The 224,645-nt window shown below is 41.7% G+C and overlaps 3 protein-coding genes across 3 annotated transcripts in view; 1 reads left to right on the top strand and 2 right to left on the bottom strand.

Moving 5' to 3' along the window:
• Window positions 1-34,762, bottom strand: part of CCN4 (cellular communication network factor 4) — a 70,912-nt gene extending 36,150 nt beyond the window's left edge. Inside the window, exon 1 of the mRNA XM_075705085.1 lies at window positions 33,982-34,762. Within this exon, the coding sequence (XP_075561200.1) occupies window positions 33,982-34,762 (781 nt within the window). The remainder of the gene's footprint in view (window positions 1-33,981) is intronic.
• An 18,756-nt stretch (window positions 34,763-53,518) lies between these two features.
• TG (thyroglobulin) lies at window positions 53,519-220,987 on the bottom strand. Its single transcript, XM_075705217.1, has 48 exons — window positions 220,903-220,987; window positions 220,554-220,662; window positions 219,544-219,641; window positions 217,971-218,174; window positions 217,515-217,674; window positions 213,067-213,173; window positions 211,784-211,927; window positions 209,786-209,971; window positions 205,219-206,277; window positions 202,994-203,581; window positions 201,505-201,747; window positions 201,028-201,165; window positions 200,382-200,459; window positions 199,814-199,926; window positions 199,000-199,111; window positions 197,290-197,490; window positions 191,955-192,164; window positions 189,551-189,705; window positions 188,907-189,063; window positions 184,516-184,740; window positions 179,668-179,817; window positions 177,287-177,457; window positions 173,632-173,754; window positions 172,074-172,189; window positions 170,757-170,865; window positions 169,318-169,515; window positions 167,538-167,705; window positions 166,929-166,994; window positions 166,126-166,206; window positions 163,904-164,041; window positions 162,615-162,791; window positions 161,523-161,634; window positions 160,883-160,962; window positions 158,871-159,014; window positions 156,100-156,165; window positions 144,304-144,438; window positions 142,921-143,085; window positions 140,815-141,037; window positions 136,471-136,564; window positions 131,559-131,718; window positions 124,791-124,990; window positions 87,954-88,118; window positions 87,082-87,249; window positions 76,852-77,033; window positions 72,658-72,765; window positions 60,314-60,454; window positions 59,355-59,545; window positions 53,519-53,634 (listed from the first exon to the last, which is right to left on the bottom strand). The coding sequence occupies exons 1-48, from the start codon at window positions 220,985-220,987 to the stop codon at window positions 53,519-53,521; spliced, it is 8,319 nt and encodes a 2,772-aa protein (XP_075561332.1).
• On the top strand, window positions 98,849-121,601 carry SLA (Src like adaptor). Its single transcript, XM_009482972.2, has 8 exons — window positions 98,849-99,012; window positions 104,176-104,269; window positions 109,895-109,994; window positions 113,382-113,468; window positions 114,814-114,917; window positions 116,144-116,275; window positions 118,615-118,747; window positions 119,711-121,601. The coding sequence occupies exons 2-8, from the start codon at window positions 104,209-104,211 to the stop codon at window positions 119,928-119,930; spliced, it is 837 nt and encodes a 278-aa protein (XP_009481247.1). The 5' UTR covers window positions 98,849-99,012; window positions 104,176-104,208; the 3' UTR covers window positions 119,931-121,601.
• Window positions 220,988-224,645: the final 3,658 nt, after the last annotated feature.

Below are 224,645 nucleotides of genomic sequence, written 5' to 3'. Positions count from 1 at the left end.
TCCAGGGCAAAAGCCACCTCATCCCTGGAAGCCGGGATTAAATACATTGATTGAACCCAGATTTAGAGCCGTTTTGAACAAAAACACCACTTTGGGAAATGCAGAGCAATCCTGAACTGGCAACTTAGCCTAGGCACTCTGCCTTTTTCTCTTGGCTCTTTGGGGATTTTATTAAAGACAGATCTGACGTCAGGGTGAAGGACAAGCCCTGCATTTTTCCTCTGGAGAAACTTTTCCTGCCTTCACTTCTTCATTTTTGTGTGTGTTGTTGTCCCACCTCCTGCATTTCAGTGTATAGCTGTTAGCCAAAGGGCTCTTAAAGGGAAAGCTGCAGCGCCGTGGTCCATCACACTGTGATTTTAGCGCTGCACCGAAATGCTCAGAGCTTACCCCTCATGCTGCTCATGGCATTCAGACTCTTGCAAGTGATCTCGTACGGCAAGAAACATTTCACCTGGCTTTACTGATTATGATTAATGACCTGACATGTATACAAATATGCACAGATGTTTGATTTATTTAATCTTTTAAAAAAGAGTGACTTTATTTGAAGTGCAGAACGTTGTTTGTCCTGCAGGCACGCTCTGTGGGAGGCAGTCTGCTGGCTCCCTTGGGATCTCCCTCTTTCCAGAGCAACCCACATGGGATATGAAAAGAAGGGGAAAACTATCCCCTGCCATGCTATACATCCTTTCCATGATTTTCATGGAGTGTATCAGAATATGCATCAGCTCCAGGGCCCAGTTATATTTTCATCCTGTGCTGGCAGTGGGCATAACAAATATTGCCCAAGTACATGGGAGTGCAAAGCCCACCCTGAACAGAGCTAAACTCTCTGATCACCCTGTTAATGTATACCCTGATTTTAGCTGGGCCATTTCTCATGTGTTTTTCTCCTTTTACCTAGGCACAGGCACAGTATTTTCCCTCGCCCCTCTAAATCTGAATTTGAAAGAATTTAAAGTCTCTTTCATCCTTAAACTGAAACAGAATAGTATAAGGAAAAGGAGTGCTTGCCAAACGACGAAAAAGCATATTAAATGGCTTTACAGATCTTAAGCCCAAGAAAGAGTCGAGACATGGGCTAAAAGAGATGTCAAGGTAATTTTAAAAGTGGGCAAACCTTCCTGCTTGGTGTGGCAGGCTGGGCAGTGATGGGTAGGTGAACACTCTGATGGCCAAACTAGAACTGAGATGGTGCCTTCGCCTCTGCTCAGCCTTGGCTACCTCCTGTAACCCAGGTGTGCCAGGTCAGGCTAGGGTGAGCCCCCTCCACCCCCCCCCAGCAGCCATCCCAGCCCTGCAGAGGAGCTGGCACTGCCGTGGGGCTTGCTCCCTGAGCCGGCACGGCTGGACGCTCAAGGCTGCGGCTGGGGAGGGGAGAGGCAGGGAGCGGTACTCCAGGAATGCCTATTCTCTCAGCAACTTTCGTCCCTTCATGCTGTGTGACGTGGCATGGGCGGTTTAATGGTCTTACACCGGCTGGACCAGGGAGCTCTAAAAGGACCAGATTTTGTGTGTGACAGTCTGAGCACCTGGCTGCCCTGGGAAACAATTCAGCCAGAGCTTGGCTGCAAACTGGAGGAAGGGCCACCCTCGGCCTTCCTCCTCCAGCACCTTCACCCCTACCACAGCCCCTTCCCAGGACATACCACCCTGAAGACCAGGTTGGGGATTGTTTTTTCTGTCAGGTTCCTCCAGGGCTGTTTCTGTTCTCCTTCCTCTATAGCCTTTCCTCTCTTTCCTCACTTCCTCCTCTGTTCATTCATTCCACCTCTCTCTATTTCAATATTTCTCTCTCACCCCTCTCTCTCACTAGCACACATCCTTCTTCATACACCAGCAACGCTCAGTCACAGGGACTCTCTTTCTCTGCTGAGGAATCTAGAAAGAAGCCTGCCATCTTCATGTCACCTGGGTGGTGTTTGTCTGCATGCGGCTACCACTCAGTGCCTGACTTTGGGGTCCAAATCCCTGAATACTTTATGAAGTGAAAGGAGCATTCTGAGAGTGCAATTCCTCTGATCTAGGTGAGATAGCCTCTTAAAAAAAGAGGTGAAGCTAGATGGATCAGCCTAGGGTAATAGGCTCAGATGTAAAGTAGGTGGCTAATACCTCATCCACGTCATGCTTGCTGGCTTGGAGCTGAAGGGGCCATGCTAGCAGGCCTTGCAAAAGTAGCTTTGCAAACAGAAGAGGAACAAGAGCTCCAAGCTCTTGGGTTATCAGACTCCAAAACCAAGGGAAAGAACACTTCATCAATGACAGCAGAAACGGCAGTGTGTTGTTTTTATTTTTGTCCCTGAAAAAGTTTGGTTATCTCACTCTCTTTTGACTATTTCCCCTGCATAGTTCATTCCCTTCAGTGAATTCCTTAGCTAATGCTGTGGTCAAGTGTGTCAGCAAGGATGGAGTCTTTGAGATGTGGACATCTGGCTGCTTGCAGCTCCACAGCTCATCTCATGTTGGTGGTGGGAGTTTGCCATGTGGTGACCATAAACCAGACACTGTGTCTTAGCTTGGATGAGACAGGGATCAAGGAGTGGGCCTGCAGCTCCAGGGCAGGGGTGCTGAGACACCCAGCTGCCTCAGCAGCCTTTCTGATAGCGATTCCTGTGTGGTCATGGCACATTGGTGCACTTACAGGTGTGACCGGGTGTAAGGTTATTTCATTAAGTCTCGAATGACGGGGACATTCAGGCTCTTGTTTAACTCAGTGATGGCAGCAGCCCACACCTTGGCTTCTGCTTCTGGGGGTTCTCAGTTCCCTCTAAGGATGACAATGCTAAAAGAGATCATTGCAAACCTGTATCACCCTGGCTTAATCCTGGGGACTCTTGTACTGGCCCCAATAAATGGAGGCTCTAAAGACACTTCTCTGTCTAGTTCAAAGACTTAAATTCAATTTAAGATCTTCAAATGATGGAAAATTCACTTAATGTTTTGGTGAGTTCAGTTATATTCACTATTAAAATTTTGTGCCGTATTTTCAGTCTGAGTTTGCTAGTTTCATATTTCTGCCAATGTCTGCTTGGCTGATGAGAATTCAGTACCTTCTTCCAACATATAAACATGCAAAGGTTCAGTAAATCATCGCTGACTCTTCAATAAAACAAGGAAGCCACATTGCTTTTAAGTCTCAGTGTCTAACTGGTTTTCTGGACCTTGAAGCAATTTTATAGTTTTAATGACTTCTGTCTCTTTACCTTTCACCTTCCATGGACATTATGTCTGTGAATGCAACTATCCATCACTCCACAGTCACGCCATCCACAGTGAACTGGAAATAGGTAGCACGCCCCAGTGCAAACCAGCTCTGATTCTGTTAGCCTAACACTTTAATATCACTCCTTCCTCAATACGTCCCTTAGGCCTCTCCGCCACATAAACAGGTTTCTCAATTTGACTCCATTTTACAGTCTTTTTAGACTAAGTAAACCAGGAAATGGATTGATTTATTTTACGCTGTTTGATGTGCCTGACACTTTTACTGAGGGCTGTAGCTGGCCAAAGAACACAGGGACTGCTAAGAACAGAAAGAGATTTCAGGGAGGATGGATGCTGCTCTTGCTTGCAAATGTGTGTCAGGAATAACTCCTTGCCTGTAGCGGATATACCCTGTAATAAGTGAGATCAGAGTCTGCCTACAAGTCCAAGGGAAAAAAAATCACCTTGGAATTTCCCGACTCATAAAAGGTAAAGGCTGAGTCATGAATCTGGCTTTCAAACAAGCCAAACAAGTAGCTATGTTAGTTTTCTATCAGGGTGCCCTTTTTTCTGCCTTTCTCCATGCTGGGGTGATGGAAGAGAAACCCCTTCCACCAGGATTTGCCTGCTGAATAGGGGGAGCCCCGCTGGGCCTGCAATCAGCAGGAAGGCTAGGCACCTCACCCGCATCAGGAGGCACGTACTGGAATGGGAAGGGAGGTGGGGGAGTCAAACTGCACCATCTATTATTGTTGTTGTTATTACTACTTAGGTGATGGGAAAGAGAGTTACATCAGTCTGGCCCTTTGAAATATCAAAGAAGCTTTAGAAACAAGAGTATGAAAACATCTGGTTTAGCTGACTCTTGATAACATCAAGCATCTCAGCACTCAGCCAGCCCCACTTCAACACAGGTGAATATCTCATTTCCACAGACTTACTGGCCTTTCCAGATGAGACTTGACACCACATAGTGCAAGAAGCTGCAATACAGCAGGAGAATTCACTCTTTCGCTGTCTAAACAAGTTTTTCCAAAGAAGAAGGTGGACAGGAATCACAATATGGATAGAAAGCTAAAAGCTCCTTTGCTCCTGTTCAGCCTTTTATCCCTGGTACCATGATGCAGAAGGTACCAGAGAAGAGTTAATGTGGTAAATCCACCACTGGATTCCCTCGGTCCCTTAAAAAATGCCAGGTGAAGGCAGGTACCTTGAAATGTTATTCAGCTCAGGTTTCCATTACTGACTAAGTATGCACAATGCTGTGCGGCTTGCACTCCTTGTGCCGGCATACTTGTAAGGCTGATAGTACACCCAACAGCTAAAAAGAAAATCGGCTAGTTCAGGTAAACCAGCCTGACTCTCAGCACTCCAGGACTGAGTGATTATTTCTCCAAAGAGCTGGGATAAATCAGACCCACTGATATGGGTAAAGCTGCAGCTAAGTCTGAAAAATGGAACCTTCAATATTTAATTCATTCATGCAGCCAAGAGCATTTATATTTGAGTGAGAATACTGCCTTTGGGGAGACATGACTGTGGTTTCATCCCCCATAAATAGACTCAGATTTATTAGGACAGGTCTTCAGCTGTCAATCTGTGTGACTTGATTTCAGCAGTATTAATCTGGCTGACAGCAGCTGAGCTGTTCCACTGTGAGCGAAAACATGAAGGTTTGAATGACAGTAGCAAAAACCCAAGCCATTAAAATACTAGCTTCTGCAAGTTGTCATTTAAAAAAATTGTAGAACTTCATATCAATTTACAAATATTAGATTTTCAATTATTGGTGCCAGTAACTTCAAATATTGTATTTCTTCATTGCCCTCAAAAGCAATGGCCTGACTATTGTGTTCATCTATTCTTAAATTCTCATGATTTCCTATTGGACATTTATGTGGCCATTGTGTGGGTAAAAAAGATATTCTGATGGTTTTGAACCAGTAGCAGGCATTTGTGACAGCAGCAGCAGTACTCTGGGGTATACAGTGTTTTTCCTGAGCAATTGACTGTCTCAGTATCTGCTCTCAAAAACCATCAATGTCTTAATTAAAGCTTTCAAACAGAACTTAGAAGAAAAAAGAAAAAAAAACAAAACAAAACCAAAAAACAAGTCATCACACAAATAAGATGCCAAGTTCTGAGAATAATTCATAACCAAAATGAACAGGCCACAGAGAATCAGGAACCTGCCAGAAATATGAACAAGCTCTGATAAATCCTAACTGTAGAAAAGTAGTCTTCTGGAAATAAAGATTTACATAATATTTGCTAACCAATAAAAGAAGCTGGATTAGTAACACATATTGAGTCTGAGCCTCAGCTGGTATAAAAATGAAGTCCTCAGAGTTGCATTGATTTGTGGCATTCATGGGTGCAATGCATTATTCATAAATATTAGTTCAACTACGTGAACAAATGTGGGAAGTGCAGGGGAGCAATTAACTTCTGGGTTTGCCTCCTGCAGATGTTTTTCTTGATGCACATGAAAAGAGAGGAAAATATATTGACTAACAAGCTATGAAAGGATGAAAGGATGAAGAATCCCAACAAATATTGCACACATTCCTGAAATGGCACAGTGTGCTCCCTTTGTAGGTTGGCCTGCTTCATATCATGGTCTCCTTGACAAGCGATTCTTTGACATGCTCCAAAAAATGACTTCACCCACTGCGGATTATGTGCACACCATGGTATTTCTATTCTCTAGATCAGTGACCACAGAATTACACAACTATTCATTCATCTGGGACTTCTTTCCTTCTATTAGTGTGGCAATATTGTTCCTGTCTCTGGGATGGAGTTGGCTACACAAAGAGGGAAATATCCAATATCCTCTGTTCTGCTGGAAATTCACTGTGGCCAGTGTCACTGATCCCTGTCAGGTCTAGGTAAGACTGGAATCAGATTTGACCTTTTCAATCACACATGGAGGCTTCCAGGCACTGTAAATATGTCAGTGAATTTCCAAAGTTGGGTTAGATTATACATATCTTTGGTTGGAAAAAAAAAAAAAAAGCCGCCAATGAAATCACATTAAGTGTAAAAGAATGAAGGCTATAAAGCATAACCATCTCCTATCTCAGATGGGCTTGTTTTTCTGTTGGAAAGTAGGTCTACCCTTCTAGCCCATGTGTTGTTTTTAAAATATTTTGTTAATAAATGCAGACAAATCTTATTTTTTTCTTATTAAAGAAAATAAGAGAGAAACCTTATGAGATGTTTAGAAAAGTTATGAATAGATGCCCAACAGACCAAACCTGTTTGAAATATGAAATATTTGAGGACCAGTTTTCCCTCTATGGCCCAAGTATACAAATTCTGCATTCTAACTCTGGTAACATTTTATTCAAAGTTTCCTTTGGTATTTGGTTAGTAAACGTTTCTTTTTCAACAGAGCTGCTTTCAGTCTCTGTTTCCTGGGGAAATGGAGCTTATGCAATCACTTCGTACGTGTTCATGTCTGTCTGTCTGTATCCCTTTGCAGTAATTTTTGAGCCTTTTGGCCAAAATCAAGCCAAATTTGACAGAAAGAGAGATATCTCACCGACGACCACATTCCTGAGCATTTTGTGAAAGGAGGCACCGAGGAAGAAGAGAGAGGCCATAGGAGTATCACACCTTTGGGAAAAGTGGAGTGTTCACTCACACACTATTAGACGCCAAAGAAGCCACACAGCTGAGACCTCTCAGACGGCCGACTGCAGGCAAACAACTTCAGCTGGAGTTTGCAGTCAGCCACCAGACACAAATCTGTGGGGCAAACGGCTCTATTGATGTAGTGCTCATAAAAATACTGCTACTAGGCACACGTAGTCCACATGCTCTCAAGTTCTCAACTTTTTTTTTTTTCTTGCAAGTAGCATTTTAAGCTTCCTCTCCTACTAGCCCATGCCAATATTTTTCCTTAATTTAGTCTCAGTTATAAAAGCAAAAAGGGTGAAAACAAAGGTATTCATTTTCACACTACCACCTTAGGAAGTAAAATATTAAGTCTGTCCCAAATTCTTCTGTGGACTCTTTCAAAGGGCAAGGATACAGTCACCTTCCAGGGGATGTAGAGTGGTTCTGCCTCAAGAAGGCGAATAAATTGAGGGTCTGATATGGGCTGTTTTAGAGACCTCAGCAGAAGGACGTCTCGGCTATGGAGAGCATTCAGGATACACATTTTTATTACCATTGACAACTACATTAGAAGCATTTAAAAAAGATTATAATGAAGACAATAAACTACTTTTCTATGCCCTGGAGGGTGTTGACTGCAATGCCTGCTAGCGTTCATTATCAGTTTGACAAAATTGGGAGCATTATGATTTTGTTTCCTGATTTCATTTGGTGCACTGTTGCTTGCCAACCCAAAAGACACAGTCCTGAGGCAAAGAAAGGGAACAGGGCATGGGAGGTGATGTATCACACCCGGAGTGCCAGAGCAGGTCACTGCCCCAAGCTCTGCTGTTTGCCATCAGTGTCCACCTTGCTCCATCCCTGCCTAGTGTGATAAAAGTTTTCACCCTCTCCTGGACTGAGGGCACGACACAGAGTAATCACTGTTTCCTTCCGGGCTTATTTTTCCTTCCTCTTCCTCCTGTCAGCCTTTTGGAGCAGACGGGATGATATAGACTTGTATTCAACCTGAGGCAGAAGGAGAAGAACAGGCTGGAACAAGGCCCTGAGCCCACATGCTTAGGGGAAACATTGGTGCAGTTGATGTCTACCTTGATCCAGCAAATGTTTTTCTTCTTCATCAAGTAATAAAATGGTTTCATGAGTTCTGGCAGTACTTCTTTCCCTTTAACATGGCTTTGGTCCATCTCCCTTTAATCAAGCCTAAAATCGTTGAGTCCTTGAGGAACTGCTGGGCTGCACATGTTCAGCCAGGACAGGCTTCCCAAAGAGAATTTGGATAAGGAGAATATATTTTGGGACACTGTGTGAGACAGGCACAGCACAGAAGTGGGGAAGGAAATGGAGAAGAGTCCCACATGTGTCATGGTGTGCTCCCCTCCACCTGACCTTTTCCCGTAACCCTGCTCAAGCAATAACCACCAGTGGTGGTCGTGATGGATGTGTCTGGTCAGCTCAAAGTGGATTTTGGGGAGACAGATAACAACACAATAGCCAAAGGCTAATTTATGGCAATGTGTTCACCTAACTGCAGTGCTGGTCAATGTCCGACCCAAGCCAAATTCGGAAGAAACTAACATCTGCAGTCGGTATGCAAATATGACTATAAGCCAATCATCTTACCCCCATAAATAGTGAGAAGCCCAAGAGGCTGTTGAGCTCTCCTGCATGGCAGCAGACCGCACAGCAGGATGTCCCCTTGAGTAGGGACGCCTCTCAAGTTTGCTCCTCAAGGTTGAGAGATTCCTTGCCAAAACAGAACCTTGGTAAGTGACTAATAGCATGCTAACTTTGAAATCTTAGCTAGGTGATATAAAGGATTGATTGCACATATATAATCCTTTAGACATAAACCATTGCCCAAGTCTGGAATTAGGATTGGATCCAGCTGCACCTAGACTCCTCTCTGAGGAAGGAGTTTAGAAAGCAAGGGGGTCCTTGACTCAAAGAGAGGGTGTCCCTGACAGCTTTGTCTGACTGTGTCCTCTGTGCAGTAAATAATCAAGTGTACCTTGCCATTGAATCTTGTTAAACCACTGTTACATTTACCATCGAACCTTGTTAACTCACCATTTTATATCAATAAAGTACATTTTTGCTTCTCTCTCATTCCATCCATGACAGTGTGGGATCCACAGCACTGTGCTCCTGAGGCTGAGTTAGTTATTCTTGGTTTTAAGCACTGGAAAAATATACAGAGGGTAAATCCTGTATTCCCCACAACTAGCAAAAATTGTGTCCAGCATGGTTTTTTAAAAAAAGGAAAGCTAAAAAGCTAAAAAAAACCACCTGTTGTGGTGGGTTGACTCTGGCTGGATTCCAAGTGCCCACCAAAGCTGCTCTATCATTCCTCAACTGGACAGGGGAGAGAAAATATAACAAAAAGCTTGTGGGTCGATATAAGGACAGGGAGAGATCACTCACCAATTACCGTCACGGGCAAAAGAGACTCGACTTGGGGAAAATCAGTTTATTACCAATCAGAACAGAGTAGGGTAATGAGAAATAATACCAAATCTTGAAACACTCTCCCCCCACCCCTCCTTTCTTCTTGGGCTTAACTTCACTCCCAGCTTTCTCTACCCGCTCCCTGCCAAGTGGCGCAGGGGGATGGGGAACAGGGGTTGTGGTCAGTTCATCACACATTGTCTCTGCTGCTCCATCCTCCTCAGGGGAGGACTCCTCACACTCTTCCCCTGCTCCAGCATGGAGTCCCACCCATGGGAGACAGTTCTCCATGAACTTCAACATGAGTCCCTCCCACGGGCTGCAGTTCTTCACAAACTGCTCTAACGTGGGTCCCTTCCATGGGGTGCAGTCCTTCAGGAGCAGACTGCTCCAAAGTGGGTCCCCTGCAGGGTCACAAGTCCTGACAGCAAACCTGCTCCAGCCTGGGCTCCTCTCTCCCCACGGGTCCACAGGTCCTGGCAGGAGCCTGCTCCAGCGCAGGCTTCCCACGGAGTCACAGCCTCCTTTGGGCGCATCCACCTGCTCCGGCGTGGGGTCCTCCCCGGGCTGCAGGTGAATATCTGCTCCACCATGGACCTCCATGGGCTGCAGGAGGACAGCCTGCCTCACCATGGTCTTCACCACAGGCTGCAGGGGAATCTTTGCTCCGGTGCCTGGAGCACCTCCTCCCCTTCCTTCTTCATGGTGTCTGCAGAGTTGTTCCTCTCACATATTTTCACTCCTCACACCAGCTGCACTTGTGCCTGGGTTGGGTTTTTTTTCCCCTCCTTCTTAAATATGTTATCCCAGAGGCGCTACCACTGTCACTGGTGGGCTTGGCATTGGCCATCGGCAGGCCTGTCTTGGAGCTGGCTGTCATTGGCTCTATCGGACATAGGGGAAGGTTCTGGCAGCTTCTCTCAGAAGCCACCCCTGTAGCCCTCCTGCTACCAAAACCTTTCCAGGCAAACCCAATACACCTGTACATCCATCAGCCCTGAAAAGCATCCAGTTTCACTGAGATGGTTGCATCTATTGTTCCTAAGTTACAACTGAATTTGACAATAGTAGCATCATTAGATGCCAAAAATGAAAACTTTTCACCATGTTCTGTAAAGTCATTTTCTGCCCTAACGCCATCATGATACCCACTCCTTACTTGACAAGGGAGAAGTTTGTTGACTTAAAGTCCTGAAGGGACCAACTTGACTGTGGATATCACAGGTTGAGGACTTTGGGGACTGATTTCAATGAATCAAAGGGCCTCTCTCACTCTGTTTCCACTCCAGCAGGTTTTTTCATTTAGCTGTTCCTTTCTACTGGGTTAGAAGGTGTAGTCTTTACATTGGCTACAGCTCAGGGCTGTTTTTTAGGGCCTATCATAACACAGTTTCAATCCCTGAATAGTGCATTCAGGCTGCAATACAATGGGAACCATTTTAGCTGTAGTGAAGCCACCACCCTGATCCCGCAGGGTCCTTCAGCTCCGTGCAGGCTGGTTTCCATTATTCCCACTCACTCTGACTCCCTGACCTCTGTTTGGTCCACCACAACATGACCCACAGATCTCAGATTGTCCTTTGGGGCATCCCACAGAAACACCTCTCAGAACAAATGCAAGTGCTCAGTTTTAAAGGAGGAAACTGGAATTTCAAGCAAAAGTGGTCACTTTTGACCATTAAGTTCTACCTTAATTTGGCAAGCTCGCTCTGCCGCCTTTTGCAATCTTATCTGTTTGTTTTTTCAGTCTCAAATGCATTTCTCTGGCATGACATCCCTGATTCCTGGTGGCAACCCTTGAGGGACTGGCTGGCTGCTCTCCCACCACCTCACAGAGCAGGATTCAGCATGGAGCCAGGAAAATGCACAGTTCACCCCCATGACTGAGACACCATGATGCCCTTGACAGGTAGATAGTTTCCTATATTTTCAGTTACTTCAAGTTGTTGCAGACCATGGAGGTGATGGGTTTTCCAAGAAAGCCACCCTTCTCTTTGCACAGTGGGGACTGTTGCATCATCTTCTGTCACCTCCTACAGGCACCTTAGGAAGAAAAATCTCTGACTCGTCTGAGGCCTCAAGGTGACTGCTGAGACTACAAGTAAGGTGGCCAGTTTAGGAGAGCTTTCATGTGTTAAAAGCCTCATGGCGTTATTTATTCACCATGTGCTGGGTCAGGGTCCTTGAAATGTGCCTGGGGAAAGTGTCTGCTCAGGTGATGGTGAGGGCCTGCTTCCCTCAGGGTACCAGTGATGGAGTGCATCTCCTGGCAAGGGACCTCCTTGGGTGGGAGCCATCACAACCTCTCTTCTGCCTCAGGACTCCAGGCTTATTGTTTTTTGAAGCAGGGAAGGGCTGAGAGCAAGGCCAAGTCACCGAGCCTCTAATGAGCAGTCTCAGGAGCTGAAGAAGAAAAATGGGAGGGATGCAAGGCAATACATCCAAGGTACAGTCAGAGGGCTGGAAGAGACTCGAGGGGTCCTCTCATATCTCCCCTGCCCAAAGGCACAAACTGCATTAACTAAACTCTTCCTGACAGATGTTTGTCTAACCTTGTCTTCAGGGAGCAAGACTCCTTCCCTCTACCTACTCTGCAGCAACCCATTCCAGGCCTCCACTCTCCTCAGAGTTAGATAGTTAAGCCTAATGTCTACCTGAAATCTCCCTTGCTGCAGGGCAAGTCCACTGTTCCTTGGGCACACTGGAGGAATTATTTCTTTCCTTTTCTTTGCAGCGTTAAACCACTTTAAAGATAACACACATATCTCTACTGTAGCCTTGTCTTCTTCCCCAGTTCTCCCACTCGTTTCTCAGGCATCATAATTTCCTGCTCTCCCTGTAATCTTTGAGGTGCGCAGAACGAGGACTAGCACTGGGACTAGGCAGAGACCTCCTGTTTACACTTCCTAGACTTCATGTACTTCCCATTTACTCTTCCTGACCTGCAATCCCTAGATTACTTCTACAGGAAGCCACCTATTCCCACCTTGCTAGTTGCTCCCACTGAGGTGAATGACTGCAGAGTCAAAACAGGCGGTCACCTGAATAGCCACAACCCTGTTGTTAGCATCTGGAAAAGCAAGTCTGGTCACCACTGCAGCAGAAGAGGGAGGATGTCTGTGACATCAGCTAAATCTGCTGGGATAAAATGGTTGACAACAGCAACAAAATCTCAACAGCAGCAGTAACCACCCTCAGATATGCCCTGGCAGAACCAGTAACCTGCAGGGCTTTATTTCTTTCCCTCTCTGTTATTTCCCCTGTGTTGTTAGTTTTCCTATGGTAAATGCATGCCATCTTCATCCTTGGAGGAAAAAAAAGACAGTTTTTTTGATAGAACCGAAGAGCCTGAGCCAACCCCATGCCTAGTGTTGTCCTGAACTCCTTTATGAACTCACTATTTCAGAGGGTCTCTGTGGGATCTTTCATTTTCAAACCTTGACTTGTATCATCAGCAGATGTAGCTCCTATGCGCTGCTGTCCAAGACAGGAAGACTTTGAAAGATCCCAGGCTACATCCCGGAGCCCCACTCCTGCTATTCCTCCAGGGCAAGAGAGAAGCGCAAATAACCCCTACTGAGGATAACTCTCCTACTAGATAGCCATGCTTACTATAGGATTTCATCTGGGCTAGATTCCCATCTGACTTGAGCAAATTTCATGTGAGATAGGTCCAAAAGTCTTGCTACAGTCAAGATGAAATCACACCACAGCAACATCATCACCTTCTACGGTATGTACTCTGTCTCTCATATCCTCAAGATCTGTCACAAATCTGGTGTTCTTTTAATCATGATTTGTTTTTACACAACATATGCTTGGTGTTGCTAAGCTCCTTCTGATCTTCAAAGTGTTATAAAATGGCCTGTTCCACTTGTTGTTTGCATTTTTCTAGGTGTTCAAAGTATGCTGATTGGTTGATAATTCCCTAGCTCTTCCTTTTCCCCCACATCAATAGACCCATATCTGCCTTTTTCTCTCCCTTTTAAGTCTCACATATCCTTCAAGACAGTGGCTAACAAGTTCTCTGACTTGAACAAAATAATATATCTTTTCAAACAATTCCCTTAGCCTGCCTTTTGCTTACTGTAGACTGAATTCCTCCTTCCCACTCATTGGTGTTAGCACATTAGTCATTGGCTCATAGCAGTTTTAGTGAAGGCTGATATGTGAAAGGCATTAACCATTTCAGCCCTCCGGGCATTATTAGCTTTCCTTTCTCACTAAGTGGAGGACCAGCTTCTTCCTTCATCTTCCTTTTTCTGCTGAAATATTAATAGAGAGATCTTTGTTACCTTTCATGTCCCTTGCTAGTTGTATTTCATTCTGTTCTTTGGCCTTTATGATTTTGTCCCCACATGCTCCAGCAATTCGTCTATATGCATCTTCAGTAAACTGACCTAGTTTCCACTTCTTGCATGTCCTCATAGACCATCTGTCTGATGCATGCAATTGCCAGCCATTACCAGTGCAGGCTGCGTTTCACCTCCAGTCTGAAGAATGGGGGGAACCGGCATCCTCTACCAACTCATTTTCACCAGGATGAGGTTACTAAGAAGAAATATTGTAGGATCACTGCTTCTGTGAGCAAAGAGTAACCCCAGTGTTGCACTGGGTGGGAGAAGCAGGTGCCTAAGAAAGACTTGTGCCATCACATGACAAAAGGCACCAGCCCTCTGTATTCAATTATCAATGTCTCTTAATTACACACTCTCCTTGAAAATTTGGGCATCGGAATTCTGAAGAGGTATAGGGTATTAAATGGTCTCAGACACACACTAGTGTGCATGAATCCTCTCCCATCTTTTCTCAGAAGTTTTGCTCTAGAAAACATCAAAATGGTAACAACAGCCACACCAACAAGCCCAAAGCCTTCATTTCTTGTGTCATCTCCTATGTAAGCATTCCTAGGAGCTGCAAGTACTTATTGAGGGATAGCTGTTTCCACTGTACTTTCCTGTGCAGAAGCACGGTGAAGAAAGTGCTGGAGTAAATTATCTGCTGTTCGAGTTATTGTCATGAATGATAAAACAGATGTTTCATATGCATGAACTTTTCATGATCTTGGGCTGCAGGCTGGTTAGATAATGTGAAATCCTATTACAGCATGGAACAAGGAATTGTAGTGGGCATATGAGTCCCAAACCTAACTCCTGATGATATAGATTTTTCCACAGCTTATCCCTTAAACCACACACGTGCTAGTTCTTGCACATCCAGCAGCATTTCTGAACGCATTCTTAGCTGGAAGTGAGACTTTTGGCAAGTTATTTGGAAAACTACATAAAATATATATTCCTGTTTCCCTGGCTAATGCTAAGCCCAGTGCCCTTCAGTGTGCTCAGGGTCTCTGGAAGGTTTCTGGGCATGATTGTTTCTGTTGCCTTCTCCCAGGTGAGAACATTTATTCTTACACCTACCATTAGCATGCCCTAGGCTTTGCAAGAGAAAATGCATCAAACCCCTTTGTACTGCCCCAGAGACACAAAGCAGCCGTAAAGCCATCTAAAGCAGTTAATTACTCTGCTTCCCCAAAGCAACATAAAGGAGTTGGAGTACCCTGGAGAATCTGGTATTTACAGAGTGTTTTCTGTTGCATGAAAGGCATAACCCTTAAAATCATAGACATAATGCTCAAAGGGATTTTAGGAGATCACATAGACCAACTTTTCACACTGAAGTGGGCTCAAGGTTAGAGGTAGGTTACAGCTGATGATGTTTGCTATAGCTTTTTTAAAACTGAAGGTGTTTACACAGTATATTTCTGGACACTAATTTGTACATGCACATGCAGAATGGCTGAGGTTTCAGAAGAGTTTTGCACACCAAATCCTCAGTCTATTCTTTCTGTTTGCTGTGCAATTTTCATACCTACTGTAGAGTGGCTGACAGGAACCAGCACTGGAGATAGTAGCAGAACTCGCTTCTTCCAGTAGCCTCTGGGACTTGAACCAGGACTCACAAACTTTTGGGCTTGCGACCGGACGAATGACTGTAACCCTACACTTGGGAAAAAGACAAAGCCTTCCTCCAGCTGCACTGTTGGGAGAGTATGATCCCCCATTGGCAGCTGCCTCTCCAGTGGGCCTGAGCACACATAACAGAGCTGAATAACCCCAATATACTGTACATGTTGATCTAAAATCAGACCTAGATTATGTCACTGCCATATTCTCTCTTTATAAACAGAATTAAATGTGAGGGAGTTTTGGTATAAATGACTCTGATCTTGAGTAATTCCTTGCAGTACTTCCGTGCATTCACCCTACTAATCATGAGGTTAGGGAAATACTGCTTGAAAGATGTGGTAATGACTTGGAGCCCAGCACAAACAGTAATATATTGCTCTGTTTTAGGAAATATTGTCATTATCCCATAAATATGGCATATCTGCATAGTCTCTGCCTTAGTACATATGGACCATGGAGAGGAAATTATATTACATCATCACATTATCATGTGCAGTTGGCAGGAATTCTGGGAGCCGTTCCTTAACTCCATGTTCAGTTGAGAGGAGAAAAGGGAAAGAAGCAAGTGACAGGTAGAGCTGTATCAAGGTAGAAGGTTTAATCTTTTAAATAGTTCTTCATCGGAGACAGATGTATAATGCAAGAAATACAAACCCATCTTCACCCAACTTGGCCAAAGTTTCTATGTGATGAAGTCCTTCACATGCAGTTTATGCATCTGTTGAAGTAATTTGTTTGGCCATATCCTAAAAAAGCAGAGACATTTAGTTTCTGTTACCATATAAAATAAAAGTAATTGCAACATAGGTCAAAGCAATGTATTCAGTTTGCCCTATATGCTACTCACATCAAAGCCCGCAGCAACAGCAATAAGGGAAGATCTGTAGGACCAAAAAAGGTGGCATTCATCACATCTACCATTGTAGGAGGTAAACCTGAGCTGGCTGTCCAGGCTGTCATCATAGCCAGTGGAGTCAGTAGAGTTTATGGTTCAGTTTATCCACCCACATATAGGTGTGTACTTCAGGAGATGAGCCACCCCCTCAACCCCATGGACACTACTGATTGGGTCTCCGTTGAACATAAAGGGGCACTGGGTTTGCTCGGTCATGTATAGACACCGTATGGAGATGTGCACTATGTGATGTCAAACCCACTTGCTGACTTCTATGGGAATCTGCAGAAGTCACCCTTTCACGGAACTGCATGGTTCTGGAGTTTGTTTGGGGTTTGGGTTTGGGGTTTTTTTTTCAGTAGGAAATTTACTGCATGGTGGAATTACATCACTGATGGATATGCAATGCCAGATGCATATATGGGGGTCTGCGGCACCAGCCATGTTTGACATGCTGGATTGCTACCATTGAAGGAAGAGAAAGGGGACAAAAAGAACACAGAAAAATGGGGCAACTCTCATATATCCTGCTTCATAATCCTTTATTAAAAAATCAGATATGCCTACACATATTAATGCAATGGGCTCTGAAATCTCTGTACTGTAACATATAGATATACTTTGCGTATTACTAGCAGCTCAAAGCAGGGCCATTTTTATAGGATTTAAGGCCATCTTTCTTGTTTCCTGTGAATTGCAAGTCACAGAATATCACCCAGTTGCCTGCAATCAGGTCATGCTAAAGGATTATCTTGAAAAGCATCCATCCATGGCTGGAAACAGCAGGAGACTGAGCTGCCACCACTGCTCTTGCTGATTTGTTCCAGTGATCTAATCAGTCTCACTTTGGAGAGTCTGGTAGACCTTGCCTCTACCTTAAGCTTGTCTCATTTTAACTGATAGCCATTGTTTCATGTGCAACTTCTCTTGCTTTGTATTTTCTCCATGTCTCCAAGAGGCACCTCATTCTTCTTACCTAGTAACTTACAGAAGCCAAAATTTTCTAATAACTTACTTTTTTCATTGTGAGATATTTTCTTGCAGCCCTTTAGTTTTTTTCTGTGGCTTTTCTCTGCTTCCTGTAAAATTTTTCAACATTCCTTTAAAAACATGGTTATCAGGCCAAGATGCAGTACTGTAGTACACACTGCTGCTACTAACCCAGGTAGAAATCACATCCCTTCTCTTACTCGCTTTCCCCCTCTGTGTATGTCTGATGATCACATCAGTGATGTCATTTTCCCCAGCATCATTCTTAAGGTTAAAATTCACCTGTGTATCCAACATCATCTTTAGGTCTGCTTTGGTCTGTGCTTCTAGGATGCAGGTGCCACCTTTATTCAATTGCATTTACTTTGAATGGGCAATTTACAAAATGTTTCATCATCTTTTTATTATTGCCTAGTCACAGGTTAATGTACTAGTCTGCCAGTCTATATGTCATTGGGAAACTCTAGATTCAACCCCGAAGTTGCTGATAAAAACTTGGAAGGTTTTGGACCAATTTCTGCGAAATTCACTAGAAGATCTATTGCCTGATAAAATCTGCTCACTAAAAAAACAATTTTGATAGCTGTCAGTTAAGTGGTTCTTTAATCCATTAAAGATATGTTTCGATGTTGTACAGGGTATATTTTATCTTATTTTATTTAGAACATTATGTGGTACTAAAATCCTGAAATATCTAGAGTATGTTCAAGCTATGCAGTCTACTTAATCAGTCAGTTTACTGCCATATGCAAAATATCAGTTTTGTTAGATAAGAGCTATTTTCATATTAACATGTCATTAATGGTCATGAATTGTAGTCCCAGCCTTTAACCTCATTGTTGATTTATGAACATGTCTCTTTTTGATACAAATGGCTGGTTGGCTTTCAGCCTATCTTTGCATTGTCTTGTTTGTCCTCAGCAAATATTGGCAGAGAATTAACATTTTTCCAGTCATTTGTAATTTCCCCACTATTGTGAGATTAAAAGCAAACATCAGGGAACCAGAGACCACACCAGCTTCACTTTAAGATGCCCGAATCAAAGTTATCCAGGCTTGCTGATTTCAAAAAGAGTTGTTTCATGTTCTCTGAACCACTGAAGGCTCAGAAAGTAGTTTATCATCTTCACGTGATCATAGTGTATTATTCTGCTTGCTCCCAAATACAGACTAGAAACACACTACCTTTATTGTTACTAGCATTTAATTTGTTCCTGATACACTTAAACCCCCCCTCTTTCTTCCTATCTTTGGCCTTTTCTGCTCTGGATAGTGTCTGATGTCTTCAGCTTTCCTTATCAACCACCTAATTAGACAGAAATCACAAATGTATTTCCAGCCTTCTCATTTGTTATATTCTTTTATTTTTAAATTGTTTCCACTCATTGCCATTACTTGCCAATTGCAATTTTAATTAAAACCGGTGTGTTTTTTTTTTCTTTTCTGATGATCTGACACAATCTTCATAAATAAAACCCAATTGTTATTCCTGATGACTCTCACTTTTCTTTCTTTTAGTGCATTTTAGTGCATTTTTGGTTGCAAGCCACAAGCTTATAGGTAAACCTCACTGCTTCCACTTCTGATATGGGCAATTCTGAACAAGTCTTAAAAAGAGTTTGAAACTTGAGCAGCAGAGTCCCAGCATACAGACACATTAGCTGTGAGCATCAAAAAAATTAAAAAAAAATAAAAAAAAAAATCAGTGCAAATAATCTATTGGTGATTCTGTTAAAGCCTGATACCTGAGGGCATCAGAGCAGTACACAGGCATCAGTTTGATTATCAGGAGAATTAAGGCATTGGCTGACCTCTGCAACTGTCTGGCTCTGTGACCACTGTCAACTTTTTCTCTTTACTTGTCCTTTGAATTGGAACAGATGACAATAAATAAATTGTATAGTAAATATCTATGCCCAAGAAGAGTTCAGTGGAGGTTGCAGATGCAATCACAAATCTGGTGTTCCTGACTGTCTGAAGACCTAACTTGCAATGAAAAAGTTTTCTTCTACATATTTCCTGTTGGTTGTTTGCCTTTTTTAATATGCGGTTTCCCAAGGATTAGGTTTTTTTTACTGAGGGAAGAAAGTAGCTTTCTTTTCATACATTGCTGTTTGTTCACTTGCTTTTTTAATATGCTGCTCCCATGGATTTCTCCTTTTTTGTGGTAAGCAAAGAATCCCACGCTGTATTGCATCAGTCTCTGCACTATGCACCAGCAACACAGCTTGAACCACGTCTTGAGCGCCGCGGCAGAGAGCAGAGATAGAGCTAATATTAACCACTTGCAGGAAGCGTCTATCAGCCACAGCCAGCCAGGTGTTGCGAAGCGCTGCGCTGCTGAGCCTGATGTGGTAGGCACAGGTGAGTTTACAGAGAGATCTTGTCTTTCTCTTTTTGCCTCCTGCTTTTATGTCTCTAAAGTACTGTCAGTCTGTTTTCACTGGCAGGGGCCCTGTTATGTAGAGCATGAATATATGTAGCCACACATTCACACTCCAGCATCGTAGCAGGCTCACAGAGTTTTCCTGAGAATCACCCATGACAGAAAAATGCTGATTTTTATGACTAAATGCAGCTCAAATTAATACATCTGGAATTCCACACAACGAAAGAAAAAGGCAAATCTCTAGACCCTAGATTTCCTTGCAGTAAAATTGCAAAGGCCAGCAGACAGCAAGGCTCTTCTTGCATTTCTCAAAAAGATTAGAGTAATTCAGGTATTCTGACAAATGTCTCTATATCTCTGCCTGTGTTATGACAAGGTCAAGGTAAATATTTGTATTGCTCAATTCTTATGCTGCATCACCATTATGGCTGTTGCTGAGCATGTTGTGACCTACCAGCTGTGAAGGCAATGCAGGAGACACAGGGACCAAAGGAGGCAAAAATAATTTACCCCCTGGAAGCTACTGAAATCTGTGGAGGACTCCTTTACAGATGATGGGATTGCTCCTGGCAGGACACATTCTTCTCTGTAAAGCAATCACTGGCTGATCTTTTGTGGGCTGAGTGACACCAGCTGTGCTCTTGTACTCTGGAACACTTTTTAGGAAAATATTAGAAAATGTGATTTCTGTAGTCATTTAAATTAATTACAGATTGAACATTTGTATAGGAAACTTAAACTCATGGTTGTATTTCCTGACTGTCCTCAGCATTTTTTTTAAATGGGTCTTGTTCTGAAGATGCTGGAAAACAAGTTTTTATTGGAAATTCTATTGAAAAGTTGCAAATGATATGTCATCAACTCAAAGTCCTGTGTCTGTGTCTATATTTTTTTGCTGAGGCCACTTATTAATTCCACATTTATTATCTTGTTTTGATGATTTCAGCTAGCAGGATGCAAAATATGAATGGCACCAGCAAAAGTCAGCATGATCTATTGGTTGACCCTAATCTTTGAGCGATGTACTTACCTGTTTCCACTCTTCTTTAGCGAGTATTGGGTGATACATTCATACTGTCAGATAACATCACCCAGAATTTACTTTCAAGTCTACTCCCTTGATTATTTACTTAGACTAAATATTAATTTTAACTTGTGCTTTCTTTGGGAGTGAACTATCTCTTCATCCAACACAAAACCTGCCATGGGGGATAGTTCAGCTTAAGGGCCCTTCCCAATAAACAAGACAAGTAAGACTGCAGTGTATGTGGCTCCAACCTTCATAGTGCATCCTCCAATACAAACAATCCTCCAAGGCATGTCATGTATTTTGATGGTCCATGCCATCAAAACACCCCTGGTCCACAGAGTGATCCACAAACTGGTTTGGACAATTGAAACAAAAATAATGCGCATAAATGGATAATGATATCTTAGAGGCACAGGGCACCTGATGCCTGGAAAAGACCAGTGCCAAGTGCTACGTAGTGTACAACTAGAAAGTGCCAGCACTGAATGATGTGGATACAAGCTTTTTGCACCATTTGGCTGTGGGTCCATATTCACTCCCCAAATGGCTATAATAGATATATTTAACAATATAAATACAGACTGAAGTGTCTTTGCCTTGGCTATGCAGCTTATAAAGTCTTCCTACGTGAGTCCTCTGTGTCCAGTCCTCTGGGCTTAAGAAAGAGATTTTACCTTCCTCTTCCTCCTAAAATATTCAGAGTAAACATTTTTTAAGTTGAAATATCCAAAAAATATGTCTCAATGCATGTTTAACACACACAAATAACCCACTTGATTTTTCACTAAGCAGCCCCCTCAGTACTGTAGAATATACCAATATCCATAAATGGTGAAAGAACCCTGGAATCCCCAGCAACCTTCCAAAAATAAAGAAATGACTGTTATTATCACAATGTGTAATGGGAATGTTATTTGAGACACATCATACTCTTTACACACTGCAAGAAGCATCCTCTGGTGCTTGAATCCCATCATTTCCCTTGGAAAAAGGTCAAGGAATCAAACCCACAAACCTTATGTTTAAATAACATTGCAGGCCTGGCTGCAGCCCATGACAGTAATGAAAATGCTTAATTAAGGTTTCCAGTTTACTCCTAATTCACTCCACATTGCTTAACTATTACAACATATGTCTCACTTTGTACTTACAGTAAGATCTCTCAGGGACTGAAGAGTCTGCCTATACCCAGGCAGTGTGGGTGAATTGGAAAGGATTTTATCTTAGTTCCTGAACTTATTATTTCTTTGGGTTTCTGAGTGATCTTTAACATTACTTGAATACTGCAATCTTGGTAGTAGAATCTGGTTTTTACAATGACATTCCAATAATTCAAGGGCAGCCTAAATACGGCAATGTTATTAGTAAAATTGTTACAGACTACTGTTTATTTTTTTCCTTCTATCACTATAACATTGAAACATAAAGCACTAAACAAAGGTCTTAGGAGACAGGGCTTTATCACAAGGTTTCTAGGTGACTTTGGACAATCACCTAGGTCCAGATTTAGCCCAAGTTGCTTTGATTCTAGGCTTCCTATGTTTTCAAAGGATGAGAAACATAGAGAAAGAAAAAAAGAGGGAGTAGAGACTTTCAGAGAGAAGTTCATACCACATTAATGACGACTGCCCAGGTGACTGACTGACTTCTTTGAAAGCTGAGGGAACCTTGGCCAGCTGTTTTCCTGCTTGGGGAGCTTCAGTCAAGTAAACTAAATAAGAGACATTTGGGCATATGTCTCCCAGCAGCAGATCTTTAACTGGTAAATGTTGGCCTTTGTGCAATGGGAAGCATTGAAGAAAGATTCACTAGAGACCAAGAAATGCTGCATCCACAGTAGCTCAGCTGAGCAAGTGCCCAAACATGTGTCCTGTCAGTAGGATATGATATTCATATGGTCCTTAAAGTCACATAGAGAGTAGGGTCTTCACTGGTCCATGTGCATTGGTTTCATAGGAAACCATAGCTCATAACAGTAATAAGGTCTGGAATATTTAAGCCCTACCCTGTCTGCAGAAGAAGAGTCAAATTTTTCCAGCACCCAGTACATGGGGTTCTACTCCAGGTCCTGCAACAACAGCATGCCTTCCTGTGAAAGATTGTCCAAAGAAGTATCTAAAGACTAGTTATAATTTTTTTTTCTTTTTTTTGAGGCTAAAACACATTGACTCACACAACCAACCACCACTGAACAGAAGTATGGCCTGCCTTGAACTCCCAAAGCAGATTTGCCACGGTTTGTAACAGTGTTCTGGAGGGAGTCCTGGGATGTCATGCAGAGGTGCAGCAGAGTCATGCAGAGTGACTCGAAGAGTTACCTGCTTGACCCTGGGCATTGCTCTGATGAATGGTATATCCCGGAGAAGCCCAGTGTAGATCAGTTGAAGACAAGCTGAAGCTTCACTGTTGCTGTTCTTGTTAGTACCTGGTTCATCTGTCTTGCTCCAAGATTGCAATGTATCTACTCAGGTTATGCTGCTCATTGTAAATGACTATTTACCTCACATACGCTTCTTTAATAATGACCTAAGTTTACAGCAAATTTAATACAGTCTAAAAGTGAAACATGTTTGGCTTTGTAAAGCTGCTTCAGTGCTATGTTGACTTTTATTGACAATTGTATTTATTTTTACAGGCATAGTGTTTTTCTTTTCCCATGTTTTGCAACATGAGTAAGACAGAGGCAGAAGATTAACCCTTCTACATCCAGACCATTAAAAAACAAAGCACATCCAGCCAAGTTGCAGAGCCATACACAGACTCTGCTCAGGGAAAAATCATTAAACCTGTGAGGCTTCCCAAAACCAGGGGCATCTTTGTACAGGGAGGACACATTTTGCCAGGAGAAGGTTGTGCCCTTAGTGAACACAATGTAGTAAACTATTATTATAACCAAGTTTATTATATCTTGGCTCTGGCAACTGCCTAGTACAGTCCTACTGAGTCTAGAAACTAATTTCAATTTTGAAGGGGTCTGTTAGCTATGACTACGGCAAGTGACAACCACATAGCATATAGTTACCCAGATATGCTTTAAACTGACCAGGATGAGTATCAACAGCCCAGAGCTTTAATGTGGACTTGTTTTCTCAGGCAGATAAATTAACCCACGCCTATGCCATGGACAGGCTGCTTCTAACGTCCAAAGGGGAGTGCTGATTGGCATGGGACAAAACTGGACTAGCTTTTGTGCCAGCAATTAAACTTTAGCCATGACCACAGCATGGTTAAGACCATTCCCCTATTTTAACACTACAGCTGTATCTGTACAAAAAAAGTCTGAATCTAGTTTGATGTGCCTAATCCTGATGAATTCCTGCAAGTTAGCACAGACACTAAAAAATCCAGAGGGTCATACTTTATTAAGACCTCATGTTATTTCATGAGGCCGCGTTATTTCATGGCAGTTGAGGCTCACATTTTTACAAGACATAAGACAAAAAGAGGTCGGTTTGCCAGGAATGGATGTGTTCATTACCACTCCATATATGTATCACAGATGTCTCACAAGACAAAAAGCTAAGACTGTTCTGCAGCAACATAGATAATTTATGTTCCCCTTCCACAGCTAACTGTCCTTCCACGATTACAAAATATTTCCTTCTCTTTCCTCCTTAAAAAAAAAAATAAAAGCACTGGTTGGGATGCTTGGTGGGATGATGGAATGTCTGTTATGCTGAAATAGGGGACTGTGTTGGCTAAACCGTCATGTGTGGAGTGTAACTTTTATGTAAGTTGTCATCTTCAAATGTTTAACAGCTGCTCCTCACACAGGATGCCCTCTTTCCCTACAGAGTGAGCACACAGCAAAGTTTGTGGTGCTGAAATATTTTGCGTTCTGGGATTTAGAACATCTCTTCTCTTAGGGCAGGATATAATAAAAAAATTAACCCATGGATCATTAGGAAATGTTTAGCAAGGGCGGGAAGGCAGACAGTGTTTCTGTACTCAACTGAGCCCCTGTTACATGGTGGCTAACAGAAGCTTTCGTCCTGAGGTGAAATGCACACTCAAGGTTAAAAAGTAGAACCTGTGTTGCCAGCTTGCATTTCTGAGACAAAACTGGGCATTTACAGGGACTAAAGCAGATAATGTTTTCCAAAATAAAGGACACTGAAATATAGCAAAAGTACAAGCCCAGTCATGGGACGAGAAGTTCATCATAGACTGAAACCATGAAAGGATATAATCAACCTTGTATTTTAATATTTTTTCCCATGATAAGGCCAATTAAGGGCAATCCTTTTGTGTCCTCTTTTTATTTTTGGTTCTGTGTCATTGTTTATGGGGAATGGGGTGGAAAGATTTTATATATGATCGTATGATTCTATTGTTCTTGGGTTTGAATTCATTTGGGCAAGTTACTCGTCTGTGACTAATTATATTTGTTATAATGCCATGGACATGCTGTTCTAGAAGAGCTTTTCTGTATTTTTTCTCTTCTTTACTGTGTGCTGAATATGAATTTCCCCTATAAAATCCTAGCTAGGGTATCACGACTCTTATTTCTGAGTAATTATTAATCACAATAATTTGCTCAGGAACCAGGAATAAAATTACTCTCAGCTAAATATCACATATACCCAGAATATAAAAAAAAGATATAATTCCAATCGGCATTGTTGTCCATGTTCCAAGTGCTGCTCTTTAATAACACAGTATCCCAGGCACAGCATGGAGGATGAGCATGTTACAGTAAACAGATTTTTTCTTTGCTAGTTCTTCACCGGTAATCCCAGTTCCACCACTGATTCAAAAAACATAGGACAAGGCCAACATTAATACTGCTTCGCACCCAGAATTTGAGGCTATTTTCGTTTACCTTCCACATTTTTACACAAACAGATTTGCCTTTTCAACCAAACCATGAGGGTTAGAAATGTACTTTTATTTAAAAAGAACAGGCAAATCCTTGCAAAATCACATGACCCCAAAAGCTGGCTTTTGAAGAAAAACAAAAATCATGAGTTCTTTAACGATATTATTCTCCTTTCAGTTTTATTCTTGCCAATTGCCAGTTAGTCTAATCCCACATGTCTTGCTAAATACTAAAGACGGGATGGAGAGCAAGAGAGGCAGAGTTCATCAGTTTGACCACAAAAATGTTGAGATGTCCCAGCTAAGCTAATCATAGGCACATTCCAGAGTCGATAGAAGACGACGGGGATGAGGGATTGAGCCAATTTCTTCTGAACACCTATCTTAGTATGAGAACAATTTCCCTCTGGGATTGACCAAAGAGGGAGTCTGGTTCACTATTTGGAATACATGCATAATGGATGCATAATCTAATTATTTTAGATGACCTTAATTCTACCCTACACGCCTTCAACAGAGCCCCCAGAAGTCATGGCACGCCTTGCAGTATAAAAGTGTTCTGGGAAAATACCAACTTTGGAAAAGGCTAGAGCAGAAACCACAGATGAAAGAGTGCTTCAAAATAGCATTGAAGTGGGGCATAAACAACATGCGTCCTCTGTGCAAGGATAAATTCTGCCGTCCCACTGATGTCCTGCTCCTGAACTTTGGATGTTGCAGCCCTCTGGGATCTGATGATATTGCATTCCTCTGGGATTTGATAATGGGGCTTAAATATTTTACTTATGAAATCAGTTCTTATAACACACATGGTCATCTTAAAAAAGCCAAAATTCCATGGAGCAGTACTGGAAGGGCGGTATGCCCAACATGGAAACATCGCTAAGATTGCGTATTGATTTTCCACCCTGTGCAAGTAATTCCCACTTGCAGTACATATACATACCAGTACCTTTGGAAAATAGAAACACACTGAAAATTGGCTGAGGCTTTTCAGCACCATCTTCACCACAAGCTCTCCCTGGTCTGATGTTAAGGTATAATTAGAACGCATGCTTTCTTTCGTCAAACAAAGCCAAGCTGCAACAATGCACAGTAATGGGTACTTCCATTGTTATTACTACTGTGGGGCAGACAGGCTCTAGCTCAGAAGCACCATGGTGAAAGAGCACAACCCTAATTGCCTTGAAACTGGGTCTAGAGGGAGCAGTTTCCTGTCTAAACCTGCTGTGCTAATTATAGTCCTGCAAAATGAACATGAACTTTGACCTGTGTTTGCAGACATAACTTGAAGACAGCCCTTGGCCTAGCTCCAGTAACAACCTCCAGGCGGGTGGGTCACAGCACTCATGAATCACCACAAAAGCAGATCCTCCATGTGTACATTGAAAGAGGGGAAAAAATGCTGGCTGAACAACGAGATTCTAAACAAAATCTCTAATGCAAACAGGGTGGGTGGAAATGCACAAACAGTAAAGATGGCAGATGGACAACGTGAAAGTATATTTGTCTAAGCACAGCTTGGAACATAAAAAATGTTTTGTAATTAAGATACGAAATTCAAGGGAATCCAAGTTCAAACTCTGGCTCTTGTAGACACTTGTGTCATATTTTTCATCAAGACACTGATTCAATCCTTCGGAGCTAATAAAGACCTTTGAAGAACTGGGTCCCAGGTCCCCTTGTCTCTGCAAGATAGAGAACTTGTAGTTCCTCTCTATACGTCTTGGTTTTTCCATAAGCCCCTCTACCCACAGTCTGGTAACCATATGAAAGACAGTTAAAATATGTAGACATAGCTGTACACTTTACATTCATAATTTGTAAATAGAGATTGCCATAAAACTCTAGGCTCTGAAATAAAGAAGAAGTAAGAATAATAGAGAAGTCATTTAAATGTGTCAAAAGCTTAATTTCCTGGGGATATTTCAGCAGTAACAAAGTGAGCTGAACCTTCTTGGATCCTTGGCAACTGTCAGGCATCCTGAAACAGTAGTTTAGTTGATGTTTTAGATCCCACAACTGAGATTCTATATTTGAAATATAAATGGGAATTAACGTTGTTTAAAAATTTTGAATGTAAAAATAATATCCTAGAGGGCATGCATGTACGAAGAGTGTGTACATTTGATGGCTGTCAATCCATAAGAAATGCATCTGTCATTTAGGTCAGCAGTGACATGTAAATTAACTGGAAGTATCCCATAAATGAACAGACAGATAGGCTAATAAATGTATAAAATACTGAGGGGGGGTTAACTCATCTTCTGATCCTTCCTCTAGTGTACTCATAGTTTATATCACCTCCTGGCATATCAGCCCTGGCTCTGAGATGAAATGTGTTGATGTGATTGGTGATAACCCTGTATTGCTATAGTGACAAAGGCAGCTAGTCTGTTTATGTACTCCTTTGCGTGGCTAAACACTTGAAGGGAAATGCAGCTCAGCAGGAGTGTGCTGCTATGGTGTACTGAAATGCTGGCCCATCTCACTGAAAGAAGGTGTACGCCTTGGGGCTATGTCTTCTGCTGTTCTAGGATGATTTTTTCCATGCTTTTGCTTGTCAAATCTGGAAGTCTAGCCTGCTCTGCATCCTTCCCTGCTTACAAGGTTATCCCAGTTAATTTAAATTTCATGGACCTTGGGCTGAGAAGAGACGAGGCTAGGAGACGAGGTAAATTCAAGACACTCAGGTGAAATGTCTTCATTTTTTTGGCCTAAAATTCCAGGAGCTAAGGCTGACCGATGTCAGATTATGATGTCTGAATTTAGTAAGATAAATCCCTCCATTGGTATTGTCTCTCAGAGTGATTTCTCACTGTGCCTGAAACACAAACAAACTTGTCAGAGATCAATGGTACCACTGTAAGGTGGTAAGACATGTAAACCAAGAAAATGGGGAAAATAAGGCAAACTATCCTCAGCAAGTTCCCCCAGGAGAAAAAAAAAAACAAACAACACAGCAGGGAAATCATCACTGGAATAGTTCACAAGGATCTTGAGGAATGGAAGGACTTTTATAAAGAAACATTTTTAAACAGGTCAATTCATGCACTGCAGCCACTCACAAATCCCATTTAGTTTTCCTTCTAAGCCTGGCAGAAGGCACTGTAGCCAAAGTTGCATGATTAGACATTGAGTGTTAAGGACAGTAGGCTTTTCATTGAGGGTTTTCAAAAGCATCCAATTTCAAACGTATTGTTGAGCCTCCTAAGTACATCTAAAATGTCTACAACTTGTGTAGGATCATGCATTATTGATTATTTGGTTCCAGCCAGAAGTAATGAATGGAATGTGCTAAACTAAAATAAGAGTCTGCCCTGAAAGTCTTCAGCCTTTAGTAGGGGGGTCTGGTCATTTTGTCTTCAGCCTCAAAAGGGTAATTGTTGTTCAGTCCCAAAACTCTAAGCACTGACAAAGTCTGAGCACTATTTATCAGTGCATTGTACTAAATACATCTGACAGTGGTACAAGATTTTGAAAAATATTGCATCCAGGGCGGGATTACTGATGTCTCGTCTGTTACTACAGGTAACTGGGTACAGTAATCAACACTAGTGATGTGATGACAAGGGGAAATGTCCAGAAGTGGATCTCTTTTTTAGTAAAAGGTTCTCTGATCTTGGCTGTGTAAAAAATTGGAGTAAAGGGAATGCCCAGCTTCCAGGTTTCCAGGTTATGTTAGTCACACTGGAATTAGTAACACTTAGAAACAAAATGCCTTCTTGCAAAAATACAAATTTAACTTTGGTAAAAATGATAAATTTTCCATTGATGCAGGCACTGAACAATATTCAGAATAGATCTGTGTTTCTCACACGAGAACCCCAAGAAGTCTCCAGTACCTGCATTTTCTGGGTTAAAGAACAAAACTATCTTATGGCCATAGGCACGGTGGTATTTCCATCACGGCAGACCAGAAACCCATGTTTTCTCATCTCAACAGGATAGAAAAAATGCCTTGGAATTATGAAACTGTGGTTGAATTTCCAAGAAAGCTTAGCAGCTGTGATTGAGCCAAATGCCTCAAGCCAGGAACCCTGGTGCACGCACATTAGAGGAAAGAGTGTTTGGGATGGTTGTGGCAATGAATGTCTTCAGGCTCAGAGAGGTCAGAGAGGCTGCTCAGAGAGTGTGACAGGCTACTGTGCTGGTCAAAACGAAGTGGACCGTGGCTCCTGCCAAAGGACTACAGCAAAAAACAGTCAGAGATGAAAACTTCGCTAAACAAAACAAGACCTCCTTGACATTTCATGCATTCGGAACTGACTGTTGTTGATGACCTCTAGAGTAGTCAGGCAATTGGGAGTCCCAAGAAAGAGAGAGAAATGTCTTTCAGCTGCATTTTCTTGAATCCCTTGTCCCTTCCTTGGCTCCTTCTCTGTGTGAGACACAGACACTCAGACACAGCTGTAAACATGGCTCAAAGGAAAAATAACTCTTCATATTTAAAAAAAAAATACTAAGAGGAACAAAACAACCTCTAATAAACCTGTCACTTCAAACTTTTATTCAAAATGTATTCAAAGCTCCGTCTTCAGGACAGGTGAAGGAACCGGAAAGTAGAGATAGGCAACATGGTGACTGACATGTGGACAGTCCTTACAGCAGATGGGACTGTTAGGATTTCACTTTGATGGTTCACCCTCGGAGAGAGCCAATCTGAATTGGGAAGTCTCCTGCTCACACTGGTATTTTATGATCTCAGTGTGGGATTCTTCTGGCTACGCTGGGGTGTCTCACAAGCATCCCTTAATAGATGATGATCAGTCAGTAGAGTTTTAGGACATGAAACATCTGATCCATGAGGCACATCAGCCCTGGGAGAAGCCCTTAGGCCATGCCCTAGGCTGCTCTGCCTTGCTTGCAGGGGAGTGTGTCCAGCTGGATGTGTTGGCACATCCTCTGCCAACAGCTGCAGGTGGTCGTTCCCTTCAAAAGGCTCCAGGAAAACCTACTCCCAACATTTTGTAACTTACAGGGGAAAAAAGAGAGATGTTATTAGCAAACTTCAGAAAATTGAGCCATTTTCCAGAGTTACTTCTTTCATTTATCTACAGTGGCTACAGCTGTATTAGTGAACTAAATAAAGCTGGGACCAATCCCTGGCCCTGAGCGTATGTGCAGGGTGCCCCTGCCCAGGGGCTGGCGGCGGGGCTGGGGTGGCCCCTGTGAGGGGAGGCTGGGGCTGCCCCGTGCCGGACACAGCCGGTCCCAGCCGGTCCCTAGATCGGAGCTCAGAAAAAAAATATTCAGCCAGCATGTTTTTTTATTTTCACACCATTGATAAAAAGAAAAGTGTCAAGTTCCTAAATGTCATACAACCATTAAACTTTGTAGACTTTAGGAGCTGCAAGTGGAGGAAAGGATCTTTCCTTCTCTTCCCACATATCCTCCTCTCCTGGGTGTTTCCTAGGGGATTGGGACCATATCCTGCTGGTCCTTCATCTGTGATAAGACAAAGTGGCACCGAGGGTCCTTGTCCCACCCTACTTGATTGCAGTATGAGACCTCCTACCCTGATGCATCTTCCGTACAATGCACATTTCTCTAATTACAGCTTACAGGCTACAGCTGTACCAGTAAATTTAACAGTGTGGGGGACAATCTAGGGCACTTAATCTTGACTGTCTATAATGTTGAATTATTAATAAGGTCTTGGGCATGTTTCTGTCCCAAGATGACTAGAATTCTCCCAAACTATTTGCAGCAATTAGCACAGGCTGAGAACCGTTTCCAGTAGGTTTATTATATGTAGCCCCCTTATGTGGAAAGTAAACAAGTTGAAAAGTAGGGCTGTGGGCCATAAAGTGACAGCCGGCCTTAGCATTAAATTTGCTTAACCTATACTGACATAACCCCAGAAGAAAGGGATGAGGCCATGCCTAAAACACCAGTCTAGCAAATTTATACACTCATTATTTTACACATTCCTTTATTGCATGTCCATGATGCTACACCACAGCAGTGCATCAGTCATCACTGATCTGTTTTGAGGGTAGCATGTGGCAAGACAAGCAATGGCTCCTGTGTTTCCAGGCCCTGGATTATCACGATTACTTCACATCATCCTCCCTTTCAGAATGATTAGTTCTAAAGGACGATAAACAATATCAGGGAATGTAGGAAAAGGCAACAGAAATATTTTTGTGAGGATAAAACATTTCAAAACACTATTTAGATGAAAATTAGAAAGGATTGAAGTTATCCAGACATTTGGAGTAGTAGTGAAACACCTGGCCCCAGATTGTCTGTGATTTCTTGCAGGATGAGGAAAAAATGAGGACCCTGCCGCAGCTTGCAAAGCAAATGATTCATGGACTCCTGTTTGCTGCACTGGCTTTTTGTTTGCTGCACAGGTTTGGGTTTTTTTTCAGTCACTTAAGATAAAAAAATGAAAATTGCATCTTCTATTGTGTTTGCTGCTCTTTGGAAACAAATAGAGAAAGTATTCTATTTCAAATTAAAGGTCTACAGACTGAAAATTTCTGCCTCAGCCTTCGTGGTGGAAGTGTGACTGGAGCCTCCACAACAAAATCTCCTCAAACAGCCAAGTGTTTATGCAAGAAAGAATACATTGCCATATCCTTCCTCTTATATCTCTTTTCTGCCTTTTGTGCAGCAGTTGGTTCTATCAACACTTTATTTTTCTTCACTGAGAAACAACCTTTAATCCCAAAGGACCCCTGAACGGTAGCCTGAGGCTTTTCAGAGCTTTGGATGTTTGGATTCCTTAAGCAGAGAAGAAAAATGAAAGAAAACTTGAGGTCTTCATCTGAAGTCTGTGTCTGACTCACCAGCTACTGGACAACATTCTGGAAAGTTTGAAACTCTCCTGACAGTTTTGGCCATTAATAACTGAGAAGATACATGCTTTTTTGAGACTGCCAACAACCTCATCTGTCACAGGCTTTAGTCACAACTCTGTAGATTATTTTTATGTCACTTAATGCTGCTTCTGCAGAGGATATTTCAGTTAATAAAGTTGTTCACAAGAAGACTCTGAAAAGTGGTGGGGAAAACTCATCAGGTGCCTGTGGAGGGATGCCTGGCTCCACAGACCTTGTCAGCTCATCCCAGTACTTACGCAGAGCCTCCCAGGTCTTTCACTGGGGTTGTGTTGTGGATACATGGAACTGCATGTCATCAGCAATTTCTGTAGCCATAAGCAAGCAGAGTGGCACTGCCTAGAATGACTGATAAACCTGCTACTGCTAAGTGCTTTTAAAGTTCCCCATTAGCTACCAAAGGTACTCTATGTTTTGGGAACTTAAGGTAAGAGGTCTTGTTGCAGCTCTCAGTGGCTGGGAGTTATTTCTGTACTCATCGTATCTGCTCTCTGCAGGGATTGCCCCAGAGCTGTAATAAAAAATAACATCCCTCACATGCCACTAACTCTGCAGGTTCAGATTACAGCCAAAGAAAAAGTGCCCAGTGAACGCTGCAGCCACTGGGGCAAAACAAATACATAAGAGTAAATTTGATGCTCTCGCGTTGTGAAAGATGCACAGATGATGATGCACAATAGAAAGCCTGCAGCGTTACTGAGCTGTTAGCCATGCATTAAAAGCAGTGTAAAGACTTCATCAGTCATAGGGACCAATTTAGTAGGGGTGAGAGACATTTTGTGTATGCATGTATATATATAAAAAGTATTTTTTCCTAAGAGACTAGCACATTCTTCCTGCCCAGGATTTGCTGAAAATGCTCTGCCTTGGGCTTTTGTTTAAAAGATACTAGCAAGTGGCAGGAAATATGCACTCCAGTCATGCATTGCACTTGAAGGGAGACTTGGCAAATAGCTAATTATTTATGAATCACAGAATCATAGAATACCAGGTTGGAAGGGACCTCAAGGATCATATGGCCCAACCCTTCTTGGCAAAAGCATGGTCTAGACAAGATGTCCCAGCACCCTGTCCACCTGAATCTCAAAAGTATCCAATGTTGGGGAATCCACTGCTTCCTGGAGGAGATTATTCCAATGGCTGATTGTTCTTATTGTGAAAAATTTTCCTCTTTTGTCCAATTGGAGTATCCCCAGGAGTAACTTGTACCCATTTCCCCTCATCTTTTCCATGTGACTCCTTCTAAAAAGGAAGTGTCCATCTTCTTAGTAATCACCTTTTAAATACTAGAGCATGGTGATAAGGTATCCCCTAAGCCTCCTTTTCTCAAGGCTGAACAAACCCAGTTCTCTCAGCCTTTCCTCATACGGCATGCTTCCCAGTCCTTTGTGGCCCTTCTCTGGATCCTCTCCAGCCCGTCCGTATCTTTTTTGTATAGCGGGGACCAAAACTGAACACAGTATTCCAGGTGTGGCCTGACAAGTGCTGAGTAGAGTGGGATAATGACTTCTTTATCTCTGCTGGTGATGCCCTTGTTGGTGCAACCCAGCATCCTGTTTGCTTTCTTTGCTGCAGTAGCATGCTTTCACTAATATTGAGCTTGTTACCCACCAGGACCGCCAGGTCCCTTTCCACAGAGCTGCTTCCCAGCCAGGTAGATCCCAGCCTGTTCTGCACTCCTGGATTTTGTTTTTCCAGGTGCAAGACCTTACATTTGTCTTCGCTGAACTTCATAAGGTTGTTAGCCCACTCTTCCAGCCTACCCAGATCTTCCTGCAGGGTGGCTCTCCCTTCTGAAGTGTCTATTTTCCCACTCAGTTTGGTATTTTCAGCAAACTTCATCAGGGTACACTTGATCCCATCATCCAGATCACTTATGAAGATATTAAACAGTGTTGGGGCCAGTATCGATCCCTGGGGGACCCCACTTGTGACAGGTGGCCAGTTTGAAAAGGAGCTATTAACCACCACCCTCTGGCTGTGGCCTACCAGCCAGTTCCCTACCCACTGCACGGACCACTTGTTTAGACCGTAACCTATCAGTTTCTCTAGGAGGAGGCTGTGGGAAATGGTACCGAAAGCCTTTGAGAAATCCAGGTAGACAATGTCCACTGCTTGCCCCACATCAACTAAGCAGGGTGTTTTGTCATAGAAGATGATCAGGTTTGTAAAGCACGATTTGCCCTTGGTGAATCCATGCTGGCTTTTCCCAATCATGTGCTTCATTTGACTTGTGATAGCCCCCAGGAGGATTCGTTCCATAACTTTCTCAGGGATGGAAGTAAGACTGATGGAACTGTAATTTCCCGGATCCTCCTTTAAGACCTTCTTGTAGGTGGGGGTGACATTAGCCTTCTTCCAGTCTTCTGGGATGTCCCCTGATCTCCAAGACTTCTCAAAGATTATGGATCGTGGCCTCACAATGACATCAACCAGCTCTCTTAACACCCTCGGGTGGATATGGTCAGGGTCCATTGATTCGTAGGGGTCAAGCTCCTGCAATAGTTCACATAACAACTCTTCCTTCACTGACAGAGGGCCCATGTTTGCATCAACCTGGATTTTTGTTCCCAAGACCTGTGACCCAACAGTGCTGCTAAAAACAGAGGTGAAGAAAGTGTGAGAACCTCTGCTTTTTCAGCGTTGTTGGTGACTATTCACCTTCCCTGTTTTCCTCCCAGTGTTTTCCTTCTGTTTCTGCTTGTTGTTTACGTACATGAAGAACCCTTTCTTGTAGTTTTTGACATCCCTGGCTAATTTAAATTTGAGCTGAGCTTTTGCTTTTCTAACTGCATCTCTGGATGCCCTGGCAATACCCTTGCAGTTTTCAATGGGTCTTCATCTGTTTTTCCATCTCTGGTATGCTTCTCTTTTGGTTTTGAGCAGACTCAGAAGCTTGCAGTTAAACCAAGAGGGTCTCTTGCTCTGCCTGCTTCCCTTCCCTTTAAAGGGGATGAGCTGGTTTTGTGCTTCTAGGAGAGTGTTCTTGAAAAAATCCCAGCACTCGCTAGCTCCTTTATCCTCCGTGGAAGCTTCCTACAGAATCCATCCCAACTGAGCTCTCAGCGAGCTGAAGTTTGCTCTTCTAAAATCTAAAACCTTTGTTTTAGTACTAACCTTCAGTGTGCTCAGCAGGATCCCAAACTCCACAATATTGTGATGGCTGCAGCCAAGGCTATCACTAACCAAGATATTACAAAGAAGGTTTTTTTTTCTTGGTTTGTGAGTAGCAAGTCCAGCAGTGCCTCATTCCTGGTTGGCACATCTAACATTTGTAAGAGGAAGCATTCCTCTACACTTTCCAGGAACTTGTGAGCTGCTGGATTGTTCTTCCAACAAATGTCTGGGTAGTTGAAGTCACCCATAAGAATCAGGTTCTGTTGACCCAAAGCTTGCTTAAGTGACCCATTACTTTGTTGTCCTTACCATCTTGGTTTGGAGGTTGGTAGCAGATGCCTACTGTAAGATTCCCCTTGGAGATGACCCCTCTGATCTTGGTCCAAAGGCATTCAATAGGGCTTCCATAATTGCCATAGTTCACTTCTATACATTCAACGTTCTTAACATAGAACGCAACTCCTCCTCTTCTTCCCTGCCTGTCTTTACAAAACAGCCTACAGCCATCCATCACAGTCCTCCAGTCATGTGACTTGTCCCGCCATGTTTCAGTTATTCATAACTTTCTGACTGGGTGCAGAGCTCCAGTTCCTCCTGTTTCTTCCCCAGGCTGTGTGCACTGGTATACATACAACTGAGGTTGTTGGTCTCCTGGTTCTCATTTTGGGAGGCAGCTAAGAAACATCTGTTGCTGCTCTGGTTGGCCTGGCTTATTCCTCTGCTAGTTGCAATGGCATGAGCATTGCCACTTTGGACCCCATCCCCCAAATCCTTACACCTCCCTGTGTAATCATAGCAATATTTCAGTTGCATTGAGTCTCTGGCTTGGCTATGTGATGTACGCCCTTGAAGGGAGACTTGCACTGACACAGGCAGCCTCTGTCCTGCTGGTCACAGCTGTGTTCAACTGAGCACCCTGCTCCTCTTCCTCCCCAGTGCCACTGGCTGATACTGTGAAGAAGTCCCCCACTCATTCTCTGCATGTGGATGTCTGTCCCCCTCTCATTGCCCCTGTGGATCTCTTGTCCTTCTGTTGCAAGAAGTGAACACCCAAGTTAATTGTCCAATTCATGATCTGATAATTGATGCTTTTACCTCTTACCCTGGTTCTGTCTGCCCTGCAGCCCACAGGGTGATATGCATTTAGAGTTATGCTCCAGTTATTTCTAAACTAGCCATGGACCAGGCTCAGCCCTGCATCATCCCCCCTTTTTAAGGGTGGGGGGTTGGTGATCTTGCAATGCCAGCATGGTTTTTTTGCCCTTCCCTGTCCCCTGCACACATTAAGGAAGACTTTGACTTGAACTCAGAGAGATCTTTGCTGTGGGTTTCAGTGGGAGGAGACTTCAGCTCTGTTTGACCCTCTATTTCTTTCAAACTACTCAAAACAGAACTTCAGGCTGCTTCCAGGGCCAGACACTTTCTTGGCCAGTTGCAAGAAACCTTCCTGATCTGGCTGCAGTACAAGCAGTCAGAATTCCACTTGGATGAATTGTTCTCAAACAACATCGCCAATGTATTAGGCAAAAAAGGCTTTTCTTTTGATGTCAGCTGTGATGCAGGTTTTTTTTTATCTCAGCAGAGTTTTGTACACAGACCTATTTACTGTGGTGGATGGGTGAAAATGCTGAGTGGGAATTAACCATGTTGTGTCTCAGGCACCACTACAGTACAGTTTTAATTTGTTTATTTTTTCCCCTATATTATTACCATTAGATTTTATCTACTATTTTTAACTGTTGCTCTCTGGGGCTATGGATCAGCCCTTTTCTGCAGAGCTCCATTCTTTTAATTAGCACTAAACTGACTCCTCAAGCACCTTTTAACAATATAAACACTACATTAATTTTGAGATTTTTTTTCCTCTCTTTATGTTATTTTTTATTTAAAGTCATCATAAACTGTGAAGTATATTTAATGAAAAATGAAAATGAAATATCTCCAAGTTCCCTGCAGCAGCAGCACAATACGCAACAGTGCGATTGCAAAGCACAATGGGTAAAAAAATTCTCTTAGGTTTTGCTGCAGTTAAGGACAGCACCAGAGCACAGAAGCCAAAATGAGCAGGGACTGGATTCCTTGCTAAGTTCCAGTCACCTGGACAGAAGAGAGGTACCTTGCTGGGACTTTGCAATGCACACCAGCTGTTAGTTTTGCATCAGAGGCTCAGCGTGATGATGGGGGACAAGAGTTGTGTTAAAAGAATATGGACAGTGTGAAGAAATGGGATAAAGTGGAGACAAATAATTAGGGGTTAAAGAGAACAGAAAAAGCAGCTGCAGAGGGGAGGAGGAAGTGGGGGCAGGAAAGACACTGTGTTCTGGAAAGCTAAGCCTCAGCAGGCCAAGGAACGACTGTGGATATAGAGCAGGACTCTTCCAGGACAGCATTTCTTTTTGACTCAGGGGCTGTGACAAAACCAATATCAGTTGGGGAATGTGGATTTCTTGAAACACTTCTGTACTGGCAAAAGCACCACTATTATAGATGAAAAGGGCCTTTTTGGGGAGTCTCATGAGTAGCAGGAGTGCTTCTCCACTAGTACAAGCTGATTTGTGTAGAAGGGTCTGGCTGGAGAATACTCACAAACCTTTTCTAGCATAGACCTGACCTATGGCAGCATCAAGAGCAGGGTGGAAATGTGGTTTCCTCTAATTTATCTTTTCCTGAGAGTGATTTCTTGCATTGCTATACCTTAAAATCTAACTGGCTTTCCACTCCACCCCGCTCCTGAGGCCCTCCCAAGATGACAGAAAAAGAGTATTCAAGCAAACAATGAAAGAAGCCCAGGTAGACTTGTTTGGGAGCTTACAGCTCTCCCAGCCAGGCTTGCATTTGAACTGGTACACCACAGAGCTATAAGCATGATACTGTTGGCAAGCTGAAACTCAAAAGCCCACTGAAGAGCTGGAAGAGGTTCTTACCATCTGTGATTTAATCTAATTATACCAGGTCTTTATTGTACTTATCTGGCTATAAAATGGGAATAATAAAAACTCCCCTCTTTGCAGGCAGAAGAAAGAAGTAAATGCCTCATATTATAAGCTACAATAAAAAAGATGGTTGATTGCTATTTGCGTGTGAAAAGTAGAGAACGTACAGAGCACTCACCTCCTCTCAAGGACTGCTGTTGGGCATTAAAAGTGGTAGCTGCTCTTAAGCATCACGTTGCACAACCTCTGGTGGGACACATCATGTATGTCATGCTTACACATGATGTCATGTTCTGTAAGCACCATGTTAACTGCATTTGAAGTGATGACCATCAGCCAAGGAGGACCATGAATCTTAGCAGGTAGTGAGGGTGACAGGAGAGGAGGAATAACCAAAGCAGGTGAACCACTGACACCAACCTTGGATCACTGGCAGGTTCTTGCAAAGGGGTACATGGGATCCTCCACCAGATCCAGCCTGGGCAGCCATGGGGAACTGCATGCACAGGAGAGCAATGAGAATAATAACAGGGAAGACAAATTGCACCCAAAAGAAAAAGTTGTGGATTAAAGTAGCAGGTTAGATTTGTTTGGGCAGATCTCAAGCACCTAATCCCTAGGAATCACCCCCCAAAGTTCAGCTTTCTAGTCTTCCACGAGGCTTCACTGAGCTCCAGTCTGTGACACAATGGCCTTACTGAGAGCTAAACATAGGCCAAGAGGTCTATTTTTAGCATGCTTAAATATTCCAAGAAGGTGAAAAAAGGGTGTAAATCTGGAACTGGATTCCAGGGCAGAAGGTTGTGGGTTTTTTTTGTGAAAAATGGCTTCTCAGAGAAAGTGCTCCTTTTGGAGGATTTTTGGCATGTTGGCAAAGGAATAATTTGTTCCCTCATAAACACAGTCACCACTCTGAGTGCAACTGGTGTAAATCAGGGCAACATGCAGCCTCTGGCTCTGCTGGCATTTCTGACTTCAGCTGAAAGGCAGGCCCATGGCTTTTGATAGAAGGATCACTGCCAAATTTAAGAGCTTCAGCCCTCATTCAGACATTTATTGCCAGGCATGAAAGGAGTGCAAACTGCCATGCAAGCAATCTGAAGCAAACACATCTATCAGAGTTTGACTTCTATCTCTGCCTGTCAGCCCTCTGCTGCCTTTGAAAGTGGTCAGGCTCATGACTGTATGTTTGACTGTGTCGGCTGGGTTGGAAACAATTTGTCAGGTTGATCCTTTAACTGTCTCCATCGGAACCTGTCTCCTGAGAGTGTTCATCCCTGAGGATTTCCACAGGCAGGCATGCACCCCTTGTGTTGTGGTGTCCAAGGGGTTCAGCCTTCATGTCACAGCACAAGTTCTGACAGCCCAGGAGGCTGTAACAAAAACTGTGAAAAAACAGAGTATTAGAGTCAGAGAAACCGGGCTGTCTGCCACAACTCTGGCTAGCCTTGAAAGTCTTATTTCATGCCTGCATCTTATGTGGGCACTTAACAAATTATTTCTCTATAGGGCATTTACCTATAAGAATTAAGGATAGGACAATGCTTGTAGTAATATGTTGATCTCCTAAGGTGTTAAATTAGGTGCCTAAATAACTTTGAATTTGGACCAAATGGGGAGATGGCATATGTTTCTATTCAGCACATTTTGAGAAATGACTGCCTCGTTTCTGGATGCTTCATCCCCCACAGAGTCCTTCCCTGGCAAGGGAGACACAGGGTGAGGTCCATCCTTCCCCTGCTGTAAGCATTGGTAGAAACACCCGTTACTTCTGAACAAAGTGCTGTTGGTCACCACTCCCGGCTGATCTACACTGCACCCCATGTGACAGGATCTGACTTGTGTAACTGCCATACAGCTTACCCCTGCTATGAGTTAGGATTTTGAATGAAAACCACCCATTTGGAGTTTTTCTGCAATTTGGGCTGGGCTGAGATGCTGAACCTAATGATGTTGCTTTGGCCTTTTCCTTTGATAAACCAATCATTCAGTTGGTTAGTTGTTTGCTCTCTCTTTCACCTGAACATGGGCTTTACTTCAGAGTTAAATCTCCCAGCTACTAGCATCCCACATGGTCTAATCAAATCCTAGGTACTTCTAATCCCCATCACAAACTGCAGATCTGAGGTCCCATCCCTCTGACCAGTGAGTTGCCAGCCTTCCTAGTCTAATAGCATCTCTCTTCTCCACCTGGCTGCTTGTGGTCCTCTGCACCTCTGCCCTGCACAGCCAAATACAGTAATACCTGCATGCAGGTTTCATTACATCATGATGCTGCAGTATCGCATCGTGGTCTACTACATCACTTAAATGCTTTTATGATAAAAAAATCCATTCTGCTTCATTTCAGGTTTCTTAAGAAACCTCAGTGTTTGCCCTTGGGAAAAATTGTCATCATAATCATGATAATAAAGGGCTGTGCTAGGTACAAGTTAATAGCCTGCTTGAGGCAGAGCCTATCAGTCTTTTATGCTTGAGCTGTGCCAGTTTTGGTAGTTACAGAGTAAGGTAGTCAGCATCCAGCCATTCACATTTGACTTGTCACTCCAAAGATCAGCCATTAATTCAAACTTGTATTCACTGTGTCTTGTGATACAAGTACCAAGCAAGCTCTTCAGAGCCAGAATAAATCCCTGCCTTACCTAGATATCCTGTTCTAAAGGTACCTAGCCAAAATCTTTTAAACAAAACACTTTTCATTGTAATTTCATCCTTCTATTATTTAAAATTAATGTATTTGAGCAATTATGATTACATAATGTAATTCTTTTTATGAGAAGCTTAAAATCAAAACCATGGCCTTCCTGATATTGGTGTTCTATTGGTTTTATTTTTCTTCTCCCTGCACGCCCCCTCCCCCCCCCCAAAAAAAAAAAACCCAGTTCATCTGACTCCTGAAGCATGGCAACAATCTTAAGAGTTCTTTACAAAACCATTTTTTTCCTTTTTTTTTTTCCTTTGGTCTGAATTTTTGACCAGGTTTGATTTTTAGCCCTTGTCCTGGTTTCAGCTGGGATAGAGTTAGTTTTCTTCCTAGTAGCAGGCATAGTGCTGTGTTTTGGATTTAGTAGGAGAAGAATGTTGATAACACGCTGATGTTTTAGTTGTTGCTAAGTACTGCTTATGCAAGGACTTTTCAGCTTCCCATACTCTGCCAGGTGCACAAGAAACTGGGAGGGGGCACAGCCAGAATAGTTGATCCAAACTGACCAAAGGGCTATTCCATACCATATGGTGTCATGCTCAGTATAGAAAATGGGGGGGGTTGGCCGGGGAGCAGCGATCGCTGCTCAGGAACTGTCTGGGTATCGGTTGGTGGGTGGTGAGCAATTGCATCGTGCATCACTTGCTTTGTATATTATTATTGTTATTATCATTATTATTATTATTATTATATTGTTATTATTATCATTACTATTTTACTTTATTTCAACTATTAAACTGTTCTTATCTCAAGCCAGGAGTGTTTCTCACTCTTACTCCTTCAATTCTCTCCCCCATTCCACCAGGGCAGGGGGAGTGAGCAAGCAGCCACGTGGTGCTGAGCTGCTGGCTGGGGCTGAACCACAACAGCCTTTCAGCCCAGGAAGGCTCCATTTGCTTTGCTGTGGAAAGGCAATTCTACTTCATGCACTCTCTGCACGTGATGTGTCAATCTGTGGGAGCTGAACTGAGAAGAAACAGTAAGCCTCTTTGCCCTTTAGCTTGGGCTCTCATTTCACTTAAACTGCCTGACACATGCAGACCAGATCACCACCTTCAGTGGCACATATAAAATGCCACTGTAAACTGGTTGTGACTCCACTGACTTCTTTTATATTTTTGCAAAATAGGGGTATGTGATGTGAGAGAGTACATATATGATAATAACGAATAATGGTCATGAAAAGTGCTAGCTGCCCCTGAAAACTGGCCAGCTATCAACGTGAAACAAAAATAATAGGTGAGCTTTTTTTGGTCTGTCTTGCTGAAATCTCAATCTTCACCAGGGAAGCTAAGCAAAAGGCTAAATTCTCCCTTCATAAGCCAATGAACTGCTGCCAATTGCAATGGTGCTTTTCAACGTGGACATCCGCTCATTATGAAAGGGCCAAGACTCCTAAATGAGCATTGACCATTGCACAGATGTTGGGTGGGGCTTCCAAAGCCGTAATGGGAACCGGGCATCGGAATTCCCTACAGGTTAGTGGAATCTGACTTACAGAATTCCTTAATCAGCTTTGAAAACCAGCTGTAATGTTTAAAAATATCCAGTCCCGTCTGGTACAGTGGCCTACTAGATGCTATCAGTTTCATTTACTTTTGCTCACTAGCCTCTCTATAGGATGATTACGTAGGAAGCAGCCAAGATAAACTACTGAGACGTTGGCTCTCATACCATGATAGCAGAATACATGAGGAATAACAACAGTAAGGAAAACAAGATCTCCTTAAAACAACAACATAACAGCTTTTGTAATGACTCAAAATCTGTGCTGTGAAATGTGGCATTTTCCACACCCAATCATACAGCCAGCCTCCTAAAGAGTGAGTAAATTTGGCAGGAGTCCTGATGCAAAATTGTCTTAACTCTACTTGACGGCACATCAGCTCGCAGCTGAAGTTCGCTGAGTTTTAGTTACTGCTGGAATCAAAGGGTCTTTCCTGGGCAGCTGGAAAACTAGGAGAGGGAGCTCACATCATCGTGACCAAAGGCCACACTAGAGAATCCACATCTGCAGGGGCAGAAGCTAGTGACCTCTCAGCTTTGGGCCAGATCAACGTCATGGAAATAGAAAAAGTTGAAAGCACTGACTATCACACTTCCTATTAACCAAATTCTCTCACCACCTGAAACTTATATAAAATCCCTGCTAGACGGGTGTCTGTGTTTCAAAGACCAAATGAGAACCATGTGGAGGATCTTTGGCTTTGTGATCATGTTTATTTTTTTAACTTCATATAGGGAGGAGCAATGGTCCATAAATCTATAATTACTACTATATAAGCCACTGCTATATACTGTAGCTGGAGCAAGTTAGAGAGAATATGAGCCTTTCATATAACACAGAGCATTGGCTGTGATGCTGTTATGGTGAAAGACTGAGTCGTTAAACATAGCCAAGAGAATTATATGATGTGGGTGCCTGCAATAGCAGAAAAACAACTGTGATGTTCCAGCTGTATGTGTCAAGTACTTATGAAAACAATTAACTTTCCAGCATTGCCATTTAGTCTGTTGTTTTCCTTCCAACTCTGCATGGTAACATCTTTCTAATACTCTACATTTTTTTCTGTTGTCTAATATCTCCTGTGCAAAAGAATCATTCAGAATGCTGCAGGTTAGATATTCAAGCCTCAGCTCCACATACAGAAAGGTTCTGATGGCTTGTCTTTCAAAAAGTTGAGATTAAGTGATTTAATTGGCATTAACTTGGTTTATCTGTGAGTGTGCATGTTCTTAAGGAAGCTTCAAAGGATGCTTCACTTTGAATAAATCACAGCTATTTCCAGCAGAAGTGGGGAAAGCATGGCTCTACTCAGCATGCTTCTGTGCATTGTTTCACTACCAGTTCACTGAAGGCTTTGGTATTTCAGCTTAAAGCACAGTGACCTAAATAGTCTGAGAATGTATTTTTCTTACTAAGAATTATATGTGGGAGCAGACTTGGCCTCTCAGTATCACCAAGGCTAAAGTCTCCTGATCTCCCTGTCAGTCAGCCCAGACGTAGGCTTTTCTAATTAAGTCTCCCTATTGGATTTGACTGGGCTACTTCCATCTGTGTGGTTCCCCATGAGGAAGAGTAGTAAAGTCAGGAAGGTGACCAGATTTACAACCAAACACTGGATCACTTGTACTGCTGCAAAAGTCACTTCAGATTTCAAAGATGTTTGAGCTTAAGGACCCAGGATGGAAGATGGGTGAAATATGGGATTAGATGAACACATGGGATCATAAGACTGCATTTGTCTGCATCAAAATGCACCTTAGCAGCAGCGAGTAAAAAGAGGTATGGAGAATGAACAGGGCTAGCATAAGGGAAGAAGAGGGTGCAGAGAACTAGGAAAGAGTATTGCTTTTCTAAAGGAGGAAACAAATAGTGGGCTATAGAAAGAGCATGAGGGCTTCTAGGAAACCTGGAGAAAGACAGAACGGTCTAAAGACCTGCATCCAGCACAACAGGGTGGGTTTGGGGCAGTCAGCCACTAATGAAATAAAGATCTTTTACAAAAATTCCATACTTTAAAAGGCTCTTTTACCAAACTGACAGTCGATCTGAATACCTCAGGAGGGGCGACCTAAAAGCCCGGTCATAACTATCTACCCTACCAAGCCTACAAGATGGCCAAGACTGTAATTAGGAGTCTACAAGGCTAAGCTGCTGAGTTCCTAGCTCAAAATTAATACCTTTTCTCAAATCCCAGAGGCATATCTGGGCTCAGGCTGGAGCTGAATTGGGGGAAAGAATATATATTTGGCTTTCACTAACATGAGTCAATAGTGGAGCCTTTTAGACCTGTCCTCCATGGGCAGCAGATTAATACTGGGGTTGTGGTGTACAATAATTAGTTCTCAAAGATACTTAGTTTTGTATGTTATATTTTATGCTTTACAATATTGTGATGCAGAAGACTGTACGTTCACAGTATTATGAAAGGAACCCTGATGACCTGAGCATTCCCTGATGGAGTTGTTGAATTTATTGGAGGTGAGGTTTTTCTTCTTACAATTTGATTCTTTAGAAGACAACTGAGATTAATTACTTTTTGGGAAGCTGGCCTGTTTGGAATGACACTACCTAAGTTTCTATACACAGCATGGAAAAAAGTTTTTCATTTGCATTTCTATTTGTAAATATTCATCTATATAAAATAATAATTAAAAGCATATGTTTGTAGTTTACTAGGATTTAAATTATTTAGGTATTATATTTAGCATTCCAGTTTCATACAGGAGCCTTTTAATGTCTCATTAACAGGAGCCATGGGATATTGGGTTGATTGATCGAAACTGTTAGTCTCATGGCCCATTTCTCCCCAAAGTGATTATTTGACTCAGTGTAACAATGCAGCCTGGCATATGGCTATACAAAGCTTGTTCTTTACAAAGAATAGCCCGGTTACCATCAGTATTTCAGAGGGATTTGGCTGGTTTTCTGGAGAACTTGATTTTTTGAAGAGTACAGTGCAGAAACAAAGAACATTAGCTGGGAGACGATGCCTCAGTGTCAGGAATGAAAGATAGGAGGATCAGTACAGAGAGCAAAGTGACCTAAAATACTTTTAGATGAGTTATAATGCATTTATTTAATGGATGAAGAAGAACTATTCACATTTGCTGAAAATTTTTTTATATATACACATACATATATATATGTAAAATAATAAAGATTCACAGGACTATTAGGGTCAAGCTATGGAGGACCAGGATGCTGCCATTGTGGAAATTAGGTGACAGAGCGAGAGAAACCCACATTTCTTTAACCTGACTCACTGTTAAATTAATATGAAATACTGTAGCTCAGCTTTGAGTGTCCCCAGGGCTGGAGATATGTGCATGGCTGTCTACATATGTGGACACATGTAAAATCATAGCTGTTATTAAAATAAGAGGTCTTGGCAGGCTGCATTAAGTTTTAAATAGAATCTATTAGACATCGATTTCCAGGAGCAGTCTCAAAAGACGAAAAAGTAAACCCATTCTTGGCCAAGGAATTACAACTGCTGCAAAGAAAGCATCCTCTGTTGAGCTATATAATTAAGATCTGGGTTTTTCAAATTCTTAATTCTTCAAGTTCTTAAATCTTTTCTTTTTTTCATTACCAGTTAGCTAGCATAGGTAAAGATAATGATGGAAAACAGAATTTCATTTCTCCATCCTTACTTTTCTATATTTAATCATAGAATTATAGAATCATAGAATGCTTTGGTTGGAAGGGACCTTTAGTGATCATCTAGCCCAACCCCCCTGCAGTGAGGAGGGACAGCTTTAACCAGATCAGGTTGCTCAGAGCCCCGTCCAACCTGACCTGGAATGTTGCCAGGGATGGGGCCTCCACTACCTCTCTGGGCAACCTGTGCCAGTGCTTCACCACCCTCATTGTAAAAAATTTCTTCCTTATATCCAGTCTAAATCTATTCTCCATTAGTTTAAAACCATAACTCCTTGTCCTGTCACAACAGGCCTTGATAAAAAGATTCTACCCATCCTTCCTATAGGCTCCCTTTAAGTATTGGAAGGCCGCACTAAGGTCTCCTCGCAGCCTTCTCTTCTCCAGGTTGAACAACCCCAACTCTCTCAGCCTGGCCTCATACGAGAGGTGCTCCAGCCCTCGGATCATTTTGATGGCCTCCTCTGGACATGCTCCAGCAGGTCCATGTCCTTCTTGTGCTGAGGGCCTCAGAGCTGGACGCAGTACTCCAGGTGAGGTCTCACCAGAGCAGAGCAGAGGGGCAGAATCACCTCCCTCGGCCTGCTGGCCACACTTCTTTTGATGCAGCCCAGGATGGGGTTGGCTTTCTGGGCTGCAAGCGCACATTGCCGGCTCATGTCCAGCTTTTCATCCACCAGTGACCCCCAAGTCCTTCTCTGCAGGGCTGCTCTCAATCCCTTCATCCCCCAACTTGTATTGATATTGGGGGTTGCCCCGTCCCAGGTGCAGGACCTTGCACTTGGCCTTGTTGAACCTCATGAGGTTCACACAGGCCCACCTCTCCAGCTTGTCCAGGTCCCTCTGGATAACATCTCATCCTCCTGGCATGTCAACCACACCACTCAGCTTGGTGTCGTCTGCAAACTTGCTGAGGGTGCACTCAATCCTACTGTCTATGTCATTGATGAAGATGTTAAACAGCACTGGTCCCAGTACGGACCCCTGGGGGACTCCACTTGTCACTGGTCTCCATTTGGACATTGAGCCATTGACCACGACCCTCTGGATGTGACCATCCAGCCAATTCCTTATCCACCAAACAGTCCACCCATCAAACCCGTATCTCCCCAATTTAGAGAGGAGGATGTTGTGGGGGACTGTGTCAAAGGCTTTACAGAAATCCAAGTAGATGACATCTGTTGCTTTTCCCTTGTCCACTGATGCAGTCACTCCTTCATAGAAAGCCACTGGGCTGGTCAGGCAAGACTTGCCATTGGTGAAGATATCAGTTATGAAGCTTCTTGATTCTTCTTTTTATTGTTTATTGAACAGGATGTATGTATAAGAACAGTCGGCAGTCCCCGAGGCGAGGGGCTCCGGAGTGGACGCTGGTGCCGGGGCACCCTCGCTGAGGCAGCCAAAAGCGCAGGGCGGGGAAGGGCAGGGGAAGGGCAGGAAAGGGCGAGCTGCTGATGTGCGGCAGCTGTGACGCAGCGTGGGGGGGGGCCAGGAGTGACGACGGCCAAACCCCCACCTATAAAAGCAGCCCACAGCGAGCACGAGCGACCAGGATGGCAAACAGGGTGTGGGGTGTCAGCAGGGCGTGATGTGTCAGTTTGCGCGGCATTTCACACGGGGAAGGCCGAGTGCCCCCGCTCCCAGTTCCACAGGGAAACCCAGGCAGTGGTCATCGTCCGCCCAGGAGAACACCTGGCGGCTATGGTCACCACCTGCCTGAAAGCCGCTGCCAGAAGGAATGTGGCGACCCAGACAGAGCTCCCACACAAACACGCAGCCGTCCAGGCCGCTGGCTGCGGGGAGTGCCTGAGCCTGTCGCTTGTACCGCAGGGCAGCGGAGACGGCAAATGTCTTCGCTGTGAGCAGGGAGATGATCTGCTCAGCCTGGTGGCAGAGCTGAAGGAGGAGGTGGAAAGGCTGAGGAGTATCAGGGAGTGCAAGAGGGAGATAGACTGGTGGAGCCGCACCCTGCCGTCCCTGGGGCCAGGGCAGCAGGCGGAGGCCCCACAAGGAGCGGAGGATCCCCTGCCCTCTTGCCGGCAAGCAGAAGGAGGGGATCCAAGAGACGGAGTGGGAATGGAAACAGGTCCCTGCCTGGGGAGGCAGGCGAATCCCCTCCCGGCCTCCCTCACCTTCCCAGCTGCCCCTACACAACAGATACGGGGCTCTGGGAGTTGAGGGCCAGGCAAGCCAGGAGGGAGGTGAAGGCGAAGGTCCAGCCAGGGGGTTGCCGAGGGCCAGTCAGTCACCCCCATGGATTACGACTGCCCCTGTTAAGAAAAAAAGGAGGGTAATTGTGGTGGGGGATTCCCTCCTGCCGCCCGATCTGCCGCCCGGACGCATCCCACAGGGAAGTCTGCTGCCTCCCTGGGGCCTGGGTTAGGGATGTTACTAGGAAACTGCCCGACCTCATGAGGCCCTCCGATTATTACCCATTGCTGGCTGTACAGGTGGGCAGTGATGAGATTGCACATAGAAGTCCTAAAGCAATAAAGAGGGACTTCAGGGCACTGGGGCGATTGGTCGCAGGATTGGGAGCGCAGGCAGTGTTTTCCTCAATCCAGTCAGTGGCAGTTAAGAGTGCTGAAAGGAATGGGAAAACTCACTTGATTAACAGGTGGCTCAGAGGCTGGTGCCATCGGTGGAATTTTGGGTTTTTCGATCACGGGGAGGTTTACACGGCACCGGGCCTGCTGGCGGCTGGTGGAGATTGGCTGTCTCCAAAGGGGAAAAGGATTCTCGCCCATGAGTTGGCGGGACTCATTGAGAGGGCTTTAAACTAGGTTTGAAGGGGGAAGGGGATATAAATGGGCCTGCTAGTCAGGAGCCCAGGGGCAACATTGGGGGTGAAATCGATAGCCCAGCTCAAGTGCATCTACACCAATGCACGTAGCATGGGCAACAAACAGGAGGAGCTGGAAGCCCTTGTGCAGCAGGATGGCTATGACATAGTTGCCATCACAGAAACGTGGTGGGACGACTCGCATGACTGGAGTGCTGCACTGGAGGGCTATAAGCTCTTCAGAAGGGATAGTCAGGGAAGGAGAGGCGGTGGGGTGGCTCTGTATGTTAAGGAGTGTTTTGACTGTGTAGAGCTCGACAGTGGTGGTGATAAGGGCGAGTGCTTATGGGTAAGGATGAGGGGGAAGGCCGGAAAGGCGGATGTCCTGTTGGGAGTCTGCTATAGACCACCCAACCAGGATGTAGAGATAGATGAAGCGTTCTATAAGCGGCTGGCAGAAGCCTCGCAATCGCTAGCCCTTGTTCTCGTGGGGGACTTCAACTTGCTGGGCATCTGCTGGAAATACAACACAGCAGAGAGGCAACAGTCTCAAAAGTTCCTAGAGTGTGTGGAGGATAACTTTCTGATGCAGCTGGTAAGCGAGCCTACCAGGGGAGGTGCCTCACTTGACCTGCTGTTTACAAACAGAGAAGGGCTTGTGGGAGATGTCATGGTCAGAGGCCGTCTTGGGCTTAGCGACCACGATATGATAAGAGTTCTCGATTCTGGGCGATGTAAAGAGGAGGGGCAGCAAAACTGTTACCATGGACTTCCGGAGGGCTGACTTTGGCCTGTTCAGGATGTTGGTTGGGAAAGTCCCTTGGGAGGCAGTCCTGAAAGGCAAAGGGGTCCAGGAAGGCTGGGTCTTCTTCAAGAAGGAAGTCTTAAGGGCGCAGGAGCAGGCTGTCCCTGTGTGCCATAAGACTGACCGGCGGGGAAAATGACTGGCCTGGCTGCTATTCAGCTTTTGCGGGGACTCAGGGAAAAAAAGGAGAGTCTACCGCCTTTGGAAAAAAGGGTGGGCGACTCAGGAGGAGTACAGGGTTCTTGTTAGGTCATGCAGGGAGGAAATTAGAAAAGCAAAAGCCCAGCAAGAAGTCAATCTGGCCTATGTTGTAAAAGATAATAAAAAATGATTTTATAAGTACATCAGCAATAAAAGGAGAGCCAAGGAGGATCTCCATCCCTTGCTGGATGTGGGGGGGAACATTGTCACTGAGGACAAGGAAAAGGCTGAGGTACTTAACACCTTCTTTGCCTCTGTGTTTAACAGCCAGACCGGTCATCCGCAGGATACTCAGGCCCCTGAGCTAGAAGACAGAGATGGGAAACAGAATGGAGCCTTCATAGTCCAGGAGGAAGCAGTTAACGACCTGCTACGTCACCTGGACACTCACAAGTCTATGGGGCCAGGGGGGATCCACCTGAGAGTACTGAGGGAGCTGGCAGGGGAGCTTGCCAAGCCACTTTCCATCATCCACCAGCAGTCCTGGTTAACAGGGGAGGTCCCTGATGACTGGAGGCTTGCCAATGTGACACCCATCTACAAGAAGGGCCAGAAAGAGGATCCGGGGAACTACAGGCCTGTCAGCCTGACCTCGGTGCTGGGAAAGATTATTGAGTGGTTCATATTGACTGAACTCAACAGGCAAGTGCAGATCAACCAGGGGATCAGGCCCAGCCAGCATGGGTTCATGAAAGGCAGGTCCTGCTTGACCAACCTGATCTCCTTTTATGACCTGGTGACCCACCTGGTAGATGATGGAAAGGCTGTGGATGTCATTTACCTGGACTTTAGCAAAGCCTTTGACACCATCTCCCATAATATTCTCCTTGGGAAGCTGGCAGCTCATGGCTTGGACAGGCGTAGTCTTCGCTGGGTAAAGAACTGGTTGGGTGGCCGAGCCCAGAGAGTAGTGGTAAATGGAGTTAAGTCCAGTTGGCAGCTGGTCACGAGCAGTGTTCCCCAGGGCTCTGTTTTGGGGCCAGCCTTGTTTAATATCTTTATCGATGATCTGGATGAGGGGATTGAGTGCACCCTCAGTAAGTTTGCAGATGACACCAAGTTGGGTGGGAGTGTCGATCTGCTCGAGGGTAGGATGGCCCTGCAGAGGGACCTGGACAGGCTGGACCGATGGGCCGAGGCCAACTGTATGAGGTTTAACAAGGCCAAGTGCCGGGTCCTGCACTTCTATCACAACAACCCCATGCAACACTACAGGCTTGGGGAAGAGTGTCTGGAAAGCTGCCTGGCCAAAAAGGACCTGGGGGTGCTGGTAGACAGCCGGCTGACCATGAGCCAGCAGTGTGCCCAGGTGGCCAAGAAGGCCAACAGCATCCTGGCCTGTATCAGGAATAGTGTGGCCAGCAGGAGCAGGGAGGTGATTGTCCCCTGTACTCGGCACTGGTGAGGCCGCACCTGGAATACTGTGTCCAGTTTTGGGCCCCTCGCTACAAGAAAGACATTGAGGTGCTGGAGCGTGTCCAGAGGAGGGCAACAAGGCTGGTGAAGGGTCCGGAGCACAGGCCTTATGAGGAGCGGCTGAGGGAACTGGGGTTGTTTAGCCTGGAGAAGAGGAGGCTGAGGGGAGACCTTACCACTCTCTACAACTACCTGAAAGGAGGTTGTAGTGAGGTGGGTGTTGGTCTCTTCTCCCAAGTAGTTAGTGATTGGACGAGAGGAAATGGGCTCAAGCTGCACCAGGGGAGGTTTAGGTTGGATATTAGGAAAAATTTCTTCACGGAAAGGGTAGTCAAGCATTGGAACAGGCTGCCCAGAGAGGTGGTGGAGTCACCATCCCTGGAAGCGTTCAAAAAACGGGTAGTAGATGTGGCACTTTGGGACATGGTTTAGTCTAGTCTACCCTTGATTTGTTTAGTGTGGACTTGGTAATGTTAGGTTGATGGTTGGACTGGATGATCTTAAAGGTCTTTTCCAACCTAAACGATTCTATGATTCTATGAACTATGAGTGTTACACAGGTTTTCTTCTAGCTAGGTAAAATATTTGGAAACTTGGATACATGGCAGACAGCATGTAACTGCTCATGCACTGGCAAAGGTCCCAAGCAGCAAATAAAACCTCATGAGCTGTTTTATTAAATAATTTCAACACTGCACAAGAAGTTTGGGTCCTACTGAAATCAATGGAAATTTTACTATTTGTTTCAGGGCAGCCTTCATTTTACTTTTTGTTCTCAGGTATCATGAACATATGTGTGATATGCTGTCCATTGAGGCTTATCTGTTTCCATCTGTGAATTAACAACCTAACCCAATGTGTTGGTTTAACCCCAGGCAGCAACTAAGGACCACGCAACCGCTCGCTCACTCCCCCTGCCCCAATGGGATGGGGGAGAAAATCAGAAGAGTAAGAGTGAGAAACACTCTTACTGAGATAGAACCGTTTAATAATAACAATAATATTAATATACAAAGCAAGTGATGCACAATGCAATTGCTCATCACCCACCGACCAATACCCAGACAGTTCCCGAGCAGTGATGGCTGCCCGCCAGCCAACTCTCCCCAGTTTATATACTGAGCATGACGTCATATGGTATGGAATAGCGCTTTGGTCAGTTTGGATCAACTATTCTGGCTGTGCCCCCTCCCAGTTTCTTGTGCACCTGGCAGAGTATGGGAAGCTGAAAAGTCCTTGACTGGCATAAGCAGTACTTAGCAACAACTAAAACAGCAGTGTATCATCAGCATTCTTCTCATCCTAAATCCAAAGCACAGCACTATGCCAGCTACTAAGAATAAAATTAACTCTATCCCAGCCGAAACCAGGATGCCCAAACTACCTTTAGAGCCATTAGATATACCCTATGATGCAATTTTCATTATGCTTCTATGCTTCTATACAAAACTATTCTGTATCTCACCTTCTCCTTAACAAAGCTAAATATTCCAAGGGCAGCATATTCTCAGCTTTAATTAACATATGCTTTGTATTATCTGTGTTGTGTGTTGTGCTTTACCCGAATGGTCTTCTACATATTTTCGCAGGTGATCATGAGTTGAATAAAGCATGTGCATGTGCCTGACTTCATGTGAACACATTCAATGGACACTCTTGATTCCTTTCTTACATCATTCTTCCTGGATCCAACCCTTCCCATTTTGAAGCTTTTTAATTTTCTCCAGAACGCCAAACCAGGCTCCCACTCCTATCGGCAGCTTGTGGTAGGATGAGTAACAAAAAAGAAGTCGTCAGGTATGACATATGGCAAATTTAAGCGTCACCATCTGAGGGACTTCTCAGAATTTCAATGTACATCCTTTTCTGGCTGCTGGTACTACAATGTGTGGGCATTTGGGTACTTGCAAGAAAGTAAGTCCAAGTACTTTGCATTTTGCAGTTTTTATTGATACTTCATTTTTCAAATTACAATTTCTTTTGACGTAAAATAATAGCTGTAGGGTTTATTTTGTGCCATATTCAACAATTTTCTTGAAAAACTACTTTCTTGAAAGGTCTACTTTACTTGTTCAGAAAGTTAACTAAAGGAAGCAACTTGCTCATCTGGTGTGACACAGTTGCATGGCACATATATAATTGTGTGGCAAACCCATCCAATAGCACGGAGACTTTTTATCTGCTGTAAGCCACCTTGTCTCCCAGTGGCTGGCTCTCCTGGGAGGTAAGTCCTTCACTGGGAGCTTCAATAGGGCTGTTTTCTGCAGACAGCTCTCCATTACTTGCACTTCCTGAAAAGGCAACATAATTAAGATTAAAATAAATGTCATAGAAAAATAAAATCATAAAATGCTTTGGGTTGGAAGGGACATTTAGAGGTCATCCAGCCCAACCCCCCTGCAGTGAGCAGGGACAGCTTTAACCAGATCAGGTTGCTCAGAGCCCCGTCCAACCTGACCTGGAATGTTGCCAGGGATGGGGCCTCCACTACCTCTCTGGGCAATCCATTCCAGTGCTTCAGCACCTTCATTGTAAAAAATTTCTTCCTTATATCCAGTCTAAATCTACCGTCCTTTAGTTTAAAACCATAACTCCTTGTCCTGTTGCAACAGGCCTTGATAAAAAGATTCTACCCATCCTTCCTATAGTCCCCCTTTAAGTACTGGAAGGCCGCACTAAGGTCTCCTCGCAGCCTTCTCTTCTCCAGGCTGAACAACCCCAACTCTCTCAACCTGGCCTCGTAGGAGAGGTGCTCCAGCCCTCGGATCATTTTGGTGGCCCTCCTCTGGACCCACTCCAGCAGGTCCATGTCCTTCTTGTGCTGAGGGCCCCAGAGCTGGATGCAGTACTCCAGGTGAGGTCTCACCAGAGCAGAGTAGAGGGGCAGAATCACCTCCCTCGGCCTGCTGGCCATGCTTCTTTTGATGCAGCCCAGGATGGGGTTGGCTTTCTGGGTTGCAAACGCACATTGCCGGCTCACGTCCAGCTTTTCATCCACCAGTACCCCCAAGTCCTTCTCCACAGGGCTGCTCTCAATCTCTTCATCCCCCAGCCTGTACTGATACCGGGGGTTGCCCCGTCCCAGGTGCAGGACCTTGCACTTGGCCTTGTTGAACCTCATGAGGTTCACACAGCCCCACCTCTCCAGCTTGTCCAGGTCCCTTTGGATGACATCTGATGATCATGACATATCTTTGATGCAGGAAGCTAGAAGGTATACACTTTTTCAATGACACTTTTAAGAGACTTTTTATGCAGCTATAAATGTTCAGGAAGCTATTTTTCTCATTTTGCAATCCATCTGCAAAATGCTTCAGGGTAATGACAGATCACCTAATGGTAATTAATTACCATGCTTCCAGTGTGCTTTAAATAACTGCCACTGCAATGCATAGTAGTTTGCACTCCACCTGTGCAAGACACTCTTTTTTTGTATTATCTCCTGATACCTACCAGACAGGAAGTGTGGGGACCATTATTTTTTTGTCTGTCTGGAATACATAAAGCCCCAAGCACCCACCTCTGATAGTTCTCTTTTTCCTTATTCTTTACCTTCTGTGATTTTAGTCTTCCACCCTGTTTCAGAAGTGCAGTTGCCTCAACAAGACCGAACTGTGCCATAAAGTGTACTGATGGTGTTTATTTAATGTATCCTACCCAGAGTGCTCTCATTGCTGCACAGATGTCTCTCATACCAAAGGAATCTGTTTTTCAGTGGAGATTTCCGAAAAGAAGGTGTGAATAGAATAGGTAAAAGGTGAATGCTAACCGCAACATTCCTGATTCGGTCTTGATTTGAGCCTGAACTATGAACACTGTTGCTTTATGTGGACTTTTGTGTGGCTGCTACACATGGTGTCTCAGAGCTAATGGAGAAGGTTTCAGCTTTGCTAGCTGTTGAATTTTCTACAGGTAGGGTCCAGTCTGGCTAGCTTGGACACTTAAAGTATGCCTAAATATCTAAATTTAGGCACATGAGTTGCACAGACAAGATTTCACTTTGGAGACACTAGAGGTATCTCCTCCCCAGCTGCAACACTGCTTACAGAGGCACTTATCTTAGGAGGACTGGTTCTGTTTAGATACCAGTTAGATGAGTAAGAGATGTAGACTGGATCCAAGTCTACCTGTTTGGCATTCAGTAAAAGACCCCTTACAAAGGGACTCACTGTTATGCAGAGCAGTCCACCACACTATGCAAGGGGAATTGTAGCATTCAGACATACTGTCTGAATATGCATAAACACTCTGGAGCTCCTGTTTTGAGCTGAATTTCAAGTTGTTAACACATTCCCTGGAAAAAGCCGTCCACAGCTTTTTTCCACAAGGGCCACTCTTCTTGTTTCTCATTTTGATTTTTCCCATGGAAACCATCATGATTCAGAATGTAAAGTATGTCTTTGAAATGCAACCAAGGGAACTCCATTTACTGAATCCAAACCTTTTCAAGCACCATCACTTTCATAATTCCCCAGGTAACCTTCCCCCCAAAATGCCACCTTTACAAACTGGTTTCAAAGAAAACTTCAACAAATTTATGCATCATCTGCAATGAAACAGGTTCAAACTTTCCTCCATAAATGTAAAGGCACTGCCAGTAAATACCATGAAGAATCATTGCATTTATGAAATTACTTTTGTTAAATTATCTTCAATTACGACAACATAAATTTCAATTATATGCCAGGAACAAATGATATATTCAATCATTAAATATTGCAGTCTGATCACAAAATGAAACACCTACTTCAACTTGGACAATATTTTTACTAAATGGAAAGAAAATTACAGGTAACAGTTAAGCTGGATATATACACAACAGCTTCTAGATCCAGCAGTGAATAGCCTGAAAGACATGTAACTTCAGCTGTACAAGGCATTCTAAATATGAGAGGCTTTATTGCAGAAACTGCAATTTATGAGTTTAGGAGTAACTCAGTTTTCTGTTGGACTGAGACCTAGGGTCTAAGATACTAAGCTTTGAGCTTTTAGTTATCCCTAATTTCAGATATCTAAGTCAAGACATTTCACATGGCAGTAAACAAAGGATCAAGAAAAAATTTTGAAAAGCCAGTTGCAGTTAGTTTTATGATCACTGGTTTGTCCAATTCTCCATTTTACTGAAATATGTTGATTTTTTTTTTTTTTGTGCTTATAGATCACAGATGATATATGAAGCTGGAAAGATATTGATTTGAAGGAAGAGGTGAGATAGACAAAACAGAATTCATCATAGTTGGTTGAGATTGCATCAGAACAGACCCTCTATAGCTTTGCACTTGGACGTGAAAACTGGAGCGTGTCATTAGCAATGCCTTTTGCTGCCACACTTGCAAACTTCATCTACTTGGCATGAGACTCAGCACTCAGAATGAACAGTGTATCATACAATCAAAAAACACTACTATGAACATTTATACTTATTGAAAGGCAGGAAACTGCTCTCTTTTCCACTAAGTATGGGTCAGATTGGATCTCACAGTAGCTGACTGACAAATAGTTTGCTCCCTCTCAGGATGGAGTGCAAAGTACATCATCCAAAAATGGTTTGCAGCATTGGTCTCTCAAACCTAGCATCCAACATCATGCCAGGATCCCATACAACAGCCTGCTAGCACTTCAGGAACAGTCTGGAACAGTCAGGTAATAACAGAGGTACAGTACTTCAGCTCTGAAGGGAGGTACACCAAGCTACCTCTGGTGCAAAGAGGCACACCAACCAAGCAGCAACGTGATGCTTAAGGACTTTAAAAAAAAGAGATTTCCATTCTCTTGACTGAATATATTCTACTGTCTCACTTGCCCACTCCTGCAGAATGTGATTTTTGGGACCAATGCAAGTGATGAATTTGTACTGATGGACTAACACTGCTTCGGCATGAATTTTGGCACAACCTCCTCTCAGAAAGAAATTGAGGGTGTTCAGCCATCAGCCAATAGTTCATACAGTCCTTCCAGCTGAACTGATGAACTTTACAAATCTTTTTTCACAAGGAGGTGGGCTCAGATTGTTATCAGGACACCCACAGCAGGAGTCCCTGTAAGTTACCATCCCATGCTGAGGTGTGGAGCAGAAATGGGTTTGATGTGATGCCTATTTAAGTAGAAGTCATACGAGAAGTTTCAGTATTCCAGGGTGAGACAAGATTAAAGATGACTATCGAAGCAAGGTGACAATCCAACGTTGCTATGAGATAGAATTTAGAAGAAGTGAACTGTGTAGCTGCATTACCATGGTGCTGAGGCCAAGCAAATATTGGCTTGAAGAGCAGGCAGGGTGTACTCGCTTGTGCTTGCAGAATAACATGCTGACATGTACTTTTAAAACCTTCTCCTTGATGATCTATACTCCATAAATCCCACACTGTGTGGCTTGTTTTCAAAAATTTGACTCATCTTTGTGAACTCTTTCAGTGTGTTTTTCTCTCCTCTCAGTTTTTATGTTTAGCATTCAAGTATTTGGTTTTGGCCACTGACAAGGGCAGGTCATTGAGCTATGCAGACCACTGGACTGACCCATACATGAATGTTGTTGTGTTCTTATGTCAGTTTAGATGGCTTTAAACCTTCTCCATCTCAAAAACAATCTGCCCTGCTATATATTGTCCCACCTTTTTTCAGGATTTTCTGTTAATGCTGGGAGTAGCCTCTGTCCGTGGTGCTCAGTCAACAGTTGTTCTGCCAGAGCTGCTACTTCAACTCAGTCTGGTGTTACACAGCCATAATGCTTCAAGATTAAGTCCCAAAAGATCTAGAAGCTATACCCAGGACTGTTTAAAAATCAGAATCAAGCTTTGCAAATTAGGAATATCTTGACCAGCAGAAAACCATCAGAGAGATCAAAATATCCCCTCTGAACTTGAAAGAAACTAAGGGATACTAAGAAACTGATGAAAAGGCCTACAGTAAAATCTTGAGTCCACTTTTGAAGAAAGACCATGAGTAATGCTTCAGGCTACCCCTTGAACAAAAGCATTGATGCTTTGTGTTTGTATCAGAACCACCAACTTGATGGTTCTGAGACATTATAGTTTTTTGTAACTCAAACATCAGCCTCAGTCCATTTGAGGTGGTCTGTCAGGCATAGATAGCCTAGGTATCTCGGTGTCTTGGAGAGTACATTTTGTTCCCAGAAATGCAGCTGCCATCCAAAGCAGAAAGGACCTGGACTGTGTTCATTGTGAAGATGAGTCCTTAGGACATAAAAACCACTTGTAAGCTTGCAGGCCTCCAAGAATAATTCAAAATATCTCAGCCTGCCAAAAAGGGATGGGTTTGTTTGCTTTTCTTAATGCTATCCAAATTTATTTACAAAATACACAGAAATGAAGGGGAGTTTATTTACCAGAATAAATTGAGTGTTCAGGGCAGAGCAGCAGATTGAAATCTCAGCACAGTTGGTCTTATTGTTCTAAGCAGTAAGAAAAAATTGAAGGAATCTCACAGCTGCATGAAAATTTATGGAGACAAAGGAGAAATACAAGGGGCATAACCAGCACAGCTATAAAAAAACCTAAAGAAACTATCTAGTGTGAAGACAAAGCATGCAGGATCCATACTGAGATATATCTAAAGCCTCAGTTGCAACTTTACAGTGGATAGAAGTTATTGTGCTCCTCCTAAATCATATGAATCGCAACATGCTCATGTTAGGTGCTTCCAGTAGACAAAAGTCCAGTTTAGTCAAAGTATATATTATGACTGCAAATAGAGAGCAAACTATTAGAAGATATAGCTTCATCATATCTTCTGTACTCACTGCAGGAAGATTTCTCTAGCTCTAACTCCAGGACAATCAAACTTTATTACACACTGTCTGCTCTAAAATAATTTTGTTTAGCATTGTATCAGAAGAGTCTCAATTATATACCTTGGACAGTGTAAGATGTTTCTTCTATGAAAAGTATTTTTCCACACTGACATAACTATAATATTAACAGGACTACAGACAGAGGGAAACATTAAGCAGAGAATTTAGGTTTTATTTAATGACAGAAAACATTCTGCTTACCTGTGGATGCTTTCAGTTTTCTGATATAATCAAACCAAAAGGAACAGTCTGCTTTTTTCAATCCTTTAAGAGTTGGCAAGGAAACAGTGAACTCCTTGTAGTTATCACCATCATCATTTGGCAGATATGTAGGCCAGGGGGGCATCATGCCTGACATTCTTCTTGAGAAACTATGAGGGTAGTTTGGATTTCTAAGGGAATGGGAGAAATGATCATTAGAAAACAATGACATGAACTGTAAAATGCAGAAGATCAGCTGGGTCAAGGAAATGTGTATCCAGTCCCTCTGACCAGTAGGGTTCAAATTCAGTCCAGACTGGTGAATCGTTCATGGTGTCTCACCTGACTAACTTGTTAGTCTGGTTCACTTCCTAGGGAACAGGTACACAGAACCTGTATAAACACAGGCTCATGAACAACCCCAACAGGCCTTGGTCCCAAGGCAACCCAAGGTACTCTAACAAGCATGTAAAGTCGCATTTCCCACACTAGCTTTCCAGAGATACTCCTCGTTCTCGAGCATGGCCACAGCACAGTAAAGCTGAGGGTTATTCTCAGGGTAGTTGGTAAAGGATGCAATGGGTCTTCATGTGCTTTCCCCTTTCTTCTGGGAATAAGGAAACTCTTAGCCAAGACCCTTCAGAATTGGGGTCCTAGAACTAAGCTCTGGAAACACCAGCAAGGCCTTTATAGCCCCCATATATTTAAGTAGAATTTGCAGCTGCTCCACGGAGATAAAATTCCTATTACTTCTAGCTAAGTGTCATACTATGAATCTTTAGTATCTGCTTGACAACTTGGCCATGACTTTCCACCAGTGTTGACCAAAGTCCCCTCTGTAGGATTACAATTGCTAGAGGAAATGGAGGCTAGTTGAGTGAGGGCAGGATCTGGACTAGATTCCATCTACTCCTTGCCCCCTCCTCAATCACAGTAATTCTTGAATGTCACATACTTACCCAGAGTTTACAAAATTGGAGATATACTGCATAATTTGCAAGGAAAGGCTCTTTTCTTCCAGAGTAAATTGTTTTTCATACTTTGGGTAGAATGGCAGTCCAAACGCATACTGAACATCCGGCAAGAGCTCCTGACCTGAACTAAAAAAATATTTATATAAAGATAATTAAAATCATAATTTATTTAGGTGAGAAAGGGAGCTAATTTAATTCACAGAATAAAGCAAAGTTTTAAATAATTAATGACCATTAATTAGAGTGTGGTGAGCTGTGGGGCTTCTTCAAATCAGAACATAAAAGAAGAGCAAGCAGTAACGAGGAGAATTTGCCATTAAGTTAATGTAGGATCTTCAACATTTGTTACAAGAGGAAACTGTGAAAAACAGCAGGGCATATTTTCTAAATTAGCTGGGCGTATAAGAGAAAGTGATAGAGGGAGAAAGCCACTTGGCTATTCCTTAAATGCCTCAAGTTTTGTACAGATTTTCACTAAAATTAAATTCAGAAAGTGGAAGCAAGTGGTGACATGGAATCTGGCAGCCATGATGGAAGGTTAATTATGGTTTATTTCACAGATTTGGAATAAAATCCTGGCCCTTCTTAACAGCAATTTGAATTTTTCCATTGACTTCATTGGGGCCAGCATTCTGCCCCAAATCTTTGGAGAAAGAAAGATGTAATAGGAGATGTTTATGAAGATTTCTCTTAGACATATTTTTAATCTAATTTCTCTGCTGGCTGGGTGGTTTTGGCTCATACAGTCTGTTCTCCCCAAGTTTTATATGGCAGTCAAGTCAAAACAGCTTGAGATAATCACCTAGATCAGATTTAAGAAAGAATAATTGCTGTTTACTTCCATGTAATAATTAACACATATAATAAGGAATATTTCAACAATTCAGAGACAAAACTGGCCAGGCAAGATAACACTTGTGGGACCTAGGTCACACAACTCAACATATTCAAGTCCTGCAGAGAAATGGTGGGCAACTTCTACTAACAAAATTATAATTAAACTGTGCTCAACACATAGCTTTGGACCACAACTCAGAAGGAGATGTTTCTGGTATGAAGCCTAATTGCATTTTCTGTATTCCCCATTTAGACAAAGGTCTTATTGACTTGGTTAAATGCTGCAGGAAGGCATACAGCATCAGGGGACCTGGGAGAAGGAACAGATGTCTGTGAGGCGAGGACAAACAAATCCCAGATCCACTCAGAAAGATTTCATCTGCAGTAGCCACAGAGGTTGTTGTCAAAAGGTGGCACAACCAAAAAAATATTTTATCTTTGGACATGAAATGCAGCAGCATTGATATGACCCTGATACTGCCTCTGATGGAACAAGGCTTATAGTTCAAACCGTTATGGGCAGGTGGACTGAAAGCAAGATGACTCCTTTACATTTATTTTATGACTGGTGGCACCAAAGCCTCTATTTTGAAAAACAAACACACAACCCTCTAAATGAAATACATCTTTGGTTGTATTTTCCTTAGTCTTATCATAATACCTCAGTAATACTTTGCATCTGGAAAGTGACTTATTCACCAAAAAAATGTAGAAGTGAAACAAGATTAAAGCATATTTTTCTTCCACAGATGTTTATAGAAGGATTAAGCAAGATCATAGTTTAATAATTTTGCTTTAAAAATAATTTGCTTGGCCCAGTATATTACAGCAGCATTTAGTGTCAGTATTGCAGCAAAGGTACTATGTACTTAAAGGAGCTATTATCTTTTCAATAGAGAGTCACTTTTGAATAGAATATAGGACATGTAATTAGTTAAGATGCAATGAAGGGACAAATGTACCCATTTAGGGAAGGCATAGCAGAGGTGAACATTGCTCTAAATCTGAAATGAGTGAGCTAGGACCGAAGGTTTCCCCCCAAATGAGACTGTTGCCAGCCCTCATGTTTCTAGAAGTGAAATCTGTTAAGGTCACAGCTCAGACTAAAATTCAGCAAACTCCTAAACAGAGAACTTATTAGGATTGGAATTGTTTGTACAACTGTAATGGGTTTGATACAGAGACATGAAGTGGTGCAAAACTCTACAATTTCACGGGCTGCTTTCAGTATTTCTAGTTGATGCTACCACACCCTGATCAGTGAGTATCAGTAGTAAGGGGAAAAGAAGAAAACACTGAGAGGGGAAAGAGGCACATTTATCCATGCACAGAACAGTGCTAAAGACAACTGTGAAACATCTAGATGGCAGCTAGGTGGAAAATATCAGGGGAACATTTCTGTCTCCTCCTTCAAACTCTGATCATCATCCACTACTGCCAGAAGGGAGTGCAAAATGTCCAGAAACACCAAAACAAGGATTTTGGAGTCTTGTAGGAGCTCTGAGCATACTCAAGGTAGCACCAGGTAATGATACTGTTTTCACTGGAAGACAAGTGGAGTGAGAGAAAGAGAGGAGTGACAGATAAGCATGTGTAGCTTTCCTGTTGTACAGCTAGCTCTGCAGGGAGGTTTTTCTTTGCTGAGCTGCTCCAAACTGCACTCCTGAAACCCCAGGGTGCCATATAGGTGACTCAATAGCATCTAAAAGGGGAAATGCGGTGCCTAGCAACTGGTGGACTTCAAGGGACAGTTTGATAAAAGGGAGAACTGCAGAGAAGATGGCAAAAGGGATTTTTAAAGTCTTTTTAAGGAAGACACAAACTAATAGCAACTAACTTTCCCTACAGAAGTCTCTTTTTGAGGAACAGATCTTATTTTAGTAACAGCAGTGAATGTAGTTACATGTAAGGATTAAATCTTGGCTTTGGTGACTTCACAGGACTAGTACCTCATGCAAAGGTATTGCTTCAGATCTTCTGTATATACCTTTTCTTTTTAAGATGTCAACATTTTTGGAAACAGATTCACAGCTCTTCTTATGTGACAGTATGATAGACAGGTAAACTGAGCCATGGGGAAGCTAGGAGCCAGACCCTACCACTTTGTTCACATTAAAGTGAGCTCCCCTTGGAGAATTATTACTTCACTTCAGAAGGAGGCACTACTGGAGTTCAGTTATCCAGTTTACAGAAAAACAGGTAGTAAAGTCAGAAACTTTGTGACATTCATAGCCAACAATTTAACAGCAGACCCTAAAATATCACTTTCTGGGAATTTTCATTATACAGTGCCAACCCATTTAATTGGGAAGGTATTGGTTCTGAGAAAATTTTCCCTAAGCCTGAGATGGAGTTTCCATTTAAATATTTCCAAGTAAGAAAGAGAGAAAGGGATTTCTTAGCCATCAATTACTCCACTGCGCTCTCTATAGAACTGTGACTACTTTTGCATACAAAGAACAGCTTCAGCAGGGAAGAGTAAAAGATGAGAAGGTCAGAATTTAGAACAAAAATAACCAGGTTACAGTTGATTTGGTTCAAATTCTTATTACAAATCAAACAGAGTATAGCTGTAAACCCAGATTTCCAGCAGCTGAAGTGAATATCTTAACCACAAGCTTTTGAAACAGTAAAAAACCAAAACCCAAACAAACCAAAACCAAAACAACAAACACCAATGCAGAAATACTCATAAAATTTCTTTGCAAAATTGAATTGTCATTAAAGGCTATCCATAATCACGGCAGTCAGAACAGAAGAATATGATCTGGCAGACCACCATGCTATTCTACATTAGGACTGATTGCACAACTTGGAGTGGGGCTGCAGATACCTCACACTGTGATTGGTTATGAATTAGCATGATATATCTCATTTTGAACTCTGTCTTTGTTCTAGATGTGGATAATTATTTCATACTGGAAACTCATTTTGATGATTAATGACTGACTATACCCTAACACTTTTTTCTTTCATTTAAACATACTCCTTACTCTCCTAATGTAACAATTTTAACTAATCTCAAAGCCTTTTGAGTCACAGTTTCTATTCTTAGTTGGATTAATGCATTTTTTGGTTCTTTTTAGAAACACCACACATAGATAGAAGCCAATGTAAATTAACTCAAAATTCAAATGATATCCTGTACAATACCAAAATACCAAACTTCCCACTGCTATCCAATCACTTAAATTTTAAAATAACAAGATAAACATAACTCCAGCTAGAGTTCAGCCAGATTTACCAGCAAATTACTCAGGATGAAAAAGCAAGTTGAAGAACAGTTTGTCATTAGAGAACATACCAAAAGGACATTTATTTATCAGTCTTTTTAGCTGTATTGACCAATAATGGTAGATATTTTAGTCTTCATAAAGCACAGATAATTATTAACAGAACACTTTTCTAGCATATATGGTCTAGAACAAGAAACTAATGTGTGGCCATGAGTTTTCTTTTTGTGTTTTAAATTTTTTTACTGAAAACTAGGCAAGAGAACTACACAAATGGAAATTTAAACCTACTGAAGAACCTGACACCACATCTTAAATAGTATTTTGGAGGAATTTAATTGATATTTTCACTTTCTATATTCATTCATACAAACAGTTTTAGCCAATTTTCTTTGTATTTCTTTTTATACAATTTTATATACTCACCCTACTGTCCATTTTATGACACAAGCACCCCCTTTTTCACAAGGGATACTGTTTTGGCATTCTGTTGTTTTGGTTGGGGTTTGGGTTTTTTTTTTAATGAATTATAAATTTGGGCAAAATATAGTCTAGTAGCCATATTTCTCAAGCCCCAGCCCGAAAAACCCTGGCCCTCAAATGATCTTCAAAAAATGGGTAGATGGGGCAGTTTGGGACATGGTTTAGTAGGCATGGTGGCGTTGGGTTGATGATTGGACTGATGATCTTAGAGGTCCTTTCCAGCCTTAATGATTCCTAGTTTTTACTTTCATTTAAAATAATCCAGCCACCAAGCCAGAAAACATGGAATTGCTACTCTACCCTTAACTGGTTTAGTGGTGGACTTGGTAATGTTAGGTTAATGGTTGGACTGGGTGATCTTAAAGGTCTTTTCCAACCTAAATGATGCTATGATTCTAGGATTCAGTCTCCCCCAGCTTTGACTAAAGATGTTGGCCAAAATTGCCATTACTGTATGTGATATGAAGCCAGGCTACACAGCCCAGTAAGCAAGGCCTAGGAAAAACCTAAGCAGATAACATCAGAGGCTTAAGTTCCCAGCCCCATTACATTCGGGACAGTAGCATCATTAGTCATAGATAGTCAACTGGGTGACTCCTTCCTTCTTCAATGTCTGCACAAACCTTTCAGTTCAGCTAGAGCATTGCAATCCAGCCTCTTCAGGAGGTGAAATAGAGAGATCTGTTCATATTGTTTCAGCTACAATGATTGTCTGAGAAATTTAGAAGAAATAGTGTACTCAAACTCATGTTAGTCACTAAACCTAGCAGATATTGGTGATCTGCGACAGATTTGTGAGATAAGAAAAAGATCAATCCTTTAAGTGTAAACTCTTATGAGCATAACTGCTCATTCTAACAGTTCTGTGAAAGCGTCTGTGTTAGAGATTGGATCATGGTTTTGAGTTCCTAACCTCATATTCAAGACCCTGTTCAGTATCCCATTGGCAAAGATAGGCCTATCACTAGGAAAACAAAACAAAAAGCCTATCCACTGTCACTTGGCTTTGGTGAGAATAGGTCATTTACATCCTGATTGGACTGAACAGCATAGGTGAAACCCAGGCTCATAGAGTTGGTGATAAATCTCCTGCTGATTTGAGTCGAGATAAAATTTCAAAACAACCACGTACCTGGAGAAAAGGATATGATATATATATAACATGCCATTTCCTGCATGATCTTGTGGCCTCATTCTGTGTTTATTTTCAATAAATAAATTTAAAATTAGCTTTTGCAAGAAGTATTGGAAATAATAAATGTGGTTGTTTACACACATCTACATTCGCTTCATATTAGTATCAGCAGATTTGCAGAGTGAGATCAAGTATCCTAAACTGTTAACAAGCACCATCTCATCAATGCCATGGGAGAAGAGCAGCCTACCAACACTGCATTTTGCCCAGACTGAAATGTTCATTTCGATGATAAGCAAAAATAATTTTTAAAAAAATTATATATAACCACACATCTTTGAAAAGGAAATGGTGCGTGATTGCTGGGAGAAAAAGATAATCAAAGGATAGCTGGATAATTATAGAAATTTAATGAGCCAATGTAAGGCCTGGTGTGACCTCTGCAGTTCTAGGGATGCATTTGGCTCATTGTGTCTCCTCACATTACAAAGTCCTGCCAAATAAATGGGGGAAAGCATGTGAAAAACAGATGAACATTTTTTCTTCTTTCTTCTTTTCAGGAAAATCAGGACTTATGGAAAAAGCTTAACTCCTAACGGGATTAAACTGCCAAATTTATCCACCTTTGTACCAAAAAAGCCCTATAGATACATGTGACTTGTGAAAGTATCCTGGAGTTTGCTGTGTCTTTTCCACTTGGATTACTCCCAATACACACAATGTTCTACTTTGCATTATAGCTGTGCCAATTGAAGAAAATAAAACTGAAGCAGCAGGTAATAAATTCAAGAACCTGAAAGCTCACATTAATTGAAAAAAAAATTTAAAATCCTAGATCTTAATGCAGGAAGAAAGCAGTTTTATCAACTTGTCAGAACTCCTAAATAACACAGATTACAGAATTTTATCAGGGAATTACTGTATTAAAAAACTAGTAATAGGCATATTGACACTTGAGTGCATCTTTGGGGGACAGAAATTCATGCATTTGTTCAGTATGCCTACTCCTGAGCTGAATGAATGGATTAATTTCCTTAAAAAGGTTATGTGTCCATCCAAAGACCCCAAAGCACTAAGGAAGGTCTCTCTCTCTCTATATGGGCTTTGTGCTTATCTTCTAGATTACATTTTGTGGGAACAGCCTGTCCCAGTGCAGCACATGCAGTTCCAAAAATTCCTTTGTAATTTTCTGAGTCTTTTAGCTGAATTTGGTTAATGTAAAGTTGATTTCTTCTTTTTCTGAGCTTGGTACTTTGCCTTTGCATATTTATGGCTAATTTCTAAGATCTGAAAAATCTACTGAATGATAAAAGCCCCTAAACCACTCCATGGAAAGAAAAAACAAATTGTCTAGTTCTCAAGCCCTTGGCAACAGAGAAACCATCTAAAGACTTGAGAATGGCATGATGTGGTTGAATCAGTGGGAGAATGTTTTCATAGCTGCAGCTGGCATAACACAATAGATAAGGCCAGAGGGATGAGAGGCAATCCCAACAAGAAGAGTAAAACAACTTTCAGGAGATGAGAGGGCATACAGCTTTAGAGAGAAAAATTACAAGCTGTTGTTGCAGCAAGTGTACGTAGCTACAGACAGTGATTGTGGTGCCTGCCCAGCTATGGAGGCAACGTGCATCTTACCATTCTTGTTACCACCTCTCTGGCGCCTTACCTGCCCTGTGTTTAGATGTGTTTCTTTGAAGCCCAGAGACATAACTTTCTGTCTGCCCCCACAACACCCAGTTCATACTGTGGCCCCCCAACCTATGGGGTGTTTGTACTCATGGACTAACAGCTGCAGTCAGGAGGAGAGCCTCAGTGGACAAGTGGTGGACAAATTAAAGGACAGGGATATGATTGTTACAAAATCCAGAGAGTAGAAAAATCTCTTTTAATTAAAGGGATATTAAGAACAGACAGAATTAGCACAGCATATATAAGAAATAGAAAATGAAAATACATTGTATAGTTGAATGGGTTTATACACAAACTTTTTTTTTTTTTATCAGTCAGTTCTCCTCCCCTTCAGTTACAGGAATCATAAAAAGTGTCACCGAAATCCAGCCAACTATGTGAGCATTGGCACGGGGCAGTCCTTTAACGACTCACACCAACGTACACAAGAGTGCATAGTCAGGAGATAAAGACAGCCCCAACTAAAATAACTCAAAACAGACAGCAGCTCATTAATCTTGATTGAATCTGTCCAGTGCAAAACAGTTAACCAAAGCCTTTGTGACAATTATTATGGTAATGTTAATGACTATAAGATAGAGCCTCATTAAGTCTCAGTTTAGACCCCTGCAATGACAATAATGATGCTTTGCCATCCTGCTGCAGCTGATGATCTGGCCTCCTCAGTGAGCAGAGCACTGATTTTTATCCACCATCTTTAAGACACCACATTTGGCACCACAGTGTGACTTGGAAACTGTTGGTGTGCCAAGCAGTGCTGCTTCATAAAATATGCAAAAATCACCCAGAAACCTCTTGAAGGGTTAACGAGGCAACTCTTTGTACAGTTAATAATATTATCCTTCTCAAAACATACTTCTCCTATCACATATTTCTTTACTGTAACTAAAACTATACTCCAGCCCTCCCCACTAATCCTAGGCAATGCTGAGCAGTCACATTCCTCCTGCATTGTTTAGAATAAATGTTTACTCCAAGGCCTATGTGTTCTCAAAAAGAGAGTGAGAAAATGGCATCTGGGTTATGTATATATTTTTACAGATCATTAATGCGGGAGTTGGCTATGCATCCCGCTCCTTATCCAAATAGGAACTGAAGACTAAAGCAGACACGGTGTTACGCCAAGCTAGGGAGAATGCTACCACGTGGAAGGAGATATTAGTTTGCTCTCTGCAAGATCCATTCATCTATACGAAAATTGTCAGTTCATGGTTTTATGTGATTTTCCACACGTCATAGACATCAGTTTAGGTGGCCTTTTTAATCCCACGCCTGTATCTATGCATGCTTGAATGTGTGTATGTGTGTACATTTCAGAAACAGCCAGTTGTGAGACAAACTTTTGCTAATTGACTTGTACTGGTGAAAATTCCACCCTGTTTAATAGCTTTTTGGCTACTTTGCATGATTGCAATTGGGTCTGTCTTTACTGGCTGACTTCTCCCTCCCTTTTGTTTATCTTGCTGTGAGTTATTAAGGGACCGCTCCATGTGAAACAAGAGGAAATACCAGTACTTTTTCATCTCTGCATTTTAACTCTGTTCTGTTACACATTTTGGGAGACACACATAAAGTAGGAGAGTGGTGACAGAGTAGAAATTGGAGAATGTGTTGCTATACTGTGCCTTATCTTAATTAGTGAATGGCCATTTCCTCAGCCAGAATATTTTATCTAAGAGTAAATAGTCTTCCATTGTTGTAGTTATCTGAACACAATATTATTTTAATGTACTCTTTCCAATGCCCCTGTGAGGTAGCTATTAGTAATTATTATATATAATATATAATTATATTATCATCGTCATAATCTTTACGATATAGATAACAAACACAAAGAGGGAGAGGTCCATATCCTGTGTAAACTGAAATCTTAGGAAGACTTTAGACACCAAAGACCAAAAAATGATTATTTTATCTCTTATGTTACCCTATGGACATAATTCTACAGAAGTTTCCATTTTTACAAGTGAAGGTCTGCATCTCAGTAAACACAGATGTGATTCCATATCAAACAGGCTGAGAAATCATTTTTCTGTCAAATGCCTATGAGTGATTGGGAATATCTAATGAGGTGTTTGTCCAGCTACAATGCACTGGGGGGGATCTGATCCAGTATATGTACTCACAGAATATCCTGTACATGCCTACTATGTGCAAAACATACTGGTGGTTATTGCATTCATTAGCACAAGGAAATGGCTGTAACAGGGTTCTTCTGTTCAGGAATTTAATAGCTAGAGTGTTTGCAGGATCCCAGATTCTGTTCTCACTTCTGCTGAGCAAGTTCAAACCTACACACCCTACCTTCCAGCCTCAGCTGTAGGTTACTTGGCAGAGTATCTGTCTCTGCTCCTCCTCCTCCTAAGAGTCACAATTTTCAAAGAATAACTTGAGAACTGGCAGGACTCATTACTCCAGTGTTTAGGGAAGTCCCTTGGGAGTTGGTGACATGGTTGCCAGATCTTTCCCATAAATTAGCTTATATATTCTACTTGAAGGCTGTTTCATGTACATCATTGGTTTTAATCTGGTAGGGCAAATCACCAATAATATTCCCAAACACTGTGGTTTGTGGGTTTCAGATTACTGACGGTTTCTTACAGTTTTTAGCAGTTAAGGCCACTCTCCCATGTGAAGCTCCTACCCTCGACAGTATCGCTTCATTGGCGTGCAGTGAGGCTGCTGGACAGCCTGCAACGCATGTATACTATACGGAGAGGGGAATGCTGTAGGGAGGGTGAGGGAGAGAGGTCACATAGCAAAACTGGGATGAAGAACAAGGAAGGATTCATTTAGGAATGAATGACAACAATGTTTAAACAAAAAATTTGCAGTATATTCAGCAAAGGACCTAGTGCGAGGTCCCTTGGGAAAACGAGGGTATCGCTTCATAAACAGTCACGTCATAATGTCAAATGAGATCCTTCGGGACACGGACAAGATGAATTCGGCAATTTCTGTTCAAGTGCTTGCCTTTTCAACCTAAACAACATTTATTTTAATAGTACTTAAGCATAAATAAAGACAAAAGGAGTAAGAATGTAAATGCAGCATACCAATTTGGGCCCATTTCTTCTTGCAAGTGGCTTAGCCTAAGGCATTTGAGCCTCTGCCTCATGTTCCCACAAGTTTCAGACAGCATACTGGCTTTGTTTGTTCTTTTAAAGAGGCTTAGGAAAAAGTGCAATAATAATCTTTGCACTAAGATTTAAAGTAATTAGCTTAGAAGACCACTGACAACATAAATATTATTAAAATGTGTAGCTAAGTGCTACATAAACTATTACGGTACTGAGGAGTGATAGTGAAGAGAGCTAAATTGTACTAACACAAGAGGAATCTTAGGGCTAGATAGAAGAGGAAATTCTCATAAATTCAAAATCACTGCCTCAAAGCCAGTGTCTCTAAGTTGTATAAGTACTACTTGATCTACTTTCAAATAAGATCTTATCGTACGTAGATGGCTGGGTCACTACCATTCTCCAAAGCAAGAGAAAACTTGCTAGCTAATTTGAGAACACATCTTTTCTTTCTGTGTAGCTGGATTTTTGGTATACCATAGCTCAGCCCTATTTGGAGCCTTGTAAAAGTCACTTATCTGAGCCTATCAGTAGCCAAACAGAGCACTGTGAACATTCCCGCTGGAGCTGCCAGTGAAATAACGGCTCCCCGAGGACTAACTTCTTCTCGGCTAAAAAGAAAGGGAGGCTGTGTTACTGCAGCATAATGGCCTTCATCTGTAACCTAGATCTTGGCGGGTTTCTTTCAAATACTTTTTCACTACACTATCAGGAAAGAAAGGAAAAAAAAAAAGACCAACGTAGTTTGCAGGGAACTTCACAGTATCAAATGGTGCCACTAGGAACCCGCTGTCCCTCCCCTGAGCCCTTTCGGACAAAGTCTGAGAAAAAGGAAAGAGTGTCAGAAATCTTTCTTGGAGAGAGGTATGGGGCAGTAGAGGGAGCAGGGGACAAGCACTGCTCCCTCATAAGGAAACAGCTAGAAGATAAGCATCCCTATGTGCTTTGCTGCCTTAATGTGTGGATCTAGGGGACAGGAGGGGCTATTGCCTCTGCAGTTTCTGATCACTCAGCCTTTGAGACCAAGGGACCAGGAGCTACTGTGGTATGTCACATAGCAGCCCAACGTGCTGACCACTGTCTGCAAACCTCAGTGACTCATCCTGACTTCTGGGAGGGGGCTGGGTCTAAAATAAAACCAGGGAAGGTCACCTTAATAGCCTCTGACTACCAGCTTGTTCTATGCCCAAGGGAACAAGGCATTTGCATCTCGCACGAGCATTTAGACCTTTCTGTCTAAAATCTGATACAGCTTCTCCTGCTGAAAATTTTTCAAGCAAGCTTCTAACATGAAGGATGACATAGAGCCTGAGTCTGCAAATGCTTGTGTTCAAAAATACTTTTCTTCCCATGAGACAGTCTGTCGGCTGATCAGAAGTCGCAGTGCTGGAGCAGCAATGAATAAATCCCAGACCCTGTCCACTCTGAAGGCCAGTCAGTGTAACTGTGGTACGACTGCATTGACTTCAAAAGGGGGCAGTGTTAAATTAATGTTGAGGTGTTAGAAAACGTTACCCCATTTACCTTGAGAGCTGTGGGCTCCCAGTGACTTAGACCACATTCTGGTTCTTTGTGGGAGATTTATCAGATATAGAGTAGACATCTAAAAGGCTATCTGGAACTGTCAAAGGTAGTTAAGTTGGAAAAGGGAAACTTAATTTAGACATCTAATGTGAAGTGCCTCAGTTCAGAAACAGCATTCCTATATAGTCAACAGAGAGAAATAATGTGTTAGACCCCAGTCCCTCCTTTGCTAAGCTGAACTGTTCATACCTGCATCTATCCATTTACTCCACAGGGTGCCCAAACAGACAGCCCTGTTTTTGCAAACTCTAAATCCAAGAAACATAATAAAATAAATCTCCTTACCTGCTCTGTGAGGACGTCTCAGGTACATGGTACATGAAGACATTTCCTCTGGAGGCAGCAGCCCAGTGACTGGCCATGTTTATGACAGGACACATGATAAACTGGTCACTGAGAAAAAAGGAGGTGCAGGGAACAGACACAGTCACATAACAGAAAAAAGGAAAGAAAAAAACCCCACAACTAACAGATCTCTCTCTATATTGATAGCCTTCTTTAAATATTCTAAAGCAGCTAATATCTGTGCCTTCCAGTGCACTGAGGGAAACCACACTCACCCTCTATGAGCCCAGTACAGCTTAGAATTCACTAAAATTGTTGTTTTATGGAGTGTTGAACAATGGTAATGATACTAAAGAAACAAGATCTGACACATAAGGATTATTCTGGCCAAAAAACCAATCCCATTTTAGTCTAGTTTATGGGAGCCCATGCTTGTAATAGTATAAAGCTCCTTCTTCTGGCACCACTAGGTTGCAATGGCATCTAGTAAAATGACTTATATATTTTCTGGATTAAGGATCAATAATATTTTTTCTGCATTTGGATCTGTGTGATTTTTTGGGGTAGAGTTTCCAGAGCTGGAAGAAGTAAGAGACCACTTTTGGAGACATCCTGCAGGGCTTCTGGCAGGGTTCATCAATATGGAATACCTGGTGCAATATGTCTGGGAGAGAAAAGTTAAACAAGAAGAGCGCAATGAGATAGTTAAATGATCAGTTTATCACCAGGTATTGCAATGCAAAGGTATGAGTGAAGCAAATATATCCAAACCATCCTAGCTTCCATTGCCCCAAGAAGTGGGGCTGGAAGGTGAGATGAGCAGTAGCTGGAAGGAGCACAGGTGGTTCAAGAGGGAGAGGCAGAAAACAGGACACCTTACTGCAAGATATGTCGTTATGATTTCTCAAGGCAATATTATATACACACATATCACCACTTCTCATTCTACACGTGCCCAAAGACAGCACACTCTTTGGGTGTTTATATATCCATAACTACATGAGCGCACACAAATGTATCTGCTGCGGAAGTGGGAGGTTTCAATTCTCAGTCTACTGACTCTGAAACAGTAGCTGTTCCTTCAAACTTGGGAGGTAAAAAAAGTATGACTGATGGCAAGAAAGAACAGTGCCAGAGAAGCATAAAAACACATTGCTATATTTAACTGGTATGATTATGAAAGGCACTGTTTGGGTAGCTATCTTGGTTCAGCAGAGTTTATTTTAAGCCCATGTGTAAGACCACAAGCTCTGTGCTGACTGACCACAATACTCTTTGACAGTTATGGTTGACAACACCCATATGAAACAAAAATTACTGTTCTTCACATGCCTACCAACATGGGGTTTTAGAGGAGCAGATGGTCTTTGAAAACTAGGGAGTCTGTGGACAGCATTAGCTCTCAAGAAATGCCTTGAGATACATTTTACCACTTAAAACTGATTCTCAGAAAACAGTCAGTTTTTCTGGGGAAGTAAAAAGAAATTTAAAAAAAAAAGTAACCACAAAAATGAAATGGGTGTTTCTTACAGGCATGGCATACCAGAGTTGAAAACAACAAAAAAAAAAAGGAAAGAAAAAGAAAATGAAACTTGTTTTATACCTGGGAAAAATAACAGAGAATTGCATCTAAAACGATTTTAAAAGTGGAACTATTTTAAAACCACAAAATACGCACAATATATGTAGTTTATTACAAGCACTTACGTTGCTTTCTCACATTTTATAACTCTGTTAAAACTTTAGCAATTAATTATAACTTCCTGACATAGTACTTTTCTTGGGTTGCACATCTATGCTGGTAGTAATTTTTTTGTTAAAAAAAACCCAAATCAGAAAACAAAAAATCAAACCAACCAAACACACACCAGAAAACCAGAACCAAACCCTTCTTTTCTCCACCATGTAAGCGATAGTGATGTAGGTGACTGTCATTCTGTAACTGCTGTCTCCCTCCCTTTCTCCTGTAGCTGGAGTAATTTCCAAAGTGTTTAAAGCAAAGGGTTAGCGTCAGATGTCCTGGTTTCAGTATTCATCCTTCTGCTTGCTCGTGGTGACTCTTTAAGCCACTCACTTCTTTCCTTAGCCAAGTCATTTGCCTCATATTGTAAACGAGCAGGTAATCCCTATGCCCATGAGGCTGCTGCAGGGTGCTTGCAGGCTGAGAGCCAGAGGAGCTATCTGTGTATTGCACTCCTGCTGCAAGCACGCAGTGTGCTAGCCATCCTAGCTTTGCAAAAGTCAGTGTTTGCACCACGCTGAGCCCTGGGCTGAATGCAGGTGATCAAATGTGACAGTCCTGTGTTATAACACCTCCTTACGGAGGTATCTCTGAATGGGAAGAAGGGTTAAAATTTAAGACCTTCAGTGTTTTATTATGGCTTAAAAACTTACCGGTCTGACGAAAGAATTATAGCCCCATGGGTAACAGTGGTGATGGAAAGAGATTGAAGATGAGTTCTGGCTTTAATGCCCATGAGCCACAGCGCTTCCACGTGTGCTGCATGCAGTGGCCCCAGATGCCACAGTGATGGGTGGTCTGTCCCTGGGACACACTACCAGGCAGGACAAATGTGGCATGGTGCGAGACTCAATAAATGGCACAAAGCTCAACCCACAGCCTTCTGGCTTGTTTACTCTGTGACCTCAATGCACCAGCACACCGGGACCACCCAGAAATATTCCCTAAACAGATTTGGTCACTGCTGTCTTGGATCAGATGTTTCCAAGTGAATCTTGGCTCCTGTTCACCTCCGGCTCCCTGAGGCTCCCCTGGAGCTGCACCCTTCAATTCTGACGGATGATGAAGACCTACTGAAAGGAAAACCTTGTCTCTAAGGTCTCATGGAGAGGCTCACAGTGGGACAGAAAGCTGTAACACTGAGAGCACAGATACCAGGAGCTTGTAGCTATGACGTCTTGGTTCAGAACAGAGGTGAAACAGCTTGGACAGGCACACTAGGATCCAAACCACCAGCTTATAAAACACATCACCTTAGAAATGTGAAGACCTTTCATAACGAATCTGCTCATGAAGCAGAGGCACGAATAGGGAAAGGGTTTTTTGATTCATTTTCTGAAAATCTGTTCCACTTAAACATTCAGCCCGCTGAGTTTGCACAGAGGCAGGAAAAAGGAAGTAAGGAGGTTTCCCCTCAGTTTATCTCCTTTCAGAAAAACAGGCCCACCCTGCCACAGCTCAAGATCTGTAACTGGCTAAAGCAAACTGGCTGCCCATGGGGGAGAGAGCAAAATCTACAGTCTTCTCTGCAGACCAAACCACCATGTCACCCAAGCTAAAGATATCTACCAGCCTCTATGGCCTACCACAGGTGTCATGACTGCTGTGGAGTCTTAGTTCAACAGGGCAAAGAACTCTTCAAACTGTTATCCAGAACTGCTGGACCCTGATGCCATACCCAATTAAGGATTGAAGTTACGCATATATACTAGGTGGTGTGAACATGGCCCACTGCTCATCTTCCACTTCCCAATGGTCCCTGCCTGCAATGTTTCAATGCAAAGTATGGGAGTGTATATACTGGAGTTGCTCATCCGTCGCTGACATTTCATCACTATTTCCTTTGGAAGAGGCTGGGAGGCACTGTGAATCTACAGCATGTCCTGATGGATCAAATGAGGCAAGAGTCAGATATCGTGTGTTTTCCTTTCACCTCCACAAGAAGACTTCCTACAGAAGCATCCTAATGCCTGATTCTGCTTTCTCTCACTATGGGAAACCATACACAAAGGGAGCAAAACGCAGATTGTGTGACATTATACGATCACTGTACACTGGCATAAATGATTACACAAGGGTCAAGGAAATACATGAATAAGCTAAAGGGGATTCTTCTGCCACAGGTAAAACGGAGATTAGCAACGCACAGAATAGGATTGGGAGCCACTTTTCTGAACACTGACAAATGCTTCACTGTTTGACATGGGATACTCACCTGTACAAAGCCTGACATTGTAAAGAAATATATTTTGCAGGTTTCACAATATAAAAATTAATGTAATTGCTGAAATCAAAGTTTTCAAACTTGACTACTCTGCAAATTTGCAAAAACTAGGAAAAGTATCTAACTGTATAATTAGGTGACTGTGAATAAAAGCCAGTCTATTAGTTCTTCTACTGTCACAGGGATGAGAGGACCCAATCACACAGTTGTTAAAGGATGAGTTTCTTACCTGGTGGCATTTTCCAAAGCCCTGGAAAAGGACGAATAATCATCAGCTGAGTGCTCAAGGGAGTAATACCACGTAGCTGCATCTTCAATGAACAAGTTGGAGTCTTCTCCTCCTAGAGAATTTTGCAGAGCCTGATAAAAGGCTGTTTTGCTGTTGGCTCTTCCTTGACTTTCTTCAAATTTCTGAGAACAAAATGCATACATGAAATTTATAAACAAAACCAAAAGACAGATTTTTAATGGAACAATATAGGCTCAGATCTCCCTCTGCTGGAACGAGTCCTCTCTGCTGTGATCTCTGATTCCTAAGGGAAGAAGCAGGGGACAGTCCTACTTTTGCTTTCCCAAGACTGTCACCAGCTGGCTGCATTGGCTTCCTCAAAACATACTATAGGACTGAATCCCTAAGCTGGTAAGTCCAAATCGTAGGCACAGTGCTGTGCAGGTGTAGCTCTAATACTACAGAAACCCAGCTGGCTCCCACAGAAGCAGTCCACATGGATAGTTCTCCAGTGTGAGTGTGCCCAATGCTGTCTTTCTGATGAGCTCCCTGGTGGAAAGCTAAAGGGGAGAGAGGGAGATATTGCTCCTTTCCTTTGGAAAGTCCAGAAAGCGAATATGCCATATAGCCATGTCATGGCTATATCACTATGCCTCTTCTGGAAACACCTACAAAGAAATGTGGCTGCCATAAGCCCTGTACTTAGGTCCCTTCTGGACTAATATCTGCCTTAGCCCTGGAAGAGACATCCCCTTCCTCCAAATCTCAATGAAAGTAGCAGCCATGACCTTCAAGCTTCATAACCCCTAGGGCCTTTCAGAGAGACCTACCCTGAAATGCTCTTTTCCTGAGATCTGTGGTCTGAAACCTTTCTGACATAAAGGCATTTTCCCCAGAGCAGAGTGCCCATGTCACTGCAGAATTACTGATAGCAGGGGGACCATCTTCTATGCCAAACTACTTACCCAACCCTATTTTTATGAAAGCTAAAGACTGCTGGAAGTTTTTGCCACATCTTTTGTTGAGGAAGTTTTTTGTTTTATCAGTTCAGATTTTTCACTTTTTTTTCTTTTAAAATTTATTTCAAATTCAGAATCAGGGCTGAACCTTACTGTGGATCAAGTGCTTTTGAAAGATGACAACTTGCAGGTGCATGCTGGCTGAAACTTGGTATAAGAACTCCAGAGAGAAAGACCAAATAAACCACCTATATTATTTTGGGCAGTCAGTCTGATGCAAAATAGGTTGGTGTCTGCCCAGTCCAGCTACCATAGATGCTTTACTGAATATATTATTTTGATGTCCCACAGCTGGTTTTCATCACGCCGTTAGGTCTTTCCACAACCCTATACAGAAAGTACAGAGGGAATAATTACTTTTCAACAGATTCACAGAAATGAAAGATGGAAAATAAGTCCCTGTGTGCTGAGGCCGAGGCCTGTCCTTACGGACGTACACTAATGCTTTGTGCATTTTGATTAAGTGACTTTACAAGGGATTTCAAAACACTACCAAATACCCAAAGGTCCAAAAAGGTCTTGGCAGTTTTTCTCGTATCTGTAATAAATTCTTCTTTTGCTAGATATTGGCCCATGCAATGTGAAAAGGTGCCAGTTTTATTAATACAGCTGTACTTCAAAAAAGATCTGCAACTCACACATGACACGTCACTTCATGTGCACAAATGCCACATATGAAACTGCAGAGCACACTTGCCTGCAAAATCATTCTGTTTAAATACAGCAAGAACACGTATATTTTTCTGGAAGAAACAGAAATTATCATAGAATCATAAAATGCTTTGGGTTGGAAGGGACATTTAGAGGTCATCTAGCCCAACCCCCCTGCAGTGAGCAGGGACAGCTCTAACCAGATCACATTGCTCAGAGCCCCGTCCAACCTGACCTGGAATGTTGCCAGGGATGGGGCCTCCACTACCTCTCTGGGCAACCTGTGCCAGTGCTTCACCACCCTCACTGTAAAAAATTTCTTCCTTATATCCAGTCTAAATCTATTCTCCGTTAGTTTAAAACCATTAGTCCTTGTCCTGTCACAACAGGCCTTGCTAAAAAGGTTCTCCCCATCCTTCCTGTAGGCCCCCTTTAAGTACTGAAAGGCTGCAATAAGGTCTCCTCACAGCTTTCTCTCGTCCAGGCTGAACAACCCCAACTCTCTCAGCCGGGTCTCGTAGGAGAGGTGCTCCAACCCTCGCATCATTTTGGTGGCTTCCTCTGGACACGCTCCAGCAGGTCCATGTCCTTCTTGTGCTGAGGGCCTCAGAGCTGGACGCAGTACTCCAGGTGGGGTCTCACCAGAGCAGAGCAGAGGGGCAGAATCACCTCCCTTGACCTGCTGGCCACGCTTCTTTTGATGCAGCCCAGGATGGGGTTGGCTTTCTGGGCTGCAAGTGCACATTGCTGGCTCATGTCCAGCTTTTCATCCACCAGTACCCCCAAGTCCTTCTCTGCAGGGCTGCTCTCAATCCCTTCATCCCCCAACCTGTACTGATATTGGGGGTTGCCCCATCCCAGGTGCAGGACCTTGCACTTGGCCTTGTTGAACCTCATGAGGTTCACACAGGCCCACCTCTCCAGCTTGTCCAGGTCCCTCTGGATAACATCTCATCCTCCTGGCATGTCAACCACACCACTCAGCTTGGTGTCGTCTGCAAACTTGCTGAGGGTGCACTCAATCCTACTGTCTATGTCATTGATGAAGATGTTAAACAGCACTGGTCCCCCTGAGGGACACCACTTGTCACCGGTCTCCATGTGGACATCGAGCCATTGACCATGACACTCTGGATGCGACCATCCAGCCAATTCCTTATCCACCAAACAGTCCATCCATCAAGCCCATATCTCCCCAGTTTAGAGAGAAGGATGTTGTGGGGGACTGTGTTGAAGGCTTTACAGAAGTCCAAATAGATGACATCTGTTGTTTTTCCCTTGTCCACTGATGCAGTCACTCCTTCATAGAAAGCCACTAGGTTGGTCAGGCAGGACTTGCCCTTGGTGAAGCCATGCTGGCTGTCTCGAATCACCTCCCTGTCCTCCATGTGCTTGAGCATAGCTTCTAGGAGGATCTGTTCCATGATCTTCCCAGGCACAGAGGTGAGGCTGACAGGTCGATAGTTCCCAGGGTCCTCCTTTCTTCCCTTTTTAAAAATGGGCACAACATTCCCCTTTTTCTAGTCAGCAGGGACTTCACCTGACTGCAATGACTTTTCAAATATCATGGAGAGTGGCTTGGCAACTACAGCAGCCAATTCCCTCAGGACTCTGGGATGCATCTCGTCAGGTCCAATAGACTTGTGTACATTCAAGTTCCTCAGGTGGTCTCGAACCTGATCTTCCCTTACAGTGGGAGGGGCTTTACCCCCCTGGTCCCCATCTTGCAGCACATGAACTCAGGAGGGGCAAGGAGAGAGGTTGCCAGTGAAGACTGAGGCAAAGAAGTTGTTGAGTACCTCAGCCTTCTCCTCATCTGCTGATATTAGGTCACCATTCTTGTTCATTGGGGGGGTATGCTTTCTTTAACCTTCCTTTTCTGGTTGATATACCTGTAGAAGCCCTTCTTGTAATTCTTTACATCCCTTGCCAAATTCAGCTCCAGCTGCGCTTTGGCCTTCCAGACCCCCTCCCTACACAACTGAGAAGCTGCCCTGTACTCTTCCCAGGACACCTGTCCCTGCTTCCACTGCCTGTGCAGTTCCCTCTTACTCTTTAGTTTGACCAGCAGGTCTTGACTCAGCCATGCTGGTCTCTTCCCTTCCTTGCCTGATTTTTTACACTTGGGGACTGAGAGCTCTTGAGCTCTATGCAAGGTGTCCTTAAAGATCTGCCAACTCTGTTCTGTTCCCCTGAGGACTGTTTCCCACGGGGTCCTTCTGACTAACTCCTTAAAGAGCTGGAAGTTTGCTTTTCTAAAATTCAGGGTCCTGACTGTACTCCTTGCTTTTCCAATGTCCTTCAGGAGCGTGAACTCCATCAACACATGATCACTGCAGCCCAGGCTGCCTCCAGTCTTGACATCACTGATGAGCTCACTTGCATTGGTGAACATCAGGTCCAGTATTGCATCCCTTCGGGTAGGGGTCTTCACTGAAGACCTGACTGCAGGTTCATTGAGTTCAAAAACAATCTTCCTATCAGCTTCAGCACACATCAGTTCAGCTCCCTACTAACCAGCAGAAGCATTACTGCTATCTAATTAGAAATCTCTCATTTGGTGATTGGAGCTGGTGGATTTGGCTAGCAGATATGGATAAGAACAGATGCTTTTCTGTGTCAATACAGAGCCCAAGCTCTTCTATGTAAGGCATCCTGTATAAAGCAACTTTCATGCAATGCTTTCATTTTGTTGTTTTTTTTTTTTTACAGATTTTAACCATTAATTAATTAACCACCAAATTAACCTTATTCTATGCCTGTCATGGATAACTTAGAGAGAAAAAGAAAGATTAAAAAACCTTAGGGTATTGATTATGTACCCTAGGAACTGATCCTTCACTGCCTTATCAACTACCAAGCATCAAATAAATATTACAGTTGCAAACCACAGAGAAGGAGATGCATCATCATACAACACATAGTTAAGCTGAGGAACTCCTTGTCACATGGTTTTGCGGATGCCAAAATTGGTGAAGATGAAGTTCCATGAACAAGTTTTTGAATTAAAAAAAAAAAAAAATCAGTTGATGGTTATGAATTATGGAAAGGCCAATTCAGCCCAGGAAGTCCCTGAGCTGCAAAATGCTAGAGGTTTGGAGAGCATTTAGCAGAAGTATCAGATTTTCTTACTCTATTCTTACAAACATCTACTCTTAGCCACTGCTGAAAACAGCATTCTGTGCTAAATGGGCCTCTGATCTGACTCAGTGCGGTCAGTCTTAGGTTTTTGCTGTGCCTATGTACTAGTTTCTGTGATCTTCAAAATGCCCCAAAACTTCTGGTGACCTTTCTCAGCAATCATTGATAATAGAGTGGAGTCCTTGAGATGTGTTGAGTCAGATGAAAGAGGACTCAACAGACAGAGATGGATGAAAAACATAACTGGCGTTTGTAAGACATTTTGAGATTTTTCATACCAACCAGCACTACAATACCACAGTCTGAAACACGATGTCTTAAGTGTTGCTTTGGCTACAATATAATATAATTTAAACATCTGACTTTAACATGATAGCACAAAACAAAGCAATACATTCAAAATAAAATCCATGAAACATTAAAAAGACAAAGCATTTTAACTTTTCAGAAATTGATTCAATTTGACCATTTTTCCATGACCAACAAATGTTTTCCATTAGAAAATATACGACCAAGGAACAATTTGTAAATAGCAGTAGATACAACGGCTGCTACCAGATTAATAGAAACAGCTGCACATTATGTAAAATAATTTACATTCTTCTAACCTTTAAAGAGGTATTAGCAACTAAACTCAGAGTTATAGTGGGGGTTTCAACTATTTTTAGAAAGTAAGTAAGAAAATAATTAAAGACAGCAGGTGCACTGCTTTCTACTGTTCTGGTGATGCAAAGCAGTCATAAACATTGGCTAAATAATGAGTTATATAATGCTTACTGTTCTGGTTCCTGCAGCATATGAATGAATCTTGTCCAGTGTTTTATTTAAAAAGAAATTGTAGCAGTTGGAAGACCAAACGTTTACATCTTCCAAAGGGCAAAATGTACTTTTCTGACAAACTGGAAGAGTGATAACTAACAGAGTATCTACAGATCTTAGGTCTTAAATGGCTTTTGATAAATGTTGTCACAAAAGATGGTGAAAGACCTGCCTGCCTTTCAGCAGAGTGTTTCAAGGGTTCCAGCTAGTTACAAGATGAAGTAAAGAGCTGATATCAGCCCATTCTCCACACTGATGGCATTTATCAGGACACTGCTCCCCTCGTTATTACAATTAATACACACATATCTGCCATCTGTTGCATGTTGCTGAATACCTTTACCCATAAAGAAATTAACTGGCTAATATAGCGCAGGTTGGAAGATCTGGTCTGCATAGAACCAGTTTCTTACATGGAGCAAATAAACTGTATTTCTATCTATGTACTCCCCTATGTCCTGGTTCTGGGTTCTGCAGCCAACTAGATTTGTACTAGGGAGGGAAAGAAAAAGAAAAAAACCCCACATAAAGTGCAACTTTAGTCTTCCAACTAAAAAGGAATTTAACAATCATAGAATCATAGAATCGTTTAGGTTGGAAAAGACCTTTAAGATCATCCAGTCCGACCATTAACCTAAAATTACCAAGTCCACCACTAAAGCAATTAAGGGTATAGTAGCAATCCTTGCAATGTGGAGATTACATAGTAGGCACAGAACATATGGAGGTTAAAAACAGGGCCGGACTGACTTACATGCATATACTGACAAACACAGATATAGATCAGCCTGAGTGACTGTATATTTAATTGAAGTTGGAACTACTAGGTCCTCCCACCTAAGCATCACATATAGCACAAGGATAACATTTTTCACAGCTGGGGATTGAAATCAACATTTTTAGAGGTTTCTGCTCAGCTGCCCTAATCTATGACTGACTGCTCAAAGCTAATATCCCTGAAGATCTGCCACGGGAATTGTAGTTAACTGGTTCAGGCTTAAGCGCTCCATATGCCACATAATAGTGCATTATGGCATCACTTGCCAACCCCTTAACAAACTCTGCTTTGTTTCTCACTTAGTTTCAATCATCTGATGGCTGCACTGGGGATGAGTACAAAGTGCTCCAGAAAGTGGTAAATCTCTCAGTTCACATGAATAAGCATTCAAGTGAATGCCATAAAATGGTCATTTCCATGGGCAAGACATTAAGCATGAATGTTCAGCATACTCTCTGCTGCAAGCATCACTGAGAGACCTGTCTTTAATTGTAAATAAATCAAACATAAATGTTTTGCTAGCACATAAGTGGTGCCTTCTGTCTTTCTATTTCATTTTTAATGGTAAAGGTTAAGCAGGCATAAGTGCAGTGTTGCAGTGGGAGTACAGAGACACCAGACAAAACCAAATGTCAGTAAGCCCCCACAGAACAACATGATGCCAACTGGATTTACCACCTTCAGGTCTGGTTGCAGTCTAGAGGTTTTACTCTCACTCCTAAGACTCAACTGCTAAGCGTTTATAAAACTTGCATGCAACTCCAGACTAAGGTGATAAGATTCACACATCTCAAGCTTGCTTGCATCCAAATGGCTAAAAGTGTCTCCTCACCATTTACAGGATCAGTATTAATAGAGCAAGACCAGGGTTAATAGAGCAAGCCCTTGGCTGAATTTGCCAGCACAGCTATTCCCAGGAACTGGTGGAACAGGTCAGCAGGGGTTAGATTTTTCTATCCCCCACTCTTTGCATCTGACTACACTGAAACCAGTCATCCTAAAGGAGATGGAAATGAAGGACTTTGCCAATTCCATACACTTGCCATAGCACCTTTTAGCTGTGCCATTTATCTACTCAAATACATGCATGGTTCTTCTCTCTACAGAGTTGGAGCACATCCACAGATGGATTTTCACCCCAGAGAGGTTTGGTCCCCTCTTTGTAGAACAGATTAACTAAGTTGGTTGTAGTCAGAGGCAAACTAGGAACTATGCCTTCGTTCCCCAAGTTGAGTTCAGTGCTCTGTCCACCAGCTAAGCCCTCCCACCTTCCTTAGGATATCGGTAAAACCAGCTTTCAGTTTTCCCAGAAAGATGCAAGTCAGGTCTATCTCAAGGGAACCCTGAAAATGAATAAAGTAGCAGAGTGGGATACAGTGTGGGTTGACTTAAATCCTTCTTCTAGGTCTATTGTGGGGAGAGGACAGTTAGCACAGATCAAAGATCCCTTATGACATTATGACACAGAAATGGGGCACAGACTTCTCACTAACAATGTCCACCCACACCAATTCCTGCCACTGCAGCTAAGTACGTCTGTGGCCTACTGAGGACTTTATCATCTGACTTTGTCAGCAACCATGCATGGTCATAGCTGTGATGTAGAAATACTCTTGAAGACCTGGAAAATGTATGTTCTTAAATAGCTCAATGACAGAGGAAACATTAGTTTCTCAGCAATTAATACACTAACTGCATGGACAAGGAAGAAAACAGGAAACTTTAACCTTGCAGCAAGTCTTTAAGAAAACAATTTGAAGACAGGAATACAGACTGGTCAGAAGAGTCACATTCCCTCAAGCCCTAAAAACCTGATGACACAGGAAAATAGACATAGAAGAATATGTGCATTAAAAAATCATCAGTTCTTACTGAGAACATGAAAACAGTTTAAGGAAGTCAAAAGGGAGAAAATAAAACCACTTACCATGAACAATATGAATTTTCTGGAACAGAGATGGAATCTAACTACAGCAGTAGCACCAAATAAAGTAGGTACTATTTATAATAGCTAGTAAAGAAGTTAACTGTCCTTCTAAGTAAGGATAGTTAAACCCTTGCCAAAGGAGATCAGATCTCCAACAGTAGGAGATTTTAAAAAAGTCTCTCAGGTTGAGGTAGATACGACTATTTCTTAGGGTTGAGTTGCACCAACTTTTTGAGTCCCCTTACAATCTTATTTTCTGCAAGCCTTTAAATAAAGAAGACATTCCAGGTTTTCTTTTTAGAAAGGCAACATTTTACTGCTGAGCTCTGAGTTACAAGTGTTTTTCCTTTTCATTTCAACCTGATAGTGCTGGCTTTTAGCACTTGTGGCTTTCATTAGCATCATGTTTTGTTGCATAATTTCTATAACATCATGGAGTTTCAGCTGTCACATATGGAAATAGTGGTAAAGGAAAGAGTTTCACTTCCTAGTCTTCATCACATGACTTGTAATGAGATTACTGAGGTTCACTCCCCTCTCACAGGGTCTGGATCATTATCTGCAGGCCTGCAGCATCACAGTCCATTTCCTATGGAATCATAGAATTGTTTACGTTGGAAAAGACCTTTAAGATCATCAAGTCCAACCATTAACCTAGCACTGCCAAATCCACCACTAAACCATGTCCCTAAGCACCACATCTACATGTCTTTTAAATACCTCCAGAGATGGGGACTCAACCCCTTCCCTGGGCAGCCTGTTTCAATGCTTGACAACCCTCACCTGACTTCCTCTTTTAATTGATTCCAAAAGAGAAAGATATGTAAAATAAGAACAGGAAACTTCTGATGGAGACTAAACAAGCAATATGAACTTTATTCAGGTGGGTCAAAAAGCCTTCTTTCAAAGGGGTAACTTTGTCATTAATTCTGAAGTAAACTGGTCTATGTGTTATTGGCTATCAGCAAAGAGAAGCTGGGATTAACCTTTCACTGCCTCCTAAGAGATGAAATCCACACAGTTGCAGAAAGATCACAACAGACCTACAATTCACTTAGATAACCCTCAAAATAATCCCTGCCATGTTACATTCTCCTGTTGATTTCTTAGCATATATCTGAGCACGTTGGAACATTTAATTTAATTTCTCAGTGTTAAACAGGGAAGTGCTATTGTTCCCAGCATAGAGAAGGACAAATGAACTAGAAGAGGCTGATATGCTGTCTCAAGAACAGACAGTACCAGAGGGTTCACAAGAAGATATAAAATCCCTCTTGGTAGACCTTCATGCTTTTGAGGACTTTTACATACAAAGTACAGCATGGACACAATTCTTTTCATTTCACCAGTTTATGCCCTGAAACCCTAGCCCATACATCAGGCCAGTGCTATTCTTAGTCATAGCAAGTCCATATTCAGAATCACCTTTACAAGAAAACGTATTTCTTAAAGGCAACAGAGAAAAAAGCTTGCTGTGGAAAAAAATCCTAAACTTTGGCATGGAAAAGACTGACCTAGCCCTGCTGCACAGTGAAGAACCTCATACCTAAGTTATGAGCTTCCCTTCTTCTCTGTGATATACAACTGAAATTGCAATATAAATAGGATTTCAGAGACAGTAAAACATACTGTTGCATATTAATACATGCTAAATCACTGCTGATCTTTTTACCTTTTCATATCTCCCCCTGTAGTGTAAATCAACAAATATAATAATGCTATTAATCAGCCTAAACAGGACTGGCTGGAGATGGACAATGCCTTTGCATATTTGCATGGAGTGTAATTCACAAACTGTAGCAATCAAAAAGGATCTGTCCTGGCTGCGTATGATTACCGTCATCACTATAGTAATAGTAATACCATCAGTTCCTTAACAGTGAGTCTCATCCTACCTTAATTGCCTTAGATCTGCTGATCAACCCATCTTGCTGAGCACTTCCAATGAGCAGATCTACTTTCCGAAGCTGAGGGCGCTGCAGGGCTTTAGCTAAAGGTTCCCGAAGGTAAATTCCATCCATCACTGGACCCCAGTACTGGAATGGACCACTTATAGCTAGGAGCTAGATTAGCAAAAAAGCAATAATAGTGCAGTTAAATTAGCTTAACATGGTCATTTCCATTTTACTTATGTTTCAGAAAACTGACCTGATGATAGCCTTTGAGTGGACAAGTGGTCAGTTAATGTAAGTGCAAACTCACCATTGGCAGGAAGCATGTTTTTGCAGACAGTCTCAGTAGGTGAAAAGAGCTGAATAGGCCAAGAGAATTGATGGTCTTACAGTCATAAAAATATTGTTTTAAATTAGGGATTGGGTCTATGCTGGTCGTGATTGGAAAATGTATTGCCAGTGGGTGTTTTAATGTGTGGGTAAAGGATCTATCACTAGAATCATTTATGCTGCAGCTTTCACAATTCTCCCACTTAAGAGACAGAGCACTGGTATCCCTCCCCACTTCCTTTTCTGCAAAAATGCAGTTACTGAAGCTACAGACATTTGATTCTCCTCTAGAGTAACACCCAGGGGCAGATGAGAGGGGACTGAAAGAAGATAAAAACTATATTTAGATTAATTTTGGAAGACGTGGTCAAAGTAGTGTAAAAGGAATTTAGTGTAAAGGAGAATCAGCATCACTCCACCAAAGCAAGTCCAGCTCCTCTTCCACAAGGATTCAGCACAATTTATTTTTTAAGCTTCCTCACAGCTTCATGTCAATGGACACTTTTTGATTCCTTGCCAACGGCATACATTTTGCTATGCTATACCTTAGTCTGTGCATCATTGAGGACACGAGCGGGCAACTGGCGGAGGCAGGCTACAATTTTTTCACCGGTGGATGAAGGGCATCCCACATCTTCAGCCAGGACTGCTACTTGGGTCTGTGCTCTTCTCTTAGTAATAATGGATGCTGGAGAAAAAGCTGAACCTCCCTGGAAAAGAATGATGGTATCAATCAACACATGCTGTCAAAACACCTCATGCCCTGGTGCAGGTAAAAAAGATGAGAAGCAAAATCTGCCCAGTTGCAGAATGTAAAACACTGGTATTTAAATCATAAGAAGCAAGCTTGAATGATCAAAGCAAAGGGGAGAAGGATAGGTTTGGCTGTTTCCATCTCTCTCATAGTTATTTTGGGAGACCTCTGAAAAGTGTCTATGTTATGTCTATAACCAAGTCACAAATCTTTCTGAAAACCTTGCTGGAAGGAGAAACATTCAGACAGGATTGGATACAAAGAAGGTGCTGTGAGACACATCAGGGAATGGAGAGTCCATCTTACAAGAGGCGACTATTTAAATAGAGTTTTACTTCCTTAACAGTGATAGACAAGGACTGAGAGCAAGCATGAACTTTGTAAATTTATCCACGAAGAAGAGCTATTTATACCTTAGGACAATGCTGGTACAAGGCCAAATGGGCATTAACTATTCATATTGAGTGTAAATAAATTTAGGCTAGAAACTCTGAGATAGCTGACCCAAGGAACAGTGAGAGTTTAGAAGAGCTATGAGCAGAGGTAGTAGGAACAAAAAGCTACATCAATCTGCAGAAGATCAACCAGAGCCAGAGCACATCAAAATCAGAGCACAGGCTACAGTCAAATTTCTATCCCAGACTCTTTGTTTCTTCTCTACAGATGTGCCAGCATGGAAAAGGTCCTCACCAAGAAAACATGGTACAACATTTTTGAGTAACCATGAAAACTACTTATTGAAAATGTAGATAAATTAGTATAAATCTGATAAGATCTGACCTAGAACAGAAAGGCTGGAATAGCTCTGACATGGTTCAAATGACTAATTTCCAAACTTTTACATCAGTTTACTATAATAACTGCTAAAATTAGCTTCTGTCTTCTAAAAAAAGCCAAACCCTAGATGCATGATATGAAAGACCCTGATCTATTCAACTGATTAACTTACTGAATTTGCTCAAAGCATAACTACAAGTCTCACAAAGCATAAAACCAGGAGCAAGTTAAAAAGAAACAGAAAACAAACAGCAAATCCTTAATTTGAAATTGCCTCAAACCTTTGAGCCAGAAGAACACTGTACAGCCCTGGGCAGCACCCAGGACATTTTTTTATATTTCAAACAAGCAGATCCATTGACACTAATAGGATACCATTGCTCACAACTGGAGAAATTGGTTTCCAAAAATAATTAGAAAGAGATTATTGTTTGGATGTAGCGACAGACTTTTTAGTTCACTGTATATAGAATTTCCAGTGCTACTACCTTCCTGAAAGGTTTCTCTTCCTTTTTAGGGTATCTGGAAAACAAGGACTGTTATTAGCTTAATGTCTGAGATGCAGCTGGTTGCATATAAGCAAAGGAAAAAGCTAAGATTGTCAATCCTGGAGCACTAGAAGAGCCATCTCTGGTTTTAAGAGGGCAAAGAACTAAAGAAGAAGAAATAAACACCGTTTGGTCTCATTCCTCACTTCTACCCTTGATTTAGATAAGAACTCGAGTGAGCAATGGGCTTTATCCTCACGTGGGATTTGCGGTGGCCTATTTTGTGTTTGTAAGGCACGATATTTGCCAGCTGGTGACTAGGTGCACTGACTCAGCTGGTCATGAGAGAGAAAGAAAAATATCCTTGATGAGGGTATCTCTGTGTGGGGGTGTGTCCCCAGGACGCAGAATAAGAATGTTGCCTTTTTGCCTGGCCCTTGGAAGAGCACATTCACCAGAACTAGGATGAGTGAGACTAGAAAAGGGATAACACAGCATGCCAGCTTCCCTCAGAAGAGTAGCTTCCTTGCTTTTCATTTGGAGCAAGGAATTATGTGCCTCCTTGTTACAGCAGAGAAATTAGATCTAGGATTGCACAATATTTATCCACTAATCTGGCAAACATATTCTTCAACATCAGATCTGAACATGCTTAGCGTGTTTTATCAAGTATCTAGTATCTCTACATGTCATTCATTTAAAACAAAACAAAACCATAAAAAATTAAAGGGCTTCAATTTCCCAAATTCTGAAAGTTTCACAAATTTTGAAAGCGTCAGTTTCTGTGGAAGTTCTGAATTTTCCTTATTAAAAGGCTAAGTTTGGTAGGGAAAGAGAGTACTGAGATCAGATGATGACATATGGAACCCAAAAATTCAGTGGGACCAAGCAAAACATCCTAGTGTGTGCTTGACTTTTAACACATCTCTTCTCAAGGATTTTAAAAGCTGTGCAAAGTTACCCTGTCTGTGAGATCTCTACAAAGCAAAAGACTGATCGTGGGTCAAGTACTGAGTCAAGTGGCAATTGCAAAATGTTCTGCATAGAAGTGTCCCACAAGTCCTCTCTGCAGAGGGAAAGCTAAAAGCCTGGACAGGTAAATCTTCATGTCACAGCATGGGATGTGTATGGGCTAGCATTAGATATGGTCCAAGCTCAATGCATAAAAGAAAAACCCAAACCTTCTGCAAACACATTTGCAAGTTGAGAAGAGTTCTTGTTTGGAGCCTTACTCTAGCTGTGGATATTTTCTCTTCTTTGCATGAGTGCTTAGAACAGGTTTATGTGCTCTTCTTTATTCTGGGTTTTTTTTTTTTTTTCTTCCATTTTCCATGGTAATAGCCACTTCCTCAGTTTGCTTTTTTTGGTAACATCCGCACTCAGGAAGCATGTCTTGCATTTGGGGTTTGAAAGAGATGTGGTAGCCACTACTGTTATTCATGTGTAATTTTTATTGGGACTGGAAGCAGCTGATAGAGGAACTTGGGACATCATTCAAGCAGTATTTGGAAGCAAAGCCGTTATGTTCCCTCCCCTGGTGCATCTGAAATACATTCCAGGCTCTGGAAAAATGGCTCCTCTTACCACAAAAGTTAGACAAGCAAAACTGTACCAGTTCTCTGTTTTTCAAATTCACATCACAATTCAGGCTCATTGTTTCCTCATCCTCACCAAAAAAACTCAGGAACAAATAAGTGAGAGCAGAAGCTGGAGACTGCCCAGAATTAAATTTCTTCCTTTTTGAGCCTGCAGTTTTCACATTAAAAAGAAATCTTCCCTAAATGCTGTAGCCACATTAGAGGCAGGCTCAGGACACAGAGGATAACATAGCTACACTCAGCATTTCCCTCTTTCTCTATAAAATTATAATTTATTTGTGTGATTAGTCCCAGCAACCAGTAATGAAGGAGTTGTGTGCTTTAAAAAATAGGACCATTTAGTCAGAAGCAGAAATAGCAAAGGGACTGTTCGTTTCCATTACACGACACCCGTATTACCATCAACATGACAGAATCATGAATCAGGAAACCAAAAATCATGAGATCAGCTCAAAAATAACAAACACTGTGTTCTTTTTTGTTAGTCCTCTGGTTTTTTAATTCTCCAGGAATTCTCCTGTACCTATAAACAAAAGAGCTGAAAAAATAACGTTTAAAACTAACAGCTGAGATCTTCAGATAATCCTGAAGAGTAGTTTTTTGAAAGCAAACCTCTAAAGAACATGAGATATACAATAAAATTGTGAACATTAGCCAACTTGCCGTCACAGGATATTTCCTATCTGAGCATCATTTAGAAGAGCCTGACAGGGAACTAAAGCCACGCGCACTTCTTGTTTCAGCTGTCCTTATGGACTGACCCGCTGTCATCAGAGGAAGTTCCGATAACATTTTTGACAATGACCCAGATGAAAGCATTCGGTACTGCACTGCTGAGAAGAAGCAGTTGCAGCTGTGTTGCACAATCCACAACAGCAATATTACACTGTCCTCCTAAATTCATATGAGTAGTGGGAACGTTACAATGTTGGGCAATAGTACCTACTGTGACAAGCGATGGCACTGAAAATGGAAGGCAAAGATTTCCGTACTATTTAGTTCAGGGACCAGCAGCTTCTCCAGCATTTCTTTACATCTCTTTGCATAATCAGAGGTTAAGCTAAGTAGAAATTCATAAACTAGGAAATGTTGCAGCCTACAACTTGGCGAGAAGCTTGGTGAGAAGCTGATGAATGCAAGTTGATATTACACGAAGATGAATTCTTGCTTTGATGTTAGGCTGCAATTGGCTGAGTTGTGGCTGGTACTTCTTGCAAACTTCTCTCTTGGGACATCATAAAGGTATAAAACCAGGCTCACCAGAGATAAGCCTCCAATGTTTGAGGGATGCTGTGCTAGCAAGGTCCTTCACTCTGCCATTTCAGTGGAGGTAGGGGATGGAGATCCATGCTGGAGCAAAGGTGCGAGTGTTATGGATGTGTTAGAAACCACAGAAGCACCTGAGAATGGTCATGTAGGAATTAGGGTTTCTCCCCCTAAAAAGGTGGCAGGATCAATAGCCCAACTGAAGTGCATCTACACCAATGCACACAGCATGGGCAACAAACAGGAGGAGCTGGAAGCCATTGTGCAGCGGAAAAACTATGATATAGTTGCCATCATGGAAACATGGTGGGATGACTCGCTCTTCAGAAGGGATAGGCAGGGAAGGAGAGGTGGTGGGGGAGCCCTGTACGTTAGGGAGTGTTTTGATTTTCTAGAGCTTATTGATGGTGACGATAGGCTTGAGCGTTTATGGGTAAGAATCAGGGGGAAGGCCAACAAGGACAATATCATGGTGGGAGTCTGTTATAGACCACCCAACCAGGATGAAGAGGCAGATGAAATATTCTATAAGCAGCTGGGAGAAGTCTCACAATCGCTAGCCTTTGTTCTCATGGGGGACTTCAACTTACCAAATGTCTGCTGGAAATACAATACAGCAGAGAGGAAAGAGTCTGGGAGGTTCCTGGAATGTGTGGAAGACAACTTCCTAACACAGTTGGTGAGTGAGCCAACTAGGGAAGGCACCCCACTGGACCTCTTGTTTGTGAACAGAGAAGGACTGGTGGGTGATGTGATGGTTGGAGGCTATCTTGGGCGTAGTGACCACAAAATGATAAGAGTTTTTGATTCTTGGAGAAGTAAGGAGGGGGGTCAGCAGAACTGTCACCTTGGACTTCTAGAGGGCAGACTTCGGCCTGTTTAGGAGACTGGTTGACAGAGTCCTTTGGGAGGCAGTCCTGAAGGGCAAAGGAGTCCAGGAAGGCTGGACATTTTTCAAGAAGAAAATCTTAAAGGCGCAGGAGCAGGCCCTCCCCATGTGCCGAAAGACGAGCCAGAGGGGAAGAAGACTGGCCTAGCTGAACAGAGAACTTTGGCTGGAACTCAGGAAAAAAAGGAGAGTTTATGACCTTTGGAAGAGGGGGCAGGCAACTCAGGAAGACTACAAGGATGTCGTGAGGTTATGCATGGAGAAAATTAGAAAGGACAAAGCCCAACTAGAACTTAATCTGGCTGCTGCCGTAGAAGACAATAAAAAACGTTTCTCCAAATACATTAGCAATAAAAAGAGGGCTAAGGACAATGTCTGTCCTTTATTGGATGCAGGGGGAAGCATAGTTACAAAGGCTGAGAAAAAGGTTGAGGTACTTAATGCCTTCTTTGCCTCAGTCTTTAATAGTAAAACCAGTTGTTCTCAGGGTACACAGCCCCCTGAGCTAGAAGGCAGTGACAGAGAGCAGAATGAAGCCTCCATAATCCGAGGGAAATTGGTTAGTGACCTGCTACAACACTTAGACACACACAAGTCTATGGGGCTAGATGGGATCTACCCAAGGGTACTGAGGGAACTGGCAGAGGTGTTCACCAAGACATGTAATCCTTTATCAGCAGTCCTGGCTAACTAGGGAGGTCCCAGCTGACTAGAAGTTAGCAAATGTGACGCCCATCTACAAGAATGGCTGGAAGGAGGATGCAGGGAACTACAGACCTGTCAGTCTGACCTCGGTGCCGGGGAAGGTCATGGAGCAGATCATCTTGAGTGCCATCACACAGTACATATAGGAGAACAGGCGATCAGGCCCAGTCAGCATGGGTTTGTGAAAGGCAGGTCCTGCTTGACTAACCTGATCTCCTTCTATGACAAGGTGACCCACTTAGCAGATGAGGGAAAGGCTGTGGATGTTGTCTACCTTTGACACCATTTCCCACAGCATTCTCCTGGAGAAACTGGCTGCTCATGGCTCAGACAGGAGTACTCTTCGCCAGATAAAAAATTGGCTGGATGGCCAGGCCCAAAGAGTTGTGGTGAACAGAGTTAAATCCAGGTGGTGGCTGGTCACAAGTGGTGTTCCCCAGGGCTCCGTTTTGGGGCCAGTTCTGTTTAATATCTTTATCAAGGATCTGGATGAAGGGATTGAGTGCACCCTCAGTAAGTTTGCAGACGATACCAAGCTGGGTGGGAGCGTCAATCTGCTTGAGGGTAGAAAGGCTCTTCAGATGGATCTGACAGGCTGGATCAGTGGGCTGTGGCCAGTTGTATGAGGTTCAACAAGGCCAAGTGCCGGGTCCTGCACTTCTATCACAACAACCCCATGCAACGCTACAGGCTTGGGGAAGAGTGGCTGGAAAGCTGCCTGGCCAAAAAGGACCTGGGGGTGCTGGGTGACAGCTGGCTGAATATGAGCCAGCAGTGTTCCCAGGTAGCCAAGAAGGCCAACAGAATCCTGGCTTGGATCAGGAATAGTGTGGCCAGCAGGAGCAGGGAGGTGATTGTGCCCCTGTACTCGGCACTGGTGAGGCCGCACCTGGAATACTGTGTCCAGTTTTGGGCCCCTCACTACAAGAAAGACATTGAGGTGCTGGAGCACATCCAGAGAAGGGCAACGAAGCTGGTGAAGGGTCTGGAGCACAGGCCTTATGAGGAGCGGCTGAGGGAACTGGGGTTGTTTAGCCTGGAGAAGAGGAGGCTGAGGGGAGACCTGATCGCTCTCTACAGCTACCTGAAAGGAGGTTGTAGTGAGGTGGGTGTTGGTCTCTTCTCCCAAGTAGTTAGCAATAGGACGAGAGGAAATGGGCTCAAGCTGCGCCAGGGGAGGTTTAGGTTGGAAATTAGGAAAAATTTCTTTACGGAAAGGGTGGTCAAGAATTGGAACAGGCTGCCCAGAGAGGTGGTGGAGTCACCATCCCTGGAGGTATTAAAAAGACGTGTAGATGTGGTGCTTAGGGACATTGTTTAGTGGTGGACTTGGCAGTGCTAGGTTAACGGTCAGACTCAATGATCTTAAAGGTCTTTTCCAACCTAAATAATTTTATGATTCTATGATTCTATCATAGCTCTCAGATCTACACTGGTGCTATCATGTCCATCCCAATTCTCCCTCCATTTGTTGGGCACATCTAACTATCGTTAGCCAAACACTAGATTTCTGCTTCAGATGTCTCACAGTTCAGGAGCTTTTAGTTAAATTGCTGCTATTCTGGTGAGATAATAAAAAGAATATATGGACTATTACTGTAAGCTGTACCTCTGCCTCCCAACATACCTGGAAAAGACAATCACCATACAAGCTGCAGTGCTGAATGTCTTTTAATTCCTCATTTACTGTGGAAACTCACTTTTGCAAAATTTTTCAAAACTGATTCACTACAGATCTCACGATTAGAAACTTCACTGCAACTAGTTTTTATCACCCACACTCTGTTAACCCAAAACCTTCTTCCTCTCCTCACACCACGACCTCTTGTTTTTCCAACCTGACTTGAAACTGAAAAGCCTGCTTGAGCCATGTTCGTCTCTTCAACACATGCACTCCCTTCACATTAATGCAGTTTCTCTGATGGCTGCATGGCTGCAGACTCCTTGCGAAGCAGGCTTTCACTCTGCACAGAAGCATGCTATAGACAATAAAAACAGCAATAACAGTAACACCACCCAAAAAGCGAGATCAAAAAATATCTAATGAAAACAGTTAAACCAATGAAACATCCTGATAATTCTACTTTCCCAGAAGAGCCAGCTGTACAGCAATATTTTATTTGCTAAAGATAGTGTCGCTGTACAGCTAGGCACTCTCCAGGCTCCGATGCATACAGTTCACAGCCAGAAGTATCTGTAAAACCATCTGGTTTGACCTCCAGGACAGCCAAGGCTCATCCATTTCCTGACTGCTGAGCTCAAGTGCTTCCTATCACCTAAAACATGGCTTGTGTTTGACAAAAAAACAGGCATTTAAGCTGGGCTCAGAGACACAGAGAAATGGATACCACAATCTTCTCCTTTGCAGTTTGTTCCTGAAGATAATCACTCCACTGACAGAAAACGGCACCTTATTTCTGTTTGAGCATGTCTTCAGTTTCAGTTAATGCCAGATTAAACAGACCGTTTATATTCTGTTTTTTTCTCCCTGCAAAAATAAGAAAGCTGCAACTAAGTGACCACTAAATCTTCTTTCCAATTAGCTTAACAGATTAGTCTCTAAAAGACTGGATTTAAAGTATTTTCTGAAGTTGTTTTCAATTTCGAGCCTTTCTTTTTTCTTGCAGGGTTGTATTTCAGTATTTTGCTTTGCTTTTCCTTAGACATCTAATTCTGCATAGTGGAAAATGCTTACAACACACCAAGGTTGCAGGACTTTTTATGTAAAGACATTAATATCATTTTTTCCCGGCTTTCAGACAAAGTCTGTCTTCAAGAACCTGCAGGAGTAGAAATCTTTGGGACCAGTTCAGGGAGTCTCTATCACAGCTAAGGAGCTATGTGGCAGACATGTGGCAAACACTATCACACGAAGGGAACAGGCAGGTCAGTCCAGCAATGGAAAGGGAGACTGATATAGAAACATTTTTCCCTCCACAACCATCTGAGAGAACTGTGATTTTCAGGTAAAAATGGAGGAAAGGGGAGGGTCCTCTCTCTTCTATATAAAATAATGGTTTGAAGAAGGAAGATTTCTTTTTTATACATGACTCTTGGCAAATCCCTCTTTGCTGTAATCAGCGGCAGTCCTGCAAGTGCAATGTTCCTCTCTCAAGTGACTCACTGAGCGCCTGTGTCAGGTTAGTGACTTGAATAACAGGATATGAATACTTTTAAGATGACGTATAAAGCCCTACTTAATTCATATAAAAACTTTCTTCCATTTACATATAAACATTACCTTATCAATTATCTTATCATTTAAAACAAGTTATTAGCTGAATGCACTGAAAGGGTAAACTGGCTCTCATCATTGCACAATGGTAAATAGCCACCAGAAACAGGCAGAAATTACATGGAAATTGAGAATTTTATTTACGTCCCTCCATTGCGAACTCATCTGTTCCTCTACAAGCATGGTACAAACCATGGCTGAGGTTTATTGTGTTTCCAATGGAGCATGTTCTATCAAGCAAGTCCAATCTCTTCTTTAGGATGACGAATCTTTCTTGCTCAGTCTGAGACCTGCCCCATTTGTGAGTGCATCTTGAGATGTAATCTGACTTCTTGCAAAGGCCCAAAGACCATCAGAGCCAGCCTAAGGTAGATGTTGGTAAGATGGATCAGGAAAAGGCAGAGTTCTATCCCTGTCTATTCCCATGTGTGGTGCAGACATCCGCCAACCCATGATCTTTTAGTAATTCCAGAAACATTGTACATCCATTTGGTGAAAGCCATAAGGAAATGTGCATGCCACATCCCTGTGATTTGAAGTAAGCAATAAGGTCCTAAACAATCAAAATATAACTGGCAGAGATAATCATGGGGCATTATTACCATAGTAAAACCAGCTCCCCAGGGCACTGGCTATAATGCTGTCACAGCTCTGTGTTGTAGACTGATTTGCTTATCAAGTTCCCAATGCTTTTCTGTCCCTTCAAGGTGAGGACTGCTAGCACAGTCCACCAAAGAGAAAGGATATTCATCCGTAATTACCATAGCTCCAAATTTTGGCACAGCCTTGGGAATTTGATCACTGTCTCCCTGTTCCAACAACGCTTACAAAACAGCTCCCACGCTTGTCAACTTTTAGTTTCCATCATCAAACAGATTGGCATTACAATGAACATTTACTCAGAGCTGCTCTGGTGTGAAGTAGAAACTCCACCTGGGTTTGCTGGTGGTACGTTTTGGGGGTGGTTTTTTGGGTTTTGTTTTGTTTTGTTTTGTTTTTAATTTGACTATACAAAATTAGGTATATGAGCTTTTCAGATCACATCTTTATCATAAAAGCAAAGGGCAAACCTTAATAAATCCCTTTGACTTCTATATTAATATCTGCAATACTATATTCCTGAGGGACTTTAGTAAGGTTATTTAACAGGCTAGTATCTTGTTTTCCCCATCTCAGACACTGAGATGAGAGAGGTCCTGGGGTTCCTGCTTCTTCACTTTGTACAACTGACATGAAGTTGTGCTTCATAGACAGGCTTTCACTCCATATTCTTTCATTGCTTATATTAAGCTTCAACTATTTGCAGACAGAGGTGTTTTGGAGTGCAGAATAAAGAATAGAGCAAACCTTGCATTCCCATCCAGGCTCAATAAGAGTGGAAAACACAGTTTTGTGCCTCTTCCTGTTTATCTGAAAAAAACTAGCAAAAGTACATAAACCAAAACAGTTGGGGACTGAACATTACTGGATAAATAAATTTGGAAGACAAAAAAAAAAAAAAAAGGATAAAGAGAAACCCTTTCTGCGTAAATAATGTAAAACACGTTACTTGCTCATTTTTTATATCTGCTCAAACCAGCCCTGATGCAATACGTTGAAAACCTCCCTGTTTTCCTCAGCCCACAGATAAAAAGTGTCTTGAGTAGTGACTTGCAGCAGGAACCTCATCTGTTGCAAACACTTTGAGCCTTCCTTATTTCTCAGAGAGGAAGTATGTGGCCTGTTTGGCAAATGCTGCTCTACATGACAGTGTGAACTTCACAACACATTCATTCGACCAGCTGCTCCTCGACTTGATCAGCTAAACCTTGCTGGCAGCATGAGAGCAGTATTATGACTACGGCTTTTTTGAGAAATACTGCAACCTGGAATATCATGCCTAGCATTTAAAGGTAATCATTACTCTGATACATTTTAGATTATCTGTATACGAGAACAACTTTTTCAATTTTATTTATATATAAAGGGAGTTCTATTTCATTACCAATGGCAGTATTCAGACCATGGATTTCAAGTACCACGAAAGGTAGAAATAGAAAAGCCTGCCTTGATCTTTCTCGTAAGGAGTGGTACTAAAGATAGAAGGGAGAAGGAGTATTTCTGCTGAAAGCTTACATTAAGATAGGTGCATAGGACATTATGCTGAAGCAAACTGCAGCTCACTAACCCAAAATATGAGAAATGTCACAGATTAGTAGGCTTTTTATTCAAAGAAGTTTGCATAATGTGGTATTTCTGTGCTGTTTAATAGTGGCATGTTTCTGTGTATTACCTTGATTACAGAATTACATTGTTCTTTCTAAGAGCAAAAGTACAAGTCCCTAAAAGCTGAAAGGATGCTCATTTTGATTAATGACAAATTAAGGGAAAAACACCAAAAAATATACAGCTTCTGAAATCTAAGCTGCTTTTTTCCCCACATGAAAAATAAAAGGATGCTGGTGATTTCATTTTCAAGCTAAATGGGATTCAGACATTACCTGTGAACCTTACTGAGAATTAAATTCTAAGACCTTGGTGGTATAGATGTGAATATCAGGTAACAAAAATAAAATAGGGTAGAGCATCTCAAGAATGATGAATGTCCTCATTTTACTAGTCTGCAGTATTCCTTACAGAGAGGCTTTACTCAAGTGCTTATTCTGCCTTTTTATTTCTCTTATTATTTTCATTTATTTATATTTACTAATTCTCAATCATTTAAAATATAACTTTGAAAAAGTTCTTACAAAGTGATGGACTTTCCTATGTGCCATGCTATCTAACTATTCCAGAAGTGCATTTTCTCAGAGAACAGATTCTGTGAGAGGAAATTATTGCTACATGTGCTGCATACAGGAATGGAAGGTGTAAATTGTACCACAGGTTTTTAGGACCCACAATGTAGGTCAGTAAATTCCAGTCTTGACAGGTGAAGAGTTCGTATCTGCCGAGAGTTCTACCACTGATAAATAGGACATAAAGAAGGACTGGGGCTGTAGATGTTTCCTCACCTTCCTTTTGGCAGCAAAAATGAAGCAGTAAAGATCAGTAAACCGCACTAATTGTGTGTTTGCAAACAGCTATGGCTGCAGTGACCATCAGTCATTAAACAGCATCTGCACAAGTGAAAAGGGGAGGGGAGGAAGGGCCAAAGCTTGGAAGACTGCAAATGCAATCTCAATGGTTAAAATCTAATTTCTGCACAAGCCTGAGGAGGAGGTGTGTGAGCACCCTTACACCTGCAGGTAGTTTGGTTTGCAGCCCAGCAGCACAGCAGTTTCTCCAAGTTGAACAGCAGCTGCATGTGGAGGACATGCAGGGCTTTGGGTTGATAAGACAAGGTGAGCTTAGAGTCTATCACCTCTCCTTAATTCTTCCCAAATCACCCTCAGTGAATTATTTTCTTTGGATGTGGCATAATTATCTGCTTCTACAACACAGGGTTGCCACCTCTACTTGTATCCCAAACTCTGTCACCACGTTTAAGCAAGATGCCGTGCCTGGAGCAGATTTGCCATTTTGAAAGACTATCACCTATAAAACTGTTATCGTTCCGCTATTGACTTAAATGATAAAAAATCAGCTCAGCCACAAGATGCTCTACAGTTTCCTCTACGTCTATTTTTGCAGAGTATCTCAAAATTTCAGAAAACCACCACAGAGTTTATCATATAGCAATACAATGGATTTGTATTGCACTGCCAATACTCGACGCAAGCACAAGCTACTTAAGCCATTAAGCTTATCACGCACTTGAGATTCATGTGCGCTGTTGTTTTAGAAATACTTAGGATAGTAATTCATACACTGTTACTCTAAAAACAGTGATACGCCGTTGCCAGCAAGCACGTAGAAGCAATCTTCCCCTACCCCATTTCAAACACAACTTCCAATTTCTTCCATTTCTATCCCATGTTCAAATGTCTGAGAGTTGAGCCATACCCCAGGACATTCACTCCACCACCTTTGACTGGACTATAGGCACCTTTACTCTGCCCAAATGCATAGCGATGAGTGGCCTTAGTGGTAAACCCTAATCTGATATCTGCCATTTTCCTTTTAATCACTTTGGATAAGTGAATCAACAGCAGTGGTCACAGCTTTCCAGTTGCTTATTTTTATTGAATACTTCTGCCATGAGCCTAGAGAACATCTTGAACTCTCTGTCCCTTTCAAGAATTTATGCTGCCACCAATGTAATTAGTGACAGTAAAACAGCATGGAAATTGTAATGAGACACAGCAAACTGTCACGCTAGTGACATCAAAGTCCAAAATGTCATTGCTCTTCACTGTTACTGTAAGTACTTCATAACATTTGTATTTTCCATAAGTCAGATTCTTCCACATCTAAAGTAGCAGCACTGAGCTGCATACTCTGTCCTGTTGAATTCAAAGGTCTTTTGAGAACAACGATTTGTATGGCAGAAGAGAGCCAGGCCAATTTTTGATGTGCTCTGCAAAAAATACAAAGTAGACACATGCCTGTTGTCTGGTACTTAATACAGCTGGACTAGACCAGAGGTTTAATTACAAACTACATATAGCAAACCTTCAAAAACACTTCAGGTATTTTTAAAGCAACATTTAGAGTTTAGACTCCTAAATACCATCTAGGAAAATGAAAATGCCTTGCTCAAATGTGCCGTGCTGTTAGAAAATTTGTAAGTGTGACGTAAAGTTTTCAGAAGTCTTTCCATCATGTACAAATGCTACATATCACTTTCCAAAGTGACTCAGGAACACCTGAAAATTTTATCCACTGTATCTCAAGACTAGGAAAAAAGCCCTTGAAAGCACTCTGTCACAAGTCTGATTGCTAGTAAGGATGACTTGCTTTCCTGACCCTCAAATAACAAGACCCAGAATAAAGGGGTACATAGAGACAGGACTCGATTATTTTAATTTTTCCATACTTTTGTGACACAAAATCCAAGTAATATTCTCATCTAAATAACAATTGCATGTGTTAAAATTATAGACAGGCATAAGATATTTATGCTGCCGTGCTTCGCACCTATCTGGAAGTGCATAAAATTTTTGGTAACTGCAGCTCACTTACTATACACTTAGCCAGATTTGAACTGCCCTTTTCAAGTACCGCAAAAATGCAGCTACTGCAGCATGGAGCTCAGCAGAGGTTATTTGTCCAGGTATTTATCCCACTTCTCTGGCTGATTTTGTTAGCCCTGCTGAGCTCTCTATTGCCATGCCTAGGAAATTTTGCTGGCTAATTTGAAGATGAGCCAGGAAAATCTATAATATCTGTAGCCAAAGTACTGGCTGCACTATTCTTATGCATATACCTTTTAGTCTTGATGGCATACCACTGAAAAAAATGTTGAATAAAATAAAATTGGGTCTTGCAAAAAAATATTCATAGTTAGTTCAGGAAAATATAATCTTGCCTGCCAAATTTAATTCTGATTTCAATTTCAAAAACTTAGGTGCATTTAAATGGAGAATGATTTTGTGTTTTCTATCCAAAGAGACCCTTCTATTCAAACATGAATACCCAATTAGTTTATTTAAATTTAAGGCTACTTTTTTATTCAGCTTCTAGACTTCTAATATCAGGCAATGAAACATTTTTTTTCTGTGAAAGCAGATTTCAGACACTTGTCAGAACAACACCAGCACAACTGCATCCTACAGCTGTGCCACAAGATAGTTCCTGAGTGCAGGCAGTGAAAGGGTAACGTGCCATTTGGCTGGTGAAATGGAGGCTTCTAGCAAAGAGCCTTTGGGAACAAGCACTAAGAAGCTTGAAAATCAGATGAGGTAGAGTCAAACTGTGCATTACCATCTGTTTTCGCACTGATCTACTTGCATTTTATAAGAGACGAATTCTCTTTCTTTTGAACGGCATTTTATTCTGTAGGGTGTCTTCCTAAGCTCTCCAAGACATCAAAAATTTATGGTATTAAGCAATATACTCAGTTCTGCCAATCTTATTCCAAAAGACAATTCGTAATAAAGTCTCACTGATTTCAGCAGTACTGCTTCTCAAGTTAGACACCTCTCCAGCTAACACCGTCAGGCTCTAGCCTGTTGTAAGTAAAGAGCAGCATACCAGGGGCAGTAATCATCTTCGAAATATTTAAGCTAGAAAAGACTGAAAGATGCAGAATACCCACACAATGCTGCTAAACTCCTGTTATCATTTTCACAGGGCAACTGACAAATATATTTTTAAAAAATAATTACCTATCAGCTAGTGGTGTTGAGTTATTGTGTTTTAATGTGCAATTTCAAACAGATATAGCTTATTCTCCTCTGCTTCTGAAAATATACCAGACCATGAGACATCCTCCACATCCAAAGGGTTTTTCTCTCTGTCCTCTGTTGGGGAGAATTAAGATAGGTGCAGTAAAGCCATGAGAAGGAACTGTCCCTCTCACAATATTTAGTTCCATGATTGTCTGATACCATTTCTTGTACATTCACCAAGATATTTTTAAGAGAAGTATCTGAAGAATTTGCACCACTGGCTTTATGCAGGAGGAGTGTTTTCAGATCAAACATTTTGAGGCAAGGTGTTACTTTAAAAAAGACAGAAAAAAAGAAAGAAAAAAAGAGGAAAAACAACATTGCCCACATTTGCTGAGAGCACAATTGCATCAGAAAAAAACCACTGAACAACGTTCCTAGTGTTCGGCAGTAAAGCGACATAATGTACACACAGCTCTGAAAACCAGATACGTCAATCTAATTAATTTCTTTGTAGCTTCAGAACTCCCAAATGCTGAAAAGAACATTTTGTATATGAAATGACTGTACGGGCATGGCTTTGCTGTGACTTCCTATTGTGCTGAGGTTCTGGTAATGGAAACTTTTACTACATTGCGTTCTTCTGAGCAACTTCCCTAGCTGTGGTTTTCTGCTATTCCCCTGATAAAAGCACCAAAGTGGTGAGAGTTTAGCAAGTATGTAAAACTCTCACATGAATTTGACACAAGAGTTCTCAAAAGCAAAACTGTATAAAATTGGAGACACCCAAACTAGGTCATTTCTCATCTGTTGGCACAGCAGGTGTTATTCTGATGTCTAATTTCAATGTCTCCTTTGATTTAGTTCTGAAAAGCTTTGACGGAATTAGAGAGCGCAATGGGAAATACTGTGAAAACGCCGAGAGCCTCCGAAGAAACAAATGTGCCAAGCCAAACGGGTAAGCACTCATTTAATTTCTTTCAAGAGAAAAAGATGTTCAAAATATATGGTACATTCATCCACGTGTCTTCCTTCATCTGCCTGACATAGTAAAAGCAGGCAAGTGCGTGACTGCTGTGGGAGAAGGAGGGCATCCTCTAGACAGTGCTTATTTTTAGGTATGTTCTAGCTCATTTTCCAAGAAGTACTTTAATTAAAACCCCCAAATGTTAAAACTATTATTTGCTGGTGCTTCCTGAAAGATGTTCCTTCCAATCCAGAAAGCACTGAAGCACTACTTCAGCAACCAGAAATACTGTATTTTGAAATATTTGCATGTGATATTTTATACAAATTTGTTCTTGAAATTGGTTTTACTTCATTTAAGGTTAAAAACCTTAATGATGCTATACTTGCACTGAACCTGAAGTCCACTGTTAGACAGTTGCATTAAGAGTAGCACGCAGCCAACTTGTCACCAGATTTATCAATAAAGGTTATACAGAAATACTTATTTCACAGGGCAAGCTGCCAAAGGGGGATCTAACACATCTGCCCTATGCATCCACACATGAAAAAAATCAGGTTGCAGAGCCCCCGTGCAGGGTGGTAGAGGTCATGCATCTGAGGGGGAAAGCAAGAGGGATTCAGTGACCTGCTACTCCCAAACTGCAAGTGAGTAGATGGAGAGTCAGTACAGCCTCAGCTCTTGTGCCACAACACGATAGACAGCTGGTACAAGAGCTGCAATAAATCACTCCCCAAAGGTGAGGAAGAGAAAACAGTTTTGGGGTTTTGTTTTGGGTTTTGGTTTTGGTTTGTTTTTTTTTTTCAGAGGGGGAAGGCATTAATCAAAATTTTTGGGGTTTCCATGAAGGACAATCCAGTTGTGCTGCTCGTTATAATAAGGATAGGGAATCAGCCTAGTTTCATTAGTGCTGGAAGGAAACTCAGCCCTGCTTTTAGCATGGCCAAGAACCAGCTGATATGGGCAGCCATGTAGCCCTAGGTCCTAATAAAGTGGAGACCAACTGCTGTTAATGGTTACTCAGAGCCCCATAACATGAACTGACAGTTGTTTGTGGTTTTTTTTTTTTTTTTGTGAAGAAGAGTGCCTTGTGTTGATATTCCCAACAACTGGTGTTGCAAATACCATAACCATCAAAACAGAGACATGCATGCACTCAGAGCAAGAGCTCGCTGACGAGCAGGGCAGTGAGGGGTCACTGCCATGGCTGTGACCAAGTTTGTATTGTTCCTGCATATGTTAAAAGTCAGAATAGCAGGACTAAAGCCAACTGCATCCCTTCTAGTGACATAAATAGAACGTACCCCTAAAAGATAACTCAGCAAACATTGATAGCACGGCAATTGCAAGGGGAAATTACCCATTTAGGAATTCAGGGCTCAATCTACTTGCACTCTACCACACAGCTAGCACATCTAGATAGGTGCTTTGTCAGATCCTGCCTGACCTTCTGCTGCCACTTGGGGAGGGAACAAGACTCCCATAGCTGCAGTGGCATCTGCCAAGGCTGTAGGGATGTCTCAGACACTCACACAGCTGGAACTGCACGGGACACCTATATTTAAGCACCCAAAGGCAGCTTATGGGCCACAAAAATGATCAGAGGGATGAAACACCTCACCTGTGAGGATAGGCTGAGAGAGTTGGGGTTGTTCAGCCTGGAGAAGAGAAGGCTCTGGGGATACTTTATGGCAGCCTTTTAGTACTTAGAGGAGGCTTGTAAGAAAGATGGGGACAGACTTTTAAGTAGGGTCTGTAGCAATAGGACAAGGAGTAATGGTTTTCAACTAAAGGAGGGTAGACTGAGACTAGATGTAAGGAAGACATTTTTTATGATGACGGTGGTAAAACACTGGAACATTTTGCTCAGAAGGGTAGTGGAGGCCCCATCCATGCCTGGAAACATTCAGTATCAGGTTGGGTGGGGCTCTGAGCAACCTAATCTGGTTAAAGCTGTCCCTGCTCACGGCAGGGGGGTTGGGCTAGATGACCTCTAAATGTCCCTTCCAACCCAAAGCATTCTATGATTCTATGATTTAACAGCCTGCATAGCTCTTTGGATGTAATTCTTAGACTGGGTCAGACCAGCATCTTTCATAATGGCTTAGATATTGCTAATTAAAGTTAGAAATACAAACATCAGCACTGTCATCCAAATCCAACGAAAACAGAGTTTTGAAAAGGAACTTGGTACTGAAAGCATATATTGGGGTTAATTCTGTGAGTTTGTATCTATTTGTCTTCCTGAGCAGATCAAACTCCAAATCACATCACCAAACACCAAAGATTTCCCTCAGTCCAGGAACAGCCGCCTTTGATTTATGTGAGGTGGAGGACCTAATCCATGGATTTACAACAGTCCAAATAGTTACCAGGAAAAGCAGGGTTTACACTGGCTCATTTCAGTGAGACTGAATAAAATGAAGAACTGAAACAGAAAGGAAAGAAAAAAAGGAAAGAATATCCAACAAGCAGAGGGCAGAAAGATAATCGGAGTCTGCCGACTTGATCTGCAGAGTGAATGTGTTCATCAGACCCCTGTAAGCCCCTCATGCTGCCTGAGAGCTGCACGGAAAGCAAAACCTTGTGCGTTCCTCACCTCCAGTGCATCAGTTTCAGTCCTAAGAAAAGGAACAGTGCATAAACTGCATTTCCCAAGGAGGCATTTGGACTCCAAAAATGACTGCACTCCATCTGAAAGCACACTGTATGGGCATCCCTGGCATAACCTAGGTACTGATAACAGAGTAGCTACAGCAGCAAGGGGTCATCAGGGGTTGTGAGCCCACCCCCTCCTCTTTCCTCCCTTGGGACCCCCAAGCAAGGGTTAATCCTTACTGAGCTGCACCTGCATAACTCTCAGTTCCCAAGCTGGCTGGTTTAGATCTAATTTGGGTATGCCAGTGCAACTCTGCAGCCACACCGTATGGCTGCTGCACAGACAGCCTCCCAGACACACATGGGTGCCCTCCTTTACCCGCTCTGGTATACACCATGCCATAAATCATAGTATGTCTGCTGGACAGTAAAGCTGGGATGATGCAGGCAGCTGAGCTCTGAGCAGCTCATTCCCACTCCAGACAGGGACCACACTCGTACACAGCACAGCATTTTTTGAGGGTGACGAGCTGGATCTGGATGCTCTGCCTATGCTCTCCTTTCTCTCTAATAGTGCTTCATAGTCCATTCACAATGAATAATTTGAAGCATGCAATATTCAGTCTTATACTTTGCAAGACATCCAGGGATGCAGACGTCTAAAACTAGCATGTATTTCACATTCATTTCCTACTCCTAAAAAAGAAAAAACCAACCAAACCAAAATTAACACCTGAATCAATGGAAATGACTGTGCTTCGATCTTTCCACTCTAACTTTTGAGTTGTTCCATTTCAGATGTAACCTACGCTCGCCTTGTGGAGGAGAGGTTTTGTTAGAAAAACTCGGGCAAATCTTCTTTTTTCTTTTACGACGTAAAAGTGTGGGGAGCTCATCAGATCAAATCTATTAGATCACTGTGAAATTTAGGTGTGGAGAAACAGTGTAATTTATTTAGTCCCTGTTTCGAAGCTTTTGTGTTTAAAAGGAGCTAGTATGGGTTCTGTGAAATGTTGTAGAGTGCGATGGGGTATTTTACATGACCAAAAAACCCAGTGAGGTTTGATTTAAATTAAAATTGGGTCTTGTTTGTAGAGTAGGAGGGTTCAAAGGGTTTGGGTAGTACAAAACCCCTTTACTTTCACTCTAAAATATGTAGTTTAAGAGGTAACGGTTTGCATGGATGTGGCAGCCAACACTATGATTAATTCCTTCCTTTTCAGAACTACAAATTAATGTGCAAAATTGAAACAAAAATGAATATAAAGATGAAAGTGTAAGCAAAGTAATGCAGATCTTGGTAGAGTAGAGAAAAAGTCACATACTCTCTGGTGCATAACGAAATGCAAACCACTGATACGCAAGGAAGGAGAGCAGAAAAGCACTTGTTTTCCACCCTTTCAGTATTAAACCAAAACATTTATAAATAAACAGCATAAGTTAAAAAAAAACCGTTGCTGAAGGCATTGTCTGATTAATTAAACTAAAAAAAATGGCATTCCCTGCAGAACTGCTGTCTAACAATCTGCGATGAGAAATTAGGCGATGGTGCTTTATCCTCATTCTACAGTTCTTACAACATACCTTCTGGCATATTTCTTGTAGCCCTGGGTAAAAATTTTGCTTTGTTGAAAAAGACTCAGCACCAATACTTAGGTCTTGTTAACCTCAGGTACTAAGCAATTTCACAGACAGAGAAGGTGTCTCTTAATTTTTAGTGCAGAACAGGGAAGCAATCAAAGGCATGCTTAGCACAGAATTTCTTCAGTATAGTTGAACTAATCATATAATAAGTTACAGTAGACTAATCACAGCAGCTGGCTGATTAATACAAAGGTACTGGACTAGTCCTGTTTAATTCAGTGACACTAATCAACTAAGAAAACCACGGCGATATTAATACTAAACACACTGTCAAACTAATCAAAGTCTATTCCAGACTCTATACATCTATGCATCCATAAGGATGCTCACTAACTCTATCATGGGGCTACTTCAACGGGCAAAGGCTAGCAAGACTAAAAATGCTTATAGTCAGTTTGAATATTAAGGTAAAACGACCCACTACTTCGCGTAACACAAGTCACTGTAACATAACAACACATCAAAACACCCAGCATGACACATTTCTGAATCTCCCACCTGTCAGCATTTACTGGGCACCACAGATTCCTGCTGGATGAGGAGCTCTTGGACGTTTGATAGTCCCAGTCTTGTGCAATGAGCCTCCTCCATCCTTCAGAAAGCTAGGAGACTCACCACATGTCCTATGCACAGTGCTGCAGGGCCCAGAGGCATCTCAACTGATGTAAAAGGTTTTCTTATCTCTTTACTGACCTCAGTTCTGCAAATTGCAGTTGTACAATGATTTAGTTATAAACACCCACATTGCCTCTTTTGTTTAATTGAAGATGGGGCATCATGTGCTACCTCTAGTACAGTTTCCACACAAGGCAGGAGAACAAAGCTCTCTGGCTGTTCATCAGGCTAATTTTGAAAAGTGATGGGAAATAGGCAATAGTGGCCACACTCTCATTGCCCTTGATCTAAGCAGATTTCATACCTTTTAAAAGTATCAGTGGTGTTAAATGATGGAACAATTCAACATGCATCTTCCTTTCCTTAAATGTAATGCATCAGCTTGGCTCAGAATTGTAGCTGGAGGCATTTAGAGACAGTGTCATTAATCATTACTTCCTAATACTATAAATACTTACTAATTTTGCTAGTTTCAAACTGAATATGTCCTTTAAATATGGTAATTACTAGAAAAAGTGGTCTAAATTTAGTTGCTTACAATTAACCAAAAGACTTTTTTTCATTTCTAATATCTTCACATTCTTCTTACAATGTTATAGGCTCATTTTTGGCTCTTTATGTTTACCAAGTGACATTTCAGAGTGAGATTTTTTTCTCATTTCACCTATTATGTGAAATATAACATACATACTGAAAAATCCATTTCTGCTTCAGAACTCTATTTTGGTTTTAAGTAACATGTTCTTTCTTCTTTAACAGGTCAGGAGAGTGATTTCCTTGCTGTTCTCTATGACTATCCTTCAGCAGACATAAGCCAACCTATTTTTCACATAGGGGAAAAACTACGTGTGCTATCAGAGTAAGTTGATCCATTTTTTAAAAAATTAGGTTTTGTTACAGTTGGTGCAAAGCTGTGTTTTATGCACCTGGCCCAAACGGGATGCAGTTCAGCAAAATGAACTGAGTTCAGAATTTGCAAAGCAGGATGCTTAGCCATGGTGTAAATTTTCTTATAGTTTAAGGATTCGGGATTTCAGATCGTTGTTTGATCCTTGGATTCCTCTGACATGGTTTCTGAAGCTGGATTCAGACTCCATTCTAAAGTAGGACTCAAAACAGAATTCTGCTTTGAAAAATGATTTTGAGAAAATACCCGCCCTGTTAGTGGAATACAGAGTAAGAGCAAAAATAGTTTGAATCACACAGAAAAGAAAAATTATTCTGAATTTCTCTATGATGTCAAGTGTGTCTCATTTTCTCTCTCACCCTTTTTATCTAACAACTCCTTTATGATTAGGTCTTAGAATTTCACCCTAGATTTAAGGCAACTCTAACAAAAATAAAATAAAAAATAGCTTTTGTTTTTTCTTCTTAAATTTTTTAATTGATTCTGCATTTTCTTAGTGGGGAAAAGTAACGGTCAGAGATTTCCCAGACAGTTCCACTCAAAAATTTATGAGCCCCAGAAGGAAGCAGGCTTAGGAGCACTAGTCCAGACTGAGTTTAAGCATAGCACAAATATTGCCACTCACAAGAGTGAGCACACTTCCTGAAAAATTGAAGACAGCAGCCTTGATGTTCTTTTATGCACAGCTTGTATCGGCACACAGTGACCTCCTAGAAGTTACTCAGCCCCACAGCCACTGTTTGCACTGCTTAAACAGAAATGAAAGATTTCATTTTTGCATCTGGTGGAGCAGATTGATTCAAGGGGAGACCAGATTCATTCATAGCAGAGAAATCCTCTGAGGATTTCTGAAGTCATAAAAAAAATTCTCTACCTGAGGAAGTCAGAGCATCAAATGGTTGGAGGACAGAAGTACTCAAGAGAAGTATGACAGGTGCAAGAGAAGTATCACAGACAATTGATGAATTCTCGGACTCTTCTCCAGGCCACCATGACCTACAATGGCCTTTGTCAGCAACAAGATATGGGGCCACATGGATCTTTGGTCTGACCCAGAATGACTGCAGTTATGTTCTGCTGACAAAGTGCTTTCCCTGCCTTCCTGAACCTGGAGGTCACAAGGCTCAGACAATAGCACTAGTTGAATTTTCTGCTGATGGAGAGCTTCCCTAAACCAGGGGAATTCTTCTCTTGTAACTTCTAGCTGTTTAAACTGTGCTGCAGTTTGCATAACATACATGACATGGTACAATTGCTTTAGCTTGGTATTTCCAGCTTTAAGCCTCACTCCCAGCTTTCCTCAGCTCCAAGTCCCCACAACACCACATAACTACATATGCCCGTATCAATGGGAATTATATGTGTAGCACATCATACACATACATGTGCTGCATGGTCTGATCTACTGGACAAACAACTTCTAAAAGAACTAGGCTTCTGTAGCAACAAGTTTTATCATGTTTGTCTGTTGTACAGTGATCAAGAGCTTCTCCTAATAGTACATAAGAGCCAAAGCAAGCCTTGATGGGAACTTTCCTCTTCCTGTTTTGAATCAGCTTGTTCACAGAAGACAAGACACAAAGCATAGTGTCCTAATGAAGGACCTGTTCTTCCCTACTGGGGAAGTTAATAACTGCTGATGTTAATAGGAACTGTTTGCCTGCAGACTCTTGTTGCACATCAGCTGTAGGTATAATCTTTTTCTCAAGTCATTCAAAGAAGCAAAATGCAGTGAAAGAGAAGAGCAGCATGGCAGGCACGACCAGAGCACGAGAGATGAGGAGTCACCGCAGAGAAGCCAGCATGAGCAGGCAGCATGTACTGCTTTTATAATGGCTGCTTTTCAGCCTTCTACCAAAGCAATTATGTGTAGCAGCAATCAGTCCCACCAATCCTGCCAGGAACATGATGTATAGAACGCCCATAGAAAATACAATTCCTCACAGATATTTGTGACTGTTCTGGGTTGGCAGGATTAGATAAGCACCACTGGCACAGTTACTCACTTTCCACACTTGTCAGGCACCTTTCATTACCAGATGAACAACTGCATTTAGCTACAGTAGTCAAACCAGATGTCCTCCAGTGATCACCCCATTCTACATAATTTCTGTGGCTCCTGCCCCGGGAGAGTTGTACTGCTTTGGGACTTTTAATCATCATAGGGATTTTTCAGGGTTAATAATATTACAGTTTGGAGGGAGGGAGGTGCTGAGTCTGTTAGGTTTTTTGTTATTGCAATTCTTGGTTCCATGTAGAAGAGTTGCTGGGAAAACAACCAAAATAACCTAAACTTCTTACAGATAATTTCATGTCAGCTGAAAACCCACAAAAAAAATTCTTGTGGGGCCCTGAAGTTTCCAGCTCTGAGCAGTAGACACTTCCCTTTTTCCCTCAACATATACATTCTGGACCACGGTCCCAGCGGTTTTAACTCAGGAGGTTTAACCTAAGTGTTTTCAACTCTTTCGTTGTTGTCAACTGTTTTGACATACACTGAGACTCTGGTCTGCAGTTCAGGCATTATTTGGGAGAACTTATATGAATGTCCACAAAAACAGCATTTGAACACAAGACACACTATTATTTGGGTTCGAACTCTTAAACGAAAAGGTGGAGAGAACCCATCAAACATCAGCATCCTTGCACTAATCACTAAAGCTCCACAGCACCCCTGTGAAAATTCTTGTTACCCTGCCCTTCCTAAGGGATTCAAAAGTCAAAGCCAGCATCCAGTATCACAGCAAGAACCTAAGATATATCAGTGAAAAGACATATGCCTAGTCACCTAGTTTCAGCTATAAGGTCTTTTTTTATTGGAGTCTGGTCAGCAACTCATTGAAGAAAAGGAAAAGAGCAAATCATGAACCAGGTTCTGTCAGACTGAAAACCTGTTCCCAGGCAGACAGGGTCCATTTGCTGAGTATCTCTACCCTGATGTTACGGCAGCAACTACAGGACTGTCCAGACGCAGCATACTCAGCCATAGGCTGAAAATCTTGGATGCTAGTACAGGTCTAGCTGTGGGAAGGCAGAGCACAGCATGGTTTAACCACTAAGTATTTACCCTTCTTCTTTTAACTACAGAAAAATATTTTATTACTGACGTAATTTAAATGGAACAAATGTAGCTTATTTCTGTGTCCAAATTTAATCCTGATGTAGGTTTAGAATTGGAACTACTTTAAATGAAACAAACTTGGGTTCCTTTCTGAATACGTAGATTCAGGAACACATACAGAAGGTTACAGGCTAATCTGTATGTCTTAACTAATTTCTAAAATGAGGACAAGCTCTGAAAGTCCATCTGAATATATCCCTTCTCTTGCTTTCACACAGTGAAGGAGGCTGGTGGAGAGTCCATTCCCTTACAACAGGTAGAGAAAACTATATTCCAGGAAAATACGTAGCAAAGGTTTACCATGGGTAAGTAAATGCGTTTTAACACTGCATTTCTACATATACTGCCCTGATTAGTTATTCAGTGTCATAATCAAAACCATGCCAATAATGACTAGACAGACAGAAATTTTAGTTATTGACAGTCTAAAGCAGTTCCTTTGAAATCTGATAACATCAAATCCACATTTAAGTCTAGATTATATGAAAAGGAAAATCCTAGTTTTAAATGCTGGAAAGTGTCAAAACCCCCTCAAATGTCATATAAGATATTTAAAATACTTCTGTTGCATGGACTGTTCTCTAATTTTAAGACATAGATAAAAAGAGCTTATTTAGAAAGAATTTTTAATATTTACAAAGAGTAAAATTTAAGCTAGAGTTGCTCATGAAAAACAGATCAAAAAGAACAAATAAAAAGACTAATAAGTCATTCAAGAATGTGAACTCTCACACTGGAAGAGCTAAGGAAGGTTCAGAGGTTTCCTGTTGCCCTAGACACCAGTCAGGAAAAAAACATTAAAGCACACACTTAAAACTTTTCTGGCAGAAGTTTTAATACCTGTTAAATTTTAAGCATATGAACTGTGAACTTCACTGCAACTTATGCAAGTGCTTAAATTTTAATAAGCTTTTATATCCTCCTGAAATAGAGATGCTTTCCCAAAGACAGGACACAGATATGGTAATGGAAGCTACTGTCTGAAGCTTCCTCAAGACCATTTTGCTAATAGCAGACTGGATCGAACACACAAGAACAACTTTAAAATAAAGTGCCAGTAACACCTACGCCAGCCGAGCAAGCTCAGTTACATGGTTAGACACTAGCTGTGGCAAAATACAGCAGTGCACCAAGGTATGGTGAAAATCAGTAGGACTAATTCCACTTTCCCTGGTCCACAAAGCCTATTAACTTAAATGGCTGGACTGCTCCCTAGCATAAGCAGGATACTTGTATTTTATTTTAGGATTATTTATGACACAATAAAATACAATTTGGGGTGAACAGAAGTGGTTTAAATGAAAAAGAGAGATTTAACTAATGCCATAGATATGCCATCAATATACCACATGGATATGTCCCCAACAATTCCAATCAAGGCAGCTCGAAAAGTTTTGTTTTCCCTAATAAGTCCAAACCTTATTCACTCTTCTCTTAGTCTCACAAAAGCTAATGGAACTCAAAGAGAGAAAGATTTTCTCCATAAACTGGGGAAATATGCCTGGACATAGTTGACAGAATAACTACAGAAAGCCACAGTGTTATTTTTGCAGTCACTTTTCCTGGCTAATGCTGCCCTTTCACGGCCGCACGCTGCGCTCTGTTTCACTTGTGTCCAAATTTCAGAATTTGTTTTTTCCTGCTTCACAGCTGGTTATTTGAAGGGCTGGGAAGAGAAAAAGCAGAGGAACTTCTACAGCTACCCAACACCAAGGTCGGCTCCTTCATGATCAGAGAAAGTGAAACTAGGAAAGGTGAGAAAATACAATTTTTTCCCCCTTGATCTCAGGCATTAACTCTTTTTACAGCTCTTTAATTCACTCCCTGTCCTGCTTCATATGAATCAGTCCAAAACCAGAAAACGTATGTAATTGGAAGGCAAAGGCACCCAGTGCAGCATGCCAGCCTTCACCAGTCACCTACGTTATGAGTGGTGCTGGAAACAGGGTTAGCGATGGCCATGGAAAGTTCCACAGGCATCAGCACAAACAAGACACAGTTGTCTAAACACTATTATTTACTTTGGTTGCATGCAAAACTTACTAGGCAGTGGGACTTTTCAAAAGGAGGAAAAGTAACATCTTTGCCTTGGTCCACAAAAGGTTGCCTGACAAAACTATAAAATACACACCAAGCAGCGGGGGTGGCTGATAAGTGCATTTCCTATTTATACATGCCGTTCTGCTATTTACTTTTTAAAAATGACATGCCTTCAATTTTATTTTCTTTCATAGCAATTCTGTTGCTACATGGGAATTGTACTGTACACACTTTATACTTTTATTCTTTCCAATGGGAATACATGTCCCATTGTGCAATGTGGTATCTTCCCTTTTTCTGAAGCACCAGAACACATCCTAATATCATGACCCTACAGCTAGAAGGGAATAATAAATCATCTACTCTGACCTCTTGCATACCACAGGCCAATTAGTTTCATAATACATATACTAAATTCAAAGAAATTTAGGATCAGCGTTCAGTCCTTACCAACTAAACACTGCACAATAATTTTAAACAAAGAAACAGGAAAATCGACGTTGTCACCTCCTACCAGGACTGCATTATCAGGTGTCAGCTACTGCATTATTGGGAGCTGACTAAATCAGCACACCAGCCTGTGAGTCTGATGCCCCATCTCCAGAGGAAGACAAACAACTTCTGTAAAGGCCTATTTCCTTTACACCATTTTAAAAAATCCCAAACCAACAAAAATAAAGGAAAAAACACACCAGAAATATAAATTCAATCAAAATCGCAGGCCCTGATGTTGGGCCCTTTATTCCCTTTGCTATACTTACGTATTTATATAAAGTATACTATATAAATAGAAATTAGGATAGCCTCTCATTTTTTTCAGATCTTTCTGGGACCTTTTGGATCATGGCACCACATCTTACAGATACTCTAGTTGTGGTCACTGATATCCATCCAGAATTAGGGCCCTTCTTTGGTGTAATTAGTTGTCCTCTTTTTCCAGGTTTATATTCCTTGTCGGTGCGGCACAGGCAAGTGAAACATTACAGGATCTTCCGCCTCCCAAATAACTGGTATTACATCTCTCCACGGCAAACCTTTCAGTGCCTTGAAGACCTTGTGAATCACTACTCAGGTAAAAAGAACTGCAGAATAAACATATTTTCCACTGGTAACTGTAAAACTATGTATCAAAGGCCCAGAACAAGAAGTTTTGACTGTGTCCGAGACTTGCAACTACTGCCACAGAACAAGTAATAGAAAAACTTTTGGTTGATATCTTTTATTTTATTTTTGATCCTAAATACAAATATGCTACCCTCAACAGTACAACTGAAATCAGTCCAAGAACTCAGCTAAAACTCAGCTTGAAGAAGAGAAGGCTGCAAGACCTTATTGCGGCCTTCCAGTACTTAAAGGGGGCCTGTAGGAAGGATGGGGACAATCTTTTTAGCAAGGCCTGTTGCAACAGGACAAGGAATAATAGATTTAAACTAAAGAAGAATAGATTTAGACTGGATATAAGGAAGAAATTTTTTACAATGAGGGTGGTCAAGCACTGGCACAGGTTGCCCAGAGAGGTAGTGGAGGCCCCATCCCTGGCAACATTCAAGGTCAGGTTGGATGGGGCTCTGAGCAACCTGATCTGGTTAAAGCTGTCCCTGCTCACTGCAGGGGGGTTGGGCTAGATGACCTCTAAAGGTCCCTTCCAACCCAAAGCATTCTATGATTCTATGATTCTAAATAAAGGCAGATAGGCTCTGCCCGTATTGGTATACAATATTGTATGGCCATGTCAATAGAGCTGTCCCTAACACTATTTGGTCCAAACACTAGTGTCTAGCACTTCCCTAGACAACTTTCAAATACAGTTTGGAGGTTAGCACGGGCCAGGGATGCCCAGCCCCTCTCAGAACACAGCTAAAGTCAAAATTTGGGTGTACAAAAACGTTAAGCTGAACAGATGCAAGCCACGGTCCTGGGTCCCAGGGCCAGAATTCAACTTCTGGCTCACTTTGCTTACCAGCATGGACATGTCTGCCTTTTATTTATTTGCCATATAGACAGACAGATAGCACCAGGACATGCAAGACCAGTTTCTGCAACCATGTTTCTCTTAGGAACCACTACATCACACAACCTTATCTGCAGCAGAAAAATCTCAGAAATATTGTTAATTTCTTCCTTATTGCTTTAGAAAAGTATGGCTGGATTTTATCAGCAGAAGTTATTTCAAGAGGCTCAAGCTGTTAGGTCAAATCTAGATTCAGCTGTAATTTTTACTAATATCAGTCCAGTGGATGGCTCCTGTTTCAATGACAGTTTTTCATATTTATGGCAATTTAACCTGTGTCAGACAGATAAGATGACAAACACCACAGTTAAGTGGCTGCAGTTACCATGCATTAAAATGAGAACATTATAAAATGAGGAAGGAAGATTGCAATAAGTTAATTGCATAAAAGTTACAAGAGAACAATAGGTTCTGTGCTTTAGTGAGTAATGGGTACTGTGTAATTTTAAAAGTGTAAAGCTACCATATCTGTGTATTTCACAGGTAAATGAAAAAGTGTGTTGGCCAAATAGTACCCTGATAAATGGGGGAGAAAAGCCATATTACATTCAAAACATGCAAAAGGAACTTTCAAGCCCAATGATATAAACAGAGGAGTGAGAATTTGGACAGGAATTTTTTTTTTTTTTTTTAAACATTTTAGTTAGCTGACACCTTTCTCCATTTAGAAAGAAGTAAAAAATCAAAGCCTAAAATTTCAGGTGGGGAGGAACTCAAAACCTATAGCAATCAACATTTTTACTTGAGTTATAGGCGTAAGAGGAGACATAGTGAGATTTAGCTATCCTCCTTCCCCCACCATGAGATGATACAGAATATCACCCTAAAAAAAGGCTCAGGGATGTAAAACACTAGCGTTCAGCTGCAAGGTTCTCTACTTGGACAGGAGAACATATGCAATGTTCCTAGTGGAGCAAGGAGAAGAGGATAGAGAAGAAACAGAGGAAAATTAACATGTGAACCTCGATTCATTCCATAGCCATGTTCCACAGCAGAATAGGTGCACATAAAAACCAATCTGAGTGGTTGATCTTGCATCTATTTTATACCCTGTTGGCATGGCTGAGACAATGGGAGGCAAAAGCAGAACTCACTGAGGACTCAGGAAACCTGGGTTTAAGTCCCTGCTCTGTCACAAACTTCCTTCTAGACTTTGGGCAAGTCACTTTATTTTCCGTGTCTCAGTTCCTCACTTGTACTGTGGGAAATATACCCCATGATAAATTAAAAGGCAAAGGTATGAGGAAAGGAAAAAGTTAAGCCTGTGTTACAGTGTCGTTGCTGAGAACCCACAATTTATTGGCTACTACTAGTGTCCAAAACTGTTTATTTGAACATGCACCAGGAAAGAAAATCAGTGAGCAAAGATTAACTGTCTGTGTATTAATTTCCCTCTTCAGAAGTTGCTGATGGTCTCTGCTGCGTCCTTACAACACCTTGTCTTACCCAGTACACTAACAACAACAGCGTAACGAATCAAGTTCCTCCTGTGGTGATGCGGAATAAAAACTTCAGCTGGAGAAATATTCACAGGTACCACATACAACACAGGCTGCCAGAAACAACAAATGTTTTTTTCCAGCCTTGTATATACTTGTACTTACAACACAGAAGAAACAGCCATTTCCTTCTCCTGAGACCAGTTTTAAAGGTCAGACAATCTTCAAAGCTGCTGACATCAGGTTCACCCATGAAAACTGGATGTCCAGCTCTCTAATTGACAATCTTGGTCTAACTTTGAAAGACAGTATAGTTAACGTTCAATCATTTCCCCTATCCAGCTACGAGTCAGGCCACATATGCAGTCCCTTTGTGACTCATAAGTCCTCTCCACCAAGAGGGCAGTGGTAAGAGCCAGGTCACAAAGCCTAGTCAGATCCACCACCCATGGCACACTAACATGCAATGACTTACAGGTGAGCCCTGATAGTCAGAAATGGCTCCCCCTTGTTCACATGGTGGCCACCCATGAAGCAGCACAAGTGCAATGAACACATTATCCCAGCATAAAAATTTCCTGCTGTGCCTCTCAATACACGGCCCAACTCGAGGTTCATGAGATTTCTAATATCATGACTGCAACTCGAGAAAGTAGGTCAGGTTTCACAAGCTGGTGAAACAACCACCTTCAGAAACAAATGCACCTCTTATTTTTGAAGTGTAAATTTCCCTCCACTACACTTCCTTCACATGAATTTGCTTACAAATGCAAGAAAATTTTGTGCAGTATCGAGGCCATTTTTCCTACAAATTAAGAAGTAAGAGAGAAAGTATATAGATGTTATTTCCTTTTCAGATGAAGAAAAATATTTAGATACTACTGTTGTACTGATTGTTTCGGAAAATTGCTAAGTGACAGAAATGTTTGGTGATGCATGAGACAGGAAATTCTTTATACAACAAAATTAACATCATTTGGCTTAACAACTGTTAATATTATACTAATAGGCTCAGTTCAAGTAGCTGAAACGGTAACAAAATTTTGTTGTTTTGAAGGCTGGAGGTGACTGAAGATACTGAAAGCACCGTGGCAGCAATGGATGATTCTTGTCTCAGCTATGGCCTGAGGGAAAGTATTGCTTCCTACCTCTCCTTAACAGGGGATGACAACACTTCTTTTGCAAGTGCCAGAAAGAAGAAAGCCCAATCTCTTATATACACAGGGAGCAAACGTAAGAGTACCCTGCACTTGCCACCTACATACTATGAAGACTAAAAGTAACACAACGGGGGAAAAAAAAAATAAACAACTGAGGGGTTAGAAGAGAAACCCAGAGCATCCTGTGGTCCTGCAGTCCTTCAACAGCTGAGTATACAAGCACACCAGCTGATGATCAAATGCTGGCAATGCTTCTGAATTTCCTCTTCTGAATGTTAACCAGAGACCTTCTTAAGGGTGCTATCTCAGCCATGGCATAAGCTGGAAATGTCCCAAGGGCACCTGAAATTAGAACCTACTCACAAGCAGGATTAACTGAGATAGACTCTAAGTCAAGAGCCAAGTGAGGCAGATGACTCTTCAGCAAGGGTGATGCCCACCATTGTACAAAGGTGATTGCATAAGGAAGGACTAACTACAGCTCAAGAACTAAAATAATCTTATTTTGGTATTCTCCACAAGGCTGAAAACCATCTTTACAGAACCTACCTATACTGAGAAAAGGAGCCTTTTTCTTCTCCATATAGAATCACTCATTGTCATTGACAACGGGTCAGACAGTTATCAGTAACCCCAAGAAGGTAACTAACATCTGGCATCCAAGAAACACCTGATTATATTGACTCCATACTTCTGTCATTTTTACCTTGTAGGGGAAAAAAATAACAACATTGACTTTCCAAGCGGCATTATAAATCAACTGCTGGTAATGGCCTGCAGTGTCACAAAGTGGTCACAAAATTAAGTACAGGCTTAACTCACTGAGAAAAGCAGTTCCGACTTAACCTTGCACTGGGAGTACAGGCATATCCAAAAGCACAACACAGCTGCTCATAGTCTAGCAGATATACAACAGAGAACAAAGGGGGGTTTAAGTGAAAAGTAAAATGTGGTAATAACATGCCTAACTGCAAAGGTAGGCTTGCAAAGGTGTGACCTTTTATGTGTAGAGGACCAGATTTTAACCTCATCTCCTGAAGGCACCCTCATATTTATGTATATTATTTATATTAATAGCAGCTTTTTCTAATAATTAAACTAAGAGAGCAAATCAGCAACAGTTTTCTGAATTTCTTGTCTGAGAGAGACTTATGTCAAAGAGTAATGATGCATTTCATCAAACTGCTTAAAGATTTGACACTGGGTTATCTGAAATTTCATGAATTAGATAATTTTTCTATATATATGTGCCCTTTGCTAAGTGATAAAGGAGCAGCTAGCATGGTCCTTCGAACCTGACTTGTGATTGCTTTCTAAATCAAGTAGTCACTCACATCTGGGGGTGTAAAATGCTGCAATCTATGTTCTCGAGCCAAAATCTTTTCAATCTAATATTCTGTCATACCTTTTTGCACAGATTTGAGTAACCAAGGTTTGGAGAGACAGGGAATTGTGTATATATATTTTTTTTTTCCTCTGTAATTACCTCTTAGCACAAATCTGTGTGCTCTTTAGATCTTGTAACAGATCGTTTGCACTAGCAAAAGAGATTCAGAGAACAAAATAGTTCACAGCCTATTTAAACATATTTCAGAACTGAAAGGATGAATGTAATTTGGCTGGTAAACATTGAACATCACAAAGCAAAAGAAACTCAGGAACTCCAGGGGTTTGTATAATCTTATTACTGTTAATGATCAGTAATATGTTATGGTGACTCCATTTTATCCAGTGAAATGTATATGGGGAGCATTACAGATTTCTAAGTCATGACTTGTATTTATTCATTAAAATAATATCCACTGTTTACTTTGTATTGCTTTTAGAAAATGGAAAACCTACCATGCAACTAATACAAACACCCAGTCTTGCAATGACACTGCCAGAAGGTATCTTTGACAGAACGTGACAAAAGAATCCAAGAGCCCATGTAACTGGGCAGCAATTGGAACATGCTCTGTAGGAAGGGGATAAGACATGTTCTGATGATGACAGGTTAACACAATCACAGACTGGTTCAGGTTGGAAAGGACCTCTGGAGGTCACCTGGTGCAACCCCCCTGCTCAAGTAGGGGCACCTCAAGCTGGTTGCCCAGGACCATGTCCAGACGGCTTTGGAATATCTTCAGGGATGGAGACTCCACAACTTCCCTAGGCAACATGTGCCAGCACTCGGTCATTCTCACAGTAATGATGTGAGAAGGTGACAAAAACTTATGAACTGTGCCATAAGGGATGGCTAGATTTCACAGATGGTTATAGGGAAATTCTGTGAGGTTTGGCCATTTCTCACAAATGACTGAAAGACTATATTGGGGAACTTTTCGGTAGCACAGTCTTGCAAGGGCCAACAGCACCGAGGTGATTCTATACAAATCTGAGATTACCTAAGAAACAACATCAGAAATACCAAATTTGGGTAGGGATGGAGCAAAAATGGGACCAATGGAGAAAAAGTAATCAGAGGTGGTTGGTTTGTTTGAGAGGGAATGAGGCTGGTAAAGAGGAAAAATGAGGAGATTGGAAAAGTGGGAAGAAAGGGGATCTAAAGGGTAGCTAATCATAGGATCATGGATATTTAGGGTCCATGTCAGCCAGCCCTGCACCTGATTGCAGTAGTTTTCAGTAGGGCAATAAATCTGCTCTTTCCACCATTGGCTGACCTGTTTCCATGGCCAGGAGGGACTTGGTGTCTTCCCTTGCGTTGGGTGGGGGAAGCCTGGGAGCTCTTCTCCTGACACCTACCAGGGAATGCCTAAAGGGGACACCTAACATATCTGCCCTCCACAGCCTCCTGCAGGATATGGAGGCAATCCACACCAGTGATCCAATCTTCTACGTCAAAATTGCACTGGTAAATAAAGGAATTAATCAAAAGATTAAGTCCAAATGATTTAAAGCAAGTCCATAATCACCGAGACTACTTTTTTCTAATCATTGTATTGAAAGATGAAGTAAGTTATAAAAAGTCCCCATGACAGCTTTGCACTGATTTTGTACAATCTTTTTTCAGATCTGTTCCAAACAAAATCTATTATAGGGCAGACATAGGAAACTCAAAAGCATTTTGCTGTGGTGCACATCTTCTTGTAGAGAGAGTTTCATACAGCACACTTCTCTGCATGCTAAGAAACAGTATCATTTTTTTATGCATGACAAAGACCCAAACATGGAGCGCAAAACTAACTTTTGCAGGAAAGCTGTATTGCTTCATGGAATTTTCCCTCAGGAAAGCTATATCTGGTATATAGTCTCAGTTTCATGATTCTTGGTCTGTGTGCACCTCCGTTTTTTACAGTAAAATTAAAAGTACACAATGATTTTGGTGTCTTGGAACAAAAACGAGACGCATCCCTTTACAGGAGGTCTAGGTGAGAAATCTGAGTAAACCAACAGTTGCATTCTGCTTCACTTCATTTAGAAAAAAAAATAAAGTCTATTTTTAAGCCACTGCTATCACTGCTTGCTTTTTATTTTACCAGTGTATTTCACTAGAAAACTAAATCCACTGTGATGCTTTAAGGATAAATACTTAACATTACTTTGAAATAAGTGGAGATCCTTTGTCAAGACAGTGGTCTGCACAGTCCCAGGAAGAAAACTGTTGTTACAAACACTAGATTAGTGAGAAGAATTGAGGTACCTGCCTGCTCATCGCACTTGCCACTGTTTTCCATTATTCAATGTCCTGCTGTAGGAGAAAGGAGGAGTTCAAACTGTATTTTATAAAAGAAAAGATGTAATGTGGAACTAATCTCCAGAAATAACGATAAGCAAAGAGGTCCTTGCATTTCCCTTTCATCAGTTGCTCAACTGGTAAATTGCGCTGTATCCTGTTACAGCTTTCACAGCGCCCCATCCTAAGCCATGTCAGTAAAGGGTTTATGACTTCAGAGAAAGAGTAGGATGAAACTGTACTTTGAGAGAAAAGGGCTCGCTCTACTAGCAAATTAGCTGCTATGCCAATAGCTGAGTAAAAATCTAGGAAGAGTGTGAGGAATTATCTGAGAATGACAAAGAACCAACTACTGAACAGCAATTTTCAACAACTTCCCTTGCCTTCCCCACTAAAATGATGCAATCAAAATAATCTTATTGAGAGGTGGGGATGCAAAAGGCAAGTTACGTTTCCTGGAGCAAAGGCACGCTGAAGAAAAAACAAGTAGTGAATGGAGATGTCATTATTTTCAAGGCAAGATTTTATTTAATTGGGCCCTAGGTTTCCCAGACCAAGAATTTTGTTCCTCTGTTCACTGTTCCAAGTCAACATTGCTAGCAGAGAGATCATTTTGTCCAAGTACAGTTTCTACTGGATATATGAAGCTCCACTGAAGATTAAGGCTCATTTCAGAGCACACTACTCTCATCTGAGGCTGTAAAGATCAATGGCAGTATCGATACTGACAAAACTGATCTCAAAGTCCTGAGATTTGACATGGGAAGGGCTATAAAAATGTGGATCACTTGGAGTGACTGTGAAAATGGTCCGAGCTGACAGCAAACAAGCCTGTGGGTAACCGGATTTTTACTCTCTCTCTGAAACTTGCTTTTTCTTTTAAATGAGATCTGTCATGAGATCAGATAAAAAGATTGGATACTTTAAACATGCGGATGTTTGGCTCATCAGTTTTAGAGTCTAAAAACTGCTGATCAACAACCGTATTTATGGAATGGAAACTAACCTGTTGCACCTATAAGTTACGAAACAAGACTATTTATATAATACACAAAAAACCACAGTGATGAAAAACAGATTCTTATTATGACTAAATCAATCACCAAAGAGCATCTCTCTTACATCCTTGTGAAGCACCCAGCTCCCGGAGATAGCAGTCACAGGTGAGATGAAAAATAACTGTAGCAATAACAGCCCTATTAGTGCTGCCAAGGTATGGATGCACCCACACACTGCAACATCCTCACGTCTGTAACAACATCCTTTCACAATGAAGTTGAAGTGGCAGGAATGGGACTTACCATCAACAACACCCTCCTGAAGAGGTCCATATCCGCTGTCTCTGTGAGCAGGTGAATGCTGGTAATATCTGCCCCGCCGCGGTCAGCTCCTAAAGAAACCCGTCTTGGATCTCCTCCAAAGCTAGCAATGTTCTGCTGCACCCACTTCAAAGCTGCCAGTTGATCCAAAAGGCCGGCATTTCCACTCACCTCAGGAGAACCTGTTGTGGAAAATAAATATATAGGTCTGAAAAGAAATAAAACTATAAATATTTGAAGTTTTGATTAAATGTTACAATTTTAGCACCATTTGCAGCTGAACTTTGGCAAAACTGATACCAGAGTTTAAAAGTCTGCATTTGTCTCTTCCAAGGTCATCACTTTACAGATTGACTCCATTTCAGTTTTTACCACTCCACCAGGCATCCCTGGAGGTGTCTGTCCTGATGACAGAAAAATAACAACCAACATCTAAGCTTCATTCGGACACCTCAAGGCAGGAGACTTGAATCCAGGCTCAAGTATCCATAAATTCAGGCCATGAGATTCTTTTTCTACATAAGTAGCTTGATCTTAAAATGAATTAAAAGTAAACAAGAAATCAGTGTGTTTGCCAAATCCTCAAGTTGGAAGGGACCCATAAGGATCATCAACTGTTTCCCTGGTGTACACCTAATTCTGTTTGTTTCCTACATCCCTTTTACACTTACCCTGTCTGACCAATCATTTAAGTCGCATCATCTTGCATTTCTTTACACATGTACAGATATTATTTTATAATTTATAATATCTCCATATGTATCCTTTGAGATTGACCTGTGTCTAACTGATAGAGATCTGATTTATATGTATTCATATTTTTGCTCCCATGAAAACAAAAGAAAAATAATTATGCTTAGGTATCACCACTGAAAATACTACTTTCTTTTCAACACCAACGAGTGGTAAACTGGTACTTTGATTAATAAGAAACTAATGCTGAAAGTATCTAATGATGCAAACCCCTAGGCAAGCTTAATTTTATATCCATAAAGGCAGAAATTTATTATTACACAGTCCGTAAGAAAGGATTAGAAGAAATAGATTATTCACTGTCTACTTCTTTTTAATCCACACTGAGCCATTCATTTTTAATTATTTTAAATTCTCCACATTTAAGACTTGGAAAAAAGAATCAAGGCAAGATGGAAAAGACAGAAATAGAAATAGACCTGAAACTATTTGTTTCTTCCATTGCCAAGACCAAATAGTACAATTTTAAAGTAAGGGTAGGCTCAGGAAGTAGTGAATCAAAGTGAACAGATAATGGAATAAAAACCTGCCACTCTGTAGACAGGTAGCCCAGTCTCAGGCAAAGAGCAATTGAAAGCATACGTCCTGTAGTAGATATCCATATGCCTACCATAATGAATTACTGAGATATCATAGAGACCGATTTAAGCAGCAGAATAAAATATAAAGGAGACCAGATTATTGATAGCCTTGCAGATCTTACAGATACCCGCATCACAATAGCCATCACTATAAGTGCTTTTTCAGTAGGACTAAATGGCCCCAGAAACTACAACCTTCCACCTATAGCCATAGTTTCAGATGATCAGGCTGAGCCACACCAGTGATGCAGTGGAGGAAAAACTTCCCCTATGTTAGTTACTAGGGTTTTTTTTACTTTGCTCTGCACATCACAACCAGTTCCAAATTGCTGTGGTCCCCGCGTGGTGTAAACCTGTGCTGAGGATGATGGTGAAAGGGTTTTCCCCAACTGTAGATGCTCTGGAAGCATTTCACTTGTGCTGAGCAACATGAGTAGAGCCTGACAGTCTTCTCTTAAAAACATCACTGCTTTGGCCAGCTCTGAAGGAGCAAATAAAATATGTCTTTCCTGAGATACTGCAGGACTTTGTGAAAGAAATGGAAGCGTTCAAAAAACGGGTAGACATGGCACTTTGGAACATGGTTTAGTCTAGTCCACCCTTAATTGCTTTAGTGTGGACTTGGTAATGTTAGGTTAATGGTTGGACTGGATGATCTTAAAGGTCTTTTCCAACCTAAACGATTCTATGATTCTGTGATTCTCAACCGAGCAATGAACCCAGTCTATGCTGTTAAAAAGGAAACCTCATTTCAAGAGTTTGCTGCATGCCTTGTGAGACCTCCCCAGAGGAAGTGAAATCTGTGTAAATGTTTTAGCCACCCAATGTGCCTCACTACCAGTATACTAAACAGCAAGACTGTGGAGGGAAATATAACCAGTTCCCCACAGCCAGGTTGTGAAATCTACCACACTGCAGAATAGATGCATGCACAGACATTCACGGTAATTAGACCAAAAGAAACGTGTCTGCCAGGAGTCTTTCCTACTGCCTTTTTGCAAGAAAAGATCACATTCCTGAGGACCACAGGAGAATGAAAAGAAACCAGTGTTCAGAAGGAAGCAAACAAGGACATACATATGCATTTCTGTTATTACTAAACTGGAGAATAACAATAGTGCTAAATTTAAGCATGAAAATCATCCTGGTTTATATGACTTCATGGACTCTTAAAAAAATCAGGCCTAAAAACATGGCTGTCTTCTCCATACTCTTGACATCCATATCACTGGCAAGTCACCTTAACTTTCCTGGGTGCAAAGCAAGAGGTGAAGGCGCTAGTAAGAATGTGCATCACTTTTTGCAACATTAATGGATTATAACATCCTTTATACTCAGAAGAATAAGAGCTCTTTGCTTGCAAAAGCCCTGCCAATGAGAGACCAAACCGACTGCAGAACTAACAATAAAAAAAACAAACAAAAAGAAGGAAATCTGTTGTTTTAACTATGCTTCAGCCCCCAGATCTCCACTTAACTCCTTCATTTCTAGTTTTGCAATTTATAACAAGTCAACATGAGAGGACTCAGCACTTTGCTTAGTTGGACAATGAAATTGATATTGCTCACAAGGTCATAACTTTTCTTTGTAACTTCAGGGCCTTCTAACAGTCCTGCTGCAGTGTCCTCCCCTACAATCCTAAGGGTGAGCTCCTGCCCTCTTTCAAACTGATGGCAAAACTTCCAAAGGACCAGCATTTGTCCAAGTCTTTCAGTAAGAATGGAAACATCCCTTGATTATCATTAAGGATTTGGTTTGAATCTTGAGAAAAACCCTTATAGTATTTGACCCAGCTTGATAAGCTTCACTGAAAATCCCCAGTGGATACTAGTCATGTACAGAAGGAGTCAGAGGTACTCCACCAACCTGTGGTGGACCAAAGAACAGATCTTGCAGTGGAAGCATTGTTCCCCAGAATGGGTATGACTGAAAATCCATGCTGACAGGGAGCCTGGTACAATCCTGCCACATCTGATGACTGGAGGCTTGCCAATGTGATGCCCATCTACAAGAAGGGCCAGAAGGAGGACCCGGAAAACTACAGGCCTGTCAGCCAGACCTCGGCGCCGGGAAAGATTATGGAACGGTTCATATCAAGTGAACTCAACAGGCAAGTGCAGATCAACCAGGGGATCAGGCCCAGCCAGCATGGGTTCATGAAAGGCAGGTCCTGCTTGACCAACCTGATCTCCTTTTATGACCTGGTGACCCACCTGGTGGATGAGGGAAAGGCTGTGGATGTCATTTACCTGGACTTCAGCAAAGCTTTTGACACCGTCTCCCACAATACTATCCTAGGGAAGCTGGCAGCTCATGGCTTGGACGGGCGTAGTCTTCGCTGGGTAAAAAACTGGTTGGGTGGCCGAGCCCAGAGAGTAGTGGTAAATGGAGTTAAGTCCAGCTGGCAGCCAGTCATGAGTGGTGTTCCCCAGGGCTCTGTTTTGGGGCCAGCCTTGTTCAATATCTTTATCAATGATCTGGATGAGGGGATTGAGTGCACCCTCAGTAAGTTTGCAGACGACACCAAAGTGGGTGGGAGTGTCAATCTGCTGGAGGGTAGGATGGCTCTGCAGAGGGACCTGGACAGGCTGGACCGATGGGCTGAGGGCAACTGTATGAGGTTTAACAAGGCCAAGTGCCGGGTCCTGCACTTGGGTCACAACAACCCCATGCAACACTACAGGCTTGGGGAAGAGTGGCTGGAAAGCTGCCTGGCTGAAAAGGACCTGGGGGTGTTGGTAGACAGCCGGCTGAACATGAGCCAGCAGTGTGCCAGGCGGCCAAGAAGGCCAACAGCATCCTGGCTTGTATCAGGAATAGTGTGGCCAGCAGGAGCAGGGAGGTGATTGTTCCCCTGTACTTGGCGCTGGTGAGGCTGCACCTGGAATACTGTGTCCAGTTTTGGGCCCCTCACTACAAGAAAGACATTGAGGTGCTGGAGCGTGTCCAGAGAAGGGCAACAAGGCTGGTGAAGGGTCTGGAGCACAGGCCTTGTGAGGAGCGGCTGAGGGAACTGGGGTTGTTTATCCTGGAGAAGAGGAGGCTGAGGGGAGACCTTATCACTCTCTACAACTACCTGAAAGGAGGTTGTAGTGAGGTGGGTGTTGGTCTCTTCTCCCAAGTAGTTAGTGATAGGACGAGAGGAAATGGGCTCAAGCTGCACCAGGGGAGGTTTAGGTTGGAAATTAGGAAAAATTTCTTTACGGAAAGGGTAGTCAAGCATTGGAACAGGCTGCCCAGAGAGGTGGTGGAGTCCCCATCCCTGGAAGTGTTCAAAAAACAGGTAGATGTGGCACTTCGGGATATGGTTTAGTCTAGTCTACCCTTGATTGGTTTAGGTGGGCTTGGTAGTGTGGGTTAATGGTTGGACTGGATGATCTTAAAGGTCTTTTCCAACCTAAACAATTCTATGATTCTATGATTCTATCTCATCACACCCACATGGACTAAAGGGAACATAGAGGAGACAGGAGTGTGCTACTGAAGGAATTTTTAGGCCTTCCCATGAATGTTGTGCTTAGCTTGCTCCAATGACTCTTGCAAAGAGCTTTTTCTACTTGCTCCAGTTCTCTCTGGAGCAACAGGATTTTCCCAAATGCACACCAAGTATTTCCCACAGGGTAAGAGGTCAGGAAAGACTGCACTTTTCCCTGGCCACAGCTCCACAGAATAGAGAAGAAGAGGGCCCCTGAATACTCCCTACTTGTAATGAACCACCTCTGTCTGAAGGTTTGTAGGAACACAAATTCGGTACATTCAGCTCATGCACTGACATTTTGGGACATGCATGCAGATCCCTATGAAAAAGAAGCTGGAGAATTATCCTCATCCCTAAATTATGGACCATCATATAAATACTGTTATATAATATTCAGCCCAGCTAGCAGTTTCCACTTAGGAAGAAACCTAGGTGAGATTCACAGGGCTGAAGGAGGTTAGCGGGTAACGTGTGGGCAGTGCTGCGTAATGGAAGCTTGAACAGCACATATCCACGCTGCATTTGGCTCTAGCCAAAATGAAGCCACGGTATCACTTTCATAAGCATCTGGTTTGCACTGATGAAAACAGTGATTCTTTCCCCAGATATACCTATTACCAACTTCATATCTAAATGAGTAAGGAGATTGTAGTGCCAGCTCTCTAGTTACTGAATGAAAAACAGACTTTGCTGGGAGTGAGCTTTGAACAAAACTGTAAAACAGAGAAGGGAAACTATAAACAATAGCTGCAGCTATAACCCCAAACTAGGCAAAATCCACCCAGCATGACTAGCAGTAAATACTCAAAAGAATCATAAGGCAAAGTATGTAGGTCTGGTATCTGCAAATATGGCAAATACAACCTCCTAAAGTTTATAAAGGTACTAAAATGTCCACTAGAGAGACCAAGGATTGCCACCGGACCGATGGAGCCAGAGCCCCACTTGCAATTGTTGCATTTTCTCTCCATGGCTCTCTACCTTAAGTTCCCCTGCCCCAGACAGAACTGAAAGATGGTAAAAAGAAAAAATGTTCCCTACTTGCTTAAGCAGGCAAATCTAATAAAAGGCAAAATGAAAAAAGCAATCCCAAAGACCAGATGGCACTACCACAAAGGTTTAGGGAGATGCGAATGTGTGTTTTCATGCATACGTGCCTCTTTGCACAAGATAAAATCCTGTATGTAATGGGAATTTGTAGAAATTTTAATGCCAATTGGTATTAGGAGGCAATAGGAGAGCAAAAGCATCCTTTACACTAGCATGTGGGGAAGGGATGCAAGCACGGAACATGTGGACATGCAGTCATGTCCAGGACAGTAAAATGGGCTAACAGAATTCAAATTACACATGCCAAGTCCTTCAGAGGATAAGTCAGGCTGAATTACTGAGGAACAAACCACCTATCTTTGTGCTATACTTTTCATACTTTCATGGCCTTCTTGCCATTAACCTGCAGTAATCCCTCTCTGTCTCTGACACAGGCAAAATTGAGCATTAGCAAAATTTTATGGATGGAACAGCTGGAAGACGGAGACATTGAAAACCATATCCACAATGACAGACCACTGAAACTAGCAGGAATTTTAATGCCTAACCTATCTTTGTGTGTCCCTGCAAAACCCAATATCCACAGTTTCAGCTGCAAACAGAAGTCTAGCCAGTGCTTTAACACAGATGCTTGGGGTTTGTTTGTTCTTGTCCCTTTGCCTCCACCCTCTTGTCCCTTTGCCTCCAGCCTCTCCCCTCTCTCTTCAGGACAAATCCCCACCATTTCTTGTCCCTTTCCCCCCCAAAAAAAAAATCATTGAAAGATACAGATTTCTCAAATTAAAAAATAACTTTCCATTAAAAAAAAAATTTAAAAAATAGAAACAGAAGCGTTACAGAATGCAATTTATCCCATAGTTGTGTTTGTTCTAGAAACCCATGACTTACCAGTACTAAAGAAGCCAAAAACACCAACCCGGTAGTTTGCCGTCACAACAATGACATTACTGATGGCAGCTAGGTATGATCCATCTATGGTTGTCTTTCCCACCTCAGCATTGTAACTCCCTCCGTTGTGGAAGAACAGCAACACTGACATGTTTTTGACCTGCTGTGACAACAACCAGGTTAATATTCCTGTAGCCAACTGCTTTTGTACGTCACTGATGAGAACACAAGCATCTTCCCCATTAACATTATCTAAGCCATTCATAGCTCTTTAACAGTGACCATAATGAGGGGTTACCTGGCCATCTGTCTGAAATTCTAGAGCTAAATTGCCCACAGTGACCTATATACTATTAAAGAGGACACTATGACCAGTATAAAGAAGATTTAGTGGCACCACTATGTTCCACCAGCCAACAACTCTACCAGGTTAGCTCAAGGCAGACCCATCCTGCTGACTTGGTCATTGAGCATGTGGTGGGCTCGTCTTTGCTGTAATGTGTCTGCTTTACACAAACACGCAGGATAAGTTCAAACAAGTGGGAAGCAGGAGAAAGAAAAGGCCTGTTGGATGGCTACATCTTGAGCAGGACTAACTCAATAGCTGTGCAGGGCTGCTTCCTACTCTCAGGTCTTCAGCATTTAAACACTGCCTAGCCTCAAAAATGTCACTTGACAAGAGCTCCTCATTGCTCCTTCAATCCCCATGGAGGTTTTCCCCCACTAGATATATAGAAGGGCCCTGCAGAGACCACTTTGTCTCTGCATGGGCGACACTCACCTCTCGTGAAGCACAGAGGGTGTCTGCCCCAAGAGAGCCCAGCAGGAGTGCCGGCATGGGAAGGAGCTATGGTGGGCTGCTGCCCGTGTGAGCACTCCTTGCAGAGCCACATGATTTTACTCGGAAATGAAGGCTTTTTCCCAAAGCAGCACCCCGACTGTGTAGACCCTCTTTGTACACATAGCAGGGCTGCAGCCAGGCTGCTGCTGCATGAGCAGCACAAAAGCAGAACTGCCCCAGGAGACCTCAGCATTTACCAGCAGATTACAGCTCTGTCAAGATGACACTCAGAAGAAATACCAGTGAAATATGGAGGGGTTTTGTTTAGTTTTTTGCTTTTTTTTTTCCCTTCCTGCTGCAAAAACTAGAATAAAGTGCTCCAATGCGAAAAAGTTTTTTTTGAAGTGTAACATCAATTTTCCTTTCAGCACTTTCATCCCTGATTGCCCACTTTTGGACTATCCTGAAGGAGGCTCCTCTCTTTTCTGCTTAACAGTGGGTCAGCCCAACCCACCCGTCCTGCTTTCTGCTTTGGCAACTGCTGGTGTTTTTCAAAGAAGGGCTGGTGGCCCCTGCAGCAACATCAAAGTACATCTGAGATTTGTTTTTCTCTGCAGCTAGAGGGCATTGGGCTCTGTTGCTGTTATTTTCTGGATGGAGTTTAGCTAAACACAGCAGTCCCATCTGCTCTGGCAAAGGATGTCTCCAGCAAAAACGCAACTGGCTGTACGGGAGAAGCAGCAGAGAAGTGATGGTTGCAGCCTCCTGGAAAAATTACAGGATAGGAGGCAAAATCCCCTCAGCTGCCCTTAATTTGTCATGATCATGTGCACTCCTCACTTATCTATCTGTAGAATCACTTCAGAGGTTTCTTGTGAACGCAACAATGTTACCAAGAAAACCCCAGAAATTGCAAGCACTGAAACATGCTGCTCTTTCTCAGGAACTTCTGCTCCTGAATAGAAATTGCCTAATTCACAGTGCCTTGCTCCTGGTTCCCATTTCTGCACCACATGCAGCACAGACAGAGAGATGGGGCAAAGAAAAAACTGAAAGAATCTGTTTTCACATGGAAATTCATTCTAAAATACAACCACATCAAGCCATGTCAGTTAAAATGATATTAAACATGATGTTTAGCCCGCTCCATCCCCTCAGCTCAGCATGGTTCCAAGTAGGCATTTCCCACTTGTCTATAGCCTGCGTAGCACCATGACCTCCATCTGCCCTGTAAGTTGTATATTACGTTATGCTGAGTGACCTTACACAATGCTCTAGAGATGAAAAGCTTAAGAAAGGCAAAGACTAGAGATAAAAGTTAGAAATGGCAAAACAAAGCCTGCTGTAACAGACATGGAGCAATTCGGGTGAAGATTTAGCACCAGGGCTGTGCCTAGTGCCAAGTGTCTGGAGGTAGCATTCCCATTTCTAGTCTGCATTAAGCAATGACAGATCCCTCTCCAATGTGAAGGTGAACTATCATGAAAAATAATTTGAGGTTTACTCCCAAGGGATTTCAGTGTCAGAGCTCATGGATTTGGGCATTTTAGATGAGGGCTGTTTAATAAAATTGCCTTCCTATTTCTTGTTAGCCATTTTAACAGCATAGCACAATTATTTTCATGCTGTAATTGAACTGTGCCTGACAATATGAGATATTTCATTTGACCTATCTACCTATATATATATATATTTGGTAGCCAACTAATTTTTTACTATACATCATCTGCTGGATAATTTATTTTGAATCTAAGTGAATTTCCCCCAAGCCTTGTTCTCAGCCAGATTCAGCCAACCGCTGCAATTAAATCTGTGAGGCAGAAGTAATGCAAGACCTTAACCAAAGCCTGCTGGAGCCAGTCTCTTCGCCCACCACCACTTGGTACCAGGCTGAGATGCAGCACTGCCAGCGTCAACGCCAGGATGCGGTGGGGCACACATGGGGCAATGCCAGGCAGAGTGGGGCCAGCACATTCCCTGCAGACAAGCCACAGCTGCCACGTGGCTACTGCCCAGTGCAGGGTTTTGCTCCATACTTAGCAACAAAACGCAATCGCACTTTGAGGTGTAAAGTCTGTGCAAAGACTTTCCAGCTGGGACATGGTCAGATGGCTCCCTGGCTTAGCTAGTGGGGGGATACCTTCTGGGTAGCCCAGCAGCTCCACCATGGTCTCACACTTGTAGGGGTTTAGGTTCCATGTGCAAACCCTCAAAGGGGAGAGAAGTTCAGCATCCACCAGGAAGCTGCAAGCCAGCTGCAAGTCTGAAAGGCTTTATAATATGCAGAACCATCTTCTCCATCCGCCCGTAAAATACTTGATGAGCTACTTGGCAGGGATAGATTTAAACTCTACCAAGCTAGGCAGCTTCAAGTGCTTTTACTACTGTATGGTATGGCTCTGTAAAGAATTGAATGCAGCAGGGATGATGTGATAAGGATGGGAATAACACATACAGGGGATGGGAGAAGAGGAGAGAGGGTACACTTTCTATTCTTATTTAGTGGAGAGTTTCAACTCTTGATCTTACATTTGAACCCTTCGGAAATCAAGCTGGAGCACAGCTTTGCTTTGCTAGTGTGACAGGTGGTGATGGTTATAAGTGGAAAAAAGTCTCTCAGAAGTGCCAGTTTTATTTGGAGGGTAATGTGGTACACGTAGCTATGGAGGCAAAATGAGGTGATGTCATTCACCTTCTTCACTGCTTGACACTTAAAGAGTCCTTTGGTGGCAGGCAGCAGTCCCTGCACCGTGCTCTTGTTGAGGCTCAAAATGCTCCTGAACAGCCTCTGCATTCACTGCACTCCAGGAGTTTTTATATTCAGGATTTACTAGTTAATTTAACTTTCCGTAGGCTAAAAATATATAACTATAGCTTTCTGCATGTGAGTAAAAAATAGAGCTTGCCACAAAAAGAAACAGGAAAATGCCATGCTTTCTGCTCCCAGTTACTTCTGCAAAAACAGAAGTTTTGGTTCTCTCTTGGGCTAGACTTATGCATGTGAAACTGATTGACTTGACTGGACCTACTTCTACCTTATACCTCTACAAAAGACAGGATGGATTCAGTTCTCAGTACTGCTAAGGAGAAAAGACAAGCCAGTTTAGTGTATCAGATGGTAGAAATACAATGCTTGCAAATAAACTATCTTGAAAGCAGCACTTAGGCAGAGATGGCAAACTGCCTGGGACAGTGACCCGATGTTTTCAATAAGCAATGACTGCATTCAAGGCAAAATGACAGTCTGATGCTGCAGGGAGAAAACAGACTGCCGGTCTTTCTGGTGATTAAAAGGACCTGCAAGGGACTGTGTGTGCTGCTGTCAGATAGCTAGATCAGCTCTTTCCAGACATGCAGTATGACAGACTCATAAATTTCTATTATAACCACCGCCACCTTCTGAAAATTACCAGTATTGTGGAAAGAAAAACTCTTTTGCTGTGCTCTGGGTCCACTTTTCAATGGGATTCACATGTTATTCAGTGTCTTTATCCCTAGCCCCCCAGGGGTTTGGCCAGTCATCTAAGCTTGGCTTTAACTTTTATATCTGTTTAGAATGAGAAATTCAAGAGCTTTCAAATGACAATTTCTCAGATTGTACCATTGGCCCAGTCATCTTTAAAACATCTATTTTTATGCTCTGTGAGCTGGGCACAAATCTAGCATTGCTTGCTACCCTCATTCTTCAACAGAGCTCCCATGGATGTCAACAGGGGAAGAGTAAAGATGAGGGTGAAAAAAACCCATCTGCTGCTGCTCGACTGGTGGTAAGTGTCGATGTGATGTAAGGTATTGCATTATCGTCTCCTGGACAAATGGTATCATTTCAGGGATACTGCCATTTCTGTCTTTAATTTCTCTTCCTTTGCTGCCACCTTCTTCTTGTGTTTTCTTTCCCTCTTTGTCTCGCTCTTATTTGTAGCTTTTTAATTTGCTACCTTCCTAGTTACCCAAACACAGCTCACTGAAAGCCCATAGGGCTCTTGCACCAGTAAAAACTAGAGAGTGCCTAATGTAACCTTGCAGGGCTTTGTGAACGCCGCATGAAAAACAATCATTCATGCCAATTAAAAGTACTTTGAAAAGAGACAGTGCTCAGCTACAAAAAAATTTGACTCGTCCCCTACTTACAGTGGTGGCAGGAACAAAGACATTCAGATATAGGCAGTCTTCACTGACAGAGTATGACGGGGCCTCTCCATCTCCTGGCTGCCAACAAGCTGCCCTAGAGACACAGATTGAGAAAATTACAATAAAAAGGCTTGTACTCTTTTTCCACTGCTGCTATTTCCTTATATTTTGATGCATTAATTTTGTAACATCTTTAAATCTGTAGATCTCAATCACATTTAAAACTATGTCCACCTAAATCTTAGTAAGAAGTATGTGGGTTTGTATACATATACACGAATGCAAAAAACACATTGTATTTTCATGTCTAGAAGCCTTCCCTCAGAAAGCCAGCCTCAGCTTAAAAAAAATCAGAACTTGAAAATAAGCCTTCAGAAAACTCACACTTTACATAAACTGCACAAAATTAGCACACGATGTAAGGGGAGCAGGACTGGGGGTCTCAGGCACAGGTCTCCCTCTGCTATCACCTGCACATCTGGGTTATCCACTCTTTTGCTGAAATGCCAGTTATTTATTTTAATTCCTAATAGTCTGTGGGCTACATTTATGTATATTTATTTTAATTTCTAATAGTCTGTGGGAAAATATGGTAAGTTTAAAATTTTAATGCATTTTTAAAATCTGTTTGTTCTAAGCATCATAGCAGACTGTTAGCAGTGCCCAGCAATGTTAAAAGCAACCTTTCAATAGGAATTCAGCCAGCCAGCCACGTACAGAAAATAATTTTCTGGCTATCATCTGTATGAGATTCATATGCTCGAGCTCTCTCCACAACAAGAATCAAGTGGATGACTTTTGCAGTTCAGATATAAGCTATTTTGAAGAGTTCCTTCTACTTCACAGCCATATTTATATCACATAAGTTATGGAAAAGCATCACAAGTTATTAGGGAAGAAGCCAAAAGAGGCTATGGAAAAGACAGTAATATCTCAGAGAATTATTTCTAAATTATCATTTTTAATGCCCTTGTAAAATTTTATGCTGAAGGTGTGAAGAATTTAATAGAAAACTCCAAGGAAAAGAACCAGCTTTAATGCAATTCTACTAAGTCTTTCCATAAGGGAGGTTCCTAGGATGGTGGTACCACTTAATAGCTTTCACACTGATGTAGAGTAGCACATCATCTCCAACCAAACTGCAAAAGCCATTTTAGGCAGACAAAATACAAATTCCCAGCTAAGAACCCAGCCAGGACAACAGGTCTAACGCTATTAATCGTACAGCTTTCGACAGGGCGGCAGGAATCATCACCTGTGCTCATGGCTATTTTTATTTTTTCCTTTTTTTTTTAGAGACTCATTAAGATTCCCAGCACCTCCAGCTCCCAGGATCTCCTTATGACGGGACTGACTCTGGGGAAAGGCTGCCACCTGCTGAGGCAAGTCCACAGCTCCTCCAGCAGCTGGAGACCCCAACAGGTTTTTTGGTTGGGTTTGTTTGGTTTGGGTTTTTTTTAAAGTCTTTTATCAGGTCCAGGCTGATAAATAAACATTTATCTTCCGTCAGTAATGTCACTGTACTAATGTGAATTTCTTACATACAAATATTGCACAACACCAATATAGAGTCCTAAAAAATATAGATGTCAACACTGCCTGTACACACATAGTGAGGTCCCCCTGATTCTCCAAGTGCACCTCCATGGTGCTAAGCTCAAAGAATTTTTTTTTAACCTTAAATGAATAATAGAAGATAACAGCCAAGTTCTTCATTGGTCTAAGGAAGCACTAAGAATTCAAAAGATAGGAGCAGATTAACTAAGGTCCCTAAACTGCTTTGAAAATCTCAGCCAGGCTGCTCATTGCAACACCAGGTCTTCAAAGAGAGACCACACAGGCAGGTGGCTCTTACCAAAGTCCTAGCAGACACCACGTTGTGGCTGCGGACACAAAGAGCTGATGGTGTGTGTGTCAACCTAACATCACTGTGCACCTGAGGAAACAAAAATCCACGTCTCACCAGATCCCTCCAACACACATGAGGCTGCATGGCTTCTGTGGTTATGCTGTTAACACCTCCACAACTCAGGTGCAACCTGAAGGATGAGACCACTAAAGGCCAGATGCTCTTTCAACTTCTCAAGACAACGCTGCACCTCTTTTCGCTCAGTTCGTCACAGGCTTCCCTAGAAACCTCTGGAGACAAATCCTGAGTAATGGAGGGACAAACAGCTTCCACATAGCTGATAGGTCTCTAAAACTGTAGCCTCAGGGTGTGTTTCCAAGTAGCTGGTGATTCATGTCAGGCCTGCAGGGTGCCATCCTCACAGCTCCCTTGCAAAATCTATCATTTCCTTAACCATGTAAGCTCTTGGCCAGATCAGCTAGCTCAAGTAGTTCGTCACTAAATACATGAGGACCACTCCCCCAGTGACAGGACTGCATGGCAGCCATGGCTGGAAGGATAACGCAGGATCTCAACAGACCTCAGGTCCATATTAGCTGCCTTGGAAGCTCTTGGGTCACTAAACCTCAGCTCTCGGCTCTGATTTCTTCCCTCCAGAGAAAGTTCACCGAGTCCTTCCACCAGACTCTCCTTTTGACTTCTTCACCTTCAATCTCCTGTTTCTTGTCTCTATCATTTTCTTTTTTTTCTTGCAGCTCCTCATGTCTGCCACAAAACAGTCTGCTTTTTATTGATAGGAACATGATCGGGTACCAGCTTTCCTGTATCAACTTCCTGTGTCCATGTGCAGCGTGGCTCACTCAGATGGGTTTTGTGTGCTCTGTAGTTTGCTTTGTATTATGTGGAGGAGGGATGCACTGTGAGAGAGACCCTATAAAAACCACTCCACTTTCATATGTTCTTTCTTGTTGTTGCTGCATTTCTATTTGCTGTGGGTTTTTTAAAAAAGAAATCCACTGTCCTAATGTTCCACAACACAGATATACTAAGTAGTGTCACCTAAACCCTCTTTTCTTTAAGAAACACACATTCGCAATCTATCATTTTGGTTCCCCCATACAACAAAGTTAAGATTCATATTGTAAGACTAAAAGAAACACAAACATGCACGCAAAGGCTATGTCCAACCTAAATGCACCAAACAGTGATGTCTGTACAGCCCTGGAGAGCCAGGGCCAGCCAACAGGAAAAATTAGATATAGGGACTTAAGAGAAATTTAGCCCATCTGCTAATACAGTTCCTAGCACTCATTTCCTCTTAAGACATTACTTAAAATGTTTATAACTTCTGTACTTCTGTCCAAGCCATTTAGCAAGTATTTGCCTTTTAATAGTTTTTGGACAGAAAAGACTATCTGGGTCCTTCAGCCTGATCTCCTAGACACTAGTAGGCAGAGAATTTCTATATGATGCCCACAGCTTCTGGTTACATCAGCATTAAAGCACCCCTGTTTGATTAAATACTCTACAAATTTATGGCTCAGCAGGAGCAAAATGTATTTCTATAAATAGTATAAATACCTGTATAAATACTGAGAATGAAAATGGATTGACAGCAGACAGTCGGTGGGGAGTTATGCATAGATTCAAGGCAATGTACTGTAATCTGCCTTTTTTCTTGTGCTTGCCATGCATCCTGGCTTGTATCAGGAATGCTGTGGCCAGCAGGAGCAGGGAGGTGATTGTCCCCCTGTACTCGGCGCTGGTGAGGCTGCACCTGGAATACTGTGTCCAGTTTTGGGCCCCTCGCTACAAGAAAGACATTGAGGTGCTGGAGCGTGTCTAGAGAAGGGCAACGAAGCTGGTGAAGGGTCTGGAGCACAGGCCTTATGAGGAGCGGCTGAGGGAACTGGGGTTGTTTAGCCTGGAGAAGAGGAGGCTGAGGGGAGACCTTATCGCTCTCTACAACTACCTGAAAGGAGGTAGTAGTGAGGTGGGTGTTGGTCTCTTCTCCCATGTAGCTAGCGATAGGACAAGAGGAAATGGGCTCAAGCTGCACCAGGGGAGGTTTAGGCTGGAAATTAGGAAACATTTCTTCACAGAAAGGGTAGTCAAGCATTGGAAGAGCCTGCCCAGAGAGGTGGTGGAGTCACCATCCCTGGAAGTGTTCAAAAAACGGGTAGATGTGGCACTTCGGGACATGGTTTAGTCTAGTCTACCCTTGATTGGTTTAGGTGGGCTTGGTAGTGTAGGTTAATGGTTGGACTGGATGATCTTAAAGGTCTTTTCCAACCTAGACGATTCTATGATTCTATGATTAACATATAGATGGATAAATTATTATTTTTGCTAAACAAAGTCCCAAATTTGTATTAATCTATACCCTATAGGTTCTTTTGCAAGAAAGGACATGAATATCATGGTCATCAGTCCAGCTACTTTCATACACCTGGATGGAACAAGTGCTTCTGCAGATGATCAAAGGGTTTTCTTACCGAGCCACAGTAGCATTCCAGGTTTCCACCCAAGCAAACGGCTCTGGAGGACTGAAGCGTCTCTCTGCAAGGGGAGGTGCAGCATATGGGATGCCCAGGAACTGGCTGATATTTCTCCACTCTGAGCCAACACGGATCACCTGGGATTTGCCCATCAGATCTCCATGGGATGGGATGTGCACAGATGGGGTTAAATCTGATTCAGAAATGGGCAGGAATAAATCTATTGGGGGGGGGGTGGTGGGGAGGAACAGAGGAAAAATAATTTGCTTTTTCAAGTTAGTACCACTTCAGAAATGAAAATTAAAACCATTTCCCTTAATTTTAAACTGTTAAGTGCCTAATTCACTTCTTTAAAGGAAACATAGATAAAGTTGTATTATTCCCTCCCTATAAAATACTTCATGCTATGCTAGATGTTAGCTGCTGGATATGAACATTTAACTTTCCAAACCCTTACTCAAACATTTCTTCCAGATCAGACATCACATTAGACTATAAATCTGAGCATTTCTACAAAAAGGGAGAGAGATTTTCTCAGATTTCCACCCCACCCCAACAGCTCTAAAAAGCACAATGTTAAACTTTTAAACATTTATAGCGAGTCAGAGAGAGGAAAGTTAACCACACAGCTCATTGGTTTGGGCTCACCAGGAAAGACTTGCACTTCAGTCCCCTTTCCAGTAGCTGTTTCATCATGCAAGATGGAAGAGCTTCAACAGAGGGCAATGAGCACAACCCATGTCCAAATTCCCTACAGTCCTGTGTAGGGACTGCTGTTCTTGGAGTGGGAATCATGAGTGCAAGCATTCACTTTAAGTCAGGCATATGTGTGCCTTCTAAATGCCAGAGAAGGGAATGCAAGAGCATAGGGTACCAGAGGGCCTTCATCACCATCTCTTGCCTTACACTTTACTGTGAATACTGCCATTTTTTTCCACAGAACTTATGCCCGTATGTACATTTTAGATCAAACATAATTGCTATCAGAATTTATTTTTTGCGTGCAGAAAATGATGAAATATTAGGGGGGTTATAGTTTGATCCACATTGGTTTTTTTTATATAAGGATTATCTGAATCATTGGCTATCTATCCAAAGAAGAGGTTTTTCAATAATATTTTGCTTTAAAACAGAGCTAAGTGATACCTCGTACTATTTCTCTCCTAAAATAATGTATTTGACAGGCAGGAACCAAATTCTAAGTCACATGACTAAAACCAAAACTGTACATAAATATAAAAACACACAAGTCTAGCTTTTATGTCTCAGTCTGTGATTTTGCTTCACTTGACAATGACAAACCCCTTTTTCTCTCATCAAGTTTCAACCTAGAAGGTCCTCATTGATTTGTCAATTCTTCACAGAAATTTCAGTGAAGAGAAAAGGAAAATTTCTTCTCTTTCCCCTTACTGTTATCTGGTTTCTAATTACTATTAATAAAAGAAACAATCAGTATTACACAAAAAGAAAGCAGTCTCTTTTAAAATCAAGGGAAAAAAACAACAAAACTTACAGTTACAAATAAGTCCATAGCCAAACAATAGAATTTTTACCTGTCAACACAACTTCCATTTCTCTCAAGTAATTTTCACTTTTTAAAAATATTAGTTCACCTTTGTTTAGGTTTTTTTATTTGTTTTTGTTTGTTTGTTTTCTCCAGAGATGGTCCTTACGATTGTCAATTGACAGCGGGTTTTCAACACGCCTTTGTGTTATTCTCAGAGTTTAAATGGAAGAACATATAGAAACATCTTCTGCAGATGAAAAGGAAGGAGCTGGACTTTCATTACTGTTTTTTTTGTTTGTTTGTTCTTACCATTCTGCACTTTCTAAAACATCTTTCATAGACTAGACTTCCTTTATTATACCTGTTTCAGCACTAGATGGTAACACTATGATTTCATGCATTTTTATATGAAGTATTTGGGGACTTTTCCCATCCCACCTGGCTGTAACTCCACTGAAACAGCAATAGACAATTGTCTAGGAGACATCCATATTGCTTTATGTCTAATGAGGATTTCATCACTCTTCCACTCACAAGAATTGTGCACGGTCCACCACAGTTGAGTTTCTTCCTCCACAGCCTTAACCTGCTCTTACCTTGTCTCCTATAGATAAATGTAGCTGGCTCTTTGAGTAAAACCCGGCAGCTGTGTCCTTGCAGGCCATGTGTGCATATCTGCGTGTCAGGGTAGAAAAGGCATCTTACTGCTGAAGGCTGGATTTCCAGCGTAACCACTGTACATGACTGGTTCTTTGAACAAGCTGTGAGGTGAAACGTGAAGAAAAAGAGCAGGTGAAAAAATGTATTCTCCAAGTGATTTGTATGACATTGTTATAAGATGCTTAAAAGAAAGGTTTTACAATGGTTGGACTGGATTAGTGGTTGGACTGGATGATCTTAAAGGTCTTTTCCAACGTAAACGATTCTATGATTCTACAACAGGTCAAGCAAAAAGGATAAGAAGCAGCTCTAAAGCAGAATAATGGGATATAAATGTCCTCAGATTCCCGGAACATAAATGTCCTCAGATTCCCGGAACATTCTCCAAAATAGCCAAAGGACAAAAGGTTATATTGGCTTTAAAATGGAGCAATACGGCAAGAGAACTGGTATCACAGGTATTAGGAGGAGAAAACTTCTTCTAACAAAGTACTGAGGATCTCAGCTGAATTCAAACAGTCCCCAGGGAGCCCCAGGGAAAGGTTTCAGAATAAGAAAAGTGATCCTCTCACTCATCCCAGTTTGTACTCAGAAGTGGGTATCCAACACTTTTCCTTTAGAAAGGCTCCTTCAAACAGTTACAGGAAAAGGAAAAACCAGTAAGTTACACTGCTCACCCTCATAAGGTGAGGACCATCTACTGCAAAAAGTGGGACCATTCCGAGGACCATCTTCTGCAGTATGTGAGAACTTTTCCTTATTTCTACCACTCTGTAGCACTGAGGATTTGCCAGTCATGTGAAGTTAAAGGACTCTTTGCTGTCTAATCTGGCTATTGATTAAAGCAGTTCCTTTTGTTGTTACTACAGCCCAACCCCTGCTTCATCCCAGCTCTCAGTTAAAGTTAACCTGCTCTCACTCACCACAGCTACAGGTTAGTTTAGATAATGGTAGGTGGCTCTACCATCTGTGTCACTCAATGAGCTTCTCTTAACTGTTCTTTAGAAAATAATGACATCATTCCTTGAACTATTTCGCTACAATATTTTCCAAGTTGTACAATGCCTGGAGAAGCAAGAGATCTCTGCACCCAAGAGGTGTCAAAATTATGTAAACCCTGTATGGCATTTTTTGTCTATTGTATCTTTCATTAGGAAAACTATTTCAGGTCCCTTGTCTCAAATTCAGAAACACTGGGGTAGTCTTTAAAAATAAGTAAAATCAGTGTGTCTTTGTCAGAAGAGGGCGGAGAGCTGTTCTTGATTTTTCAGGACCACAAGCCAGTACTTAGTGTAAAGCTATGAATAACTATTTCTTACCGGATAGACAGAAGTCTCTAGCAGTGAAGAAGTCATTCGATATATCTCTACTAACTTGCACAACTTCAAAGTTTGAGATGGATGAATCCATGAGAACAGAGGATACATTTAAGGGTTGCCATATATCTGAATACTCTACAAAATGAACCATACAAAAATAATATAACTAGAAGAATCAGTAAAACTTCAGAGGAAAATAATATAGAAGTATAAGCACTGGGGAGTTCCCCAATGAAAGACTTTCACCTTCCTTTGTATCAACTTGGAATAAATGAAATATAATATTCAAAGGTTTCTGGTTGACTAGAGGGTCCAGTGCCATCTTCAGAGGTCATGTACAACTAGGTTTACAATGGTATTCAGTTAATAAAGAGGTAAATCGGGAGCAGCTCCATCCAGGTTTCCATGTAAATCCAACTGATTTAAATAAAAGCTTTCTGAACAGGCCTAATTACATTAAAGGACACGGGTCATTATGCTTCCACATGAGTTCCTGAGCAGGTACATTCACTAACTCCATGGAAAGCAAGTACGGATCCTGAATGTGACTGAGCACTCCCAGAACCTTCACTTCCCTTACAAGCAATCGACCGAACTCCCACAGAAGCACAATGCAATTTTCACAGATTTACAGACTTTTTTTTTTAAAGGTCACAAGGATTATTTTAATTTGATTTCATGGACAGAATTACATGAAAGTCTATGAACTGTTCTAATGTTACGTAACTGCTAAATAATTAAGATTTAATTCTATTTCATATGTATATATACACATGTGTATATATACACATGTGTATTTACAAATATATACAAACATATATATTTACATATATACATGTACACATGCATGTACATGTGTGAACATATATATACACATACATACTGACTCTAGTATTCATCAAGAATTATTCTTCTGTCTCACAGTGGATTTAAAAAAAATGCCACAAACATTCCTTTCTCATACATGAACAGATAAAAATATCTACAGGCTCTCAATTTGGCACACAGAAGTCAAAAAAGAAGCCTTGGGAAAGAATGGGCCTTTAATTATTTTAGTTCCTTTCAACAGTTCAATATGTTTTAAAAGCAAAAGGGCCCTGCTGTGGCCATCGAGTCCTAAACAGGAGGCTGGCATTACCCTCTCCGCGTAATTGTAGGGTGAGGACAGATCCGAGTCAGCTGTTGCCTTGCTATTCCTGGTGAGCAGATCTTGCCCTGTTGCTTGAGTTCATTTACCACACAGGTGCAAATGTTGTGACAGTTCATTTCATTAAAGAGTTCTTTTAGTCTTCTGAGAAATGGGTGACTAGCAAAGGGGGCCAAAGTTTCCTTCCTTCCCCTCCTTGTGAGGAGGGAAAGATAGCTGTAACCATACCACTGAACATCAAATCTGAAGCTGAGGTCTGGAGTTCATACAAACAGGGCTGTGGCATGCCCTCCCTGCAACTTGGAAATCCTGGTGTTGACATACTTGTTCAGTTGATGAGAACCCAAGCCCCAAAACAGACCACAGACTAGCCTGGTTGCATCATTCCTTGAGCAAATAGGCAGAGAATAGCAATGACTAAATTAGATTTCAAAATTATTTTATTCCAAATAATTCATGACAATACAGCGTAACTGCCACAACCCAGGGCTCTATGCTGATGCTAAAAGTCTTTGCTTTCACAAGGTAAATCTTTCCCAAGATGTGTAAACCTCAAGCATGGGTTATCTCCCAGAGGACAAGCTGAAAAAAACTGATGTGCTACCGCCATTGCCAAGGCTCTTACCTTAGTGCTAGCTCCTTTGCTCTCACCCTTGCTGAAGAAAACATCTAATAGAGTGATGAACCGACCTACTGTACTCCATATACCTTCCCAAACAGCCCAGCCCTTGTTCAAGGCTGTGAACTAGAGGCAAGAAAGCAGCACTGGGTCCCATGGGTCCTTTTCAACCACTTCAAAATCATTCTATTCCTGTTATATTTGGGAGCAACTCTTCTAAGAGATATAGGCTGAAAGTCTACAGCTAAGTGGAAATGAATGTTAATTTGATATTGCACTGTTATATGTTAAAGACCACAAGCTTACTTAATATTGCAGAGTAGCAAAGTCAGCAGCAGCACTATATTCAGAGGGAGTCTTCCTAGTAAGGAAGCAATGTCCCTGCAACCACAGCTTGACTTGTGCAACAGACCCACTGCACTTAATTTTTTCTTCCCCTTAAGCACTGAGTATTCAATTATTTTAGAGGAACAGTGATTTTAGTCATATGGAAATTACTACATTTCATATTTTCAATGGTTTCTCTATTCTAAAATCATCTAATATGACCTGTTACATGATACATGTTAGAAAATTTTAGCCTCTACATGTAGGGTGACAGTTTGTGGCATATATTTAGAAATATACTTAAAAATAGAAATCAACTCTCTAAGTGATGGAGACTTAACCATTACATCCCCTCCAGAGTTTATCTGCCTGCACTACTAGATCCCCCTTGTCTTACTTTTCCAGATTATATCTTGTCAGTTTATGTTTTCAATTATTTCTTAACTCTTTTTTCTGAAAACATGAATAAGAAAAGATTTTTTTTTTTCTTATCAGTATGACTTAAACTTTGTTTTTACGTAAGAGCAGTGTTGCCATCTTGCACTTTGTACAGTACTAGTAACTGAGGTCCTACTACTGGAACAAGTAATCTCTCTAGGTTTAGAAATAAAGCTTCAAATTACTAGCTGTGGTTCTTTAAAAAAAGAGCCTTGTCTGGATTCCATTGTAAGTCAACAAGTCTGGGTGCATCAGTGGTTTTGGAAGATATTTCACCAGACTGACTCTCTTCCCATAGCTTTTCTGACTCACTGAGTGACCTCGGGCAAATCTCATAATCCTCATATGCCTCTGTTTGCCCACAGGTCAAACATTCAGAAGAGTTCTTGCTAAGCAAAGTTCTACTCTCTCAGGAAAGAAAGGCAAAACAATTCCACAAAAGCACAATAATTTCCTTGGATTTACACCTCCGACACGAATTTGGCCTCCTGTATCTATTTCCCTGAGGTTTACTAGCTTACCGTTATTAAAATCTTTTGAAGGTGCTCAGATTAAGCTTGTGAGTGCACACTGCCATTATTAGGTACATGTAATGTGTTCTACATTTGATCACAAGCTAAACTTCCTACTTCTACATTACAAGACTTTTATTTTATCCTTTTATGTGGGTTAGAGTCAAGTTAATAACGTTCATTTTATACATGAGACACAAATACATGAGACAGAATGGGCACTTTGCAGCCCATGCTAGGTACAGAAGAGTGACCACCCATGATGCACTCATGATCGTACATTCATACCTAAAACACATTTTATTTTGCTTATTCTTTGCCCCGAATCTCACAGAAGTGACCCCTGCAACCTCCCACTACCCACATGGGGTTGTTTTTTGGGTTGGTTTGGGGTTTGTGGGGTTTTTTCTTTTCATTCTCAGTGCTGGATGAAGCATTCATAATCTCAGATCAGATTTATGTACTGAGACTTCCAGTGTTTTCCCTTTCTGATCTTGTGCCCAGCTGACCCCAGATGCAGATAAATGCAAAACCACTAATGCTTATTTTAATGACAGAAAAAGCCCTTTAACCCAGAACCTTCCATGGCACCACTATGGACATTGCCAGCCAGCAGTTAGCTGAGAAAGAGATTTTGGCTATTAGTTATTTCCTTCTTCCCTTCTCCTGGCAGCAGATCCAGCAATGCTTGCAGCCATGCACACCCGCTTCATTACGTGGGCAAAACAGAATTTTTCATGGCTGATCTAAACTTGCCTTGTCTAGAAACTGCTCTCACATGGCACACAGCTACAAACTGGCACTGTTTTACTGAAAATGCATAGTGCACCTGATGGGCTGGAAGACATTTCTGGTTTATATATAGGTTAAGCTCTGACCTTCCAAACCACATTTTGGCAAATGCTTTGATTGGATAATTACAGCTCTCTGAATCCAGTCAGCCCTGTAACTTTTATTGCAAAATTATAGATGTCCCATACAGAGAGCCTCTCACTTCCAGATGTTCTTGTTTGGGTAGGCAAGGTTTAAGACTGGATTTGCAAAAGGACTCACACTGGCCTTACTCTGTTTCCATTCAAGTCGTAGGATCACAAGACTGGAATAGATTTCCTGGGGGCACAGAGTTCAACCTCCCACTTTCACAGGCAATGACATTATAAAATCCTTTTAATAAAGTCAACAAAAGTTTCATCATTGGCTTCAGTGGAAGCAAAGAGGGGTCAGTTCTGAGTTTGCTGGAAAATTTGACATTTGATGTAAGGAAAAAGATACACAGAAGTGCAATAAAATAACAAATTAAATTTAGAAGAAAATTCTTGAAGTTGAGGAGGTACATATATCAGATGAGGTTAACATGAGGTTAAGCAGGTACATAAATCAGATCTCTGGGTCTAGTATGCCTAATTTATGTTTGAAAGACAAATTCTGATCTTAATTCTGAAATTTGTGAGCCATACTTAATAGCCCTCACTCAAGCCACAAATATATTTACAGACTGAACTCAGTGCTTTATATTCCTAGCGTTCAGAATTTTTTTTCCAATGAAGACTGCTAACCTGTCTGTATACCAACAATCTCCAAAACCAGCAAATCTCCAACTCAGAGTGGACCTGCAGAAAATATACTCTTTCGAAAATATAGTTGCTTTTCATTTTTGTCCATCCACTGAGGTCTGAATAATTCAAAGTGAGTAATTTTCCTAAAACTGCTGCATAATAACTACAATCACACCTCAGACAAACAGGTTGCAAACTAAAAATTGTGTTATTTATGGCCTTCAGCAGTGAGCAATCTTGCTATGCTGATGTTAAATGCAAGCTTTCTGCCTCCTTCAGTAGTGCCAATTATAGTATATGGTATAGTAATAGGATACTAAAAAATGTACCAGATATTTATCCAGGTTTAAAATGAGCTGTTTTCAAAAGGTTAAATCCTCATGTTTACAAACAGAACTTAAATGAACAAAAATAACTTAAGACTTAAGATAGAGTAATTCTACACCAGAGGTCCAATATACTGTACAGAGGCACAGTAGATCAGTTCCTGAGGATGGATAAAAAAGGCTGTCTTTGTTTCACACCAAAGATCTCTCTGACATATCCTCAGCATCGTGGGAAAGCAGGAAGACAAATGATACTATTAATCATCAAAATCAGCTACATCAGCACCTGTACTACCATCTCTTTTGAGAACAGAAATACACCATGTGCTACGATAACGCAATGCAAAATTTATTCCCATGTCCCATAGCCACTGCTCAGCCCTTCATGGAGGGAACGACTATAAATCATTAGGGGATCACAGGAAGCAGAAACAGGAAGGGCCTAACAGGTCATTACATCCATATGCCTTAGTGGTTTCTCAATGAATTACTTGATTTGGATGGAGTGGGAATGGAGCCCATGTCTGTATACAATCTGTATATGATCTGTATACGATCTGCAGTCCCGTGCAGAGATGACCATTTAAGGGCCATTGCCTACTAGCAGTTGCCAAATCTAAATCCTGTTTAAAACTGAGGAACCTGAAGACACAAATGCTCATTAAAGTTTGGATAATTACTGTATACAATTCATAAATCTCACAACAAAGTACAAAAGCAGAAGTTATACATCAGTGTCACTCTTCCCTTCCACATTTAAGGGAATATTTGCAGGCTCTCCAGTTTGCTTTCAGCACAAGTTTTCCTTCTAAAAAGCCAGGTAACGTATTTCATAGATTGTTTTGCTTCTTTCAGTCCTAACTGGAAAAACATAAACACTTCCACAGCTCAAATCCCTTGTGCATAAACCCTTTGAATAACAGCATTATATGACTGTAAAATATCAATATATAATTTCTCATAAAAAACTTTTCTTAACTGCCTGTATCTTACAGCTGGCTGCAGAAAGTTCCATCTGAAACCTAATTATGAGAGCTGACTATTTTCTTTTTTACAGAACATTCCTCCCTATTCACACAATTCAGCGGAGTTGTTATTTAAATAGTAGCATAAGTAAATGAAGACTGCAGCATGACATACTAGCATTTTCAGCATGGGCGGTCTTAAAATAACAGCTGTCCTCCTATCGTTAAAGGTCACACAGATCATACCTGAAACTCGCCACAGATGGTTCCATACTCAGTGTTGTCACAGCATGTTAACTTCTTCAGGGGAAAAAATGCTCCAAACGTAACAAGTTGGACTTTCCCAGTCTGTTCAGGCTATCTATTTTTCAAGCATTATTTCTCAGATAACAGAAACTATGCGGATATCACAACAGACCAGCAGGAGCATACTCTGCTCCATATGATAGAAGTACGAATAAAAGTATTTATTTAGTTAAAGATAAAAACCACACATTCAGTTAAACACACTACAAATTAGTGATGAAGATGACTTGGAGAGTTCAACCTTGTATCAGAAACGGTACTGCAAGAATACAAATAGGCAAAAGATGTTAAAGCAACAGCAAAGCAACAAGAATTTAGGTAGAAGTTACTAAGGATAGTGTGCAGCTCATCTCCCTCCTGCCAGACAGCAGTGACCTGCTGGCGTTATGGAGTACTTAATTCCCCTTATTTGCAGACTAATGGGGCATGTAATGAGTGTTAGAAATTCCTAGCAGTGCTGCTTGTAGGGAGAGCAATCTGGGGAAAGAGAACAGGAGCCTCAGGCTGCTCAGAGGAATCACAGGGATACAATGGGCTGCTGGAAGAATAATCTGGTAACAGGCAAACAACAGGGAGGAAGGACTTCATGCCTTCCCTCTTGCTGTGTCTCTCCTGAGACACGGAGAAAGGGTTTGGGTTTTTTTAATTTTCCTGGTGGCTGCAGGCTGCTCTGTGACTGGGCATGAAAAGAAGCTGCTATTGAAAATTATTTTTGCCATTGCAGGTTCAAAGCTCTAGAGGTTTTATGAAGATTTCTGCTCATGAATATCTTCAAAAGCCCAGACTGGGAAGCAGAAGGAAAACAAATACATGTTTTTGCTTAATTTATTTAGAGAGTTTTATTTATTTAGAGAGTATTTAGAGAGAGTTTCAATGAAAGAAGCTCCAATAAATTATTTGGATGAGACAAAAGAATTTGGTCTCAACTTTTCATCTTTTAAACCTATAGTGACTGCAACAGAATTCCCCTTCGTGTGTGGTAGGACTAATAGGGCTGGACAGTACCTTGCAGCTCCTTGGCTCAAGGATTTCTGTCTTCAAGCAGATACTAGGATAAATTAAATCATTCTAGCTGTCCCTTGCTCACTTTGGGCAGTTAAAGATTGTATACGCAAGCTTTAGGAAAACAAAACAAAACAAAGAAACAAAAAACCCACCAACCAGCAAGATTCTGAGTTTAAATAACCTAGAAAGTGAGATAACTGAAGTCCTGGTGACAGTCCAAAGCAAGATAATCTAGCACTGGCAGAGCTGGCTTCACTGTAGAACAGACAGACAGAGAAAATGGTTTGGAGGCCATGAAAATTTTCTTTTAAAGAGTGTTCTCCAGCTTATTCAGGGGGAAAATGAAGAACCTTGACACGTTTGTTTGTGTTCTGTTTTGGTTTTGTTTTTTTTTTTTAATTAAAGAATAGCACTTCGACATCTCCATGGCAGAAGGATTCCACTGGTTCTTCAGAGATGCTCAAATCTGAATTGACATCCTTCCATAAGGGTAGAGATGGAGAAGCTGGTATTTAACAACTGGCCTCCTGCAGGATGTCCCAGATTCCTCAAAATGCACCTTCTTATAACTTCATAAACCAGCTAATGTAAGATGTTACCTTAGCTTACAAATCTTGCTCTTCTGACCAGCTAAGGAAAGACAGCAAAGGAGCCAATAGTTCTATTAGTTTGAACTAGAAAAGCTGAAGCATGTGTGAACATGAGAAAGACAACCTGTTTTCTCGGAAGGCTAAATGTTAAAACAGATTCTCCATACAACTGCTAGATGAAGGTCCTAGCCAATTTTCAGACAGAGCTAAAAAACCACTTGATCCAAGATGCAAGTCTGCCCATTTCTCCAGCCTGTTGAGGTCCCTCTGAATGGCAGCACACTCATCTGGTCTGTCAACCACTTCTCCCAACGTTTCATCATCTGCAAACTCACTGCAAGTGCACTCTGTCCCATTGTCCAGGTCATTATTCAAGATGTTAAACAGTATTAGCCCCAGTATCAGCTCTGGGGGTACACCAGGGACTGGCCTGCAGCTGGATTACAACTCTGTGCCCAGCAGTTCAGCCAGCATTTAATCCACCTCACTGCTGATTTATCTAGACCTTACTTCATCAGTTTCTATGAAGATGTTATGTGAAACTGCAACAGCCTTTCTAAAGTCAAGATAAATAACATCCACTGCTCTCCCCTCATCCACTTAGACAGTCAGCTGATTGTAGAAGACTATCTCTTTGGTCAGGCATGATTTTCCCCTTCACAAATCCATGCTGACTACTCCCAGTCACCTTCTTGTTCTTAATACGTCTGGAAACAATATCCAGGATCAGTTGCTCTACCACCTTCCAAAGGATCAAGGTGAGGCTGACCAGCCTATAGTTCCCTGGGTCTTCCTTCTTGCCTTTCTTGAAGACAGAGGTGACATTTGCTTTCCTCCCAGCCTCAAGAACCTCCCCCATCACCAGGGCTTTTCAAAGGTAATTGAGAGTGCCCTCAGAATGACATTAACCAGCTCCCTCTGAACTTATGGGTGCACCCCATCAGGCCCCAAGGGTTTGTATGTCCAGCTTGTTCCCTAACCTGATACTTCCTCACTGAGGTTTAGTCTTCCTTGCTGCAGTCTTCCCCACTGGTCTCAAAGGCCTGATGGCTGGACTTGCCAGTAAAGACTGAAGCAAAGGCGGCACTAAGTACCTCAGCCTTTTCCATATCCATTGCCAACAGGTCTCCTGCCCCATTCAGCAGCAGACCCACATTTTCCGTACTCTTTCTTTTGCTGCCCATGTACAACGCTTGTTGTTGAGGCTTTTTCCATTGTTCTGTGGTCCTACATGTCTTTACCCTCTCTGTCAAGAAGAACAATGAATAAAACAAGCAAAGCATCTACTTCCCACAGGACTGAAAATAAGTCTGCTAATCTGGGTTTCTTCACAATGTGTCAGGGCTGGAAACGCCATAGACTTGGAAGGGAATCAGCACCCTGACTGCAAATGGGAGGAAGCAAAGTGCTGAGCATGCTGTCCTAAGCATTGAAGGTTGGCTAACTAGAAAATGAGGCAGTCAAATGCCTTAACTGTCTGTTAAAACATAGGCCTTAATTGTGCTTCAGTGAATTTAGAATCTAGATTGGACATAACATTAACTTCACTATTTCACAGAGCCTTCTGGCAAAGTGTTCAAATTTAAGTATCTTTCTGATCTTTTGATGGAAAGTTTTATATTTTTTTATATACATATACACACTTACATGCACACACCCCCATATATATATACACACACACGACACTGCCCTTTAAATAGTGACATTTTCTCACACTCACCATCTGGGTACCACACAGCAGTCACAGTATTATTTTTTTCCCCGTGTACAAGCAATACCACAATGTAGCAAATTCAGTCACTGCTAGCTTTTCTATGATGCCCAATTCTAAACCCATTGATCTTCTATAGCATATATTAATATAACATATATAACCACAAAGAGTTTGGAAACAACATTTTTGAAAATTTTCCAAAACCTCTGACAATGCGACAGAGAGAGCAATCTGACCTAAATAACCAGGCTGGTACTTTTACTATCAAAATGAGGCAGAACATAAGAAGGACAGATGGTGCCCAGTTGCATTTTGAATGCGTTGCTGCACACACTGGTGTTGGAAATCCAAAGAGTAAGAAGATACTAGTGCTAATTTGACATCCAGGCTAGCTGTGCTCTTCGTAATTCAGTGACTTCTGATCGCTGTCCTCAGGACAAGCACTCCCCAGAATCCTGCCTCTTCATGGGAGGCTCTGCTCACTTGGGTGGTTAACCAGACCTCTGCAAACCAGAGACTTCCCTAGTTGCTCTGTATTTGGAAAGATGACCTGGAAATGGGTGCTAGATCAAGATTGTTACTAAGGGTAAGATGAGCACCTTACTTGCTGTGGCTAAGTTCTGGGCAGTGTTTAGAGTGAGAAGCAAATGACAGATAGAAAGGCCTAGTTTTCTTAAGTGCTGCTTAGGTCAGTATTTTCCTAGATATAAGAAAGCAAGAAAAACATAAAAGGAAAATGACAAAATTACTACAAAGCTTCACACTGGCAGGAAGAAAACTTTAGCAAAGCAGTTTTCTACATGCCATGGAAAAAAAACTTTGCAAAGTTGAATTTTGAATTGCCCAACCTACACATTACCCCACTAGCTCCTTCCAGCATTTCACACAAAAATTATTTCTGCTTACCTATAAAGATAGGCATTTTCCTTCTATCACATTAAAACAATCATTATGTGCTTTTAGCATAAATTCTACTTATAATACGAATTGTGTGAACATGATCATGACTAGTAGTCATAGATACGATGATGAAACAGTAAAAAATTCTGAACTCAATATTGAGTACTAAGCATCTCCTGCAAGCCCAGTTGCATACGGTTTAAGAAAAGACAGACACAAACAGATTAACAAATTTGCTTAGATCAAACATAACCAAGGGCAGACATGGACGAGACTTCTCAATTTCAGTCTAATCGGAGGGTTAAATTGAGTTATCTAATGACTAGTCAGCCTGCTTCCTTTCCATTACACACAGCATTTTGCAGATACGCTGCGTATTTCTGGAAAGGACGCATCAGGGAAGCCTGTAGCTGTTGACAATTTGCATATTTTTTTAGGGGGCAATAAACACAAAGCCCTGAAAGACAGAGGTTAAGTTTCATTTATTAAGAGGACCCATCCACTTTTAAAATAACATGTGAGTACCATAAGATTAATTTACTGAATGACTGAAATAAATTTTTCTTACCAGTACAAAAAAGATGGTGTCATAGCAAGTTACAACATCTCTTCAAAAGTGGGACCCAACACACACCTCAAATACTGCATTTCTTGTGGTCCTGTTCTGAATAATCTTTGAGATAATATTCACACCCTTGCAGGAAACCACAAACAAGGACTAAAGGCAATACCACATTCTTCTGTACCACCAATTATAAAGCAGTCTAAACCTGCATCAATTTTTGGAGGAATTGTCCCTTTCATCATCTTGCTTTTTGGAGAAAACTAGATTTGCTAAATTTGACTTTGCATCTCTATTGCAATTGTTTGTATCTATTTGAAAACTCATTGTCACTCCTTGCATTCAGCATTACTGGCAGAAACTGCTGGTGATTTGCCTAATCTGACATCCCTTGCCATCCTGGCAAGCACCAGATGCTACAAGAAAGGTGCTAGAAACCCCACAACAGCAGACAATAACGCAATAAACAGCTTTTCAGGAGACTACCCTTTCAGAGCTTTTCTTCATTGGTCACTGCGCTAAAAGATGAAGTTATATCCATTAAAAGTGATGTGACATCCGCATTTATAAGTGATCGATTTCTTCATCAATTCTGCCAAATATCTTGCCTCAGTGACCTCTTGTGGCAGTGAGTTTGAGACATATTAGGCCAGCATCGTGGATGACAATTCTTCCATTTAAATGACACACAATTAATAAAAATGAGTAAAAACCTGATGAGTAAATGCATGGGGAACACAACCATTTCATTACAGTGTGATCTTTTAGCAATACATACAAAATAGAGGATGTTTCCTTTTTTTTTTGCTTCATACATGAATACACTTACCACTTTCTGGCCTGAGAGGTAAACTAACAGGTGGACACAGGTTAGGCATGGTGTTCTTCAAGTCAGCTGAAAGCAGAAAAAAACAAAACATTTGAAAACAATTACACTTGAAGGAACGTAATCAACACCTCAGTATTTCCAGCATGACTTTTGGGATCTCGATGTTGCATCTTCTCACCACAAACACCAAGAGTAAGGATGAGAGGCTGCTTTGCTATCTAACACTTTTGAGCTTTTACATGAAACCAGACTTCCCTAAATTCCATATTTATAAACATTCCTACAAACAATTTTCAAAACATAGTTATTTAAGAGCAACTCATTTCAGTAGTTCTGTGGTTTTTTCCATGCCCCGCTCTGTATTTGGCTTTCTGCATCACAGAAGACACGAGATTTTCTCTGCTTCCTGATTAGGAAACTGGAATTTCTCAAAACAAGAATTAGGAACAAGTCAGTTTCCAGCAGGAAACTTTCCAAAGTAAAACTGAAATAATCATTCATATTTTCCACACACAAAACTTCTCCTTTCCTAACATTTCCCTTAAACATTTGTAATTTCAAACAACAAACAAGAAGTTTCATCTGTGCGTTCATATTTTGTAAAACACTTCAGCTAATCAAATCAGTTATAAATTCTCTACTAAGACAAAATAAATTACCATCCCTACAGAAGCTGAAGACAGATCAATTTTCTGTTTGCTTCTTCCACTCTGTACTGCCCATGCATGTAATCAATAGATATTTCTAAAAACTCAGGAGTTTTTACCCTTCACATTAACAGGAATGAAGAATTGGGGCTCTCCAGAACTCTTTAAAGTGCTGCTACATGCTCCTCATTGAGTGAACTGCAACCATGACTATACATACAAAGTCAAATTGCTAACGAGCAGAGCTGTGCGGGCAAACAGCTCACGTGTCCACTTAGCGTATCATGAAACACAGAGACACAAGTACCTTCCTACAATAAGACCGTGGACTACAACCAAAGGTCCTGCTTCATGCTAATGTCCCACTGCCTACAGTAAATTCCTCTTTCAGATTTCACTCATTTTCCCTTTTAGCCTCAGAGCTTTCTTGTTCCTCTTCCTGGTTCCCAGACCTCTAACACACCAGCACAACTGATACAAATTTTTGTCTGCAAATATCTCCATTTGCATAAACATCTGTGCCTCGCTCTGTATTATGGTGGAAACACATCTGAATCTTCCTAACTTCATAAAGAAATGTCACTGTCTTTCTTAGCACTCCTCCCTTTGCATACACTCCAGGCTCCTCTTCATCATCCCTCAGTCCATGAAGTGAGCAACATACTTTATTTTTAGTTGGTTCTTTGTCAATGACAGGAAAAACAATTCCAAGAAGTGGAAGCGTATCTACGCCTCCACTGTCTCCTCTTCACTTTGCCTTTCTACCATTCTTCATTCTTACCCCTGGCTGTTTCTCAGTCCCCCCTGCCCACATGCTCCTGCCATTGCCTACTTTATCGGGCCTGTTGTTCGCTTCCTCTCAGCTCTAGACCCTCAGCTCACCCCCCCTCAATCCCACACCAAGGGTCTGGGAAACCCTATAAGCTTCCGTGGTGCCCCCTCAACTGTGTCTCCTTTTTAACAAGGGTTACTCCACTGGGGGAGGAAATGGATGGTCTAGCGGGCGGAGTGGCAGCGTAGGACTTGGAAAAGCTCAGGATCAAGTTCTTATTTCAGACACTTCCTGTATGAATGTTTTCTTTAAGTTTACCAATGCTGTAAAATGCAGTGCATTGCCAGGATATCTGATTTAGCTTTACACAGCTTGAACTGGATTATCTTTATATCACATGCACTGGACAGTATATATCTACACTTCATGCCACCTCTCTCCACACAGGTATCAGTCCTTCTCTACTCTGCAAGAACTAAGGGAGTTTAAAAGCAAGAAAAAGTACTCTTTATTAATTTTTTTTCCCCTGATTCTGTCAACATCACCAGACTTGCCTCAATGCTTTCAGTGGAGTTCAACAAGGTCTTGCCCATTTAGACTCAATAACAGGCTATCCTCCCATAAAGGGGGATACACTCAGACAGGTGTTTGTTGTCCTTATTGTTTCAGTTATGTTAAATCAAAGCTTAACAAAGTAGAATTAGAGCCACTCTTGAGGAATATGACAAATGACAAACCCATTGAAATTTTTCAACAAAGTAATGGAGTCTTTTGTTTTGCTATGGAAAAGAAAATTCACTTTGACTAGATCTGGTTTTGATTCTTCTTGAGGAAATAACCTAACCTCTCATAACTTCTGTTCTGTTTAAACACACAGTGGCTTCTTACTGCTTGAAGAATACAGTGCTACCTTGGAATCTGGTCTTGGCTCTTTCTTTAACAAAACAGCCAAAAGTTAATTTTAAATTCTGTAACAAAACCAAACCTTTTGAAATTATACATCCACACACTGTTAAACCATAAGCCAAGCAGTGAGAAACAAAGAATTGTGTCCTCACCAGGGCTGTGCAGTGGGACAAAAATTATTTGGATTCTGACATTGGCCACAAGTCTCCCATAAAGTCTAAGAAATTAAATTATACCTCTTTGAGGTATTTCTATTTCCTTTCTATTAAAATAGAGATTAAATTGCACCTTTCTTTCCCTTGCACGTATTTGTCTGCCTTGTCTATTTGTGATGCTTGCAAATGGGTCCTCCATCTGAAAGTTGACACTTCTATACATTGAAGCTAATTAATAAGCTTCAATGTGCAGAAACCAGTCAGAAAGGCCATGTGCCCTGCATCACTTACCAGGCTTTTGGTACCAGCCAAACGGGTGTATTCTGACTTCAGCATCTGGTGAACTACAATTTGAAACTTGCCAAACACTTCTTGTTTCTTCAGCGCACGTCTGGATTCCTAGGCTGTTCAGAGTCAGGCACGTGATCTTTCCACCTGCCAGGGAAATACATGGTTATAGAAACGATGAGGAAAATTTTCGTCTTCTAGATAGTATTTTGAGGAAAGTGAATACAGCACGGTTCCACTGAGTGTTAAAAGGAATTCCGCTGACTTAGAAATCAAAAGAAGGAAATAGCTAAAATGGGCCAAATTTTTCTGTTGTTAAAAATAGTGTTGAAAAATCACAACTACTTCAATATGAAGGAAGGTGGATACCAACATTATAACCCATTAAGGTCACTAGGAGTATTTCCACTGAGCAAAGATCAGGACCTCTTCTTTGAGCAAGCAGCCCTTTCTCGTTAATGCAATACTGGAAATTAAATATCTGCATGTGTGTTGAAACACAGCCCCTACTTACATCAAGATAAAAAATCTGCCTTTGAAAGACCTAGTATAAATATTTCTGTACCTGAAAAAAATGGAGGGTTTGAAACTCAGCTAACAGTTTCATTGAAGATTTATCCTAGCTCATGTTAAAATCACTACTGAAAATTCTCTTGACTGTATGAATGCCAGGACTGGATATCTGAAATGCCACAGATAATAAATATTCATCAGATAAACTAAGAGGTGTCAGTTTTGCACATTCAGTGCCTTAAAATCCTTAATTTATTTTAGAACTATTTAAAGAAACTTAAAGTCATATTCAGTTAAGACTTCAAATTTTGCATGGTCATATGGAGCTATGAAAACTGTTGACTATTTTTGATTTGCACAGTAATTCCAATCTAAACTACATTGGATTAATTTTCTAAGCCACTCATTTTTGACTGAGTGAAAATTTTGTCTGCTCAACAAAGAAAGGAATTAAAAAAATATATTTCTGAAGTGTTCCAAATTCACAAATGAATTGTAAAACCAGCGCATCCTAATGACCTCAGGGAGAGTTGAGCAGCACATGACACTTCCGAAAGCAAGGTTAGCCATTTTAGTGGCCTAAATCTGAATTGGAATGAAATATTAAAAAATATTTCATTGACTTTGACCTGGATGGCATCCAATATTAAACACCTGCTAAAGACTTTCTTTTAAACACAGCACTTCCTTTACAGCCAGTGGAAAGAAAAGTGCCTCCAGAATAGGCAACCAAAGCTATTAATGATGCCATAGTTGTGTCTATACCTCTCTCTGCTGACTATAGAGGGAGCATAGAGTGACAACACCCTTAAATTAGCCATCTCAGGTGAGTAAAATACGTTTGTTTGACTTTTTAATGGCTTTCAAGTCACACATACTTTTAAAGATCTGATTTTCTCAGACTAACAGAATTCCAACTTGAGATGTCTTAAGTAGCTAAAATACTATGGAGAAAAAGGTAGGCAACCTCTATCCCCAACCAATCTTCCTCAAGTAGAAGACAAAAATTTGGGAGCAGAGAAGTTCAGACATCCAAGAAAGCCAAAAGGCTAAGCTGCCCCAAAATTATCCATGGACATTATGTGCTTAACATGCATTTAATTTCAGTAATAGATAGTTTTCTAAGTCCCTTAGGTTTAAAAAAAAATTAAACAACATAAAAAAAAAATCACAAAAAAAAGTCAGCCAACATTTTGGAAGAGGTGTTGATAAATGAGAAGTAACAGTTCCCTGGAGTTTTATTAGTTTGAATTTCATGCTGTTGGAACTGCAGCCTCTTAAGGACTCATTCTCATGAACTTTTCTTAATAATTTCTGAGATGTGGAGCATGTCTTTGGGCTGAACTCCTAGGAAAGGCTATGGTTACTCAAAAGGTGCTAAAGAGAGTTGCATAAGATCTGCAAGGGCTTTTAAAGTGCCCTTCACAGCAAAAGAATGGTAAAGTTTGGAATAATGAAGGGAGACTGAAATTATTTTACAAATAAAAACAGTGAAAAAATACCTGATAGCTGAGAGTCATTAAAAAAGCCAAATCCCGTGCAACAGGGGTCAGCATCACACCAACGCTCACACTCAAAGAAACTGGGAAAGGAAAAACATCATTATTTTTAGTATCATTAATAATCTGTCTCTGTCATGGAGAAGGGAAGAGAAGAGAGGATAATGCATAGGGGAGAGACACTGACAACCTGTAAATAAGCTTTTCACAATAAGACTGCTTCATGGTTCTTTATACTGCATAGACACTTCCATACTTTTTGCATTTGTAAATGAAATTATGTTTGATCAGTATATGTCTACCAGACTACGTCTAATAATTTAGATGATTATTTTTACACCTGCCCTAAAAATATCAGCCTAAATTAATTTGCTGTATTATTGCCAAGAGATTTAACAGGCCAACCAGCAATTTAATAGCAGTGTAAGTAATAATTCTCATATATGTAATTGCTAATTATATACATTATTAACTATAACTCAATGATAAATTTAAATCATATGCTATTTTTTCTTCATTAAATATTCTTAAACAATGCTGTTCTTGGATCAATACATCTGATTCCCTTCTCTGCGTAACAGGCCCTTGGTGTTTCACGCATGGTTAAACTTCCAGTAAAAACAAAGGAACAGTCATGTCCTACCCATCTGAAACAGCTTTTCTGCTCATGTCAGTCTTATTCCTCACTGAGATCCCCATTACTTTCTGGAATGGTACACGTGTGTAGAAACTCTTCACAGAACTTTTTAGAGTGACTGGAAGGAAAAAGAAAAACAAAATTGGAAAAATCATCTTAACCTTGTAATTTACATATACTGGTCAAGTAATCACATAGTAAGGGTAAAGTTTATGTTTCTGTGCTACAATGGTCTTGATCAATTAAAAGATAATGCTACATTATCACAGTAAACTTTTGATGGTTAAGCCTGAAGATGAACAAAAATCCAACAAGAGAAGGCTCTAAAAGCTGAGCAAAGTACATCGCCAAGGAAAGGCTTCCAGCCCAGGGCTTCTGTTTCTGATCCCTGTATTGATGTTACTCCTTCTGCAAGGTCCAAAAACTGGGGGACAACTCCAGACTGGAAGACTCCAGTGTGCTCACACATTATTCAACCTGTGCTGCAGTTTGGGCTCCATGAAAAGACACAATTTAATAGTTTAGTTCATGGGACCTTCACATTTTTCACAGCAAAAGTATAGGTTCCTGTACAGTTATAACAGGCTTGTTTGTCCAGACTCTTCACATGAGCCCTATGAGAAAATCATTGAAGTTCCCACATATTCAAAGAGCAGAGGTTAAAAAAGTCCACATGTCTATAACTCTGGATTTGCAAAAAAAAAAAAAAAAATTACACTCAATGACTTTCAATTTCTACACTGCTTCACTATCATGGAAATTTTAATGATAGAAAATGGGATTGGTGACAACCCAATGATGTTCCCATTCACCCACATTAGAAAAAGATCTAAGATCTGGTATACAAAATATTTGAGCTACCCTTGACCTCTCTGAATTGGGAATAACTGAGGTGGAGAGTGGAACTCGTGATTAATATCTTTCCATTCTAAACTGAAAATGAAAAACCATACCCAGAACAGCCTGACCTTCCCTTGCACCATCACATCCCAGGACTCATTCATACATTCAGACTTTTTCTCAGAATCAAGAGCCAAAACGCTAGCTTGCATTACCAGGGTTAGAGCACGCATTATACATCCAAATCTCCAAACTTGCCTATTTTACGATACAATGTCTGTGGTTGCCAGGGCAGCACTGTTCGACAGCTTTCTGGTATTTGGTCGAGGTTGCCATCACAAATCTGTGCCTCTGGATAGAGGGTACACACAAAGTGTTTGTCTGCAGCATTTCGAAGATCTGCCATTCGACAAAACTCATCTTCTTGTGCACAACCTAGGAAGAAAATTCACTAAGAGTTACACAGAGATGAGGGTTTCTTCCCCTCTCTATTCCTCTTCATGTCTTCAGTGCACTTAAAGCTATCCATCAGCAAACATTCTCAACTAAAAGTGAGAATTTCAATATTATCCTATTACAGTGCAAGTGAAATAGGGACAGATTCTGTTTCTAGTGACACTGAAGAGCGGGTTTACCTGGAGAGCACAGAAAAGGAGTTACACCACAGCTAATTGGAGAGATACATTCCCCAACTGTGACAAGCATTACCCTAGTGTATTGGTGTCACTTTAACATTGTGGTTCATAAAGATATCTCTCTCTCTTCCTTTTTAGTAAATTTGACATGCAAACTGTATAATCATAAAAGAACTCTGCATCAGTTGTGGGTCTCTAAAGAATAAAAAGGACAATTAAGTCTACAATGTCTTAGGAAATTTTTGCATCACACAAAAATATAAATAACTTTTCTAGATTCAACTGTTCAAGCCATTTGCTGTTAGCAATTTGCACTGAAATTTGGCCCAGGGTAATAATGCACCTTCAGAAAAGAAACAAAGCCATCAAAGCCATTTCTTAATTACTGTGGCAATGGCTTCTATAAAGATATATATACCTCAATGTTTCATTTTAAACAGGTATGACAGCTCTGCTGACCTCTTACAGTGATGTTTGTGCATGGTTTAGTACTCTTGGTTCAGCCTTCCTGGTAGTCAGAGCTAGGAACCCTCTTCCATTTTTTGCAGCGAAGTATACTTTATCATTAACCCCACATATTTGTATTTTACCTTCTCCTTTCACCACCATGTCATATATCTATTTGGAGGGGTACATTTCAAGAACAGCAGAGTATTGCCTAAGCTGTATCTTCTACTTCTTTTGCCCATAACAGAGATACCCTCATGATGAATGATGGATACCCTTTCTGTCACAGCAAAGATTGGAAGGAACAAACACGTGGCCCCATTAGCAACTTCCATGAAAATTTTGTGGGTTTTCCTTGAAAAAACCCTAAGACCAGAGTTTCTACACATCATGATTATAATACCTATTAAAAGATTTTAATTAATTATTATTCCCTACAGAATAATGGTCTCCAAGATGTCTTACGTGTCAGACACCAAAGCACAGCTTCCTCTGCTGAGTACTTCTGCCTGAAGATCCAATACTGCTGGTAAGGGAGAGAATAGTTCTGGTCACTTTGTATCTGGCTGTTGTCCATTAGGTAGAAAAGATCCTTTGTGGAATCTGAGATTCAAACAAACAAACAAACCCACAAAAAAATTAGCTATGATCTGGAATAAATTAAATTTATTTACGTATAAAATTCTGCCTTTCACGGTAAAACAGCTGCAACCATTTTGTAGGGCTAACATACATCAAAGGCTGCTTTTAATAACAGAATTGTCCACCCACAGTTAATTGTTGCTCATGTAAGGCAATGCCTCCTTGCCAGGCTGCACTGCACAACACTGCATTGTCAGTCTATGTCCACCACCCAAAAACTAGATGAAAATCACAGCTCCTAGAAATAAGAAGGTTCTCTCTACTCTGTCATGAAACACATCAGCCCAACAGTGAAGTATGATGCCTCAGAGGATGTTTACAATACCTTAATCAATCTAGCTTTATTAATCCAAAATACAGCATTTTCCTTATATTCCCTTGGGAAGCTTTTACACCTCTCAGTGTTAAAAGATCTCTTAACAAGCTTAATACCTATTTCAGTCATTTAACCTTATTTCTCGTAGTTTATGCTCCCACAGACCACATTAAAAGACTCCTTTCTGTCACCTGCCTGTGATCTTTAGATATGTATGCAATGCTTGATACCTCCTGAGCTCCCTCTGAAACAATCACAGCTATTTCAGGTTGTTTTCAAATTAATCACTGTAAATAAGGGCCCAAGTGAAATATTGAAAGAAATGGACATTTTTCACTGATCTCTTACAAATTTCCCCATAAACACTTTTTATTTGTCAAATGTCATCAGCAGGTCTCATCCCAGTTACTCCAACATGCTGAGAGATTCTGTTATTTAATCTTGCATGTACTGATACATCCAGACAAAAATGAAAATAGTAAAGTAAAGACATGCTGATGATTGCAGCTGAAATGCTGAAGCACTCACTGACATGCTGGGAATGCACAATAGCTTTGAATTTTCTATCAGAAAATACAAAAGATAAGTTACTATGTGCTGTAAGGATGATCACCAAGTAATAAAAGCTCTGTAGACATTTTCCCAGATGTATCCATAACTTTTTAAAAAGTTATTGTTACCTCTCAAGACTTCAACCTTCAGTTTCTCTTGAAACTTGTGTCATGACTAAGACTAAGGGATGGAGGAAGAAGCTGCATTCCTTGCATACCTTCAGGTTTTAATGATATCATCAGCCCAGCAAGATAAATGGAGAACCCCAAGGGCTGCACTCATGCCTTGGCAGGTAAATGCAAGAGAATTTAACCCCGTGTATTAAGTGTATTTTTTTCTCATTTTTAAGTCTAGACTTTAAGATACAACTAATTGTATAGGAGTGCCACTAGCTAAATGGGCATTTTGGTTTACATTCCGTTCAAACTAGATAAACAAAATCAGCAATTCACTTCATGTTAGTAATTTACATATATTAAATCACATGCTCAGGTATTCATCAAGGGTCCTCAGCAAAGATTACAATTCATTAGAGATGAACCAAAGTGCTCTCAACAGGCTCCACTGCTCTCTTTCTTTTAGGTTTATGGTGCTGAAAGCCCAAAGGAAATCTAGTAACTTAATACAAATGATTTTGGATATATAAATGACTTAGTATAATGAAGAGCAGAGCCTGGCATAACAAAGGAGCTAGAGAACTTCACAGGTCCCTCACTTCCACCATGCATGGAAGAAACACTTGTGATTGCAGTTTCATCCTGAATTCCTCTAAGCATCATATTTACAGTCATATTGTCAGTAACAGTAAATATGCCCAGGCTAAGGATTTGATTCCTGGGTTTATGCAAAATTTTTTCTCAGCCACATAATATTTCCTGGGTCTTTACAGTTCAGCAAGTCTGAAATAACAAGCTTTCACAGAACATTTTAACCCTTTCACTTCCAGCCTGGTCTGGGAAGGTAAAAACCAGAAAGACAGGAGAGCCTTCCAGGAGGCTTGTATTTTTAATACCTTTCTCAAAACCTGTATTGTATTCCCTACCTGAGAGAAATCCTCTGGACTTCACACTGCCTACATCATTTCAATACATATATGGAAATATATATTTTCTGGTTAAACTCTGCATGTCCCTCTGCTAACTTTTGCTACCACCTCTGTCCACCCTTACTATAATACCTGATAACGTTAGATCACTCTCTGTCTTCAAAGCGGTAGCATTGCACTCTGAGGTTCTAGTCCGGGTGACCATATCGGAGCCTGGAATGCAACAGGAATTAAAGAGCATAGTAATTCCCTTTATCTTTCTTCCACAAGACAAGATCATCCTTAGTTCCCTAAATTTAGCAAATATTTTGAAGTGCAGTATTTAGGAAAACTCCTTAGATACTTCCACCAACTGATGAATCAAAAATGAGTAAAACCATCTGCTTATAACTCTGGGAAAAACCTAAACCAAAATGCGCTGTTTGGAGGATAAAAGCAAATGCCCTATCCACAATCACTATGAATTCAGCATCAGCACTCTGGAGTCTGTGTGCATTTATAAAGCAGTATCACAAATCATTTGTGCAGGTCCTGCTGTGTAAGTTGTGGCATTCAGAAAGTAAAATTGAAAAAAACCCACATACATAGTTATCATGCTAATAAAAGTAACCCATCTCGTTATGTATAATGAGCCAAGTTATTATGGTACCTGGACACTGATGGACAAAGGCAAGTGTCTCCACGATACCATTTTTCACAGGTATTAAAAGTTATAAAGCATATTCTCAGATACAAGAATTTACCCAAATTTCATGAAACTGACAGTAGCAGAATTACTCTGTATTACATCTGCCCCTGCCAGAAAAGACTTTCGAGTAGCGTCTCAATTTGGACAGTATAAAATAAAGTGAGAATGACACTTCCATTGTAGAACACACATCTGCCACTGCCTACAGTTCATCATAAGCTTTTATAACATTTGTGAGATAACTCACCTCTCCACAGATAAACTTGCTGAAAGGTAGTAAAATCTCTTTCTGCCTCTTCTGCCAACTTAGAAGCTAATAAAGAAAAAAGTTTGTTAGAATAGCTGCTGAAATTAAACAGGTAGTATTGAAATGCTCAGAAATTGCATTAAAAACACATCACTAAACTATACGTCACCTTATTTACAAGACAAGACCCTAAGGAAGGACTCAGGTGTCCTGGTGCTAGTCTGGGTCCAGGGTGCCAAAGCTTTATTCTATTTTCTATCACTGCTTTTTCTGTGCAGCTCTGGGCATCTCTCTTTTTGCATTTGCTCCAGAGATTACCTTTCTTTCAGATTATTGGCTTGAATCTGCCTAAATTAAATATTAGAAGTATTACCGGGTAACTTACTAAAACCAACACTTTCTTGACCTTCTTTAATGTTCACACAGAAAAGTCTGAGAGGTCCATCTATCTAACAATCCATCCAATCAGGGAGTTCTTATTCTCTTGTGATTGTACAGATAAGGATTTACTTGAGAAAAAAAAGCACTGAAGTACCAGAGCAAGCTGGTGAAAAAGGCAGTCTACAGAAGAATTAAGGTACTGTAAATTGAGATAATTCATTGACATACTTCCACCAAACATTTGTCCTCCCAGGGTGAAAGAAAACATCTTCTCTTTTTCATCATAGCTCACACCTTTACACAGCTCATCCATGACAGGTGCTGGTGTTGGACTCCAGCCATTTGCATCGCAGATCAGCACGTCTGGGTAGCTCATCAAACTACACAAAATGGTACCTAGGTTCAGGCAAAGAGAGAGTTGCATCACTCCAGTAATGCTTTGCACCTCTACGCAGGGCTTTTCACCTGAGCATCCCAATACTTTCTCTAAATGCCAATGGAACCTGTGTCACTGAGATAGATACCCTTTACTGCTACCCCAAAAAAAAACCCAAAAAGAAAATCAGAGCCATACGTTCAAATTGGAGTACTCAGGTTAGCTATTCATACCTAAAACAAACATTTACAGCCTGCCTTTCAGAGATTTAAAGCACACACTATTACCACCTAATAAAATATTACTATTATCTGATAATACCCAACACTGTTCTCAGCACTTTATAGCACCAGAGAGACATATTCAATCCTTTGGCGGTCTCACAGTCTCAGGCTCTGAACCAAGAAAGCACTTATGTTTTTACTGGGATGTTTTCCTGGATTGGTGCCTGATTTCAGTCAGCCCAGGCCTGAGTCTCCCCTAGCATCGCGGCGTGAGTCAGGGGGACCAGCACGCTTAAGGCCAGGTGTTCTGGCGTCAGTCTGTTACTAGACGCTATGTGTCTAGACAATACTCAGCTCTTGCTTTGTACTTGCTCTCACAGCTCAAGCATTTCTATGGTCTTACAGTGCCCTCTCTGACTTTTTTTTTTTTTTTCTCTCTTAATGGACTGGGTATACCAAAATATGATGGTAAATATAGAGAGAAATGGACTTTACAAGATCACCTAGAATATTTTGATGCAAAAAATACAAGATGTCAAAACGGAAAATAATTTCCTGGAAACATTTGGTTGACAATTTCCACAGAGAAAGTTTTCTTAAATCCAGGATCAGTTGCCACTCAAAACTAGAGAAGTGCTTGCCATATAGCAGCCAGTAGCACATGCCTGGATTTGTAAGAGCCCGTCTTTAAAAACTTGAGACATGTCAATCAGAACTTCACATTTCCTATAGGAAATGCACCTCCAACAGGAAAGTTGATCCCACATGAGCTCGAAAAGAAACTGCAAAAAGCAGGCACTGACATTAAGTTCTTGAATTTGCTGGCAGAAATCTGGGCTCTGCCTAGGTCCCACCTCTGCCAGACTCTGTCCATCTCACTCTCACTTGCTCTGCCAGCTAGACACCCAGACTTAGGACATTATAGCATTCCTGCATGTAATAACATAACATAATGCCCTGTTTAGCATCCTCTTTTCCTGCTTCAAGAAAGGAATTGATTTACATTTGCACTACAAGCACTATGGAGGCACCATCTTAATTTCCCCATCAGCTGAAAGGCACCAACTTGTGGCAACTGAGCTGTGTTACGTAAGGAGAGAGGCTGTTTCAAAATGATTTATCCCATCGATGCAGATGTCTAAAACAGGTCAAAAGAATTATCCTTTCAAAAAGTCCATTTCTGTCCAAGAGCAGCTTGGCACCTCAGGTCTTTATCTCTACTGCTCCAGGCCAGGTCTTGGGCATTACGCAAATTCCGCCTACACCAAAAAATGTCAGTGATGTAGAGGCAGGCTGCCTGACACTCTGGTATGACGTAGAAGCAGGTGTACTGTGTCCAAAAATGAGTTCTACCCAGTTAGTGTTGGTTTTCTACTGCAGAATTTTTTATTTTGCAGTTAGACAATACCTCCGTCAAGCGCAATCTGACTCAAGATGAAGCCGTCACAGCAGGAGTCCCTGCTGCAAGTCTGCCGACAGAAGAGCTGCGCATCTGTCAGAGATGCGCTCGCTGCTGAGAGCGCCACAGAGCGATACACGCCAGAAAGCACATTCTGAAAACTGGTCCTTTCAAAGGTCTTGAGTCCAGATGAGTTAAATGCTTGTCCTGGGTAGACAGAACAGGAAGGAAATGTTCAAAAGAGCTCAGGAGGAGATGGGATGCTTTTGGATTGCCTGCAGACTGGAGCTGGTTGAAAGTTTTATAATAACTCAGCCTTAAAAGTCCTTTTCTGGACTTTGAGTTTCAGATGAAAGATAAGATCATCAAATGGTTTGGTGCAATTATACCTGGGTAGTTGGTCACAATGTACTGCCATGGTAGGAGAAACAGTCCACTGTACCAGCAAAGGGTTCTTAAATCGATGTACGCAATAAGGTTGGTAATATTCCACTTTGAAGAGCTACATTAATAACTCCCAGGTATAAATGAAACAAACTTATGTCATTAAAAAAGTAAAATGTGTAATTTGGCCAGCACAACTGCATCTTCAATTAAGGCTTCTGCTGACTTGACATGTATGTAAGAGGCCATGATTCATATAATCCTCCATCTAATTAGCAATATCAGCAGAAATCTAGAGTAGATCTGGTATCCACAAGATTACATTGATTGCAACAAGCTCAGGGCACTTGTCTTTTTTCAGGTGAGATTTAGCTCTTTATTATTATTATTATTAATAAATGGTAACTCAGAGGTTTGTTTAGAAGTAAAAAGAAAACAGTGACAGCAGAGAGTTTTGACTCAAGCCCTGCAGCATTCTGCATTTGGTTGTCTTGTTCCAAATTTGGCATGAGGCTTCAAGTTGGACACACACTGGATGGGACGTGCAGTGGTATCAATCACACTTAGGCCAAAAAAAAGCGTCTTGTATATACATTAGATCAGTTGAATCACTTTAGGATTCACTGGAGAGCTGGGTATTTCTCAGCTGGTATATTAGTAGGACAATCTACAGTCAAATCTAACTTAAACTGCTAAATTATGTACAAGCTGATCATTAATAATGCCTTACATAGTCAAATAACAAACTGTTTAACGAAGAGAAATCATAGTACAAAAGAACAGACCAGAGCAGAATAGAGCATAATACATTGGATAAAATTTGAGCTTTTGTAGGACTATCTGCCATCACAATGGCTTACAAAAGCTGTATTCCTAATTTCTAGGGAACAAGACATGAAGGGAAGATTTGCTGAGGTTTCCGGGCTATCACTAAATATTAAGCTCTGAAACATATTATGCCTTCTTGAACAAAGATGGTCCTCCACATTTAGTCATAATCCTATACAAAACCACAAGTCTGGGCACAGTAGTCTAACATTAGATGAGTGATTTGCATCTGGTACCTCTCTTCAAATAGACCATCACTGCATCTCCCTCTGGATTCCTGACATGAAGCAGGCAGCTGAGTCGACTGACGCTAGTGGCAGCGGGGTTCCCCAAAACACCTTGCACCTGAGACAGAAAGCAGGCATGCACAATAAATACAACCTAATTGTTTTCCTCTCCTAAACCCCCTTTTCCTTACTCAGAAACTCAGGGGGAGGAATTAGCGCACACGGTTTTGTCGTGGTTTAGCCCCAGCCAGCAACTAAGCACCACGCAGCCGCTCGCTCACTCCCCCTGCCCCGATGGGATGGGGGAGAGAATCGGAGGAGTAAGAGTGAGAAACACTCCTGGGTTGAGATAAGAACAGTTTAATAATTGAAATAAAGTAAAATAGTAATGATAATAGTAACAATATAATAATGATAATAACAATAATAATGATATACAAAGCAAGTGATGCACAATGCAATTGCTCACCACCCGCCGACCAATACCCAGACAGTTCCCGAGCAGCGATCGCTGCTCCCCGGCCAACCCCTCCCCAGTTTCTATACTGAGCATGACGTCACATGGTATGGAATAGCCCTTTGGGCAGTTTGGGTCAGCTGTCCTGGCTGTGCCCCCTCCCAGCTTCTTGTGCGCCTGGCAGAGCATGGGAAGCTGAAAAGTCCTTGACTAGCATAAGCAGTACTCAGCAACAACTGAAACATCAGCGTGTTATCAGCATTCTTCTCATCCTAAATCCAAAACACAGCACTATGCCTGCTGCTAGGAAGAAAATTAACTCTATCCCAGCCGAAACCAGCACAGCTTTATAACCACTGCAGCTCCATGTGGCCCAGTGTGGACATTTTTTATTCTATCAGACTGAGATCTCGACTCCAGTGCCACTTTGCTGTGTTTAAAAGTAGCGAATAGGAAGCTGTTACAGTGCTAAAGTGCACACGATTCAAACCCTGGCCCAGAGGAAGGGACTGAGAAATGATGACTGTTTCATGTGACCTGATTATGGACCTGGATACTTCCAGTTTGGACTATCCAGATGAGCCCCCTTGTTCAAGTTATCCCACTTTCCAGACTGCAGGAGCTCAGCATGTTTTAGGAACAAAAGTGCTGCGTGACATTTCAACCAAACACTAAGGCATTCAGAAGTCAGTTTTGGGAACATTTGGGTGCAGCTTCTTTATCAAACTGCAGGAACTTACTACTTCCGTAGTGAAGAGCGATGACCAAGGAGTCAGGTAACAGCCTGCCTGCCTTATGTGATGCCTTCTACTTATATTAAACCTACAGTATTACGATAAACGCATATTCTTAAATATGATCATTTTTACCAATCCAGAGGTGGTGCAGTTGAAATTAACTTCGGCAGCACTGTATAATTCACACAGAACTTCAGCACCAGCAGGAGTTACAGTGGCAAAACCGCATGCTTCTTCCTTCTCACAGCCTGAACAACAGAAAAGAAACCTGAGGTTTCCCAGCATTTCATGTGCAAAATTCCACTGTTTACTGCCATTTACCTAGTTTTTCATACCTCTATCAGACTGCAAACTCATGAATTTCATTAGCCAGATGAAGTTTACCATTCAACTATTTTAGCAGAGGGTTAGGTTTTTAAATTAACTTAAACTAACGTAAAAAGCTGTTTGGACATTCATCACCTGATGATACAAACAGCTGAGTTAGGTCTAACCAGCCAGCCAAATATTTAATGATTTCTGGATAATTATGCCTGAGGCAAAATTTCACTTGTTCTAGGAGCTGTGGGAGCCAGTCAGTGGTGAGTGTGCAAGGGCAGAAGGATTTTCATCTGCTCCTAAATCTGGAGGGGGATGGCTGCTTGCTCACTTACACTGGCCAGGCAATTGCTGCAGAGGCAGCTGGCATGATTGAAAAATTTGATGTTTCCCTCCTTCCTATCCCTCCAGTGTTTGTCACATCCTGTTTGCCATGGGGTTACTGTGTCAGGCGGATGTGAATCCCTAAGTTCATTCCCATGGTCCTCTCAGGTCAGTGCCTTGCTTTTGAAGGTCTCCAGTTTCGGGGCAAGGTGCAAGAAACCTTGCAGTGTACAGCTAGGGGATGATCTAGTGCAGGAAAATCATTCTAGTAATACATATAAGGCTTAATCTCTTAGCATGAGATGACTGTTCCAGCTAGACCAGGGTATGTGACACAAAGTCACTGACTTTGTCAGACTTCAGTGATGTCTACCCTGCAAACAGGCCACCTGTGTTATTGCTGCCAGGGTGTTTTTATTTTGAATGTAACCCCTCTGCCTCCCTTCACAAGTCTGAGCATTAGGAGACACAAGGCAAGGCATTGATCCAAAGCACCCTGAAAGCAGTGCAATGATTCCCCTTGGTTTTAGATGACTTTGAATCAGCAAACATGGTGTATCCAGATGTAATATAGTATATACACTGTAAGGCTCAGCAGAGGAATGTCTCTGCACTCCTTGTAATATCTTTCTGATGTAAGCAAGGATAATTATTCCTCTTTTATGTGCCAATCAGGTAATTTGGGAAAAGGTGAAAGCTTGGTTTTCACATGTCCTGAACACCTAATCCTTCTTTTGTCTGCACATCTGAAAAGTCTGATGAATGCTTCTTGGTCTGAATCTCAGCTCTCATCCATATTGCAAACTATACTAACTGGCTTTAAAGTCAGATAACTTGTCTAATGTGGTACATAAAGTCAGAAGTCTTCTTTCTGAAAGAAAGACCAACCTCTTCCTGGAACCAAGGTCACCAAAAGTTGTAAATATCTTGCAGCTGAACTGCAAAACATAGCTCACTGAGGAACTTAACTATAAGCTCATCATATGAAAAGATTATTTTCCATGATGATTACTGTTGTCTCTACAGATTTTCTGAGACCTTTCCTCACCTGAAATGCACTGAAAAGCTGGACTTTGCAGATCTCCCCCAAATGACTGAGACTGAAGAATTTGAGCTTCTTCTGACCCATAAATCAGTCTGGAGGCAGGAGCGCTCTCAAATTTTTTGAGCACTAAAAAAAAAAATCAAACCATCCAGGTACTATTATCAGCTCCCATGCTGCAGAGAGACAGATACTTTAGGTAGAAATAAAAATCCATGAATTCTGCAGAGAAAAAGGTTTGCTCATTAAATGATGTACTGTAACTCCACACATAACACAGGTGACAGCTGGACTGAGGATATAATTTCTATTCTGAAAAAATAAAAAAGTCACAAGATCTTTTACAAACAGTTAGCCAGGAGTGGGCTGAGAGTTTATATTCAAGTGAGACTTCTCTTCCAACAGCAGACTGGCCATCTCCCATTACTTGTTCATGGCGCAAAACCAACTATTGAGTCAATGGGGGATCCAAGTTCCTGAAAAACAGCCACTGAAACAAGAGCCAGCTCCAACAGAACTTGGCTAAAAAGGAAATCTAGGAGACCTATTACTTGTGTATAGAAGCACACCACCACTGATCTCCACTGACTTCAGGCTCAGGGATCTATCTAAGGTATGTCCTGCATGCTACCTTTTGACTCCTTCATTCAACCTTTAACTCCAGGCTGTCACTTTGCTTACCAAACCCTTTTATCTGCTCCCTCTGAATTGGGCACGCTACACCTGAGTGTAAGGAAGTGCAACAAGCAGCAAGGGTCACAAACTGGGAAAAGCTCACACGGTCTAGAGATGTGAATCCCAGAGGTCACTAAATGGGACAAGGAATCCAATTTAAGCTCCAGAAGGTTTGGCCCTGGCTGTGCCCTGAAGAAGATTATAGTCTAGTGAAGGGACACACAGCAGCACCACCACTACCCTGCTCAGGTTGCCACTATCTGAATTACAAAGGTTTTTTGGTACAGTGCGTCCACCAGGTGATATATCTTTCAGTGAACACAGCATATTAAGGAGAAGGGAAGAACGTGGTGACCTGGCATCACCCTTGTGTTGACCGGACTTGTCCTCTAAATGCCCCAAATGAATGCAAAACTCTGGCTCATTGCAGCCAGTGCCTGGCCTAGACCTAGAAGTGCAAAGCAGCAGGAGCCCTGGTCTGGTGTCAGCCCATGGGAGATGTCTGCACGTGGAAGAGCAGGAGGCTCAGCCTTTCTCTCCCCTGCACACGTGGGCACAGAGGTCCAGCAGGAGGATCCCAGGCCTCTCTCCCTGAAACGTCTAGATAAACCACAAAATAGAAGTCAGGGATAAGTTCTTAAAACAATCATTTGCGCTCTTGCAGCAAAACAGTCAGGACTAGATCAGAAGCAAATGTCTTCTGTTGTCAGGGCTGAGTCAGCAGGTGCTTTTGATAAAACTGTCATTTCTGCTCAGAAAATACATGAAGGCTAGCCAAACACTTAACACAAAAAAAATCATTGCACTCCAGCTAGGCTGGGGAGAGGGCTGAATAATGGCATAAACAGAGGTGGAAGTTTTTTCCTTCCTAGAAATACAGGACACCAAAATACAACCATTAGCTTAATTCTGCACTAAAGTGAATTCCTTCTACATCTGCAACTTGCAGTGATGTCTGGTTAAAAACAGAATTAACATATTTTCATAAAGCTGAAAAGAAGCAGTGTTTTTATGTTGTTTGCAATTTTTTGCTGCCCTCATTTCTCACGCAAAATTCAAAATACAAAAATGACATTTTAAAATGTTTTTCTTTACTTCTGATATTTTTTTCCTGATTCTGGCTTCGTCTGACCTCTCCTTTTTCTCTGCAATAATATGGGTGAAAAGTAGAGAAAAGATAGAAAGTGTAACAAAACATTAAACTGAAAACATTGCAAAACTAACAGAAAGCTGCCTTTTTTAATTCTTGAGTTTTGTTTTTGAATATAAAGAAAGGTAAAAAAATTGAATTCATAAAGCTACTTTGTCAAAAAAAATGACAATGAAAAATATTGCTCACATTTTCAAGAACTTGTTCATTCATATTGCTCTTTTCTCAACATTAATATAACTACTCAACCATTTCATAGGCTTAGTCTGTAGCAGAAATTCTCCTTCATCTCATGTTACTAGAGAGCAAAGCTCTAGATGCCATCCCTGTTATTGCAATAAATGTTAAGCATGGCTTAAAATATAACAAGAGAAAGAACAATAATAAAGAGCATGGGTTGTTACAGCTTATTACTGTGCATTCATGAAAGGAAATTCTTCCTCCCACTGAAGCCTCAAAAAACAAAGAACAGTTGGTTTATTTATTGACCCTGCCCAACAGACAGCCTCCTGTCAAAGTAAGATCAGTCTTCAGACCCTGCTGTCTTGTTGCATGCTGAATTCAGTTAAGGGAAGTAGAAGGGCAGGGGAAAAAGTAAAAATAGAGATAATCAGTTTCACTTTATATAATGCTTTACTGGAAATGCAGCATGATCTGTAAAAGAAAAAAATTAAATTAAATTAGCCTGTAAATTATTAAAAAAAAAAAAAAAACAAAACCAGACTTCTTGGGTGTTCCTTGTTGTTTTTTTAAACCTTAAATTGTCAACACTTACAGCTATTTATTTGTAGTGAGATCTTCTAGCATGGTCCACAAAAACATGCACAGATATCTACAACTGCTTCGTCCTGGACAGAGTCAGAAATGCTCATGCAGGAGAGCTCGAGGTAAGTAAGTAACAGGACAATTAAGCTGCTGTGAGTCCTCTGCCCAGAGAAACATCCCAGTTACCCTATGACTGAGAGCAACAGAGGCTAACACCTCATGTTCATAACTACAATCAGTCTCTGAGTATGCTCAGAGAAAAAAATAGCTATTTGAACTGAAGATATTTTTGAAACCTCTTCACAACTGAGGGCTTTAATTGCACACTCCTTCCAATGGTCACACTTGTCATAAGACATTGTCTAATTCAGAGCACACCATGACGCCAGTTTCTAAACTGAATATTCCATTAAATTTGATACCAATCATATAATGAGTAACAAAAACTTCTGGAAAACTATTTTTGGGCAAGGTAAAAGCTTTGGGGCTGAGAAGCATAATTAGACCTTACTGCATGCAGTTTGGGGAGTGTTTGATGAATGATTTTTTTTTCAAATTATTCATCCTTGAGAACTGGCATTTCACAACTGTGTTCAAGCAGGAGTAAGTTCCTCCAGCTTGCAAGGATATGTTCACCAAGTCAGATCTGTACAGCAGGAGCCCGCAGGGTGACGTTATGCTGTGGCTGTGAGGTCACTGACAAACACAGTCTGTTTCACATGAACACACTGATGAGTGATAATTTGACACAGAAATCATCATTCTGCTTCTTTCCCATTAGCCCTCTCGTTATTCTTTTGGGTTTCCAAGCAGAGAGCAGGAGATCAGCATACATCAAAAGCTGTCAGCCATCTGAGAGTGCAAGAAACCTGCCTCTCCCTCTTTCCTCACAGGAAATGACTTTTCCAAGGTAGTCAAGAAATGCAAAATTAAGGAGGAATGGGGCTTAAGGCAGAGGCCACAACTATGGGAAAGTGAATCCCCACAAGCTGTGGAGTGATGAGTCTCTTCATAAGGAGGTTTCACTTATGTGGAGTCAAAACATACCCAAAATATTCTTCTGACACTTACCTAGGCACTGGTAGTCTGTAAGGAGATCATCTGTTTCAGTCCAGTCCAGCGCTGCTCCAAAGCTATCGACGCAGAAGGATTTCTTAGTGTCAGGGTCCTGCTGGGAAGGTCTAAACTGGCCATCTTCATCACACTGCAGACCCTGCTCATTGCTTTGACAGTACGTGATACCTGTTACAAGCAAACAAGAAAAGAAGAAAAGGTACTTTGACAACGTACCTCGGTTTCACTGGGTTTCACAGAATGGTTCTGGTTGGAAGGAGCCTGTGGAGCTCATCTGGTCCAACCCCCCTGCTCCAGCAGGGCCACCTAGAGCCAGTTACCCAGGACCCAGTCCAGATGGCTTTGGAACATCTCCAAGGTTGGAGACTCCACAACCTCCCTGGGAAACCTGTGCCAGCGCTCAGTCACCCTCACAGAAAAAAAAAGTGTTTCCTGATGTTCAGAGGGAACCTCCTGTCTTTCAGTTTGTGCCCATTACATCTGGTCCTGTCAATGCAGTAGGACAATGTTTCGATGCTGTAGGACAAAAGTGCTCTAAGTACAGCAGAGACGTCTCTGAAAATTAATCTATAGTTTGCATTGTGTTTCATGTTCTGACACATGGTAGTCTCACTGCTTTGTTGTTACTGCAATTCATATTCCAAACATTTTTAGGATTCTCTGCCATGGATCAGATCTCATTTGTGCTAAGTACTGTAAAACAAAGAAGCACAGAGAAGGAACTGTATTTTCCTACAGGTTTGTTCAGTGCCTACTGCAATGGACCCATGAAATGTTATGAACCACGGCAAAAGAGCCAACACATCGATTTGTTATTTGTCTCCCACATCCCCGCCTTTTTTTTAAATTCTGCCTTTCAGTAGGAAGGAAAAAGTCTTAGCACTCTATTCTTAAAGAACTGAGAGCTTTGATTTTAATTAGCAGCATTTTCTCCAACTACTTAACATTTTTAATGATTTAGAAATCTTTAGAGACCAGGCATCTGGGCTCCACAGAGAAAGAAATCTGGAAATTTGACCAACATTTAAGGCAGCAGCAGAGAATCCCAGGTGGACTAAGCCTGACAGGTTAACCACCTTGATCCCCTCCTGAGATGCTACTGAAGCAAGTGAGGCTTATCTATGTACGAAGAAATCACCAGAGTTTGGTCTGACATATCAAAATGTGGCAACATCAGCATTGTTTCAATTCAGAGCACCAGGCTAGGAGCTAAACTACCTTAGGAAATGCTTCTCTTGCCTTTCAGCCATCCTTGCAATAGAGGCACAACCTCTGGGAGGAAAACAAGGTAAGCAGCATAGAGGAGAACACTTCAGGTGTCCAATTTTCCTGTGCTGTGTTTGTGAGTCAATACTTTCCTTTTTTTAACTGGCAGTTAATTCAGCAAACTCCTCAGACTTTATAAGGAGACACGAAAGACAGAAAGACAGAAAGAGAGAAAGACAGACAGAAAAAAGACAGAAAGAAAGACAGAAAGACAGAAAGCAAGCTAAATGTGTAGACATGGCCCTCTGGAAAGGGCTGGCACTCAGACTCAGCACACAGGCAAGATGGAAACCAGGCAGGGAGTAGGTTTTGTTGCAGGCACTTGCAATAAAGAAAACCGCAAGTGCAGTAAAGAAAACCTAAGGAGCAAACTTTTAAGCACAGGACTGCAATACCTACACCAGGAACACATATGGAAACAAAGAACGACAACTTTAGGCAAAAGCTAATTGATGTCAGGGTGCATTACAATAAACCGGGTTTTTTATCCCACCTAAGAGAATAAATAGGTTGAAACAGAACAAAGCAGTTGCTATACCACTGATATTCCCAAGAAACCCATTCTTACTACCCACTTTTATTTTTATCCATGAGCTAATGCTGCAGACAGAACTGAATTTGGACTTAAGTGATTTTCTGTATGGAACTGCATACAAAAATAAATCACTTAGACTGAATACACCAGCTTTAGTGAACATGTTGATAATTGTTTTTTGAGAAATATTGTATTTGCAGGGGAAAGAGCTGCACAAAGACAAGACTACTTTAGTGTTCATGAAAGTGACAATAAATGAAATACATAAGATGTTTCTCGCTGACACTGAATATCCAAGATATCATTCCTGAGGCTAGTGAACATGTCTCAAGGAACCACAACATCCTGGATGAGACTGACCACTTGTTTCTCATGCATTTTTTGTCAAAATGCTAGACAGCTTTTTCTGTCTTTGAAAAACATCTTTGGATGTATGCAGAAGAGATCATACCCATCCAAAAAACCCCAGACGGAGGATTTTGTTTTGTTTTGTTTTAACTTACAGATGAAAAAAAAATTCCATTAGTTATCTGAAGCCAGAATACAAAGGGTAAGGGAAGAAATGAGTTCAACTTACAGTGATCAGCGCTGAATGCCCCATAGGAGTTGGTAGTTTTGCCCACAGGACACTTGATACAAAAGGAACGTCCTGTCTGATGCTGATAGTAGCCAAAAGGGCAGGGAATGCATTCATTGTTCTGGAAATGACTGCCTGGAGGACAAACAACTGCAAAGAGAACAACCACCTTATTACCCTTATGGAATCCAACCGGTTCAGGCATTCACACAAATATGTGTAGGTATATATGTGTATGCGTATATATATGTATATATCTCACACTGGTAAACTTGCCATAGGCTTCATTCTCTCAGTATAGATATTTTTAAGTGGGATAATACAGGAAAATGCTCCTTAAATGTTCATTAATCTCACCAGTGACTGGAATATAGACCATGGTCTTTTTTTCTCAGATCACCATAAAAATGTTCTTGAATTAGTGCACATCAAGATATTTGGACATGCCAAGTCCAGGCCTGATTTCCATTTGTCAAATCCATTTGTAATAATATAATGCACTCTGTGGATAGATTGTAAAAGAAAACAAAGGAACACAAGGCACAAACAGAGTAACTTCTACAAACACTACAGACAGAAACAGGAAGACTCCTTGGAGAAGAAACTCCAAAAACATCATCCAGGAACTCATCATATGGTAACACTTTCACTCAGAATTCCTGGTAATGAAATTTTTGGTAAGCGCTTCCAAACTAAACAGTAATGGCTGGATTAAAAGTCACTAGTTGTGCACATGACAACCCAAACACAAAACAAAGAGATATTCTTAGTCTGTATATATATCATTTTCAGAACAAATAAGGAGTAATATTTCCAGCTGACCTCTTGCATATTACAAAGAAAACTCTTTGTCTTCTGGGAGGCCATGAAATACTGTCTTTCCCTCCAGATCATTTGAATGAACATTAAAGCAGAAGAGTCGCAGACACATTTGCAGGACAATACCTTTACTTGTTATTTCACAGCTGCTTTCCAGATGTAGCTTTCCTTCAAAACACTGTCAAATGTATATTTTGGGACTTTGACAATGTGCAAACTTCATTTCTGTTTTTGCCCTATGTCTTGACAGCAGTTTAAGCTTGTACGAGAGAGAAACAGTAATGGAAAACTGGCCATCCCCACTACAAACCATATGATGAATTGCTGTTCTGGCCAACACACTAGAATGTAAATTAATTTAACTTGTAGGAGCATCTAAATTAGAATAGACTAAAAAGACAGCTAGTATAAAAACGATCATATCTTCCTTCATCTGCTCTAAATGGTCCAATGGAAAAATCTAGGCCGAGACAACTGTGAGACGGAATTTTCCTCCCAAGTACGTATCAAGGCAATTGCTTTAGGTATAACACAGATCTAAAATCAATTACAGAACGAAAAAATCCTGGATCAGACGGAATTCTCCTTTCTCATGCATATCATTTAATACACAAGAGTGTCTAATACATTTTAAAGACATTTTCCAACACGTGCAGAAAGGATCATTCTCATTGCAAACGAACAACAGTAGAAATTAAAATGAAATGAGTAATCCATGCCTAAATTGAAGACAAAATGCAAAGGATGAGGAAGACTAATTAAACAACTGAAGTTTAAAAAGAAACAAATTAAGCTTTTCAAAGCATCCTCCTTTTTTTGTAGTTATAGTCATGATGTGAAAGTAACATCTGTGTCTCCAAGCATGTTTTAAGTAAAATTACCTTTTGCCTCAAACATTAGATTAACAAAAAGGCACAAAGAACAGCAAAAAAGGTTGGTGTAGACATATGTTTTCTAGACTATGACTCTTGAAGGCATGTGTCATTTCAGCTATAGGTTATACTTGACACATTCACATAGAGGTTACGTTTGATTGTAGAAGTCAGACAAGCCATCATATGGTTACTTCTTTCAAGCTTTAACATTCATATGTTTTAACAATGTAGGAAACTAGAGAACAGCCTTGAGCCAATATCTCAGAGCTAAGTGTTAGCACTGGGCCCAAAATTTGTATCCCTAGAATAGGAAAAAATAAATAAAATAATAAAATAAAATTTAAATTTAAACACCCAAATTGAATCCCTTGCTCCTGCACATCAGATTTGTAACCTGGTCTTGCTTCTAACCAGACCTGGGCTTCTGTGTACCAGGGAAACAACATGTTGAGTAGCAATTTCCTTTCCAGGCTAAAGAACAACTCACTGGGGAAACACAAAGCTACTCTGTGCAGGGGTACCACTCCTCACAGTAGCCTCCTTTTACTTAAGACCAGCTCTCACTACACTAAGCATGCTTTAAGATTGTCACAACTGATCATTACCCAATGCTTGCACCGCTCTTTGCTCCCTCCAGGGATAGTGGAAAACTTTGGGATATCAGATTCTTGATCCAGATTATTACAAATGAAGTCTTGAGCTGCCAACTCAGCTATAAATCTAGCACTTTATTTGATTTGGGTTATGCTCTGCTCAAAGCAACTCTGATAGGCTTGCCAAGAATTGTGAATAATTAAAGGAACCAGAATAAAACCATGTAATAAATGAAGACAACTCACAAACAGGCTTCAGGCTTTCTCCTGAAATAAATGGGAGGAGAGGGGTTGAGTTCATAAAGCTGCCTCCTGGACAGTTTCCAACTCTTCTTTTTGATTCACATCTTAGAAAAGAAAGTGTCTTTTGTCCCTTTAAAATTTAGCTAAAATGAAACTGTTACCTCAGACTCTTAAGGAATTATATTCATAAATACCTGCGGGGTAAAGTAACTCAGTGTAAGACTGAGACACAGAAAAAATGTCACAGAAGAAAAACTAGCACATTATAAATGTTACCCACTTCACAGGCAGCAAAACATGAAACAAAGCTACAATAGAGGCAAACCTAAAGAAACAGATGACTGTAAGAAAATACATTAGAGAAGAAGAGGTAGGTTCAAGCAAGCTGCATGTTCCTAAATGAAATATCTTAGGTTTATTAAGAACACCAGAAAGCTGCCGCTACTAAGAGGTGTCCATGCTTCCTGAAGCAAGGGGACATGCCGCTTACAGTGAAATAAAAACAAACAAATCAATAAAATAAGGATCTGAAGAGACAATTTGTATTTCAACAAGATGAACAGGAAAGGGAAGAGAATAAAGAAAGAATCTCTGTCACGCTCAGAAACTGATTTCTGTGATAACTTCTTATTACTAGTCCCTGTTATTAGTAGAAAAACAGACCTGGAAGGATAAATGACCAGAATATGTCCATAATGCAAAATAAAACTAAATATATATCTATCTTACAGGAACCAGAATCTGAATTCCTAAATCTCCTGTTTAGAACAAAATACACAGTCCTACATAAACCAGTGTCCAGCAGCATGTCTACCATGGCATCTTAGAATATAAAATCTCTGCCAAAAGCTGGAGCAGAAACTGTCTCCTTTCTGCATCTCTATGATAAGTCTGTTTTACTGAGTGCCTTTTTCTACAGCTAGCTGGTTCAAATATGTAGGAACTGACTTACAGAGCAAATTCTTTCACTGCTTCCTAGAGGCCTTTATCCCTGGCAGGATATATCTGGCAGAAAGATCCAATCCTTTGTATGCTCTTCTGCTCCAAGTGATGGACTCTACTTAATAAATAATGATACCTTTAATCAGTACAAGAGTATATCTTGTTAAGTAACTGCAAGTTGTTACAGACTCCAGATTCTCAGTAGGAATTAATCTTCTTGTGCATGGTGTATTTGAATAACTAAAATCTGAAGTGTTTCAGACTGTGGCAATGAACTGAAACTGCAGTTAATTTACCCTTAAAGATCCAAGCTGGAAACTGCAGCACTTCAGAACCGATTCATCACTTCATTACTTTGGAGCTCTTGCCCAGGCATTAGGAAGCTCTCCTGACTTAAAGAGAATCACCATACCAAGCAGGGAGCTAAAGTTTTTTTATGTATTTTGATTTGCTCTTAGGGTCTCTAACTTAACCTGCATAGTGTTAAAGTTTTCCCACCTGAAAATACTGCCCATTTTGGGGAACTTATCCAATACTTGCTACTGTTGATCTTATACCCAGAAGTGGTCAATCCCTCCTCTGTTCCCAAAAACAGGCCAGAGGTAGTAAATACATCCCAAACTGATATAAGACACAGACTCCCTGAGCTAACTGGGCCAACAAGAACGATGAGGGTTGCACCGTAGGACTGATGTTGATAGAAACAAGAGCGGGGCTGTTAAGGCAAAGGCTCTTTGGCAACGCGGCCTGGTACGCAGGAGCGCTAGGCACAGCAGTGGGGATCTATCGACAAGGTAGGTTTGGCAGCCCGAAGCAGGGTGTTGGCAGAAAGGCAGCTTGTTCCAGGGAAGCAGACTAAACAGAAGGAAAGAAGATGAAAAGAGGGCAGAAGTTCAATCAGGTCTGGGTGTTGGCCAGCACCGAGAAAGCTTCCACCTGAGCTGGCTGGACTTGGCCCAGGAATTCAGGGTCTCAGGACTTTGCCATTTCTGCATCTAGGTTTCTATTCTGGGTAATATGTCATCATCTGAAGCTCTGGCTCCATTATCTTTGTGAACTCTTCTCAGTAAGGATCACGTACATTACAGAAAGTCTTTCTAATACCAGATAGATCTAAAAAATCCCCAAAAATATTTGCAAAACCTTCTGTACTATGTCAGTGTCATGATGCCTATTTCCAAATCACTAGTTCAACGCAAGGACTGAACAGTCAACAAAACACTAATTCCCTTCTCTCCTCAGATTTGTCATTCGTGTTGGTGCTTCACGCCTTTCACATATTAACCATAAACACAAGTTCACTGACGATTTTCTAACTGTAGCTTTATACTGATTCCTAACAGCATCAAAGAAGGGAAAGCTAAACTGAGACATACCACATCCTTGTGAATTTGGGACTGCTTTCCCAGGAGACGAAATTCTTCGAAACCCGCTTACACATCCTAGCTGCACACTCGGAGACAGATCAAACTCTTCATCCCGGGGAAAGTCAATGAAAGAATCTCCTAGGAATTGCTTGGAGTCTAAATGCAGCAGAAAACCACCATCCTTAATCTCTTTTATAAATGCTCCAATGAGATTTTCTCCAACAATTGCATTTTCTAAAAGGGGAAAAAATACAACAAAAATAGCATGAAAGAGACTCCCAATATGGGAATGGATAACCACACAGAAACTGTGAACTTTAAGTTAAAAACATAGGCAGATACAGAAACACAAGCATGTTAGCAAACAGCAGACAAGAACGAATCTGTACAGTGTCTATCAGATTAAAGTCCTAATATCAGTATACGTAGAGAGTGTTAAAGAAACAGCAAAAAAAAAAACCAACAAAAAATGGCATATTCAAAAACTAGAGCATCAGAGAACAAAATTTGATTTCTGAGTTACAAAAATTCAGTAGATGTAAACAAGGATTATCAGACATTCAGATTTAATTTATTCCTGTTTTTTCAATGGGTATCATTTGCTTCTTTTTCAGTATTTTGTTGATTTTTTTTTTTGAAGGCCAGCATCTGTAACAATATAGTAAACACCTTCCATCACACTACTGATATCCAACATATCCACCTATGCAACAAACATGCTCTTCATAATTGCTGAAGCAGGTGTCGAAAGCTGGAAAACAGTGAGTACGTTTCCTACTATCTACATTCTTAGTTGCCCAGACAGCTTCCCTTTCAATGACTTGTGCAAGGACAATTTTCAGTGCTAGATCAAGAGCGAATTCCCCAGTTTTGCTGGATCAGAAGTACTACAAGAAAAACATTCCGAGAGGATTTTGTTTGCTATCACATTTTGTTTATCCCTTGCAGGCTTTATGGCATTGAATGAAATGTTGATGTGTTTCACTGCTTCAAATTTGCAAGACAAGGGCCTCCTGTAGCTAGCTACAGGTGATGGGCAGCCCAGTAACCCAGCAAACGGGAAATTCTACACACTATATACTTTGAGTTTTGCGAGTACACCAACAACCTTGGATGTTGAATTTTCACAGGGAGGATGTTATAAACATAAAGAGAGCATGAGGAATGGTACAGCTCACATGCTGTGCAGATTACTATTTTGTGACTGATGCGCCCAAGACAAATAGCTGAGGGTACTGCTGCCTTCTCACATGGTGAGTTTCCTAACACTGGACTCTAGCCCAGGGATGGCTTTTCAGTTGTGCAAGGAGAGAACGTCACAGCCAGGTACGAGGCTCTGGCAACGCAGCACTGCCCTCCTGCCCATGCTGAACGGACCGCAGATGTACGATGCTTTTTCTGAAAGATCATCCTGGATCATACTGAAAGCATAGGTGCCCTCTCTTCCCAAATGTTGGTCCGTAGCTGACTGCTGTTGTGTAGATGTTGTTTCCCCCTTTGCAGAGGAGGGACATGAGGTTTCTACACTTATGGGCTAAAATGAACGGATCTTGCATTAAAGCTGACAGCTGTGTCCTCATATTCTCAATGCTCTGTTTCCTCCATCTTGGAGCAACCTATCCTTCTGCTGCACTGACGCATACTATAATGAACAAAATAGCACTTAGTTTTGTTCAACCCCAGGACAAAATGATACTTAGCTTGTGAGGAAGTAATTAGAGATCACCACATAACCAACAACACTTTGCAAATGTTTTGCCAGAAATTGTCTCATAATTGAAAGCAGGAATAAGATTAGCCTTTTATTCAAGCAAATATCCTTCCAAATTTTCTAGTGACTAGCTGTAACAGAATTAAAAATAACCTTGAAATGACAGTTGGAGGGAATTCACATGTAGAAAAGAAGCAAACAGTCAAACCAGTAGGAATCCACTTAGGTCTGTTGAATTTCCTTTAGTCTGAAATGTTCCCCTGTGTTGAAAAGTTCTGAACACTACTGCTAAATGTGACCCTCCTATGACCATACTATGTATCCATGCATATATAGTATCCTTTGTATTCCGAGTATATAAACAAGTGTTTACCTGTAGTATACATGTTCATGCGCTGCAAATAGACAGGTACATCCTGTAACATCTCAACAGAGAACAATTCAGTGCCTGCCAGACATGCCAGCCACAGACTCGCTGCTAATGTCTTACATGAGCTGCCTTGGTTCAGCCCTTCCAGCACGGCTGGACAGCTTGGGGCCACACTTCCCTGCTGGTCCAAGATGAGCTTCCCAGGCAGGACCTTCAGCATGCTCTAAACTATGGCAGATACAATAGTGCTTCCCTGGTTTTACTCCTGTTTTGCTGCACAATTTTGACAATTCAAGCTATTACGCATCTTGCACTTTGTTAAATTTACTGGAAGTTCTTACTAAGCATTTCTCCAGAACCTGGCATACCTTTAGGGACCTGGACTTCTGGGGGGACAATACATCTTTTCACATACAGAAATAGCCTGCAAATAGTTGCATCCTGTGTTGTGCAGTGGGAAGAAGACTGGTTTAGGGTTTGCTCCTGTTGAATGAAACACTAACTTTAATGTGAGAGGAATCATACCGTTACTCAGAGTTTGTACTGGCCAATGAGAAAGTGAGAGAAAAGAGAAAGCAAAAAAGTAGATTTGTTCTTTTTTTTTTTTTTTTCTTTAAGGAAAACATAGAGCACAGAGGCACAGATTAAAATATCAGTTGTATAGAGCAGGGATTGATTTCCTCCAGTCTCACTGATGGGAACAGTTTACTGTATGTTCATCGCCCAAAAGTTCATTTTTATAATCATTAGTATTTTTGCCTTTTGAACAGAAAAGAGAGAAGTTCCTGCAAGTGTTCCTCACTATTTTAGAGCTGAGGCCTAAGCTACAAAGCCAAATGGCATAAGATCCTCCAGGAAGGGATTTGCACAGCCTCAGAATTTAATACATGAAAATATCTGCAAGAAAAAAAAAGTAATGGAGGATTCATGAGTGATTTAGGTTTGAGGCTCTTCATTGGGAACATATGCATGCTGTGCTTCTGCTTAGCAATTTTTTTCTCAGCTACTTCAAGAGCAAGACTTCTCACTTACCCGTAAAGAAGCTAGGAAAACAACAAAGCTATTTTAGTAATATAGATTTTCAAACCAGAGAGCAAATTTTCTCACTCTATGTCAATACAGCAGAAAACACCTCAAACCAGAAAGTCCCAAAGCTGCCTTAGAAGGAAATGGAAGTGATGGTGCCAAGTGGATACAGAGAGAAGGTTCCCAGCTGTCTGGTCTCCCCATACTAGACTCATACTGCCTCTTCTGAAACCATACAGTCATTCCCTGAAAAGCAATTTTAGTACTATGGGAAATTATAGTGTGGAGAGGGTCAAAAATGTAATGCCCTCAAAGCAGAACACTTTCAAAAGTAAAGTTCAATATAAAACCAAACACACTTATACTTTGATCCACCTCCTGCAAACTGCTCGAATATTCATGTTTCCCTTATAATCTGGAGCAACTTAATGGATGTAAACATAAACAGACGGTAAAGCCAGGAACCACACAACCACTGCAGCCACTGTCTACGTCCTGAAGGCTTTTGAACTCGGTTCTGATCAGGCAAAAACTGCTGTAGGGCACGCATCTCCAAGTGCAATAGTTAGAGGGAAGGACATGTGCAGGCAGAGTTATGTATATTTAGTGTTGGGAACACCATCGCAAAACAGAAAAACTGGAGAAAAGCTGGCACAGAGGGCATTTGAACCTGAGATTTTTTTTTTTTAAGTCTTTCATTTTAAAGGGAAACACTGACTTTGAAAGAAGTTCCTTACACCATCCCTAACTCACTTGGGAAACCACAGCAAAGATCTGCCAGTCTGTGGTCTCTGCATAATTGCTCTAGGACTTCCAAGCTAAGGGTCATTCTTTAGTGTCAAAGGTAATGTAATAAATAGAAAAAGAAAGACATTAAAAAATTAGTTATATTTTTGGTAATGTGTGAATTGTGTTTCTCTGAGTCCAACCCAATAAGGAACACAATTTTTTCCACCACTGAGGACCTGCCTACTGGAAATTAACATCTGGGACAGTTCAGCTCATGCCCAATAAAGTAATTTTCAATCTCAGTTAAAGAAGCTGGGAGAGGCAGTCCTATCTGAAAAAAAACATTCAATTATAGTTCCTTTCCGCTGTGCAGTCACAGCCTGCCTGAAAAGATAAATATATCAACACCAAAAGCTCAAACACACAACCCCAGCATTATAAAGAGTCTTTCCATGAGCATTTATACTACCTTGTTAGTGCCTCCTAAGAGCAGACACAGAGAAGCAAAACAATTAAAAGCAAAGAAGGCTTAATTCACAGAAATATCAGAGGAAAAAAACTTACCAATATCATGTAAGTCAGGGAGAGAAGTTGCCGGGATGTTTTCCAGCTGAGTCCTCCACGTGACATTCACCCCCAGGTGGTCCACACTCAGGCATTCAACGTAGACAGTGGAATCATCACAGGCAGAAACCGAGCCAGTATTTCCAAACACATTTACCTCGAATTCAAATAAATGAAACCATGGTTAGTCAGCCTGAGAACATTCTAGTTCTTGCCCTTCTCTTTTCAATTGCACTGTGCTATGCTCAAAGGCAACTTTTTCAAAAAGGCCAAAGCAGAAGTAGGAAAAGATAATTTTAGCATGTCATTTACTCACTATAAGAACAGTCAAAGGGTTTTCTTCCATCAAAATACATTTTTAATAAATATTAGACTGATGTGATATGATTTCTATGGCTACAATTAAGCTGATCTGCTGATGCGGGGTCAGTGAGAATAAACATCCTATTTTCTCAGCTATCCATATGAGAGTTCTGCCAATCTTGACAGATTTCATGGCATTTTCTGCTCTTCCACCACTCTCAAAAGTGCAAAGTTCTACTTTGTGTCTCACCTTTTTTATAATACCAAAAAAAAAAAAAAAATCCCAAACCCAACCACCAAACAAAAAACACCACCAATAACAGAGAAGGAATAGAAATTACCTGGAGATGACATAAACCACGGGCCTTCAACTCATCTAAAATAAATATCTGGAATGCCTGGAGTAATCCAGAGTAGTCAGAACTACAAGTCTTCTCAGCAGGTAGTAGTAGTTGAAAATGTGTTTGAGCTTGGACTGTCTGAAGTAACTGGAGCTCTAAAAATAAGTAGAAAGGGCATTTAGTAGCCTCACTATTTAATGTGGAAACTGACTTTCAAAGTTACTTTGAGAAAAGAAAACACTGATTTGGCATTTTGATCTTGCATCAATAGCAACTCCCCATTTCTAAGTGAAAGCAGTAGAGTTGTCTGTATTAAATAGTAAGCAGCAAGAGACGTGCTTGATAAATACATGTTGTGTATTAGAGAAAAAGCCAGGTGACATAGTTAAATAATAAAAAAGAGATATTTTACATTGGAGCACTAACTCACAGAAGGATAAGGAACAATCTGGATCATTAATGATGATTTTTTATAAGCCTTGGCAGATAGGAATTTCCAGACAACTAGATGAAAGCTGACGTTATGCCAATACTTAGAAAAGAAACAGGAAGACAGGAATTATTGACCTGTCAACCTCTGCTTCTCTCAGACACAATCATGAAAGAACTTCTATTAAAAAAAGGAATTAAAATATTAAAGCAATTAATACTAACTCAAATGGGCTTTCAGAAACCTAGCTGTCAAATTAACTAGGAATCAAGTTTTAGGATAGAATAAATTTGATTGCATATTTTGTCTGTGTCAACACAGACATCTACAAGGGCCTTCCAAGTTTTTGATAGCAAACCAAAGTGATGCAAATCACGTAAATCGATGAGAAACCTGTGAGCTCAACAGTCACAAAATGAAAATCTATTTAGCCAGTTTTTAGGCAGAATAAAAAAGGTGCCAATTTCTTGTCTCCACGGGAGGTAACACTGATCCCAGGCTTCATGGAGGGTTTGTTATCTCAGATTCAGCACAGTGGTGATGCTGTAATGCCACCTCCAAATGGAGCTGGCTCTTATCCCACCAGCCTGGAGAAGCACAACTCTCCCTCGTTCACCTCCTCTACAGACCCTCACTGCATCATGTACAAGTGTCACTGCTGGAGCACAGTTCTGTCTCTCACTCCCAAAGGGTGAGCGTGGGAAAGCCTGGAGAGCATCCAAGGAGAACAGTGGGAGGGACCGGAGGACACAAAAGCTTGCTTCTTCCTGCAAGGCACAAAGCCCTCTATCTGTTTAGTTTATCAGAGAGTAGTTATGAGCTGATTTAGCCACAATCTCTAAGTGTACACATAAGGAACAGGAAATAAGATGTTTAAGAGTGTGGGTAATTATCCATTGGAATAAATTCCTAAGTATTGTGGTGAATTCTCCATTATCGTGAAGTTTATTCAATTGCCTTCAGATGTGTTGGGAGTTTTTTCTCTCTCCTTAAAACCATGCTCTATTTCAAACACAAATTACTGTGGGAAGTCCTTAGCTTGCATTAAACGGGAGCTTGTATCAGATTGCCACACACTCTTCTCTGGTCTTACAAACAGTTATTCAACTGCAATCAGGCAAACATGGAAGTTACTTCATAACATGCTACAAAAACCTAGTAAATATGATTACAGACAAAAGTCTCAGTCTGAAATCTAAAGCTTAAAATCATTTACATTTGGAATAGAAGACCTGGGGTACAACTAGAATGTGTCAATACAGCAGTTTCCAGAATGGGCTTAACCCATTCTGGAGGTGAAGAGTAGCTCCAAACTTGGCATCAAGATCTGCATTTCTCAAAGTTCAGCACTGCTACAAATTACCATTTTGATCAGAATGTATCTCTAGTTGAAATAATTGAAACGGCCAACATTAATATCCAATTACATGAGCTCTGAATAGACAACTGATGCTTCCAAGATTGAAAGTGACATTTTCTTCTGGAAAGAAAAATGGTTTGAAAAATACCACAATTCAGCCATCAAAGACAACAATAATCCTAAAGAACAGACTGCTGCAAAAAGATGTAGAAGTAACAGTGACTTGATTACGCAAATAAACAGTCAAGTTCTGCCAAACTCAAACATCTGGTGCTCATCTGTTCTTCCAGGACTAAGTGGTTCCATCAGAATCACTTCATGGTGCCAGCATCTTTTAACTTGCAAAGAAAAATCTGCATATAGATTGAATAACTATTTATAGCTATATTATTACAGAAAAGTGGGACTGTTTCCAGCATATGAGCTAGCCAAGAGACAGAGATGAAAATGGCAGAAGATAGGACTAATCTACTGCACCTTAGTTTAGCAACTCCCATATAACTGTTGTGTCCTATTATTGTCATTCACACAGTAGTTTCATGATGAAAGCACATTTTTGTACATCTATTGACATTGCTCTGTGCCCTTCCCAGCCCACAGCAGTGCAGACGTACTCTGGCAGGCCTGATAGAGCGGGGCAGCTGAGACCCATCGATGCTGTTGCACATCACACTGAAACGACGTGCCGGAAGAGGCGCTGTGGAAGCCCTGGCGACACACCAGCCGGCACTGCTGAACGCTTGGAGCTTGCCCAGAAACGTTTTCACAAAATACAGCTCCATTGAGAACAGATGAGGCACCGAATGGCAGAGCACACTCCGGACCTTTAGGCACATGAGAAAGGGGATATATTAGTGGCATACTATGAAGCACTTCTAGTAAAAAGTCTACATAACCCTTGTATCAACAGAGAAAACCTAGACAGCACCCTCTGCATTTCCCACTCATGTCAACTTGGATCAAGTTTGTTGTCAGCATGGTTCAGTTTACTAAAGCTGATGAAAAGACACATATTGACTTTGATGGGTAATGCCTTGGGTCCAGAAAGCTACATGCATGGTTTCTAAGAACAGAAAAGTTTAAAACAGTCATGAATAAATTTAAGTATGAAATGAGACGGAGGTTTCGAACCACCAGCAGAACAAACCTTTACAAAAGATATTGAGTGGAAATAGGCAGAGCCAAAAAAAAAAAAAAATCTCAATTACCTTTATAGTGAAGTTTGAAAACTTTAAGATCAGGAACTCATGACTACAGTGTCTTCAACAACATCAGGATGTTTCTGGTGACTCAGCAGGTCCTTAACAGTAGTCTACAGCTTTGGACTTGGAGCACAAATTTTACCCTATCAACTCACTCTGCATAGAATCATAGAATCATAGAATCGTCTAGGTTGGAAAAGACCTTTAAGATCATCCAGTCCAACCATTAACCTACACTACCAAGCCCACCTAAACCAATCAAGGGTAGACTAGACTAAACCATATCCCGAAGTGCCACGTCTACCCGTTTTTTGAACACTTCCAGGGATGGTGACTCCACCACCTCTCTGGGCAGCCTGTTACAATGCTTGACCACCCTTTCCGTAAAGAAATTTTTCCTAATTTCCAGCCTAAACCTCCCCTGGCGCAGCTTGAGCCCATTTCCTCTTGTCCTATCGCTAACTACTTGGGAGAAGAGACCAACACCCACCTCACTACTACCTCCTTTCAGGTAGTTGTAGAGAGCGATAAGGTCTCCCCTCAGCCTCCTCTTCTCCAGGCTAAACCACCCCAGTTCCCTCAGCCGCTCCTCATAAGACTTGTGCTCCAGACCCTTCACCAGCCTTGTTGCCCATCTCTGAACACGCTCCAGCACCTCAATGTCTTTCTTATAGTGAGGGGCCCAAAATTGGACACAGTATTCCAGGTGCAGCCTCACCAGCGCCGAGTACAGGGGGACAATCACCTCCCTGCTCCTGCTGGCCACAGCATTCCTGATACAAGCCAGGATGCTGTTGGCCTTCTTGGCCACCTGGGCACACTGCTGGCTCATGTTCAGCCAGCTGTTGACCAACACCCCCAGATCCTTTTCGGCCAGGCAGCTTTCCAGCCACTCCTCCCCAAGCCTGTAGCATTGCATGGGGTTGTTGTGACCAAAGTGCAGGACCTGGCACTTGGCCTTGTTAAACCTCATACAGTTGGCCACGGCCCATCGATCCAGCCTGTCCAGGTCCCTCTGCAGGGCCACCCTACCCTCCAGCAGATCGACACTCCCACCCAATTTGGTGTCATCGGCAAACTTACTGAGGGTGCACTCGATCCCCTCATCCAGATCATTGATAAAGATATTGAACAAGACTGGCCCTAAAACAGAGCCCTGAGGAACACCGCTCGTGACCGGCTGCCAACTGGACTTAACACCATTTACCACTACTCTCTGGGCTCGGCCACCCAACCAGTTCTTTACCCAGCGAAGAGTATGCCTGTCCAAGCCGTGAGCTGCCAGCTTCCCAAGGAGGATATTATGCGAGACAGTGTCAAAAGCTTTGCTAAAGTCAGTCATTTCACCCCTGCTAGCCCACTGCAACAGGCTATCATAACAGGCTAACTAGAATGATAATTAATTTCTACTAATCTGTACAAACCATTTCACTCAATATTAGCCAAATCCCAACCTAATTACTGAATGTATCCAGTAATAATGAACACTTCTGAGCTCTAGAGCTACAAAATATAGGAAGAAAAAACAACTTTCTCACTTATAAATATAACGAAAATGTTGTTTTCATATAGTACAATTCACTTGCTTGCTGTATGTATAGATCGTTTTCCAAACACCCATGCTCAGATCAGTCCCTACCTCCCTAGTCACCAGAGGAAGGCAAACACTGCTGATGGTTCAGGTCTGAGCAGCCTCTCTCTCCCCTTCTGATGGAGATATGGAGATTAATTCCTTAACTTAGCAGCCGCTTCAGTTAAAGCTCAAAACATCACAGGATGAATCTGGGATCCAGTGTGCACAGTACATCTTTGTTTTCCAACCCCGAGCATTTCAATGCCAAAATAAAAGGCTTTCATATCTGTATCTCTGAATTGTCAAATACATTTTTTTCCAAGACTCCTTTATAGCACCTTTTCCGCATTAACTCTGTAAATGGGGTCACTACATTCGTCCTCTTCACTCATTGACACTGTATCCAGTTTCTTTTTCAGTAAAGGTGGAAACCTGGCATCCTTGCTTAACAAACTTTTAATAAACCTCCCAATATTTTAGGACCGAAAGATATCACTGTAAAAGAGATAGCAATACTTATCCTGACCAATGTAAATTACATCCACCATTATGTGTAAATTATGTTAATATCTCTTAATACAAAGTATATAAAAATCAGTCTATGTCTTTATATTGCTCTAACACATTTCTATATCCAGCAAGTCAAATCCAGTCTCAGCCATATGCTGCTACAGTCTTTTACTGTCTGTTCCAATGAGAGATGGTATGTAAACTAGAAAAATAACCAGCCCGCAAAACATAAGTGATGGATGGTTTCCTGGTGTGGTTCACAGGTTTCAGTTCACAATCAGTAATTTGCTCATTTATCCCTCTACAGATGTCAACTCATTTACTATCATTATCAAGCCTGTACCATTTTGTCATTCTTCTATTTCTGCCCCAATTGCTCAGTCCTGTAAGAGTGAATCAGAATCCAGCTGAATATTGACACTTCTTTCATAGGTGTTTCTAAAGATTTCTATAAGGAAATTACGGTCTTCAGGACCTTCTCTGGAAGGCTTTCTCTCCTCTCTCTCCACTCAGAGCTGTGGAAAGTGGGCATGAGGATGGGACATGCATGTGAGGATTGCTAGGATACTTGGCATCATCTCTCTAGTGCATGTCAACTAGAAAAAAGTTGTATTCTACCTCTGATGGAAATTATTAAGCTAATGAAAACCTCATTGCATGCACTGGGCACTGTGAAGTTATTACTTGCTGTTTACAGCTGTCTGTTCTGATGTTGGAGGAGAAGTTTATCATATTTTCCTACCACAACAGCTTCTTTTGCTGATAGACAAGATCTCCAAGATAGTGAGATAGTACTCCTTTCTCTTTCTCCTGAACAATTATCAGTAGTTCCCAGGATTAGAGGTATAAGGCTGGATAGACTGAGGGGAAAAATAACTTTTGCTTCTTTATTCTTACACAATAACTAAGTTGTTTACCATGAAAAGGTTCCATTGCTATTTCAAAATCCAGGAAAATCATTAACTATTATTTCAATGGTATTTCTATGCAGAAAATAACAAACAGCTTTCAGTAAAGCCAGGTTTCCACTGTATTTTCAAAGCAGTTCTCTCAGCTCAGTCTTTTAAAAAAGAAAGGTCATTAATCATTCACTCACTGTTTCCTCTAGGAAAAGTACAGCATTGCAGGATCCCAAGAAACATCAGATGTGCAGACAAAACATAAAATCATCTTAGGGGCATATCTCAGGGTACACCTACACCTCCTTATAACATATTCCATAAATTCCCTTGGAACTTAGGGGGAAATCTAGAAAATTGACCTTTCATGGAGAGAGGGAAATATCAAGGACTTAACATTTACAACTAGTTCTGACTTTCCTGGCCTACTAGAAACGCCTCCACATTTCCCTGTTCACCTTCAGAGTCTAGGGGAAAGTCAATCCATACCGCTGAGTGCTGGGTGTTGCACTGAGTTCCTCCAGCTGTCCAAACAAAATAAATATCACACAGCCCCATGTCCTACAGAGATACTAGCCTATCAACTGAAAGTAGGATGGCAGCAGCACTGTACGAGCTGATCAGTCTAAGAAGAGGTAGAAACCTGTACTGGACTGCTATGCTTACTATAGCTATGCCACCCCAGCTCTGGAGCTCGTCTCTTCAGAGCTCAGTTGGGCACCTCCACACAACACCACACTGCATGGGGCAGATACAGCCCTGGGGTCTCCTTCTTCTCATAAAATCCCATCCACATAGCTTTCTATTGGTACAAGATTGTTCAAAGAAAATGATGTTGGTGGTGGTTTCCAAGTTGGCTGAGGAGTTATCTAATTGACTAAAATGCCTTACAGCCAGTTGGGCTGAGACAATCAAGTGTTTGGTTGGTGAGCATGTGTTGCTCTTTACATCACAGAATCACAAAAGGAAACTGAAGCAATTTCTTATCATGTGGTCTCATTTCCCTAAATCTACGAACAGCTCTCATTTAAAAAAAACAAAAGAGTTATGGAAACAGTAGTGTCCTGGTTGAAGGTTTTCTTTTTACATCTCTAGTTTCCACTAATCATTACACTTTGGAGCATAGCCCTGTAGAAAGTTTAATTTGTTCTGCTTTGCTTCAGTGATGGAGAGATGTATAAAGGCCATTGCAAATTAAATTTATCCAAATGTCTCCCATTTGGACGTCTCACCGGAAACCAGGAGTGAATTCTAGTGCTTCGCAGCTCTGGTCATGCAGAAAATACTCTGTGAATATATAGTGTTTTGGCACTTTTTCGTAACTCTGGTCACAAGCCAAGAGTAGGAACGGCAGAAGCATACATTTTTCAAATTTTATTTCAGTCAGTTGAATGGCTTTTAATCCCAGAACCAGCTCAGACTGAAACAGGTTCAAGTTTGCAGCAAGCTGTTCAGATTGCCATTTTCGCTAAGTTTAATAGCTCAACTGCTTTGATTTAACCAGTTTCATGAATAAAGAAAAGTCAAAGATCTGCTCCCTTCTCCTTTCGCCCTGACAAAGCACTTGAAGAAAACTGGACATCATGCCCAGGTAGGTCTGAAATCTGCTATAACACTGAGATAACCATACCTTTAGAATAAAAATCTCTGTAAAGATCTGAACAAAGAAGCTTACATACAACTAAATATTGGAAAAAGTTAGGATCTGGGTCAAGTTCCAGACCTGGTCTTGCTCAGAAGCAATGCGCCTCAAGCAGGAACTCACTTGCACATGCAGGTCTTCCTCTGCTTACTCGTGTCCCTGGCACCTCTTCTCCATTGTCAAAGACACACCAGCAGCTCTCTTGATCCTGGCTGCACTGCACAGGTGAGAAAGTCCCGTTGTCCCCTTCACACTGTGGGATGTAGCCTTTGCCAGCTTCTTGTAAACCAGTTTTAGACTTCAGAATTTTACAGAAACTAGGACCTTTAAAGAGAGAAATTCATTGCAAGGTACAGAGCAGAAGACAACAAACTGATCATCTGCAGAAATGAACCATACTAATGTACAGAATTGTCCTAAACAGCAGTTCTTTTAGCCTGTTTTTGCATAAGGAAGGTGAGTGTTCATGAAACTATAATTTGAATCACCATAGGAATGTGAAACTTTACTTCCACTAGAAAAAATACTTCTTTTTCCCTAGAGATTAAAGTGTAGTTTATATGGGTTTGCATCAATAAAATAGTAGAAAAAATACTGATACTTATTTTGTATTAACATTTTTTTGCCATAAATTTTATAGTGTATCATATAGATGCTGATATTTTAATTTTAAAAAAATCAAATTAATCTTTTTAATAAGAATTTTTGAGTGAGGTAATTTTAAGTGTAACAATACAATTATTTAAATTTTAAAATAGTCAAAATGTCCCAATTTAATACTTTCAAAACTGGGAAAAAACCAACCATGGAACAGCAATATTTATGGTCTCCCACAAACAAACAAAATGGACATGAGCATGTGGAACAAACCCCTGACAAGAAGATCCAAAAAGTTCAGTCCAAATTTGAGACAAAGTTGGCTCTTACTAATTTTGTTCATCTGCTTGTAAACCTGTTTAATGAACAATTACACAACTAATTCCTCAGTGAACGTGCAGTTATTTATCCCCTATCAGGCCTGTTGCTGATCTTCATGGACTTCTAGCATTAGCCCATATTTTAGCCCAAAAGAAAGCAGACTTGCTGTGTCAGATGAAAGTACTATCTAACTCACTATCATCTCCTGAGTAATTATCTACTCTGTTACTGACGTTTCAGGAGGTTTGCCTGAAGCCAGCAGATTATGCTCCCAAATTTTCTATGGGACATGGGAAACAGAAAATCACTAGCTATAGAACTGAAGAAACAAGCACAGCGGAACTGTGGGCTCTTGGGCTGCCTGTATTGCTCAGAAGAGCAGAGCCAGTGCACGGGCTCCAATATATCATCCCAATTCCTACAAGCAGAGATTCTTCAACTTTTTGGATCAACCGTCTCCTATTAGACCTCAACAGTCCTCTGTCTTTATTTGAAAACAATATAGAGGTATTATAGACCTAATTGCATTCCATGGAGCAGTTGTGGATCATGTAAAATGGACTCACTGACTGCACATGGCCCAGTTCTCACAGTTCAGGATTCACTGCCTTAGAAAACTCACCCACAAGCCCAAAGAATTTTCTATGGTGGTAAGAAATGGAAGGTAAAAAGATGCATAGAAGCCTGTTCATCAGTTTGTCTAGACTGGTTTATTTCTGGTATTACAAAAGTAAAGGATAACTATCTTCAGATACCCTTTCAATGTTGGTGCACTTGTATGTACCATACCACTGAGGAATTAAATTGTAAGCCCCCTGTGTTTCATGGGCATCATTCTGAAAGGGAAAGTACATATGCTGCAAAGCATGAGGCATTGCCACTAGCGTCACAGGCTGTGGGTAAAGCATTACTCACACTCAGGATTGCCATCCAAATCTTTGCTGCCACGCTGAAATACTTCTCCTGACACAGGATCTACACACCAAATATCTGTGCCGGATCTCTGTAGCACAGCGTATTCTCCTGTCTACAAAGAATCAATTACATGTCATTGCAGAGCAATGTATATTAATACAGACACACCACAAGCCATACCCCAAAGTTTGATTAAAATATTTGATTATATTCACATTTGTCCATTAATTCAAAACATTGAAAAGAAACACAAAATATTAAAATACAGTCTACCTAATCTAATACACAGACCAGGCCCTGAGAGAAGCAATATGCAGACTGTAAGCCCATTGAGATAAAGTTCTGGTATAATCTTGGTTTGAAATGTCTGTTTCTTGCCCATTGCAGGGCTCTATCCTGCTCACTACCATGTTTGAAAGCATCACAGACCCTGTTTTGGGATACCTGCATCCAACTCCCTCTCATCCTGACGTTCTCTGACAGCTCAGGAAGAGCCCCCCAAATGTCAGTCAATTAAGCTGTGTCTGTTAAGCATAGTCCTGCAAAAGGACTAGGCAGAGCCACCCTGTAGGAGGGCAGCATAGGCAGGGACAGAGCTTCCTATTCCCCGTCTTCATCTCAAAACTATATCAATTCTGTTTTATGAAGGGCAATGCCTGCTTTTTTTTTTTTTGCCTTACTCTTTTCTTTCAGGTTAACAGGAATGCACAAGGGATGCTTAAGGAGCATAGACTGAAACTGTACAGGCCTTTGGCATGGCGTAAGAAAAACCAAGGAGGTTTTGTTTCTTCCTCCCTGAGTCATGTTAAATCACCTCAAGGCAGTAGGGGATGAAAAGATCAGCTGTAGAGGCATCCAGCTTTGAACCGCTCTGTTTCCAGCTGGAAATTAAGGCATTGGTTCGAGACCGCTGACATGATGTCTGGCCTGTAAGAGGGAAAAAATACATGCACGTTAAAATAAAATCAAGTTCTAAAAGCTAAGCTAGAGAAAGGAGTACATCCCCAGCTCCTTCACACATCTCTTCACGTGGCTCTGCTGCAGCCTCAGGCAGAGAATTCCTGACCAGTGTTTGATAACCACAGAATCACAGGATGGTTGAGGTTGGAAGGGACCCTTGGAGACATTTGGTTGGACATCTGGTCCAACCCCTCTGCTCAAACAGGGCCACCAACACTAGAGGGTCCATTCTCAAATCGTGCAAGCCGAAATCACACATAGTGAAATTAAGTGAACTAGCAAAACAAGCATAAAATTCCTTTTTCTTTTGTTGCAATGGTTAGAAACAAGCCTTGCATCGTGCATATCATACTAGAATTTTCAGTAATTAGAATTTGTAAGAACAGGTAAAGACAAATATTTAGGAAGAAAAAACAACTGACATTTGGGAAGTTCTGCTGAGCGTGAGACCAAGGAATCTGTCACGTAACGTCCTCTCTCATCCACACACCAGCAATGACCTGGCCAGGGAAGAAAAGCAGCTTTATTTTAGATGTTGTACTGCAGTATGCTTTGTTGCGTACTGGGAAGATTTTCATCCTCAGTGGCGCTACAGAAAGTGGTCAGTAAATCTAGGTCACAGTTAACTCTGCTATCGAGAGATAAGTAGACTACACCTGAGAGCAGTGGTGAGAATGGAAATGTCGCAGCTCTGGTGAGACTCTTTCATTGCAGCCCTATCCTGCAGCATATCATCTACTCCCAGCAATTTGGTGTCATCCACAGACTTCCTGAGAGTGCACTCCATCTCATTGTCCCGGTCATTAATGAAGGCATTACGCAATACCAGCCCCTGAACTGACCCCCAAGGAACAATACTTGCAGTGAGCAACTGAACATCGACTGATTTTTGAGCCCAAATGAGCTGCCACTTGAGTCCCTTACTCCAGTCAATTTTTCACCCATCTTGTAGACTTCACCTCTCCCCACTTTGGCTACAACAATACAGGTTTTCCATCTTTTTAGTAGAATTCTGCTTAGCTTTTCTTTGTTCAGACAGCTCAGAGTGTCTTATTAGCATCTCCTCACCTGTGCTCTCATAGCACTGAGTTGGCTCCCAGTTTCCCAGGCCATCACACTGTGGGATGTAAGGGAGAAATCCCAGCTGCATTGCTTCCCCAGCAGAATGTTTTGAAGTAAAGTGATTCCGCCAGTAGAAATGCAAGACTATAAAAGATAAACAAAAGGAAGCTGTTAGTGGCCAATACAAGATATTTTAAATGCACATTTTTCCAAACACCTGAATGTTCCCTGTATTTTAGAAGGCAAATTATCAAACGCTGCAAGTACATAAAGGCTGGTAAGCATCCAGATCTTATATATACATTGTGTCATACATATATGACAACTGAAATCAGTCTTGAGTTGTCAGGTTAATTACACCGATTAATTATACCTGCTATGTCGCATCTGGTTTTCAGCAAAATTGATATTGACATAGAGTACTCTTGCACAGATCCTGGGCATTAATCCATTTAATTAAGCTCTCATCTCTCTTTCACCTACCTGACCATGCAGCCAGCTGGAGAGCATAGTCACTGCCCGATAACAGCTTTTCAGAGACCACCACTTCTGTCTCGTAGGGCCGAGCAGAACGTAGGAGGTCATTGTCTGTGAGCTGTATTCCCTTTGCCATCAAGAAGCTTTCTCCAAAAGGGAAGTGGGAACTATTTGATGCTAGGATGAGCTGCTCTGCCTCCTCCATAAATTTCATGGCTTCCTGCTTAACACCTTGACATATACCAGGACCTGTAAAACCAGAGGGTATTTTAATGCCTTTCATCTAAATCCCATAAAGATTTGCATGCAAAAACTAGCTGGTCTTTTAATTAGCATCTTCTGTTTCCTCCTGCACTTGCTTGGTTTTGAATTGCTTAACGAAGCAAGCAAACAAGACTCATCAACACTTAGCTATATAACCACAAGGGTCCAAGAGTACCAGGAATCACTCAAACATTTTCCAAGTCTTGAGCCAACGCTTTGATAATTTTAAGTTACCTCCTCGTCATTGGTTACAAATGGAGTTATATGTCTCTACAGAACTGTCCCTCAATCACTGTCATAAAAAAGTGGATAATCAGAAAAGTGAGTGAGAAAGGAAACTGAAGGTGTATCACTTGGGTCCAGAGTGCAGCTGACACTTGGCTTGTCCTCTCCGCACATCTACTGACCCAGATATGGCAGTTCAACACACCAAACCCAGTGAAAGCCCAGTGAAAGCTTCTCCACTAAAATAACTCTCTACTAATCTTCTTTGTCCCCTTTATTCCCCATTTGCCCACAGCACTGGCATCTCCAGCACTCCTTGTCCATTTGGAGTTTGCCATTCATTGTCCTGTCTCTTCCTCCCAGCTGGAAAATTACTGTGTGATGAGAATTGGTTTAGTGACTACATTTATAATATAGGTCATCTGCTGAAGCAACCCCACGGAGCTTTGGTGGAGAAGTCTAGACAGAGGGCTTACCAAACTTCAGTGTTGGCCTCACTCTTCTCCTAGTGACTTCTAGGGGATACTTGTTACTCTTGACTGTGTAGTAAGAAACAGTATAGACAATTCCTCTTGCCTCATTTTAAGGCATTTTTAAAAGTCATTTACATCACAGTGTAATCATGAATTTCCCATACAACTCTTCGCACACTGTTTCTAACTTCAAAGTGCCCTTTGCCATCTGGCAAAGCAAAAGCAGTTTATCTTCTGCAAAAGAGTTATCAGTTATCTTCTACAAAAACATTATATGTCCAAATTCCAAATTATAAAATCTACACAAACTTATATGGAACTTTAGTCCTCTTTATTGCCAAAGCTGAGACACCACTTGTTCACCAAGAATGAGTTACCCCACCTCTGGTGGCCAGTGACAATGGCAGTATTGATGATCTTTCCGACAAGTCATTGTCTCTTACCTCACAGCACTTTAAAGGACTTTCCTCTTGTGACATAAAAGGAAAGACCAGAAACACTGACACTTATGTGCCAGAAGTCCCGTTACTTACATGCTGGGACCCGGTTCACTTCTGCTTTTGTTCCTTGCAGCTCTTCTCCTTTGCTATCAACACACCAGCAATCACGAAGTTCAAAGTGGCTTAATGGAGCACTGAAATCAGTATAGGGTCCTGGGTAATAGGTCAGCTGCTCATTCAGAAGCTGCCAGAATATATATGGATCCAGTAAAACGTTCTCAGATGCATAGGTCACGTTTCCTTCAAGCACCTCAGGTGGGAGATCAGTGAAGGAGGAATACGAGGTGAATGCTGGGAAGACATTCTGGTGCCCAGCCTCATACAAGGCTTTAATAAAAGCTGAAAAGCCTTTGGAAGACGCCTCTTTATATCCAGTTATGATGTTAAATAGATCAGCAACAGGCAGGGTTTTGCCTTCATTGTTCTCTGCAATCCACCTTTCGTACCACTCAAAGGCTTGCTCAGAAGGTCCACTGCACTGCACCTGCCTCCAGGCACCGTCAGCATCACACTGCGGGAGGTAAATGCTGGAGGGCTGAGACAGAGTGCTTGGATCTGACAACAGGAGTTTCACAGCCTTTAGAAACTCCTGACCAGCTGTTACTTGGCAAGCACTGGGGCCTGGGGAAAAGCAAAACATGCATAGCACGTCTTATGAATGCACTGAAGATATACATATCCCCTACCCCCCTAGTACTATAAACACCATTACTGAAACTTTGTCACTTATCCCAGTCCCACAACATTTCTGGCCTGTTATTAAGAGGGCCAATGCTATTAAGGTCCCATGCTGAACCAGGGTAAGATTTCCAAAGGCATTCGAGTACTGAAAGATGCATACAGATATGATTTTTTTTAAATACTTGAGCACATTAGGTGCCTGTAGTTCTTCTGGGCTGGGGCAGGTGTTTAATGCCACTAAATGCCTTCCTGGATCTGTTCATATCAACTAGGTATTTTCAGATACACTTGATAATCTGGCAATTAATTCTTATTCAGCCAATCCCTGCAAAAGCAACCGTCTGAATAGTAGGATAATACTGATTTTATTTCCCCTTGGACCTAACCAGAATTTTCAGATTCTGTTGTCCTCTCTTCCTATTCTCTACTGAAAATTTCAGCTGAATATAAAAATATCATCCTTCAAAATGGTGAAGTGAGTTTGTTTTGGAAGCCTTTTCTGCCATCTCCAGAGCCAAATTTCCTTTTGCCACCAAGCAAGTCTACAAACCTAGCAAAACACACTAGCTCATGTTTTGAGCACCAGAGAATTATGAACCTGTTTATTTTTGATTGCTCTACAGATGGGTTACTAGATATAAATCCCCTACCAATTCAGATCATTGCAATAAATTCTCCACTACTTCTACAAACTGCTATTCAAAGGAGCTCCTTCACGATGTACTGCTATCATCTTCTGGATGCTCTGCTATTCCTTCCAAAATGAGAAGCGTGCTCTTCTCTTGGTCTGTTCTGCCTGTTGATATGATGTTTTCAGTTCACAGAAACTTGAAAGACAAATATCCCTACCCTATGTGCTTCCTTCTTCCTTTGTATTACATTACTAGAAGGGCAGAAGAGACAGTTCATAGTCTATAAGCAAGTTGCAATGCCAAACCAATGTCTGACAAGTCATTTGAGACTCATTTTTCTGGCCTGACTGTGTGACCTATTATTGAGAAACCTATTAGCCTTTGAATCCCTCTCCTACGTTTGGACTCTTGTGATAGCCTACCAAGTTGAGGATATATTCTTGAGCTAAAAGACTAAAAGAGATTCATGGTTTAAGGCGCTGAAGCTCTTCAGTTCTCAGGCGAAGGATGAGCCAGTGACCGTGCCCAGGTGACTTGGTCCTGGAAGTAAAAGAGCTTTTCACTTGGCATGGGTCACATTCAGTTACACAGATGCTCCAGGTCTCATGAGAATCATGGATGTTATACACACTAGCTACACACTCAAGTAGAGACAGATGCCAATGACATGCTCGTTAACAAGGCAAGACCTCAGGCTCCTCTGCTCTGAGTGTGCGTACCCTAACCCATTGAAAGAAGAGACAACCATCTTCAAGATTTAGGATATCAAGGTTTACATACATTATTCCCCTGCAACTGTAGGGCTGACTCACTTTCCCGTTAGGGGACAATATTGCTTGTATACATCATCCATACATTTCCAGATACAATCAGATATGAAGAAAGAATCATGAAAATACAACACAATAAAGAAGCATCTTTAAATTCCCACTCCCTAGGACTTACATTGCATCAGCTTTCCAGCTTTTCCCCTTATTCCTGGAATAGTATTGCCATTCAAATCAACACAGAAGCAATTTGTCCCATAACACTGGAGTGGCAGAAAGTCTCCATCTTCACTACAAGAGGGAATAAAAAGATCTGATCCCGCAGGCAGGCTTTGCTTCAAGTTTTGCTGGTTTCTCCTTTGCTTCTCACAATCAGTGGGACACCTTGGACGTTTGCCTTGAACTCTTGAGCCTGGAACTTCCTTACCTGAAGTGTCCAAACACCAGCACTCTCCTGCATAGCACTGAACTTCCTCATACCTCCCCTCCTTCGTGCATGTTGGAACAAACAGGTCCCTTGGCTCCTCACCACAGTCTTCAGACCCCAATGCTAGTTTCACCACTTCACCTAAATCTTCAGCAACACTTTTGGGGACAGAAATCACTTGCTGAAGAAAAGTAAAGAACTCTGGTAGTTCCAGAACAGAGGAAAGGAATTTCATCATATTCTGATTGTCCTGTAGAGTTACTGTGCGGCCAAAGCTGCCTACAAGAGGTTTACTCAAAATGGAGCTCCCCTTTGACACCTCCAATGAAAAGGTCTCAGCTGATTCCAGAAGGCCTTGGCCGTTATCCCTCTCTGCCTCCTGTGGGAAAAATTGGCCAATGTTGTATTTCCCACTAGTGCCAAGTGCCCCTGTGAAGTTAAACTGGATCAAATTCTTCAAGAACCTTCCTCCAAAGAGGTTTTCTTGGAAACGCTTTGGATCAGCAGTAAATTGCAGTGCCACTTGAGCCAGTTCTCTTGATGGGAACATCCCCGTGATGGCTTCATTAAGGGTGGTTTCTAGCCCAGGAATCTGGCTGACAGAGGAGCTTTGTACAACTGGGGACGACAATCCAGAGTCCAGAAACAGCTCCTTGAAGGAGGGAGGGCAGGGTCTTGAGAAGCCTGTTATTTTTTCCAACTGCATATCTGGCATGGAAAACAAATTCAGCTGACTGAAGTACCCAGCAGGGCCATAAAAGATCCTCGACAAGGCCCGTCGTCTCTCCGAGATGCACACTTGTTCTTCACCTAGACAAAGATTTTAAAAAAAAATGCAAATTTTTTTCTCCCAGAACTTGAACTTCCAAAGCCTGTAAGTCTATGGCTATCTTTCAAGCAGTCCCAGCAGAAAACACATAAAAGTATAGTTCAACCTGTCTCTCGTTCCTCAACTACACATCGTGCACATTGATAAGGAAATTGGAACTGTTGTTGAATATGGTCTACAAATAAAATTCTCCAGTCAAGACACAAAGTGAAAGGAAACATTCCTTCACCACGTCTGAGTTGTCTGCTCTGTAGTCTTTTTCTGGTTGTATTGTTTCCCAATGTAAACCCTCATTCCTGTTCCTCTGGCTGAAAGAACAAACAACATCTTTTCCAAATATGTTAACTCTCTGGTAGGATGCCTGCGTCTAATGAAATTATCTGATGATCCAGGTGCTATATGTGAACCTAAGAAAGAAACAGACTGCAGAAAAACAGAAAGTTATTTTAACCAATGCCCACTAATGAGGAACTTATGGAGGCTTCCTACCTAGATCTTCAGTTTCATAGTGAAGAATTCATTACAAGGGGTTTGAAAACAAGTTGTTAAAATTAGCAGTAATAGAGTGCTAAGGACCAGATGGCATGCACAAATGAGTTCAAAAGGAAAAAAAAATACAAAATTTAAACAAAAATAGTCAAATTCAGGATACTGAGGATACCAAGAGGGGCCCTGGCCACACACATCCTGGACCAAGCTATGCCATTGGTGTGTCTGCATCCAGCCCCGTCTGTACGTTCATATGCAGACAGTAATGCCTCCAAGTTAGGATGCAACACAACACTGAAGAAGGTCCTCTAAAAATATCAGCTTAAGGCTCAAAAGACATCAAAAAAGGAAAGACTTAGTAGATATAAAGACACTGAGAACCAATGAGACAGGATGGTTATGGCACTGACTGGGTCTCTGGAACACACGCAGCAGCTTGAATCATGTGCCACATGGTTACCTTTCCTTGAAAAGTAGCAGAATTATACAGAAGGGATGCAAAAATATTTTGAGGGCAGAACAGCCAGTAGGAGATGCTATTCAGCTTGGACAAAAAAATATGATAAAGGTTTTTAAAAAACAGGTTTCTCCACATAATTCACAATAGAAAATTATTATTTAGTATTTCCCACACTACAGGAATTAGAATGGTCCAGAAGTAGAGCACATAATTATGATCATTTATTGCCAGAGGATGCTAGGAAGGATAAAAGGTTAAAGAGTAATTAGGCAAATCCCTGGAAGATGACTCCATAGAGGAGTGCTGAACACAATGATCTGGGCTCAGCCTCTAGTCTGGGGACTCCCTAGCCTGCAGGCAACAGGGAGGATATATGGAAGCTATACGCATTTCCCACGTTTCTCACACTTTCTCTCTAAGCACCACCGCTGTCCCTGAAGGGGACAGGATGGTGGATAAAAGAGCTTTGGTCTGCTCCAGCATGGCCTCCTTTGGGCTCGCCGCCCCATCCCCATTTGTTCCACGTTCAGGCAATATTATAAAGCAGTCATAAATCCTGTTAACAGTAAGCATAAAAGCTGGAAATCTTAAAAGCTGCTAAAACAGATTAGCAAGTAATCTGAGGCTCTGTGATCATCATCATTCTCACTCCTCTTTTCACACCCTTGTCCTGCTTCGCAAGTCCTGGCAAGGGCTAAGGGTCCCTCACAGTGGTTCCTTTGTAAAGGCATTTTCTGTAGAATGGGCCCCTTCTATTTTCAGTGTTAGCTCTTGGTAAGACGGATGAAGAACATTCCTCTGGGGACCAATAAATTAGTGTAAGCCACAATCCCACAAGTATGCTAATATGAAACAAATGTAGGATCATGGTCTTTAAACGCTCTCCCCTCCTACCCACTGTTGAATCAAATCAAAGCAGAGTGAGAAGGAATAAACAGAAAAGCACTGCTGGGGTGAATTTACTATAAAGGTCTGAAAAGGAGCATGTCTCTATCAGGACAGCCTAGTCATGCGAGTACCCAACGTGCTACCCACACCTACATCTCTGCCTCCTCCAGCATTCACAGTGCTGAGTGTGAGAGTCGAAGATGTTAAAGAGAAATAAAACAGAGTAGAACTGGAGACACGCACATGGCATGTAGCTGTCTGAACACAGACTGCAGCTATATCCTCATGGAATACCTTCTTGGGAGTTAGTCTTCAAAACCTCTGCAGAAATTTTTCCCTGCTTAAATTTCCTGAGTCTGCCAATAAAAGCTGCAAGAAGCTTCAAGTCATTGCCTACCCTCCCCGCCCCCCCCAAAAACCCCAATCATCAGGAGGGCTCAGCAAAGCACATTCAAAGAGAAAACAACTGGTCCCAACATATGGCAAGGCCTCTCCAAGGTTCCCTTGCAATATCCTTGGTGATCAGCCTCGGAGGCATGCTAACATTTTCATTTCACAGTTAGCCTGTCTGTGCCCAGAGCACTCTGAGCAGCTTGGAGCCGTGACACCCAGGGTAGGTTCCTCCTTCTCTCTCTGCGTGGTAAGACTGCGTCTCGCAGACAGAGCAATTACATTCCCCGAAGGCGGCCCCCGTGTTAAGACCTTGTGTTCCCTCAGCCCTCTGGCACAATCCTGAATATTTAGGTAGTGCACTTCGGAGTGAAGGTTTTTAACTTTCCTCCTCCCCTCTAGCCCTTTGGCATTTCTGCTGTCATTTCCATTTGGAGCACTGATTTGATGGTGTATTCTTAATGAAATCTCTCAAAGCCCAAACCCATCCACCTTTCCCGAATTTTTTGCTTTTTTTTTACTGGATTTGGCAATTTTTGTGGCCAAATATGCAGTGACAGAGATGGGAAAAAAATGTTCAGGATGAGAGATAACTTAGAAATTCCATAGCATTTCACCAAAGGAAGGAGGCAAAACCCGAACCCACTATCACTGGCTTCCTTATATTATCCCAGATATTCTGACCTAATGCTCCAGCCCCTGGAGTCAAGACAGATATCACGGCTGCAAAGAAAAGCCTTGCTGTATGCAAAACTAAACAGCTAAACAAACGTCATAAAGGAAAACAAAAGGAATATGTTATTTAATAATTTATTAGAATGTGGCTTTTAACCCCAGGGAGGTTTTTGGATCCCAGTTTTTGAACACCAGAATCTGTCAGAGACAAGAAGGGAACTGGTCCTTCAGGTTTCTTTGTCTAAAGACGAAATTCCTGCAGTGGATGAAGTGTTTGGGGAGAGAAGGTGAACAGGCGTGGCTTGAGTTTGAAGCATACATGGATCTACAAGACAACGGTGCTTGCTAGCTCCTTTTCTCTTCCTACAGCTCCCACAGACCCAGGCTGGCCTTTCGCAGGCACCAGCTGGGGAAGCACCAAAGGACAACGGCTGGCATTTGCACCACACTTCAACAATTACTATCAAATCATTGCCCCCAACTCTCTTTGATTTTTCCAAGAAAAATGAAAGTGATTCACACAGATTGAGCGAGTAAACGAACACGAGAGATGTACTCATTTTTCCTCTTCCAAACCTCATACATACCACAGGCCGGGGGCTGTCCTCGTCTCTTTGTGCCCTGGACCTCTTGCCCTTTGGTGTCCACACACCAGCACTGTCCTCCCCGCTGACACTGCACTGCCGCATAGCCCCCATCTGTATCACAAGACGGCACGTAGGCATGCTGGTAACGCAGGGCTGCATACCGCTCAACCTCACACTTCGAGGGGCCTGGAAATAAAACAGAATGTGTTAAGGAGGGAAAGCTTAAAGTTTCAGAGCCATCTCTGCTTGATCCCATTGTTTGCCTATTTGGGGGGAAAAGAGAAAAAAAAAAAAAAAGTTTAATTTCCTGACTGTTTTTAGGAAACTTCAAGTACCAGCCCAAAATGCAAATTCTCCATTAGGAAACTTCAAGTACCAGCCCAAAATGCAAATTCTCCATCCCCTTTTCCCCTAGAGATTTGGCCCCAGGGTTTTCTGCTGTAGGTATAATTTCTGAAAGCTAAACAGAAAATAAAACTTCAACACATTTTTCAGCCATAGTCATGGGTAGGCAGAGCAGCAGCATCTACTGGAGGCTAGGTGAGCTCTGGCCCTTAATGCAGATGCAAAGCTGGTCAACAGATATAGATGTGCAGCTGGGGAGACCAAGACACAGATAAGCAACAATATTTCTGGTGAGAGCAAGGCATTGCTCCTGCAAAAGGGTCTGCACCTGACTGTGGAGATTTGGTCCGGGACCATCCAATTTCTTTAATTTCCCTCTGCAGGGATCTGAAGACCCTTTTCCTGTCAAACTGGCCTTCTCTGCCATTTGGCCATTTGGCAGAGAAGCCAAAACTCCATAAAGCAGATTTTTGGAGTTATGATCTCTCCAACATTAGACTCCACTCTTCCAACAGAAATTTTGCTTGTTTATATAAACCTGCAATCCTACAGCCTAAACATTTCTCACCTTCAAGAGCTTTCCAGCTACACTCAGCTACCAGGTTGAGGCAGCAAAAGCATCACATCAGAGCACCCTGTTCATCAAGGAAGTCTGACAACTTTCCTAACGTGTGTGGCTTCAGGTGGCAGTATCAGATCTGGATAAGTCACCAAAGCAGTCCCTGTCCGTGGCTGAGGAACGTGATCACATCTCCATCTTGTGGCTGTTACAGCTTCGTCTTTGCTGACAGCTGCTGCATCCCTAGCTGCAGTCAGAGCTCATTGCACAACTCTGTGCAGTGGGAGGGGGAAGGTGCTTTCCAGACCCCAGAATGATCAGCTTGTCCCAGACATAGAAAAGCCACGTGACTATGTGGCCGGAAGACTTACATCAGTGTCTGCTTACTATCTCTGGTGATGCAACTCCTTAGTGACGACAGCAATGTCAGAAGAATTTGGATGGGAGGATGAAGGATCAAACCAGAGTGTTCAAACTCCCCCCAGCCAAGGCAATTCTCTTGGGCTCTGGTGTAGGAGAGTGAAGGAGGTACCTCACCTTCTGTCCTGCAGAGTTCACTGCCCGTAGGCAGAGAAACTCTCTCCCCATTTGCCTGCCCCAACCAGGGAGGGAATGGACCCAAGGGCAGATCCAGAAGTTCAGCCTTGCTCACAAACTCTTTCTTGCACAAACTCTTGTGTAGCCTCCTGGGGATCAAGCATGTTGTGGCCAATGTAAGGTCCTTCCTATTGCTGAGTGTACCGCCATAAATTAGGGAGCATTTTCTCAGGCTTTTAATTTAAGAAATCATCAGATCCACCTCCAGAATCTCAAGACGAGAGATATGGAGAGTTCATGGACTTCCAACTAACGCGTATTTCAAGTGCATGTGAAAGCACAGATCAGAGGACAGGCACAATCTGCTGAGAAGAATGTACAATCCAGAGATTAAAAGTCAGCTGCAGTTCAGGGGTAGTGTTTCTTGCACTGAAGCTGTGATATTATATGCTTTTAGTGCAAAAGACTCCTAGAACAACTCTCTCCAATGGCAGGTGCCACATATAAACTCCAAAATTGTCACCTTATTTACAGGGCATCACCTGGGTGTTACTTACATCTGAACTTGCCAGAGGTAGCTAGCTGAACCCCCAGAAACCGCCTCTGCAGGATCCGATATATGCTGGTCTCCGTGAACATGCGGGCAGGCTCCAGCGTGGAGAAAATTGTGTCATAAACTTCATCAAGCAGCAGTTCCAAGCCTGGGAAAGAGAGACTTTTAGCACAGAGTCTGGTTTTAAGACTGAAGTCACCTGCTTTACACCAGAGTAGCAGAACTGGAAGCCTATCAGGAAAAAGAAAACCAGTCCTCTAAACAGGCCAAACGTGAACTTATGCTGCATAACCCTAATGCACCGCACCATATAACCCACGGCTGAATGCCCAGTCATTAGCTTTATGCCTTGATATCTACTAAAACAAGCAGGAGGAACATACAGTAAGGGGCACTGTGGTGTGATTTTGTTGGGTTCAGTCTGCAGTAGCGTAATTGATGGAATTTTGGAAACTGATATTACAAAAAACAATTGCCAATCATTTTGTTTGTATACCAAAAAAAAAAAAAAGACATGCAGTAGCTTCCCTGAGTGCACAAATTTTTAGAGAACTTCTCGCCTTTGTAGGAATTAAATGTTGAAGTTCTCATCTATCATCTAAATTTGAAGCTATCATGCTTTGCATTTTTCCTGGGTTATTTTGGTTTGTTTTATTTTTTTAATTTTTAAAACCACAGTATCTAAGGAAGAGGAGCTGGAAGTCCTCAACCTCCTCATTCCTTCTTCTTAGAAAAAACATTCTTTCTTATAAAGTGTCCCATCAACTATTAACATGCCTAAAAGGTATCCTGAGGCCACGAGAAAAAAGGAAGGACCATCTGATGTCCACAGACATGGCAGAGGGGTTGGACTAAATGATCTTTAAAGTTCCCTTCCAACCCAAATCATTCCATGATTCTACCTGAGCAAGAAGAAAACAGTTCAGTCTCCAGGTCCTTTATATTCTCCTGCATTTGCTAATTGGACCTACCGAATACAATGCAGCTTTCTAGTGTGGGCAGAGGTTGGGCATTCAGAAATCCTATCCCACATCCCAGAAAGGATGGCATTAGCTCCTGGGCAGCAGCTCCACTTGCTGCTGACTGAAGCACTGCTCCTAAGGGTGGGATTTCACCAGTGAGTTCCAGTCTTTCCCATGGGCGCTACACTGGTCACAGTGGTCTTACCCCTTGTAAGAATGAAACAAGTCCCAAATGAAGCTGAAGACTGACAGTTGTTATTTGGCCCTTTCCCTTGGGAATTCAAAGCCGCTGAAGTTAAAGGACTAGATGCTGGAGGGTACTTACCAGTGTCTGCTAACTCTCTTCCCAGGCTGTCCGCGCAGTAACAGTATGCAGAGACCTCTGGGAACATCTCCCGCAAGGAGCTGAACGTTTGGAAAGCCTCCGGGAGCCTGGAAGGAAAAGCAGCCTCCTGTGAAGAGCCTGGGGAGGTGCATTGACAACAACAAAGCATCATCTGTCCGTCCCTCCTGAATTTGTATGGCAAGGATGTCTGCACAGCACAAAGCTGTTACAATGCCCTTCCGTCTCCTTGTGGCAACAAGACTCTGACATGATCCAAATCAGTGTTTCAGCAGGCTAACAAGTCTCCTAAATGCCATTTTTCTAAGCACAATTTTTTAAGCAAACACAGGACAATAAGATCTCCCTTCAGACAGACTTCTGAGTCTTCCTAAGCAGGTGCCCAGCATCTAACACTCGTTTTCAATTCTATTCTCATCTTTGAAAGCCTGTCAAAGAGTGTAAAATAGGCCGACGTTGGCTTAATGTTATTACAACACCCGTTCGTTAGCTCCTTCCATGAATCTGCACAGAATGGCAGAGTGCCTAAACATACAGGTTGCTTCCTCTTCCCTACATGCTACATATGCTTTCTGCGCTGAATTAAGCACAAAAGCTGATAAAAACCTCACTAATCTTTTTCATTTTGAGAGCATGGCTCACAGATTAAGAAGAAAGGGGTTTTAACATATTACAAGTAAGATTGACTCTTACTTCTGGAGATCAAAGAAACACCAATTTCCAGTAGAATATTCTAGGAGTGACAACAGACAGATTCCAGCAAAGCAATGATTTACGAAGGAAACTTAACAGGGTCAAAGCTGGAAAAAAATATAATAAGTGCGATCGTAACTGACAGACACTCTAGAGTTTCTCCAAGCAAACAGAAGATAAGTTTTTCTAGATTCAGGCAATATTACCAGCAGAACAATTTTGTCATGTTCCAAAACAACTGTCTTATTTTACAGACATATACCCTTACCCTGAAATACCATAAAGGTCTGATGTCCCAGCTGCATGTGGCTTATTTGGGAAAAATCTGACAGCCGGGAAGTGGAATTTTCTGCTCAAGACGTTCAGAGAATTACAGAAAGTAGGTTTTTACCACGGAAGGACACTTAGCAGTAAGAGCAATGGTAGATTAGGCCCTGATCAACTGGGAAAAAGGTTAACATGCCAAAGCCCTTCACAGAAGCTGTGTGAAACTGGGACTGTGACCAGCCTCAATTCCAGTGTCATCCTCCTGCAACCTCAGGGCTGCTCTACAGCACGTGCAGTCTGCAGTGCCCCCGAGAAACGCAGCAAAACGTTTGCCTGGCTCAGGGCTGGCGGTCAGGTGAGAGGAGTGGAGTAATGGCCCTTTGCTACCTTCAGGAGCCTGCCTGAGAGCTCTGCCGCCTCTTGCCGGTAGAGCTGAAGATGTTACTGCTTCCTCAGTACACCAAAGTACAAGCTGGGGAATGCACAAAGCAACATCAACCCCTGGCAGAGGAAGGGGCTGGTAACCTCAGGGTTGTTCCAGCATTATCCAGCAGTGCTCCTGTCTCCGAGCTTGCACATCCCTGCGTAGCGCTGCTTCACCCTGCCACTCTCCCTCATCTTCAAATTAAAAGCCTACTGACTCCCTCCACTTTGGATCATCAAATCCTGCTCTGCTGCCAACACTGGCATGCTAAAAGCAATCAAAATGTCATACTTCAGGGCACAAAGGGACTTCTGTCAGCATTAAAACAATGCAATTTAAGATATAGACAGCTAAATACCATCTTTTATGGTCTTCTACACACACAAGGATATAAATGGCTTGGGGCGTTTCAAGAGCTTTCTGTTCCCCTGAATTATCATGCACTGACCACTGCCCAATCAGGAAAATGATCTTTTCTGTTTTTAGGAGAGCAATACCCATATATTGAAAGACAGACCTCCGCACTGCTCATGTCCCTGGAGCTCAGCACCTCAGCATCTAGCTGAGTGAAACAGGATGCAATGAAAAAATTCTGTATGCTTCTTTCTTTCATCCTCAACGTTAACAATTCAAATGCATAATTATACTACTTTTATATGGGGCAGGTCTGTAGTCATATCCTGTCATTCTGGTTATTTTTGTTCCAAGTTGAGAGCACAGCTAAATGAAGTACAAACAGATATAAATTAGGCCCACACAAACAAGAGGACAGAATTTTTCTCACCTTACTTGGAAAACTCACTTCCTACCACTTCTTTTCTTTTCTCAGCCTCTTTTTAATCACAGCCCCTGAGATGAGAAGTGATAATACAGAGTACCTCATCTATCAGACCCCGTCCAAACAATGACTGAAGGAAAGATGACGACATTTAAGTTATGGATAAATTTATAGTGTATCCGTGTGTTTCAACAAGAATGCTTGCACTCAGAAATATGGGAAAATAAATAAATGTGAGGTTGTTGACCTTTTCTTCCAACTATGAGTCTCTGCTCCTGGCTTCCAGCAAAGTTAACTCATTACTGATCTTCAAAAGCAGGTTTACAAGTAATTCCTTCTATGTTTCTATGTGCAGCTCAAGTTATAGCTGCCTTTCTCATTAACTATTCAGAAACAGAGGGAAAAAAACAATTTGTGGTTTTTTTTCCACTGCCAATGACATAACACATAATAGGGCAGAATCTCCAGTGAGCTGGGATAAAGTCACTGACACAAGGTCTCCAGTCTGATGAAAATTATAGCAAGAGAGTAGAAAGATCCTCCTCAAGTTTTGATTTTTTGATCTTTCTCCCCAGTCTGCTACAGGGCCTTCTCTATGACTGCCCATCCAAGCAGGACCCAGGCACAGTCTGTATAAAATAAGTAACAGCAGCCATGTTGCCAGGATGAGGCAGGAAATTTGGGTTTATCTTTCTTTCCAAAAGTCTTCCTCTTGGAAAAGTCTTAGCTCTAAATTTCTGAATTTCTCAATTTTTTTTTTTTAACATCCTGATTTATTCTGGAGTATTTATAAAGGTGTAAGGAAAAAATTTGGGAAGGGAGTTAGTTTGACATGTCTAGATTTCGAAAAACAGTCTGTGGAACCAATGAAAGTTGCTCCACTAGTTCCACGTGAACACAGAGTATGGGTTTAAATCCCTGTTCTGCTATAGTCCTTTGCTGTGGAACTCATCCCTTCAACTCCGTATTCTAGCGTCCTGCTTAAGGGACAGGATAATGACATTCCAGGCAGGAATAGTGTGAAAATAAATACATTAATGACCTGAGATACTGAGATATGATGGTGATGGGTTAAGTCAATGCCATAATTAGAAAGGTAGACAGCTGGGACTGAAATGATCCTGCTGTGATTAATTACGTGACACAGACACAAGAAAAGCCCAGTCTCACAGGCCTTTGCAGACCAATCTCCAAATGGGAAAAGAAAAAAAAAAAAAAGGTTAATTTAAAGCATTGCTTTCTCCTCTGTAATTGCTCTTTTAGAATTTCCATGCTCCACAGGCCAACAAACAAAACAGCCAGATTGTTTTGCTCTTGCCAAAATAACCTCTCCTGAAGCTCGGACAAATTTGCACTGTGCATTTGGGCCTGCCTTTCAGTTTTACTTAAAAAAGAAAACCCTCAAAACAGCAAAATTGACATTTACAGTAAAATGCCTTTGCTACTACAGAGCCAAGTCAGAATGAGACATTACATTTACTCCACTGCCCTCCACTGGAGAACTGTGTTGGCTGAGGTGCCAAGATAACAGCCCTTCGCAAGAGACCAAAAGGTTTCTCTGAAGTGTCTGAACATCTGTACCGAAACAAACTCCCCTGCAGTTCCCTTTGTCCATCCCTTACTACTCCACCTGAGCATTAATTCCCAGCTTCTCCACAGGACAACAGCTTCTTGCTCCCACAGACAAGCATTTGATCCAGCATTTTGAAGTCTTCCCCAGCCCACTCCAACCACCCAAAGCCAGTTGTATGTCAGCATGCCCATTCATCACCTGCTGGTTCACCTGTGTGAGCAACCCTGGCACTGCCTAAACTGACGGAAGTTTCCCACTGTCATGTGGAACTTGCTTTTTGCACGTTGCCTCTTGTCTGTCTGTCCCTCTGTTTTCATCTCCCCTATGGAATAATCTTTTCTACCGCACATACACATTTGAATTCCTCTCTTCCTTCCACATTTATCTCATTTGCTGTTGTGTGTCTGTCTGAAACGTAGCCCTGGCTACTTTTCCAAATACAGATTGCAATGTGGTATCCACCGCTGTGTGAGGACACACTGATTAGACTGCAGGGATGGAATATCAGGCTTTTCTAAATGAGAAAATTTAATTCAGAAGAAAAAGTTTTTTACTTGGTCCATTCACTAACATAAAATAACATGATATGGGGTCACAGAAGAAGGGCTTCATGTGGAAAAAACCAAATGCAGTAAGTCACCGACTTGAAGAGGTATGCAGGACTGCCTCCCTGTTTCAGAAGCCTATACTTTTACCTGTTATAACTATGGATGAGATCAAAAACCATCATGTCTGTAGTGTTGACAAACTTGCACTGGACAGGCAGAAACTCTCCATCTGCTGAGCATTGTGGTGGGCTCTTCTCCCCAAACCCATGAAGAATGCGACGCTCTCGGATCTCACAGTTCCCCGGACCTGACAGGCAAAAAAGGTAATGTCTACTGATGTTTTAACTTTCCATGAACTGCTGAGTAGCCATCCCATGGTTTGGAAGGGGTTTAGACTCATTACATTGAATATGGACCCTTAGAAGCCTCATATTCTCTTTATAACCAAAGGAAACAGAGACTTAAATTCCTCAGTTAAGCACCTATACTTCTGTAGGATAAGCATAGGCTGCAGCGTCCAAGCTCCTGATCTACCTACCACCTTTCACTCACACCAAACCTTCCCACTCTACAAACCCCACTGTTTTGCTGAATATTACTTACACCGTGTTGGCCTTCCTCTCTGCCTGGTGCCATAAATCTCCATTCCTTCTGGATCTACACACCAGCACTGACCCAGCTCCGTGTCACACTGCACCGCATCAAATGCCCCTGAATCCAGGCACTGAGGGATGTAGGAGATGCTGCTGCTGTTGATGTAGCGACTCACCAAGATCCTCTGCTTTTGCAGCTGGCAAAATGATAAACCTGTAGTAGCAGAGAGGAGCACTGTTAGAAGAAGATACTTGTTGGGCACAGAATCATTTATTAAGGCAACATCTGAGTTTTCTCAGAGCTGCAAGTTCTGATTCTGCCACCCAGGTGGCATGAGGACATTGATGAACCTCAGGTCATGAAAATTGGTATACACAAACCCACCACAGATGGCGTTGAAGCCCTCCAACTCAAAAGCCAATACATTAAGTTGATCTTTCATTTATGATTTACATTACTGTGACATTGACAGTGGGATTGAGTGCACCCTCAGCAGGTTAGCAGATGACACCAAGCTGAGTGGCATGGTTGACACGCCAGAAGGACAAGATGTCATCCAGAGGGACCTGGACAAGCTGGAGAGGTGGGTCTCTGGAAACCTCATGAGGTTCAACAAGGCCAAGTGCAAGGTCCTGCGCATGGGATGGGGCAACCCCCAATATCAATACAAGTTGGGGCATGAAGGGATTGAGAGCAGCCCTGCAGAGAAGGACTTGGGGGTATTGGTAGATGAAAAGCTGGACATGAGCCGGCAATGTGCACTTGCAGCCCAGAAAGCCAACCGTATCCTGGGCTGCATCAGAAGAAGCGTGGCCAGCAGGTCGAGGGAGGTGATTCTGCCTCTTGACTCTGCTCTGGTGAGACCTCACCTGCAGTACTGCATCCAGCTCTGGGGCCCTCAGCACAAGAAGGACATGGACCTGCTGGAGCGGGTCCAGAAGAGGGCCACCAAAATGATCCGAGAGCTTGAGCACCTCTCCTACGAGGCCAGGCTGAGAGAGTTGGGGTTGTTCAGCCTGGAGAAGAGAAGGCTGTGAGGAGACCTTATTGCAACCTTGCAGTACTTAAAGGGGGCCTACAGGAAGGATGAGGAGAATCTTTTTAACAAGGCCTGTTGCGACAGGACAAGGACTAATGGTTTTCAACTAAAGAAGGGTAGATTTAGACTGGATGTAACGAGGGTGGTGAAGCACTGGCACAGGTTGTCCAGAGAGGTAGTGGAGGCCCCATCCCTGGAAACATTCAAGGTCAGGTTGGATGGGGCTCTGAGCAACCTGATCTGGTTAAAGCTGTCCCTGCTCACTGCGGGGGGGTTGGGCTAGATGACCTCTAAAGGTCCCTTCCAACCCAAAGCATTCTATGATTTTATGACCTTCATGAATACAAATCATCCAGGTGTACCAGGTTTCCATGATCAGCTCCAAAGAAACTCCAGAAGTTTCACTAGAAAGACCCAGCAAATTACAACAAACTAGAGTTCACCAAAGTCTGGGGCTAACCTATTCTTGATTTCAGCAGTTCAAAGGCAGATTTAAATGCCTCGTTACCCAATCTGACGAAAAAAGAGAAACTTGTGACTTACAAGATGTGGGATATCCATTCTGTTTGCTGCCAGGAACCTCAATGCCATTCTCATCCACACACCAACAGGAAAGACCATTCCTACTGCACTGAACTGTCCTGAATGAGATTACAAGTAACATATTTTACTTTGTTAGCAACAGAGTCCTCAGTCAGTATGGGATGTAAACCAAGACATAAAGCAAGACAAACAAGTTCAAGTACTTAAACACCACAAATAATGGAAGCAGAAAGGGCTGTGTTTCTGGTGACTCAAAGTCTACCTGATGGGAGCTCTTAATTCTAGCAATTCTCTGAAGTCTGCAGGAATTGCAGATAAGTGACTTGAAGTCATGCAGGAAGCAAGCAGGTTGGACAGAATCCTGATTCTCAGTATTTGGGAATTACCATACATTTTGAGACTTTTTTTAAGTCAAATCTAGCATGGTGTAGATCCCCCACCCTAGGCAAAAACAGTGAGATAACAGTAGAGAACGCTACAATTTGCACTCCCTCTCAGCCTCAGCTTTAACTCATTAACTTCTTGCATCTTCAAGCAACATGCTGCTCTCTAGACCACTGTTCTCTATGTGCTTTAGTTCCTTTACTGCCCTTAGAAGGAAACCCAACTGTGCCACTTATAGCAACGTGGATAACTTCTCTAAGTCAACTTGGCTCAGCTGTGCCAGCTGGCACACTGATCACAGACCGTGTGCCCACGAGCATGCGTAGGAAGACAGCAGTTGCATTACACAACAACCTGCACCAAGTATTTAACATGGAACTAATGCTGCCAAGATTAGTCTATTAATATTAGATTGACCTCTTAACCCAGAAATTATTTCCAGCAACATGGAATTCATTCAGGAGAGGCTGTATCTGCAACATGGCTCAAGGAAGTCCCTTCAGTCTCCTGCACCCCTCACCCTCCAGTCCACTGATACAGAGGCTCTTCAAAGCTGAAGCTAATACTTTCATTAGTAATGAAATGTCATGTCACATAACAGCAGAATAATAGCAGGGATGAGTTACCTGAACTGGCCATCTTCTGAGCACTGAGGAATGTAGGTTTCTCCTTCTGAAAAAGCCTTTTCCCTCTGAAGTTCACATGGACGTAACAGTTGGGAATCTGTCTGGTATTCTGAAAGCAGCAAGAAGGGAAACAGGTAAGGGTGGTTTCACCACAAGCCTGTTCTTATCAAAACCCTGTTAGTGCCAACGCTGCGTGGTGAAAGCCCCAGGTCCAGTAGTGCTAAGTTTGCAGTGTGCAAGATTCAAGATCATTATGTCCTTCATCGGAATAATACACAGAGCAGCACAAAGATCACAGGAGCACAATCGCTACTGGACACAGGCAAAGGAAAAGAACAAGCTTGCTTACCAAATATATTGGCTGCTGCTATGCTAATAAAGCAGCAAAGGGTGCAAAATGGGATGGATCCCATCTCGCGATGGGAGAGCTCCATCCCCTTTTGTCAGCGAGGCAGCCCTGCACACCCCATGTAGCCTTTACCTGCCTTTTTATAGCAACCATCGCGCGGATGGGTTCACTTATGCACTGGTAGACTGGCCACGAAATTGGGCGAATGACGCATATGATGCTTCGGAGAAAACTGCAAGAGGCTCATTCACCTGGAACTGCCCTTGTCGTTCTCCTCAGCCAGTTCTCATCCCCGCTCCGGGGAGCACTACTGAGCCCGGTCATCGGAGAGGAGAACAAGTGGCAGCAGGCACAGGGGGTGGCAGGGGGGACTTAGTTAAATCAACATGCAAATTGAGCATATTGACACAACCCCAGCCAGAGCACCAGCTCTCACTTGCACTGTGGTACAACCAGACTTTGTGCTCTGTATTACAAGTACGCTTTTTTGTGTTTCTAGAGAGCCTAGCCTGCTGAGGGGACAGGCAAGACTTAGGCCTCCAAGCACTGCAGCACTAGGAGTAAATACAATTCATAATGTGGTTATTTATTAAGTGAAAAACAGGATGGATGCAGCTCCACCGACTATGAAGGGAATTGAGGGTCAGAGTCAACTGCGTCTGACCTTTTGCTTTTACTCCCACTTGCACCATGTGATTTTATAGAGACAAGTAACTGACAGGAAGCAGCTTAGCTTCTTGGGCTTCATCCTCCAGGTGTAAGATCAGTATAACCATTATGCATGTTAAGTCCAGCCTTTCAGTACTACTTACATGCAAGGTCCTTGACCTAAAACATATCAGAAATATTTCCTTGGTTCAGAGTATCATTTCTTACTTGTCCACCTCTTATGATTGTCAGTTAGCATTTACTTGCACCAGGAATTATGAGAAATCACCCTCATTTACGCAAAGCTTGTTGGACAAATGGGCCCAGAAGAATTAACTACATAATAACAGAAGCACATGTTTGAGGATGGACTTAGGCTGATTTCAGGAAAAAGTGACAGCAGCACTCTTGTGATTCATGGGTACCAGGCAGTCTAGAAACCACTCTACTCATACTCTCCTACAGACCAAGGCTGTGCTAACAGTGATTCAAGCATCCTTCTGTCTAGGCTGTAGACCACTACAGTGCTACAGTGTTTGATATATATGGTAAACGTGATCTCAAACAGCAGTACAATCTTGCTTTAGCATGGCTAGCTTTTTTTAAAATGAGTAGGACTATATTTGGATTTGACTTTCAAGCAACCTACTCAGGACTTGAGGTAAGTCAATAGCAGAAAGATCAAACTGGGAAAAGATGAGGAAAACATCCAGTGTAGATGACAGACCAAAAAAGGCAACCTTCAAAGGCATAAAGAAAAAGTTTTCTGAAGTTAGTCAAACATTGTCATTCAGGTTCCTTGCACAGCAAATGGGGAAAGAAGCAAGCTCATAAAGGTAGCCATTCACTTCCCTCCTTTATTCTTTGCTATCAAAGGTCATTAGTAGCTGATAACCAACTAAGGCAGACAGGAAACCAAGAAGGTATCAAGGGCTATTACTAACAGAAAGCAGCACAAATCTGCAATATCTACATAGTGTTGATTCCCAAGATTACTTTTATTTACTTTAGAAATACTCAGAAAACAACCTCTGAACTATGCAACTTGGGAAGAACAGCCAAGTCTTAAAAATCTCTTAAAAAATAGTGAGAAAGTGAGTTTTGGCAATTGGCATCACTTAAACCACTTCTAGATGTGCGTCAAACCAAGATGTGCATCTCAGTATACGCAAGTTCAATGGGATGCAATAGACCATGCATTTAAAAAAAAAAAAAAGGTAGTTTACAGAGCAATATGCACAATCCACATTCTTCAGTAAAAAAAAGGCACTTGTCATCTATGGCTGGTCAAATTCAGATAAAGAAAAGCCTCACTTCATAACCTTCAGTGAAGGGACAATTGAATTGACCTCTATTTTTAGCACCTGAGAAAAGATGGAAGAATATTTTAAATTAGCTCACCAATGAAGGGGAGAAAAGGAGCAAGCAGAAAAGGTCCCTGTGGCCAATATGGCCTTAAAACTAATATGTTTTCAAAATCATTGCTCTAGTGCTGGAAATGAGGATTTCATTTGTTGTACAAAAATCTACTCAATCTAGACTATAATTGTTGGGGGAAAGAAAAATGTCAGTGTGATGAAACACTGAAGTGGGAAACCTCAAGGGAGAAGCAGTTATTTAAGCATCCAGCTATATAACACAGTATTGTATTTATATATTCATTGTTCCAGTTTTGGATACACTTCCCTAGCAGAAAAGACAGTTTGTGTAACTGCAATTTTTACATATTGAAAAGCCCAAGGGTAAATGATGCCTGTATACAAATACATAAACATCTATACCCACGGAAAAGCTGCTCTCACCCAAATAAAACTTAAACTAAGGTTGACTCCTCAGGCTCAAGAAACGAACTTAAGGGAGCCTCCTGAAGGAGGCAGCAAATTGGAAGCAAACATTTTAAGAACTGAAAACATTGTCAAATTATGCCAAAATCAAGTAGTTCATTTTTAAATATTAAACTGCTTTTCTGTGTTAAATAGATCACCAATATTGTACAATCCTCTCCCCCCTTTTAAGAAAATGATGTGAAATCACACTCACACAATTTATTAGCAACTTGTTACACAGATAGAGGAGAACAATGTTTTATATTTGGTACATTTCTTCCCAAGCATGAGACATTCAGCTCAATCTTCTTCACATGATTTTGGCACAGATACCAATAACAAGACCTTGTGAAGTGCTTAGCATCTCCATCATCTCTGATGAAGCTTTAAAAAGTCCTCATGAGATGCAAAATTAAAAGATGAGAAGGAAAAAAGCATAGTCCCACCAGATAATACAAGTTTCAGTCACTTCATACATGACACGTTCTTCAGATTGAAAGAATGATAGAAAAGTTCCAGTAACTTCTATACTAAAATTGGCTAGCTCAGAAAAGCAAGCAGAGGACTTCTCAATTTTTTCTGTTACAATTTACCAGCTGGCAAAGTGCCTTTGGTGACAAGAGAACCTGAAGTAGCCCACGTAAGAACATTTGAATTTGCCTTTATCCCTGCAGAAATGAACCATTTCTAGGACAGGTAACATGGCTTTTTTCTTACTTTTCTGCTGGAGATAAGTTTTCCTCTATCTAAGAGTACCAGAGTGATGCAAGGTAGAAAAATATTTATTTTATTCTCATGATACCTGGGGCGCAGATTGTGCTGAAAAACCAACCAGAAGTCAGTTCTGCAACCCGCAGTGGCACAATGGATACATTTGCACACAGAATCAATTCAACATTTGACAAAAACAAACTAATGCAGTGAGAAAAGGCACCACCAGTCACACAAGAACAGCAAACAGGGTTCCAAACTTGTGGTGTTGGTAGGACAAAACTACTTTTAGTCTTTTTGATAATGCAATGCTTTATCTTCTCTGAACTGAAGGCAACAGCGTACAGTCAGTGGAGTCAGAAAGCAAGTTGAAGAACAAGCACAACTCCTTCTGCCACACAACAAAGCTGTGGAATTCCGATGCCACCTGATGCTGTGGAGAGAAATGAATGAAAAAAAGATGGATTAAACTCATGGATCGCAGATCTGTCAGTGACTGATAAAACTGATGGTCTTCATAAAGATTTTGGTAAAGGAAACGTCAGTCTATCAGAAGTG

Source organism: Pelecanus crispus, chromosome 2, assembly GCF_030463565.1.
Source record: "Pelecanus crispus isolate bPelCri1 chromosome 2, bPelCri1.pri, whole genome shotgun sequence".
NCBI classification, from domain to species: Eukaryota; Metazoa; Chordata; class Aves; order Pelecaniformes; family Pelecanidae; genus Pelecanus; species Pelecanus crispus.
This window is presented reverse-complemented; position numbering and strand designations above follow the sequence as displayed.

Coding starts and splice junctions, on each gene's coding strand:
- SLA (XM_009482972.2), top strand. CDS start 104,209: ATGGGAAATACTGTGAAAACGCCGAGAGCCTCCGAAGAAACAAATGTG. Junction 104,270..109,894: donor AAATGTGCCAAGCCAAACGG/GTAAGCACTCAT, acceptor CTTCTTTAACAG/GTCAGGAGAGTGATTTCCTT. Junction 113,469..114,813: donor GTAGCAAAGGTTTACCATGG/GTAAGTAAATGC, acceptor CCTGCTTCACAG/CTGGTTATTTGAAGGGCTGG.
- TG (XM_075705217.1), bottom strand. CDS start 220,987: ATGGAGCTCTCCCATCGCGAGATGGGATCCATCCCATTTTGCACCCTT. Junction 213,174..217,514: donor CTCATCCATAGTTATAACAG/GTAAAAGTATAG, acceptor TTTTCCTTCCAG/GCTCCCGGAGGCTTTCCAAA. Junction 166,995..167,537: donor AGGACAAATGTTTGGTGGAA/GTATGTCAATGA, acceptor TTTCTTTATTAG/CTTCTAAGTTGGCAGAAGAG.